The sequence below is a fragment of the Sciurus vulgaris genome, assembly GCF_902686455.1.
Source record: "Sciurus vulgaris genome assembly, chromosome: 4".
Lineage (NCBI taxonomy): Eukaryota > Metazoa > Chordata > Mammalia > Rodentia > Sciuridae > Sciurus > Sciurus vulgaris.
Genome location: NC_136464.1, coordinates 36,930,868 through 37,219,225, shown reverse-complemented (window position 1 = coordinate 37,219,225; position 288,358 = coordinate 36,930,868). Strand labels below are relative to the sequence as shown.

The following is a 288,358-nucleotide window of genomic DNA, read 5'->3' as shown; positions in this document are numbered from 1 at the left end:
TTAATTTTTTATTTTATCAGTAATTTTATTCACTTCCTATAGCTTTTTTTTTAAATTGTAAACAAATGGGATACATGTTGTTTCTGTTGGTACACGGAGTAACAGCATACCATTTGCGTAATCATACATTTACATAGGGTAATGATATTTGATTCATTCTGTTATTTTTTTCCTTCCCCCTCACCCCTCCCACCCTTCTTTTCCCCCTAAATTACTTTTGAGAACTTATCTCACAGTATTTTTTTTAAGAACATTTGAAATGCTGCATTCTCTTTGAGATCCTAACCTAGAAATCAGCCTAGAAGCAGAATATTATCAGACGTCAGCAATTAGTGGTATGTTCCCCCTGTGCTCAGAATAAAACAAAGCTCCCACTTGTTTCTGGACATGTAGGTTTTCCTTTAGATTTCTGAGTGCACAAAACTCTTCCCTAACTCAGAACCTTCCTATAGGCAGTGTTCTCTCCAGGAGCTCTCTTCCTTTGCTCTTGGTCTGTGAGAATGATTCAGGCCTAAACATCACTTGATTGGTCAAGTCTTTGCTAATCGGCTCATCCACACTGACAATGGAACTCTTAATATAATATTGTGATTATGCATATATTAGTGTGTTTAATATTTCCCTCCCTAATTAGGCTAGGGAGAGTCCTTGAGGTCAGGGGCAATTTCTTTTTTATTCACCATTGTATTTCCTAGCACACAGTAGGCACTCAAAAAGAAGTTGCTAAGTATGTGAGTTGAGTGAATGAAAGAGTTCACAGAAAATTCCTGGCACGATCTGTTCCGATTGGCTGTTTATATGTGAAACAACCTACACAAACACTTACTGAAACTGTCCCTTTGACCCTATTTGGCATTGTGGAAACAGCCATTGGTTCTCAGGTAAGTTGGCAACTATTCTAATGTGTGTTTATTCCGACCAAATGGGCCTCTTTAATGGCTCAATGGAAATACCACTGAGCCAGTTAATACAACCTCAATTCCTTCAATCTGAGTTCTTGTTAAATTTCAGGGAAGTTCTCCGGACCAAGAAGATACCTGAGATTGAGAGTTTGAACTATGGTATCCTTCAGAGAGTAAAATCAAGTGAATCTTGAGTGACTCTGCCTATAAATAAAATTCAACATCAAGTCATATGTGGGATTACCACATAGTCATCAGACCGTAATCAGTTTTGCTTAGATGTTGCCGGGACCACATGAAAAAGAGGTTATTTATTAAGAATGGAATAGTTCCTTTAAAATTCTGTGGCAATCATGTCTCTCTCTCTCTCTCTTTTTTCTTCCAGTCCATGGAAAGTGTTATCTCAGGCAGCTTTGTGCAGGAAGTTGGGTTTATCACTTCCTCACAGTTGCAGCTTGTCTAGGACTTAACTACATGCTATCAGATTACATCAAAATGTGGGCCTTTGTGTGTTGAACTCATCAAAGGAGTGGACCCTCAGGACTTGATATCACTTCACTGCATATGCAGCCATGTAGCAAAACAAAGTCTATCTAAACAGGACAGAACTATTTCTGTTGTGTGACAGCTCGGCCAGCTCGCGCTTGCAGAAATGGTCGGGTTTCAGGTGTCTGCAGTGTTTCACTTCTTGTTTTTATATTTATCTCCTTTTAGAATTGCAGTCATTTGCCTGGTTGTGTGCAAGGAAGGAAAACCCAAAATATTACCTACAAGGGAGGAGGCCAGATTGTCCCATCCAGTGTCAGTTGGAGGTAGAATAACCTTTATTTTATCCTCTTTTTTTTTTTCACTTGAGAACTCCAATCGCGGCTGTTTGAGCTTCAGAGTCTACTCCCCCAGGGGTTGGGGGTGGGGTGGGGGGCTGAGTGTTGAATCCTGGCTCTCCTGTGTCCTTGGTCAAGTTATTTCACCTCTCTGAAAAATGGAGGTAGGTAATAATAGCACCTGCCTCACAGTCTTATGATGTGATAAACGATGTAGATCAAAGAATATGAGAAAAGTGCTTATAAAAAGCACTCCTCCTGGGAAGGATGTTGGTATTTTAAAGCCTGAGGGGACACTGTGCGAAATGGCTGGCAGGGTGGCCAGACTAGCTGGCAGAGCAGTTCCAGGCCAGCCAAAGTTTCTCAGGCTGCACTTCCACCTTTGGGGCCTTGTTGCTATTTTCTCCTTCATGGAGTTCCCTCTTCTCTGCGGTGGGCTCTCTGCCAGATGCTGCCTCTATTGGCAGCCACAGGAAGCCAATGCAACTGTGAAGTAATACTTCTGCCCCAGGGCTGGCTCCACCCTGTTGACCAAGTTTTTTTAGATCTGCCCCGATAACTCCTTTTAATGCTTTGCCTAAAAAGGACTTTCTCACCCAGCCTTGCTGCACTGGGAAATGGCTGACTGCCCAGGAGGCTCTGGACATCTCGCTTTCGGGGGATAAAACAGGGGAGTGAGCTTCCTCAGCCCAGCTACACGCTTCGAGGTCTTGGGGGTATCATCTTGCAGCAAATGTTCAAAATGATGCTCCTTTACCAAAAGCAGCTGTCAAAGAAGAACGGATAGAACTTAATTCTATAAAATCTTGTTGAGCCAGTGGAATATAATGAGGCATTCTTTAAAAAATTATTTGCATGGAGGAAGTATGCAAATTTTCACAAGCTTAGGACGGAAAGAAATTTGTTACACCTAAAACTAAAAAGACTATACACTTTAAGAAGGTAAATGAGTTTTTTTTTTTTTTTTCTTTTTCTTGTTTAAAATCTGAAACCACTTGAAATAGAAAATTGAAACAAACCTCATGCTTTATGGCTTCCTTATCCTCTGGTTATTCACTGATGGCTTGCTCTCTTCATAGATCCTTCCACCGTCCTGGAGGTGCAATGCACTCCAGCTGTTTAGAGCTTCCCTTTGAGGTCACCAACCACCTGTGTGTAGTGCTTGCTGACTTGGGGTTAATGCCAGGGGTTCCATCTACAGGATTTTGCCTCTTGGCCTGGCTTGGGGATGAGCTCTTTAGCTCTTTTTTCATCTTTTGTCTCTGGGATTTCTGACTCCCCTTAATGGCTGGTCTCATCTCACCTTCAAACTCTTTGCAGGATACAGATTCCCAGGGTGGATCCAGTATCCCATCTTTGCCCTGTCTGGGAAGAGAGTTAGGGCATTGGTTTATAATCCTCTTCAATAGTTGTGAATGCTAAGCAAAAACCAGCACGTTCTGTAGATTGATGAGATTAAAAATCTTTTTCTGAAGATCAGAGGATTCTGTCTGACCATCAAATGAGAAAACCCCCCAATTTGGGTGGAACTAGAGCCATTCAATAGTTGCCACTTAGTCTAGAGATGTAAACTACTTATTTGAGATAAAGCCACTTCCAAGATAACTTTCAAAACACTCTTGAGTTTTTCCTAGAGAGGAGAAAAATTCAACTAACAAGATGGTCAGAAGAGATTCATCAAGAAAGAAAAAAACCAGTCATCTGAGGATAATTTCTCGCCAAAGGAGTAAAGACCTTTGAAGAGGAAAAGAGAGAAAATGGAGACAAAGGGAAGATGGCCATGAGAAGATGGAAGGAGAGATTGGAGTTATTTGGCCAGAAAACCCGGACATCGAGAACCACCAGGAACTGGAAGAATTATGGAAAGATTCTCTTCTAGTCTTCAGAGGGTACGTGGCCCTGCTAACACCTTGACTCGACTTCTGGTCTCCAAAACTATGAGAATAAATTCTGTTGTATTAAGTGAAAAATAAAAACTCTTTTTCTTTTCTTTTTTTCTTTTTGGTGCTGGGGATCAAACCCAGGGCCTTGTGCTTACAAGGCAAGCACTCTACCGACTGAGCTTTCTCCCCAGCCCCCCTTTGTCTTTTCTAATCGAAAAGCAGTTAAAACTATGAGAATAAATGCTGTTGTATTAAGAAAAAGAACAAAAAAAAAAAAAACAAAAAACTTTTCTTTTCTACTTGAAAAAGCAATGTTATTTATATACATACAAACATTTAAAAATTTAAGGTTTCCATATCAACTCCTAGTGATAATTGTTTGTTATATAGTGTCCCAGATTTATTTCAGCATACTTCAAAGTGGTTTTCTGTTAAAAAAAAAATGAGAATGGGTTACATGCATACTCTTTTGAAACTTGAGTATCTATACAGTATATCTTGGATAGATTAAAATGTTAGTATGCAGAGACTTACGCCATTATTTTGTATAGCCATGGCTATTCTATAGTCGAATGCACTACAATTTATTTACTCAACTTGAGATTTTGGGCTTTTTCAGGTTTTTTTTTTTTTTTTTTTTTTTTTTTTTGGTTTGTTTGGTTTTGCTTAACAAACAATGCAGGACCGAACATCCTTATGCAAACATTTGTGTGCTCATTTCTGTTGAATTGCTAGGTTAAAGGTATGTACATTTTAAATTTTAATAAATATTGCTAAGTTGAATGCCAGTGTACCAGTTTATAATCCAATCCACCTCCAAAATTTAAGGGGTCTTATTTCTCCACTTCCCAACTCTAGTATTATCAAATTTTATAAATCTTGTTTTCATTTGTCTGTTTCTTTTGCTATTTGTAAAGTTGACCATCTTTTTAAAAATGGTTTCTAGCTACTATTTTTTTTTTTTTTCTCGTCTGTGAGTCTTCTGTTTGTAACCTTTATCTAATTTACTTTCCAGGTAGCATTTATTTATTTATTTATCTATCTATTTATTTATTTATTTATTTATTTAAATTTGTGGTATTGGGGATTGAACCCAGAGGTTCTTTACCACTGAGGTATATCCCTAGTCGTTTTTATTTTTGTTTTTTAATTTTGAGACAGGGTCTTGCTAAGTTGCTGAGGCTGGCCTTGAACTCACAATCCTCCTGACTCAGCCTCCTGAGTTGCTGGGATTATAGATGTGCAGCATTGTACCAGGTGAGTTGCCTTCTTCTTAATGACTGCACATCAGTTAGGATGCTTTGGGCCATAAATACAACAGTGTAAGGTGGCTCACACTGTTTATTATATTCCATAACAGTGTCTGTAGGCAGGACATTCCAGGGTTGGGAAGTGGTTCATAGATCATGTGCGTTATTTTCTGCTCAGTCCTACTTAACTTGTCCTTTTATGGTTCAAGATGGCCACCACAGTTCCAGTCATCACATTCTAGACAACTATCCCCTGAAAAAAAAAAAAACTCCTCCGCCTCCAAATCCTCAAGCTTTTCTTTTGATCAAGAAGTAAAACTTGGGCTGGGGATATAGCTCAGTTGGTAGAGTGCTTGCCTTGCAAGCACAAGGCCCTGGGTTCAATCCCCAGCACTGCAAAAAAAAAAAAAAAAAGGCAAAACTCTTCATAGAACCTTCCTTACAGCCATCTTCCTATCTCCTCTGGTTCTATTGTCCAAGATTGGTTTACTTGTCCCTTTCCAGGCAGAGATACCCATGCGTCTGTCATTTTTAGTAGAACTTTTCCCCATCAGACAACATAGTTGTTGTTTTCTGAATTAGTTGAATGCAGCAATGAATTTGGGGCAAAGGCCATACCTGAAATATAAGGATTATATTTTGATTTAAAGGCCAATGTATCACCTAACCATAAACTCCCCAATCCCTTAATATCCAGCCACTCTTAGTAAGTTAGTGTTACAGTCTTAGCTCCTCAAAGCAAGATGGCTCCGTGTCATTCTCCTCTGGGAAGCCAGAGGTAGCAGTGGGTCTGTGTGTTGACTGTTAGGCCAGCTAGGATGTGCTAGCAGAATTTCTAGGCCTCCCCAAAAGAGGGTGATTGGTTTCACATGAGCCCACAGGAGGCTATAAGGATACTTAGCATTTTTGATGGCCGATGAGCCCTGGCTGGAGCAATGAGAAGCTAGCTCTCTTCATTCCTTTTGGGTCAGGGGTTTCCCCTCTTCTCTCCACTGGGTATAGGGAGAAAAGGAGGTAGCCCTCATAATATAGTTTTTGCTTTGTTTATTTTTTGAGTCTGCAGTCTCAGAAGAGAGAGAAATCTGATCTTAATTACAGTTTTATTCTTAGAAAAAAGTTTTATCTTTCAATAGGCCTAGGGCACCTCCTCAGGTTCCTGTTCCCTGCTCCCAGAGCCTATTGGCATCTTCTAGGTACCAGGGCTCTCGAGTGTTATAAACCTAAGGTGAACATGAAAGGCTGAATTCCAAAATCATTTAGTTAATCTTTTTTTTTTTTCTTCCTTTCTTTTTTTGGTACCAGGGATTGAACCCAGAGGTGCTTAACCACTGAACCCCATTCCCAGACCTTTTTTATTTTTTATTTTGAGACAGGGCCTTGGTAAATTGCTGAGACTGGCTTTGAACTGGGTTCTTCCTGCCTCAGCCTCCAGAGCTGCTGTGATTCCAGGCATGTGCCACTTGCACCTGGCTGTTTGGCTAATCTTTATCCTTCTTACTTGACCTATTCTTATTTTCTCAAACTCAACAACTCCAAAATGAAAACTGGAGCAAATGTCAGTCCTTCTTTTCTTCCCTCCTTCCTCTCTTCTCTGCCTCCTGACTAACGCAACAGCTACAGTGACATCTAAGCTGTAGACTGAAGAAAGTATCCACTTTCATTTTTAACCAGAGGAAATTCTAGATAGCTATTATTTAAATTTATCCCTAATTATTTTGCTTTTAGATGGTCTGGAAATTTTTCATTTCCAATTTTAGTTGCTAGTATTAAATATACTTGTTTTTTGTATATATACTTTGTTGTTATCTTTAGTAGCTTTTTGGGCTGATTTCTTAGACTTTCCTACATATGTGATCATACTGACTATGATTAACAATAGTTTTGCTTCTTTTTTTCCAAACTGAATGGAACGGTAGATGCTCCAGGAGGATGCTGCCCAGCAGGCAGCCAGCTGGATGAGTAACTGCAGGGTTAGGGTTCAGAATCTGCTCACCCCATGGACTGGTCTGCCTCAGCAGTGAAGAGCTCGTACAATCACATGCGGTGGCCTTTTCTTGTCCTTTGGTTTCGGGTCTGTCTGCTGGTTGCTCTGTGTTCTTCCCTTAGTTGAGAATTTCTTTCCTGACTTGATGAGTTTGATTTGGAAGATGGTTCACTTAGAAGAGTTTTCAGTGCCTCCTGATTTTTAAAGCATTTTTCTTCTGGCCAAAGGACAAATCTTCCATTTAAAAAAAAATATTTATTTATTTATTTATTTTTTAAATGCTTACGCTTTATTTATTCAAGCTGGATTATGTAAGGGCCCAATAAACCCCTGCTTTCAAATATGAAACAGAAGAGTAGGAACGGTTTTCCTGAAGCCTGTCGTCTTTGGGAACTCTGCCACCCCAGCAGTCAGCCGTCTTTGAGAGGCTTGGATACCCACTCCTCCTGCTATGTCCGCCATTCCCATCAGCACTGAGAGTCCCACACCACCTGTCACCTTCCCTCAAGTGGGGCCCCCACACTAGCCATCACGCTCCGGTCAAATTAGAGGCTCCTGCAAAATCTTCCATTCTTGATGCACTGACCACCTTCCCTTTTCCATTTCTTTGGACTGTGTGAAGAAATCACAATTATTCCTTCCAGACTTACCAGTCAGTTTGTCCACTGGCATTTCCTCGAGTTTGCCAATCGACAGTTCACCAACAAGTAATCTGGTATCTTTTCCCATGTTTTGCCCTCATTTCCCAAAATTTGTGCTGGGAAAACCACACTTGCTCCCTCACATTGCAATGTCTTTGAATTACTTTATAGAACCTTTGATTCTTTATCTTAATTACTTGTACTCTTAATTTATTTAAATATTTTATCCATATCTCATTTATCCTTTGTAATTATTTTTTATTTATTTTGAGAGTCACTTTTTTTTTTCTATTTCGAGACTTTTTGTTGTTGTTAAAGTGAACAGGAGAACTAATATCCAACCAAATTGCAGTAATTCTTAGACTTTTTTCATGGAAATATTAGTATGGGAGTATAAGAGTCTTCAAACTCAGAGGAATTTTTGTAAAAAAAGTGTTGTGTGTGTGTGTGTGTGTTTAATGTTGAAAGAACATAGTTTTCCATAGCTGGACAGAAGGCAGATCAGAGGATCAAGATGGAAATCTGGTCTGGTCAGGGAGGCCACACTCAAGCACAGGGATGAGCCTGGATTTTTGTTGTTTCCTTTTCACTTTTATTTCCAGTTTGCTCTTGCAGTTCCTTGCCTCTTACGTTAGTTCATTTCCCTTGAATCCTTTTTCTTTTGGGAAAACAACGTAGGTAAATGGAAGGAACATGGACTTTGGAGTATAAATAAACCTGAGTTTCAACACCTCCACTTCTGGTTACTAGTTGTGGGTCCTTGGGCAAGTTACTTACCCTTTCTGAGCTTCAATTTTCTCCTCTAATGATTATCTTTTAGAATATAAATAATGTTCATAAGGCAATAAGCATAGCATTTGGCCAGCAGAAGACACTGGATATGTATGATTATCATTTCCTCTATGCCTCTGACTTCTTTCTTCCTCCCCTTCATTCTCTCATCACTTTTCATTCATTATTGGGCTTGGATGAGTCCATACATTTACCCATTTAGAATCTTTTAAAGTAATGGTTTACCTCTTCTGCCCTCTTGATATAAGGTCATAAGTGTGGTGTATTTACAAAAGAAAAAAAAACAGAAAGAAAAAAAAAAAAAAAGGAAGAAAAGAAATTTTCTGCACTCTTAGCCTAAATGTCAATTCATTAAAAGGGAATGAATGTGTCCAGAACCTTAATTTTAAAGCCTGAAGAGAGACCAGTTGCAGAGGAACTGATGTAGTAAAGAGAAGCAATTAGTTCCAAACCCATGGTAGAGGATATGTGAATCTTAATGTTTCCACACTTAAGAAACATATTTTTTTAATTAAAGCAAAATTCGCAGAACATAAAATGAATCATATTTAAAGTGAACAATCCAGTGGTGTTTAGTAAACTCACAATGTTGTCCAATCATTGTCTTTATCTAGTCCCCAAACATTTTTTATCAACCCAAACTCATTAAGCATCTACTCCCCATATCTCCTCATTTTAGCCCCTGAAAACCACTAATCTGCTTTCTGGATCTGCCTATGCTGGATATTTCATATGAATGGAATTTTTCTATATGTACTCTTTTGTGTTCAGCTTCTTTCGCTTAGCATAATATTTTTGAGGTATTCTCTCATTGTTAAAAATTCAAACACTACAAAAAAGTATAATGAAGAAAACATTAAATATTATGTAATTCCACCCACCATTGATGAAGACTTTGGTGTGGTGAGAGCTGCTGTTCCCACTGTCTCCCACATAAACAGGCTTATACTATGCACACTTTTTCTTCAGTTTGGTTTTTACTTAACACTCTATGAAACATCTTCCCTTGTTGAGACATAACAATTTCTTCATTCTCTTTACTAGGTTGTATAGTGTTTCATTATATGGTTATTGTCTAGGTTGTTTAAGAAAACTGCAAATGGATATTCTTTTCCCTCCCTTCTCTGAAATTTTGCTAAGTAAAATAGTTTACATCCCCACCTGAGGAGTATGATTTACCCTGAAATCCCAATCTTGGAGAAATAAGCAGAAATGGCTTCCATTTCTCTAGGGTCAGCTTAGATACACAAGGAAACTTATGGACCAGTAAGAGCTAGATACACCCTGAGGTTCCTCCTCATTTCGTATTATTTGATTCTTTGGATTAAACCCCAAACTGTGGTAGTGCAAGGGACATAGAGAAAAGTGCTCAGAACTGCTGATTAGGAAGCCTGGATTTAGCCTTTCTTCTAGTAAACACTAGCTCTGGGCCTCTGGAAAGTTACTTTTGAATTTCAGTTTCCTTATCTTTGATGTGAGGAAAATGAGCTAGATGGTCCCTAGTGTGCTAGACTTCCACTGGGGTCATGCCCAGTTCACCATGATTCCGCCTTCTGTATAAGCAGCTCTGCTGCTCAGGCACGTCGTGTCGTAAGACCCTCCTCTCTCAGCCATAGCTGATTGACCTAGGGGAAGCCATTTGTCATAAGCCAAGTCTATCAAAATCCTTGTCTAGGATTTTTGAATTTGAACCACAGAATGTCTGAGCAGTTCCTCTCTTGTGGTGGGAGTATGTGAGAAGTGAAACTTGGTAACCATTGGTAACCATATTACAGGGTAATGAGGTTCTGATGCAGAGAGAGCAGGGATTGGACTCCCTGTGCTATGCGTTAGTGGGGAAGTATTCACATAAAAAGGAAGAACCTCTGAATGCATTATGGTATCCTGCATTGTATCCCCGAACAGAAAAAGAACATTTGTGGAAAACAAGTGTGATGGTTAATTTTGTGTCAACTTGACTGACCAAAGAGTACCTAAATATTTGGTTAAGCATTATTCTGTTGTGAAGGTGTTTCTGGATGAGATTGACATTTGAACTGCTAGACCAGTAAAGCACATCATCTTCCCCAGTGTGAATGGACCTCATTCAATATGTTGAAGTCTTGAATAGAACAAAATATCAAGTATGAGAATTTGCTTTCTCTCCCTGACTGACTTAAAGCTTGGACTTCTTCCTTTAGACTTGTTCTCAGACTGGAACTTACATCATACGCCCTCCTGGGTCTCCAGTTTACCAGTTACAAATCTTGAGAACTCTCAGGTTCCATTAACATGTGAGTCAATTCTTACAATAAATCTCTTCCTGTTTACCAATAGAATGTTCTGTTTTTCTGGAGAACACTGACTAATCTGTCAAGAAAGTATACAGTTTAGTTAATAGTGTCGTACCAATATTAACAAAGGTGTCATGGTTATGGATGATGGTAATATTAGGGAAGCCTTGTGGAAACTCTAAACCACCATTACAAAATCAACATCATATGCTTCTGATATATGATGCAATGAGAAGGGCATAACATTGCCTCTGTGGAATTCTTTTTAAAATAATGCATACCCAAGTTTAGTGATGTGGAAATATCTTTGAGAGATATTCTTAAATGATGGAACTCTTCAAAAATTTCATGGTCATGAAAGACAAAAAAAGACAAAGAAACTCTCCCAGACCAGGGTAAACTTATGAGATAGGAAAACTAAAGGCAAGATATGATCCTGGATTTCATCTGGACCCCTGAAAAATCATTAGGGAGGCACTTGGAAACATTTGAGTAAATCCATAGATTTGCTAATAGTATTTATCAATAATACTAACTTCCTGAAAAGATGTTCAAGTGTGTGAAGCTTCAGGAGCATACTTAGGAACTCTTTGTATTATTTCCCCAATTTCTTAAAAAAAATCTGAAATTATTTCAAAGTTCAATATTAAAAAGCTTATGGTTGACACTATCAAAATTGTGGTATAGGCAACTCCAAACACCATTCCTTCCAAGGAATGTTTAAAAAAAATTGGAAACAGTTTAAACCTACTTTGTCAGAACTCTGGAAAACAGTAAAAAAAATTCAGTGCGACCAAACAAATGTTGAATGAAAAGAAAGGCAACTTTAAAAACCATAGGAACTCATAGCATTTTTCCTTGTCCTGGTTCCTCAGCAGCCTGGAAGATGGCAACATGTGTTTTCCAGTGAGAAACTCTGGATCTGGAGGGAGCAGAGCAGCCCTTATTCACAAATCATTTTGCTTGTCTATTCTAATTTGTCTAGAGGCTCCTGAGGACTGATGCAAGGTGCTGGTCTCTGTTTCACCTAACTCAGAACCTTGCTCAGGCTAGAAAAGCAATGGGCATTGATCTAACATTATGAAGTAAAAACAAACACAAAGCAAAGCCAAAGCCAAAACCAAAAATAAAACCAAAACTGCAGCTACCTGGGACATCATGTTACAGTTGAGATATTGAATAGATTGCCTAAAGCCTGGGAGGCAAAAGCTGGGGAGAGGCTTCTTCAGCAAACTAAGAACATTGGTTCAAACCAGCCCATGTATATTGGAAAATTTAGAAAGCCACACACTTGCCCAAGAAGGTCATGTGCTCAGAAAAGCCCTGAGAAGACCCTCTACTTTCTCTTATTGATGATCTCTAAACCTAGTACGAGCAGCATGTGAGGGCTAAGGCAAAGCTGTAAGAATCCTGGCTAAGTGTTAAAGGAGTGCCTAGCATAGTCAATCCTCAAAGACTGGGAAAGGTATTTAATTTATGGGATTTTTAAAAAGTTCTTCTTATCAAAGGAACCTCTTTTTGAACACAGCTAAAGGAACAGAGACCACACACAGCAAAGAATACCATCTGTGCAAGAATAGTTTGGAAAACCGATTTATATAATTTGCCAAATTTATGTAACTTGTAAGTGATATAACTGAGCTTTGAAACCATGTCTAAATCCTAAGCTCTTAATATGGAAATATCCTTTTACCAGATTTATGTGATGATGGGAAATACCTGTGGAATTTTAGTCTGCCACAATTTACCTGTCATTAATTAAACACTTAGCAATTTGTTCTTTTGAAAAATAATTCTGATTTGCAGATAAAATGTAATTTAGCCTTGATTCAAATACTCTGGGGGCAGAAGAAAACTGGGGAGGGAATAGATAGAAGAAGATTGGCCATGAATTGATGTCTGAAGCTGGGTGAAGAATTAAAACATAGGGACTACTGTACAATTGAGTGACAACTGCTCAATTCATGCATGACCTTTCACCACAATGGTTCTTGAAAAGTTATACACATTTTGGGCAATGACTCTCTTTTGGTATTATGACTTTTCACCCCAATCACCTAAATATATACCAGGAGAAATGTATTTCAACATCATGCTTTCATGATGAGAAATACTCATCAATGTGCTCAATATGACATTCTAAGTTAGAGAATAAAACATGGAACAAATTTGAATTGTTTGCCATGTCTGGATGAACCAAAACCATTTGTCTTTGGATGTATCTATCAAGAAAAAGTTGAAGGGGTAATGTCAGTATGACAGATTTTTCTGCGTGTTGTCTTTTTTTTTTTTTCTTTGATTTTTTCCCTCCAAACATGGTTGGCTATGCCATAACTATATTTATAAGTGTGGTTTGAGTATAAGAGTTCCAAGGTTGGTGAATTAGTTTAGTTTTGTGGGTTTTTTTTTTTTTTTTTTTTTTTCATGTGAGAGATCGGGGATTCGAATCGCGGTCCTTGAGCATGCTAGGCGAGCGCTCTCCAAAAGGAGCTGTTTCTTCAGCTCTGATGAATTAGTTTAGACAATAATGTATAAAGAAGACCACATGTCCCAAAGAAGAGCTCCTCACCCCCTTTCCATCTGTCATCAATCCATTAGGGCTTTTCTTCCTTTTGGGTGAATACAATAAACTTATTTAAAAAAAAAATTATTTATTTATTTATTTATTTATTTAATTTATTTATTTTTACAGACTGCATTTTGATTCATTGCACACAAATAGGGTACATCATTTCATTTCTATGGTTGTGCATGACGTAGATTCATACCATTCGTGTAATCATACATGTACATAGGGTAATGATGTCTGTCTCATTCTACAAGTTTTCATAACCCCCTCCCTTTCATTTCCCCCTATGTAATCTAAAGTTCCTCCATTCTTCTCATCCCCCACCCCCCACCCCCATTATATATCGTCATCCACTTACTCCAATTAGAATGGCTATTATCAAGAACACAAACAATAATAGATGTAGGCATGGATGTGGGGAAAAAGACACATTTTTACATTGCTAGTGGAATTGCAAATTGGTGCAGTCACTCTGGAAAGCAGTCTGGAGAATCCTCAGAAAACTTAGAATGGATCCACCTTTTGACCCAGTTATCCCACTCCTCGGTTTATACCCAAAGGACCTAAAATCAGTATACTACAATAACACAGCCACATCAATGTTTATAGCAACTCAGTTCACAATAGCTCGATTGTGGAACCAACCTAGATGTCCTTCAATAGATGAGTGAATAAAGAAACTGTGATACACACACACACACACACACACACACACACACACACACACACACTGGAATATTATTCAGCCATAAAGAAGAATAATATTATGGTATTTGCAGATAAATGGATGGAATTGGAGAATATTATTCTAAGTGAAATAAGCCAATTCTAAAAAACCATAGGCTGAATGTTTTTAAAATGTTTTTATTTGTTTTTTTTTTAGTTATCCATGACAGTAGAATGTATTTTGACAAATCATATATAAATGAAGTATAACCACTTTTGTGGTTGTACATGATGTGGAGTTACACTGGTCGTGTATTCATATATGAACATAGGAAAGTTATGTCTGATTCATTCTATTGTCTTTCCCATTTCCTCCCATATCCCAAATTCCCCGACCCGTACTATCTGGAGAAACTCCACTCCTCCCACCTCCTCCCTGCCCTGCCTATTGTGTGTTAGCATCTGCACATCAGAGAGATATTTGGCCTTTGGTTTTTTGGGACTGGATTATTTCACTTAACACAATAGTCTCCAATTCTGTCCACTTACTAGCAAGTGCCATAATTTCATTCTTCTTTATTCATCTTATTCTAGTCAGAATGGCAATTATCAAGAATCCAAGTAACAATAAATGATGACAAGGGTGTGGGGAAAAGGTACACTCGTACATTGCTGATGGGGCTGCAAATTGGTATAACCACTCTGGAAAGCAGTATGGAGATTCCTCAGAAAACTTGGAATGGAACCACCATTTGACTGACCAGTTATCCTACTCCTCGGCATATACCCAAAGGACTTAAAATCAGCATATTATAGTGACACAGCCATATCAATGTTCATAGCAGCTCAATTCACAGTAGCTAAGCTATGGAACCAACGTAGCTGTCCTTCAACAGATAAATGGATAAAGAAAATGTGGTACATAATATACACAATGAGCTTTTATTACATTACATTTTGTGCAAGTATGGTGTTTATTTACTTTCAAATTGTTGTTAATTACTTACTGTTAAGGGCTAGATTAATTTCCTCTTCCAAAACTCCTAACTTAAGTTAGGACTTAAAGTCCTAATTTGTAGTATTTCAGAAAGTGACTGTATTTGGAGATAGGGTCTTTTAAAGAGATAAATTAAATTAAAATGAGTTTATTAGGTCCAATATGACTGATGTCCTTACAAGAGGAAACCTGGACAGAAATATGTGTAGAGGGAAAATCATGTGAAAACACAGGAAGAGGATGGCCACCTATAAACCAAGGATAGAGGCCTCAGGAGAATCAAACCTGACACCTTGATCTTGGACTTCCAGGCTCCAGAACTATGGGAAAGTAAATTTCTGTTGTTCAAGTCACCCAGTCTATGGCCCTCCTTTATGGCTGCTCTAGAAAACTAATACTTACCTGAATTTGTTTTCCTTGTTCCTTTGGAGGAAGCATTCAGGAGTGGATTACATTCATTAAGTGAAGGATAGGTGTACTTTTCTCTCTCCTTTTGAATATGTTTGAAGTTTTTTACAACAAAAACTTTTTAAAAACTCTGAAAATATTTCTAGCTAGTATGCTTTCAAATAGAATACAATTGATCTCCAAAAACCTACAATGATACTTTCATGGGAGTGAGTTTTAAAATAAGAAATAGCTGGTCCACAAAAAACACAAATAACCCATTCAATAAATGGGCTAAGGAACTGAACAGACACTTCACAGAAGAAGAAATAAAATCAGTCAACAAATGCACGAAAAAATATTCAGAATCTCTAGCAATTAGAGAAATGCAAACCAAAACTAAGAGTTCATCTCATTCCAGTCAGAACGTCTATTATCAAGAATACAAGAAACAAATGTTGGCGAGGATGTGGGGAAAAAGGTACACTCATGCATGGCTAGTGGAACTGCATATTGGTACAACCATTATGGAAAGGGTATGGAGATTTCTCAGAAAACTTGGAATGGAACCACCATTTGACCCAGCTATCCCACTCCAGTTTATACCCAAAGGACTTAAAATCAGCATACTACAGTGCCGCAGCCACATCAATGTTCATAGCAGCTCAACTCACAATGGCTAAACTGTGGAACCAACATAGGTATCCTTCAACAGATGAATGGATAAAGAAAATGTGGTATATATTCATAATGGGGTATTACTCAGCCTTAAATAAGAATGAAATGATGGCATTTGCAGGTAAATGAATGGAGCTGGAGAAGATCATGCTAAACAAAATAAGCTAGTCCCAAAGAACTAAAGGCTGAATGTTTTCTCTGATATGTGGATGCTAATTCACAATAATGGGGTGGGGGGCAGAGGGCTAAGGAAGAATAGAGTTACTTTGGATTATGCGGAGGGGATCGAAAGGAGGGGAAGGGGTATAGGGGTAGGAAAGATAGTAGAATGAATGGGACATTATGACCCTATGTGCATATACGACTACAAGATCAGTGTGATTCTACATCATGTACAACCAGAGGAAGGAGAAGTTATATTCCATGTATGTATGATGTGTCAAAGTACATTCTATTGCCATGTATAACTAATTAGAAATGAAAGGAAGGAAGGAGGGAAGGAAGGAAGGAAGGAAGGAAGGAAGGAGGGAGGGAGGGAGGGAGGGAGGGAGGGAGGGAAGGAAGGAAGGAAGGAAGGAAGGAAGGAAGGAAGGAAGGAGGGAAGGAAGGAGGGAAGGAGGGAAGGAAGGAAGGAAGGAAGGAAGGAAGGAGGGAAGGGGGTGGGGGAGGAAAGGAGGGCGTGGGGAGGGAGGGAGGAAGGAAGGAAGGGCGGGCTGGTCCACGGGGAAGGTCTCACTCCTTCCTGTGGGGGACTCATTCCAGTGGTGCTGGATGCCTGTGAATGATAATCTGAGTTTGGGCCTTGGCCATCCCTGATACATAGATTGAGATCATTCCACAATTAGAAGATTTGGTTTGTTCTGCACTTCATGGCCCATCTGTACAGGTCTATTTCCTATTTACTGACTTTGGCTCTCAGAGAAGGCAATGAGGCGAATGGTTCAGAGCCTTATTCAGGATTCAGACAGACTCAGGTTTTGAACCCTGGTGCCAGTACCCACTATCTGGGTGATTAAAATTGAATACATTGTCTTCTTTAAATATCAGTTTCCTCACTTGTAAAACAGGGGTAATAACCCCAATCTGGAGGTCATATACACAGTGCTTAGCACCGTGACTGGTCATTATTATTATGCTGTCTTAAAGAGTGTGGCAATTCAGAATGACTACATCTCACTTGTGTTCATTTGACTCAACCCAGACTTAACAGTCATATGTGTCACTTTCTGTGTGTTACCACTTCTCTTAGGGAGACTGAAGTCAGCAGGCATTCTTCCCTTTATTTAATAATAAATTTATTTTATAGTTTCCTCATGTGAACCTCAGGAAATGAATCGATTTCAACATGTTTAGGAAGGCTCAAATAGGAAGCAAGTCTGTCCACCACTAAAATTCAATAGAGGTAAAAGATTCATTGACTGAGTCAATAAATATTTGTTGCATGCCTAATGTATGTCCAAAGCTATTCTAAATGCTGGGGATTTAGTGATGGTCCACCCCAACCTAGGAATGAAGTAACATTCCTGTTGGGAAGTTGGTCCTACACCTCTGGCAGGTGTTATTTATTAAGTATATATAGTGGTTATAAATACAGTAGTCTCTCCATATTCATGGATTCACCAATGGTAGATCAAAAACACTTTTAAAAAATGCATCTTTACTGAACACATACAGACTGTTTTCTTTGTCACTACCTAAACAATACAGTATAACAACTATGCATAGCATTTACATTGTATTAAGTATTATAAATAATCTAGAAATAATTCAAAGTATAGTTGTCCCTTGGTATCTATGGAAGATTGGTCCCAGGACCCCACAGATGCCAAAATCTATGGATGCTCAAGTCTCCTATATAAAATGCTGTAGTATTTGAATATAATCTGTGCTTATCCTCCTGTATACTTAATTTATTTTTTAATAACTTTAAAAAAATCTTTTCTAAACTTTATTTAGTTTTGTATGTGGTGCTGAGGATCAAACCCAGTGCCTCAGGAATGCTAGGCAAGCACTCTACCACTGAGCCACAATCCCAGCCCCCTCCTGCAGGAAATCATGCAGGAAAACATGCAGGAAAACATGCAGACAATGATAAAAGTCATTTTCAGGTTGATTTTATTCTGCAGAAAGAGAGATATATTAAATGATGAGTGACTGATATTCAGAATATTTGAATAATTCTTATAAATGAATAAAATGTAATCCAGTAAAAAACAGGGAAAAGATCATGACGATTAAAAAAATACTTTACAGTGCACTGTGTTGTTAAGCTAGGGTATTTGGTAGGTTTGGTGTATTAAATGCATTTCTGACTTCCTATATTTTCAACTTAGGATGGGTTTCTCAGAACCTAACCCCATTGTAAGATGAGGAACATATCTATATTGTGGGTGGGTGAGGGCTTACCCCCATGCTTATTATTTAGTTGTCTATTTTTCATATACCTGTGAGGAGTCTGGGAAGGGAGCATGAGGTGCGTAATATATACTAATTCAGTTATTTGAGTCTGCGAGTTCTTTCTATGTCTTATCTGGGTTAAGGCAGAGATAAAGAGGTTCCCAGCTATCCCACTCCTTGGCCTATACCCAAAGGACCTAAAATCAGTACACTACAGTGACACAGCCACATCAATGTTTATAGCAGCTCAATTCACAATAGCTAGATTGTGGAAGCAACCTAGATGCCCTTCAATAAATGACTGGATAAAGCAATTGTGGTATGCATACACAATGGAATACTACTCAGCCATAAAGAAGAATAAAATTATGGCATTTGCAGGTAAATGGATGGAGTTGGAGAATATCATGCTAAGTGAGATAAACCAATCCCAAAACACCAAAGGCCAAATGTTTTCTCTAATAAGTGGATGCTGATACATTATTGGGGGGTGAGAGAAGAATGGAGGAACTTTGGATTGTGTAGAGGGAAATGAGGTGGGGGAAGGGGAAAGATGGTGGAATGAGACAAACATCATCACCCTATGTACATGTATGATTACATGAATGGTGTGACTCTACCTTGTTTACAACCAGAGAAATGAAAAGTTGTACTCCATTTCTGTACAATGAATCAAAATGCATTCTGTTGTCTTGTATAACTAAATAGAACAATGAAAAAAAATTAACTTAAGAAATTCACCCAGTCCACTTGTCTTAGAAATGCTGAGATTCCTTTAACTTGGTTGAAAGAATGCAAACTGACAACATGAAAACACATGGAAGTATAAGTTTCTCTGGAAAAGAAATGCAATAACAATATAGAGAAGCCCCAGAGAAGACCAAGTAAACACAGAAATAGAAGACAGAACTGTTCCAACCAGGGAGAGAGGCCCCAGAAGATACCATTCCACCCAACCACTTGATATATAGCTTCTAGAATTATGAGAAAATAAATTTCTGTGGTTAAAACAAACAAACAAAAAAAAGTTTTGTAGAACTCATTGTACTGTTTTCTCTGTGTTTTAAATCTTGTCCATAACTGCAAAATTTTCAGTTACTTAGACTCAGATTGCATAGTTTTCCCCTTTCTTATTCTTTTTCTTCTTTTTAAAGGAGTGTATCCCTCATAACTTGGATTTCAGCTATATTTATAAGTGATAAACAAAAGAAAATTCTGCTTAAAAAATCGAAATCAGGCTATTTAGGTAAGAAGGAACATGGTAAAGCACCACTAATTTTTAGGAATTAGCATCACTAACTTCAAATTAAAAGGCCAAGCCAAAGAGAAATGCATCTTTTAAGAAATAACAGAGTAAATAAGGATTTACTATCTAGCTGTAGCAAGTGAAAAGGTGAAGAAAAGAGAATGTTATCACCAACAGATAATTTTTATTTATCCATTTTTGGTATCAGGGATTGAACCCGGAGGTGCTCTACCACTGAGTCACGCTTCCAGCCCTTTTTATTTTTTGAGACAGGATCTCACTAAGTTGCTTAGGGCCTCACTAAATTGCTGAGGTTGGCCTTGAACTTGCGATCCTCCTGCCTCAATCTCCTGCATTGCTGAGATTATAGGTTTGCACCACCACGCCTGGCGACAATTTCTTTAAGATTGAGGTAAGGAAAGAGAGAGGCCCTTAAACCTTTTTGTTTATTTTTACAACCTCCATCTTTCTTTTTTTTTTTTTTTTTTAATGTTTTTTTAGTTGTTGATGGACCTTTATTTTTATTTATTTATACACGGTGTTGAGAATTGAACCCAGTGCCTCACACCTGCTAGGTGAATGCTCTACCACTGAGCCAGAATTCCAGTCCCTACAACTTCCATCTTTCTGAAAAAATACTCTGTGATCAGAAACCTAGAATAATCTGAAATGAAAAGCAAGCAAACATGGAAGACAAGGAAATGGTGGCTTTCAAAGCAGCAGTTCTCAACTTCTGCAATCATGGTCTACTCTGGGAATTAAATGAAAGGTAGGTAGCTTCTTCTCAGAAAAGTGCACTTATTTCCCCCAAATTCTGCTCATAATTTTAGGGGGGGTTACAGAATACCTTGAAAATCAATCCATGGGCACTCCCATCCTCAACAAAGGCATCCATGATCCTAGCTTAAAGTACCTCTTTTTAAAGAAATGAAAGATTCAGTAATATTATCAATTAAAATTCAATGAACTATTTCTTGTGGTCTTGTACATATCCTCAAATATTATTGCAGTGAAAATATGGCACCCAAAAAGTCGTGGCAAGGAGACAAAGAAGTGACCACAGAGAGGATGGTGAGTCCTGGTGTGAGACAGACATAGATCTGAATCTCCACCCAGCCATGTGAACTTTGTGATGTTATTTAACTCATTTGAGTCACCCTCAGTTTCCTCATCAGGACTATCTTGTCAACATCACAGGGTTGTTATAAGAATTCAGTGATATGTGACATGTATAAGACTTTTAAAATATTTTATTTATTTGTTCTTTTTAATGATATGTGACAGTAGAATCTATTTTGATAAAATTATATAAGCATGTATAAGACTTTTAAGCCCAGTGTCTTGTCATATTATAAACGTGTTAAAATGATAGCTATTATTATTGACCAGACTGTTAAAAATTGGTTAATTTTATTGCCCCAAAGAATTTTAGAATAAAAATCCACATACTTAAAAGAGAACTTGTTTTCCATACAGCCATGTGGAAAAAGAAATCATGCTTTTCTTAAAAAGAAGAAAAAGGAAGGAGGAGGGGGAGGGGGAGGGGGAGGGGGAGCAGGAGGAGGAGGAAATGCCCAGGACCATATTCCTGGAATATGGTAGCCATATTCCAGGTTTGCCATTCCTCCCGGCTCCACCTTTTCACATCCTGCTCTGGCTTCCGCCTTTTCCAGGGATTCTTGTGATGGCCTCTATTCTTGCTGCCCAGTGACCCCAGCGTACATAGAGGAAGACTCTCTTTAAATGATTCACGGAGTCTCACACATTTTGGCCCAGTTCTTCCAACACATCTCCATTGCGCTTCCTCATTCCAGGCCGTTTCCCCGGCATATTAGGCTTCCTACGCCCTCTGGGCCTCGCTCTTGCTGTCCCTCTGCCTGCAGTTCTCTTACCACAGAGACCTGTATGACTCTCGCAGTCAGGTTTCTGCTCAGACTTCACCTCCTCAGGGAACCCCACCCTGACCACCTCCTCTAAGTTGGTGCCTCTGCTCCGCACTCTGCTCCTTCCTGAGTGTGGTTTTCTTCATAGTAACTCTCATACCCTGACATTTTTTAAATTTAAATTTTTAAAAATTATTTATTTTTACAGACTGCATTTTGATTCATTGTACACAAATGGAGTACATCATTTCATTTCTATGGTTGTGCACGATGTAAAATCATACCATTCGTGTAATCATACATGTACATAGGGTAATGATGTCTGTCTCATCCCACCATCTTTCATACCCCTGCCCCCTCCTCCCTCTCATTTCCCTCTATGTAATCTGAAGGTCCTCCATTCTTCTCTCATTCCCCACCCCCCTCCCCCATTATATATCATTCACTTCTCTGGGAAAACATTTGACCTTTGGTTTTTTGGGATTGGCTTATTTCACTTAGCATGATATTCTCCAATTCCGTCCATTTATCTGCAAATGCCATAATATTATTCTTCTTTATGGCTGATATTTTATTCCATATCTGTTTTATCATGTGCCTGTCACTCCATGTAAGCAAGGACTTAATTTTATTCACTGCTGTATGCCCAGGACTTAGCTGCTGTATCCCTAGCACTTGGGAAGCATCCTATCAATATACGTCGATGAAAGGAAGAGTGAACAAAAGAATATTCAGGAAAGCAAGGGGATAAGTACAGATTTGGTCTTTGTTTCTGTGTCACATGGCTTATTTCAAGGTTGAAATATTCTAGATGAATATTTCTCCAGCTGGTGAAGGAAAGGAACTCTCAGAAGGATCTCTGAGGGAGATAGGATGAGACTGTCAATGTGGGGTGCCTGTTAGTGTGACCTATTCCCTTTAACCTTTACCCTCTGACCTCTCCACAGCCTTGGCAGTGCCTTCCTTTCTTCCTGATTCCTCCCCAATGGGCCCTTTAAGTGCCAGTGAACCTAGGGCTGACCTCTCAAAGCTCTCCTCAGTTCCTTGATTTAATGAGAATTTTTGCCTTTCCAGCCAAGAACAATGTCACTTAACTCCTGTTTCCTGACCTTTTAGAAAAGCCAAGGATGTGGAACAAAAAGTCTCACTATTAATTAGCCAGGTGGATTCTGTTCTGCGGCTGCTGCCCTGCATAATCTATCTTTTTAGCCTGACCAGAGTTTTTCTTAATAGGATCGGTATCATGTACTCTATTCTTTCATGGGATTTGAAAATTGATTGTATTGGTTTTTTCCTTGGTATTTTCTTGGGAAACAAGATTAAACTTACTGATCTTTATTTCTCTTTCATAACATAGTCACCATGTGGCTCTTCTTAAATATTTAGTTTGAATTTGAAAACAGTTTGGAAAGATCTAATAATTATGAAATTTGTTTATTATTTTATATTTTATAATAGTGTTGATAGTTACAATCTATTAAGCACTACTGGGTACAGGCACTATGTCAAGGGTTTTGCATTGATTATGTCACTTGATTCAATTAATAATGCTATGACATGGATGATATACCTATATAAATATATGTCTATATATCTGTATCTCTATATCTATCTATCTATCTATCTATCTATCTATCTATCTATCTATCTATCTATCTATCTATCTATCTTTCTATCGTACCAGAGATTGAACCCAGGGGTGCTTAATTACTGAGCCATATTCCCAAGTCCTTTTTATTTTTAATTTTTTAAATTTTGAGATAGGTACTCACTAACTTGCTTAGGACCTCACTAAATTGCTAAGGCTAGCTTCAAACTTGTGATCCTCCTGCCTCAGACTCTTGAGCCACTGGGATTACAGGCGTCCACCCCAGAGCACATCTGGAGTTTTCTTTGGATGGATAGGGATGCTTGCTTCTCTCACTTTCACACTTATTTAATAATTCTTTCCTCTTGTCCCATTTCACCTCATGAGAAAGCTTTTCCTTGCTCATCTGCTCTCATTAACTAAACACAGGGGCAAGTGGAGCTACCTTTGCTGCAGGAAGCCACACATACCCGTGGGCACGTCGACCTCTCTCTGACATCTGGCCCTTGCTTCTCCAACATGGCCAGAATCCCTGGAAGCTTGTTTGCATATTCATTCCAGGGTTTCATTTTGGGGTTTTTTGATTCATATGAGTAGGTGGACTTAGGAATCTGTATTTTAATAAGCATCCCCTCATTCTCCAGAGATCTTACTTTAAAGTTCATGGGTTCAGGTCTACCTTGTCTAGGTGCATAAGTGTGAAGCATATTGAAAGTACCGCTCACTCACATTTGCTCTCAACTCTAGAATTCTCGCTTCTCTCTGCTTCAGTTTTATGGGTCTTTGCACAACTGACTACTACTACCATGCCCATACCTCGACTTGGCTATAATCAAATACGTGCTCTCTTTATCCTGGTGTAATTGTGCTGCCTGTTGATTGTCTTTGAAGCCCTTGCTCTGCTGCTAAGAATTAGATCATGCCCAGTTCTGATCCCTCAGTTTACGAAGTCAAATAGAACCTGGCGGTGATGCTGTTGGTCCTGTAAGTTGGAGGGATGTGAGCTTAAATCTCAATTTCACTTGGTTACATGACTGTGGCACTAGATCTCTTTGGGTCTCTGCTTTCTGATCTGTGAAATGGGATAGGGATGTTTGCTCTACCTATGTCAAAGAGTTGGTGAATGGGAAGGATGACCTACTCCATGCAAAAATGCATTCTAAAGGAAAGACTGTAACATTACTATTGGGCTATAAAGGAAAATATTTAAATTAGTTGGAAAGATGTCTTAGAAATCACAAGATTCAAACACTCTTTTATGCTGAGAGAAATCCCCCAGAGGTCTGTAAGTAGTGCAGGAGGTGGGGGAAGGGCATAGAGAAGTTTGACTTAAAAAAAAAAAAGTGTTGAAACGACAGAGTTCCACTGAAAGCTGACCAGCTGCCATGAATTGAAGATCAAAGCTGTTCTCTTTCAAATGCAGAGGGAAAAGTTAACTCCATGTTTGTCTTTCTTCATGTGGGGTACCTTCTAAGGTTTGCCACTTTGGGGGTGTGACCCTAGACAGCATTTAGGGCAAACTCACATTCTTCCTTGTGAAATAGAAAGGACCATTGTGGGGTTTATCTTGAACTTTCTTTGTGAGTTCATATACACCCACTGTCAGGGAGAAACCTGCTCCTGGGGAGCTGGCCACCTTTACACCTGCCAGCTGGGGCGTTTGAGGCTGTACTGGCTGCTTCTGAGAAGGTCCCCATTCTCACGCTTGGGCAGCTGAGCATCTGGGTGGCTGGAAACCTGAACACAGGCCCAGCACCCTTCCTCCCAGACAGAACTGCTGAGGGTGCCCTCTGGAGATTTAGGCACTTGTGGTCTCCCAGTGTTGAAGTACACAGCCTCTGCTTTTAACAGATGACTAGCTATAAACAGTTAGAATCTACTGCATGTGGTCAGAGCAAACCTGGGCCTGTAATTCCATGCTTTAGTTGTGCAAGAGGACTGGGAAGCAGGCCTTTCCTGAGCTGGTGGTGTGCAAGGGAAATGCCTGGCAGATATGGCTCACAATAGGGACATCCTCTCTGGTGCACTCTGATGGGGGCAGAAACATTCAGTACAGAGCTTGGAGGTGTTTTAAAAGAGAGATTAACACTTATTGTAAAAGTGCTAATCACTGATTGAATTAATCAAGGTCCAAACTACAAGGTGTTAACAAGAAAGATTAGTGACTTTGGGTGTGAATACTCCAAATTGGGATTGGGAAATTTGGAACCCTTGGTTTTCCTGAGTACATAGAAGAAAAAAGACAAATAAAAGACAAGGTAATGAACTCTTAATTTTTTTTCCCAGCAATTTCCCTTTAATCAGGGCTCTGGAAATCATTGTTAAAAACATTAAATGTCAAGTGCCTGGCATAGTGCTTGACCTATAGTAAGCCCTTAAGAGATGTTAGCTATTGTTATCTCACTAGTCTATTAAGATCCCTTGTTTGGAATATTAACAAGGGCTAGAAAGAAGCATTTATTTTCTTTAGAGGAATAAAAAAAAGTCTGGCTCAATTACTTTTTTAAAGACTTGAAGAATAGTTTGCCTGCAGTGAATTGATAGATCTTACTGAACAATTTAAGCTCCACTATTTTTATAATAGAGGACTGGAAGAATCGTGCTGCAATATATATTAAAATTATTTTCATTTTCTTTATGGAAAAAAGTGACCTGTAATAGAGAACCAAATAACCAAGGATACAGAACTTGAAAATAAAATTAGGATCTAAAAGGAAAGGATTGCTTTAAACAAACATTGATGTCCAAATCATTAAGATCAAATGAAATGGTTTTCTAGGTAGTTGTATTTGCAGAGAACACAATGGGGGAGCAGAGGGGAAGAGGTGGGCACCTTGGCGGGGGTTTCTCAGAGAATGAAGAGCTTTGAGAATGAGGTGCTAATTTTAAAAGAATATGATGTAACAGCCTGGACAAATCCGGAGGAGGGGGAGGGGGAGGGGGAGGGGGAGGAGGAAATAGCATATTAGGTGGCATTAACTTGAAAACAAAATCATTTTAAAAAATCCATGTGGATCAACCAATAGTTGCATGAGAATCTTTTTTAGTACTGAATTGAGGAAGGAGGAGGGCACTAACATTTATTGGGCTTTACTAGGGCTATTGAAGGGCAGGGAGGGGTCAAAGGATAATTTACTTTGTGCTTCCAACCCAAGAGGACTTCGCATGTAGACAATTTCAGACTAATGACCTTGAATGGATAATCCCCTTTTATTCCCCCACTAACCCAACTGAGATGGGTGATGTTACAGATGGAGAAACTGAAATTACATTTGAAGTCCTGGAGATATCAGTGTATTTTTTAAATGTAAATAAGTCAAAATGGATCCAAGTTGCTGAAGCACACATCTGTCTTTTCCTAGAGGGAAAATTTTGTTTACCATATAAGTTCAGTGATTTATTTAGTTATTCAGGTAACCAGTTATATTTAAAAATTTGGCCACCTAGCTTAGTGCTGTCCAATAGAAATGTAATATAAGCAATTTTACCTGTGTAATTTATTTACTTAAAAATTTTTTTGACACTGGGTTTGAACCCAGGACTTTGGACATTCTGAGCATGCACTCTACTAGTGAGTTATATCCCCTGTGTAATTTAAACTGTGTGTGTGTGTGGGGGGGGGGGCACTGGGGATTTAACCCAGAGCCTCATGCATGCCAGGCAAGAGCTCTACCTCTGAATTTCCTCACCTGACACTTCTTAAATTTTATTCTGAGACAATGTCTTGCTAAGTTGTCCAGACTGGCCTTGAACTTGGAATCCTTCTGCTTCAGCCTCCCAAGTTGCTAGGATTAGGTGTGCACCACTATGCCCAGTAAGAATATTTTTGATGGTGAAAATAGCATCCTTTTCAGAAGGAGGATGGCAAGTCTATCAGGAAATGAACAATTAAATAAGTTGTCCAAATTGTACATCTGAGGGCCACTGTGGATGCTTCTTTGACTTCCCCTGAGCCCAATTTGAGCTAAACTATCCCCCTGAGATGCTCAAAATAAGTGAATACAAACATTTGTTTTCTAGAGAACACTTCAGCTTTTCAAGGGCTTGAAATTAGAGTGGGGGCTGAATAAAAAAAATAAGTTTTCTTAAAGTTCAGGTAAGAGAGAGCTTCCAGCAAGAACAATGATGTGATCCCAGTTCAGAAAATTACTTGGAATTCTTCACACCCACTCCCCATCTTTCGGGTGCTTGGCACCCTCTCAATGCTTCCTGTGTGCTCCTTGATGTCCTGACACAGCCCTGCCTTCTTGTCTCTTGTCTGATATTACCCCATGCTCTAGAATCTCTCATCATTTCAATCCTTCTTAGGGGAAGTTAATCTGATGAAATTAATTCATAACCATGTATAAGGCAGCTTTGATTTACTATAACAAAATACCTGAGAAAATTAACTTATAAAGAGAAAAAAAGCTTATTTTAGTTCATGGTGCTAGAGGTTCCAGTGCAACATTGGGAAAAAAACATTGCCTGGGCCTCTGGAAGGATAGCATATCATGACAGGGGTGAGTGGTAGAACAAACCACTTACATCATAAATCAGGAAGAAAAGAGGAAGGGGAACAGCCAGGGTCTCAAAATCCCCTTTGGAGACACCCCACACCCCAATGACTTAAGTAGGTCTCACCTTCTGAAGGTCTACAGTACCTCCCAATACCACTACGTCAGGTACCAAGTCTTTAACACATGAGCTTTTGGGGAACACTACCCATATTTAAAGCCTAGCACTCATAATGACAATAATCGACAGTCCTCTAATCCTTGTAAGGAAGGCTTGTACTTTTAAAACAGTGTTAATTCATGATTTTCTATTCTCTCCTTCCATCTACCTGTGCAATCAACAAAAATTTAATGAATACATACCATAGCCACCTACTAGACTAGGCCCTTGGACTCGCAAAGATGAATGGAAGTTCATGATGCCATGAGTGGTCTTCTAGACACCTCTTCTAGAGGTGTTATAAGGGGAAATAAGGACTTTCAGGTACTATGTAGGGGATGGCAATACTCTCTGGAACAGTATGAGAGGAGTGTGTTGTAATATGGGAGCTATTTCAGGGTCTACCCGGTATAGTATTTAAAGATAGCCTTGTGTAAAAAACTTAGTGAAAAGTAAAAGGTCCATTTACACATATTCTGAAATGGAACTTACACTCCTCCCTGCAACCTTGTCTCTAGGTTTTTTGTTTTTTGTTTTTCTTCTCTCCTTCTTGTCTTCCATGACCTGTCCTGGCCATGGAGGGTTCCTCTGCCTCTTCTCAGTACACAGCACAGCTTCCTCTCGTTTCAGACAAGGAATAAATCTGGCACATCACAGGCAGATGGTCCAGAGCCCAAGGTGCAAAGCATCATGGAATAAAATATCAAATCTCATTTGTGAGACAGGCTTTCATGCAAAGCGGAGCATGTTTAAATAATGATTGGCAATCCCTCTACCACAGCAAGTAATGTAGCCATGCACATAATATATTTAAGAATAAATTAGGCAAGGTATAATTATACTGATCTAAAATATTTTGAAAATAGATTTCTGCTTCCTCCCCTCCCTTATATTGATCAGACAAGCTTGCCATCTACCCAAATAGGCATTTTTAACTTAGTGAGTCATTAGGCTGTGTAAAAAGAGCTAAGCTGTGTAAAGGAGCCCTCTTCCACAAAACAAAAAGGCTTCGGTGACCACAACTCATTTAAAGTAAAGATCAAACATTTTAGCAGAACTGTGCTCTAATTCAGCAAATTTTATTTATGTCCAGATGTAGTGCTATTGGCAATGAAGAACAATTCAAGAAGTCATAACCCAAGACAGTTATTGTGTAGGGTCTTCAGAGTTCCCTATAAATTTCCTTCTGTGACCTTAGAGTCAATGCTTGACCACATAGTCAAATATTTGTAATAGGTGTTTCTGTGTTTAACACACTAATTAAAAAGATGAAATTGTTTGATTCTATCTCAAATCATTTTACTTCTAATCTCTTTCTGGAAAAGGCTGCTGGGTAAATGGAACTAAGAGTATGCTTTCTGAAAAGTGGCTTTACTGTGTCGCAATAAATCCAGGGACTGGGGACGTTAATGTACCTGAAGTGCTCTTAATGTGTCTATGGTGGGGATCATCCTTAGGGTCCTGTTTCAGGGACCTTTACCTTGAAGGTTATAAATCCTTTGATAAATTGCTATAATGGGGAACAGCTTTACCAAAGGAAACACTGAGTTCAAACATCTAAATGCACTGACCAGAAAGGCAGGTTTAAGGACAGGTGAGGAAGCCATGACTCTTTGGAGCATTAACTAAAGAAACTTGTTTTTGCTCAGGCCACATGACTGGCCCTGAAATCTACTCAAAGGAAACTATCTGAAATCTGTCCATTAACTCTAAAATAATGTATTACTCTTCCCTTTTTTCTATTTACAGTTTAGAGGTGGCAGGGACCTCAGAGAGCACCTGTCTGAAGTGTAGTCTGAGGACCACCTGCATGGTAATCACCTGGGAAAATGATCAAGAAATAAACACCAGGGCAAGCTAATTCCTGCTGAACCAGAACCCTTGGTAGTGATGGTGGTGGTACTGAGGAGTCGGAGGATTTGGAATCTGCATTTAATTAAAAATTAGCATTTACTAATCTATTTTAAAATAGCAACAATAAAATTGTCATATGTCAATACACATAGCAGATCTTATGAATAAATAATTGTATTTTCCAAAGTAACAAATAATTTGGTGGGAATGATTTTTTACAAATATCTTTAATGTCTGGTTTCATAGAGATCAGATGGACACTCCTGTCTCCTTCTGTGTTGAATCTGTTGTGATATGCTGTTTGGGATGAAATCTAGCTTCATACAGATGTATAGTTGGAAAAAAGTGGGTTTCTTTGGTAGCATTTTCAGATAATAGTAATTTTTTTTCTATTTAAACAAAACCAGGCACGTAGCTGAGCACTGTGGTGTGTGCCTATAATCCCAGCAACTCAAGAGGCTGAGGCAGGAGGATCACAAGTTCAAGGCCAGCTTCAGTAACCTACCATGGCCCTCAGCAATTTAGTGAGACCCTGCCTCAGAATAAAAAATAAAAAGAGCTCAGTGGTTAAGCACCCCTGAGTTCAATCCCTGGAACAACAACAACAACAACAAATCAGACAACTAGCAGTTTCTTTAAAGGGTAAATACAGTGCAGAATCTGAAATCATTGAAGTTTTCATAGGCTTACATTAAAATGCATTCATCTCTCTGAAATCTACATTTTTAAATAGCTATCAATTGTGATGTGTATATAGACCATGGTTTAGAACAACTAAATCCAATTCAATCACTTAATTACAAGAGGTATTCTGAGGCCCCAGAATTGTGTATTTTCTTCACAAAATGCAGAGGCCTTTAGTGGTACTTGTTAGTGCCTAACATAGTTGTAAAAACATAATGGGGGATCTGTACATTCCTCTAAATTACTCTGTGAGTTTTTGGGGTCCAGTAGGCCTATCCAAAGAGAAAAATGGGGAGAAAATCTGCTTATCCAGGTGGACAAATTATTCAGGCACCAGGATATTCAAGTAAGAGTCAGAAGTCAAGTCAGAAAGAAAATGGCTTCCTCTACTTAAAGAGGCAAACTTGGGTCTTCTCAGTTGGCTACTGACTTGATTTTTTTTGCTCCCAATTCATTAGAAAAGAGAGTGAGATGTTTGCATCTTTAATCAAGTCACGGTCCCTCTAACAATGTGTAGAAACATTTATATTCATACCAGTATTTCTTCATATTGCTGTACTTTCCTCCCCCAAGACCAAGACAATTCAAAATTGGCCCTTACCTGAAATCGATGTGCTTCCCTAAGGACGGGAAGGGAGAAGAGTGCGCTATTGCATCCTCCTGAACAACAAAGACTGGGAGATGAACCTCAGTATTCTCATTTTCACTCTCCACCAGCACAGTATTTGTAACTATGTATGTGGTCATGGAATTAAAACTACATTTCCCAGAATCCCTTGCAGCTAAATGTTACTTAGTCTGGCCAATGGGATGTGAAGGATGTGATGTGAGACAATTTGGAAACCTTCCTTCTGAGGTAACTGGTGTGTGCCTTTTGCCTGCTCTTATTTCCTTCCTCTGGTTAGAGAGCTGACTGGAGTTCCACCTTGGGCCAGGATGACAAGGCCTAAGAGTAAGGTCTTTGGAATGGTGAGTGGCAGCCTGAAAGGAACCTGAGACCCTGAAGACTTCATGAAGCAGAACTGAAGGATAAAACAGTGCATTTTCTTGAAGATTCCATTTTACTAAAAATGCTAAGAGAAAAACTCCTGGATTCTTGAAGATCTTTGAAGAAGAGGAAATTATTTATACTAACAATAATGTTAATAATATTATTGGTATTAATACTACTAGTAGCACTGATTAATTTCAAGTATATGTGAACTTGAAATGTGTCAACTTTAAAAATTAACCCCAACTTTCAAAAACTGATAGACTCACTCTAATAGCATCTCAACTACAAACCACTGAGAAAAAGAGAAGCTTCTAATGACTTTCTTGTCCAGTAAATAAACCCAAATATTTCTGCCTTCTCTTTTCCTCCTCTTTAATCCTCCTGTAAAATAAAAAACCCTTCCCTTTGTTCAGCTTGCCTTTCACATGCCCTTCAGTTTATCCCTGATTTGCTGATTCTCTATCCTTCCATGAGTTGTCCCACGGAGTTCCGATTTTTCCTGCTGAGCCCAACATGTACACCAAAGTGGTCTCAGTACATTGGACTTTTCCTTTGGCTTTACATCATGCTCAGCATAGCAAAGGATTGTGTTTTCCCTGTGTATTTCTCTGAGGCTTAGCGCAGTGTGCTGTAGACACACTGTAGAGATTTAAGACACTTGATTGGATGGAAGGATGCTCAGCATTTAAGGCCACCATGGACTTGCTGGTCACAATATTTAATAACCTATTTTAGTTCTAATTAGTGCAAAACTTTTTACAACCTAAACTTTCCAATTTTCTTCCCTATCTCTCTCTCTCTCTCTCTCTTTTTTTTTTTTTTTTTGTGGTGCTGGGGATTATTGAACCCAGGGCCTTGTGCTTGAGAGGAAAACACTCCGCCAACTGAGCTATATCCCCAGCCCTTCCCTATCTCTTATCCCTTTCTCAAATATCTATTCTCCACTGGCTTTCAAAATCAAATGCAATTCTGGTCTAACCACCGACCCTCTGAATATTCGTTTCTGTACCCTCTGCTGCTTTCATTCTTTCTCTTGGCCTTCACTGTGGATATCTCAAGACTTGGGCACTGGACTCATCTGTTTATTTTCTGCCTGGTTCTACCTGAAAAGCTGTCACAGCTTCAACCCTCACCTCCATGCTGATAACCCCCAAATCCATATCTCAAGCCCTGACCTCTCACCTGATTTCCTGCCTCTTATCTCTGTCTGTCCACCACTGGAGATTTCTGCCTGGATTTCCCACCATCACATATTAAAAACTGACCTCCTCAGACTTCAATCAAGGGGGAAGGTGTGTGTGTGTGTGTGTGTGTGTGTGTGTTACTGCTTTTGCTACCACTGCAGATGATAATGATAACTATCATATTTTAATTACCTACTATATGTCAGGCACTTCAGATTATCAGCTCATTTAATCATCAAGAGTCCTATAAGGTAGGAATCATCTGCCCTTTTATAGGAGAGGAAACTGAGGCTCAAAGAAGTTAAACAACCTGCCCAGCATCACACAGCCAGTATGCCAGATTCAAAATCAAGACTGTCTAGATCCAAAGCTCATGCTCTTTCCAGGATACCCACAACTATCAACTGTATTTATTTATGACTAGATTTCTTGCAGGATGGCAAGCACCAGTGAGCTCTGAGTCTTTGGAATTTGGTATGATCTACATCCCTCCACGGACAATATTTGCCCAATAACAGATGGCAACTAAACATAGTGGGACTGCCTGAGTCCCATTCCAGTGCCATTATTTATGTGAAGGGACAGGATAGTTAACCTTTCTGAGTCTCAGTTTACTCATCTGTAAACTGAGGACAGTAACACCTACCTCCTAGAAGTGTAGGAAAGAATAAATGAAAGAATGTCAAGAGTCAACGCCAAGACCGCTCTGGAAGCAGTGGCTTACAGTGCTGACATGGCCAAGTCCAAGAACCACACCATGCACAACCAATCCTGAAAACAGCAGAGAAATGGCATCCAGAGACCCCGATCACAAAGATATGAATTTCTCAAGGGGCTAGACCCCAAGTTCCTGAGAAATGTGTGTTTTGCCAAGAAGCACAACGAGAAGGGCCTGAAAAAGATGCAGGCAAACAATGCCCAGGCCATGAATGCAGGTGCCGAGGCCATCAAGGCCCTGGTGAAGACTAAGGGGGTTGAGCCCAAGGTGCCAAAGGGTGCCAGCTGCAAGTTTGGTTGACTTGCCTTGCTTTGTTTGCCCATCCCAAGCACAGGAAGCTTGCTCATGCCCACATGGCCAGGGAGTGCAGGCTCTGCTGACCAAAGGCCAAAGCCCAAGCCCAAACCCAAGCCAAGACCCAGGCTGCAACTCCAGCTCCTGTATTGGCTCTGGTTCCCTTGGGTGCCCAGGCCCTTGAGGGTGCCCAGGTCCCTGTGAAGGCTCCGTAGTGAAAACCTCTGTGAATGTGAGGACAGAAGGACTGGTGTGACCCCTGAGCCCCTGTCTACGGGAACTGGTGTCCTTCTGTGCTGTTTGTATAAATAAATCCAGAGGCAGGAAAAAGAAAAAAAGAGTCAACCGCAAGCAGCCATCCACTAATAAATTGATGAATAAAATGTGAAACATCTTCAATAAAAGGGAATGAATTCTGATACATCCCACAACATAGATGAACCTTGAAAACATGCTGAATGAAAGAAGCCAGACCCAGAAAGCCACGTCATATTCCATTTTGACATGAAATGTCCAGAATGGGAACATGTGTAAGAATAGAAGTAGATTAGCAGGGTCAGAGGTGAGAGTGGGAGGGAAATGGCAGAGAATGGAGTGCGACCACTAAAGGGCATGGGGTTTCTTTCTGGGGGATAATGAGAATATTCTAAAATTGCGCTATTGATTGCACAACTATGGATGCCCTGAATTCCACTGAATTGTATCCAAGTAATGGGGAAATTACATGGTATCTGAATTATCTCTCAAGAAAACTGTTAAAAAACAGAATGTGTGTCAAACGCTTAGCACATAATTGGTGCTCAATAAATTTCTCTGTTATGACTTTCTCCTCCTTGCCTGGTTTGTCTCCAGCAACCGATGGGTCAGCCAGTCTTTCTTATAGGGCCCTGGCTTCTCATTAACTTAAGCACAGCATGCCTCCCAGCCTTGTTAAACACTTGGTGGATTTGCTTTGTTTTCTTTTGAGGTGCTTGAGGATTCGGGGGAGTCTGTCTGCTACTTCTTATTGCTCGACCTCTTTCTTCCTGGGGGGTCCCAAATGTGTCCTTGTTCACAGAACCCATCAAATGACCTTGCTGGACTACCTTTCAGACCAACCCTCTCTCCTTCCTCATCAGCAAATGCTTGGGAGCTAACAGCCCCGAACAGAGCACACAAAGCATTGTGGGTGCTGCAATGAGTTCTTTGATTGTGGAGGGGAAATATCACATAGATAGAAAAACACCAGTAAGGTGAGGACCGAGTCTGCTGTGTTAAGCATGACTTCTCACTGGGGTCCTATGAGGGTTTAAAGAAGTGGGAGATCCTTGGTCAGAGAAGTCTTCAAAAAGCAGTTCTTTCTTGAGGATGGGTAATATCTCTAGTGAAGAGAGGAGGAGGTGTGCAAACCAAGGTTAGGTATAAGCCTTCCTTCTTTCTGCTGTATCTATTTGTTAAGCATATATTATATGCTAGATCTGGGGGGGGGGGAACCAACTCCCTTTAGTAGTTGGACACCCAAAGAAATTACTAGGGATCAGTGAATACAGTGGAGCAAGTAAGTTAGGCATATGAAGGAGTGTGTAAAGGAAAGACCACAGAGGAGCTGACATTTGGAGTGTCGGGGTGCATAAGAGTTTCCTGTCAGCGGGGAGGAAGCAGGGAACAGCAGAAGCAAAGGCCCTGGGGCAGGAAGGTGCCTGCCGTGGAGCAGGAACAGGTGCATCAAGGAATAATTAGAGCAGAGTTGGGAGCCGAGGTTGTTCAGGTGTGTTGCGACTTTGTGGTACCTGTTCTGTTTTGTGTCGATCAGTGTGTGTTTTATATGGAGGCAAACTGCCTAATTTTAGTTCTGTCTTTCTGTTTTTTCCTAAAACACCAGTCCTTTTCCAGCACCTCCTGCAATAAGGCTCCTTCTTGCTTTGACTAAACTCTAAATGCCATCAGAGCTCGGTTTTCTTAAAGCCTTGCCAAGCAGGTCTCCAGGGAAAACGCACTTCCTTTACCCTCTCCCACCTATCACTAATCTAACTGGGGACGGAGGAGGAGGCTTGGCTGGCACTGCCTAGAAGAGATCACTTATTTAGAAAAAATAATAATAATGATATTGATCCCATGAATTTTACCTCTGGTCAAATATATCTATTGTATATCTTTCCAGATTTTGTTTTGATTATAGCAGGATGAAAGCCCTCAACAGATAAGTCCTTACACTAAATGAGTATACTCTCTAAAGAATGTACCGAAAGATTGAAGACATCTTTCCAAGAAAACAAAAATCCCTCTGTAGATTACTGAAGCATCAGTAGAAATGCATATAACATTTTCAAATGTATTTAAGAAGTATTTTATTTTTTAGTTGTAGATGGTCACAATACCTTTATTTTTATGTGGTGCTGAGGATTGAGCCCAGTGCCTCACACGTGCCAGAGAAGTGCTCTACCACTGAGCCACAACCCCAGTCCCCTTAAGAAATGTTTTCAAGCTGAATAGTATACAGACAATGATTTCTACAATCTATAGGCAAAATGAAATTGTAGTTTCCAAACACAATAAAAGGGCAAGTGGGTTGGATGAATTCATCCTTATTTATCATACTCCTCTGTACTGTATTAATATCTTTAACTAACTAGTCTATCATAAAAAAATTAAATCCTCAGTAAATCTTATCAGCACCACAGAAATAATGGGATTTCTGTTTACTAGGTGCCGATTGTGTCCAGAGTCTTTGATAATGTCTGCAGACAGTCAATAAACACTGAGACATTTACATGGCCAATAGGAGCCTAACTAAACTATCTAATCTGTCCAAAGACAGTCAACACAATGAACTCTAAACCTAATCCCCTCAAATACTAGAGAGACAGTTTAGTGCTTTAAAGGCTACTCAACTCCAAACTCCACATTCAAACAAAACAAAAAAAAGTTTTTTTTGTTTTTTTTTTTCCCCCTTTAACTCACAGAAGCAAGAGGACATTCTGATTTCAGTTCAATTTCTCATGGCAAATCTTTACCTTGATAATTCAATGATTTACAGGACCTGGGGTTTGTGAAGAGGGACAAGTATTATAAGTACTGTACCACTTAACTGAAAAGTGAAAAAGGAGCAGTTTTTGACATTCATTTTAATTTTTAAAATAACCTTTCTTTCTTTAATTTCAACAAAGCAAAGCACATTACTTATTATCTTTTTTCATTATAATCAAGTCAGTAAACTCACATTTGTTCAGAAATTTTGTGTAGTCAGTGTAATATTTATAGCTGGGACATTTTTTTAAAAGAAGCCGAAAAACAAAGGACTATTAACTGACCATTTCCTTTCTTCCAGGCCCAGACTATCCAGTGAAGAGAAATGTTTAAAAATTCTAAGATCCTGACAACAGACTTTTGCATAAGGGAAATTGAAAATGCCTGGCTATGGAGTCATCCACTTAGATACTAAAAGAAAATGAATTTTCCATGGCAGAGGGAGAAAGAGAAAGAAGAATTTCAGCATGGCTTGTGCAAACGCCCTTTTGACTCTCTGATGTTTTTGTGATGTTACTCAAAAATGTAAAGATTCTTGGGTGTGCATTTGTGAGTCACTTGCTGGGGAAACTGGACCCTGGAAACCCACACAGAATGCTTCTCCTATGATGTCTGACTTGTGGCTACCTTATTCCTTTCTTGTACATGTCAGGGTATTTCTGTTCAAAGAACCTCACCGGAAAGGTTCTGATTTATTCCACAACCAGGGAAAGAGTGGGGAATCAGGAAAGAGCAGCCGTGTTGCTTGTGAAGAGCATTCACGAGCCCTGTTAGAAACCCTCTTGGCCTTGCTCTGCAATCTGATGTTTGGTTCTCTTCGGGCTCTAGAAATTAGAGATGCTTTGGTTGACCTCGCATTCTGCCATGTCGGAGAACCCACTGGAATCTCAACTTTGCCATTTGTAGGAAATGGCAGGAAGTGCATGAAAATCCGGAATCCAGGAACAGGATTTAATCATGCCACATTAGGAGGTCACTCTGTTTCAGGTCAGTGGTTGAGAGGGGCTGAGAGAAAGCTGATCTATTTTTAGGTGGGTGAGCTCACAGTGCTAAGCCCCTAAGTTTTAGACATCTTTGGATACCATTAAAGCTTAGATTTGAGTATCCCGGGCTTTTGTTGTTGTTGTTGTTCAGTGGACATATATATACTCTGTAACTCGAACAGTCCCTCAACTCCATTGACCCCAAATCCACTGATTCTGTTATATTTGCACAGTCAGTCACTCTTTCCATGTAGCCTCCCTCCTTACCTAGCTCAGGACTGTGGTCCAACACTTCACCCAGTCTCTTGAAAATACCCAGGACTCCCTTGTCCCTCTCTCCCTTTGTTGAACTGACTTGGTTTAACTGCAACCTCTGTTTAACTGGACTTCTCCTACCCCATTCACATCATTTAACAAAGCTGGAGAAAGGCACACTGTCACACAAGCCTTGTTTTATTTTATTTTTTTCTTTTAAAATTTAAAAAAATTTTTTGGTACCAGGGATTTAACCCCGGGGTGCTTTACCACTGAGTCACGTTCCTAGCCCTTTTTATATTTTATTTTGAGACAGGGTCTCACTAAGTTGCTGAGGCTGGCTTTGAACTTCTGATCTTCCTGCCATGTGTGCGCCACTGTCCCTGACTCTTTTTGCATTCTTGACCACTTATCGCTAGTGGACACTTCCGGCTGCCCAGTTACTGTACTGTATCTCCCCAGGTCCTTCATTTGGCACTCTGCTGGAAGAGGACTATTTTATACCTTTTCTTTTCTTCTCAAAACTTCACTTCTTTTTCATCTCATTGTCATGAGGACCTTGCTTTCTATATACTGAGAAAATGGAAGCCATCAAAGGAAACTTCCACAGGCTCCCACAACTTCATCAACCCACTGACCAGCACTGGGCTCAGAGTCGCTGCTTTCTCTCCTGTTCCTCTGCATGGACTCTCCACGCTCTTTACAAATGACAACACCTCAACTCACATACTATGTGCCCCCACCCCTGTTCAGTCAAGGACAATGTCCCAGGCCATCCTCCCCTCTCTCTTGTATCCTCAGACTCAGTACCACACAAGCATTCTTTCATCGCAGAAAACAAAACGAGACACACAATGCTCTTGACCTAACGTCCCTTTCTAGCTTATATCCCCATTTCTCTTCTTCCCTTTTCAGCAACATTGTCTCCCCAGTTCTCTTTGCCTTGTTCCTACTCCTCTGACCCTCGCCATCCTCTGAAACACTTCTGTAAGGAATCCAGAGGTCAGTTGGCCGTCCTCAAATTATTTGACCAGCATTTCAAACAGACACTCCCTTTTCATAAATCTTCCTGCATATGGTTTCCAGCACACTCCTGATTTTCCCTTCTCTCTCATTGCTTCTTGCTTTTCTTGTCAGTTTCTTTTCTTTTTCCCCCCTCTTTCATTTCCTTCCTTCCCTTCCAATTCTTCCTCCCTTCCCTTCCGTCCTTCCTCCTTCCTCCCTCCCTTCCTCACTTCCCTCCCTCTGTTCCCTTCCCTTTCTTTCCCTTCCCCTTTCTTCCTTCCTCCCTCCCTCCCTTCCTTCCTGGGGATTGAGCCCCGGGCCTTCTACATGGTAACACCCTCTATCACTGAGCAGTACCTCCAGCCCTGGGTTCTTTCCTTGTTCCTTGGTCTCTCTATGGCGGAGTGCCCCAGGACTCAGTTCTCGGAGCTCTCCTGTTTTCCATGTACACTGACCACTTTAATGATTTCAGTCAATCTCAGAACTTCAACTACTACCTCTCTATTGATGACTTCTAAATATATGTATCTCCAGTCTAAACCACCTCCTTGTGTTCCAGGCCACATATGTTCAACTTCCAAATCAAAATCTGCACTTGGATGTCTAATTCACATCGGGTCGCTGACCCTCCATTCCCATCGGGGAACTTGCTCTTCCCACAGGGCCTCTTTCTCAGCAAGTGGCAACTCCAATCTTCCAGTTTCTTAAACAGTCTTGGTGTCCGCCTTGATTTCTTTCTCTCATACCTCCCATTCTAATCCATTAGCTAATCCAGTTGGCTCTACCTTCAAGATAGAGTCAGAATCTGACCACATTTCACCTTCTCCATGACTACCACCCTGGTCCAAACCACCCTCCAGCTGGGCTCTCTCCTTCTATTACAGTTGCTAAGTAGCAGATCTGAGATTCAAATCCAACTAATTCTTGTATTTGGATGACTTTGCTCTTTCATATGGCCCTTCTAATCTTCTGCTTCTACACCTTTTGTGACTAGGACTGTAGATACCTCCCCTGAATCCAATTCCCTATCCTTTCCATTCCTCCTTAGATCAGATAAAGATTGTCTTACCCAGCCTCCTGTGCGGATAGGTAGATAGGTATGGCCATGTGACTAAGCCCTGGCCAATGAGATAAGTAGAATTTGTTGGGTGGAATTTCCAGGACAACTCTCCTAAGCAGGGCACACAGCTGGTCTACATCCTTTCTGTCCTTTCCCCACCCTCCTTTCTGCTGCCCAGATGGGGACCTTTGTGGCTGGAACTGCAACAGCATTTTTTCAACCTGAGATGAACTTGAGTATGGAAGCCGCTGCTCGAGATAAGAAAGTAAAAAGAAGCAGTCCGGCTGTCTGATGACTCTGTGGAGTGGCCACAGCAGCCCTAGTCCATATCTGAAATCTTTTCGACGAGACACTTAAATTAATGACATAATTTGTATTCAATATAAAGTATGGCTTATAAAGTAATGAGACTGAGTCTATAGGATTTCACTCCATTACTTGAAGACTCTAAGGATTAAAGTGCTGTTACCAACCTGAGTTAGTCGACTTTTAATTACTGTGACAAAATACCTGAGAAAATCAACTTAAAGGAGGAAAGACTTATTTTGGCAGAGGGTTTCAGAGGACTCAGTTCATGGTTGGTTGGCTCTGTTTCTGTGGGCCTGTGGGGAGACAGCATCATAGCACAGAGGGCCTGGTGGAGCACAGCTGCTCACCCCATGGAGGCCAGGGAGCAGGGTAGGGGGGAGCAGGGCACAGCCCTCCAAGGCATAGCCCCTGTGATCTACGTCTTCCAACTAGTCCCCACCTCCTAATGTTTCCACCACCTCCCAACACGCCATCATATGGGGACCAAGTCCTTAACACATAAGTCTTTAGGGGACAGTCCAGATCCAAATTATAGCCCACTCTCAGTTCCTTCCACTGAAACATCATCATGAGACAAATTTTTGTATAATGCAAATTCTGGATCTTTACAAAGAAACCCGACTATAAGAAAGAGAATAAAAGGATTGTTCATGGTATCTGAATTTGACCAGTGTAATATGGACACTTTATAAGTTACTTAAAAGAAATCGATGCATGATTTTGATTTTTCCTGTTCTTGGGATAAAGTCTTAAACCTCCAAGCCACAAGTTCTGCCTCGAAGGCTAGGAATTGATAACCTAGTTAAGCAGACAGAGAAATAGTTACAAGTATGTAAAGTGGATTGGGAGATGATTTGCCCTTCTGGATATTGACGCCATGGGATCTGGAAATCATTCATCTCTGAAATGAATTCTGACTGGTGGAAAGAATGTGTTCCTTCAAGTGCTGTCTCCCACACTGACTAGTCTCTAGGCAAGTCTTCTAGACTCTCGGAATCCAAATAGTTTTTTTTTTTTTTTTTTTTTTTTTATCTAAAGAACAAAAATAGCCAGGTGCGGTGATGCACGCCTGTAATCCCAGCATCTTGGGAGGCTGAGGCAGGAGGATCACGAGTTCAAAATCAGCCTCAGCAACAGCAAGGTGCTAAGCAACTTAGTGAGGCTCTGTCTCTAAATAAAATACAACACAGGGCTGGGGATGTATCTCAGTGTTCAAGTGCCCCTGAGTTCAATCCCTGGTACCTTCCCCAGAAGAATGGAAATAATTAAAAAAATAGATATTCCATAGGGTCATGGAGATGACAGAATGAGGGAATATACGCAAAAGGGCCTAGTTCATAGTAGTCACTCAATAGATATTCATTGGTCTTGAGAATGTATTACATTTTATAAATGCTTTAAAATTTTTGAATTGCTTTCACATACTGTACAAGTTATTATCAAAATACCAAGCACTGATCAACACTTCCTCTAAGAGCTTTTGGATGGTTGGGTTTTAATTGTTTTAGGATGTGACCAGCTTTTGTGGAGTTGAGTTAGTTGGCTTCATTATTCCCCTGCAACATTTCCTTTGCACTCGTTGATTTCCATGGCTACACGATGATTACTTCCTGAGAAACAAAGGAACACATGTGTTTAGAAGTAAAAAGGAAGCATACAGATCACCTATTGAACCACAACCCTGTAAAACCTGGTTACAAATGGAAACTTTTTCTTTTTATCCCAGTGTTTAAAATGAAGGAACCCACAATAGTCATCCTCTCTGTTTTTCCTCTTCAACAGTTGTGCTAGTAAGGGATCAGCCTGTGTCAGGATTTATGAACCAAGTTTATCCCAGAAGTTCTGTAAGACAGTGAATTTACTACATCAGAATTTCTGAGTGGTTAACAATCCAGAAAAGTGACAGTGGTAATGGGAAGTTTGACTGAGTGGAGGAAGAAGTCACTCACCACACTAAAACACCCTGGTACCATTTTGCTACACTGATGAGTTGATTAACTATTTCAGCAAACATTTATTGAAGACTTCTGGTTCTGAGGTCCTGTACCTTAACAGGGAGTTTGAAACTACAAAGATGTTACTTAGTTTAGCTTTGGAAATAGAGTGTGTATGTCTTGTCCAAATTGTGTCCCAGGTAAGGTGCAATTCAGATCTAGAGTGGCTTTGAGGAGGGTGCTGTGTTGAGTCTTGAAGAATGTATAGAAACATGTTCACAGGAGGCCACTCTAGACAAAAGGAAAAGCATCTACAAATGCCCAGAGGTGCTCAGGTCAGAGCTGATGATTCAGAGCTTGGCAGAGGTTAATTTGGAGAATGAGAGCCAATTGAGAATATCCATATCGGGGTATTACTATTATTTGCAGGTGGACATTGAGTACATGGAGGGTACTTTAAAGGGCAAGGGAGGAGAGGAAAGTTAATGAGTTCAATGTCAGACATGTTGAATGGGGTGGAGCTGCTGTATAGGTTGTGAAAAATAGAGTTTGGAGCTTAGGAGAGAAGAGCAGTTAAAGATCTGGATTTGGGACTTGTCAACACACGAGTGGAAGATGAATCCTTTAAGAGCCTAAAGTAAGAAGAGAGTTGAGGACAGAATCCGAATGCAGGGAGAAAAAAAAACAACACAAAATTAAAAAGCAAAAAACAAAACAAAACAAAACTACATTTGAAGGACAAACTTATAAAGTAGAACTTGTGAAGGAAGCTGAGAAAGAGAAGCTAAGGAAATAGGAAGAAAAGTCACAAGAAAACAGCAGCTCTCCTCTTTCTTCATGTACAGTCCTTTAATGGTGGACTGAAGTGGATTTCAAACCAGAACAGGCAACTCTATAGGAGCTCTTAGTCCAGATCTTTTTTATTTTGAGGGTCTTTATTTTGAGGTTGAAGCTCTTTTTCTAGTGTTGATTCTTCCCTTTGTTCCCACTATTCACTCCAGGAGTCTGGGCAGAACAAATGGGTGGCTACCTCTGGGGTTGCATGCAGAATGGATGCTTCTAGGAGTTAGGTGGTCCTGCGTTGTGAAGTTCCAATGGGCCCGGGGCGGGGGGAGGGCAATGTGTGATATGAGCTCTAGATGTGTCCAAATCCTGACTCTGAAGCCCAGAGGTGGATCCTTCCAGCGTATGCATGCCATCCTGGAAGTAGACTGCAGATTTCTCACTCCCAGACTCCATCCCCCTCAGTCAAGTTGAAAGACAGAAGAAATTTCTCTGCTGAACCCTGAGCTTCTCAAGGGTTTGATGCAGAGCAGATTCTTTAGTACATGGTTTTCTTTATAAAGATGAATGAGTAAATTAACAAAACAATACAGGAAGTAGTTTTATAATAAATATGTGGACATTGTGGTCTCCTGACATTTTCTTGTGTTGTTGACCTTTCCGAAATTCAGATCATCAGAGCATCAGAGAAACATCCACATGGAGCCTCTGAAAAGAAATAGAGGGAAAATGCTACTCATCAGACCAAAAATAGAAATCTGTGAATTAAGAAGAATTGATCCTCAATGATACATAATGGTCCATCATTAAGCAATGGCATAATATTAACATTTCCATGGAGTATTACCTTCAGGTAATTCAGAGGACATTATTTTCATTAATTAACTAGATCACAGGCTGGGGTTATAGCTCAGTGGTAGAGCGCTTGCCTAGCATGTGTGAGGCCCTGGGTTCGATCCTCAGCACCACATAAAAATAAATAAATAAAGGTATTGTGTCCATATACAACTAAAGAATATTTTTAAAAAAATTAACTGGATCATTCAACAAACTTATGGGACCAGGACTTGTCTATTGTATAGAAAAAGAAGTTTCCAAGTACAGAAAAGTACCCAAGGTCACATAGCTAATAAGTACCAGAGGTAGGATTTGAAACCAGGCACTTCAACACCAGGACTGCACAGTGCTTGGTGCAGAGTAGATTCTTTAATTCTGATACCTGACAGCTGGCTGGAGACACTTTCTTCACTGCTGAGTACGGAAGGAAAGCTACATGGGGCATGTGACATGAGGCTTCTGTGGGGACAGGTCGTGGGAGATGTTTTTGTGTTAAATCAGATAACAAGCACGATAGTTATTTATGCTAACAAATCACAATCACACAATGTTCTGGTTTCACAAGTTACCTCCCCCAGGCACACAGGCAGGGTCCTTCACCCTTGGTCCCAAACACTCATCATAAGCTAAGAGCCTCAGTGCCTGTGAGCAGGGACCACTGACCCTGTCTGTCCTCTGTGGTCCTGCTGGAGAGTTTGCTGAGGGACAGCTGTGTGAATGGCTTGTATCTTTCAGTTGGTCTCCAGGGGGCTGCAGTGGTTGTCCTGTTTTGGAGAGGTAAGTGAGAGAAATCTCAAAGAGAGTTAAGCAGAAGAGACTTCAAACCATGAGGTGGAAATACTGCTGCTCCTTGGAGAGAATTTAATTCAAAATGATTATTTACAAGCTGAGCATGGTGGCACATGCCTGTAATCCCAGCCACTAGGGAGGCTGAAGGAGGAGGATTGCAACTTTGAGGCCAGCCTCAGCAACTCAGTGAGACCCTAAGCAACTTAGTAAAAACCTATCTCAAAATTTTAAAAAATAAATAAATAAAAAGGGTTAGGGATGAAGCTCAGTGGTAAAGCTCCCCTAGATTAAATCTCCAATTTAGAAAAAAAGATTATTTACAATCATTCTAATGAATGTGTCCAATATCTGTTATAGCACATGTGTTTTTTTCCAAACTTCAGGGAAGTGTGTGGGGGGTAGCTCAGTGGTAGAGCACTTGCCTAGCATGTGCGAGGCCACCCCCTGACCCCCATCTCCATGAGTTCAGAAAAAATATTTCCTGATATTATGCTCAGTGAATGAGGACGTACTACAATTAGCTAACTTATTTTAAAATACTGAATATCACTTACAGAAGAAAAGAATCCCAAACACATAAAAATAAATCAGATTAGCCTTTGTCTTTTGATTAATGTTTTATTCGCTGAACAGGAAAATACTTATTAACAAAAGTTTTGAGAACAATAAAGCAACTGGAGGTTATTAATATGAAAATATTGTCAATTGTTCCTCCTGTAGAAATCTCCCTGGACAGCTCACTTCCTGAAAAGTGACTCAGCAAAAGCTCCCAAGAAGAGTTGTTCATGCTTAATACAATTGTTTAGGTCAACGGCTTATTTCTTATCTATAAAGTCCCCTTGTGATTGATGATTCATATTTCTTTTCAATACTGGGCTTTGAACGCAAACTATTTCTTAATGTAAATAAATGGCCTCAGTATTTAAAACAAAACATTTCCGTTTGTTTAGTACTATTTCCTATTTTATGCCTGAAACAGTATTTTTGAGGGAATTGTTTGGTTTCAAAAGAGAATGATTGTTTAGAATAACGTGTGCAAAAGAGACGTGTGTTGCTCCCGCAGCCTTGGAGGCCTACCTGCAGCCAGAGGGGCAATTGGTAGCGCATTCTCCCACAGCATGGCCCAAGGAAGCTGGTGTCCTGAATTCTGCCTACCCTAAAAGTCCCCTACTGTGGGAGGAAAGGGTGTCTTTGAAGTCCTATAATAGGTCTTGTAGCATGTCTTTAAATTTTCAGTTCCACTGAAGAGATTTAACTAGATCAATGGCGGGTAAACGACACATAAAGCAGTTGCTAAAAATATTAGAAAGAAGAGAGCAAGATCTTCAGTGATTTCTAATGACATTTGACAATTGACAATGTAAACATAAGCGGAAAACCTAGAAGAGCTTAAGCATTTCAAGTGTGTGCCCAAAGTTGACCACTAGGTAGCGCCATAGGCTAGCTCTAGAATAACAGTGCTGCTAACCCGTTGATTCTGTATCAGCCAGGAAGTGAAAGTTTAAGAGTTACACTTGGGGAAAAAAAAAAAACCCAGCAAGTTCAGCTTAAAAATTTTCAACGAAAAGATCATAACAAAACAAACTGAAGAGGCGTAAGTTTCAAGTATTTATTTGATGAAGCTATTCCTACTCTAGCAATTATTTTTATTGAGAATTCAGAAAAACAGCACTGTACCTGGTATATCTCTTAGAAACTCCAGATTTGCATGGAGATAAAGAAAAATAATAACCATAACTAATTAAAACAACTAGTACAAACTTTTTTTATCCAATTAGGAAAAAACCCCATAAGTTTAATTAAGCGATAAACACTACTAGTGTTTGTTTTGAGTCATTTCTGTTTTCATCATTCCTGAACAAGTCTTCCCTTCAGCGATGCTGCAGGAATTGCCCACCATATGTCTATATCATGTTGGGTGCTTTGGGTCTAAAGAATAAAGCGCATTCTTTGCCTTTGTGTACTTCATAATTCAGCAGATGGATAACATTATAACATTAAAAAAAATCAGAACAAGGAATAAAGATTTTGATAAAGGCATGTTCAAAAGAAGTATGATAGCAGAAAATCACTCTATAAAAGGAGTTCTTGAATAAGGACTTGAAAGGTAAATAATAATAACAGCTGTAACTTATTATTGCTCATCACGTGTCCAACCTTCTCCCAATATTTTACTGAACAAATGCTTGAAAGCCACATAATCTTCACAACAACCACATCATCCCTGTGTTACAAACAAGAAAACTCACTTGGGGAAGGCTCAGAGAGGTATCACGTCCTAGTGTACGGCCCCAGGAGCAGGCGGATTGGACCAGTATGAAATTAAAATATTCACAGGAATGCCATCTCCTCTATGATTTTATAAACAGAAATACGTGGTGAGTTATAACAGAGATTTAGAATAAATTCTTAAAGAATATTTTATTATTCCTCATTTTATTTATTTTAATTAACACCAGAAAATTACACAAAAATATTGCATAAATACCACCTCATATTTCAAAGAAATTTTACCTTTAAAGAACAGTAGGGATAGAGCTTATTAAGAAAGCACAGCTCCAATGAAAGAGCAAAACATTTTTTGGAATCAAATATTATAACCTGAATTATTTGAAAATGATTAAAAAAAATGTAAAATGGCTCTGGGGAATCACAGTTTTAGGTGCCACGAATGTTTCTTGAAATAAACTAACTTTCAGGTAACTGTATTGCTGTGTGTCTCCTGAAACGAATAACGCTATGGTTTTAACTGAATATCTTGAAAGATTTCCTAATGTGGAAATCCTACTACTACTATAACAACTTTTAACTATTTTATTTTAGATAGCCTTTGTAAGACAAACTGTGATATCATGATTAAATATTTATTGGTTGTTCGTTCCTTACCCCGGGCTTCTGTGTCAAGATAATTTATTGAACAAATATTTATTGAGCACCTACCTTGTGCTGTTAGCTACCCTAGCAGCAAAACAAGGGCCCAGTCTCTGCTGTGTCTCCATCTTCACCCTTGTCTCAGGCAAGTGTCCCTTTGTTCACCACCCCAGCCACACTTCCCCGTCCCTGGCCAGGTCCTCTCTCTACGTTAGGGGTCCCGGTTCCTGCCAAGTGCTTTGCATATGACTTGGCTGCTAGTCCCTTCGCCACTCTCTTATAAACAAATGGAGCCTATTGTTCAGTTCTTAGGCCAGTGACTTAGTCTCTGTGGATATTTTAGTTTTCTTTTGAGTTCTCCTGGCACTAAAAAATAACAAAAAAATTGCCTTAATCATTTTTACGTAGATGGTTCAGAGTGCTAAGTACATCGACATTGTTGTGCAACAGATCTCCAGAGCTTCTTCATCCTGCAAAACTGACACTGCATCCATTCAGCAGCTCCCATATTTCCCCCTCACCTGTCCTCTGGCAACCACCATTCTGCTCTCTGTTTCTATGCATCTGACTACTTTGGATGCCTGATAAAAGTGAGATGACACAGAATTTGTCCTCAGTGTTCTTCCACATTGTAGTATATGGGAGAATTACTTTCCTTTTCAAGGCTAAATAATATTCCATTGCATGTTTATGACACATTTTGTTTTTGCATGTGTCCATTGGTGGGTACTTGGACTGCTCTGGTATTTTTATCCTTTCGTTTTTTTAGCACCCATTTCTTACCTTCATGAATAAAAACATTCTCAGCTGCAATTTTCTTCTTTAAATTTTAAAAATTTATATATTCCTTCACTTATTCATCCACCAATCCATCCAACAAATATTTATTGATTTTCCCCTATTTGCCTGGCACAGGTCTAGGCACTGGAAACATATCAGTGAACAAAATTTCCAATCCTATTTGTCTGCCTTCTAAGAGGGGAGACAGATAATAAACAAAATAACTAAGAAATATCTATGGTATATCCACCGGTGGTGAGTACTAAGGGATAAAAATAAGACAGAGGGGGAAAATTAGAGCAGAGGGGATGGGGTGGGGACAGGGATGTCAGATCAAGGTTAGAATGTTGGGCTTTGTTTCCAGTGAAAGCCTGGCGGAGAAGGCAGGTTTTGAAGGAGCGAGCCAAGTGAACATCAGAGGCAACAGCATCTGAGAAAGACGGGGAGCCAGAGCATAAGCCCCGTGGGCCGCATGCGCAGGAGCGTGAGGAATACTTAGAAGGCCAGGGCAGCAGGAGATGAGGTCAGCAGCCCTGGGCAGCAGGAGGGACGAAGCACCGAAGTCTTGTAGGTAATTCTTAAGAGCAGGAGGTGCGCCTGAGTCAGACTTATTATTTCAGAGAATACTTTTTGAACCAATGGGTGATAGCCTCCTTTGCACGCACTCCTTGTTAGCCGGGTTTCTGTTTCAGGATGGCTCCAAAAAAACACCTCCACGTTTGGCATAACGTGCGATGGAGTTGCCTGCTTTCTCTGCCCTCTGCATTGTTAATGCAGCCCAGGATTGCACTTGACCTTTAGCAGGGATCTCACCGTGCACTACATTAAGCTTACAGTCTGAAAGCTTTCCTCTAGAAGTCTGCATGCATGCTGTGTCTGTCTACAATACTCTTGCCTCTTTCCCTTCTTCACTTGGCAAATTTCTACTTGTCTGTTACGGTTGCTCTAATGTCATCTTCTGAAGGAAGACTCCCGCCTTCCCGAGGCCTGTGGGTGCCCCTCCTTCATGCTCCTGCAGTAGCAGCCTCTCAAAGTCTCTTTTTATTTCTCTCTTTTTTTTTTTTTGTACTAGGGATTGAACCCAGGGTCACTTAACCACTGAGCCGCATCCTCAGCCCTTTTACATCTTATTTGGGACAGGTTCTTGCTACGTTCTTGGAGCCTTGCTAAGTTGCTGAGGTTGGTCTCAAACTTGCAATCCTCCTGCCTCAGCCTCCTGAATCACTGGTATTACAGGGGTGCACCACCATGCCCAACCGAAGTCTCTTCCATGGCACTTAAATATGCTGTATTGAAATGATCTGATTCCCATAATAGACTGCAGATTCCCTGAGAGAAGGAAATGCAGTCTTATATAACTGTCCCAGAGTAGTATTTAATATCAAATAAATTAAGCCCCTCAAGATTTAGTTCAAATATGGCATTTCTCTTCTAAATATTATTGAGTTAGAGTTTTCTTTCTTCAACACACTCCAGCAGCAGCATCACTCATGTTTCTTAGAGGTGACTTAAGGTAGTGATTAAATTCAGAGTTCAGAAACTTCTGCCCTTATCAATTGAGTTGCCAAGGGCAGGTTATTCAGTTTCTCTTTGCTTCGGGTCCTTTTTTATTCTATGAAATGAGGCTGATAATAATAACATCTACCTCCTAACATGTTGTGTGGATAAATGAATTAATATCTGGGAAGTTCTTGGTCAGGATAATGTCTGGCATACATGAACGGGTGTGTACGGGTACTTTCCACTTCCTCCCCATAAAACTCAATGTGTGAACTTCTAATACCCATACACAGTGAGTTTGGTCTCACCTGGCCCTGTCCTGGCTACCCAGCATCTTCTTTGGTCAGCATACAAGCTCTCCTGGCCCAGCATCTCCTCTGGAAGGGGGCACAGAGAACTACCTTCTCAGCATCTCTCCACCCGCTCCGCTCTTACTCTGTGTCTGTTTTAATCTTCAGAGACATCAGGTGTTTGTCATTCTCACCTGATTAGTTGATTTGTTACAGGCACACACCCCTCTGAAATCTTTTGGCTGATTATCTCTTTGGAGATAAGTGTTTTCTTGTTGCTTTGCTTTGTTTTGTTTTTATTGCCTAACCTACCTGCCTGCCTACCTACCTACCTACTTACCTTTCTTTTTCTTATTTTGATTCTCTTGGGCTTTTTCTCATCTGATGGGCCACAGACTCAATGCTGACTTCTGGCCCCACGGGATTTGGAAACCCTTCCTCTGCCTTTCTGAAGTTTTTGACCTTGTCATTTCTTAATATGTACCAGACTCCTCTGGTACTTTGAGCTATGGCCCTATGAACCCCCAAATTCTTGGCAGGTAGCACAGCACATTCCTAGATATTTGATGTTTTAATGCTATTTTATGTAGTATTGATTTTGTATTTCATTTCCTAATTGATAGTAATATGTACATACAATTATATTTCACCCAGAGATTTTGTGGAATTTACTCATTATCAACCATGTATTCTACAAATGTCAAATTGTCTTCTTTCCTCCCAATGTTTACATATTTTATTTATCTTGCCTTATGACACTGGTCTGGACTTCTGGCACAATTTTGAATAGAGCTAGTGATGGTTGTTTTCCTGAGCTGAGGGGCCAATACTTGGTATTTAGTCACCAAGCAAGCTATTAACTTGGAGCTTTTGGACGGACTCCTCTGTTCCTAGATTACTGAGCTGTTTTTATGGACCCATCAAGACATATAAAGGTGAGAGAATTACCCACAGGGAGGTGTGGCAGGGGAGGAAGGGTGGAACTCAGGCTCCACCAAGACTGAGCAGCATTGAACACCAGGTGACATTTGCAGGGTTGGGCTACCTCCTTTGGTACCCTTCTCTTCTTTCCAAGAGACCTTGCCTTGTCCCCAGCTCCTAGATGTTCCCTAGAGTCAACAAATTGTGGAGGGGGCAACTGGGCCCATGAAACCCGTGGCATAATGCTTCCCATTGGTAATTCTGGTACAGAGCGAGAAGGCTGGGATTCTAGTCTTAGTGAAAAAAGAAAAAAGGAAGGCTGATGGAGTTTTATTTGGAGAATAAACTTATTTTTTCAAAAAAGTCAAATTTGGGGCTGGGGGTGTGGCTCAGCGGTAGAGTGCTTGCTAATGAGTGTACATGAGACCCTGGTTTCTATCCCCAGCCCTTGAAAAAATAAAATAAGGGTCAATTCTTAGTTCTAGAGGAACTGGGACTAATAACATGGAGGCCCAGTTATGGCGTTGGAAGGCCTGGAAAGGGGCCCCAGGAAAGGACCATATGAGTACTACTAATGGCTTGATGGCATATTCCAGAGATCACAGGGCATTCAACTTCTGCCAACTGCCAGGCGTGATCCTAGGAAGTAGGCTGAGCTGCAGTTGGGAGGTTAAGGATTGAGACTGGGAACATTCCAGTCCCACATGCCATTCTTTTTTATGGGCACCTTGGAATACAACTGTTAAAAAATTTTCCGTTTCCTCCTTTTCTCTTCCTTATTTGGTGAATTTGCAGTCAGAACTCCGCGACAGGGGAGGTTGTTTTTCGGACTCTGACTTTTGGGAGGAGAGCCTCTCCTATTCGTTCAATCTGTGCGGACTTCCGGCAGGAAACAGCACTCAAGGAAAGTTCTGAATAAAAGGAAGATGCTGTTTGAGTCACAGGAAACGGGAAGTTGTTGCCGGAGTCTTATACAGAGTGGAGGAAAGTAAGAGGCAGGGAGAAAATTCACTTTGCAGAAGTGGGAGGAGCAGAAGAGACAGGAGTGGGAGAGGGGGAGGGCCGGCAGAACTTGGGAGCACAGACAGGCACTCAAACCACCAGATTAGAAGACCTTGAATCTCCCCGTGGGGCTGGCTGTCCTGGCAGAGGATGATGGCACTGTGTAGTGGGCCTGGGGTCATGCAGCAGCAGTAAGTCAAAGATATAGTGGTTTGTTGGCCAAAGTATAATACAGTGTTATCCTATTCTAAAACAGCAGCATCTAAAGCGCTGCAATGCTTCTTTCCACATGTTAAGAACATATACCTATATTCCAAAACCCCCTTAAGTAAACAGAGAAAGAACAAGCAAATGTGGCAAAATGTTGCCATCAGAAAAAGGGTGCATGACTCGTCATTATATTCTTATAAATCCTATAAATTTGAAAATTTTTGGGATAAAAATTTGAGCTGTGAGGGGGGAATAATCAATTTTTAAACTGTGATATTTAGTTATATCGAGGATGTTTACAATTAAAGTGTTATAGGGAATACAAATATGAATCTCCTTGACAGTCTGCTCGTAAATAGCCTCATAGTTTGATATAAATTAAAAACCTCACATATAAATGGCTACCATTTTTGTTAAGTCTCAAAGGAGGACATTATTAGTTCATGTGAAGGGCCAGCTGGTATTAATCGGATTCCATTTGTTCCATCTTGCATGGGGAATGTCAGGGCTCATTTTGGGGCTACTGACGGGGTCGAAGTGAAGAATGCTGGCTGAGTTTACTATTGCTGTGTAACTCGTCATTCAGTGACTGAAAAGCAGTCCTTTATTTTTGCTTCTGGATCAGTTGGGGCTTGGCTGATCTAGCCTGGGCCTGTGTGGGCAGCTTCATTTCACACTGCTGTGGCTGGATGAAAATACATGCTTCTCCCCGTAAGTCTGTGGATTAGTGGGAATGACTCTGTTTTATGTCTCTCTTAAAAAATATTTTTCTCAAGGAATGGCAAAATGCAAGAGGACATGCAGAAATATGTGACTCCTTACAAAGCCTAGGCTAGGAACTCACACACTGTTACTTCAGCTCATACATCATTGGCCTACAGAAATCACCTGGCCAAGGCCAAAATCAGTACAGGAACAAATACCGTGCCCACAGTGAGGTGCTGGCTAGAGAATGGATGCAGGTAAGAGTAACAAACGGATGCTATGTATGTCAAATGCCTTGTGGTCATATCACACTTTGACTATTATATTTTTTTATGAGAACATCAGTTTTTTTCAGAGCTATTAAAAATCTGATAACAACTTAAAAATAATAGCTTTATGTGAAAGAACGTCACTACCCATCTCCTTAAATAACCACTTTCTTGTATTCAGAGCAAGAAAGTCTGAGGTTGAACTCAGTAAGGAAGATCTAGGCCTACTTGGGCTGACTGTAGGCAATTTTCCATTGACATTTTGGGCCTCTGGTTCCTGTACTCATTCTTTTGGTGACAACCAGTTCTCTGGAATTCTGACATATTCACGCTCTGTCTTCTTTCCCAGCAAACCCTATTCTGAAGAAAGTATCCTGCAAGCTCATTCACAGTGAGGCATAAGTGACTGATTAAGGATTAAAATCTAAATGCCTCCGGGAGCATTATGCATTTGAACAGGAGGGAAAAGAACTAATGACCCTAGAATGGAGGGAATTCACACAACAGAGAGTAGGGTGGAGAAGCAAAGGATCCTGGGAGCAAGGAACTAGGCCAGAGACCTCGAAATCACATTCCATAGGACATTACAGTTTTCCTAGGCAAGTTGTCTTTCTAGGTTTATGGGCAAGGGTAGAGATGCTGGAATAATCAGGAACATATGTCAATATCATTAATACAGTGAATTATGTATTTAGCATAAATAATATTAAAATAGATGCCTACTAAATCAAATGAATTTAACAAAGTTTTATAGCTAGAATGGTTCCAATTCTTTCTTATAGTTATTCTGAGAAACAAGTGAATAAATATAGCAGGCATTAGGCAGGAACTTTGTGAACTGTGTCAAGGTTAATAATAAGTAAAATGTTCTAAGTAGGCACAGGATAGCAACAGCTGTGCAACATTCTTGGAAGCAAGGACTCCGATAGCATGAGATCAGACGGCGAGCTTGTTTTTGTTGCTTCTTTGGGTGAACAGAGAATCCTCTTAACAATTGTAAGGGAACTTGCATTTATTTTATAAATTGCAGTCGTTTTTCCTATAAAATCTGATGTCTGCAGCTGGAAAATCGGGGGCATATGGAGCAATGTTGGAAGAAGACACAGATCAAACTTATGAGAATGTCCTGGCTGAGATTCAGTCTTTTGAGTTGCCCATTGAAGCTACTCTAAGGTAGGGCACCTTTATATTTCATTGTTTCTTCTTCAGTGGCCATATGATGGTCTTTTCCTTTTCCTTTTATACTTTATAAAAATAACAGAATTTTAAAAATAAAAATGGTATTAAAAATAGTTATAGCTATATAGTCTCACAGTCTGCTTATCTTTAAAGAAATTACAATAAATAACTCACTTTTTTGCACTGTTGGTTTCTTGATCCATTACCACATAGTTTAAAAATATAAATGATCTTCAAGTGACCAAAAAGGACCTATACCATCTCAAAATAGATATTCTGTCTTCATTTATGAGGTTTTAATTGCTATCTTTATGATATCTTTCTTTGAAATTTTAAGAATATTTTCTTTCTTTAAAATATCACTAAGTGAAAAACATCTATAATGATTAGATGTACCAATGAAACCAATTTATATTTGGGTAGGTGTGAGTTGTAGAAAAAAATGTAGGATGTTTTTGTATTATATTGTTGCTGCTCTCTTGGATTTCTGATGACCTCTCAAATCTGTATTTTTTAAAAATTCCATACAAGATTTAAAAATAGCTTCTTTGGTAATATGGGTATTAATTTGCACAGTTCAAGAACAGGATTAAAATGAAAGACAGTATGTCTTTGTGTTAAAGGGCAGCTTTAAATTTTTAATTCTCTCTGAGTGTCTGCCTAGATATGACACTTATCAGTATGGGAACAAGATACCAATCACTGCACGTGATAGTGACAATCAATAATTATTTGACTAAAGTTTGTAGATTAAATGGATTTTTTTTTAATGTTACCTCTTTCTCAGAAAGGTCTAGGGCCAGGTACTTTGAAACCCACTACAGTTTAAACCTGAATAAATTTCTCCCATATATTTGAATCTTATTTTGTATTAAACATAGCTTGAATGTTTTCGAAAGGCTTAGGGTAGTGTTGGGGCCACAGAAAACTGTTGATTTATTGGTTAGTTACTGGACTATCAATATGTAGTTGCAGTTGTGAAATAATTACAACTCCATTATAACTGTTCCGTGCCCCTTCATTCTGTCTGAGCATCACAAACATTCTGTGAAGGACAAATAATTTTTACCCTGTTCAATAGACAGAAGAAACTACTGCCTTTTAGAAATAAGAAGCACAGTGATTTTCTCCATATGGGACATACTTTGTACCGTACTGTACTTTGTACCAACCAGCACCTTCGACAACTTGTGCTTTTGCCTGGCCGCTGGGTCAGAAGTCTAAAGGAAAATGAGAGGGAGTGTAGGTGGTCTGCATGTTACTGTGGCCTTTGCTGCAGAGCCGTCAGCCTTCAACCTGACCCTTTCCTTCTCTTTCCTGGTCTTACACCCCTGACCAACATCCACAGACTTTATCCATCCAGAACTACCTCCTCTGCTGTCTTTCTCTGGTGGGAGACCTGACGTCCTGCCTTGGTTGTTGCATGCTTTCTTTCCTCTCTGCCTAGAACAAACATTCCCAGAATCGGTCTTCTACCTGAGCTTCTTAAAGAAAACATCTTTGTCATCTGGAAGCCACGGTATTCTTTCAGCAGCACTCTTGAGGGTGGAGACAGTGCAGATACCTTCCCCAGGTGCTGTCCTGTCGCCATCAACCAGTGGGCTTGGAATGCCCCCCTTAGCTTTGTGTCTGGGCTTTTAGGCAAGGGTGAGAGCCCTCTTTTGCAAAGGCTACTGCTAAAATGTGTTGATGTTATTTTGGGGAATAGAATGGAGTCACAGAACAGATCACAAGACTCTATCTGGGACAATGTTAGCCACAACTGTTGCTCTGGTCATTTGATTAGATGAAGACATCTTACACTGGCATTTGATGCCTTTTTAAACATACCTATCCATGCCATTTGTTTTTCTAGTGGAACTACTTTTATGGACTACATCAGCTCATGTGGGCAGATATGATATGGAATTTGAAAAATAAATATAGGACTTTCATTTTGGTCAAACTGGACTGTTTACTACTTGACAATATACATAGAAATTTCTTTCCTTCTGGAGTTGGTGGTTCCTTTTTCTTTCTTTTTTTTAGATATATTTTTTAGTTGTGGGTGGGTATGATGCTTTTATTTTTATGTGGTGCTGAGAACTGAACCCAGGGCCTCGAGCACTTTACCACTGACTGAGCCAAGACCCCAGCCTGTCCCTTTTCTTATTATTTGCTCTTATTTCTGCCTTCCAAAAACCTAACCCATCTTGTAAGTCCAGCTCAAATGATTTCTTCTTTGAAGCCTCCCCTATTTGCTCCTACTAGATATGAACACTCTATTTGTTGAAGTCCCAAATAACCCAAGGCATTTATTCTCACGTGTGTGTGTGTGTGTGTGTGTGTGTGTGTGTGTGTCTTAGGTTATAATCACATCCAGGCTGAAGATTCCAAGGGCATGACCTGTGTCTTCCTTGTAGCTTAGTATCCTCTGTAGCAGTTTCCATAGTGCCTGGCACAGAGTAGCTAGAGGAATATTGGTTGAACTGATTCAAGAGCCTATGAGTTAATGGTGACCTTATGAGGTAAAAGCAAGGAGGCAGTTCAGAAAGAAAGTTGTCATTTCAGCAAAGAAGAAGATGAGAGTATTTTAAAACTCAAGCTCAAAGGGTAGAGAGGTCGGATAAGGGGTTTGGCAGGAAGCTGATGGTCTTCCAGAGCCATAAAGGCCCTACCTCGAGGCCTTAGAATGAATAGTGAGAGAAAAGTTGGGACATTGAAATAATGGGGCTGAGAATGCGAGAGAGAAAAACGTGCACCTGGGAACTGAGGCTGAGAGAATGTCGGAGAGTTCGTCTGCTTTTTCCCCTGTCACACGAGCTAGGCATTGAGTCAACACACCTGCTCTGCTGTAAAATCCTAAACTCTGTTAATGTCCTCTCCCTGTCACCTTCTTTTTCAGGTAGGAATCTGAGGTGCTCTGTTCAAGGTCAGTGTTCAGATCAGGACCAGGTGGGGGTCTGCTGCTCCATAGGATGAACTCAGAGAGCTCAGTGACTCAGAACTCAGAGGGGTTCTGCTAATGTCACCGGGGGAAGACTCAATGTCTGTCCTTTCACAGAGCATGCCAACCTTCCTATTCATTATCTGAGAAAATTGATCTCTATCTGAGGAATTGTCAGTTGGCAGGGATTGTCAAGGCCTACCCTCCTCCCGGGTCCAGGCTGTGTTCCTTCCTCTCCTGACTTCATGTGGTTTGCTCCCAGAGCAAGCTCCCGCCAGGGGGTACAGCCGGTTTCCCACCTGACTCCCCCATTAGGTCCTTGGGTCAGCACTTTTGGTCCCCTTTATGGAAGAGTGAGGAAAAATCAGAGGACTCTGAGTCTTACGTTTGTTTTTATTCTCTGTGTAAAGCATGGTACCTAACATTGCTTATAGTATTAAGTTGGAAGGAGAATTTCAAGGTAGAGCTAAGATACTATGTTTATTCCCACCCCCCTTCTCTTTCCATTGCCAATGAAACATCCATTAAAGCCAACTCAGACCGTTGTACAAATTGAATTGGGGAATAAATTCCAGGGTGGAAAGTGGAATTTGATGTTAATCATGTGGATGGTGATTACGTAGGACAAAAAGGGAGAAAGGTAAAGGCCCAGTGCCACTGGCAGTGTTACTGCACCTTGGGCATTCAAAACCCCCTTGCTGGCAGAATGTGGGGAAGCTGAATCTCACCCCCAGGTGGGGTTTGGACTGGTTTTACTGCACGAATCCTTTTGCCCTGGGCATCACTCTTTTCCTCATGTTTCCACTGGATGTTCTCATTTTGTTCTTGATTACTTCAGTCCCTCTGCTTGGTTGATATACCTGGTTTCTTGCCAGCTTGTCCCTCTAGGGGATGTGTCTGTCCCTGGGATGCTTAATGGCTGTTTGGAGTGTGCTAAAGGAAACTAAGTTTGACTCAGTGTAATGCTTTCTTGTTCAATTTCCTTGAACAAGAAAGACAGTGGATCTCAACCAACCTATAAATGCTGGTGCATTGATAATAGCTGTCTAAAGCCTTCTTTCAAGGATGATTCTGGTAAATTAGTGACAGCAGTGATGGTCTTCTGATAGGGCAATACCAGTGGTCTAAATCTTGTTTGTTTGTTTTTTTTTAAATTTTTTTTTTTTTAGTTGTCAATGAACATTTATTTATTTATTTATTTATATGCAGTACTGAGAATCGAACCCAGTGCCTCACACATGCTAGGCAAGCACTCTACCACTGAGCCACAACCCCAGCTCAGCCTTGGAAATCTTTATTTGCCATATTCACACTAGAACTTTGGGCTGCCAGGTTTCACCCTTTAGACACCACTCCCCATTGATGTGGACTCTGGCAGAAAATAGCCAGGGGCTCATTATGCCTCTTAGGGTCCTGCAGGTGTGTTGTTAGCCCTTCAGAACAGGCCCTGAAAATAGGTCTGAATTGATTTGGCTCAGAAGTCACAGTGTGTTTTGTTGCTGTAACTGAGCCTAACTGATAAGAAACTTGCAGATACACTGGAGGGCACTGCAAAGTTAGTGGGAGGTAGAGGCGGGTAGAGCCAAAAAAGGGCCTGCAGAAGGCTGGGGAAAAAAATAGGAGGAAAAGGGAATTGTACAAGATGACGTACCAGAAGAAATTTTTGTGATTGTTTAATGATAACATGATTGTTTCACACTTGTATTCACAGCCTTTCATGGGCTCTTTTCCAAAAGCTGACCATGAAGTTTTACCAGTTTAAGAGCAAACAGGATATTATATTTCTTTGATTTTAAAGATTTTAGGAATGAAGATAACATGCTTTTAGAAAAGGACAGAAAATATATTTAAAAAAAAAAACAAACCCAAACTGTAAACACTATAAAAATCTTAGGATGATATGAAAACAAAAACATTTAACTAGTTACATTCAGCTATAGATACTCTGGAATGCTTTTGCTGTTTAAATCTTATAGAAATATAAGATTTCTTTTCTATCTTATTCTAGTAAGTATATGAAGATCAAAGGTCTAGGTTTTGATTTGGACTAGATACCTATTAATTGTGTGGTTTAGCTTTAGTTTCTGACACTGTAACAGAGTATAATAAAATCTGTCTCAAATGATTAGTGGACATGAAGTGTTCAGCACAAAGCCTGGTTGGCATAAAGTAAATACTGAGGAAATATTAGCTACTACTACTATTTTCTAATCTGGGATATATATATATATATATATATATATATATATATTCCAGTGTCATTTTAGACGTCTATATTTTTAATATGTACTTTAGAGTCTTGACAAAGTAGACAGGTACAGCATCTTGAAATTCTAAGCAGGTGGGAAATATTGTTATGTGAATTTTTCAAAAAGGATTTTGTAGTTTTTATCTTAGTATTTTAGCCACAAGTTAGGTACAAAAGGCTCAGTAATTTATAAAGATAGTTGGTGGATCCAACAAAGAAAGTAGAGACCTCAGAAGTATACCTACAACCCAAATACTAGTATTTAATTAAATCAAATTGCCCATAAAACCTTACAAAATCCTTTTAAACATATCATCATCAAGTTCAGACAGATAACAAATATATTTGGTTTTTCTTTCCTCCTTTCTTCCTTCTCTCTCTCTCTCTTTCCTTCTCTCTCCCTCCCTCCCTCCCTCCCTTCCTTCCTTCCTTCCTTCCCCAAGAATCATTCCCCATGAAGTCCGCATTTTAAAAGGAACAGTTTCTCAGATAAGATGTAGAGTTAATTCACATCTTAAGGGCACAGGGAAATACTTTAAGTGGTCACCAAGGAAGAGCTTATTCAGGAACATGTATTTGTCTATTAAATGTCTAGGGTGATCACTATTTAGATTTTTTCCTAATTTTGAAATATATTTTATTTCTAATTGACACATGGTAATTGTACATATTGATGGAGCAGTGTGACATTTCAATACATGTATACAATGTTTAGAAATGATCTAATCAAGGTAACTGGTATGCCCATAACCTTAGGCACATCATTTCTTTATATTGGAGACATTCAAAATCCTCTCTTAAAGTTTTAAAATACTTATTTATTTTACTTTTTTTTTTTGGTAACTGGGGATTGAACTCAGGGAGGCTTTACTACTGAAATAATTTCCCCGTCCTTTTTAAAATTTTGAGACAAACTCTCACTAAGTTGCCCAGGCTAAACTTGAAATGATCATCCTGCCTCAACCTCCCAAGTCACTGGGATTATAGGAGTGAGCCACTGTACCTGGCTAAAATTTTATTTTAAATTGACAAATAATAATTGTATTTATTGCATATAATTTTTTTGTTCTTATTGTTTGTTTGCTTTTATGGTGATGGGGATGAAACCTAGGGCCTCATGCATACTACAAGGGCTGTACCACTGAGTTACATCCCAAACCTTTTATTGGGTGTAATGTGATGTTTTCTATTTTTTGTGAAGAGAATATTTAAAATCTACTCTTTTAGCATTTTGAAATATATAATACATTATTATTAATTATTAAAATAATGTTCCTGAATGCTTATATTTTATACTAATGCAATATCATGACCTAATTTATTCTCTAATAAGAATGGTACAGTATGATACATGTTGTGGGTATAAAACAGAGTCTGGGAAAATAGTTAAAAAATAAATGCAGGTCCAACCATGACTGAGGCCTGTTGCCTCTGCAATACCTCAGGAAAGTCTGGGGTCCCTAATTAGAGTGGATGGTACAGTTGCCCAATTATTGAAGAACATTTAACTAATACATTTAGCTTTTTTGGTCTTCATTACAACACTAGACAAACTTAAAAAAGTATATATATATATATAAATATATATATATATATATTTGTGAACCAAGTATTTTAACCAGAAAGACAGCTTTGTTTATTTTGCGATTAAGCAAATGGTTTGAAACCAGGATATGGTTTCAAATTTGCCTTTATAATTGCTAAAAGGATTGTTTAAATTAGGCATGAAATGTATTCAGTGTAATGTTTCCTGCATAGCAAATGCTTATTCACTCATTTTATTCAGCAAATAAATAAATAATAATGGCCTAGTAGAATATGTCAGGTAATAGTCAAGGTACAATTGATATAGCTAGGTCAAGACCTGAAAATTCCTTGCTCACAGAGAGCTTGTATTTTAGGGAGAGGAATCAGAAACCTACACCTAAAAAATGGATAACAAAGACTATGAAGAATAACAAAACAGGGAGGTTATTTTAGAGAGTGGTCAGGGAGTAAATGTCAGCTATTCTTTTTATTTTGTTTCATTACATTGTCTACCTTTCTAAACATTTTTGTTTAGAAAGAGAAAAGAAAGAAAAATAGGACTAGTGAGAGGAGACAAGAGGAAGAAAAGGGCAAAAACATTAAAGGAAGCTAAGTGAAGAAACAGCAAGAAATAGAGAGTGTACTGGACAGGACGGTCAAATTAAAAAAAAAGGACAATAGTTTGTGTAGTAAGCCAGGAAGAAAACTATGATGGAAAGAGAATGAAACTCAGAGAAAATCATATTATTCTTTCATTGCTCTGTACATTTTAAAATGTTTAGTTTGGGATAAGTACACTAATGGTAATTTCAGTACATCGTTAAGGGTAGGACTGGCCATATAATTTGTGGGGCACAGTACAAAATAAAAATTCAGACTCCTTTGTTAAAAAATTAGTAAGAATTATGAAATGGTGAATGCAGATATTAAACCAAGGGCAACTGAATAGGTCAAACACCCCCGAGTCTGCCATGTCTGAGAGTTTAGCATAGAGCCTAGTACACAGCAAACATTTAATAGAGTTTTTGCATGAATAAAACTGGGGCTAATTACTTTTAAACTCCTCTGAGAACTGGTTCATATTTCATGAAAAGATGATTTTATTTGGCTGCAATTTCAAATTTCCTTCTATTGTTCTCCATGTGGGGTCCAGATCTTTATGGAACAGCAAATTCCTGAACATGGTTTTGCAGCAGGAATCCTCTCAGGAAGGGCTGGGCTTTGTTTATTCTCTTGCACTTGCACAACATGGCCACTTGGGGTCACTGCACCAACAAGGGAAGGTGGAAGCTAGGTAGGAGAATCCCTGTGGCTGGTTATCTGATAAGCAGCTAGAAGCAACCTGAAAGGGTTAGTTTATTAGAACCAATGTACAACGGCTACTTGTGCTTTACATTTTGTTACAGTTCTGCTATTATATATGAAGGGCTCTAAAACTCCTTAGGAAACATCTGAATGATATTAGCAAAGTCTGGAGAGGATAAAGATCAGATATCTGCTGTAGGATAGCCAGGAGCAGGGAGGAGAATCTCTTTGTAGAGATGTATCCCACCTCGTAAAATATGCTTTTACAATATTAAGCTTAACATGAGAAATATTTGCATGTGGATCATTCATTTAACAAGTATTAATTGAGTGCCCATTATATACAAGATAGTGGGCTGAGCAGTGAACAGTACATACAACGTCCCTGTGTCTGGCTTAGGAGCAATACCAGGAGGTGGAGATAGACTAAACAATTTATTTGCCATCACAATACATGCTTCAAAGGATGGGCACTGCCTCCAATGACCATGAAAAGGCACTTGCCTTGTACAAGATTCAGAGGACTAACTAAAGTGGATCTGGAACCAAGATGTGTTCCTCTTTCCTCCTCTATAACAGCAGGAGACAGATTTCAGGCATTCCATCCTTTGAGGGTTCAGAAATAATGAGGTTCAGGTGCATAAACCCTCACACACAATCACACTACTTTGTCAATGATTAGAAAAAGGACCATTTGTGTGTCTGTTTTTGTGCTACTGGGGACTGAACCCAGGAATGCTCTACCACTGAGCTACATCCATAGCCCATTTCATTTTTTATTTTGAGGCAGGGGCTTGCTAAATTGCTGGGACTGGCCTTGAACTTGGCAATCTTCCTGCCTTATCTTCCTGAGTACCTGGGATTATAGGTGTGTGCCATAATCCCATGTCTGGCTTGTGGGTTTGGTTACTATCCTTATTTTATTAAAGAAGATGCTAAATGCTGGGTTATGTGGTTTACTGAAAAATGCCTACTAATCCTAGTCTCTGATACTTAATGTAAATTGAGCTCTGGGTTAAACATTACAAATAGAATATCTTGTTTAATTCTCAAAGAATTTGGTGAGCTAGAGACTCTTTCGGTCCCTATTTCACACTTGAAGAAACTGAGGCTTAGACAAGTAACTCCCTCTCTTAACTTCTAATAAGAGATGAATTGGAGTTTGACCCTAAGCAGTTAAATGCCAGACCAGGCAACTGCATTCTACAACCTCCTTCTTGAAGGAGTTTTCTAAAGATAGGTTATTAGTCTGAGGACAAGTGGTTCAAAGTATAAGTTGTTAATGACTAAGAGTTTATTTATATGTCAAATTCTTACTTTGCTGGTTAATTTCATGCTGGATACAGAATGCAAACTCTACCCTGCCAGTCTTTCTGGTTTATCTTTTTCCCTCCCAGGAGTCCTAGGACAGATTTTGAATGCATCTCTGGAACACAGTATCCTCTGCTGCCAATATGCAAGTGAAATGCCTGTGTGCCCTACCCTGCCCCCCAACCTCCTCAGACCAGACTAATTAAATCATTTATCCTTTGGGTAGGCTTTTTTTTTTCCCCTTTCACATTTACGTATTTGTTATATGTATGCATGATTAAAAACCTGTGGTTAGGACTGGGATTGTGGCTCAGTGGTAGAACACTTGCCTGGCATGTGTGAGGCTCTGGTTCAATCCTCAGCACCACATATAAATAAATAAATAAATAAATAAATAGAAATAAAGGTTCATTGACAACTAATAAATTATTAAAAAAAAAAAACCTATAGTTAGCAGGCTGGGAATGTTGCTTAATGCTAGAGTGCTTGTTTAGTATTTTTTTTTTTTTTTTTTTTTGGTGCTGGGGATTGAACCCAGGGTCTTGTGCATTGCTTAGCATGTTTGAAGCCCTGGGTTCGATCCCCAGCACTGAAAATTTAAAAAATCTAGTCAGTTATTTTGGGTATTTAAATTCTTAGCACAAGTTTTCAGGTACTAACGGAACTGTCAGAAGTCACAGAGAGGAAATAGCAAACGTTGTTACAGAAGAAGTGGTAAATGATCTTCCTTCCATGTTGAATTGTGAGAAGATACCACTGCTTATGTTGAGTTAACTTCTATGGGCAGGTTTTGAAATAGGCCTGGTAAGAGGCGTGCTTAAGCAGGCCTGGCTTCCCTAAGCAGGCCTGGCTTCCCAGAGCAGGGTATTGGGAGCTGGGTTTAGATAGATGGTGTCAGGATTGAACAGAAGGGGAAAAGGTCTTGATAACAAGTGCTCATGAAACAAACCCCAGGAGATGGCTGCCAAATAAGGAGCTGGCCTGTGCTACATGCCCTGTTCTCCTTTCCTTCCTGTTCTACTTTTTCAGAGCCATGAATTCTGGTTGCTTTTACCCTCTGAGCTAAATAGTTTGCTGCCTCCTGCAGAGAGAACTAGCTTTTTATTCTCCCTGTAGGAGGAGATAAAAATGGTCCTCATATTTCTATGATTCAGTTTCAGATTCAGTTTTCAAAAGGTTTATTCTCGCCCCTGAACCTGCAGTCAGGGTATGCTAATGCTGGGTACTCGAGCCTCAGTAATCAGAGGGGCAGTTAGTCAAGGAAAAAGTTGTTCTTTAGGATTTGATTAAAAAAACCAATTTATATGAACAGTTTATATATGCACATATTTGGTTTGATCTAAGGATATATTTTTTAACAACAAGAAGTGGATAAAGTTTATACTGTTTCTTATGTTGGAGTGCTTGATAAAAGAGGGCATCGGGGAATTTCAGGTAACATTCTTTGCCAGTTTTGTGGTTTCTATCAAGGGGATAAAAACAATCAACTTCTAAAGTTATTATTATTATTTTCAATGTTCAGTTTCCTTTAATGACCTCCATCTCCCTAAAGGACAGTGCAGGCAGCTAGGTGATGGCAAGTGATGAAAAACATGGAATGCTTCATGAATTTGCATGTCATTCTTGGGCAGGGGTCATGCTAACCTTCTCTGTATCATTCCAACGTATAGTGTATATGCTGCTGAAGTGAGCACTAAGATGTTATATTTATTGTCAATATATGAAGAGCAAGTTTGAATAAAAGTTTTACAATTTTATATTGTTTCAATTCCTAATTGTCACCAAATACAGATTAATCTGAACTCCTACCTCTGTTCAGACCTGTTTGGAATACTCCTTTCTAATTCATTCTGAAATCATTTTGATGGCTTTGGAGCTTCCTTACTGTTTGGTTTTAAAATGCCTCCAGTTTTCTCTCACCTATATGCAGAATTCTATGAGGAACTATAGGAAGTTGCAAAAAAATAAAAATAAAAAAGTCATCTGAACTCAAGGACCTTACCATGGTGTCACATGTTGGTGGATTTGGGAAGAGACTTTCTATTTCTTTGTATTCTTGAAGCACAAGGAAGTGAGATTTCCCAGAGGAGGTCTGGATTCTCCTGTACCATCAAGGCAGTGAAAATGGGACAAATTTGATGAATTCACACTGGCTTGCAATGAGTTTCCTGATGAAATGGGCAGCTGCACGTAGAAGAGACTACTTTGGTTTTCCATGCCAGTGTGCAGTGAGGTTCCATGGAGGATCAAGTATACAAAACAAATAAAACCCACAAATGTATAAAAAAGGAACTAATCAAAATAAGTTATTAAAATAATAGCAGGAGTGGAGAGATGTGGTAAGTTGAATCTGTAGTCACTGGAGAAAACCAATTAGTTTGGGGAAATCTTTATGAAGCAAATAAATTTTGAGTTGATTTTTCCAAGGAGGACAGAAAGAAAAGGCAATTAGTAATGTTTATAAGACCCTTTCAAAGTATGGCAGGCAGGATAATGGCCCTTCAAAGATGCTCACATCCTAATCCCTGGAACCTGTGAATGGAACATGACAAAAGGGATGTTATAGACATGACTGAAATTAATGACCTTAAGATGGAAGATTGTCCTGGTAGGGTCCAATCTGATTACATGGATCCCTAAAAGCAGAGAAACTTTTTCTGGTCTAACAGTCAAAAAGAGATGTGTCTACAGAAGAATGATCAGAGAGATGTAATGTTACTGGCTTAAAGGAAGAACATAGAGGGAACATAAAAGAAGGGGGTCATAAGCCAAGGAATATGGGTGGCATCTAGAGGGTGGAAAAGGCAAAGAAACAAATTTTCCACTGCAATCTTTGGAAAGGAAGGTAGTGGCACTGATACCTGTATTGTAGCCCATTGAGAACTATGTCAGACTTCTAACCTACAGAACTGTAAGATAATATGCCCAAGTTGTTTTAAGCTACTGAGCTTATAGTTATTTGTTATAGCAACAATAGAAAATTAATGAGAGATAGCAATATGAGGTAGATGCTATTATTATTTTCACTTACAGATAGGGAAACAAGATACAAAGGAATTAGATTCTTGCCCAGTGTTACACAGGTGTGCAGTGACATTTATCCAAAGAAGTCAGCTGAAGATACTTCAGAACTCATGCTCTTAACTATGATGCAATTTCACCTCTCAGGACTTTCTGTCAGGAGAGGAAGGAGACAGGATTCTAGCAGAGGCTCACTGAAGGGAGTGAATCACACAGGTGAATAGTGACAGGGCTGGCCAACTCAAAGGGAAGCTCAAAGCCTTGGATTAATGGAGACCAGAAAATAGTTGTCCCTCAGGCTAGGTTTACACTCTGTCCCAGTGTAATCTTCCCCGGTGGCTGCTTTGATCAAGACCAACTGGTTTACTCCCACAAACGTGTTGTTAAGCAGGACTTTTCTACACAGGTACCTTTGCTCAAGCCCCCCACTTCTCTTTCCACCTCTTACCATCCCAGCTACCCCTACCTGGGGGTACTTGGGTTCAAGGATTTTGGCATGAAATCGCACATCGCTCTGGGCCCTCTTTTGCATATTTGCCATTAAGTGTCCTAAATTCCTGTTGTTTAAGTTTTCTTAAGTTTTTAATTTATTTCCTCTGTGATATACAATTTAATGACTTTTGTGAACTTGCTTTGGGCAGGGGAAACGAATCCACTCAGAGCGGGTCATCAGGATATTTTTGCTCGTTCCTAAACTAAATCTTGACTACCATACAGAGTTTTGCTTTTCGTGGGCGCACGTTTTCCTGTCCTTGACTCCCCACCACTAAGAGAACATCAGGCCCTCTTGTTCAGCGTTCCCGTATCCTTTATTACAGATTGAGGATGACGGAAGGGCCACCTCCTTCACTACCTTGAAGCAGAGGGTCTGGCACACAGAATACAAGAGTATGTGTTACGGCCAAAAGGCCAGGCGTCAGGCAACCAGGCGCGGTCGCGGAAGACAGCGCCAGGCGATTTGGCTCAACCTCCGGCGGCGCGCGTGCCCGGGCGGGCCACGCGCCCGCGCGCCCCCGCCCCTCGCGCCGTCCTTCGCTCCGCTCCGCCCTTTGCGCTCGCACCACCTGCCGCTCGCCCCCGCCGTTCGCGCGGCGCCGCGCCTCGCCGGCTCCTCAGCTTCCAGCCAAGATGGCGGAGAGCGGCGAGGCTCTGGGCACCGTTCCGGAGCACGAGCGGATCTTGCAGGAGATCGAGAGCACTGACACCGCCTGTGTGGGGCCCACTCTCCGGTAAAACTCTCTTCTTCTGGGGACTTCTGGCCGTCCTTGCCAGTACCTCCGGTGGAGCTGGGCGGGGTGTCCGCCGCCGGCCGCGCGCGCACTGGCCCGACAGGTGGTGCGCGCGGGGGCGGACGGGGGCGCTCGTGGGCGGCGGGACGTGGGCCGCGGTCGGGCGGAGCAGGGAGGGCGGCCGCACCTGTCAGTGAAGCATTCAGCCTCGCGAGCTGTCACCGCGCCGCCGGTGGGTGTGGCTGCCGCGGCGCCTCTGGCCGCGGTAACTGCGGCGTCGCCCGCTGCGCAGGTCCCCGCCTTAGGCCTGCCGGGGTCGTGCGCGCGGTGGTGCCGGGGGCAAAGGTTAGCTACTGGCGGCCGGCGTCACTGAGGTGTCAGGTCACGCGCAGGTGGAAATCTTGGCGCGCTCGGCTCCCGCGAGCGTGGGAGAGTTGAAGTTGAGCGGGAGACGCCAGCATCATTTTACTTTGGAAAAATTAAAATGTTTAAAAAAATAAAATAATGTAACGAACCATTATGAACCACCATCAAACCTCATCTGTGTTTGGTCTTTCCCCCTTTCCATTCATCCTCACTCTGGAATTTTTTGAAGCAAATCCAAGATATGTTAGTTCATCAATATATATTTTAGTATTCAAATTAACATTTTTGTTATTTCCTAGTTATCTTTTAGCTGGCCTGTCAGTTTATATTATTATTTTATTTAAATTATTATCCTCGGTGTCAGAATTTTTCAGCCTTTTCCCTGCAAAGCATGTGATACTTTGCACAATATTGTGCTCTGATCAGAAGATAATTAAATTAAAAATCAATAATAGAAAACCTTCTGGAAAATTCTCAGATATTTAGCCACCGAATAACATACTTTTGAATATTCATATATCAGACATGAAATCAGAAATTAGAAAATATTTTGAAGTGAATACAATGAAAATGCAATATATAATTTTTGGGATGCAGCTACAGATATATTTAAAGAGAAATTTATACAACACCTCTACTAGAAAAGAATTTCAGTTTCTAAGTAAACAAAGTAAAAAAAGAAGAACAAATGAAACCCTAAAGAACGGAAGAAAGATGATAAAGGTATTGGTATTGTCTTTCAAAAAAAGTTGAGAGAAGAGTTTGTTATGTTAATCTTTTTATTTGCCATTTGTGATTCTCTTCATTTGTTGCTGGGTGTTTAACTGTCATCTTGTGTCATTTTTCTGACTCTAGTACAGTTTTGTTCACAGTATTTTTTTTTTTTTTAATTTCCCTTGAGATTTTTTCTTTAACCCATTGGTTATTTAGAAGTATGTTGTTTAACTTCCACATATTTGTGCATTTCCCAAATGTTCTTCTCTTATTTCTGGTTTATTCTGTTGCAGTCAGAGATAATGGTTTGTATGATTTCAGTTCTTTAAAATTTATTGAGGATTGTTTTATGGCCTAACATTGGTCTATTCTGGAGAATATTCCATGTGCACTTGAGAAAAATGGGTACCCCACTATTGTTGGGTAGAGAATCCTATATATATCTGTAAAGTCTAGTTAACTGATAGTGATTTTCAAATCTTTTATTTCCTTTTTGGTCTTCTGCCTAGTTGTTCTATCCATTGTTGAGTAATGAATAATTTTGCTTTCATGTCTTTTTGGGCTCTGTTGTTGGGTGTATATATTTTTATATTAATTTTATAGTCTCGATTGAGTGACACTTTTACTATCATAAAATATCCTCCTTTATCTCTAGACTTGTTTTAAAGTCTGTTTTATCTGATATTAGTATAGTTATTCCAACTTCTGCTTGCTCTTTTCATGATATATATATATTTTTTTTTCTAACCTTTTACTTTCAGCTTCTTTTTGTCTTTAAATATAAAATGTCTCCTGTAGATACCACATCATCAGATCTTGTTTTTTTATCCAGTTTGATAGTCTATGCATTTTGATTGGATCATTTAATTCATTTATATTTAATGTTATTTATTTAATTGGATTTACATTTGCTGTTTTTGTTTCCTATGCTTTATTTATTTTTGCTTTTACCTCTTTTGCATTATTTTCCAGTGCAATATTTAGTTACTTTAATAATCTTTTTCCGCATTTTGAAAAAGTTTTCTTAGTAGTTGCTCTCAGAACTGCTTCAGATTTAAAAAAAAATTTTTTTAGATGTTGATAGACCTTTATCTTATTCATTTATTTATATGTGGTGCTGAAAATTGAACCCAGTGCCTTACACATGCCAGGCAAGTGCTCTACCACTGACTCAACCCCAGCCCACTGCTTCAGATTTGTTTTAACTAAATTCCAGTGAGATACAGAAATGGTACTCCTATACAGGTGTATTCTCTCTTTGCTATTTTGTTATACATCTTATATCTACATGTTATAAATATAACAATACATTGTTATAACTTTTTGTCTTTCAAAAAAGCTGAGAGAAGAGTTTGTTATGTTAATCTTTTTATTTGCCATTTGTGATTCTCTTCATTTGTTGCTGGGTGTTTAACTGTCATCTTGTGTCATTTTTCTGACTCTAGTACAGCTTTGCTCATAAAACTTCCTTGTGCTTTTGTGGTCAATTAATTATATTTCTACATACTATGTGTTCCCCATTACAAATTGTATATACAGTTTTATGCAGTTGAGAAGTCAGCTGTTAAATCAGTTAAGAGAAGCATGAAGAAGAAGTATATATTCATACTGTATAATTATATAGTTACTTTAACTGGGGCTCTTTGTGTGTCTGTGTATTCACATTGCTACTTAGGCTCACTCTTAAGGTTGAAGAAATTCCATTAGTGTTTCTTTTAAGACCGGTCTGCTAGTAACTAATTCTCTATTTTTGTTTATCTGGGAACGTCTTTGTTTCATCTTCATTTTTGAAAGAAACTTTTTCTGGCTATAAAATTCTTGGTTGACAGCTTTTTTCCCCCTTTTTATATTTTGAATATGTCATTCTTTTAGCCTCCATTGTTTCTGGGATATTCCCTTTGTCTCACATTATTTTTCTGTTTTGTGTATGGGTATTATGTTCATCATACTTGGCTTTCTTGGATCTTAGATATGTAGATTAACATTTTTCATCAAATTTAGGAAAAAGTAAGCATTGTTTTTTCAATTTTTCTGCTCCTTTTATCAGTTTTGGTGCTTTCATAATATGAGTGTTGGTGTGATTAATGGTGTCCATATTTCTCTGAGGCCATGTTCATTTTTATTCTTTTCTTTTGGGTTGCACATATCAGCTTATGTTGAATTTCATTGATTCTTTCCTTCTGCCATTTCACATCTACTATTGGATTTTTCATTTTGGTTACTGACCTACCTACCTACCTTCCTTCCTTTTTTTCTCTATCTCCTTCCTTTCTTCCTTTCTTCTTAACAAATAATCCCCGGATTTTTAATAGTTAACACAGTAAAAGTCTCCTTCTTTCTCATGTCATAGCATCACTGTACAAGTCACATAGTTCTCCTGGTCTGATCTATTCCAAGCAGTAACCCAAAGATCCAGAGCTCTTCCATCTCTGTCTTTCCCATCCTCTGGACTCTCCTTGGAGATCTCTGCTGTGTGTTTCACACTGAATTGACCAATGACCAAAGAGATGACAAGGAATCTTGTGGGTTGCTCCATATACAGTATACAGACCCCTAGTAGCATCCATTATTCTCATCCATTGGTCAGAACTCATTTATATGGTCTTTCACTTATTTTAAGGTAGGATAAGAGAAGTAGTCTCTGCATGTATCCATGAAGAAGAATTGAGTGTGGTGAGATTTTAGTCAGTCTCTACCACATCCTTTAATGTGATGAAACTGAAATTCCTTCTGTGTATCTAGGTTTCCATTCTTTTCCTATATATTTATTTTCTTTGTTTTTCTGATTTTCATCTCTTTCATCTCCAGAATTATTCTTCAGTTAACACCCTAGACCTGGCCTCTGGTGTCACTGTCAAGTTTTGCAAGGGGCCTGTTTTCCCTTTTCCCCATGGGAGAACATAGAGGTTTAGACTAGAGCCTTTTCCTGGTAAATTACTCTGCTAACCCTTAGTTTTCTCAACTGTAGCCAACTTACCTGAAAACTATGGAGATTACCAGAGACCTAATATATCTTTATTACAGTTTTAACTGTATTTTTTAGTTCTATAGCTTCTTTATTTAGTTTTTGTTTGGAGGATCTATCCAGTGGTAAGAGAGGTATGTTAGTCACCCAGTATTATTGTGTTGTGGTCTGTTCGATTCTTGAAGTTGAGAAGGGTTTGATGTACATAGATGCTCCATTGTTTGGGGCATAAATATTTATGATTGTTATGTCTTGTTGATGTATAATTCCCTTAAGTAGTATGAAAAGTCCTTCTTTGTCCCTTCTTATTAACTTTGGCTCAAAGACTGCTTTATCTAATATGAGGATAGAAACTCCTGCTTCTTAATGAGATCCATGTGAATGGTATTTTTTTTTCCCCATCCTTTTACCTTCAGTCTGTGGATGTCTTTGCTTATGAGGTGAGTCTCCTGGAGACAGCATACTATTGGATCTTGTTTTTTAATCCAGTCTGCCACTCTGTGTCTTTTGATTGATGAGTTTAGGCCATTTACATTCAATGTTATTATTGAGATATGATTTTTATTCCCTGTCATTTTGATATTTTTTTTAGGGAAGAGTTACCAGGGATTGAACTCAGGGCACTCAACCACTGAGGCACATCCCCAGCCCTATTTTTGTGTTTTTCATTTGGATACAAGGTCTCACTGAGTTACTTAGCATCTTGCTTTTGCTGAGGCTGGCTTTGAACTCACAATCCTCCTGCCTTGGCCTCCTGAGCCGCTGGAATAACAAGCATGTGCCACCATGCCCAGCGTCACTTTGATTTATTTCTGGCTTTTAATTTGAATTGGTTTCTCCTTTGATTGATTATTCTTCTAGTGTATTTCCTCCCTTTGCTGGTTTTCAGTTTCATTTTTGCATTTCTTCTTTATGTAATATTTTATTGAATATATTTTGTAGAGCAGACTTTCTTGTGAATTCTTTTAATTGTTGTTTATTGTGGAAGGTTTTTATTTCATTGTTGATTCTGAAGCTTAATTTTTCTGGGTATAGTATTCTTGGCTGTCATCCATTTTCTTTCAGAGCTTGATGTATATTATTCCAAGACCACCTAGTTTTGAGGGTCTAGGTTGAGAAATCAACTGAGATCAGATTAATTTCCCTAATGTGACTTGTCGTTTTTCTCTGGCAGCCTTTAAAATTCTATCCTTATTCTGTATGTTAGGCACTTTCATAATAATGTGCTTTGGTGTGGGTCTGTTAAAATTTTGTATATTTGGGGTCCTGTAAGTCTCTTGTATCTGATTTTCCATTTCATTCTTTAGGTTTGGGAAAATTTCTGATACTATTTCATTGACAAGATTGGTTTGTATCTCCAAGTCTTCATCTATTCCAGTAAATCTTAAATTTGTTCTTTTCAGGTTATCCCATATTTCTTGGCAATTCTATTCATGGTCTCTTAACATCTTTTCTCCATGATCTACTTTATTTTCAAGATTATATAATTTGTCTTCATTGCCTGAAAAACTTTCTTCCAAGTGATCTAGTCTGTTGGTGATGCTTTTCATTGAATTTTTAATTTGGCTTATTGATTCCTTCATTTTGCTTGATTTTTTTTTCAGAATCTCTCTTTTTTGAAGTGATCTTTCATTTCCTGTAGTTTGTCTCTCATGTTACTCTTTACATCATCCTTTACCTCACAGATTGGCTTAATTATATGTACAATCTAAACTTTTCATCTAACATTTCTAACATTGTGGTGGCAATGGATTCTGTTGTTTGGGGTGATTTGTTCCCTTGATTTTTCATATTCTTTGTGTGTCTACCCATCTAACAGTATGGATCTAAGACAGTAGAGCTTCTACCCTGTGACTTAGAGTGTTCTTGAAAGTTTCCAGTATCTCACCATTTAGGGGGTGACAAATAATAACAAAAACCAAGGCAAACAGTATACAGCATTAAACCAAATCATTCCTGCTATGATGTCTACAATGTCACAATAAACAGAAATGATGTGATTGGTTGTTGTCTACAATAAAAACAGTAAGTTTGCTAAAAGATTTATAATTTAGAATGGTAGACAGGGAGAGAACAGAAATGATGTAGGATATGATGATATTTAGGGAAAAGGAGAATAGATAGAAGTAAAAGATTGAAGAGTGAGAGAGCAATAGAAATTGGCTGTTAGCTGAAGAAGAGAGAAAGAGATTCAAGGGAAACAGTTCAGTAGGAGAAAAAATATATAAAGTAAAAATTTAAAAAATAAAAAAACCTGAAATATACTAATCAAACTTTATGGTCATCAAAGAACTGATCCATGAAAAATAACTGGTTTCAAAAATGCTGGAAATGAGGAAAGAAAAAAAAAACATAAATATGTAAAAATGTCCATGAACCATTAAGGTCACACTTAAGCAGAGAAAAGAAAAAAGAAAAAAAAAAGTTGATGAAAAGTTTAAGAATTGTTTCTATTGCAGTTCAAAAGATTCTCAGCTTCCCTTCTCAGCAGTTAGGTGGGGTTGTTTGGAGTATGATGCTTGCTCCACCCTTAGGGTGGAGTTGCTAGGGTAAAAGAGGAACTCCGGGAGTGAGGTGGTTAGGCTTAGGTAGGCTCCAGGCACTTCACTGGATGCCAGTTGTTCTGGAGATTTTAAATCAGTACACCTCCAGGGCCCAGCAGTTGCCTATTCATGCTGGAAGACTGCAATCCAGGGATCTACCCTGGGCCAATTCTTAGTCTACTCTATCACTCGAAGACCCAAATTTCCTGGTCTTGGTTCAGTCTCCAAATGCAGTCTCTCCTGCCCCAAACCTTTTGAATTCCCAGCCAGGCAAGTCTCTTCCAGCCAGTCCTGCAAGCAGCCAGATTGGCAGCGGGAGAGCTGAGTGGGTTTCCTGTCCAGTTGTCCCCTGTGTAAACCTCTCTCCATGTTTGATTTTCTCCTGGTCACTTAGGCACACGTTATGTCATGCAATGTGGGTTTTCCAGGCCTGTATTTTGGGCCAAACTCACTTTTGCCAGGAATCACGTCTCAGCTGCCAACCGGCGCTGCACCTGCAAAATGGTCCCTTCCTCTTTCCTCTGCCCACCGCCAGGGGAGATGCAGTTTCTTTCCTGTACAGGCTATTGTGCAAGCTTGCCTTTCAGTTTAGTTGGGCCATGTCTTTGATCTCTAAACTCTCGGTATGGAGACAAGCCTCAGTCCTCCTAAAAATGTGGGTTCCTGTGCTTGCTGAGCAACTGCTCTTGGAGTGGCAGCAGCTGTGGTGCTGGAGATTTCTTCCTTATTTTATTATATCCAATCTCCTGAGTCCTCTATCTGCTTTGAGTGTCCAGTTTTAAAGTCCAATAAAGCTTCCCCTCTGTTTTTGTTCACCCACCTTGCTGAGAAGCTGCCTGTCTGCTTTCTTGGTTTTATGCTATCAAGCAGCGAGGAAAGCAACCTGCTCTATTCAGCCATCTTGAAACCTTCCTCTTCAAGATGAGAAGGTTACTGACATTTCAACTCCAAAACTTCCATTTGGTTCTTTTTATAATTTCTACCTTGTCATCTATTTTGTTTTATGATAATTTGTTATTGTACATTTATTTGTTTCTTTATGCATGGTTTGGTTATGTGAACATGGTTATGATAGCTGCTTTGAAGTCTTTGTTAAGTCCAACATCTGGGCCCCTTCACAGACAGTTTCTTTTGTCTGTTTCTTTTCCTGTACATGGATCACAGTATCCTATTTCTTCATATGTTTCATAATTTTTGTTGTTGTTTTTGAAAACTGGAAGGTTTGGATAATATATTGTAGCAAGTCTCAATACTGATTTCCACCACCCTCTTCTGCATGTTGTGCTTGTTAGTAGGTTGGTTAGATTATTCAAGTGTATTTTCCTGACATTGTGAAACCTCTGATGCTACTCCTCTGAGGAAGCAATCTAGGCATATCCACTATCTCCCTGAAATAATAGTGCTTTTAGCACAGCCCTCTTTGTCTCTTTTCCTTATTTCTCTGTTGAGCTGTCTCTGGTGGTGTCATAATTACCTGTTAGACTCCAATAATTGCAGGCTGATTGATTTACTGTTTTTAACAATATCCTGGGGCACAAGTTATTTAACATACTGATCTAGTTAAAGTTGGTTTTCTTTGCAATGGTAATTTTTTCCCCCTTATGCAGTTGATTTATTGAAGGAATGCTTTGAGATGAAATGTATAGGCGTTAGGAAAACAGGGAAGGGCAGAGGAGACTAAAAACTATGGATTCAGCTGAAATCTAGTCTTAAACCCAGAGGAAATTCTAGAGCGTGAATGACATCACAGAATTGTCTTGAGGCAAACTGTATACATATTCAGAAAACATGTTTAGAAGACATTTCCTTCCTATCTATCATATCTATCAGATCGGTGTCAGTATGTTACCTGGGCTGGTCTTCAGGTTGCTTTACATCCTGAGTGCTGGGACTACAGGAATGTGCCACCATGCCCAGTTGATCTCTTTCTCTTTATATATTTTTTTTTTTTGTCTGCTGAGAAACATTGACTAATAAAGAAGTTATTTATGTTAACATGCATTGCTATTTTCAAGTTACTGAATAATTTAAAAATTTCTGTTTTAATTTTTAATGCAATAAATATTGATAGTTATAGTATACATAAAGTTTTTTGGAGTTTTAAGAGAACAAAGAATTTTGAGAACTTCTTTAGGATAAAATGACTTTTCTTGAAAAACAAAAGCACATACACAGTTGTATTTCTCTGTTGCTATTTCCCCTACTATGATCTTAGCCACTGGTAATGATTTTAACTTTTTAACCAAACTAATTTATATTTCACATGGAAACCCCTGGGGAAGAACATTGAGAACTGTTGTATGCAAGCATTTTATCATAATAGTAAAGTTCATGAGTACACACAATACACTTTCCTACAACCACAAAATATCCTTCTTATACCTTAAAGTGGCAAAAATGAACGCTTTCATTAATGGGTCCTAAAACTAAAGGTTCTGTAAGCATATAAAAATAAGAAACAAAAGTATATAAAGTATATATTTATGCTTAATAATCAGTCTTTTATGATTCTCTTATGCTTAAAAATTAACTAGGTAATGATTATCTATTAATAAAATATCAAGGTTTTAAGTTATCTAAATCTTGGAAATTATTTTCAAAACATGTTGAATTAATAAGTTTATCAGAATAATTATTCATTTTTTGAGTACAGGTATATCCTTTTCATTCTTAAATATTATGTGAGTAATGTTATTTGGTCGGATCAAACTAGGTTTTTAAATCAAAGTTGTACCTTACTTATTAAACATGAGTTTTTAAATATTTCTGAGTTAATTTCTGTAAGAAGAAAAAAAAAATTTTCATGTATTTTTGGTTCAGGTGTGCTTAACTGAGCCACATCCCCAGACCTTTTTAATTTTTATTTTGAGACAGGATCTTGCTAAGTTGCTGAGATTGACTTTGAACTTGAGATCCTCCTGTCTCAGCCTTCCAAGCCACTGGGATTACAGATTTGTGTCACTGCACCTGGCTGAAGAAGAAATTTTTAAAGTCTAGCACAGTTAAAGTAATGAAAATTCAATTTCTTTGTTTCCTGAGAATTTTACAAATATTCTACTTCAGTGCTTTTTTATATCAATAAGTCATTTAGAACAGAATTCCTTTAATTTAAGAGACTTTATAACCTAAATCATTAACCCTCTGGGGATAAGTCATTTTATACACACAATGAGAGTTAAAAGCCTTTCTGAATTATAGACACAGAACTTTGTAGCTTTGTTCTGTAACTTCACCCACAGGTTTCATGAGTCACAGAGATATAGGAACTTAACTGGTCCATTTATTGAAGACCTGTTTTTGGTGGACATGAATTTCTTAACTGTTTTAACTCAGAATAGGCAAATCCATATAAAAGATTAACACCAAAACAGAATCTCTTTCACCTTTTACCTAAGATATCTCTATGATCTATCTATCTACCAAAAATTAGATTTCTGGTTTGACTAGGAAGTCTCAGATATTGCCACTGTTCTGGGGTAATATACTTATCAACCATATGATAACAAGAAACCAAACCAAAACATGTAATCTGTAGAGAGGGTAGGGGAAGGGAAAATTCAGAGAAACAGCAAAGTCAAACGTATTTTGTCACTTGGATTTTACCTCTGTCTCGATAAAATGTGCATAAGTTTAAGGAGTCCATCAGGTACAATTCTTTGGCAATTTATTTTTTCTGGCTACATTAGGTGAATCCACTGGTCATGTTGATGAAATTTTCAAAACTACTAAAAGATAATTTTAAAAAATGTACAGTCATGACTATCATATAAATGTAAAATGAGTACATTGCAAAGATTTAATTTATTTTATCTGGTTTTTCTATTCCATTCATTGTTTATGTGACTGTTCATTTTTAATTATGGAGGCCTTGATGTTCGTTATAACTGGTTGGGCTACCCCTACCTCATTGTTCATCTTTTACAGTGGTTTCCTGGCAACTCTTTTCTTGTTTATTCTTCTAAATGAACTTAATAATCAGCTTGTCTAGCTCTCAAAAAATCTTCAAAGTGTTTTATTGGGATTTAACTTAATTTATAAATCAATTAGGGAGAACCTACATCTTGGTGATATTAAATCTTCCTATCCAAGAACATACTCTGGGTTAAAAGTTTTTCACATACAACGTTTAGAATTCCTTAAGATTTTGTGTAGGTATAGTCATTTGCCTCATAATGCTATTTTGGTCAACCACACACATATTATGGTGGTCCCATAAGATTATAATGGAACTATAAAATTCTTATCACCTAGTAATGTCATAGCTTTGGTAATGAATGCATAGTGTAGTGCATTACTCTCATGTTTGTGGTGAGGCTGATGTAAAGAAACTTGTGCTGCCAGTCATATAAAAGCATAGCACATACAATTTTGTAATACGTGATAATGAATGATTATGCTACTTTATGTGTTTTACTTTTTATCATTATTTTAAAATACTGTCCTTCTACTTGAAAAAAAAAGTTAGCTGTAAAACAGACTCGGGCAGGTCCTTCAAGAGGTGAAGGAACTATCATCATAGAAAATGATAGCTCCATGTGTGTTATTACTTCTGAACCCCTTCTAGTGAGACAAGATATGCAAGTGGAAGACAGTAATAATGATAATTCTGATCCTGTGTAGCCAAGGTTAAGGGGTGTGTTTTTGTTTTCGGTTTTGTTTCTTTTTCTTTTCTTTCTTTCTTTCTTTCTTTTCTTTTTTTTTTTTTTTTTTTGTTTTAATGTCCTTAGGATTGATCTTGTGCCTGCTAGGCAAGCTCTCTACCCCTGAGCTTTACTCTCAACCCTGTGTCTTAGTTTTTAATTGGGCCCTCAACCCTGTGCCTTAGTTTTTTAACAAAAAAAGTTAAAAAAAAAAATCTAAAAGTAGGTTTTATTATCTAGGTTTGCTTAAGTATACTCAACAATGTTCACACAATGACAAAATCATCTAACAGTGCATTTCTTAGAACATATTCTGGGGGCTGAGGGGTAGTTTGTATAGCATGCAGCATGGAGTATGTGTTCAGGTCCTGGGTTTGATTCCAGCATCACAAAAAAGAAAAAAAAGAATGAATGAACATATTCCTGGTAAGCAACACATGGTTGTATTTTATTTTTCTTGTTATTTTTATTAGGTGTTTTCTTACATTATGTTTTATAATGCATATATATATTTATTTGTAACTAGTATGTGCACACATACACACAGTTAGTTTGGGTAAGTGTCCCCCAAAGGTCCATTTGTTAAGTAAAGATTTTATCTTTAGGGTGGATCTGTTTGGAGGCAGTGGAACCTGTAGGACATAAGGCCTAGTTGGAGGACCTTAGGTCACTGAAGCATGCCCTCGAAGGGGATTGCGGGATCCTAGCCCCTTCTTCCTATTCTGCTTCCTTACTCTTTTATGATATGCTGTGTTGCTGTAGGTCCAAAGCAATGGGACCAATCATTCAAAGACTGGAACCTCCCAAACTGTGAGAAAATATACCTTTTCTCTTTTTAAGTTAATTTTCTCAGATATTTTGTTATAGTTTCCATTGACTTAAAACACACTAACATGTGCACACACATACAAATACTAGTGATCTTTGTATATATCAGGAGATTGAACCCAGGGCCTTGTGCATGCTTGGCAAGTGCTCTACCACTGAGCTACACCCCCAGATCTGTATGCTAAATTTTATTTATTTATTTATTTATTTTTTGCAGTACTGGGGAATTGAACCCAGGGCCTTATGCTTGTGAAGCAAGCGCTCTACCAACTGAGCTATATCCCCAGCCCTGAGCTAAATTTTAACTGTTAAACGCTATTTAAGTTTTTCTTATTGTTTGTAGCAATTTTCTCTAGGGGTTCTGTTGGGTTTTCTAAGTATATAATCATATAACCTGCATTTAGAAATAATTTTATTTCTTCTTCTCCGCTTCTTAAACATTAGATTGCTTTTTCTTATCTAACTTTAATAGTCTAATAAATAAATTGCAACATAATACAGATTGAGCATCCCTGATCCAAAATTTGAAACTTTTTGATCACCAATATGATGCCACAAGGGAAATATTCCACACAATGAAACTTTGTTTCAAGAACAGTTATTAAGAATATTAAATTATCTTCTGGCTATGTGCATGATATCTTAGTATGTATATATACATTTCCCAAAATTAAAAAAAAATAATTTGAAACACTTACGCATTTTATATTAGAGATACTTAGCCTGTAACTGAGTCAGTCAGCATCTTCAACTTTTTCTCGACTTTAGCAGGAAAGCTTTTGGTGTTTTCTCATTAGGGTAGTTCTGGCTTTTGGGCTGAGGTATTTATATTTTATCGTGTTTAAATGGTATTTATCCATAACCATTTTACTTAGTATTTTTAACAAGAAATGCTGTTTAATTTTGTTAAATGTCTTTTTTGCATCTTTGGAGATGGTCATATGATTTTTCTCCTAGACTTCATCAATATATAATTGAATTTATTAATGGATTTTCTATTATTGAAATATTTGTCATTATAGAATAAATCTCACTTGGTGATGATGATTTGCTCTCTCAATGTGTTGTTGGAGTCTGCTGTTAGTATGCTTTTAATGATTTTTTAAATTGATATTCATAAGTGAGATTGGTCTGTAATTTTCTTCTTTGGTCCAATCATTTTCAGAACTTTGAATCAATAGTATGCCCATTTCATTAAACAAAATTGGAACTTTTGCTCTTTCTGTGCTTTGCATAATATATTATCTAATCTTTAAAGGTTTCTTAGAATTACCCCAGTGAAAATCAAGTGGGTCTGGAACTTTGTGGATGAGTTTTCTAACTCCTTTCTCTGTTTCTTCTATGATAATTGGTCTGTTTTAGACTTTCTATCTCTAGATGGTCAATAAATTGTATTCTTTTGAAAATTTATCCATTTCTTCAAATTTATGAAATACGTTTGAATAGTTATACAATATGATCATATGATTTTACATTTTTATAATTTCTTTTGTTTTTCATAATTACTTGCCTATTATCAATTCTACTTTTGGGTATTTGCAATTTTACTCATTTTCTCGCATAGGTTAGCTAGTGGTTTGTCTAGTTTGTCGATTTATTAAAAATAAACCTGTTTTTTGATTTATTAGTTCCATTAATTTTCTAACGATTTCTGCTCTTCTCTTTAATGGTTGCTTCTGCTTATTTTATTCTTTTTCTAACTTTTTGTATTTTATATCTTTTAAAATTTGTTGATATAACTAATGCTTATCTGATGATTTTGCTTTACATCTGGTTTTACTCTAACCATATTCTATGTTTTGTTATATTTTCCTTATTGTTGTTTTAGAGAAATTGTTTTATTTTTGCATTTTCCTTTTCATCCAAAAGTTTTTAAGTAGTTTTCTTTAAATTCTAGTTTTATTACATTATATTTAGATCAGTCTGTTTATATTATTTTTCAGAATCATTACTTTTAAAAATTAATATATAATAGGTTTATTATTTTTAAATGAAATAATGAATCTTTAAAAGTTTTCTCAGAAAATGTGGTTTAATATATGGTTAGCTTTCTGAGTATTTCATATGCTCTTGAAAAGAAGGTCTGTTCTTTTTTATTAGGATTAACAGTTTAAAATACATACATGCTTAGTTAAGTTTGTTGTATCTTCTAAAGCCTCATATTATTTTTCACCTGATCTTTCTTGGATTGAGAGAGATGTATTGAAGTCCCTTTTTATTGATTCATTTGTCTCTTATATCTTCTATAATGTCTGTTTTTTGAAAATTTGTTTATGTTTTGGGTATATAGATATTAATGTTCATCTTTGCTTTTGAAAAATGAAGATATTTGTAGACTACTTCATGTATAATTTTTAGCATTACAAATTGCATAAACCATAAGTATGTCTCAGTTAGTTTTGTTTTCCATGCAGAATAATGTACTTTTTGTTGCTTTGCTGAGAAGTAAACCTTTCAGCAAAATTTTCCTTAATTGTAGATTACTGTTCCTGTAAAGGACTTTGGCAGAGCATATAGTTCATCTCTTAAGCCATTTGGCACATGTACATTAGTTCTGCCATACATAGTCTTATATTTTTGTTTAATTTTCTAAAGTCTTCTAGGAAAATAATCTATGCCCGTGTTCATTAATCTGATTAATTATTTAAACTTTGTGAACTAAAATTTATTTTGGCAATTATTTATCCAAGAGGACAAACCAAATAAATATATATTGGTGTTTCCACTTTTTATCTTTTACATTTTACCAAGTATCCCAAAAGTCAACAGGAAGAGACATCTCTTTGGTCAGGAATGTGAAAACAGGAAGGAGGAAGTCTATTGCAAATCTGTGTTGGCTGATTACAAATTTAGGTTTCACCATAAAGGATGTTCATTAGCAATTGTGCTATGCTGATATCCAGAATTATAGTGAGCCTTAATGTTAGTACTACAGAATGTCAACTTTAGTTATAGGAAGTAATGTTAATTAACTAACTACACTAGGTTCTTTCCTGTGCCTGGAACAGGATATTGTTAGTGAGAACAAGTCATAGAAATTGCACAGAGAGGAAATCAAGGCAAAAAATTAAACACAGAAATATATTAAAAATAATTCTTTATTTATTTGCTTGTTCTTTATACTTTTACAGGTCATATGGTCCTTTTGTTTGGACACTGGGGATGTGCAAGGCCTTGGGTTCTATTCCCAGAAACCTCTACCCCTTTTTAAAAAATTAGGTATGTTAGGTCTGTCATTTAAAAATAGTTTGGCAGAAGGTCTTCAACTGTATTTGAGGAAGCACCTGGTCATTATTTTATAAAGCATTTTAAAACACATGTAGCAAACTAGATGAAATATTTCATGGGAAAATTCACAGGAGGTGAATATTTTGTAAGCATGAATTTTTTTTTTTTTTTTTTTTTTTTGTGGTGCTGGGGATTGAACCCAGGGCTCTACCAACTGAGCTGTCTCCCCAGCCCCATAAGCATGAATTTTTTTTTTTCACTATTCTATGTTGAAAAAACTTGGATTCTTTGTGTTTATACCACTACCCTCCCCAGCCCTAGGAATTGTTAGAAACTCACAATTATTCTCCAACTACAGGATACCTAATTAGATTTGGATATCCAACAGCAGTATTTTAGGATACATGCCTGAATTCTTTACTTAACAGTACAATATATAGATATTTAGAAAAAAAGTTAGATGATGTATTATCATTGGTATCATCATATAGCCTCATTTTTCTGCAAAACTGTTTGACATGCTCATTCTGCAGAACTGTTTGACTTGCTCTTTTCCTTAGGAGTTTGTTAATTTAAAATATGCCTTGAGACCCTTATTTCTGGATTATAATGTGGTAGTGCTTCTCAGCATTTTTTGTTACTGCACAAGCTGAAAATTAGATTGAGGGCTGAGATGATCATTAAAATTCTTGTTCAAAATTCCTGAAAAAGTGTTTAGATTGAACCACCTTGGTTAGTTGTATACTCCTGATGCAATGTGAAGGGATTGGAAGAGGCTAGGCTGCTCTACCCAGCCTTGTGATGGGCAGCAGTTCTCATGGAGAAGGTATCTATTCCAGTTGTATTTATGTACTTTTCTGGGGAGAAGACCCGTAACTTTTATCATAGTCACTGAGGAGGATCTTGCCACCCTCATGCCACAGCCTAAATAAAGATTTACTGTATTAAGAATTATAACAATTAATACTAACAATAGATATCCTTTATATAATAAAAGTTAAACTCTTTAACTGCCTTTTTCATTTTGCTATGTTCTTTCTTACCAGTCTTTACTCTTCTTATTTCTCCACTTATGCAGGTGTTACCTATTATTGAATTCCCATTATAGGTCCTCTTTCCTCTATGAAATTTTTGCATCTTAGACACCCACATTCTACATGGATACACATGTATGTGTGTGTGTGTGTGTGTGTGTGTATTCTTTCTTACAGCATGGACTTTTAAAGTTCTATACAGTGTTATTTAGTTGTGTGTAAATATGTGTCTCAGTGTATGTGTGAATATGTAGTCTTGAATATAGGCCTAATGAAATTGTCCTTGAGACCCATGGTTGATATGTTGACACATAGTGTGTATATGTGCATATATTTTATATATATATAAAATATTTCCTATTGTTAATTTGCTGTGGTACTAAGGATTGAACCCAGGGTGTTTTAATACTGAGCTAACATCCCTAGCACTTTTTATTTTTTATTTTGAGACAGGGTCTCACACAGTTGCTTAGGGCGTCACTAAGTTGCTGAGGCTGTTTTTGAACTTGTGATCCTCCTACCTTGAACTCCCAAATTGCTGGGATTATTGAAATGTGCCATTGTAAATGGACTTGTTGAAGATATTTTTGAATAACAGTAAACTCCATTGTATATAATTTTCAGTATGTTTTCACCACCAAAATTAGAGTACCTTTTTTCTGATCATAAAAATTTTAGCATGCCAGGCATGGTGGTGCATGTCTGTAATCCCAGCAACTTGGGAGACTGAGGCAGGAGGATTGCAAGTTCAAAGCCAGCCTCAGCAATTTAGTGAGGTCGTAATCAATTTAGTGAGACTCTGTCTCTAAATAAAATATAGTTTTAAAAAGGGGGCTGTGGATATTGCTCAGTGATTAAGCACTCCTGAGTTCAATCCCAGTACAAAAAAACAAAAACAAAAACAAGATTCAAATGTTAACTGGGGATGTAGCTCAGTGGTAGAGCACTGGCCTAGCCTGTGTAAATTTCTGGGTTCTTCTAGTACCACAAAATGGTAAACAAAAAACAAAACTAACAAACAACAACAACAACAAAAACTAATCCCAGCTACTTGGGAGGCTAAGGCAGGAAAATTGCAGGTTCAAGGGGAACATGGGTAAGTTAGGGAGACCGTGGGTAAGTTAGGGAGAACCTGTCTCAAATATAAAGGGGTTGTGCATAGCCCTGAATTCATTCTCCGACCACCAAATCAAACAAACAAAATTGTTCATTTAAATTTTTTTCCTGAACAAATGTATTTGTATAAAATACACTTAAAATTCTTCTACTCAGAATACTGAATTAATATTGGTGTGCAATTTTCATATTTTTCCTTTGAGTGTATCTGTGTATGGGTGTATGTGTCTTTATCCTGTTTGAATTGAATATTATTCAATACCTATTAAAATGCTGTTTCAAGCACTCTACAAGCCAAATTCTTAATGGTTTGTTACATTTCAGGGCACATATACCTGATTATTTCCTTGTATTACTCATTCAGGTGTTTCTTATTTTTTGTCAAATTCTGTGTACAGTAATATTAACTCTAATTTCTTGCTTAAGATTCTTGTTCCCAGAGGTAAAAGTGATCATCTGGATAGTAACTGTAATAGTTAGCATCTGTTTTCTATGTGCTATAGTTTTAAACACTTCAATGCATCTATTTAATTTACTTCACAAGAAGTAAATGAGGTACCATTAAACCCCCATTTGCAAATGAGGAAATCAAGGTAGGGACTGATAAGGTGATTTACTCCAGGCTTTCAGTAAGTACTGGAACTAACTGAATGAAGGTCATTTGACTCCAGAGACTTTGTGCTCTTAATTACTATGTTTTGCCTTCTAATCTTAGAGTATTAGATAATAAAAGCTGCAAAGTCAAAATCATTAAAACTAAACTTGAAAAAAAGAGGGTTTATTTAAGTTATGGAGCAGTAAGGAATGTGACCAGAACTCAACTCAGGGAGGAAGGGTTGTATATGGGACCTGTGCTACATCTGAGGAGGCTCAGATCCTGAAATAAACTCCAAAAAAGTGATGGAGGTACCTTCTTCCTCTGTATTTCCTAGATAGAGCTCTGGAAACTTTAATAAAGACATTCTCCAGCTTGTTCCTCTAGGAGATGGGGGCTGCTTGGTGCAAGAAAAATCTCTACCTGTGCCCTGTTTCATTTCTAAATGATATAAAAACAAAAGTGTGATAACTCCTTACCTTCCCTTTTCATTTTTATCCTTATTCATTCATTCCAATGGTGAAAAAGAATGTATAGCAAGTTTGTTTTTAGTGCTCACTTATTGAAAGGACTGATTCTTTTTAGTTTGGTAGGGTAGGTGTAGTATCTGTACAGTGGTTTATTTACGTATTTTTATTTTCATACCCAACCCCTTTGTGTGGTTTGTGAGGGTGTGTGTACATATTGTTGATGTTTTAGTATTGTCCACTTCACTACACAGGAGCTTAATTTTAAAAGAATTCATTAATTGAGGCATTGCCCTAGTACTAAGAAAGAAATTGTGGAAATGGACAGTGATCATACTACTAACATATTTAAAGTAATTAATTTCAGCAACAATTTTTAATTTCAGTGGCAATTTTTGCAGTGAAGACCAGTTGCCCTGTAGAGTTCCTCAGAATTCTTGTGATCAAGTACAGTGATGCATGCAAAATTGCTTTGTAGGTCACAAATAATGAGTACAGATGTAAATATTAGTTTTTGTTTTGTAACTTATTTTCTACTTTTGAGTGGACCCAGAGTTGCTCTTCTTAACTTTTTTCTCCTCTGTTACAACACTGTGAAATGACAAAGGGAAGGAAACTGTGTGGTTAGGATCAATAATGTGAGTTGGGATCAGCCTTCTATTAGAGTAACCATGTTTCTGGTTTCCTCTGTACTACTTCTGAATATACTTACTTGGTAAATCCTTTGTCTTTTGACAATCACATTATAAAAATTAAATATGTATAAGTTGTTATATACTTGTTTTAAAACTATTTATATTTGCCATTACCAAAAGGAAACATCTTTAGGTAAAAATAATAAAATCTCCGTGCTGTAGAGATAATGCCGATAGTTCTAGTTACTTGATCAATGGGTAGAAAGTAAACACTGAAGGTCTTCAAGCTCCAGTCTTTTATTCATTTCTTATTGTTGGAATTTCATATTAATTTGTTCTTTTTGGCTGACTAAACCAGGTGATGGTAGAGATGGTAAGCCAGTGTTAGACGGCCCTGCCATGCTTTACCCTTTGGAGTGGAGGAATTCTCAGCTGGTAGATACACTGCTTTTGTCTCTGCTATTTTATGGTTTAGGGTTTTCTAAGTGATTGCATTTGGTATTGAAGTTGCCATCATACTGATGTTGAGGTGACTGCTGATGTTAAGTCTCATCTGGATTTTCTTAATCCTTTTCATTGTAGTCTTTGAAGTCTACGCCGTTTTTGGCAAGGAGGGCCCTGGACATATTTTTGGTAAAGACAAACACATTTTTGAAAGAAGCCTTGTTTTTGTTAATACACCTTTAAAGATTTTCGAATTGTTTTATGCCTAGACAGGTTGAGATTTATAAGAACTTCATTTTTAATTTGAAATAAAAGTTTACAACTTGATTTCTTTTAAAAATGTCAATAATCTGCAAATTCCTGTAAATAGATGATTTATATGTAATGTGTATTATACGTTAATATGTAATCTATATTTTTTGGAGGGGGATTCTTTCTTCTTCCACAGTTAAAATTAAATATATGTGCATTTGACTTTTCCTTTTTTTTCTTTTTCTTTCTTCTCTCTCTCTCTCTTTTTTTAATGTAGTGCTGAGGATCAAACCGAGGATCTTACATATAACTAGGCAAACACTCTTCTAACTGAGCTGAATCCCTAGCCCTGGCTTTCATTCTTAGTATTTTCTGCAATTTAGTAAAGTTTTTGTTTTCACTTCAGGATATACTTTGTACAATGATACCTTTTCTAGGACTTCAAAAAATACTTTTTAAAATATTAGCTTTAGTTAAGATACTTTTCCTGTAAGAAGGCTGATGTTATTTAGTTTAGGTTGAAAAATCTCAGATCTGTTAGAAATTTTAGGTTATTTTTCATTCAGTAATTTTAGGATGAACACATAAAAATCATCTGTAGGTTTCCAAATGCTGATGAAGAATATAAGTAAAATACATTTTTTGTTCATATTCGATTGCTAATTCTTTTCAGATTTTTGGATTTATGAATCAGTGCTAATTTTCCATCAGTTTTCAGTATACTGCATGTACTTTTTTTTTGCAACAGGGATTGAACCTAGGGGTGCTTAACTACTGAGCCACATCCCTAGTCTTTAAAAAAAGTATTTTATTTAGAGATACAGTCTTGCTAAGTTGCTGAGGCTGGTTTTGAACTTGTAATCCTTCTGTCTCAGTCTCCCAAACTGCTGGGATTACAGGTGTGCACTATTGCACCTGACTACTACATGTATTTTTAGTATACTTATTTTAAATTCAAACTGACTTTAAGATATTCTTTAGTAAAATTATTTTTATGTGTATTCTTTAAGTACCCAAGTGTTTACTATGTCAGGCACAATACAATATATAAAAGCTTATCCTATGCCATATTGTCCACATTTAACATAAGAGCCTAGGATTAGAGAATTCTTATGGTGTTTTGTAGTTCTGCTGTTTTAAATAATTATATCAAAGTAATAGATAACAAAATAGCTTCAAAAATGAGAAAATCTTACTTTTATTTTGCTTTCATAGTGTTAATTAGGTTAAGTATGAGATTCACAAAATATTTTGATGCAGTAGTAAAAGATTAGATTTTTGGGGGATACTTTTTGGTGAAGGGTGCCCTCTAGTGAACCTTTTTCTTTTATTAGGATTTCCAGTTTGTATCTTCACAGCACTTACAAATTGAATAAAAAATAAAAGTATAGTATAGGTTTTATGTAGAAAAGCTGGGAAAATTCCAGGTAATGAGAAAGTTATACATTGTCTATTCATGAAATTATCCTGGAGAAACTCTCTTGAGTTGAAATTTGAAGAAAGTTTAAAATTAGTATTGGGGCATATGGTAGGATAAGGATATCCTGGGAACACAAAAAGTTTATAGTAGTACCCAAAAGTGTTAATGCCAAAAGGGGGAAAAAAAAAAAAGGGGGGGGAATTATCTTTGAAAAGGATTTAATTTAATACTATTTTAAGTATTTTATGCAAATGTTCAAAAATTTTCTCTTGTAGTTGGAAACCTTTATTTGGGAATTCAGGAAGGACTCAGACGGGAAGTTGTAGCGTGGCATCTCTTACGTGGTTTGTGTTAGCCAGCTTTCTGTTACTGTTACAGAAACCTATGATATCACACTAAGAGAAAAGGTGTGTTTGACTCATAATTCAGAGGTTCCAGGCCATGATTGGTTGGCTCATTGTTTTTAGGTCTGTGGCAAGGCAGTATATCGTGGCTAGAGCACATGGTAGAGCAGACCCACTCACTTGAAGCCAGGTTGCAAAAGAGAGAAAGAGGAAGAGGTTGGGAGGTAGTCCTACTCTTCTTCAAGGTCATGCCCCCAATGATCTTAAGACCTCTCACTAATCCCTGTGTCCTAAAGGTTTCACCACCTCCCGACAACATTTCCCTGAGGCCAAGCCTCCAACATGTGAACTTTTGGGTAGCACTTAAGATCCAAACTATTGCATGGTGGTACTCAGATGCTGGTTGCTCTTAGCTACTTACTGGAGTTGAAGTCATCTGAAGGCTCAACTGAACTAAACAGGCATGATGGCTCACTTATATTGCTGTCAGTTGCTGTGACTGTCACTGGGAGTGCCTACCTGTGACTTCTTCAGCATGCCATTTTTAGGATATTCAGATTTCTTACATGATAGATGGCTTTCTAAAGAAGTCCAGGTGGATATTGCATGACCTTTTCTATTTTCTGAAATCACATTGTATTTATTATTTCTGTCATATTCCATTGGTCAAAATAATCACAACTCTGCCCAGATTCAAAGGGTAAGCTATAGATCCTACCTCTGAATATAAGCTTTATCAAAGAATTTGGACCTGTGTTGTAAAACTACTTCAGTTACTTTCCTGCTTCTTTGAAGAATTAGGCTCAGTGCAGGTAAATTTTAATGATTTAAGGAACAAGTTATCCTTTGTATTAAAGTTTCCTGTGTCTGTGCCTGTTTTCTGTATTTGATTTCCAGTTTCTGTTGTACATGTACTCATGTAATACTTAGTAAATATTTTGGAAAGAATCCTCTTTTGTCCAACTGTTATTGTTTTGGAGTTATTTAATTTCTTATTTGTTCCTGCTTACAAAATATTAGTGAAAGTTATGGGAAAGTTGTTGTTCCTGCTTGCCATATTTGATAAAATGGTTGGGAAAATGTTAGAACTACTGGCCATAATACTTTTATATTGATTATATTCTTTATTGCTAGTTCATGATGCTAAGTAGCTATGGTAGAAATATTTTTTCCCCCAAGATTGAGTGGCTATTTAGAGCAAGTTACAAAAGGTGAATTTCAGGTCATATGATTTTATGAAAAATGACTCTTCTCTCCTGTGATAATTTATTTGCTGTCTTTTAAAAATATTTTAGCCCATTGTTTATTACATGTTTTTTACTGAAAACCTGAGTGCCTTAACTGTATCTGAAGTCTTCTGAAAAAAGTTGCAGTATTTCAAGTCTTATCTCTGACTCTAATGGCAGGATCAAGTGGATCATAAACTCGTACTAGAGATTGCTCCACTAAAACATTGGATTAGATTCCCTATACATATAGCCAAGAACACAAAAACAAATAGTAAGGAACAAATAGAATATCTCAATGTAACTTCCTCCTCTAGTTTCCAGGCTCCATATAGGAGGCACAGAGAACTGCTAGTGAGTTTATCTAGGCATAGTAAGGTCTCACTGAATTTCAGAAACTTACTTTTTGCTGTTTAACTACCCTGTTATACTTGAGGTGTTCATATGTTCTGTTCTCAAAGAGCTTTAACAATTTATGTGCGCCAATGTGATGTTGCATGCTTGTAATCCCAGCAATTTGGGAGGCTGAGGCAGGAGGATCACAAGTTCTAGGCTAGCTTCAGAAACTTAGCAGAACTTTCTCAAAATAAAAAACAGAAAGGGGTATAGCTTAGTGGTAGAGCAACCCTGAATTCAGTACCTAGTACCAACAAAACTAGAAACAAAAACAAAACACACACGAGAGAGAGAGAGAGAGAGAGAGAGAGAGAGAGAGAAATCTGTGTGACAATTTTTACCAGTATACCAAAATTATATTTTTAAAAGTATTTTGAGATTGATAGTAAGCAGAATATATTAGATGGGATGGTTTAAATAACTTCTGGAAATTTCTGAACAGTTTTTTTTTTTTTTTTTGTAATGACTTAAAACATTGTCTTCATAGTAGTATTTTAATGTTTGGTTTGTCAAAAACTGGTAATCATAGGGTAGTTAATTGTCTTATAAATATATTTAATATTCAAAACATTTTTGAAGTTGGTAACATTTTAGTACTTACCACTAAGATTCATACCCAGAACCTAAAAATAATTAATTATAAATATGCAGTTGCGAAAGAAGTATCATAAGCAATGTCATTATCATGAAATATTAAATTTGTATTAGAAGTATGCTAATGCTGATGTTAGAAATTAAGCTTGATATGCTATTTGAAGTATTAATGAAAAATAGCAAAAATGCCTGTAGACTGAGAGAATATAGAATGCTTAAAAGAACACAAAAGCAGTTTTATTACCAAAAATACTAAATTAAGACTGTTACGGCATTGAGGAACTGGTGAAAAAATGTGGTTAATCTTTTGAAAAGGTATAAGATGACATTAAAAAGCATCCACAGGAAGTCAGAAGTAATTGATACAATATTATTACAGATAAAAGAGTGAAATTTTGTTTTCTAGTAAAGGTTTGTAGAAATATATTTGACACCAAAAAGTAAAAGGTATCTTTAATGCCCAGTCATAAAAAAATCTTTTTTTCTAGCTTCCCAGTATTTGAAAGTCCATTTTCTTGCTAGTCTTTGTTTTTCTTAAAAGCAGCTGATTGTCATTAAATAAAATTCCTAGGAAAGTCTGCCAGTGGCTATCATTTTAATGGACAGTACTCTAGGTGACTGTTTTACATTAGGCAGTATGCAGACATAGGCCTTGACCATTCTCTTGTGGTTACACAACCAGTGTGTCTATCCTATTAGAAAATGAAGTATTTGGGGATGGAGAAAAGCCATTTTTGTTTTGTCTAGAAAAGAAACTATAGTATTCTGGTAAACATACGTAATTTGGGGGAAATTAGGACTAGGTGCTTTGAGAGTATGCCAGCTTTACTAAAAAGTACAAATAATATTTTAGTAAAACAAAAACTATTTCCCAGGAAGCTAACACATTTTATTTTCTTTCCAGATATTATGGTGGAATTATTCTTTATAATTTAGATGCAGTGAAAGAAAAAAATACTGGAAACAGTATAAGGATATTGTGTGCTTTTAAAAAAATGTTATTATGTGCTTTTTAATGAAAAATATCCTCAAATGTTACCAGAACTGAGTCCTTTTCTTATATTACCTTGTGAATGTTTTTTTCCTTCATTAGAAATAGACTTTTTCCTCACAAAGATAAAATATGAAATATGATTGTGAAATATGATTGGTAGGTCATTTATTTTATTTACGGAATATAGCATCTATAATAATAATAGAGTTAGTTTCTCCGTTAAGATATTTGGTTCAGTGATGACAGCATTAATTTTTGGTGAACCAATTTAACATTTTAATCTTCATTTTATTTTTAATTTTCTTACCACTAGGTGGAGTCCTATGTACATGATTCAAAAAGGCATCTGTGGAAGATAATTTACTTATTTTAATTCCATAAGTTTGTTGTATTAGACGATCAAATACTATGTAGTAACTCATATTTCAACAATTCACTCTGTGATTTGACAGAATAAAAATAGAAAACAGGTTTGTACTTAAATTTTTAGCTATGTTTTTGACAGTGATTTTATGCATTCCTAGTTGGTACAATTAAAACATGTAGATAAAATCTTTAGCATAAACCATCAGTTTTTCATTTAAAATAAATTTTAAAGTTATCTCCTTGTAAAATTGATTTTGTATCTGTATTGTTGTCTGCATAGCATTAAATTTTAACAGAAGTAAGATTTTATTGTGCTAAGCTTTTGGAAGGGATGACTGAACTCTCTTACTGATGTCATTGTCTATTATATGTAATATTAAGATACAACCTTAGTGGATATGGGATAATGGAAATTTTACCAACTTTCTAATGTTCAGTTTTGCTAGTTATGTCATATTGATGTGCCTATTTATAGAAATTTGATTAGATTTGACAATAGACATAAAATTTGGGGGAATGTTTTGAAAGAAGAAAATATTATTTCATTAAGTTGTATATTGCTAAAAAATTAGAATAGTTGTGTATTTGGCACATTAATGTATTAAGTAGATATAACTTAACCAACTCAGGGTTCAAAGAGTGAATAGTCTTGAACAGTATTTTTTCTTTCCTGTCCTGCAAATCAGAATTTCAAAGAATAATGATGATCATTCAAAGACAAAAAGGGAGAAAGAAAGAAAAAAGATTTTTAAGAGTTAAATAAGTATGGGACCCTCAGTTTTCTCTATTTCATATTTTGTTCTTCCTTATTTTGTTGCATTTGTAACTTAATACTGCCTAACAATTAGCTTTGCCTCAGTTCTCATCCCTTTTTTCTGTCCATCGGTTGATTTCACCTGATGGGTGCAACAGTGCACATCAGGGATTCCCTATTGAGTCATTCTCAATTGTTGATCTTCAAAGGTGATCTGTGTGGTTGCTATGCTGGTACTTCCTCTCCACATTCCATGCTGCTTATCACCATTGCTAACTGGTGAGTTTATATAACATAATGGTAGCATTGGCTTTGGAGTCAGGTAGACCCAGGGTTTAATCTTGGTTCTGTTTGCATGTGACTTTTGGAATTCACGTCTTAATCTTCCCAAACTACATTTGTAAATTGGGATAATAGAATCTATGTCATATAGCAGTAGTGAATATTTAATGATATAATACATGTAAAGCACTGAATACATAGTGAGTACTTGGTGGTTTGTTATTGTTACTTTTATCATCACCATCATTAAGCCAGTTAGGTCACTGGGGAATCTTTCCTGGGAAAGCACGTCTTCTCAACTCTGTATTATTTTCCCTCTACCAGCTCTCAAAATATGATAAATTCCCTCAGAAAAAAAGATTGAAAATACCTGCTTTGGTATCAAGATGCATACCATATCAAGATTCTGGGCCTAACATTTCCTTTTACTTTTTCCCCCTTTCCAGTATTCTGATGTATATCCACCCTGTCTGTCTGTCTCTGTCTTTTGCTTCTATTCTGTCAGCTATTTATTATTGACTTTATTAGTAAATTTCTAGACTAGTTATTTTTTTGTTACCTGTCATTAGTATGAATATGGATTAAATCAACTACATGTAGTGATTAATTCCATTTTAAGTTCTTGCTTGCTGGCTTTTAGGTTTGTGCTGCATTTATTAAAATGAGAGATCTAGGAACTTTCTCATTCTTACTAGGGCCAGCATTTTATCATTTATTGAATTTTGGATTCTGGCACTGGCCTGATACTTGAGTACTTTCTTTAAATGCAGCTTATTCTTGTGGTTTAGAACTTTTCTTCATTTTGATGACCTTGTATCTGAGTACCCTGCTCATTAATATGGATTGTAGGTGTAAGCTTGGAGTGTAGTTTATACTCTTGTCTGAAATAGCAAATAGCTATCAAGCGTCAGGAGAAGTTTGGGGGAGTTTGAGACTTAGTTGTAGGTAGATCAAGAGTATGCTTTTCTGAGGGTGGGAGAAAGAAAAAATAACAGAATGAGACAAACATCATTACCCTATTTACAAATGGTATAACTCTACTTTATGTACAACCAGAGAAACAAGTTGTACCCCATTTGTTTACAATGAATCAAAATAAATACATTTTAAAAAAGAGTATACTTTATCTGAAATCTCAATCTGTGCTAATTCCTTAATGTTATTTTTTTCTTTGGAATTTATTTTAACAGTAGAAGACATGGAATATAAATAGGTTGTGCTTTGCAGGTTTTGGTTTTCTATTAATGGAAGGTGGGTTTATGTATGTTCTTTTTTTTAATAGAAAAAAATTGTATTTACTTAGAAGCATTCAGAATGTCAACATTTTTTTGCAATTACAGAGTGGTGTTCAGTTAACAGAAAACAATTATTTTGTATAAGCTGCATCAGAGACAACTGAAAATGAAAAACTACTGTCCCCATATATAACTCATTTGTGCTGTGCACCAACAAGAACCTGCTTTAAATTTCCATGCCAATTTACAACCCCCATACTGTACCAAGCAAAGTTAGTGGCTATTGAAAATTCCACAGGGCTATCTGAAGACACATTTGGTAGTGTGTTAACTATACAAAAAAAGACACTGTATAGTTTAAAAACAAATCTTACACAGCCTTACATTTCAGTTTTTTTCTTTAAAAGGAGTGAGTTGTGTACAGGGGGGTTAAATGCTTTATAGACAAGAAAAAGAAAACTGCGCTAGAACCAACTTATTCATCATCATCATCTTCTTCATCCTCATCTTCTTCATATTCCTTTTCCTCCTCATCCTCTTCATCTTCCTCCTCCTCCTTCTTTTTCTTGCTTTTCTCAGTCTTGACAACTCCCTTTTTTGCTGCATCAGATTTTCCTTTAGCTCGATAGGCAGCAATATCCTTTTCGTATTTTCCTTCAGCTTAGCAGTTTTCCTTTCATAAGGCTGCTTATCATCTGCAGCAGTGTTGTTCCACATCTTTCCCAGTTTATTTGAAACATCACCAATGGATAGGCCAGGATGTTCTCCTTTGATTTTTGGGCGATACTCAGAACAGAGTAAGAAGAAGGCCGATGGAGACCGCTTGGGTGTGTTGGGATCTTTGAACTACTTTTTTGTCTCCCCTTTAGGAGGGATATAGGTTTTCATTTCTCTTTCATAACGGGCTTTGTCTGCCTTTGCCATGTCTTCAATTTTTCCTTTCTCTTTAGCAGACATGGTCTTCCACCTCTCTGAGCACTTCTTAGAAAACTGGAAAGTTGATTGAAGTATCTGGGTGCTTCTTCTTGTGCTCCTCCCAGCAAGTTTTCACAAAGAATGCATTTGATGATATTTTGCCTCTCGGCTTCTTAGGATCTCCTTTGCCCATGTTTAGTTGTTTTTCCTCAGCAAGGCACAGAGTTGCCCAGTGCCCATCCCCTCACTTGCCCCGGCGCTGTCTCTGTGTTGCTCAATGTACTGCAGTGGCTGTCTTGTGTATGTTCTGATATTGTTCTTGTCAATAATATAATATTAGTAGGAAAAGAGGAGTTCACTTGTGATGCTACAATGGATGTACTGGCAGTACCGTGAATTATTATTATTATTATTATTTTTTGCTTTTGGTTCACTCTTTATTTTGCAAGTAAAACTCAAAATCAACAATTGGGTCAAGGGTAAACATTAAGGAAATTGTGTCCACACTGCAAAGTCTGAATGAACTGCCTTTAGGGAATCATTAATTTGCTATTTTTCCATAGTTCTTTAGAAAAGCAGATAAAGATTTCTTCTTAGTAATTGTTTCCATTTCAAAACAACACACATTTATGATATAAATTTCAGAAAATCATAAAAATTAGAAGTTATTCTCTTTAACTGTGTATTTAACACCTTGAAGGACATATACCTCTATTATATATTTTTTTCTTTCTGGCATCTTTTCAGTATATATGTATTTGGTTGAGTCAGTAAAATCTTGATTATTCAGTATTCACAATTTTGAATCTTATGTCTACTTCCACTTGGATTTATTAATTTGTTCATTCAACAATATCAATTGAGCAATAAGTGTATGTTTTCCTTTCATTTTAATTGCATATACATTTTTAGTGACTGTGTAAAAGCTTATATAGTATAGTTACCATAATTTATTTACTCAGTATTCTGTTGTTGAACATGTAGCTGCCTGTCATGGTTTTTGATCTGTGAAGCTATTTTTTTTTCTCTTTTAATCCTTAGTTTCTTTTTAAAAATTTTTGATTCATTGTACAAATGGAGTACACCTATTATTTCTCTGGTTGTACATGAAGTACAATGATACCATTTGCCTATTCATACATGTACATAGGGTAATGATGTTTGTCTCATTCTATTCTCTTCTTCCACCCCCTCCCCACCCCTAGTATCATGAATTATCAAACAACTTTGTTTTTAAGATTTTGGGGACTATATTGGAAAGACACGCTAAAGGATGGACTCTAAGAACTTTCTAACATGAAAGACTTCTGGGAAAGAACTATTATTTCTCTTTTATTGTTTGTTTATATAATTTTTAAGTGATAGCAGTCTTGCTTTTTTACTTAAAAAGAGAGTCAGACTCTCCTTTGGAGGAATTTTATAGTAGAGCAGTCATGAAATATCTGTTGCTAGAGTTTTCCTACAATGTAACAATGTAGGCTAATGAGGAGAGAGAGAGAGAGAGAAGCAGCAGTAGTGGCGGCCACTCCATCTTGTAATATGTTCTGTTTACTAATTATACACACACACACATACACACACACACACACACACACACACACACACACACACATACACACCTTTTTAGGTTCTAGGCATAGAATTCAGGGCTCCATGCATGCTGGACAAGCACTCTATCACTGAATCAAACCCCCAGCTCCTACTAATTGGGATTTTAAGAGCCAGATAAATATCAAACTGTTTTATTAAAATATATAGAAAAATTATAAAAATGTTCAGAGTGAATTGTTCAGTGTGAGTTTTGAACATATACAAAGGAATATTATGATACCTATGGCAGTTTGAAATGATGGGGGTATTGATAATCTTTGAGATTGGTTCCAGGAATAAAAAGTTGATAATTAAAAAACATGAGAGAGGGGCTGGGGTTGTGGCTTAGTGGTAGAGTGCTTGCCTAGTATGTGTGAGGCACTGGGTTCAAATCTTAGCACCACATATAAGTAAATGAATAAAATAAAGGTCTATCAACATCTAAAAAAATATTTTTAAAAAAGCATGAGAGGGACTGGAGATATAGCTCATTTGGTAGAGTGCTTGCCTCACTTGCACAAGGCCCTGGGTTCAGTCACCAGCAACAGACACACACACACACATATATACACACACATAAGCATGAGAGAAATCTGAGCTATGCTGATTCAGTATTTCATTTTTCATATTGTGAATATGAAGATGGCCTTTTTTTAAAGGCTTCTCTCTTGAAAATATGATGTCTGAAGTTGAAGATATGTCTAATTGTGTTTGCATAGTTCACAGATCTATACTAATCTTGAATTTGATAGTTTTGGAATAACTATCATTTGAATTCATTCAAGAGAAAGTGTCAGCAATTGAGAACCAGGAAGATCCATCCACCCTAAAAGTGATGCCAAAGTAAATTTCCTGAAGAAATTAGATTCCAAAGATTGTAGGTGGGGAATTTTGAAGTTGTCATTAGTATGTCTGTAACTTGGAGATAAAAGGAAGCCTGAATAAAAGAATTGTGGGTTGATAGGACAACTGGATTAAGTGCCAGTTCTTTTTTTTTTTTTTTTTAATTTGTTTTTAGTTGTAAATGGACACGATGCCTTTATTTCAATTCATTTATTTTTATGCAGTGCTGAGAATTGAACCCAGTACCTCACACATGCCAGGCAAGTGCTCTACCACTGAGCTACACCCCAGCCCTAAGTGCCAGTTCTTTTAAAAGATAGTTTTGAACTTCAACTTTAGAGAAACTAAGGTGACCTTGATGGATAGTGAAGGAATCACAGCAGGTAAAATGTTTTAAATTAAAACTTATTATCTTTATATAATTTTGCCTAATATTACACATGAAGGAAACACCTTTACACTGTTGGTAAAAAGTCATGTATTTTTGGTTCAAAGTTACTTTAGTGTTTTCTGTGGAGGGAATAAAAGTAAAATTTAGCCATAAAAACAAACAAAATATATTTTGTTTTTCCTCATAATTATGAAACAAACACCAGGATCAATTAGATAAACTTCATGCTCATGGATTTTCTTTAGAAATTATATTACTTATTTAATTAAGAATCCTTGTTAATTATGTATTACTTGTGGGAAAACACCAAGTAGGAGTTCTAATCCCAGACTAGGCTATGTTGAGCATGTCATTTCTATTCCAGGTTCCTCATTTGTGAAAAGGAGGCAGTAATATTTTCTCTGGTATGGTATAAGAAATAAATTGAACATTAGATATAAAGAAAAGGCCAGATCCAAATGTCAAGTATTAGTAGTGGGCAGATCCCTTGGCATGGATAATTAGCTATATTTACTTGATAATTGTAGCTAGGACTCAATTATTCAGCTTCTGGTTCATTCATTTAACAAGGATTTTGCAGTCTCTTATGTGTACACAGAATTAGTAGCCAATTTTATATTGCGCATGTGCCGTGTATCAGTTATTGTGCTAAGACATTTACATGTTTACTAATTTGTCACAGCTCTCTGATATAGATAGTATTTTAAAAAAGACTTTAAGTTTGAGGTTTACAGCAAAATTAGGAGGAAGTTATACTCGTGCAGAACTTCCCCAATATCAGTATCCCTCACCAAAGTGGTACATTTGTTTCAATTGATGGACCTACATTGGCACATCATTATCATCCAAAGTCCATAATTTACATTATGGTTCACTCTTGGTGGTATACATTTTGTGTATTGGGACAATTATATGACATGTATCCATCATTATAATATCATACAAAATGTTTTCACTACCTTAAAAATCTTTACCATTCATTCTTCTCTTCCCATTGATCTTTTTACAGCTTCTATTGTTTTGCCTTTTCCAGACTGTCCCATAGTTGGAATTGTACTGTATATAGCCTTTTCAGATTGCTTTTTTTCACTTAGCAATATGCATTTAAGTTTCCTCCATCTGTTTTTGTGACTTGATAGCTCATTTGTTTTTAGTGCTAACAGTTAATTGTCTGGATGAACCAGTTTATTTATCCATTTACCTACTCAGGGACATCTTGGTTACTTCCAAGTTTTGGCACTTATGAATAAACTGTTTGAAATTTATATAGAGATTTTGTGTGAATATAATTTTCACCTTCTTTGGACAGGTACCAAGAAGTATGATTGTTGGATCCTATTGTAAGAATATTGAAGAAACATTTTTTATGTTTGGTTTTGTATGAAAATGCCAACCTGTCGTCAAAGTGGTTGTACCATTTTGCATTCCTGTTATAAATGAGTGAGATTTCCTAGTATTCCACATTCTCACTAGCATTCAGCGTTCTCAATTTTCTAGATTCTGGCCACTCTAATAGGTGTGTACTGGTGTGCCATTGTTGTTCGCATTTCCCAGATAGCATATGCTATTGGACATCTTTTTTATGTTTGTCATCTGTATTTTTTTTAAAGAGGTATCTGTTAAGGTCTTTGACCCATTTTAAAATCAAGTTATATTCTTACTGTTTTAAGAATTCTTTGAAAATAAAAATTAAAAAAGAATTCTGGTCTGTCTATTCTGTTCCACTGATCCATTTGTATATTTTGCATATTAGTCTTTTTTCAGATATGTTTGAAAATTTTTTTCTCAGTCTGTTGCTTCTCTTTTTGTTCTCTTGACAGTTTCTTTCACAGAGTAGAAATTTTTTATTTTAGTGGCATCCAGTTTATTAATTATTTGTTTCATGAATTGTACCTTTGGTGTTACATCTAAAAAATCATTGCCAAACTCACGGTCATCTAGATTTTCTCTTATGTTATCTTCTAAGAATTTTTTATTTTTAAATTTATTTTATTTTTATTTTTTAATTTTAATTAAAAATCATAAATTTACTAGGGCAATGTTGTTTGATTCATTCTGTTATTTTTTCCCTTCCCCCCCACCCCTCCCACCCCTCTTTTCCCTCTATACAGTCCTTCCTTCCTCCATTCTTACCATCCTCCTTATCCCTAATCCTAAACCTAACCCTAACCCTAACGCTAACTCCTCCTACCCACCATTATATGTCCTCATCCGCTTATCAGCGAGATCATTCGTCCTTTAGTTTTTTGAGATTGGCTTATCTCACTTAGCATGATATCCTCCAATTTCATCCATTTGCCTGCAAATGCCATAATTTTATCATTCGTCATGGCGGAGTAATATTCCATTGTATATATATGCCACAGTTTCTTTATCCATTCATCAACTGAAGGGCATCTAGGTTGGTTCCACAATCTGACTATTGTGAATTGAGCAGCTATGAACATTGATGTGGCTGTATCTCTGTAGTATGCTGATTTTAAGTCCTTTGGGTATAGGCCAAGGAGTGGGATAGCTGGGTCAAATGGAGGGTCCATTCCAAGCTTTCTGAGGAATCTCCACACTGCTTTCCAGAGTGGCTGCACTAATTTGCAGTCCCACCAGCAATGTATGAGTGTACCTTTTTCCCCACATCCTCGCCAACACCTATTGTTGCTTGTATTCTTAATAATTGCCATTCTAATTGGGGTGAGATGAAATCTTAGGGTAGTTTTGATTTGCATTTCTCTTCTTACTAGAGATGTTGAACATTTTTTCATATATCTGTTGATTGTTTGTAGATATTCTTCTGTGAAGTATCTGTTCATTTCCTTAGCCCATTTGTTGATTGAATTTTTTAATTTTTAATTTTACATTTAGGTTGGTGATCCATTTTGAGTTAATTTTTGTACAAAGTATAAGGTCTGTATCTAGATCCACTGTTTGGCATGTGAGTTAGTAGCACCATTTGTTGAAAAGACTATCTTTTCTCCATTGTATTACCTTGGTCTTTTGTTGAAATTCAGTTGACTTGGGCTGGGTGTGTAAATCGGTGGTAGAGTACTTATGTAGCAAGTCTGAGGCCCCAATTCCCAGCATTGCAAACAAACAAAAAATGCATTGACTATATTAATGTGTGCCTATTTCTGGGCTGTCTATTCTGTTCCACTGATCCATTTGTCTGTCACTTCACCAATACCACACTGTCTTGATTACTGTAGCTTTATTGTAAATTTGAATTGGGTCATCAGCTCTTCGTTTTTCTTCATTATCATGTTGGCTATTCTGGGTTTTTTTGCTGTTCTCTATAAACTTAGGGATTAGTTTGTTGATACCTACAAAATAGTTTGCCGGGATTTTCATTGAGATTGCATTGAGCATACAGATCAATTTGGGAAGAAATGACATTGTAACAATATTATTGTCCCATTCTTAAACATGAAATATCTTTTAATTTATTTAGTTCTTTGGGTTTTTTTGTCAATCATTTTCTTCACACAGATTTTAAGTATTTTAAAATATATCTATTTCATTTTGGGGGATGTTTATATATATGTGTGTGTGTGTGTATGTATATATGTGTGTGTGTGTATGTGTGTGTATGTGTATATATATATGTGTGTGCGTGTGTGTATATATGTGTGTGTGTGTGTTTATATACATATACATATTTGTGTGTATGTGTGTGTGGTGGTGGTGCTCGGGATTAAATTCCAGGCCTTGTGCATGCTAGGCAAACTCTCTATCACTGAGCTATATCCCTAACCCAATGGTATTATGTTTTTAACTTTAAATTCTACTTGTGCTGTAGGTACTATTTTTATTCCTATCTTATGATTGAGAATATTTATATTTAAAGAAGTCAGATGCCTTACCTGAAGTTGAACATAGTAAATATACTTCTGATTCCATCCATCCAATTCATTTATCAGTTATTTATTGAGCATCTTCTACTAGATAAATACTGTTCTAGAGCTAGGGATACAACAAGGAATAAAATAAACAAAAACTCTTTGCCTTTAGTGGCTGGGGATTCAACAGAAGAAATTATATAAAAACTCTGTGTCTTCATGTAATTTGCTTTCTATGGGGAAGACAGATGAGTAGATAAGAAGGTGAAACAATATATTCTGTAGTGGTAAGAGCAATACTGTATGAATTTATGTTAGAAAAAAAGAAGGGGATAGTGTATGTGTTTGTGTGTAATGTAGATGTTGTAGCCAGAAGAGGCCTCTCCAAAAAGAGGATAAAAGACTTTAAAGGAGGTGAGGGAGATAACCACTTATGAGAAATGTGATCCAGACAGAGGAAACATCATTTGCAGATATTAGAGAAGAATATGCCTGATGTGTTTAAGACATCATGAGGAGTCCAATGTTGCTGGCATGGAATAAGTGAAATGAAAATAATTAGAAGTATGTGAGGCCAGTGAAGTAACATGTAGCAAAATTATGTAGGACCTTATGGATTGTAAGAGAAAAAGGATTTTGAGCAGAAGAGAGACATGGGATTTTACTTACGTTTTAACGGTTTCATTTCTGTTAGACATCATCTGATTACTCTATTGGAAACATACTGAAGTGGGGAGCAAGGGTAGAATCACAGACTAATTAGAAAGTAATTATCAATAACCTAGGTGAGAAAAGTTGTTGGCTTAGTCCAGGATGATACCCAGTGGAGATAGAGAGGTGTGGTTAGGTTTGCTAGATTAGTAGGGGGAAGAGGGAGAGACAAAGAGATTAGTCAGAGATGCTTTCAAAGTGTCTTTTTTTCCCCTGAGCAATTGAAGAATGGAGTTTGCTGAGATGAGCTCGACTATGGGAAGAAAAGATTTGGGGAAAGAAGTTTGGGAATTCATTTTTTAAAAAAACATTTTTTAGTTGTTCATGGATATATGGATATATATATATATAGTGAGAATCAAACTCAGAGCCTCCACATGCTAGGCAAGTGCTGTACCATTGAGCTACAACTCCAGGTCTTGGGAATTCATTTTTAATATAGCTGAGATGCTCATCAGATATCTGTTTGGAGAGACTTGAGTTGGAAGTTTGAGGAGAGGTCAGGGTTGGTCATACAAATTTGGGAGATGTTAATATGTTTATGGAATTTAAAGCTACAAATCAAGATGAGATGAAGAGAGTAATATAGGTAGAAAAGAGCAAGTGTTCAAGATCAAAGCTTCATTCTAGCTCATCTTAAAGAACCTAAATTCTTAATGATTACTCTACTATATTGGTGTTTGTAGTATTATAGTTAATACTCATTAAAACCTGAGATGTGGAGGCTGCCCTCAAGAAGCTTATGATTTATTTGGGGAAACCAAATATGGGACATACCCATAAAACATTTAAGTTAGATATACAGTTATACATGATTACCTGTCAGAGAATTGTAAAGGACTATAAATTTACCTGTCCTGCAGATGAAAGGATTACTTTGAGTAGAAATGATAGGCAAAGGTCTGTTGGAGAACATGGCACTTGCACTGAACCTCAAACAATGGGCAACAGATGGGAAAGTACACTTCAGAATATCCCCAGGTCTACACTCAGGTTCAAAATGTGCAGGAATGATTCATAGAATATAGCAAGAATGATTCACCAAATATAGCAAAGATATTTTATATATATATATATATATATGTAACTTTTTTTTTTTTAACGGAGAAGGAATATAGATTAAAATTAACAGTGGAAAAGGTACATAAGGCAAAGCATAGGAAAGTGTCAGGTATGAACTTTCAGTTGTTTTTTCCCAGTGGAATTGTGCAGACGGCACCTTTCCCAGCAGTGATATGTGGCAGTACTCAGAATGGCTGATCAGGGAAGTTCACTCAAGCCTTGATGTCCAGGTTTATTAGGGTATGGTCATGTAAACATGACTGACATCCATGTTGCTGACTGTCTACATTGCTGACCTAAGTCTTCAGCCCCTCAGGAAATTCAAAGGACAAATCCCCCTCAATAAATCACACTGTTAAGGCCTTCAAGTAAACAAAGACACTTAGGCAAGGAGTTCCAAAGTCTTCCATTTCAGGAGCCAGGGACAAGGTTAGTTCTTTACTGCATGGTGAATGATGGGTAGGATGTCCTGTCGTTGGTGACAGGTGCTAACTGAGATACATTAGGCATGTGATGCCATGTTTAGAGAATATTGTGGTATCTACAGTATGACCTTGTTCTTGAGAATATGAACTGTGGAGCTAGATTGCCAGGATTTATATTCTAGCTGTCATTTGCAAATTGTTGAATTTACATAATCTGTAACATCTAGTAAAACAAGAATAATAACTATACCTAGTTTATGGGCTTAGTGTGAGGATGAAAGAGTTAATATATAAAGTATTTAGAATGTACTTTAATATAGTTAATATATAAAGTACTTAGAACATAGTAAATGCCATAAATGACTTGTTCATTCATTCCTTATTCACTTACAGATTCCTTTTTTTTTTTTTTTTTTGAGCCCTAGTACAATAAGACTTATATTTGACCCTTATCTTCTGAGCCTCAGATCTTTACTTCTGGATAACTAGTGATATATTTAGAGGATTTCTGGCTTTTAAATATTACTATGTTCAAAAGAAATGAAATATTTTCACCAAATTTATTTTTATTGGAGACAATACCATCTAACACATTTATTTATTTGGACTTAATCTTCAGTTTTTGCAAAGATTGGACTTAATACAGAATAAATTTTGGTGAACTGGGAAGTTAATTTTAGTTTTCTTATATATATACAGGTCGGTGTATGATGACCAACCAAATTCACACAAGAAGTTCATGGAAAAGTTAGATGCTTGTATCCGTAATCATGACAAGGAAATTGAAAAGATGTGTAATTTTCATCATCAGGGTTTTGTAGATGCTATTACAGAACTCCTTAAAGTAAGGACTGATGCAGAAAAACTGAAGGTAGGAAATAATGTTAAAATTTTGTTTTTCTTTTTTTTTTTAATTACTCAACTATTATAGTACATATCTGTAAGTTATTATTAAATGTGTTTTCGGGAAGTGAATTAGTATATGTATTTGGGAATGCTCTTTATATACTGTTAAGGTGGTTTTCATGCTAATGACAGGAGTAATCTCTTTTTTTCTAAAGCAAATAATACATTGACTTAATAGGATTTTTTTTCCACCTAGGAAAATGTATTCAAAACATTCATACAGTGAAAGGTCTTATTTGCAGTTTTGGAATTTTTAAAATGATAATTAGTACAATATTTATTTTAAAATATCCTCATTTATCTTATGTAGTAAATTTAAAACTTACTATAAATAATTTTGTTCTCAAAGTTATTTAATTATATTGAAACTTTGGAAATAGCAGCAATATATAATTTTTAAAAGAAAAACGGTCTACAGTTTCTGTCATATTGCAAAAAACATTATTTATTAAATGAGATTGGATTTATTCAGTAAGAATATCAAATACTTAGTTATAAGAATTGTCCTATTTATCTTTCTTTACATTTAGAGTGCTTAGCAGACAATTCAAAGATTATGATTAGAAAACTATTATGTATTATATATAAAGGATATTCAGATAACAAGAGACCAAATACAGCATCAATGAGGTCACTGAGCATCTTTGTTCAGAAATTAATGAGATTTTTAATAAACCAGAATGTGCTTCCTTACTATGATGACCTAATGAGTCACTTAATATGTGGGAAAATTTGAGGTTGAGCTTTGCCTGCACCTGCAGCATTAAAATGTTGCTGTGGATTGAGATTTCTGTGTTTGATGTTAATCAACCACCCAGTGTTTGCATTCAGCAAAGTATGAATGTTTAATTACCATAAAATGCAATCACCATTTCCTACAGACAGTGAATGGCACATAGACCTCATTGAAGTTATCAAAAAGGGACCAGTGGTCAATTGGGTCAGTGATTTGAATTGTTTGACAGACTTAGAGAAGCAAGTAAAGTTCAAAAATCCTGAGTAAATTTGAGAAGTTTGCCACAGAATCTGTTAAAAAGAACTGTCATAAGTAATTGAAGTTAACAAAAGCCCTTTTCAATCAAAAGTTCAAGTTCAAGCTGTAGAGTTAATTTGAATTTGCATTTCTTTGTTCTAAGTTTCTCATGAAGCATGATCTGATTACAAGGGTGAGCAGTTACATCAGGGCAGTTTTATGCATATTTGTCTAACTAAGGTGAAATTATTTTTAAGGTGCAAGTTACTGATACCAACCGAAGGTTTCAAGATGCTGGAAAAGAGGTAAGAAAATGATACTTTTTTTTAAAAAATATACTCAGTATGTGGATGTTATTTAACTGTTTGTTTAAAAATATGTACATTTCTTCTTTTCTAAGGTGATAGTCCAAACAGAAGATATTATTCGATGTAGAATTCAGCAGAGGAATATTACAACTGTAGTAGAAAAATTGCAGTTATGTCTTCCAGGTGAGTTTGATTTTACCAAGTCAAACGTTATATTATAAACAAATTTAATAATAGCATATAGTCATTATTTATTATGGGAATTTGATTATTTGGTGATTGCTTCCCAAGAAAGCCTTCGATTACCTATCCTATTCACTCTATTTCCTGAATTTCCATGATTTTCTTCTTTTATAAGGCCCTTGTTTGATTATCTGTTACACCAGTGTCCTAGAACAACTGTTAGCTCTGCATTTCCTCTCTGCCTACTTTGCCATCTGTCCCCTCCAGCCCCTGCCCTGTCCATGATTTTCTCCCCTCAGAATACTTTCCCGTGCCGAGAGCCCTTTGATTACATTTTCTTTGCCTGATTTGCCTAATTTTCTTACCTCTAGTTTTCCATCATTTTCCGTTTGTCACATAACAGGTTGGTTTTGCTTTGCTCACAATTTCATTTTGCTGATAAGGTAAGAAAATATCAAAAGTGTTAGGATTTCTCCCTTCTTGCTTTTTCTCCTATATTTTAGAAAGACTTAGTTTCTGGTCTCTCTGTTAGGGCTCAGATATTACTGGGACATCACATAAATTCTGAAGAAACTAACCAGTATTTTCTTTACCTGGACTTAATATACTTTAAGTTGGAACCATCCTGTTCAAACAAAAGGAAGCAGGTATATGCCATTTTTTTCTTAATATTATAAACTAAATTTGTCTCATTGTCCCATTCAACTTATTTATTCATTTTTAGGAAGGAACCTAAACCTATATATCCAGGGGAATAGAATGTTTTGTATAATATTTATATGGTGTAAATTTAACTTAGAATACAAATTATATTGTTAAAACTGTCGACAGATTTTATTGGCTAAAGGAATTATGTTAGCTTTATCACTTAAGGCAATAGCTTTTCTTTTTTTGGAATCAGTGAACACCTACTAAATTTAATCTTTGATGGACCAGAGACATTTGCACGTTAACTTTGAGTAAATAAAATGCCTACTTATACTATTAGGTTTCAGGGTTGAGAAACATACTTCTTTATAATGATATTTAATAATATGTTTGCCACTGTGTGATACATTGTCACAGCCATGAAAACAACCCTCTAAGATTTATGCGTTGTCCCTTTTTAATTTAGATAATAAGCCTAAAAATTGGGTGTTGATGGAATGAGAAAGAGCTGAACTCAGCTTATTCTGCTAGTGAGCTATTCACACTAGAGAAATAAGGGGAAGTAGAGGTTAAGTTTTTGTTATTGCTACTGTCTGCTTTTAAGGCCAGACAGCATGTATAAGTTCATGTAAATATTGTGTTCTGAATTGCAACATCCAAAATGACCACATTTCATTGCATAATTGCTACAGATTTTATGCCAATTTTTTTTTCCAAAACAGTGGGATGTGACCATTATGTGAAGTTTTTTAAAATAATAAATTGTTGCTTGTATTACTTCCAAATCATTTATTACTAAACTGTCTCTGGTCCAAGATTTTTAGGTTGCACAGAACACTTGAGAATATGTGTTAAAATTGAATAGTCCAAATTGACTCTTCATGAATTTCTTCATGACACTTTAGCCAGTTTAGTAAACATTTTTCTGGTCTGAAAAAAGAAGTTAACTTATTAGTTGTTATTGATTTGTGCATTAATAATCAAAATAATTACACTTGAGAAAATTTACTACAGTGTTGTGAAGTGTAAACTTACAAAATTTAATCATTTGCATCCGAAAATTTTATGCCTGCTATCATTGATTTCGTTATCTGACACACTATCCTCAGTGCTACTCATATAAGATGTATTTATAATACATGAGTACTGTAGCATTCTAAACCAGCTTGAGTCAGCCTTCCAAAATATACTGACAATTTACAAGTGCTGAGAATTCTAGGCTCATGGCTTTCCATGTGGGAGAAGACAAATGGCACATCCATATACCACTGGCGAATACATTCCTGTTACGTTTACCTTTTAAGCAGCATAACAAACAGAATTAGTCCATGGAAAGATTATACTGTGAAAGATTATTAACCAATTTTTGGACTGAAAAAATAGGGTCCACCTATTATGCAGTGAAATACAATATCTCCTTTCCTCTGTCCCTTCCTTCTAAATATCAAATCATAAATATTTTTTTTGTGTGTGTGTCAGGTGCTATGGTAGGTAATGGAACTATAAAGTTGAAAATGACATTTTCGTACCTTTTGAAGGATCCTACAATCTAAAGTGAATTAAGACAACTAAGTCATCAATTACAGTACAATTGCCTAGCTAGTCCTTGGTTTTGGAGGAGTATGAAAGGGTATAAGACATAGCATAAATAATGTATTTTCCTGTGGATTAGTTTTATTTGATTAGTTTTGAAGAAAGCATGATTTTTATATGGAAACAAAGTGAAAATAATGAGGTAGGTGTGAAATTTGTATGAATTATTGAGGTGAAACAAGAGACTTAAAAAACAGTTTATACTGTTGCAGCAGGATCTGACACATGTTATGTGTTCACTCTGATACTTTGGTTGGAAAATTTGAGAAATATTACATTGCCTATAGAGGCAGAGGGTCCTTTGAGGCCAGAGTTAGGGAGGCTCGCTGTAAGCCACCATTGCAGGTCTGATTTTTTTTTGATAAGTAAATAATATCTTTTGTAAACTTGTAGAACCCTGGGTGTAGCCATATGACTGTAGCATATCTGAAAAGAAAAATGTTACCTAGGGTCTAGGAAAATATTAGTTGGTGTGATGAGCCAATAGTAATTTACAGACTTACTTTATACTTTGAAATTCTCCTAAAGTTAAATGGTTATTTACATGGTTTCAGTAAAGCCTTCATGGTTATAGTATGTCATTTTTTTGAAGCTTATGACAATTTTATTGAATAATTGCATTTCTGTGCCTTAATAGAAAGAATAAAATGAATAAAGATGCTTATGTTTATTTCTTTTCTTTCTTTTTTTTCAGAATTATACAATCCCATTTATTGGTGCATTATAGTTTATATAATGATGGAATTTATTACTTCTATGTATAATGCACACAATATGCTATATTTAGTTCTACCTTTATTGTAACTCACTCTTTGCTGTAAGCATGTGATGTTTTTCTCTCTTCATAGATTTGGTATAAGTGTTTGTGTATGGTTAATTATAACACAGTTGTGTTATTTTGTTTGGTATGTTGTGTCTGAATCAATGAATCTTAGTTGAGAAAGAAAACTTAGTTCTCAAATAACTAAAGTCCAAACTTCTAATTCCAGATCATGGAAGAAATATTAGATATTTCTGAATAGGATAATTTTTACTAGCTTAATATCTCAATTATAGGTGTCAACATATGCAAGTGTTCCAGTTCAATGTATATATGTTTTTATACACACGTGTGTGCACACATATATAAAATGTTCAATGTATCTCTTATAGATAAAATGTTCAATATATGTGAAAATTAAAATACTTTTATTTACTTTGAAGCATATAACATTTATTAGAAAATATTAAGCTAATTCAATGTAGAGAAGACTGAGTTTATAATGTATTCTTGTCTGCTTTAATTATTTTAATCTCTCAAAATACTCTTTTTTCCATTTTAAAAGCTAAAATGTTATTTTTTAATGCAGTTCTGGAAATGTACAGTAAACTAAAAGAACAGATGAGTGCAAAAAGGTGAGTTGGTTTTTTTCCTGTTTTTAAATATATGCTTTTTTCTATTACTGAAAGAACAGATAAACTTACTGTAAATTATAGTGAATTATGTGACTTTTACTTTGTACCTCATGTTAACCTTTGTTTATGTAATTTGCTTATCAGGAGCACACAAGAAAGCAATTTTTTTTACTTACTTATGAATATTTGTTCTTTGTAAGTTATTCAAAGATTGATAATATTGTTAAAGGATAAATAGAGAACTAAACAGGAATGAGAACATTTTTATTAATGCCCCAGCATACTAATACTACATACAATCAAGGGCTTAAGGGCATAATGTGGAGTGAAAGCAAAGTGCAGCAGTTTTGACAATCAGGGCTATTGTTCACATTGTTTTATAAAGAAATGAATACATAACAATTGAAAAATAAGGTAAGTCATTTATTGATTGCCATTAGAGCATTAGATATAATGATGTTTAAAATGTTTTAAAATGAGCAATTTTTAAAGTAACATGGAAAAGCCAGAATAAATAAGACACATTTGGACTAGGAAAATATTTCTTCTTGCTTTATTAATAACCATTTCATTATCACAGCACATTATATACAAATCTATGACCAAAAATTTATGTATGCTCTGCTTTATGGTGCTACACATTGAAATTTATTAGGCTTTACCAGTTCGTATTAGTTATGATTTTTACTTATTAGTAAATAAGACAATATAAATTTTAGTTTGTGTGTATACTATTAATATAGCCTCTTTTTTTCTGTTGCACGTCCTCATATTTTAAAGATTCAAATAGTAGTCTTATGTGTTTGCTGCAAAAAACAAAAAACAAAACAAAACAAAACAAAAAACAGGCATCACCTTCCCTGTTTTCTATTTACCATTCCTCCTTCATAGGGGCAAAAATTTTATCTTTCTTTAAAAAAATTTTTTTTTTGTAGATGGACAGAATACTTTTATTTGTTTATTTATTTATTTACTTACTTTTATGTTAGTGCTGAGGATTGAAACCAGTGCCTCACATGTGCTCAGCAAGCACTCAGCCACTGAGCCCCAGCCCCAGCCCCCAATTTTATCTTTCTTAACTGATTATTTTGACATTTAGATTTATGTTTTCAAATAACTAAATTTTATTATTGCCTTACTATTTTCCAGTTTAGGGCATTATTTTTTCAATAATATACTCTGATATTTATATTAAAATGTTTTCAATTATCCGCCACATGTCTCATATCTTCTTCCCTGAAAACATTATTTGGCATGTGTTTTGTATTTCTTTTAGTCTAGAACAGTCCTCCTACTTTTCTTTGTTTTTCATGAAAAAGTCCAGGTCAGTTTTTAAGGATCGAAGCATTTTGGATTGTCTCTTTATTTTCTCATGATTAGATTCAGGATAAATGTTTTAGGCAAGAGTGTGATTTCAGTTTTAATTGTGTACCTCTTCATCGTATGACATTAAAAGTCATTTACTATCAGGTTGTTTCTAGGTTATGCTGAATTTGATCGTTTGGTTAAGGGGACTAAATCTCTTTTGGAAAGGTTTATTTTTCTCTTTGCAATTAATAAGTAATCTGTGAAGTGACACTTTGAGACCTGTTTCCTAATAACCTTTTATCTAATGGTTTTAGGATTCTTGCTTTAAACAGTTATTATACTGAAGTTATAGTTTCTTTTTAAAATGCTATCAGTCCTTTAACATTTATTAGCTGACTTTTTCATATAAAGGACTTTCCTTTTTATCTCTCTTTTCGTTGCTTCTGATAATTGCTGTGGATTTTTGGGTGTTTAAAAATAAGTGTCATAATTTATTAATGCCATTATTCTATTTGATGCACAGATTGTTATAAATTTTGCTAGAGAAACCCCTCAAACCAGTTTTTGTGTCCTTCTATGTCTTTGTGTACTTTCATTTGTTGTACAATAAGATTTTCTAGCCTCTCATTGTATTTTTCTTGCTCCAAATCTGGAAACAATTCTCCAAGGCAACTTGGCTTCTTTTAGTCAGCAGTAGTCTTTAGAAATCAAGATCTACACGTAAGATGGGCTCATTCCCCCCGCCCCCGTCGCAACACACATATATATACAGACAGTGCTCCACGCCCCCATTCCCTCTGTCTTCTAGGATTTTGAGTGAGAAGTTTGAAAATTACCATTGCCATTGAGAAGTTTAAAGTCTGAAGTCATTGTGATTTCTCCTTCATCTGTAACCCTTTTTCTTATAATGTACTTTGGTATAGGTCTATTTACTTCCATTGTGATGGATACTTGCGGAGCCTCCTTTTAACTTTAGAAACTATCCTTCAATCCGATAATGCCTTTAAATGCTAGGAAATTTACTTGAATTATGTTTTTCCTTCTACTTTCTGGATTTTTTTTCTCTAGGACAGGTATTAATATTCAATCTTCTAGATTAGGTCTCTACTTGACCTTTTAAAAATCTCATTGTGTCTTTATTTTTTCTATGCAGTTTCTTCATCTTTATCTTTCAGAGATGATGCTGGTTTTTTTTTTTTTTTTCCCATTCTGCTGTCTGATTTTTAATTTTTAGGAGGCCTTTTCTCCCCCCACTCGCACATATCCCATACTAGAAATCAAACCCAAGGGAACTAATTTTTGATCTCTAATTTTTTTATTTATTATTATAGTGTTTTCTCTGAATTCTGAGATTTTAGATATGCATTTTCCTTACATAATATGTTTCCTCTAAATTTTTAATATTTGTTTTTACTCTCCCTTTCCTGTTACAGGTATTTCTCAGATGTTTGGTAATTCTATGATTGATTACTTATATTAAAATGTGGTATATATAACAAACTGATTAGAAGCTCTGGGGGTGTTGGTGGAACTTGATTGTGAATTTTACTGTAAGGTTATTTGGTTGGACTCTAAAGCTGGGAAACTTCTATCATTAATATCTCAAGGTCTTTCTTCTGAGTCTTATTAGATTCCCCAGAGGAAACTTCCCCTGTCTTGTGTCTAGAGGGTGAAAAAATCTCACTGCCAGCATTCTGGGATTTCAGTTGAGGGAGAGGACGTCTAGTGTACATGTGTCTCTGGACCAGTACTATGGTACTAAGTCTTAACTGGTCCCCCCTAATCAGAGATTGTTTTAGTCTCCTTAGCCTTTTCCAGAATGGGTGAAGGACAGTTACTTATAGGCTTGGAGCGGGAAGAGAATTTGGAGTCTGCATCACATTTTCAACCGCCTTCCTTATTTTTTTAAATTTAATTTTTAAAGCAGATACATAAAGATTGTACATGTTTATATACTACCATGTAATGTTTTGATACATATATATATATTATATATTGTATAGTGTTAAGCCAGGATAAATATATCAATTTCCTTAAACATTTATCATTTCTTTATGTTAAAAACATTCAACATATTCCTTATTTTAGTCCTCCTTTCTCTCCTACTTCCAGAAGTAGTGGGATTCTTATCTATTCCTGAGTCTTTTGCAGATTCTACAGAATAAATTAGATTATTCTTGGCTTCTCAACTGTTGGCTTAAGATTTAGTTTTCTCGGGTCTGCTCAGTTCTTACCATTTGCCTATCAGTTTTCTAGCTTCTAAAATTTCATTTTTGTTTTCCTTTTCTCTCCATTGGTATGGGCTTGTGCTTAAAAAAATCCTTTGTTCATTGATATTTCATAAAGGAGTGAAAGTGAAAACATGTATTCAATTTGCAAACTTATTGTATTTTAGGACTCCATTTTCCTTGCTTTGATTTATGGTGCCTTGCCATTTTGTTGTAAAGGTTAAGTATTTATATTGGATAATAAGGTAGATAACAGACATGGACAGATTTTATTCCTGCTAATCAACCAGAGATTGTAAACTCATGACCTGTAGAGTCAAACACTCACAGATGTATTTGCTTTAATTTATAGAGCATTTAAAAATTTTTTAGTAGTTACTATCACTTCAAATTTGTTTTTTAAAAAAGTCTAAATTTCTATTCAGATGATTTCCTAATATGAATGTTATATCTTAAGCTCAAGCTTACTTTTCTGATTCCTTTTGAATCTTTTCACTTGGTCGTTTCACTCTTCATGTTCACCATGTCTGAAGTACGCTTAAAATCTTGTGTATTTTGGAGCTTGGCTTGTTTTCTGTCAAATGTGTTATAAATATTTTCTGTATGTAGAGTGCATTTTTTTACTTTTTAGTTTTTTTGCCGAGTAGTTTTTCAGTTGACTTTTTTAGTATAACGTAAACAAAAATGGATGGATCATAAATCTGCAATTCCCTGAATTTTTAATATGCAAACACACCTGTGTAACCACCAAGATCAAGACGTTGAATGTTATTACTACTTGAAAAGTTTTTGCCACCCAAAACAAGACATAGAATGCTTTCATTACCCCTACAAAGTTTCCTCACCCTCTTTCCAAACAATTCCTCCTCCATGGTCTAATTTCTATCACCATAGATTAGTTTTATGTATTTTTAGAATTAATATAAATGGAATCATTGCCACTCCAGATAATGTTTTTTTGAGCTCTGTTCTTGCATATTTGTTTCTTTTCATTGCTGAATAGTATTCAGTTCTAAGACTTTGTTTCTTAGAAGAATTCACCAGTTGATTGGTTCTTGGGTTTCCTGAAGTTTTGGGGTATTGTGAATAAAACTGCTGTGAAATTAGTGTCCAAACCTTTTTGTAGGCATATATTTATATTTCCCTTTAATAAGTATATATAAGTAGAATTACTGGAGTATAGCACAGATGTATACTGTGCTTTATAAGAAACCATTAAATAGTTTTCTAAAATAGTTGTACAAGTCACAATCCCACCAGCAATGTGTGAGAATTCATTTTCTCCACATCCTTGCCAACATCTGGTCAGTCTGTTCTAGTTGAGTCATTTTGGTAAATGTAAAATAACATCTCATTGTAGCTTCAGTTTGCATTACAGATGTCCTTATGACTGATGTTGTGTTTCATTTCATTGCTATTTGGTCATTTTTGTATTTCCTTTTGTGAAATGTCTGTTCAGACTCATGTGTGTATATGTCTTGGTAGCACTGGGTTTGAACACATGGGTTCTTTACTATAGCTACATCTCTAGCTCTTTATTTTGGGACAGGGTCTTTCTATATTGCCCTTGCTGGCCTTTGAACTTGTATAACTCTTGCCTTAGCCTCCCCAGTAGCTGAGATTTTGAGTGTGCACTACTAGACTCTGCTCTTTTTCTTTTTCTTTTTTTCCTTTTTTTAATAAGAGTTTATTTTTAGAGCAATTTAGATTAATAGGAATGTTGAACAAAAAGTACAGAGTTCCCATATATTCTCTGCTTTCTCCCATGCACAATTTCCTTATTATTAACATTTGTTTTAGTAGGTACATTTCTTATAATCAGTGAACCGATATTGGCACATTATTATTAACTAAAGTCCATAGTTTATATTGGAGGGGGTTTCACTCTGTTGTACATTTCTGTGACAAATACATAATAACATGTATCCACCATTGCAGTACTATTCAGAAGCATTTCACTGCCTGAAACATCCCTTATTCTCCATCTTTTCTCTATCTATTCCCTCACAAACCCTTGCTAGCCATTGACTCTTTTCATTTCTATAGTTATGATATTTTCCAGGATTGAGAGTTGGAAGCACACAGTATGTTACATGTTTTGCCTGGTAGTATGCATTTAAGATTCTTTTATGTCTTCTTATGACTTGATAACACATTTTATCACTGAGTAACATTGAATTTTATGGATTTACCACAGTGTTTATTTTGTCATCTATTGAAGAGCATTTTGGTTGCTTCCAGAAAATTAATGTTTATAACAGCTTTATTCATAATTTGGGAGTGATTGTCAATAAAGCTGCTATAAACATTAATTTTCAAGGCTAGGCGTGGTGGCACATGCCTGTAATCCCTCCCAGCAGCCCTGAAGGCTGAGGCAGGAGGATTGAGAGTTCAAAGCCAGCCTTAGCAAAAGTGAGGCGCTAAGCAACTCAGTGAGACCCTGTCTCTAAATAAAATACAAAATAGAGCTGGGGATGTGGCTCAGTGGTCACGTGCCCCTGAGTGCAATCCCCAGTACTCCCCCCAAAAAAATTCATTTTCAGGTTTTTATGCACATAGGTTTTCAATTCATTTGAGTAAATACCTAGGAATGCAATTGTTAGATCATAATGCTTTATCTTCTTTGATGAGTTGTCAGTTTAAATTTTTGCCTACTTTTTAATTTGGTTGGTTGTATTTTTATTATTAAAGTATTTTTGTATAGGTTGAATACAAGTCCTTTATCAAATATGGGTTTTGAAAAATTTTCTCCCATTCTGTCGCTTGTACTTCCACTTTCTTAATAGAGTCTTTACGGAGCAGAAGTTTCTAATTGAAATGAAAACCACCTTTTTTTTCCCCCATAGATTGTGCTTTGGTATTATTTCTAACATCTCATTGCCAGAACCATGGTTACTAGATTTTCTCCTATGTTGTATTTTAGTGTTAGAGTTTTATATTTTACATTTAGATCTGTGATTCATTTTGAGTTAATTTTTGTGAAAAGTGAAGGGCCGTGGACTTATTTATTTACTTATTTGTTGCACATGGTTCTGAAATGACTACACTTTTCTTTCCTTTTTTGACAAAGGTCATTTGACTGTATTTGTGTGGGTGTATTTCTGTCCTTTGTATTCTGTTCCTTTGAAATATTTGTTAATCCTTTCACAACACTGTCTATTCTATTAATGTAGCTTTATATTATATCTTGAAGTTGAGTAGTGTTAGTCTTTTGACTTTGTTCTTCAAGATTTTGTGGCTATTTACCCTTTTATATAATTAGAATTTGGTTGACAATATCCACAAAGTAAACTGCCAAAGTTTTTTGTTTTTGTGATGCTGGGGAGCCAACCCAGTGCCTCGCACATGCTAGGCAAGTGCCCTATCACTGAGTTACACCCCCAGCCTTCTGCTGGAGTTTGAATGTGATTGCCAAGATGAAGTTTGGAAGAATTGTTATCTTGATAATATTGAGTCTTCCTTCATATGAACGTGGAATATCTCTCCATTTATTTAGATTTTCTTTAATTACTTTCATCAGTTTTGTAGTTTACCTCACATAGATCTTATATTTTTTTAGATTTACTCCTAAACTTCTCATTTTGGGGGCACTAGTGTAAATAGTCTTGTTTTTAATTTCAAATTCCAGTTGTTCCTTTCTAGAAAGCATTTGTTTATAAGCAAAGCATTTAACTTTGTGTATTAACTTTGTATCCTGCAACCTTGTTATAGTCAAGTATTAATTTTAGAATTTTTTTCAGTTGTTTGGAATTTTCTACATAGACAATCATGTCATCTACAAGGACTTTTCTTTCTTTCTTCCCAATATGAATACCTTTTATTTCCTTTTCTTATATTGCCATAATTACTGCTTCCAATGTGATGTCGAATAGAAATGGTGAGAGTTGACATTTTTTCCTTGTTTTCAATCTCATGGGGTAAAGCATCTTGTTTCCTGCCATTAAATATGATGTTAGCCTTATATGATTTCTCTTTTTTATAGTTTGTTAAGGCATATTTTGTAGCTCAGAATGTGGTCTGTCTTGGTGAATATCTTATGTAAGCTTGAAAATGTGTATTTGGTAGTTGTTAGATGAAGTATTCTATGCATGTCACTTAGATCCAATTAATTGTTGGTACTCTTTGATTCAGTGTATCTTTATTAACTATCTTTCTGCTGGATCTGTTAATTATTATTAGAGGGGTGCTGAGGTCTGTAACTATAATCATAAATATGTCTATTCGTTTTTGCAATTCTGTTGACTTTTGCCTCCCACCTCTCTTTAGTAATGTTGAGGATTGAACATAGGGCCTTGAGTGGGCTAAGCGGGCCCTCTAACACTAAGCTATATTACAGTCCTATCTCACGTGTTTTTGATGTTAGTCATGTACATAAAAAGATTGTTATGTTTCCTTGGAGAATTGACCATTTTACCATGATGTAATTCTTCTCTTTATCTCTGGAAATTTTCCTTGTTCTGAAGTTTTCATTATCTGAAGTTAATATAGCTGTACTATCTTTCTTTTGATCAGCATTAGCATAGTATATCTTTTCCATCCCTTTATTTTTAATCTTTTTGCATCTTTATTTTTTTAGAGAAATATAGTTGGCTTATCATAAGGCTTACAGAAGAAAGCATAGGATATCTTCATAATCCATGGGTAAGGAAAGATTTTTTAGACAAGTCACAAAAAAGTTACAAAAAATTGCTAAATTGGATTTCAAAATTTAGAATTTCTGCTCATCAAAACACATCTTTACTTTGTATAATGTATAAAATGATCACAAAATTATGTATCAATTAAAATAATAATTAAAAAGAGGCTTTTTATGAACCAGGGATTGAACACTGGGGTCCTTTAACACTAAGCCACATCCCCAGCCCTTTTTAAAATTTTATATAGAGATAGAATCTCACTGAGTTGCTTAGGTAAGTTGCTGAAGCTAGCTTTGAACTTGGGGTTCTCCTGCCTCAGCCTCCTGAGCTTCTAAGATTACAGGCATGTACCACCACACCTGGCTAAAAAGAGATATCTTTAAGAAAATTAACAAATAAGTCACAGATAAGGAGAAAACTTTTTTTATCCTACTAGGGATTGAACACGGGCATTCACCAACTGAGTCACATCCCCAGTTCTTTTTTTTTTTTTTTTTTTTCTTTTTTTAATTTAGAAACAGGGTCTTGCTAAGTTGCTTAGCGCCTTGATAAATTGCTGAGGCTGTCTTTAAACTCACTATCCTCCTGCCTCAGCCTCCCAAGCCACTGGGATTACAGGTGTGTGCCACTGTACCTGGTACAAGGAGAAAACTTTTATAGTATGTTTTCTGACAGATCTCTTAACCACAATATATAAAGAACTTCTATGAATTTATAATAAAAAGACAAAAAAAGATTAAAAACAAGAAACTTCTAGTTTCTTGTCTGTGAATAGTTTGGATGTCATTGCTCCTGTCCTCATTAAAAGAAAAATTAAAAAGTGAAGTTAATGAAAAGTGAGCAACTTTCCTTAAATTGACCAGAGAATTGAGGTCACCAGGTAAACTAATCCCCGTAAAACTGGAGAGACAGGCAAAGATATATTGCATTGTACTGGGAGCAGAATTCACTGTTGGTGTCTGGTAGCAACACTTAAAAGGTGATTCAGCATGTATTAGTTTGATAGGTGGGGGGGTTCGCACATATTAATTTTACTTTCTGGAGCCATACTAGATTCTCAAGGTGAAGCCTGGAGAAAATTTCAGAAAGAGGAGAAAAAAAGTAACCAGTTTGATATAGAGTACCCTGTTCTCTTTAACAAAATACTTTAGCAGAATTTTGATATTAATTCCATTACCTTAATATGTGTTGAGCCAACAAGACCTTTGATTTTTTCTTTTTTTTCTTTGTTTGAAGCATATATTATTGTTTGTATTCTTTTTTAAATTTATTTTTATTGTAAACAAATGGGATACATGTTGTTTCTCTGGTTGTACATGAAGGAAAGCTATACCATTTGTGTAATCATACATTTACATAGGGTAATGGTGTTTGATTCATTCTGCTATTTTTTCCTCCCCCCACTCCTCTTTTCCCTCTATACAGTCCCTCCTTCCTCCATTCTTGCCCCCCTCCTATCCCCCCTTATGTGTCATCATCCGCTTAAGAGCAAGATCATTCGTCCTTTGGTTTTTTGAGATTGGCTTATCTCACTTAGCATGATATTCTCCAGTTTCATCCATTTGCCTGCAAATGCCATAATTTTATTATTCTTTATGGCTGAGTAATATTCCCTTGTATATACATACCACAGTTTCTTTATCCATTCATCAATTGAAGGACATCTAGGTTGGTTCCACAATCTGGCTATAGTGAATTGAGCAGCTATGAACATTGATGTGGCTGCATCTCTGTAGTATGCTGATTTTAAGTCCTTTGGGTATAGGCCAAGGAGTGGGATAGCTGGGTCAAAGATTTCTTCTTAAGTTAGTTTATATATTTTGTGTTTTTTAAAAAATTTTGTTTTTAAATTTACTGACATAAAGATATTAATAATTAATAATGTTCTCTAACCATTCTTTTAATGTCTGTAGGATCTACTATTCCTTTAATTAGAATTAAATCTGTTACTTTAAAAAAATTTTTTTAGTTGTTGATAGACTTTTATTTTCTTATTTGTTTATTTATATGTGGTGCTGAGAATTGAACCCAGTGCCTCACACATGCTAGGCAAGAGCTCTGCCACTGAGCCAAAACCCCAGCCCTTAAATCTGTTTTTGATATTAATGGTATGGAATGATATTATGATGTGAGAGACAGTATAAAATTATATATCAAGTAACTACTATAATTCAAAAATATAATAGTTTCCTATTGTTCGTTTCAATAACAAAAAGACAAACAGTGGAAAAATAATGTATGCATTTAAAACACAGGTTACTATGATGATGCTCTTGATGATATATATTTAGATAAAGTTAAATAGTGAAGTTCATATTAGTGTGATGATTTCATCCTGTAAATTGTATATGGTATATAGTGTGTGCTTCCTGAATAGAAATAAATGGGAATTTTACTTATTTTAACTAGTAACTCCCTCTGTCCCACTTGTTTTTGCAGTGCTGGGGATCAAACCTAAGGCCTCTTGTATGGTAGGCAAGCACTCCTTATGCACTGAGCTACATCCCTAGCTCCTATTACTCCTTTTTCATGGGAGTGTTAAACTGATTAGTTATTTGGACTTGTGAAATTAATGTGATAAGAACTTTATTTATAGAGTTTTATTTTTGACTTCTCACAGGTATTATTCTGCCCTAAAAACTATGGAACAGTTAGAGAATGTATACTTTCCCCGGGTTAGTCAATACCGGTTTTGTCAGCTAATGATAGAAAATCTTCCTAAACTTCGTGAGGATATTAAGGAAATTTCCATGTCTGATCTCAAAGACTTTTTGGAAAGCATTCGAAAACATTCTGACAAAATAGGTGAAACAGCAATGAAACAGGTGAGATTAAAAATAATTTTAATTTAATATTTAATAATCTAAGATAAAAAATATATTTCAAGATTTACTACTTTAACTTACATGAAATGAGTGTTTTTGGGTTTGTTTGGTTAGTTTTACCATTTTCTTATCCTTCCGGGTTCTTGTTTAGAATGGATTTTGTCAGTGTTTTCTTTGGATTTTTAACTAGTCCATATTTAAATACAGTCAGTCTAACTTGAATTCTTCAATCACTCTGCTGTAGAAATGTACTTCAGAGAAGTCTAAAGACTTCAGAACTTCACCTGAATTCTCAGTAGTCTTCTTCACTTGCATGGTGTTACATTAACTTTTGCCAGTGCCAAATGTGCTATAAAATCAGCTAAAAACTGGCAGCAACAGAGACAGGTAGAAGCCCTTTTATGCTAAGGTTCTAAATTGTTCTCTTTTTAAAACAAATTAAAAATTTTGCATTAAAAAGTCTTACAGTTCAATAATAAAAAGACAAACTGTCAGTATTCAGCAATTATGAAGTTTTAGTTCTGCCTTTTCAGTCTGTGGTTCTACTCCTGTTTAATCATCGAGAAATAAAACATGGCCTTATATGTTCACAGCAACTTCGTTCACAATTAGTCAAAAATTGGAAACAACTCAAGTGGCTATCAAAAGGAAAGGAGAATGGATACACTCTGGTGTAGTCATATCATAGAATAGTACTTAGGAATAAAAAGAAGGGATTACTGACAATATAACATAGGGATCTCTCAGATAAATATCTTGTCGAACTATAGAAATTGAGCACAAAAGGCACAAGCAGTATTATTCTGTTTATATGCAGTTTTAAAGCAGGCAAAACAAGATTAAAAAAAATCAGTACAGTTGTAGGCAACTGGAGGCTCGCGTGGAAAGATTGGGAAAGGAAACAAGTGAAGGTAGAAATATTCTATAACATGACAAAATGTACTGTCAAATTGTACAGCTTTGAGGTATGGATTTTAATGTATATAAATCTTACTCCAAAGAAAATTGTAAAAAAAAAAAGGGGGGGTAATATGTGGAATGAGTGGGTAAATGTATAGATGAAACAAGAATGTAAAAATTTATGCCAGGTGAGTGTTGCACACCTTAATTCCAGCAACTGGGGAGGCTGAGGCAGGAGGATTGCAAATTTGAAGCCACCCTAGGCAATATGGCAAGACCCTGTCTTTAAATAAATGAATAAATGAATAAGAAGGTAAAAATATTACTTGGTAGAGATGAATGATGGGTACCTGGGAGTATGTTATATTAATCTATTTACTTATACTTTAAATTTTCATTGTTGAAAAGTTTTAAAATGATTACTATTTAATTCAAATTTTAAAGAGCTGTTAAAACTCCATAATAGTTATTGCATCATAAGAATAAAACAGTGCTCAACATGATTTCTAATGCCTGATTTTTTTCCCCCCCACCTATCACAAATTACTTTTGGGAAGCTTTTATTTTATTTTTATAATTAAAAAAGTTCATCTGTAACAGACCAGTGTTAAATTGGAGGAAATTAAAATTCTGTATATGAACTGAATTCTCTATTTTAATCTTTTAAAGGATTATCTATAAATCAGATAATTTCTGTTTTACTCTGTCTCAGCATTGTATAGTAGTATACTATATGCTAATTTTTTTCTTTTTTTATTAAGGTGAAATTCCCATAACAATTAACTACTTTAAATGATTTAGCTGCAGTTGGTACAGATTTTGTACAACCATCATTTCTATCTAGTTTCAAAACACTTTTCATCACCTCAAAAGGAAACCCTGTGTCCATTAACAGTTACATCGTATTCTTCCCTCCTCCCAGCCTCTGGCAACCACCAATATGTGTTATGTCTCTGTGGATTTACCTATTATGAATATTTCATATAAATGGAACATATAATGTATGACCTTTTGTGTATGACTCCTCCATGTTAATTTTCTTTATTAATACTTGTAGGATGTATTGATTTTGAAAATTCTTTACCATGACCAATTTACTTTATAAAGTTAAAACTATATACAATAATATAGGACTTGTACAATAATGTTTTTTGAACTAGCTTGTTTTTTTCTCAGTTGTTGTTAATTCTTGTGTATCTGTAGGTGAGCATATAAGACTCAATTTTCAAATGGTTTAATGTTTAATACCTGGTTGACCAAAAAATATCCAACAACTTTATTTGCCGTAAATGAACAGAGCTACAAAATAGAATTTAAGCCAAACTTACTACCTGTCTTTTCTATGGAAGCCAGATCTGTGGTCATTTTCCTCATCAGTGTGGTGATGGGAATATGGTTTGTTAGTGATAGTGTAGGAATAGAAATGGTAGAATTGTAGGCCAGTGGGTTAAAGTTCCAAGATCAGGTTAGTTACATGGAAAAGGTAGAATCTAAGAAGCTATGAGAAAATAAAATTCAAAGTCATAGTTCAGGAAAAGAATCCAGAGCTTCTGAATCTAGAAAGTATAATTACCCAGATTACTCTTGTAAGTTAGAAAAACCCCATGTTTAAAGGGAAATTTATAGCCTTAAGTTTACAAATTAGGAAAGAAAGGCTGGACCCAATGATCTAATAGTAGCCATTTCAGGAACTTAGAGGAATAGAAAATTAGACTCAAAGAAAAAAGAAAGAATAAACTTTCCTTTGTCCATATATATAAATGTGTTATAGTGAATCTCTACGTAGTGTACAACCACAAGACTGGGATCCTAATTAGATTAAAATGTACTCTGTGTTTGTATAAATATATCAAATTATACTCTACTGTCATGTATAACTTAAAAATAACAATTAAAAAAAGCCCAAAACAAGTGGCCTCTTGGTAAGGTCATGAATAAATTTTCATGGTCAGATTACATAGAACCGTATAGGAAATGAGATATTAGTTATTTTATGTTCAAATCTCAATTTGAAAATATGGACAGATTTTGATCAGTTTGGGGGGTAATAATCTGATCTGAATTTTCCTCATGGTTTAAGACATACATTTAAGAACATGGAAGTGAAAAAAAAAAAAGAATAAAAATAAGAGCAGAAAACAATGACAGGAAGTAAAATATAGTAAGTTGAATGACAAAGCCAAAAATTGGTTCTTAGTCTTTTCAAATAAGGTTGATAAACTCCTGCAAGACTGTTTGTAAAGGAAGAGAGAGGACACATATAAATAAACAAGCACACACTGCTACAGATACTATACCTACATTAAAAATATAAGGAAGTATGGACAATATTTTGAACCAGCCAGTTTCTGCCATAATAAATTTTGAAATAATCTGAATTCTGCTCTCTTCAAAATAGGCACAACAGCAGAAAGCTTTTAGTGTTGCTCTGCAGAAGCAAAATAATGTGAAATTTGGGAAGAATATGTATATAAATCATGATAGAATTCCAGAAGAAAGGAGTGAAATTGTATTGAGACATGTACTGGAGGAAGAGGATGAGAATGAAGAGGAGGTAATAGGTTTTTAAAAATCTATTATTAGATAACTTTTTTGGATCATAATGAATATCTTTGTGACCCTTAGTTTTTCCATGAATTCATGTTGACTCTTCATCTTTCCATTGAATTTATGTTGATCAGATTGCAGGAGGCATTGTAATCATCTGAAGTTCTAGAGTACATAATTGATAAACAAACAGGACATATTATAGATTATACTTATAAATCCATTGATAGTTGAATCTGGGTGTTCTGCCATAATTAGTGGTAAAAATGTAAATCTGATAACTTTTTTGTAGTAGTCTTACATTTGAGTTATCTTTGGCAAATGTTTTATTTCATAAGGTTTTGACCCTGCCATTTGGTCCAGTTCTAGCTAGCCTAATCTTTTTTTTCAGTTGGTTCTGAAATGCTGCAAAGTAGTTCTATTTTGATTACAGTTAAGCTTAAAAGTTTTTTGAAGTCCTAAAAGGTCTAGAAACCTTGAAATTATCTTTAAATATTTATTTTGTCATCACTTGTATCCAAATTTATTTTTATCCTATTGTATTTTTTATTTCCTCCACAAAGTCTTCTGTTGTGTCTGACTTTTATCTTCTTTGAATTCGTTTGAATTTAGTTGAATTTCATGACTCTCATAGGGAACCTAGTTACTCTTTATCAATGAGACCTTAAATTCTTTTTCTAAGAATCTAACTGGGACACCATAAGGACTCTTAATTGAATTGTCTGAATATGTGCTCAAAGCTTCCTCTGTAGATGGGGAAATAACTAAGTGTTTACTCTATGCATTTCTGCTGTATGTCTGAGGGTGAGACTATACACACACTTGTATGTGTGCATATATATATATATATGTATCTGTGTATACATGATATATATTGATGCACATGTGTATGCAGTGAACATCTGTTATCAACCTGAATACAGACAAATGAATAGCCTTAGGTAGATAAATATTTTCCTGTTGTGGAATTAGTGTGTCTTGGTTTGTCCCTTGAAATTAAATAAGTGATTTTGAAATATACACTTATGCTCTTTTTTAATATTCAGAAAATTTCTATTTTTTCTCTAGAAGTTCAGAATAGTAAAAACAGACCATCTAGTTTTCTTACCTCTATTTTCCCTGGTCTGTTTTGTATTAGCTGCTGAGAGTATTGCAATGATGCCTTAAACCCAGATCTGTACTCTTAGAGTAACTTGGTGGTTTGCCTGTTCTCTTGGATCTCTTCTACTATTACTACATTTTGTTTCTATCATTTTCCCTAGCAAGTAACATTATAATAAAAATTTAAGAATTTAAGAACTTAATTAAAAACTGTATTCTTTAAAAAAGTATTGCATACTATTATATTTTATTAATTCCAAGCTGCATTTTTTCATATTATAACATTCCAGAAGTTGGTATACGTTTCAGTATTGCTGGTGTCATTGTTTCAAGTGACTGCATTTTCTTCTATAGTGTCCCATAAAATAATAGTGATGGTGTCTTTAATTTGAATAATGGTAAACCATATGATATAGCTGCTTAGCAGAAGGAACTTTTGTCTTATAGGTAAACCACGAGTTCGTGCATCATTTTAAAAAAAGCAACAATGAAGTATCTAGTTATTCATAGCAATTTTCTGGTATTCTATTAAGCACAATAAAAATATGCTTTATAATCTAAAGTAGTCAATAGTGTAATAAACAGATAAAGAATAAACTACTGAAAAAAATGCCATAGTAAAATAAACCAGGTGTTGTGTTTATATTATATGCTTTCTATGGGAGAATTAAATGAATATTATAAAACAAAGTCCATGAATTTCCTTGACTAACTTATGTTATTAATATTTTGAACTATGATTTTTTAAAAAGTGGTTTTATTTTTCAGGTCTTAACTGTTCAGGATCTTGTTGATTTTTCCCCTGTTTACCGATGTTTACACATTTATTCTGTTTTGGTAAGAATATTTCGTATTTATGTTTGTACATATATTTAAATTATTTAAAAGGCATGCACACAGTTTAAGCTTTAACGAATGATCATAAGCTCAGATACTATAAATCTTCATACAGTAAATATTTGTGAAATATCTTTATAGTGTATAAGGCACTTTCTTTTTTTATCTTACAATGATCAAATTTCAAGTAACATGTGTATTATAGGAACCTTATAGTAGTGTACAGTTGTGTGCATATGACAGTGTTTCGATTAGTGATGGACTGCAAGTATGGCAATGGTCCTGTAAGATTATAGGGAGCTGAAAAATTTCTCTTGCCTATGGACAGCTATAGTCATGGTAATATCAGCACAGAGCAAATGTGCTTGTGGTGATCCTGTTGTAAACAAACTGTGCTGCCAGTCATTTGAAAGTAAAGCACACATACTTCTGTATAGTATAAAATACTTGATAATAATAGTAAACAACTATATAACTGATTTATGTATTAACTTTTATTGTTATTTTAGAGTATAGTCCTACTTAAAAAAGGTTAATGGTAAAACATCCTCAGGCAGGTCCTTCAGTAGGTATTTCAGAAGAAGGTGTTATCAAAGTAGATGACAGTTCCATGTGTTATTGCCTTTTAGTAAAAAAGATGTAGCTAAGGAAGGCAGTGATCTTGATGATTCTGACCTAGGCTAATGTGCAGTGCTTGTTTCTTGGTCTTTAACAAAAAAGTTTTAGAAGTAATATTAAAAATTAAAAAAAATTAAATAGACTATACCATATATCCTAGGTGTATTGTACACTCTATCATCTAGGTTTTTATCAAGAACACTTACGATGTTTGCACAATGAACACAAAGCATTTCTCAGAATAGATCTCTTGTTTTATGGTAATGTTGCAGCACATTTACTTATAAATATGTTATTTCTACATATGTTTTACTTCATACTGTGTTGTTCTTATTTTTGATTAACCAGTCACTTATCCTTTTAAAAAACTGCTTTATTAAAATATAATTCACATACTCCAAATTGATCCTTTTGAAATATATAGTTCAGTGATTTTAGCATATTCACAAGTACATGCAACTGTTTCTACTGTTTTCATTCCAAAAAAACATTTTTTTTTATTTAGTAATCATTTATTTGAGACCACACTCTATGCTGGGTACAGTGCTTAGCATTGGATGTACAGAGATAGAACACTCAGTATCTTTCTCCCTTCTGGGAGTTCACTTTGGAATTGGGAAGGATGACAGTTAAGACATGAGGACTAGCAGTAGCTTCAGTGGGATGGGCAAAAGGAATTGGTGCAAAGAAGACTGATTTCAGAAACGTGAGGAATGAATGGCAGGTGAGGAAAGATGGAAAGTGAGTTTAAGAGATTATAGTGGAAAAAGAGATAGTATACCTCCACACAAATAAAATGGGCCCATTCACGGTTTTCTGTTTGTTACTAATGTATAAAGCTTGGAAAATTTCAACGTAAATACATTTCTGGGTTTTCTTAAGTTAGAAATGGATACCTGGAGATCTCTTTTCACATATGACTCTAATTAGCTGGGAAAGGGTAGTGGTTTCAAGCTTTTTTTTTTTAAACAAATGGGATACATGTTTTTTCTCTATTTGTACATGGAGTCAAGGCATACAATTTGTGTAATCATAAATTTACATAGGGCAATGTTGTTTGATTCATTCTGTTATTTTTTTCCCCTTCCCCACTACCCCTCCCACCCCTCTTTTCCCTCTTTACAGTCCTTCCTTCCTCCATTCTTACCACCCTCCTTATCCGTAACCCTAAACCTAACCCTAACCCTAACGCTAACCCTTCCTAATGCCCATTATATGTCCTCATCCGCTTATCAGCGAGATCGTTCGTCCTTTAGTTTTTTGAGATTGGCTTATCTCACTTAGCATGATATCCTCCAATTTCATCCATTTGCCTGCAAATGCCATAATTTTATCATTCTTCATGGCGGAGTAATATTCCATTGTATATATATGCCACGGTTTCTTTATCCATTCATCAACTGAAGGGCATCTAGGTTGGTTCCACAATCTGGCTATAGTGAATTGAGCAGCTATGAACATTGATGTGGCTGTATCTCTGTAGTATGCTGATTTTAAGTCCTTTGGGTATAGGCCAAGGAGTGGGATAGCTGGGTCAAATGGTGGTTAAATTCCAAGCTTTCTGAGGAATCTCCACACTGCTTTCCAGAGTGGCTGCACTAATTTGCAACCCCACCGGCAATGTATGAGTGTACCTTTTTCCCCACATCCTCGCCAATACCTATTGTTGCTTGTATTCTTGATAATCGACATTCTAATTGGGGTGAGATGAAATCTTAGGGTAGTTTTGATTTGCATTTCTCTTATTACTAGAGATGTTGAACATTTTTCATATATCTGTTGATTGCTTGTACATCTTCTTCTGTGAAGTATCTGTTCATTTTCTTAGCCCATTTGTTGATTGGATTCTTTGTATTCTTGGTGTAGAGTTTTTTGAGTTCTTTATAGATTCTGGAAATTAGCGCTCTATCTGAAGTATGAGTGGCAAAGATTTTCTCCCACTCTGTAGGCTCTCTCTTCACATTACTGATAGTTTCCTTTGCTGAGAGAAAGCTTTTTAATTTGAATCTATCCCAGTTGTTGATTCTTGCTTTTATTTCTTGTGCTATGGGAGTCCTGTTAAGGAAGTCTGCTCCTAAGCCAACAAGTTGAAGGTTTGGACCTACTTTTTCTTCTATAAGGTGCAGGGTCTCTGGTCTGATTCCGAGGTCCTTGATCCATTGTGAGTTGAGTTTTGTGCAGGGTGAGAGACCTTAGGGGTTTAATTTCATTCTGTTGCATATGGTTTTCCAGTTTTCCCAGCACCATTTGTTGAAGAGGCTATCTTTTCTCCATTGCATATTTTTGGCCCCTTTGTCTAGTAGGAGAAAATTGTATTCTTTTGGGTTTGTGTCCATGTCCTCTATTCTGTACCATTGATCTACCTGTCTGTTTTGGTACCAATACCATGCCGTTTTTGTTGCTATTGCTTTGTAATAGAGTTGAAGATCCGGTATTGCAATACCCCCTGCTTCACTCTTTCTACTGAGGATTGCTTTAGCTATTCTGGGTTTTTTAATTCTTCCAGATGAATTTCATAATTGCTTGCTCTATTTCTGTAAGGTACATCATTGGGATTTTAATTGGAATTGCATTGAATCTGTATAGCACTTTAGGTAGTATGGCCATTTTGATAATATTAATTCTTCCTATCCAAGAACATGGGAGATCTTTCCATCTTCTAAGGTTTTCTTTAATTTCTTTCTTTAATGTTCTGTAGTTCTCATTGTAGAGGTCTTTCACCTCTTTTGTGAGATTGATTCCCAAGTATTTTATTTTTTTGATGCTATTGTGAATGGCGTAGTTTTCCTAATTTCTCTTTCTGAAGATTCATCTCTTATGTATAAAAATGCATTGGATTTATGAGCATTGATCTTGTAACCTGCTACTTTACTGAATTCACTTATGAGTTCTAAGAGTTTTCTGGTGGAATTTCCAGGTTCCTCTAAATATATAATCATGTCATCAGCGAACAGGGATAGTTTGAGTTCCTCTTTTCCAATTCGTATCCCTTTAATTTCTTTGGTTTGTCTACTTGCTCTGGCCAGAGTCTCAAGAACGATGTTGAATAGAAGTGGTGAAAGAGGGCATCCCTGCCTTGTTCCAGTTTTTAGGGGGAATGCTTTCAGTTTTTCACCATTTAGAATGATATTGGCCATGGGCTTAGCGTAGATGGCCTTCACAATGTTAAGGAATGATCCCACTACCCCAATTTTTTCTAGTGTTTTGAGCATGAAGGGATGTTGTATTTTATCGAATGCTTTTTCTGCATCTATTGAAATAATCATGTGATTCTTAACTTTAAGTCTGTTGATATGGTGAATGACATTTATTGATTTCCGGATGTTGAACCAACCTTGCATCCCTGGGATAAAACCCACTTGATCGTGGTGCACTATCTTTTTAATATATTTTTGTATGCGATTTGCTAAACTTTTGTTGAGAATTTTTGCGTCGATGTTCATTAAGGATATTGGTCTGAAATTTTCTTTCCTCGATGTATCTCTGTCTGGTTTAGGTATCAGGGTGATATTGGCTTCATGGAATGAGTTTGGGAGGGTTCCCTCCTCTTCTATTTTACGGAATACTTTGAGAAGTATTGGAATGAGCTCTTCTTTAAAGGTTTTGTAGAACTCGGCTGAGAACCCATCTGGCCCCGGACTTTTCTTTGTTGGTAGGCTTTTGATGACCTCTTCTATTTCATTGCTTGAAATTGATTTATTTAAGTTGTGTATGTCTTCCTCGTTCAGTTTAGGTAATTCATATGTCTCTAGAAATTTGTTGATGTCTTCGAGGTTTTCTGTTTTGTTGGAGTATAGATTTTCAAAATAGCTTGTATTTCACTCGTGTCTGTTGTGATATTTCCTTGTTCATTCCGAATTTTAGTAATTTGAGTTTTCTCCCTTTTTCTCTTTGTTAGCGTGGCTAAGGGTTTATCAATTTTGTTTATTTTTTCAAAGAACCAACTATTTATTTTGTTAATTTTTCCGATTGTTTCTTTTGTTTCAATTTCGTTGATTTCAGCTCTGATTTTAACTATTTCCTGTCTTCTACTACTTTTGGTGTTGGTCTGCTCTTCTTTTTCTAGGGCTTTGAGCTGTAGTGTTAAGTCGTTTATTTGTTGATTTCTACTTCTTTTGTTGAATGCGCCCCATGAAATAAATTTCCCTCTAAGTACTGCTTTCATAGTGTCCCAGAGATTTTGATATGATGTGTCTTTGTTCTCATTTACTTCTAAGAATTTTTTAATTTCCTCCTGATGTCTTCTGTTATCCATTCATCATATAATAGTGTATTATTTAATCTCCAAGTATTGGAGAAGTTTCTGTTTTTTATTCTGTCATTTATTTCTAATTTCAGTCCATTATGATCTGATAGAGTACAAGGTAGTATCTCTATCTTCTTGTATCTGCTAACAGTAGCTTTGTGGCATAAAACATGGTCTATTTTAGAGAAGGATCCATGTGCTGCTGAGAAGAAAGTGTATTCATTCTTTGTTGGATGGTATATTCTATATAAGTCGGTTAAGTGTAAATTGTTGATTGTGTTGTTGAGATCTATGGTTTCTTTATTCAATTTTTGTTTGGACGATCTATCCAGCAGTGAGAGAGGTGTGTTAAAATCACCTAGTATTATTGTGTTGTGGTCTATTTGATTTCTGGAATTGAGAAGGATTTGTTTGACGTACATGGATGAGCCAATGTTTGGGGCATAGATATTTATGATTGTTATGTCTTGCTGATTTATGCTTCCCTTAAGCAGTATGAAATGTCCTTCTTTATCCCTTCTGACTAGTTTTGGCTTGAAGTCCACATTATCTGAAATGAGGATGGGTACTCCAGCTTTTTTGCTGTGTCCATGTGCATGGTATGTTTTTTCCCATCCTTTCACCTTTAGTCTATGGGTATCTCTTTCTATGAGATGGGTCTCTTGCAGGAAGCATATTGTTGGATTTTTCTTTCTAATCCAATATGCCAGTCTATGTCTTTTGATTGATGAGTTCAGGCCATTAACATTCGGGGTTATTATTGTGATAATGATTTGTATTCCTAGTCATTTGACTCATTTTTGTTTTTTGACATGATGTGGTTTCTCCTTTATTTGGATATTCCTTTAGGCTAGTTCCTCCCGTTGCTGATGGGCATCGTTGTTTTTCATCTTCTCCTCATGGAATATTTTGCTGAGACTGTTCTGTAATGCCGGCTTTCTTTTTGTAAATTCCTTTAGCTTTTGTTTATCATGGAAGGATAGATGTCAGTGGGACATTGGTCATTGGTCAGATGTCAGTGGGACTCTGAGATATTGCAGATTTCCTCTATTGGCTTATAGTGTCCCTGTAGATTTCCAGTGTATCACCTCCCAGCCTTTAGTAGCCTGAAGTCTTGGAGTAACTTGATAATGCAGTGCCTCCGAAGACAGCTGCCCCTATCCTCCTACTGGTTCCAGGGCTTGGAGCTGGCTCTGTGTGGAAAGGCTCTCACTGGGGGGCCTGCTCTGAGAAGCTGACTGTGTGGGAGGAGCCCACTGCCAGAGTGTGCAGGGCTGCCTGGGGAAGACTCTAGCTGCCCTGCCCTACTCTGATAAGCTGCCCCTATCCAGGCCTGCCGCCCAGGCGGAGCTTCACCCGGTGGGGGAGACTCACCACGTGGCTCTATTTTAGTCCGAGTCTCTCAATGCCTCCCCTTCTTGAATCCTGGGTTCTGGAGCGACTGGAGATGCAGTCACCCTCTAGTCTGCCATCTTGAATTGCCCCATGGAACGAGCCTGCGGCTGGAGGGGGTAGGGCCGCCTGGAGAAGTCTCTGGCTGCCCTGCCCTGGTCCCAGAGGCTGCTTGCGGGTCGGAGCTCTCTGCAGGCTCGGGGACTTGTGGCTGGCTCTGTGTAGAAAGGCTCTCACTGGGCGGTCTGCTCCGAGAAGCTAGCCTTGAAAGGCGCCTCCCGCCGGAGGGAGCCGGGCTGCTTGGCAAAGTCCCTGGCTGCCCTGTCCTGGTCCCTGAAGCTACCTGCGGGCTGGAGCTCGCTGCGCTGGCTCCGGGACTTGGAGCTGGTTCTGTCCCAAAAAAACATTTAATTACCTCAAAAAGAAACCCTGTGCAGTAGGAATCACTCCTCATTCTCCCCTATCTTCCCCCAGTCCCTGGTAACCATATATTTACTCTGTTTATACGGATTTGCCTGTTCTAGTTATTTCATCTAAGTAGAATCTTTTTATATGTGGCATTTAGCTTCTGGCTTCTTTTATGTAGGTGAAAGTTCAGGTTCGTGAGATCTTTATTCTTTTTTAATATTGGTGTTTATAGCTATCATTTCTCTGTACATACTGGTTTAGCTCATCTCATAAGTTTTGGTATGTTGTGTTTTGTTTCCATTTATCTCAGAAATATTTCTGAGTTATACTTTGTTTTCTTGGTTATTTGAGGGTATTTGGTATTTATTTAATTTCTGTATGTGTGTTTCTGAATGTTTCGAATTTAATCTAATTGTGGTCAAAGATTATACTTTATATGTTTTCTGTTCTTTTTAAATTTATTGAGTCTTGTTTTATGGCCTAACATGATTCTGTCTTAATAAGAATGTATATCTGCTGTGACTGGGTAATATAGATATCTGTTAGGTATAGTTATTTTCTAGTGTCATTCATATCTAATATCTAATATATCCATGTTGATCATCTTCTTGTTCTGTTATTGAAAGTGGGAGTATTGAAGTCTCCCTCTGTAACCTTGGAATTGTCTATTTCTTTCCTTCAGTTCTGCCAGTTTTTGCTTTATGTGGTTTTGGAATTTTGTTGGTAGGTGAATATATGTTTATAATTGTTATGTCTTCCTGATAGGTTCTTCCCTCCCTCCCTCCCTCCCTCCCTCCCTCCCTTCCTTCCTTCCTTCCTTCCGTGGAAATTGAACTCAGGGGTGCCCTACCACTGAGCTATATTCTTAGTCCTTTTTATTTTTTATTTTGACCCAGTATCTCCCTAAGTTGCCAAGGTTGGCCTTGAACTTGTAGCTGGTTTACATGTTTTTAGAGGCCCCTCCTGAAAGACTAGAGTAGTTCATACCATCACTACTACCAATACAAAAGAATAACTCCACACAAAATTGGTATTTTATTTAAGTAAAACAGAAACAAAACTGGTAATTTACAGGGGAAATTATATATTACTGCTAGTTCATTTACATCTTAAAAATCAAACTTTTGAAAAAAATCAAATATTCATTGTTTACAAATAGTTTCCTCAATTTATCAATCATTGCTTTTTAATTTTGTTTGTAGTTCTGTAAATTGTTACAAGGTTAAATCTGTTAATCTTCCTTCATACTTCTTTTCCCTGCTTTTATTTGGTTAGAGTAGCTAATAGTAATTTATATGTTCTTCAAGTCTCCATTTAAAGCTACCTAAATTCTTTTTGGAATACAGTGAGTTAAAAATAAAATTCTCATTAGCTTCCTGAGTTTTTGGGATTGCAGACCCCAGTCTCTGATCCACTTTTTCATCTTAAAATGCCCTTTTTTTGGTAATATTTTTTGGTTTAAAATCTATTTTAGCTAATGAAATCTATCTATTGGGTGCTGTTGACATAGTAGAGTTTTGAGGTTTGCTTTATTCTGTAAGGGTAGTGTGGTGCCCCTCCCCAACTGGAAATGTGAATTCAAAAAGAAAAATCATAAATACAATCTTTCAAAATGATAAGGGAGATGGTGTTCATATGTTTTTTTAAGTAAATAATGGTTTGGATATATTTAAATAAGATTTTAACATTTTTTTATTTCATTGTTCATGATATGCTTGATATTATATTATTTGCATTTATTTAAACTAATGGTGAAAAATTTACTCTATTACAATTTTATGAGGAGGACCATAACTATTTTGAAATTCTTTTAATTATTTGAGTACAAAAAAGAAAAAAAAGGAAGGAACTTCCTTAGGAGATACCTATGTAAAAAATTTTTTTGCATTATGAATTTGATTTAGATAGTGTTTTAAAAACTCATGCTTTTTATAGCTACTTAAATGTAAAGAAAATAATATCAGAGTTTTTTTTTTTTAGTGAAAACTGGATTTTGATTGGTTTTTTTCCCCCTATTAATTTTTTTCTTCTGGTTTCTGAAGCCTTAAACAAGTAGGGGAATATGATCCCAACTTTTTCTTTTGGCTCTGACTGGATTCTTCTTAAACAGAGAGGAAAATAGAGAAGATATAGTCATTCATTTATTTGCTTAATTATTAATTCAACGAATATTTTTGAGTGCCTTTTACATGCCAAGCATTCTTCTAAATGATGATCTTATACTGGTGATCTAGATGGATACGGACAATGTGTTAACAGATTAAGAATGGAAAAGTTAGCTGGGCATGATGGTATACGCCTGTAATCCCAGTGGTTTGGGAGGCTGAGGTAGGAGGATTGCCAAGTTCAAAGGCAGCCTGAGCAATTTAGTACGGGCGTAAGCAACTTCAGCAATACCCTGTCTCTAAATAAAATATAAAATATAAAAAAGGGCTGGAGATGTGGCTTAGTGGTTAAATGCCCTGGATTCAATCCCTGGGGGAAAAGAATGGAAAAGTTACATCTCTGTTGTTCATCGTGGTAGCCACTAGCTAAATGTGGCCATTTTAAATTTAAATTAATTAAAATTAAGCAAAATTGAAGTGTCTCAGTCCTGTTAGCCGCTTCAAATATTTTTTTGCCACATGTGACTAGTGGCTACCATAGTAGATAGAATAAACATAGAATACTTCCACCATCATAAAAAGTTCCATTGGATAGCACTGAGATAGACTAATATTTGGGGAATTATAGCACAGTATAAGTTAATAGGGAAGTACAGGTTGTGGGATAACAGAAAATAACAGGCCTGTTGAAATTAGGGAAAGCTTTGTAAATGAAATTATATCTATGACAAATCCTAAAAAGATGAGTAAAAAATCATACAAAGAAAGGAAACTGGCAGGTATATTTCAGAAACAGCCAGCACCAAAGGCCTGGCAGTGAAAAGAAATTTTATATTAGACATTCTAAGAGTTAAGGTATGGCAAGAGATGAGATAGGAGATAAAGGTAAAAACCAGATCATGTAACCTTATATAACATATTCAGAAGTTTAGACTTGATGGCTAATATCTATTTCCTTCCTTCCCTTTTTTTTCTTGTGGTGCTAGGGATTCCATTCTCAGCCTTGAACATGGTAGGCAAATTCTCTGTCACTCAGTTACACCCTCAGGTCTTTTTAGATTTTATTTTGAGACAGGAGCTCACTAAGTTGCCTAAACTGGCTTTAAATTTGTGATCTTCTGGCATCAGCCTCACAAGTAGCTGAGATTACAAATGTTTGCCACCACACCAGCTTGACAGCTAATCTCTGTTTCTCTTATTAACAACCAGATTGGTTTGGTCATTCAAAAATCTATAAAATGATAAGTTGGGAAAATGTCAGATTATTTGCACTTTATTCATTGTGATGTTTATGATATCAAATAAAGTTACTGTCTTTGAAGTAAAACAACTAAAACCCTTTCTTGACATTCAGTATGAAATTCTTTCAGCATTTATGTTCCAGTTAGAAAATTTAAAATTACTCTTAGAGGGTAAATGATTCTTAGCAGTAGGTGTGTGTATGTACATGCATGCAAGTTTGAATTTTTCTTATTCTGCTGACTTTATTATTTAGGGTGATGAAGAAACATTTGAAAATTACTACCGAAAACAGAGAAAGAAACAAGCAAGACTGGTATTACAACCCCAATCAAGTATGGTAAGCTTGTGAAAATTTTGCATTAGTGTTATTGGTACTTTTTATCTCCTTATCCTACTTCAATTTCTTTAGAGCATGTATCACTCTTCATTCAACTACGGATTACCTTTTGTAATAATTGGTTTAGGTGCCAAGGATACAGCACTAAACAGAACTATGTCCCTTTTCTTCTGAGCTTTCCTGCTACTAGGGAAGAAAATAAATAAAAGTAAAAGATAAAATGAATATGTAAAATGTCAGGGAATAATAATTAGTTCCTAAACATATGGGAAACTGTGTGTGTTGAGTAATTGTCCCATTGAAAAAAATAAAGTTGCTGAATAAACATTTTAAAATGTATAAAAATTCTTTTTAAATGCACTGAGAATCTGACAGAATAATATAATCAGAGCAAAAACTAAGTGAATGAAGAACTCTTCTGTATGTTGGTTTTGGTAATAGTTAATATGACTAGTTTGTGGAAGTGCATGAGAAATAGCACATGGAAAAGAATGAATTTTATTTTACATAATTTGTACCTCAATATATCTGATTGTAAACATGAGTGAAATAAGAAAACCTAAAGGAAAGCAGAAACTCAGATAGGTTTGGTGAGGGACTGTTTTAGTCAGCTTTTTTGTTGCTGTGATTAACAACCTGACAAGAACAATTTTAGAGTTTATGTGGGGATTCATGGTTTCAGAGGTTCAGTCCATAGATAGTCAGCTCCATTCCTCAGGGCACAAGGTGAGGCAGAACATTATAGTGAAAGAGTGTGGTGGAGGGGAGCAGCTCACATGATGATCAGGAAGTAGAGTCCACTTATCAAATATAAAATATATATCCCAAAGGTATGTCCCCAATTCCCACCTCCTTCAGCTATACCCTATCTGCTTTTAGTTAACCACTCAGTTAATCCCCATCAAGGAATTAATTCACTAATTGGGTTAAGGCTCTCATAATCCAATCATTTCACCTCTAAGCCTTCTTGCATTGTCTCACACTGAGCTTTTGGAGGACACCTCACGTCTAGACCATAACAGGAACTAAATGTAGTATTTATTGTAAGAGCATCTACTGAATAGGAAGGCATGTGATTTAGGATATGGAGTTCAGAGGACTAACCCCAGAGCCAACCCAAAGTAGATGTTTAGTTAGAGATTATGTCCTTTTTAAAGCTCCATTGTTAGGATGTCCTAGAGATAAAACCATCTAAAATCTTCTCTATTCCTTATTGCAAATACTATAAAGAAAATTACCTATCTCAAATCTTGTTGCTAAGTGAACAGAGGGAAAAAAATTCTCTTGAGGATTCATAATAAGTAGTTTGTCACATGTGTTTGCAACCCAAATGCTTTCTCTTTGGATAGTCAAAAAAATAAGCTGAGAGTTTAGCTTAAAGTTGCTCTATGCTGATACTGCCTTCAAGTGCCTGGCAGAAGTGAATGTAGATCTTTGCACCTTCATTCCAGAATTAAAGAATATCTGTAGTTAAAGTTTTATGGAGAATTTAGCAATTCACAGTCAAAAGTAATTACCAGACAAGTTAGAATCATTAAGAATATTGATAACATATATTTGTTAATTGCCTATATATCTTCTTCTATAAAGTATCAGTCCAGTTCCTTAACCCATTTATTAATTGGGTTCTTTGTATTTTTGGTGTAAAGTTTTTTAAGTTCTTTATAGAGTTTGGAGATTTGTGCTCTGTCTGAAGTGTGTGTGGAAAAGATTTTTCTCCCATTCTGTAGGCTCTCTTTTTACATTATTGATTGTTTCCTTTGCTGACAAAAAGCTTTTTAGTTTGAATCTGTCCTATTTATTAATTCTTGCTTTTATTTCTTATGCTATGAGAGTCTGGTTAAGGAAGTCTGGTCCTAAGCCAACATGATGGAGATTTGGGCCTACTTTTTCTTCTGTTTGGTTAAGGGTCTCTGGTCTAATTCCTAGATCCTTGATCCATTTTGAGTTGAGTTTTGTACAGGGTGAGAAATAGGGGTTTAATTTCCTTGTACTGCATATAGATTTCCAATTTTGCCAGCACCATTTGTTGAAGAGGCTATCTTTCCTCCATTGTATGTTTTTGGCACCTTTGTCTAGTATAAGATAACTATATTTATGTGGGTTTGTCCCTGTGTCTTCTATCCTGTACCCTTGGTCTACCTGTCTATTTTAGTGCCAATACCATGCTATTTTTGTTACTATGCTCTATAGTAAAGTTTAAGGTCTGGCATTGTGATACCTCCTGTGATACCTTCCTGCCCAGGATTGCTTTGGCTCTTCTGGGTCTTTCTTTCTTCCAGATGAATTTTGTGATTGCTTTCTCTATAGTAGTTTTATTAATAAATGACAAAAAAAGTGAACCATTCTGAATTTCTGTGAACTAGTTGATAGATAAATTGTGGTTAATTTACATGAATAGATAAACAAATTGTTGCACATTCATACAATGAAATACTTCTTAGCAATAAAAATAAATTGATAAGCATAGGTAAATGGATACACTTCAAAAGCACTATTCTGAGTGAAAAATTAGATAATGGATATGTACAGTATGATTTATGTTATTTGACATTTTTGAAAAAGCAAAACTGTAAAACAATGGGATCAGTTGTGGTCAGAGGTTGGGAGTTAGGCACAGTGGTGCACTGCAAAGGGACATGAAGAAACTTTATCAGCTAGATATGTTCTACATCTTGGTTTTGGTAGTGATTACACAACTATCTGCATCTGTAAAAACTCAGTGAACTCTGTAGAAAAAGGGTTAATTTTATGCTATATAAATTATACATTAATAAACTTTGCTTTAAAAACAAAGATAAATAAATCTTAAAAGTACCCAGAGAGAAGAGATTATTATCAAGTAAATAAGACAATGAAATATCATCAGTACTGAACAAAAATAACTGTCAACCTAGGAAACAAAGTCAAAAATACATATTTCAGACCAAAAAAAAAAAAGCAGAGTTTAAGGAAATTGTAAAAGGAAAAAGGAAAGTGAGACCAGTTGGAAGATAGGAGATGCAAGATGGAATGAATAGCAAAGAAAGTATAAACATGTAGAAAAATCTATGTTGATGGTATAAAATTTTCAATAAGATATTATGGACTTTAAGATAGAATTAAAATACAAAATAATAACAAACATTAGAATGATATTGGAATTAATGAAAGTGTCTGAATTGTCCAGAAGAGCAGTAAAAATATTTGACTAATTTTAGAATTTGATCACTTAAGGATGTATAATGTGGTTTTTAGGGTAATTACTAAACGAATAAGAACCAAGTACATGCTTTCATATAATACAAGGGAAAACCTAGAATGATAAAAATAAAATTTGTGTGTCTTAGAGTTGATAAAAATGTAATTCTAAACCTGTATGCACTTAATAATATCAATTGGAAATATTTAAAGCCATATTGCCACAATTACAAGGAGAAATGGAAAATTCCACAAGCATAGTAGATCTTCAAATGTCTCAGTATCTTGTAAGCCAAGTGGACAGAATGCTGGTAAGAATATACAGTATACTTAAGAGGCTTGATCAAATGAAACATAGAGAACTGTATTTCAACAATTGTAGATACATTCTCTTTTAGAGTATAAATGGGATAATAAAAATTTCATTACATACTATGTTATAAAGCAAGTATGAAGAAATATCAAACATTTGGTGTCATTGTAGACTACATTTTCTGAGCACAGTATTTTTTAGGCTAGAAGGTATTAACAACATTCTCCCCCCAAAAATTGAAAAAAAAAAAAAAAACAGAAGTTTGAACATTTGATCACATTTATGAACTATGCAAATATATCACTTGAACAATTGAAATATGAAATATTTTCTACCAGCAACATTTTATGAATGAAAGTCAGGTGATCAAATATTTTTTATACCTTTTGTTAAAATTATAGACAATGGACAAATATAGACTATTTTTAAGAAGGTTGACTTGTTATGAGCCATATGAAAAGGCACCAAGGGTGTTTTTTATTTTTTGGGGGGTTACCAGGGATTGAATTCAGGGGCCCTTGACTACTAAGCCACATCCCCAACCCTATTTTGTATTTTTATCTAGAGACAGGGTTTCACTGAGTTGCTTTGCGCTTTGCTTTTGCTGAGGCTGGCTTTGAACTCTCGATCCTCCTGCCTCAGCCTTCTGAGCTGTGGGATTACAGGTGTGTGCCACCTCACCCAGCACTGAAAGGTTTTTTGGTAGAAGATGTAATGTTCTGATTATTGTTTGAAGAGCATCATCCTGCATCTATATGAGAATATACTGTAGGAGGCATGCCTGGAAGCTAGGGAGACTAGGTAGGAAAGTGATGCTTGAACCCAAGTGAGAGGTGATGGTGGCTTCAACTAGGGTGCTGAGAAGGGGTTCTGAAATCCTGTTTACTTTTAACTTGTTTAACATCTTACCTTCTTTCAAATGTAAGGACTTTTTGTTATTTACAGGTGTATCTCTGGTACCTAAAAATATATACTAAAGCATATAGTAGGCTCTAAATAAATATTTGTTAATGAATTTGTAGTGACTTGGAACCTTTATGTCACTGGTATTTATTGGTTTAAATTGATTTTTATTTTTCATTTAAAGCATGAAACAGTTGATGGCTATAGAAGATATTTCACTCAAATTGTAGGGTATGTATCTAATGTGGAAATAACTTATTAATTTTAATTATGTTAAACATAAGAAATAATCATTTTCTATTTGGGCTTTTTTTCATTTTTTTTAACACATGCTGTGTTGGTAATTACTGTTCTAGGTTCTTTGTTGTGGAAGATCACATTTTACATGTGACTCAAGGATTAGTAACCAGGGCATACACTGATGAACTTTGGAACATGGCCCTCTCAAAGATAATTGCTGTCCTTAGAGCTCATTCAGTAAGTCAGACAATTTTTGTTACTAAAATTTTAATTTGGTTACTTCAAGAACTTGGGAGTTACACAATTCAAAGGAAAACTACCTCCATTTTTCTGCCTTTTTTTTTTTTTTTTTGTAATTGCTTAGATTTGAAAGTAGTAATGTTAGGCCATTGTTTTTCTTCTAATATCAGGCTGGATTTTGCAACTGACAGGGGCTTCCCAAGACATTTTTATTCCAGCATTATAGGAAATGAAGAATTAAGCTGGTCTCATTAGTCTCAACTGACCTCTTTATTGGATCACTGAAAAGCACCATGAAGAAAGGATTTTTAATTATCATTCCAAATTCTTTGTTTCCAAAATAAGCTCCACCATTAAAACTCAATAGAACTTGTTCTTCAGTGTTTATAATTTGCAGTAATACACTATAATTATGAATTTATGAAAAATTTTCAGTTTTAAAAATTTGAACTCATTTGAAATAATGAACATTTTTAATGTAATTGGAGGTTTTTATGAATTAAAATTAAATTATCAAATATTTTTCTAAGGCTTTTTTACAAATAATAAAGATGTTAGTGTCATAAGGAGGATTGAAATTAAAAGTTGGTCAGTATAGACTTTTCTTTAAAATAGTTTTAGTAGTTTACCTTCAGTAAAATATCACCATATTTAAATTTTATAATCTGTTATTTATAATAATTTTATAATTGATAATAGAGATTTAAAATATGTTGATAGGATTAATTAGCATATGTAATATTTAGATTATAATCATACTACATTTTTATTTTATCAGGAATCTAGATAATACTATCATATGAACTGGAACTTTTTCTAACATATTAATAAAGAGTACTACTATTTTTTTAGGGTACTAGGGATCAAATTCTCAGATGCTAGGGAAGTGTTCTATCACTGAATAATACATTTAATCCGATGAGCTCTAAATATGTAAAATTATGGTATGTTTCCTATTAATTCCATGACATTAAATATGAAATCATAACATGCAACATATCACATTCAGAGTCTCATTAAATGCTGTTAGATATTTTAATTGTTATTCTTATGTTGGAAAAAATAATACATTATATATTTTTATAAGGGGAATAAATGAATGAAAAGTAAAAATACATGATCCATATTAAATCCATTGTGTCAATTAAAATAATTAATTCTTAAAATCTAAAGATTTTTAGAAATATAAGTATCATTATTTTAACCAAAGTTTATCATGTGCAAATTTTAGGAAAAATATAGTTACTTTAGATAGCTCCCTAAAAATTTATACTGAGTAGAAGAAGCCAGCTATGGATCTAACTAATCAAGATTTTAATTTTTTTTGTGAATTTAAACTGAAAGAAAAAGTTTTAGGTTCTTATTTCATAGTTTTTAATTAAAATGACTGTTTTTTCTCCCCCTTCTTGTGTTGTGTATTTACCCCCACACCAACCCATTCCCATTCCCACAGTCTTATTGCACTGATCCTGATCTTGTTCTGGAACTGAAGAATCTCATTGTAATTTTTGCAGACACTTTGCAGGTGAGTAATGAGCTAACATTCACTTAATGGCTATTTTGAACACTTAAAGACAAAATATAGAGCATGTTGTTTATTTTATTGTGGATTAATGGTAGTAAATTGGTAGTAATAAATGTTTACTTATGTATTAGTATTCTTCTGTTACCTCAGACTGTTCATACCACCTCTTTCTCTAACAGAGAATTGATTGCATTTTTGTTTTTATGCTTAAATTTATGGGATTTTATGGTTAGAAGTAATTTTTTTATGAACATAGGCTAGTATTTTCCAAAGTGTGAAATAGCAATATTTGCATATTGCTAGGTCTGCAACAATAAGGAGCTTTTGTCAGAAGTAAATTAACTATATTAGTAAATACAGCATTTAGGTCAGTTGTCAGTTTGCTTTGAGCAATAATTTGTCAAAGTAGGAAAACAGCATTGATTTATCTTTTGGTACAAGCTCCATATCTCTTTGTAGACCATTATGAACAGTTTTTGGCACTTTTAGAACAGCTCAATCTAGAGTATTTGATAGGGTTCTAAGGACCTGTGCAAGGAATCAAAGAAAATTGGAAAATTGCTCCAGTGATGCTTATGTAAACCCTTGCCAAGGATATCTTGCTAGTCTTACTACTTTGAAATAAGATTAAGGAGGATATCAATCCTTTTCACTTATTCAAAAATGCTACAGTTTTCATTTTGCTAAAAATTGACAGACTTATTATTTGGTGGATTTTATTATGGCTTTTAATTTTAAACCTATTGAAGAATGGAGGTGTCTTTTTCATTAAAAGTAGTTAAGGAATGTTGCATAATCTTTTTCTTGTACTGGGGATTGAATCTAGGGTGCTTTACCATGAGCTATATCCCCACTTCTTTTAATTTTTTTTATTAAAAATATTTTTTCTAGTTGTTGATGGACCTTTATTTAGCTTATTTATAAGCGGTGCCAAGAATTGAACACAGTGCCTCACACATGCTAGGCAAGTGCTCTACCATTGAACCACACCCCTAACCCCTTTTAATGTTTTTTATTTTGAGACCAGGTCTCATAAAATTGCTGAGGTTGATCTTGAACTTGCAATCCTCTTGTCTCAGCTGCCTAAGTAGGAGGAATTACAGGCATGTGCCACTGCACCCAGCTAATTTTTAGATTTTTTAAACCGGCCACCCTAAGGAAATTTTGCTTTTTAAAATATCAGTGTTTTATCATTTAAAACAAGGTTGTAACAAGGTGGTAGAGCACTTGCCTAGCATGTGTGAGGCACTGCGTTCAATTCTCAGCACCACATATAAATAACAAAATAAAGGTCCATTGACAACTAAAAAAAAAAAACCCAAAAAACAAAAAACAAAACAAGGTGACTAAACAATAAAGTAAAAAGTAACACCAACACAGTTTAGTTCTGCTTACTGCCTGTTAGGCAAATTGAAAGTAAACATTTATTGATTTATTCATTAATACTTTTTAAGCATCCTATTAGCAGTTATTTGATATATAAAATGGTAGAGACAAAAAAGTAAGTAAGAAGGTAGGGACATAAAAATCCTTGGTTTTAAGAAATTCAATTTAGTTGTAAATCAATAATGTATTTAATAAGCAGTATAATAAAACAATATGTTAAAGAGCTTGAGCTCACAGAAGATAGAATGACTAATTTCATTTCCTGGAATTGGGGAAGCCAAATACAGAGAGTTGAAATTTGAGCTGGAATTTGAAGAGTGGGTTTCATCAAGTTGACAGGAAGGAAAGGATAGTAAGGGAAGAGCATGTGCAAACTATAGATCCAGTTTTGGGATAGTGAATGTGAGACTGGTTTAGGAGCTTGATAATATTAGAAACTAGTGTATGGGTATAAGAAAGGAAGTGCAAATCATGGTGATGAAACTGATAACGTAGTTTGAACTAGATTATGGTAGGTCTTGTAGGACTTCAGTAAACCTTTTGTAGTTTTTAACCAGGGGAATGGCATGATGGGGCTTGTACTTTTGGATGGTTGGTAATTTTGAGGGTTTGGGAAATCTATTCTGTTGAAATAGGCAGGTGTGATTTTAGTTTAGGAAATACTTATAATAATCTAGGCAAGAGATGTGAAGGACCTGAAATAAGTCAGTTATACTGGGAATATTTCTAGAAGAATGAAAGATTTGAAGGAGATTTGTAAAGGGGGTAAAATGAAAAGTATTTAGTGACTGATTAAATATGTAGAGGAGAGTTTAGATGATTTTAAAGTTTTTCTCTTGATAAACTGGTTGATGATAGAACTGTTATCATAGAAAGTAAAAAGACACATGGTTTAGTTAGAAAGGGAGAAAATAAGTTAATTTTAATGTGATTGCTGGCCAACTGAGTGGAGATGCCTAACAAGGTGTTGGAATTTATTGGAATTGTTTGGAATTTAGAGGTCTAGCTAGTGATACAGATTCAGAATAACCAGAAAAGTATCAATTGAAGTCATTAGAGTTAGTATTGCTCTGGAGAGTTAAAAGAAAAGATGGAAAGATAGTGATAGATATTAAACAAGGAAACTGGAAGAATTGTTTATAGATGTAAAGCACAAGGATAGTGGGGTGGTGTTACAGAATTCAAAGCTGAGGAGTTTTAAGAAAGCTGTCTCACTTGAGATCTTGGAATTTTATATTTAGGAGATAATCTTTGACATTGCTGAGCAGTTTAAATAGAGGTATAGGAATGGGAGTTAGATTGCATTAGGTGTGGCCATAAAAGAAATGACGGGGAAACACCTAGCAGCCGCAGAAATTTGAGAGGACTTTTTTAGTCTCTTTTGTTGTTCTTAGTTTAAAGATGGGAGACAGTTTAGCATGTTTATTTAGCCAAGGAAAAGGAGCTAGGGAAAACTGAAGGCATAATAGAATAAGTAGATAATCCACAGAACAGTTCCTACAGAAGGAGATTGAATCAAGAACAAAGATGGATAAACCCTGGAGAGGAAAAGGGACAACTGTGCAAAGTAGGAAAAGATGTCTGACCCTGAAAGGGGTAGGATTTCAGTGAGCTTGGAGTGGAAAGGAATAAAGTTTAGGGAGTACATATATATTTGATGGAAAGATACTAATTTGCCTTTTAGGACAAAGTCTGTCTGAAATTGAAGGTACAAAAGAAGTCAACATGTTTCAGACAAATTTGTTCCTTTACCTCTTGTTTACTCTAGGCACACAGTTATACAAAATCACTAATCTTCAACTCTTTCCCATCCTGACTCTTTAACACTTTTCCAGTACTCTCTCTTCCTGACTGAAAAGAGAGAAGTGGAAAAAAATTTCCAGCCTTTTGAAACTCTTTCTAGACCTCTATCTTAATGAAGTTTAGTAGAAAGTTAAAAAATCATTATATGCTTTGGGAATGATGTACAATGTACCTTAGTGAACTCTTCCAAATGATTCTTTAGTATTCCCACGTTTTTTAATAAATATTTTTATACACTTATTTGCTTTTTTGTTTCTTTTTTCGGTATTTTAGGGTTATGGTTTTCCAGTGAACCGACTTTTTGACCTTTTATTTGAAATAAGAGATCAATACAATGAAACACTGCTTAAGAAATGGGCTGGAGTATTCAGGTTAGTCTAAGCCATGTGCCTTAATGTAATGAATAAGTTTGTTAAATGCTCAATCAACTGATTTTGCATAGAACCCCCAAAAATGCTTATAATCAATTTTTAATATGGTAAAATACACATAAAATTGACCATTTTAATCCAAGTCAGTGTGTTAAGTACATTTACTACATTTACCTTGTTGCAACTATTGCCACCATCTATGTCTAGAAACTTTTTATCTTCTCAAACAGAAGTTCTGTACCCACTGGACAATAACTCATTTCTTCCTTTCTCCACCTCCTGGCAGCCTCTAAAATTTCATTTGTCTCTAAAATTTAACTGCTTTAGGTAACTCATGTAAGTGAAACCATACAATATTTGTTCTTTTGTGTTTTTGTGTGCAGATCATTTCACTTAGCATAATGTCATCAAGGTTCATTCACATTGTATATATTAGAATTTCATTCCCTTTTAAGGCTGAATAATATTCTATTTTATCTTTTTACTATATATTGTTTCTTCATTTGTTTTTTTTAATTTTAATTAAAAATCATAAATTTACATAGGGCAATGTTGTTTGATTCATTTTGTTATTTTTTTCCCTTCCCCCCTCCCACCCCTCTTTTCCCTCTATACATTCCTTTCTTCCTCATTCTTTTTTTTTTTTTTTATCTATTTTTTTTTTATTGTAAACAAATGGGATACATGTTGTTTCTCTGTTTGTACATGACGTAAAGGCATACCATTTGTGTAATCATAAATTTACATAGAGTAATGTTGTTTGATTCATTCTGTTATTTTTTCCCTTCCCCCCACCCCTCCCACCCCTCTTTACCCTCTATACAGTACTTCCTTCCTCCATACTTGCCCCCCTCCCTAACCCTAACTCTAACCCTCACCCTCCTTATCCCTAACCTTAAACCTAACCCTAACCCTAACCCTAACCCCTCCTACCCCCCCCATATGTCCTCATCCGCTTATCAGCGAGATCATTCGTCCTTTAGTTTTTTGAGATTGGCTTATCTCACTTAGCATGATATCCTCCAATTTCATCCATTTGCCAGCGAATGCCATAATTTTGTCATTCCTCATGGCAGAGTAATATTCCATTGTATATATATGCCACAGTTTCTTTATCCATTCATCAATTGAAGGGCATCTGGGTTGGTTTCACAATCTGGCTATAGTGAATTGAGCAGCAATGAACATTGATGTGGCTGTATCTCTGTAGTATGCTGATTTTAAGTCCTTTGGGTATAGGCCAAGGAGTGGGATAGCTGGGTCAAATGGTGGTTCCATTCTAAGCTTTCTGAGGAATCTCCATACTGCTTTCCAGAGTGACTGCACTAGTTTGCAACCCCACCAGCAATGTATGAGTGTTCCTTTTTCCCCACATCCTCGCCAACACCTATTGTTGCTTATGTTCTTGATAATCGCCATTCTAATTGGGGTGAGATGAAATCTTAGGGTAGTTTTGATTTGCATTTCTCTTATTACTAGAGATGTTGAACATTTTTTCATATATCTGTTGATTGCTTGTACATCTTCTTCTGTGAAGTGTCTGTTCATTTCCTTAGCCCATTTGTTGATTGGATTCTTTGTATTCTTGGTGTAGAGTTTTTGAGTTCTTTATAGATTCTGGAAATTAGCGCTCTATCTGAAGTATGAGTGGCAAAGATATTCTCCCACTCTGTAGGCTCTCTCTTCACATTACTGATAGTTTCTTTTGCTGAGAGAAAGCTTTTTAATTTGAATCTATCCCAGTTGTTGATTCTTGCTTTTATTTTTTGGGCTATGGGAGTCCTGTTAAGGAAGTCTGCTCCTAAGCCAACAAGTTGAAGGTTTGGACCTACTTTTTCTTCTATAAGGTGCAGGGTCTCTGGTCTGATTCCGAGGTCCTTGCTCCATTGTGAGTTGAGTTTTGTGCAAGGTGAGAGATAGGGGTTTAATTTCATTCTGTTGCATATGGTTTTCCAGTTTTCCCAGCACCATTTGTTGAAGAGGCTATCTTTTCTCCATTGCATATTTTTGGCCCCTTTGTCTAGTATGAGAAAATTGTATTTATTTGGGTTTGTGTCCATGTCCTCTATTCTGTACCATTGATCTACCTGTCTGTTTTGGTACCAATACCATGCCGTTTTTGTTACTATTGCTTTGTAATAGAGTTGAAGATCTGGTATTGCAATACCCCCTGCTTCGCTCTTTCTACTGAGGATTGCTTTAGCTATTCTGGGTTTCTTATTCTTCCAGATGAATTTCATAATTGCTTGCTCTATTTCTGTAAGGTACATCATTGGGATTTTAATTGGAATTGCATTGAATCTATATAGCACTTTTGGTAGTATGGCCATTTTGACAATATTAATTCTTCCTATCCATGAACATGGGAGATCTTTCCATCTTCTAAGGTTTTCTTTAATTTCTTTCTTTAATGTTCTGTAGTTCTCATTGTAGAGGTCTTTCACCTCTTTTGTGAGATTGATTCCCAAGTATTTTATTTTTTTGATGCTATTGTGAATGGGGTAGTTTTCCTAATTTCTCTTTCTGAAGATTCATCACTTATGTATAAAAATGCATTGGATTTATGAGCATTGATCTTGTAACCTGCTACTTTACTGAATTCACTTATGAGTTCTAAGAGTTTTCTGGTGGAATTTCCAGGTTCCTCTAAATATATAATCATGTCATCAGCGAACAGGGATAGTTTGAGTTCCTCTTTTCCAATTCGTATCCCTTTAATTTCTTTGGTTTGTCTACTTGCTCTGGCCAGAGTCTCAAGAACGATGTTGAATAGAAGTGGTGAAAGAGGGCATCCCTGCCTTGTTCCAGTTTTTAGGGGGAATGCTTTCAGTTTTTCACCATTTAGAATGATATTGGCCATGGGCTTAGCGTAGATGGCCTTCACAATGTTAAGGAATGATCCCACTACCCCAATTTTTTCTAGTGTTTTGAGCATGAAGGGATGTTGTATTTTATCGAATGCTTTTTCTGCATCTATTGAAATAATCATGTGATTCTTAACTTTAAGTCTGTTGATATGGTGAATGACATTTATTGATTTCCGGATGTTGAACCAACCTTGCATCCCTGGGATAAAACCCACTTGATCGTGGTGCACTATCTTTTTAATATATTTTTGTATGCGATTTGCTAAACTTTTGTTGAGAATTTTTGCGTCGATGTTCATTAAGGATATTGGTCTGAAATTTTCTTTCCTCGATGTATCTCTGTCTGGTTTAGGTATCAGGGTGATATTGGCTTCATGGAATGAGTTTGGGAGGGTTCCCTCCTCTTCTATTTTACGGAATACTTTGAGAAGTATTGGAATGAGCTCTTCTTTAAAGGTTTTGTAGAACTCGGCTGAGAACCCATCTGGCCCCGGACTTTTCTTTGTTGGTAGGCTTTTGATGACCTCTTCTATTTCATTGCTTGAAATTGATTTATTTAAGTTGTGTATGTCTTCCTCGTTCAGTTTAGGTAATTCATATGTCTCTAGAAATTTGTTGATGTCTTCGAGGTTTTCTGTTTTGTTGGAGTATAGATTTTCAAAATAGCTTGTATTTCACTCGTGTCTGTTGTGATATTTCCTTGTTCATTCCGAATTTTAGTAATTTGAGTTTTCTCCCTTTTTCTCTTTGTTAGCGTGGCTAAGGGTTTATCAATTTTGTTTATTTTTTCAAAGAACCAACTATTTATTTTGTTAATTTTTCCGATTGTTTCTTTTGTTTCAATTTCGTTGATTTCAGCTCTGATTTTAACTATTTCCTGTCTTCTACTACTTTTGGTGTTGGTCTGCACTTCTTTTTCTAGGGCTTTGAGCTGTAGTGTTAAGTCGTTTATTTGTTGATTTCTACTTCTTTTGTTGAATGCGCCCCATGAAATAAATTTCCCTCTAAGTACTGCTTTCATAGTGTCCCAGAGATTTTGATATGATGTGTCTTTGTTCTCATTTACTTCTAAGAATTTTTTAATTTCCTCCTGATGTCTTCTGTTATCCATTCATCATATAATAGTGTATTATTTAATCTCCAAGTATTGGAGAAGTTTCTGTTTTTTATTCTGTCATTTATTTCTAATTTCAGTCCATTATGATCTGATAGAGTACAAGGTAGTATCTCTATCTTCTTGTATCTGCTAACAGTAGCTTTGTGGCATAAAACATGGTCTATTTTAGAGAAGGATCCATGTGCTGCTGAGAAGAAAGTGTATTCATTCTTTGTTGGATGGTATATTCTATATAAGTCGGTTAAGTGTAAATTGTTGATTGTGTTGTTGAGATCTATGGTTTCTTTATTCAATTTTTGTTTGGACGATCTATCCAGCAGTGAGAGAGGTGTGTTAAAATCACCTAGTATTATTGTGTTGTGGTCTATTTGATTTCTGGAATTGAGAAGGATTTGTTTGACGTACATGGATGAGCCAATGTTCGGGGCATAGATATTTATGATTGTTATGTCTTGCTGATTTATGCTTCCCTTAAGCAGTATGAAATGTCCTTCTTTATCCCTTCTGACTAGTTTTGGCTTGAAATCCACATTATCTGAAATGAGGATAGATACTCCAGCTTTTTTGCTGTGTCCATGTGTATGGTATGTTTTTTCCCATCCTTTCACCTTTAGTCTATGGGTATCTCTTTCTATGAGATGGGTCTCTTGCAGGTAGCATATTGTTGGATTTTTCTTTCTAATCCAATCTGCCAGTCTATGTCTTTTGATTGATGAGTTCAGGCCATTAACATTCACAGTTATTATTGTGATATGATTTGTATTCCTAGTCATTGGACTCATTTTTGTTTTTTGACATGATTTGGTTTCTCCTTTATTTGGCTATTCCTTTAGGCTAGTTCCTCCCGTTGCTGATTTACATCGTTGTTTTTCATCTTCTCCTCATGGAATATTTTGCTGAGAATGTTCTGTAATGCCGGCTTTCTTTTAGTAAATTCCTTTAGCTTTTGTTTATCGTGGAAGGATTTTATCTCATCGTCAAATCTGAAAGTAAGTTTTGCTGGGTATAAAATTCTTGGTTGGCATCCATTTTCTTTCAGGGCTTGGTAAATGTTGTTCCAAGCCCTTCTAGCTTTTAGGGTCTGGATTGAAAAATCTGCTGATATTCTTATTGGTTTCCCCCTGAATGTAATCTGATTCTTTTCTCTCACGGCCTTTAAAATTCTGTCTTTATTTTGAATGTTAGGTATTTTCATAATAATGTGCCTTGGTGTAGATCTCTTGTAATTTTGCATATTTGGAGTCCTATCAGCCTCTTGTTCTTGGTTTTCCATTTCATTCTTGAGATTTGGGAAATTTTCTGATATTATTTCATTGAATAGATTGTTCATTCCTTTGGTTTGTTTCTCTAAGCCTTCCTCAATCCCAATTATTCTTAAATTTGGCCTCTTCATGATATCCCATAATTCTTGTAGATTCTGTTCATGATTTCTTACCATCTTCTCTGTTTGGTCAACCTTGTTTTCAAGATTAAATATTTTGTCTTCAATATCTGAGGTTCTGTCTTCCAGGTGATCTATCCTATTGTTTATGCTTACTATGGGGTTTTTAACTTGGTTTATTGTTTCCTTCATTTCAAGGATTTCCGTTTGTTTTTTTTTCAGTATCTGTAACTCTTTATTGAAATGCTCTTTTGCTTCCGTTATTTGCTCTTTTAACTGTTGATTAGTGCGTTCATTTAATGCCTGCATTTGTTCTTTCATCTCCTCGTTTGCTTCCCTGATTGTTTTAATTATGTACATTCTGAACTCCCTTTCGGACATTTCTTCTGCTGTGCTGTCATTGGGTTTTATTGATATAGTATCTAGGTTTGTTTCGGACATTTTCTTCCCTTGTTTTCTCATATTGATCAGATGTCAATGGGACTCTGTGATATTGTAGATTTCCTCTATTGGCTTATAGTGACCCTGTAGATTTCCAGTGTATCACCTACCAACCTTCAGTAGCCAGAAGTCTTGGATTAATTTGATAATGCAGTGCTTCTGAAGAACGCTGCACCTAGCCCGCTACTGGTTCCAGGGAGAGAGACCTGGAGAGGTCTCTTGTTGCACAGCCCTGGTCCCAGAGGCTGGTTGTAGGTCGGAGGTCTCCACTGGCTTGGGGACTTGTGGCTGGCTCTGTGTAGACAGGCTCTCACTGGGCGGTCTGCCCCGAGAAGCTAGCCTAGAGAGGCGCTTCCCACCGGAGGGGAGCTGGGCTGCTTGGGGAAGTCCCTGGCGCCCTGCGCTGGTCACTGAAGCAACCAGCGGGCAGGCCGGAGGTGGCCGGGGCTGGCCGGGCTGCATTTGTGCAGAAGGGCTCTCACTGGGGGGCCTGTTCCGAGAGGCTGGAGGATCTGTCCCTGTGGGCGGAGCCCACCGCCAGACTGCACAGAGCTGCCTGGGGGAGACGCTATCTGCCCTGTCCTACTCTCATAAGCCAGTCGAATCCTGGCCTGCCACCCAGCTGAGCTTCCCTGGGTGGGGGAGACTCACCCCATGGTTCTATCTTAGTCCGAGTCTCTCAATGCCTCCCCTTCTTGAATCCTGGGTTCTAGGGCGACTGGAGATGCAGTCACCCTCTAGTCCGCCATCTTGGATTGCCCCGTGGAAAAAGCCTGCAGCTGGAGGGGGACAATGCTGCCTGGAGAGGTCTCTGGCTGCCCAGCCCTGGTCCCAGAAGCTGCTTGCGTGTCAAATATCTCCGCTGGCTTGGGGACTTGTGGCTGGCTCTGCGTCGAGAGGCTCTCACTGGGCAGTCTGCCCTGGGAAGCTAGCCTAGAGAGGTGCTTCCCACCGGAGGGGGCTGGGCTGCTTGGGGGAGTCCCTGGCGCCCTGTGCTGGTCTCTGAAGCAACCTGCGGGCGGGCCGGAATAGTTGGTTCTTTGAAAAAACTTTCCATCCCCACTACAGGGCAGAATTCGCAGATTAGGTACCTTCCTATACTGCTCAAGCCTGGGCCACCGGCACAGTGCTGGAGCCAGGAGAGCTACCGGAGACTAAGAACACGTGCTCTGGGCAGCCGCCTCAGGTGTGGGAGGAGGCGCTCCACAAGGCCAGGCCAGGTGGCCTCTGGGCGGCATGCAGCAGGGAAGAGCGGGCACTGGACGCTTCCAGGAAGCCAGCGCCCCACGGGTCCAGCGCACCTGTTTCTTCATTTGTTGATGGACATTTAGATTGTTTCTACTTCTTAGGTATTGTGAGTAATGCTGTTGTGAACGTGCCTATACATATATCTGTTTGAGTTCCTATTTTTAAATCTTTTTGAGTTTATACCCAGGAATGGAATGCTGGGTCATATAGTAAATATAGTTTTCATTTTTTGAGAAACTGCCATTCTGTCCTCCATAGTGACTGTACCATTTATAATTAGTTTTTAATTATACTTACTTTTAGTACTAATATCTATGATTTTTCAGTAAATGATTATATATCTATAAGGCTATGAGTATTCAAAGGAATTTCACAGAAGAAACTGAAATTTATAGCTTTTAAATTTGGTTTAGGTAAAGCGTTTTTTACAAACAACCTAAGTATATTAAGAATTTTAAAGACTCTAAATAGGAAAATTGCTATTACTATAACCACTTGCCTGAAGGCATGGATTAAAGTATTTTAATATCTGTGAGACTTTGCATTGCCAAGAAAAATCTGCCTCTACTTGTAATTACTAAAAACTTTCTTCCCCTCCCCTTCCTTCCTTTCTCTCTTCTCTCTTTTCCTTTTTACTTCCTCCTTTTCTCCCTCTCTCCCTCCCTCTCTTTCTCTTTCTCTTTCAGAAAAGAGTCAATCTTGAGATCTTATATCTAGGTTACCCAAAGTATGATAAAAGTAATATGTTAATAATATCTGATGATAAAAGTAATATGTCAATAATATCTGATGATCTTAAGTTAAAAATACCAGCTTAGCACTTACCCCAACAATTTTGAACACCATGAAAGCTAACCTTCTAAATTCTATAACAATTCTTATTAAGTGGTGATATACTTATATTAAAATTATATTTACATTGTATTATACTTACAAGGTGATATACTGAAATTAAAATCAACTAAATAAATCCTTATTTGAGTTTGTTGTATTAACATTCTTTAGGAGTGATATTGTCAGGATGATGTCCCGGTTGAGATAATTGACAATATTGATGAGTCCATATTGCTATCATCAATTTTTAATATTATTTTAAAAGTAACAGTAGTACTTATTGATGGAGGCAGTGATATATAGCATATGTTGTGATGTATTGTGATATAATATCTTTATACTTACAAAATCTTTGGGTTGTCATTTATTTGGCCTCTTCAGAAGGAAGTTTAAGATTTTATAATTGTTGTTAAATTGTATTGAGCCAGCCATTCTCTTTTATCTATTTTAAGACTTCTAGGAGTGACATTACTCTCCCAAATTAGGGAAACAATGAAGTACTTTTTCCTTTGGGAAGCTAAAGAGTTCATTCAAGTAAAGATAAGATTAACTTTATTCTCCATAATAGTAGTGGAGGAGAACAAATAATAGTTTTCCAATTGTAACAATAAATACATAATTCTCAACATCATTCTAGATCACACTTTTTGCCTAAATTTTTGAGAAATAGTAAAATTGTAGTTTGGCTTACCCTGACCTATATCTTCAAATATTTTACAAGTAGTGAATTGACAATAGTAAAATGGGGAAAAAGTAAAAGTTTTTATCAGTACTGAATAATTAAAACTTGACTGTATCCATGATAGAATTTATGATTTCACTACTACTATACTTTATCTATGTGTAGTTCTCTGACCACATTGTGAATGCCAACATTTTATTTATTTTTATACATTTTATATACCCAAGCTTTTATTTTATTATTACTATTACTGCTACTGCTACTACCAGGGATTGAACCCAGGGCACTTAACCATTGAGCCCCAGCCCTTTTTAATTTTGAGACAGGGTCTTGCTTAGTTGCCGAGACTGACTTTGAACTTGGAATCTTCCTGCCTCAGCCTCCTTAGCTGCTGGAATTAAAGGAATTGCACCACCACACCTGGCTGTTTATCATTCTTAGTTGGCAAATAATAATTGTTTATATTTATGGAATATAATATGATGTTTTGATAATATGGATGATTAAATCAAACTAACATACCCATCTTTTTTTTTTTTTTTTTGTACCAGGTATTGAACCCAGGAATGCTTAATCACTGAGTACATCCCCAGCCCTTTGTTTTATTTTTTCTTTTGAGGAAGGGTTTTGCTAAGTTGCTGAGGGCCTTGCTGTGTTGCTGAGGATGGCTTTGATTCTCCTGCCTCAGCCTCCTGGGCCACCATGCCCAGCCATACCCATTATCTTATATGCATACTTTCTTGTAGTGCAAGTGTTTAAAATTTCCTGTCTAGCTATTTTGAAATACATGCCACATTACTAATTATAGTCACCTTGCTGTGCAATAGATCTCAAACATTTAATCCTCCTGTCTAACTGAAACTTCATACCCTTTGACCAACATCTTGTCTCATCCCTTGTTCCTGGTAAGGGGTATCCACCTTCTAGAAACCACTGTTCTACTCTCTACTTCTATAAGTTTGACTTTTTTAAGATTCCACAAGCAAGTAAGATTATTTAGTATTTATCTTTCTTTGCCTGACATATGTCCCTTATATCCTAAAGGTTCATTCATGTTATTGCAAATGATAGAATTTCCTTCATTTTTAAGGTTGAATGGTATTCCATTGTGTATATGTACCACATATTCTTTCTTGCTGTTGAGTTCCTTATATTTTTTATATTTATCTCTTAGCAGATTTATCAGATGTATATTAGCAAGTATTTTCTCCTAATCTGAGTTGTTTCTTCACTTTTGTTTACTATGCTGTGCAGCAACTTTTTAAGTTGATGTAGTCTCATTTGTCTACTTTTGCTTTTGTTACTTGTGCTTTTGAGATTGTGTCCAAAATATCATTGCCCAGACCAATGTTGTGGAGCTATTTCTATATTCTTGATTACTTAACCCTAATACAGTGTTTTGCACAGAATAGGACCTCATTATATGTTTGCAGAATTTGGTTCTATAACTTCAGTCCTATAACTTGCTTTTTAACCTTTTACTTTATTTTAAAGCAATGTTTAGAATGAACTAGAATAAATGGAATCTTCTCACCATATTTTAAGTGAATTGAGCCTTACTTTGTGTGCAGTCATGATTTACAAACCCATGTCTTCATTTCTAACATGTTATCAAGACCTAAGAATAAATTTTTACCAACTGGGCATCATCTACCACCCAAACCACACATTTCTCTGTATGCCTTACCTCAACAAATGTCTCTGATGAATTAAATATCATTTATTCATTTGCCCTATCTAGAAACCAGATTTGTCATAAGTATACTTTCCCTCACAATCCCATTTAATTTTAGGTACTATATATTCTACTTCTTAAAAGCATGTTACTTCCTTTCTGCCTTCTCTACTATAGTTTTTTTTTTTTTTTTTTTTTTTTTTGTGGTGTTGGGAATTGGAACCCAGGGCCTTGTGCTTGTGAGGCAAGCACTCTACCAACTGAGCTATATCCCCAGCCCTCTACTATAGTTTTAATTCAAACCCTCATCACCTTTTATTTAGATTGTTCCTTAGTGTTTCTAACTGATCTTTCTATATTCATTATTGGCCTTTTTCCAATTTGTTCTCCATATAGTAAAAAATCTTCCTATGACATTCTCCTTCCTAAAACCTTTTATTGCCTTAAGTATAAAGTCTGTGTGCTTCCATTTTGTCAAACTGCCCAACCTCATCTTTCAACATGTGTCTGATAAACTTTACACTCCAGCAATATCTGAATACTATTGTTTTACACCCCCTGATATTTATACTTTTTCCCTCTTTATGCCTTCGCACATATGTTCCTTTATCCCAAATGCTTTTTCCCCATAATCTCATTAGTAGTGTTTCTTTTCATCTTTCATCATCAGAGTCCATAGCTCCTCTGTAGAACTTTCCATGAGATATTCCTCCACCTGTTTTTGATAGTTAATTCCTGCCATGTCCTGTTTTGACTCTTGTATCTTACTGTATTGTAGAATACCTCATTATAAACATAATTTGTGTATCTGTCTCTCATATTTGATTCAAGGACATGGATCTGGCTTTTTGGGGGGCAGGGGGTTCCACAGATTGAACTCAGAGGCACTCAACCACTGAGCCACATCCTCAGCCCTATTTTGTATTTTTTTAGAGATAGGGTCTCACCGAATTGCTTAGTGCTTCACTATTGCTGAGGCTGGCTTTGAACTCAACATTTCTCCTGCCTTGGCCTCCTGAGCTGCTGGGATTATAGTTGTGTACCACTGTGCTCCCAGGAATCTGGCTTTTGTCTTTATGAAGTAAGGAATTTTCATCATAGTTCAAAGCCTAGAATGTAATAGGTGTCAGTAAATATTTAACTGAATTGTTGAATAAAAATAAGTTAATGATTGAACAGCAGCTATCTTAGGACAGGCTGTATTATGCTACAGCAACAAGAACAACAAGACCCCCAAAATCTCCACACAGACAGTTTCTCACTCATACTAATGTTTACAGTATGTTTAGTAGTCAGAGATCCAGGCTATTTATGTTTGTGATTCTGTCTTCTAAACATATTGCTTCCTTTGTCACTATGGGGAGGAGGATTACACAGTTGGCTTATAAATACTTCATTCTTAAAGTAGCACATATCCCTTCTGTTATGCCAGTGGCCACAACTAGTTATGTGGTCCTGCCTAACTCAGGGACTGTGTAGGAGAGCACATGGATATGTGATGAGTAGTAAATGTGTCTGCCTTACTAACTGTAAAAGGTTCATTTCTAATCACAACATTATGAGAGACTAAATAAATATAATATTTAGTTCATCAAGTGCTTGTGGTCTAGCTGGGAAGAGAGAAGACACAAGACAATTTGAAAATTGTCCCTATCAAAAAATCTGACTGGACTGCTCTTCATCTGTTTTTAATGCCAATAATGAACTTGTTCGGACTATATCATTTTAAGAATTGTTCTAGAGTAGAAAACTAAAAGTATTGAGAAGACATAACCTGAATTTTGAGGGACAGGACTTATGCTTGCATTTTAGAATTGTGGATGATTAGACAGTATTGTCCTCTTTGGACTTTTAACTGACAAATAAAAAATGCTTTTGTCATAGTTGGGTTCTTAAGATACTGTCTTGTAATACTCTAATGATATATTTTATAATAATATGTTTTTAATTTTCTTTTAACAGGGACATTTTTGAAGAAGATAATTATAGCCCCATCCCTATTGTCAGTGAAGAAGAATATAGAATAGTCACCAGCAAGTTTCCTTTTCAAGATCCGGACCTTGAAAAGGTATGAATTAGTTTTTAATTTAAGAATTTAAAAAATAAATTCGTGATCTACAGTACTACATACAATTAACCTGATATTATAAGTAAGAATGACTTTTGGGGACAGTTTTTTGGTTGCATTATTTGAAAAAATTATATTTTGTTAACTTGTAAAGATTATACTATTATTCTACTATTTTGATGTGGTGAAGAAGGGCTTTCCTGGGGATGCTAGAAGGAAATGTTGTCCCAAATGGTACATGGATTCCTGTGGCAAACGTTACTTGTGTTGAGTGAATTCCAAGTAATATGTACTAAATGTTGCATGAATTATTTTAATAAAAATATATTCTAGGGAAAGAAGAGAATTTATTTGAAATACTCAGCATTGTGGAAGATCTTATTGTAGCTTTTTAAAAGAAGTGTAGTTCTATAAAAATTTTATCTTGGTTAAGTGAAAGATACACGAAGGCAATATCTCCCTGCATATTTCCTTTGGAAGAAGGAATATATTTCTGGAGACAAGATAACTAAATAAAAGACAGGGTAGAGAAAGGAAGTAGTTGAATATGTAGGATATTCTGGGATACACATGAGTGCTCATACATACATACGAACATGGAAAATTGCACTTACCCAGTATTGCTGGGGAGAATCAAATCTTATGAGAAATGAACAGCATATTTTCTGCAGCTATTACCTCTTTTATTATCTTTATTTTTGTTTTCTTCTTTTTATTTTTTTTTCCAGTTCTTTATAAATTCAGTCTTTTCCTACTTTTTTTTAGTACCAGGGATTGAACCCAGGTGCACTTAACCACTGAGCCACATTCCCAGCCCTTTTATATTTTGAGACAGGGTCTTGCTAACTTGCCTAGGACTTTGCAAAGTTGCTGATAATGGCTTTGAGCTTGTTGGTAGTATTTCTGACTCCTTTAGCCTCCTGGGCTGTTGGGATTACAGGCATGCACCACCACTGTGCCTGGTTCTTTTCTACATTTTTATTGTCAGAATAGGCAAGACTGAATTCAGAGTGAATTGTGAATATAAATTTTTGTCATTTTTTTATGTACAACCTAGTCATGTGATGTGAAATAATTACTAAATGTAGAACCAAGTAATTAAATGCACAGCTTTTAGATTATAACTAACATTGCTAAAAGACCAGAATAATCCTTCTAATGCTCTAGTTTTTGAACCCTAAAGTTGTCTGTGTTAAGAAACATTACTAGAATATTCTTCCTTTCATGGCTTGGTGTTATTTTCTTTTGTTTGTAGGAGTTTGTTTAGGCTATAGCATCTGTATCAAGAGCACTGAACCAGCCAGTTGTGGTGGTGCACACTTATAATCCAGTGACGTGAGAGGCTGAGACAGGAGGATGACAAGTTTGAGGCCAGCCTTAGCAACTTAGTGAGGCCCTGTCTCAAAATAAAAAAATAAGGAGTGGGAATGTAAATCAGTGGTAAAGTACCCTTGGGTTAAATCCTCAATAACACCCCCCCACACACACCCCTGCCACTGAAATAAAGCACTGAACCAGACTGGATTCACACATTAGCTCTGCTTGTAGCTTACTATGGCCAAGTGACTTACCTTATTTGGGTATTAGGGCCTCTTCTGTCAAATGAAGTTGAACTGAGTGATGTTTATTTTCCCTTCCAGTTATGATAAACAATTCTAAATAGGTTTGTAATTTAAAGGAAGCTTTGTAAGGAGCTTTTAATATATACCTTTATTCCTTAGATTAAGCTCCTAATTTAGGAAATCATATTCACTGTTCAGTATTTTTGCATGCATAAAGGCTGTAATCCTGTAGTGTAACATACAAGATTGAAGAAGTGTAGGAGATAATAATCCAGAAATGTAATTGGAAGATGTCTGTTATCCCAGTGACTCCTGATACTGAGACAGGAGGATTGCAACTTCCAGGCCACCCTCAGCAACTTAGTGAGACCCTGTCTCAAAATAAAACATAAAAAATGGCTGGGGATGAGCTCAGTGATAAAGTGCCCCTGGGTTAGTTGTAGCGCATGCACACACACACACACACACACACACACACACACGCGCATACACACACACACCAAAAAAAAAAAAAGAAGGAAGAAAATGTAATTGGAGAAACAGAAAGGGTCAAATCATAATAGCCCTTTCCAATATAATATTGGGAAGTATAGCCTTTATCCCAGGAGTTGTCACAAGCCAATAAATGGTTTTCAGCAGTAAGAACATAATCAGATTTGTGCTTTAGGAATATCATTCTGGCTAACCTGTAAATGATTAGAGAAGAGTAAGACTGATGGAAGGGAGAGTAGCTAAAAGATTTTTACAGTTATCCAAGTAAGAGAGGTTGGTGACCTGAATAAGAGCTCTGGTTGTAGAACCTGGCTTAGGAGGTAATCAGGAAGTTGAACAGCAGAAGGTGGTGGTTATTTTCTTATGAGGGATAAGGAAGATAAAAGGAGTCAAGTATAATAACTAAATTTCTATATTGAATAGTAGTGGCATGCACTATGATGGGACACACAAGAGGAACAGTTTTTGAAGGAAAATATGATAATTTTCACTTTTGGATCTATTGGTCTGAAATAATACAACCAAATGGAGGTGTCCAGTAGGTAGTTAGATATGGGGATTTGGACCTCAAGAGAAGGATTTGATCTGGAATTATAATTTGAGAAATATTAGCATTTGCATGGTGATTGAAATCATGGGAGTATGAGATCATCCAAGGTAAGAGGAGAAGGTTTAGGATAAAACCCTAAGGCAATAATTAAAGGATGGCCAGGAGAAGAGAAATAGAGTAGGTAGAGAAGTAGAAGGAAAGCAGGATACCAAGAAAAGAGAGATCATTTAAGGAAAGAGCCAACTGAGTCAGATACTTCAGAGAGGTCAGATACATGAAAAGCTCCACTGCAGTTAACAGCTCGAAGGCATCGGTGACCTTGGTGACCTTGGTGAGTGTACTTTCACTAATGTAACAAGGTTGAAATGAATGTGAAGCTAGAAATGTAGATTAGACCTATTAAAGTATAAATGAGCTTTTGGGTTAAAGTTTTAGAGGAATTTGGAGGCTGAGAATTTTCAAGTGGATATTGACTGATAAAGCAGTTTAGCCAAGAAGCACACTGTAAGCCATACTGTTTGATGATCTGAAAGCTGCTGTAAGACATTCTGAGAATTATGAATTAAACTGGGTATATTTTTGAATTAACATCAAGCTTTCACAGGAGCTAAGTTGAGGGTATCTTAGAATTATTCAGTAATTCTGAGCCAGGAAGCTGGCCTATAACTTTTATGGCCACCATTAAATACTTTATATCTATAATACAATTATTATGAATAAAACATAGCAAGCAATTAGACTTCTGCGCAGTGCTGACCATCAGAACACAAAGAGGTATTGATATGTGCTACCTCTGCTTGTTAGAAGTCTCATAAAATGATTTTAAGCATAAAGTTAAATTGCTGCACTTTTTTTTTCAGAATTATTTTGGATCTTTTTAAAATATAAAAAAATAGAAAAGCAACAATAGAGTTTATACAGTTATTTATTGTTAATTCAAATATGAAATCAATTTAATTTTTATATTTTGTAATGATTAGAATATCTTTTTCTAAAATTTCAAAAACAATATTTACTTTCTTTTTCTACAGCAATCTTTCCCCAAAAAATTCCCCATGTCTCAATCAGTGCCTCATATATACATTCAAGTTAAAGAATTTATTTATGCCAGCCTTAAATTTTCAGAGTCACTACACCGGAGGTAAGCTTACTAATAAGAAATGTGTCTTTATTGTACTGTTTTTATGAAGCATTAGCATTTGGTTTTCATACCATGACTTTGTGGATTATTCTCTTATCAAAAAAGTTTACATATTTAGGTTTTAGTTGCTACAAATCTTATTTTTAGCTTGTTAACTATGTAAATCTTCAAAATATATAAAAGTAGAACTAATTTGATAGGAAATCTTATGTTCTCTGCATCTAAATTTAACAGTAATAAAATTTTTGCCATATGTTCTATTTTTTTGCAGTGCTGGGGATTGAACACAGGGCCTTACTCATGCTGGGTCATTACTCTACTACTAAGCAACATCAGCCTTTGCCATATCTTCTTTAAGCTTTTTTTTTTTTTTTTTCTTGAAATATTTGAAAGCAAATTCCTGATATAATAATCTTTTATCCCTGAATACTTCAGGATATGTTTCTCAAAACAATGAGGACGTTTTATTAGTTAACAAAATGTAACAAAATAACATGATTCCTTAATATCAGTTTCCTAGTATATGTCAATATTCTCTTGATTGTCCTTAAAATATCTTTTTGAATCAGGGTCCAAACAAGGTTCACACCCTGTGCTCATTATTAAATCTGTTTCATCAGTGTTGGCTTTTTATCTGTGGTGTTGACTGCCTTATTGAAAATCCAATATTGTTAAGCTTGTTTTTTGTCAGGTTCAAAGTGAGGATTTGGATAAAATCAATAGAATAAGTAAAGACTGTTGTAGCAAGTTGATAATACTCAGTAATGGAGAGCAGCAGAACTACTCTAGGTAGTGATAGCCAATTTAATTTTATAGGCAAGAAATGCCGTTTATCTGATATGATCAAAGTAATATCCTATGTTCATGGAAATTATCCATGTTTGCTGATAAGGAAACTGATGCTCAGAAAGGCTAAATCATTCATCCAGAATGGTCTTCCTAATAAGGTTGAGAACTGAGATGAAGAGCAGTTCTGACTTACGTCACTAAAAGTATCTGGAACAATGCCTGTCATATAAAAAAGGTTCAGTTAATCGAAGCAGAGCATTAATCTTTATGCTACATGTTGTTCCAGTTACTTAGGTAGATCCTGCATTGTAGTCATGTGATACATTTCTGATTATGAACACTCTGGAACACAGGGGGTTAATGCCGACTTTCATGCTTTCTCTGAAATTTTGTTAGTTGACTTGTTAGCATCAAGACTCAGACTTGTTCTTGGCTTAGGTTCTGTAACCTCTGTTTTAGATCAGAACAGAATGTTAAATGAAAAACAGGATAGGAATAAATTATTGATGGCTCTGAACCACTTGTGGCTCAAGATATATCCACTAGAAAAACCTAACATTTTAATCAGACTTATTTTATGTTACTCCTTTTCTGGTAACACTCATTTGTATTTGTTGCCTTTTTCAAAGGCTAGATTATATTGTGTGTAGCATGTCATGCACTACATTACCTCTAGTATCTAAAGCTAAAGCTAATATATTTAGAAATTTTGGTGTAAGTGGTTGGCAAAGTATGATGAACCTTAAGCAGTGATTTTATTTTTTTAACTTTGTTATGTATCAAAATCACTCAGAGAAGTTGATAAAACCTTGGGTCTAACCCTCAGTTTCTAATTTAGGAGGTCTGAGGTAGCATTTCTAATTATTTCCTCTATGATACTAATGTTTCTGAGAACTAATGTTTTTTAGAACCTCTGACTTATGGGAATCACATAGCACAACAAATGCTATTTGATAGATATTTGCTTTTTTTCTTCTCCCATTCATATTACTCATGAACAGGAATTAAAAATTCTTTTAAAGAATCATTACTCACAAAGAAAGAACAATGCAAGACCTTAAATTAAATACTCTTTCACACTGGCAGAACACACATTTCTTTTTCCAATTTACTTTTTATAAAAATAATAATACCTTAAGAAAAGAAACAGATACAGTAAAATAATATACAATTGTTTCTGCTTGAAAAACAAACGATTAAACATATGAACTGCCTTCATGCCTTTTTCTGACTTAAAATTATATAGTTTCCCACTGAAATTAACTTTTATTTTATTTACAGAGGAGAGACAATGACTTTCTAACAATTATGATTTGATTTTTAACTGGCATTTATAACACCAAAGATAAAAGTCACTAGTCATATTACTATGTATAATTTTCCCTAGAACTAATGTCTGAGTATAACTAGAATTGAACTAGAACATCAGTTCCAAATCTTTTTATATATGAATTTTAAAAGGCAAATATTGTACACTAATGCTGCAACAGAAAAGGCTACCAGTATTTTCCTTTTCTCTTTGATAAAAATATCTGTAATTTTGTTAGTTTGATTTCTGCTCCTTTTAATAAGCTAGGATCATTATCCAAGAAAGCATTTATTCTGACATTTTTAAAAAGTTATGCTTTATCAAATGTACTCACTATTCTAATTTTGTTACTGAGAGGAAAAAGAAATTCAGTATATGGGGCTAGGGGTGTAGCTTAGGGGTAGAGTGCTTGCCTAGCATGTGTAAGACTCTGGGTTCAATCCTTACTAATACAAAAAAGAAAATAATTTGGGATATGGATAAAAAAATCACTTTCTCTATTTAAAATTCTTGTTTTATTGTGTTTAAACATATTTCAGAGTTAAGATTTTTAAAATCAGAAGATATTTCAGAGCTTGTATAGTATAAATGTTTTCATTTGTTTTTACTTATGAATTAAAGTAGTACCAGAGAATGAAATGACTTCACAAAGAGGCTCCAAAGTTTAATAATTTGGTTGTAGAGGAAGAATCTTAAGATTCAAATATTGTCTTTAAGAGCTTTTTCACTCTGGGGCTGGGGAGATAGCTCAGCTGGTAGAGTGCTTGCCTTGCAAGCACAAGGCCCTGAGTTCGATCCCCAGTACCGCAAAAAAAAAAAAAAAATTTCACTCTGGGCTGGGGAGATAGCTCAGTTGGTAGAGTGCTTGCCTTGCAAGCACAAGGCCCTGGGTTCAATCCCCAGCACCACAAAAAAAAAGAACAGTTTTTCACTCTTCATAAGAGATTATCTGTAAAATATTTTGGAGAGTTATTACATATTTTAAATTTAATTATTGTGAAATGTTCTTTAAAGTTTAGGAAGAGTGAAAGTTATAGGTTCAAAGGGCAAAGACTTAAGAAAAAAATTGCTCAGTTGGTTTTAAAAACTGCATGAAGGGAATATTAGTAATTGTAAGGTAAATCTTGTTGGCACAAATAGGACACAAATGCTGATAGCTTTTCTTTCTCTGCTTTGATTTATGAAGAAAAAGTATGCATTGACTCAGCATTCAAGGATGTACAGGGAAATTAAACAAAAGATATTATCTGTAAATGGTAACTGTTCATCTGAAAAAGATGCTATACAGTGTGTCTTTAAGCACAGTTTCAGTGTATCTGAAAAACCAGAGGAGTTGTCAACCACCTTCCTTTTATCAGGATGAATAATTAGCTTGTTCTAAGGATACCATTGATGGATTAAAACACTTTCTGTCTTGAGTGTTTGATAACAAGTATCTCTGAAGCCCTGTTCATTTCTGAGAAAGTCCTGATTCTAGATGTAATTAAAAAAAAAAAAAAAAAAAAAAAAAAAAAAAAACCCAGAAAGAAATAGCCTTCTTGGGCCTCCTAGAATAGGGTTAGCAGAACTAGTAGAGTACCTGCACTGCAGCTAGGGGTGTAGGCAGTGTTAGAGCAGGAGCTTAGCAAGCCCAAAGCCCTGGGTTGGATCCCAGCACCAACAACTAAATAAAGTAAACAAATAAAGTAATACCTGCATTAAAATGGAGAACATTAGAACAGCAGCAAGAAGTGTTCATGTTTTGTCAAATTTTGTTCTATTTGCATCTTTAAAAATAAATGTAATAATTATTTGTCCTTCATACAGTTTCAGGAGTGTTATTTTAATAAAGCAAAAAATAAAAGGGTGTGACTCAGGAGGCTAAGGCAAGAGGATTGCACATTCAAGTCCAGCCTCAGCAACTTAGTGAAACCATAAGCAACTTTGTGAAATCTTGTCTCTAAAAACAAAAAGGGGCTGGGGATGTAGCTCAGTGGTAAAGTGCCTCTACGTTAAATCCCAATACCAAAAAAAAAAAAAAGTGAAAGATCTAAGGCAGTTGTTCTAAACTGGGAATAATTTTGGTCTCTTCCCTGCTGTCACCCACCTCACTACCTTTGGCAATGTCTGGAAATATTTTTGGTTGTTACAACTTGGGATAGGGTTGCTACTTGGAACCAGTAGATGGAAACCAGAGATACTGCTGAACATCTTACAGTATACAGAATGGCCCCACAGTACAGAATTATTCAGTCTAAAATGTTAATGGTGCTGAGATTGAGAATCCAAGAAATCATTATTCGGTTGAAGGCCTAGTGCTGAGGAGGAAAGAATAAGCTTTTTAGTGCTAGCTTAATCTTTAGGATGTTCAGAAGCATCATAGGTTTTTTTGCACCAACTTGAAATTAGTTTAAGGTAAATATGTCTATAATTGTCTTCAAAATCTCAGTGGAAGTGGATAGCTTAATTATATTAAAATTAAGTCTGATACTTTATATCTAAGGAGGAGCTCACATCAATTTGTGTTAAAAAAGTAATTGTTAGCTATAGCTATATATGAAGTATCTTGCAAAGTGACTGTAGAGTGGAGTTATAATTTAAGAATAGTTTTAGATTCTTGTACTAAGTACCTCATGATTTTTCTGTAGTGATTGATTTGATGAATTTGAATTAGGCAATAAGTATTCTGCTTTATGGAAAATATCCCTCTTATGAAATTGAATTGAAGTTTGTGATTTAGTGAGTATGAGTTATTATAATTTATTTAAGGTAAGAAGGAATGGCTAAGAACAAATTATTTTAACAAATAATATTAAATTATTTAGAATGTTAACTAACTGTATCCTTGGAAAGTTTAATAATATCAACCTTTGTTTTTAGCTCAACAGAAATAGATGATATGCTTAGGAAATCAACAAATCTGCTGCTGACCAGAACTTTGAGTAGCTGTTTACTGAACCTTATTAGAAAGCCTCATATAGGTTTGACAGAGGTAGGTTAAGAAGACACATAACCATATAGATTTTAATATGAAAAAAATTACAGATTATTGCTGAACATCATACTATAAAACTAGCTTTGTGTTCTATTTATTTGTTCTTTTTTAGATATACGTGACAGTAGAGTGTATTTTGACATATTATACATACATGAAGTATAACTTATTTTACTTAGCATCCCATTCTTCTGGTTGTACATGATGTGGGAGTTTCACTGGTTGTATATTTATATATGAATATAGGAATTATGTCCAGCTCATTCTACTGTCTTTCCTAATCCCATTCCCTCTCCCTTCCCTTCATTCCCCTTTGTCTAATCCAATGTGCATCTTCTCATATTTTCACTTATTTACACAGGAAGTGAAATATGAGAAGAAAATATGAGAAGATGCATTTAAATATCTGATTGCTAGCCTTTACATGGAGGATCAAAATCCTCTTTTTTTTTTTTTTTTTTTTACTTATTAAATGTTTAAGATTGGAAAAATACTGTGGAAAACTGTTTTAAAATTATTGGCAGTTAGACTCTTGGTGTACACATATATATTTTTTAATGATGTTAGCAGTGTTTGCATCAGGCTTTTGACATCAGATAATCAGTTGTATCCTGTATTGCTATAATTATGCAGAAATGTTACAGTTTCTGGAAGTAGTAACCCTGTTTTTAAAAATCAAATAATTTTGTATATGTGAAAATTGCATTTTACTGTATATATTTTGTGTTTTCTAGCTTGTGCAAATCATCATAAACACAACACATCTGGAACAAGCTTGTAAATACCTTGAGGACTTTATAACTAACATTACAAATATTTCTCAAGAAACTGTTCATACCACAAGACTTTATGGACTTTCTACTTTTAAGGTATATAAAATCTGACCAGAAGTTTTCTTTTCAGTTGCTGTAGCAAACTTTTAAAAATTAAAGATAATTTTTTTATGTGTGTGATTTCATTGTATTCCTAAATATTAAGATTTAGAGATAATCATTGCCAACAAGCAGATGAATGTCAGTTCCTTTTTGGCATTTTATACACTTATTAAAGTACACTGATTTTCTACAATGTATAATATTTTGTTTGTTTTGAAAACAAATGGTAGTGTTAAATTATGCTAACTGAATTTTATAGTTCAATAATTAATTTTACATGAGTGTGTGTGTGTGTGTGTTTGCAAATGAAAAATGTGAGATAAATAAGTGCACGGTTTGCTTTTCATCCCTTATTGACTCTGATCTGAAGGGAAAAAAAATTCCATTCATAGGAGTTCTTTTCTCTGAATGAACAGATTTATGTTTGTATAGTAGTAGGGAATATACTGAAAGATGAATTAATGGTTGTTTTCGGCAGAATGCAAGATTCAATGATTTTATGTTTGTTTTATTGATTTGGAGTCACAAATGATACACTGGAATAATCTAGTATTATAAATTTCCTTGTAACTAATCTTTCATTAAATTAAAAATAATAATTTATTATTAATTTACTGATCCCTTCTAACTTTTTTATTCAAAAGAATTTTCATCTTCCCACTTTTGCTATATTATAAATTATTCAGCTTATCTCCTGAAATTATATTGTAATAATTTATTTTTAAAATTAAGTGTACTTGTATTTAGACAAAATTAACTTAATGTTAACATTGACCCTGACTTTGAAAGTGTGAAGCCCAGAAACAATTGTAGGTCCCTAAGATTATCTGTCTGGTCCTCAAATCTTATGCTCCCCTGGTGACTCTTAAGCTCATGTGGTCAGCCTGATTCAGAAGACACATACAGAATGATATCTGAGTCAGTGGAATTATAAAATTAGAATGGAGAAGTGTGAAAAAGCATATATTCATTTACTCAATAATATAGTATAGTGATTAAGGGTATATACTCCGGAGTAGACTGCTATGTGACCTTTGCAAATTTTTTAACATTAATGATTGCACATTTCTTCATCTATAAAATTAGAGTAACAATGTACTGCCTACCTCGTATGAGGTTATAAAGATTAGAGATAGCACAGAGCAATTCATTGTATATCAGTTATGCTCTGAGCACTCTGTTTGGCCCCAAGTATACATATATCTATCACTTCCCTCAAGAATCTCAGGAGAAAAAAACTGTTAAAAGATACTTAACAGTATCATAGCATAAGGGGAGAGTACAATTTTTTGGACCTTTATCCAAGGACACATTGATCTTTACCTTTTTTCTTTCTTTTGCTTTCTATGTGGTACTGGGGATTCAACCCAGGGGTGCTCTACCACTGGGCTACAGTTTTGTTTTGTTTTGTTTTGTTTTGAGACAGTGTCTTATTAAATTGTCCAGGCAGGTCTTAAACTTGTGGTCCCCTTGCCTCAGCTTTACCTGTGGCTAGGATTCTAGGTGTGGGCCCCTGCCTCCAGAAATTCTTAGCTTGTATATTAGATTTTTCATAATCTTTCTCTTTATTGCTCTCTGTGTTCTTATATCTATGTATGCTTCAGACCCCAACAAGAGGGGATTTACTTAGGCTTAGAATTATAAACCTGATTAACTGCTCACATTAAATTTCATCTGCTTTCTCAGTACTCTGATTACAATACGAAATACCTTGGTGTTTCGAGGGATCTTCAAGCAATTTTTTGTTTTCAGTTAGAATCAAAGGTGTTGGAACATGGTGTTCTTAAATTAGGGGATCTCGAAACTCTGTTTCTCAAAATCTGTCTGTTGGGAAAGAACTTTAGAAATGTTAGCTCTGGTTCATCACTCCAGAGTTGTAGATATTTAGTTGAAACAACTGTCATCATATACCCTTTGCTGGGTTGCCTTAGAAGTCAGAAATCAAGTAACTTCCTTGTTTTTTGTTATTCTTTCTTTTGTTTTCACATAGAACTTAGTAAATATTTCTTTGTTTCATTCTTCTATGTTATATAATATAAAAAAAAGAGCTGTTTTGTGCTCAGCATTTGAAAATCAAGTATTTGGTTCTACCTTTTACTCTGTTTCAAGAGCAGTTTGTCTTGAACTGTGATATGAGGAAGTGTTTCATCAGGGAGAATTGTTAACTCAGTGTTAGAGTGAATTGCTGAGGGACATTGGGAAATTTCCATTCATAGTGAATGGTCAGTGTGTTTCACAGAGATAATTGAAGTACAGTCTTAGTTATGGACATTAGATTGAATTGCATAGTTAACCTCTTAGCCTAATTCTTTGCAGTTCATATTCCTGTTTGGTTTCTTAATGGGGCTACAAGCCCCTTAAGTGGAAGCAAGCACTTTCATAATTCCTTTACCATATTGTTTCTCTTCCAAAATGCCTATAAGCATACATATATATGTGCTCATATATGTCATCTGTTTATTTTGTGAATTTTACATAGACTTTCTTATTAGCTTGCCTTTCACTTTGCTGAATCTGTGAGTGATATGAAAGGTACAATAGTAGTTCTTACCCTAAAACAGTATCTGAAACTAACTTGGACCAACACAGTGCTACTTAAAGATGATGGAAAACTTATGTTAACTTAAAAAAATTGCATCAGGATAGAGGGGTAAAATGGGAATATCATTCCCTTTTTGATCTGTATTGTAGAGGAATGATCCCAGTTCTCTCTCTTTGGCACCAGGGATCTTTTGCTTGGTTCCATGGAACTTTTCCAATCTGCCACTCTGAAGAGTTTCTTTCTAAGTCCTGGTAGTGATTACAACTGTAAGCCAATCACAATAATATGGCATAATGAAAAAATCTGGTGAAAAGTACCCAAGTGAATTAGTGTTCCTTTACTAATTTAATTAGAAGCATAAAGAGGCAGATGTTTCTTTCATTTTAAAGTTGATGTTAGGTACCAAATATAAGAATAAAACAACTGTTCTTGATTGTCAAACTGGTATCTAAAGCATCTAATGAAATTAGCTATTTATTTTTTAAAACTATGATTCCTTAAATTGGCTTTTTCTCCTATCCATCTCACTCACTATTACACTCCTTCCCCCATCATGACTAATAATTAGGTTTTGTTATATTGTCTTATCTGTTTCCTGTCTTGTCAATACTGATAGTAAGATAATGAGTTGGATGCTATATGCAGTGTAATTAACATTTAAAAAGTTGTGGATCAAAATCATGGCTTATTGTAATACTGTTTTTTGAAGTAGAGCAGAAAAACATTAACTAGGGAAAATACTCTTGTCACAGTTCCAACCCCATCTCCTTACTGCTTAGATTTTTAAGGCCCCCAAAGGTTACTGAGCTGTTTGCCTTGTTCTAAATGAGTAAAATTAAACATAACCTTTTTTTCCTTAGATGTTCAATAAAATGTTCTACTAGAATATTTGTAATAAGGGCCACTAACAGAAAATTTGACAGAAACTAACAGGAAAATCAGCTCCAACTTTCTTAAACAACTACGGGACCTGGTGCGGTAACATGCTCCTACAGTCTCTGAGAAACATAATAATAGCACTCCATCGTGAAACAAAAACAAAAACAAACAACCAAACAAAAAACTGCAGTAAATTTTGGCCAGAGTAACTGAAAAGTCCAAGGATAGGGCAGATTTCAGATGAGGCTGAAACGTGCTGCTCAGGATATATCACCAAGGACTCAGAGTCTCTCCTTTATTTAGTTCTGCCTTATGCACTTTTGACCTCATCTTCAGACACCACATAATAACCCAGTAACTCTAGGCTCTCTCCTGGTAGAAAAATGACTGCCTGGTCCCAGTTCCAAATCTCACATTTTTCATTTTCCACCAGCTGCTGTGGAATTCCCTGTGTAAGAGGATGCAAATTGCTGATAGACTTATACTCATCAAGATCAATCCGTGGAGCTAGATATAGGTTCAGTCCTACCTGAAGCAGATATCTATGAATATGATTTTCCAAAATATATTTAGGAACTGCTCCAAAAGGGAGAATAAAGGCAAACAGAAAATCATAGATGTGTATTACTACTATGTGTATTACTACTTAGCTTCATTCCAAACATATGCTTATGGTTCAGGAGGTACAGATGGAGTTTATACCTGTTTTAAAAATTCCTTAGGTAGTTATATTGTGCACCTATGTAAAAACCACAGATGGTATGATCTCATTTAATTTTTATACATTGCAATAAAAAATAGTTCTCAAATTCTGCTCAATACATTTCTGACTCCAGAGGGCACTGTTTCTTTAACAAGCAAAAGAGGAATTAATTTGTTTATAAGCTGAATCTTTTTAAATTTTATTTAAGATTTAATTCTTATGCTCCTGACCTTCATAAAGATCAGTCCATGCAGGATCAAGGGCATGTATTTGGATTATAAAATAAGCAAAACTTTTAGTCCTTAGAAAATTTCTTTTAAGTGTTGTCTTTAAAACATGTTCCTGTTCAGAACTTCTGTCTGAATTTCTCTCTCACACATCATAGCCTCTAACTTCCTGATTTAGATTTCTTGCCTTGCTTTTATAGTCTATGGACTATAATAACTACAAATAAACTTCTTAAAATACTAAATACCTCTGCCCCCAATTTTAAAAAATCTTGAAAATATGTTGGTCCTAACCTAAACAGTTTATGGGGAAAGTAGAACCTGCTCTTGGTGTTACCTCAGAAAAGTAGACTAAAAACCAAAGTTCTTGATAGTAACAGCAGTGAAAACAATAAATAAATGTTTATATTTCCCCTTTATTGTTGCTTAATTTTTTTAAAAAAGTGTTTTCTGAATCACTCTTATTATTAAACATGAAGTCCAGAAAGCATACAATTATAATTACTTAATTTGACTATAATGTAATGATTTTATCATTATCATTTTAATTTAATAATTTTTCTTCCTTCACATAAAAACTCTTGTTTTCCCTTGTGACTTCAAAATTTGTAGATATTTTCTCCTTCAGTTTTTGGTTAGCATTTTAATTGTCCAACATCACTTTTAAAAAATTCAGGAAAATATGAGTTAATAGTTCTTTATTTTAATAGAACTGTATACAGTAAAAGAGGGATTAAGAAGTATACCATTGTTTTTAAAAGTGGATTTAAATTAGAGTCTTTAAAAACTAGCCGTTTTTATAAAAATCAAAAGCTTTAGGTTTAGAGGAAAGGAATCTCTTGAAACTGACTTAATATTTTGTTAGGGGCAGGGGATATAGTTAGTGGTACAGCACTTGCCTAGGATGTGTGAGGTCCTAGGTTCAATTCCTAGCACTGAAATAAATAAATAAATAAATAAATAAATAAATAAATAAATAAATAAATAAAATTTTTGTTAAGCATCTCTTTTTCTTGCCTACATTAGAGGCTTCCCAGAAATCATAAATATAGTCTGAGTGCATATAGGATATATAATGGAAGATAGAAGCAGTCAGACTCTCAATTTTCTTTGCCTTATAATAGAAATGTTGAATATTTATGGGATGATTGTATAGTACTGAGCTTTAGGATTTTTTTTATCTGACTAATGTCTGAAATTATTGTCTAGCTTCACTTCTGTTGTGACCTATATTAATCCGCTTAGATTCAATAAGATAGTGAAACATGAAAGAGGACTGATTAAGAATGTTGAGGCAAAATGGAAGGTGATAAATAAGCATTTTTAATATATTCCTTCAAGAAATTGGCTTACAAGTGGTATTAAGGTGTGTTATGATACAGTTCTGTAGGTTATAAGCACTTGTCATCTTACATTTCCCTCATGTTTTTAGGAAAGTTAAAGAGAGATGTGTATTACTGCCATTGATAATACATATTAACTATGACCCCCTTGTCTAGTTGCTAGTGTTTCACATTTAAAAAATCATTCTGTGAATGTTCAATATGCATTTTTTTCTCTCTTACATGCAAATAACTTTTGTAAGTTATGCTAACTTGGGCAATTTGGAAGGCTTAAAATGCTGATATGTTAATCATCTTTATGCAGTTCATTTAATATACATTTATTGAGCATTACTAGCTACCTAACACTAGTAGGTGTAAGGAAACTCATAATTTTTTAAAATTCCTGTTGGGTGCCTAGTATGGTTAAGTACTTTGAATTAATTATAGAAACTTGCATAATATCCTGTGAAACGGATGATTCTTGTTTCCTTTAAAATAGTAATAACTCAAGGATCTACAAGTTATTTTGCTTAAGGTTTAAAGATGTAGTGGGAAGCAAACCCCTTCCCATTTTCTCAAATCCCTTTCCACTTTTTCTGTTAAGTAAATTAAAATACTGGCCCATATTCTGTAAGTGAATTAAAGAAAAATTTATGACCTATTTCTTCATTATTTGTTATTAGCAAGGATGACAGTTTTTTAAATGGCTACATATTCTTAACACGTTTCTCATTGAGTAGTCAGGGGGAGGACTATGTGAACATACCCCACCTCCTAATCTGGATAGACTTATGATTGCTTTGACCAAGAGTCAGCTAGTATAGTGAAAGCAATATAAGACATCTGAGGCTAGGACATAAAAAGCAGTGTAGCTTCTGCTTTATTCCAAGCATGCAGGCTTACACCCTGGGCTGCCATTTCATGAGGAAGCCAAGCTATGTAGAGACATTACCTAACCAGTTGTCAGACACACAAGTGAGAAGCCTCCAGAAGGATTCTAACCCTTCATTGTTCAAGTCATCCCAGCTAAATCCCAGATTTATAGAGTAAAGTCATCTGCCACCCCTAGAACCTGTGAACATAATAAAATGCTTTTTTCCAACCACTAAGTTTTGGAGTAGTTTATTGTTCGGCAGTAATAACTGGAATAGCAACTGACATGAACACTTCTCCCTAGGTTCCTATTTTTCCATATCATATGGTAACTTTTCTTCCATGATACCTTTTTTCCAACCCATATGATCTCTCCTTTCTTGCTATACTTTCACTATACATGTAGTCAGTACTAATTTGTTTATTTATTCATTCTGTGAATATTTTACATGTGATACTTTTCTATCCCAACTAAATTATAAACTTCCTCAATATTTTCATTTAATAAGTACTCAACTGCTATATACTATATGCCAAGTACTGTTCTAGGTGCTGGGGATACATTGGTGAACAAAAACAGACACAAACTTCTGCTTTAGTGGAGCTTACATATTGTCGTGTATCTTATTCCTGCATTGCTCAGAGTGCTGCACATATAGTGGCTAATAAATTATTATTGATAAATACCAGTGTTTACCTTCTCAACTTAAGATTTCTATGAGATTTGCATGACATTAGAAATTTTAATGGAGAGAGACGAAAAGCCTACGTTACTTTAACTACTTTGATCAACTCATTTTGCTACTACCATGTTTAGTAGTACTTCATAACAATTTCAGCTAATGCTGTTAACATTAACTTAAATTCCTGCTTTATTTAAAGTAGTGTTTATCTTTACTTTCTTCTGTAGCTGAGGAGAGGCACTGTTGAAGGTTTTTATTGTTTATGTGAAATTGGTATTAGACCTTTGAGTGGAAAGAAGAAAAATCCTTCTTGGAATTCCTGTTCCAGCCCTACTGTGAAGGCAGACATGCAGATGGAAAGATGTCTACTGGTAGTTGATTTTCCTCAGCCAGGTGTGGCAGTGAGTAGTAAGTGGTAGACAGTATGAAAATTGGATTAGGAACAAAAAAGTGTTAAAATGTGGAGATGGTACACTTTGATCATATTTACTTTCTTGTATACACTTTTGAAAAAAGATTTAAGGCCCTCAAACCAAAATACCTTTGAGGGTTCCAACTCAAATGACATTGCTTCCACAAAGCTTTATCTGACAAATACTACTAATTATTTTCTCCTTTGTTGACTCAGGATGGTTTACAAAACTTTTAATGTAGCATTAATTGCATTTTGTTATGTTGTGTCTTTTTTTGAATTATTAAATCCTTGAGGTTAGAAACTGTCTTACCCATCCTGTTGTCTTTATAGTGTTCTTATTCATAGACGTGACATAAATTATATATTAGGTTAAATTGCATTTAAATATAAAATGTGACTAATAATGGTGAGGATACTAGGTCTCTTCTTAGTCAGGGCAGTAGTTTAAATAGGTGTTCGTTTTTCCAGAAATAATGCTTAGCTACTCAAAGAAAATTAAATCCAACTCCAAAGCTCTACTGACCAGTGTGGCAAATTGTCCCCTCTCCTTAAAGTGGTACAAAGAATCATGGGAGCTTGTGCTGCCCAAAAATACCTGAGGAAAAGGCAGAGATCTTTCTAGTTTTAACTTTCAAAGTACTCCCTGTCCAATTCTGAGTGATCCTTTCAAAGAAAAGCATAGGCCTGAGGATCTTTTGCCTTGGTTCCAAGGACCACAGTGCCTAGTAGTTAGTCTTTCAGTGTCCCTGATACCATTCTGTCAGAGTGTTGCTGCTTGAGTGAGAACCCACCACTACCACTTTTTGAGATCTTTAATGTGGAATTTTAGGCTAATAATTTGAGGGGTTTCTTCTTTTATAACATAGATACATATAGCTATAATTTTTTTCCCAAGCATTGTATTTCACAATATTTCTTAATTTTCTCATAATTTCTTCTTTATTCCACTGCTTATTTAGTAGTCTATTGTTTGCCACATATTTGTGAATTTTCTAAATTTGTCTTATTAATTTCTTATTTCTTATTTCATTGTGGCCAGATGGCATATATAATGGATGTGCCTTCAGTACTCTTAAGGCTTGTTTTATATTCTGTTCTGGAATGTGACCCACTTGACACACATTTGAGCACACAGAACTTCTGAAAAAAAATTCAAGGTACTCAAACCAAAATTTTGAAGGTTTAGAGATCCATTCTCTGCTACTTTTGCTGAGGTTACTCCCATAATTTCTTTTCTCCTCGAAGAAATTATCTACTTCTTCCACTACCTTTTAAACTCAAAGCACTGTAGTTTCTTCTCTGTATCCATGGATTCCATATTTGTGGGTTCAGCCAACCTTGGGTCAAAAATACTTAGGGAAAAATTGTACTGTACATGTACAGACATTTCCTTTCTTGTCATTGTTCCCTAAACTGTACATTGTAACAACTATTTACATAACATTTACATTGTCTTAGGTATTATAAGTAATCTAGAGATGATTTAAAATATAGGAGAAGGTGCTCTGGGTTATATACAAATACTACACGTTTTATATAAGAGACTTATGTGTCCTTGGAATTTGGTATGGGGGACCAAATTCCATCATCTAGCAATCTAGGAATAAACTCCACCTTCACTCCCGAAATACTGAGGGACAACTATATTCCATTTTTTTTGTGTGTGTGGGTGTAATAATCTAGCTTCCCTTTTCTCAGTTTGTAGTCATGATCTTCTGCATTCTTGACTTCTACTTCCCCATTTCTGTTTTTCCTAAGGGTCTTCTTAGAGTTATAAGAATAAGTTGGGAATTAATATCTCATAAAGTATATGATCACACAAAGAGAAAACAGGTGATAGTTTGAAAAATAAAGAAGAAAAATGTGATATTCAGTCAAATAAAGAGAGTAGTATAAAAAAAATCAACAGTTTTGCTGGACTTTCAATAATGACTAAAATATTAGGCCAAAGTCCAAAGAAAAGTATAAGGTAAAATTTATAATTTTAAGCAAACTTGCTTTATCATCTGCTTCTGTAATTGTTTCTTTTGTTATTGTTTTGTCAGGATGCTCGACATGCTGCAGAAGGAGAAATATATACCAAACTTAATCAAAAAATAGATGAATTTGTTCAACTTGCTGATTATGACTGGACAATGTCTGAACCAGATGGAAGAGCTAGTGGTTATTTAATGGATCTTATTAATTTTTTGAGAAGTATCTTTCAAGTGTTTACTCATTTGCCTGTAAGTATAAACAATTTCAAAAAATTGTAGTATAAGTTTGCTTATAAAATATATTTTAGAATTTAACTGGATTGGGTTTACTTGTTTAAATAAAATTTCTAGGTTGTATATTTCCTTTTCCATTATTATAAATTAATTTATAAGGACTGGGCATGTAGCTCAGCATAGAGCACTTGCCTAGCATGTGTGAGACCCTGGGTTCAATTCCTAATAATGCAAAAAAAAAAAAAAAAAAAAGGGGGGGGGGGGGGGGGAAGAGAGAAAGAAAACCAAAAGCAGTCTAGTCTAGTCCTTGTAATAAATCAATTTATAGGGCATAATAACTTAGCCAGTTTTTGAGCTTTTAATTTATTTTACTTTCTAACCAAAATAACTACAACTTTCTTTCCAATAAAACCAAACCAAAACCCTGAAATTGACAGGGTAGACTTAAATAGAAATAAACACTTAGTAGGAGTTTTGTGAAAGTCAGCATAATCAATGACTTTTCTAGTTATAAAGGACCAGGAAATCATTGGATAGTTTTTAGACAAGAGATGAAAAGTAAAACAAGCATGTTCTGTCCTAGTACATGTTCCTAGTGGATGTACATCTTGAATTTCTGATAATGAAACACTTACAAAGAAATTAGAGCAAGGACATTTAGGTATAAATAGACTGAACATTGGATTCTCCAGATGAGGACTGCAAAGGCCAAAGGGTGGGATAAACATGCTCTTATTAAGTATATCTAGGAAATAATATAACTACTGTGAAAACTGAAATAGTCTTTATACAAATAAAATAGAAATAAATTTTATCAACATTTTATCATATGATAGAAGATGTAGTGGAGCATAAAAATAAACTATTTTATTCAAAACCTAGAAAACTACCACCAACCTTCTTCCTTGTTTGAAATGGGGGTGGGATAGTATTTTCCTTACTCTTATCCTTTTCTTTTTCCCCATGAGGAGTTGCTCCAAAGAGCTAATTAGAAAAATTGAGGAAAGGTGTTTCTATAAAAATAGAAGAACATCTTAAAGAGATTTTAAGCATGGCTCTTATTCAAAGAAATTTTAGATGTTTACCCAGGGATGATATTTTATTTCTAATTGCTGGTCTTGTATTTATAAAAAACCTATAAATATTTTTAATTTTTATATCAACTAAATTCTAAAGAAGTGCTTTTCATGTAGTATGCGCTAAATAATTGTTGAGTTAATTTGAATTTTCCTTGTCAGTATAAATCTCCATGCTAGTCAAAAGCAGTCTTCAAGGATAAATATATATATATATATATATATTAGTGTGTGTGTGTGTTTATATTGTAGTATCTGCATCTCGAGTTGGTGAGAAGTGATAGGTAGGAATTTTGTGTATAAATGGGATAGAATTAAGAGAGATTATATGTTAGAAATCCATCACTTTAGAAAACTCAGTCTGGAGGAAATCCCAGTTTCTCAATGAACAGTCTGATGACTTTGTGAGAAACAGACTCCTGGTCTAACTAGATTGGATCATTCACCTGATACATTGTGATATTTTGTATAATTTTAAGTGAGTCTTCATATGTCATTTAAAATTTTTATCTCATCTAATATGGGTTTAGAAAAAACAATGGGTTGAGTTAGTCAGTGGCAGCTGTGAAACTAAAGACTCTTTCAAATAGTGCCAGTATTGGCCAAAAGTGCAAAAATTGGGACATGGAAATAAATTTTTATACAGTGTAGACCAATAAATTCAACAATAAATATAGGACCTGACCAAATAAAAAGAAAGTAATGGTTCAGAGCTAAGAGACAGTGTTCTTACAACAGTATATTCTTATTCAAGGATGAACTAAATGCAGAATTTTCAAGCAAAAATATTAAGGTATTGATATGATAAATTTTAATTACAGTTGATAGAGTAACTTTATCATAGCTTAGTGTATTCCCTGAAACTCTGAAGTTATATAAAATATTAAAGTAGATTACTTTCTTTCAAGCAAAGAATAGACAGTTACTAAATGCATAATTTTTCTAAACCAAATAGAACATTATATAAGCTATCATTTTTATTTAAATATTTTAAGCTGAAAATAATTTTTTAGTTTCAGTTTGTGGCCTGAGATAGAGGGACCAAATCCAAACTTCTTCAACTCTCAAAGAAGCTTCAGATTATATTTATTTATTACATCCAGTCCCATGTCATTCAGCAAGTGGAACTAGCTATCCTACTTATAGACACATGAGGTTAAACAGCGTATCTAATTTTAGACTCTTGTCCTAGCTTTGGTTTTGGCAATGTTCCAGAAAAATGGGGTAAGTTAGTGGAAGCTGTAAAACTAATGACTCTTTCAAATCATGTAAGTATTGGCCAAAAGTGCAAAAATTAGGACACGGAAGTAGATTTTCTGGGATAAAAGAAAGTCCCTGTAACTCTGAAAAGACACAAAATTGAACATGTTCTGTTTAAAACCTCCACCTGTAACTTTATTGACTATTTAGTTTTTTATCATTCCTATCACTGTTGCAAAAGAATGTTTTCCATATCAAAGACTGTCATCATGTTCCGTTAGTGGGTGACTACATTGCCCAGTGAAAAATTCCATTGTAACTTCCAAAAAAGTTACAATTTATCTAACAGAATTTTGTTCTCTGCTTACAGGATCTGAGAACAGTAGAAAGTTAGCAGATAATCGTGGTTTTGATGGAGCCTAGGGAAAGAACTCTGTCATTTTCACAAATTATGGTAGCAATAGAAAGCTGTAGGATTTGGAGAACTACCAATAATGTTCACTTTACATCTTATCTCCAGGGTTAGATGAGTGAGAGAATGGGTATCCCTTACTTGTTTCCCTTAAGAGCCAGTACAAAACTTTTTAGGAAATGGAAAAGTAAAGAACTTTCTTGCCTCCATATTTAATAATTACCTATTACTTTGCATTTCATGTGCTCCAGCAAATAAGCCAAGCTCTCTCTGGCCAGAGGAATGAACAGAAATCTAAATAGTCAGTATTTGTAGCAATCACAGTTATTTTTCCATTACCCAAAGTATTAAACTTCTTGCTAACTGTATTTTCTCAAGGACACTTGGATTTTTTTATGCTCATTTAGAGTTAAACTTATTAATCTTTTATGGTTCCTAAGGGCTTAGGTGCTAAAGTGACAATATTCATAGGATAGGCTCTGGAGTTAGAATGACTGAGTTTGAACCTTAATTTATAATTTACTAGCTATAGGATGCTGACAGCTTATGTAACACCTCTGGGCCTCTTCCCTTCTGCAAAATAGGTATAATCCATTGGTTCTCCATGGGACTATCATAGGATGAATTAAAATGGTGTGTAAAAATGTTGCCTGACAGGGTGCTTAGCATAAAGTTAGCTCTATTAATAAATGATAATTTTGTCTTTTTCCTCTGTTATAGTTTTAAGGCCATTCATAGTAATAATTTTATTATAATGTCTTTTCACCTTTTTTTTGTTTATGTCTATATTTTTAGCTTGATATTATTTCATTCAGTTTTATGCCTTTGTATTATACAGCCCTTTTTAAAGTTCTTTATTAATTATGAAAGACATTCATTTTAAAGCTTAATTGCTTGAATAATTTTTTCTCTGTCCACATTTTTCATTGATGCATTATAGTTGTACATAATGATGGGGTTTGTTGTTACATGTTTGTACATGCACATGATATAACTGTATAATTTGGCCAGTCAGCACTTTTCTGCTTGAATAATCATTTTAGTTTAAGTTGCTGTGTTTACAGTGGCTAATAGTCAGATACTAACTACTGTCATTAGGGTTTGGTTAATATGTGAAATAAAAGTTACTTTATTCCTGTATCAGTGCCCTTGGAAATAAACAAGTTTTACTATTTCAATATGTGTAAATGACCTTTCTTTTTAATAAACTTTTCCTGACAATTAGAAAATACAGAAGAAAGACAACAAAAAAATTACTTTTGTCTTGTCAAAGGATGATGAGTGTTTTTATTTTGGCCTGTATTCTGCAAGTTGTCTTTTCCTATGCATTTATGTCATGTATTTTAGAGCTAATTTATAAGCAAAATTTGTTGCCTTGTAAAATTTTATGTAAGCCAGAAAATTTTATCCTAGGGAAATTTTAAAAAGCAGAAGATATTCATTTACCATTTATACCAATATAAATCAAAGAAATTTTTGAGCCACTGGTACATCTATCTAGTCATTCTCCATGACTGCCAATGGAATTCAGTAACATTTTACTCCAACTACTGCCTCAAGACTCCAGCACTGGTCTGTTTCTGTAAAGAAAAGTTAACATTTCCTTTCCTCATAAATGCTATTCATGTGTTTGCTTTAATAAAGATAATTTGTTGATTTACAACCTCTAAGGGATATGTATAAATGGTAAAGTTTTTAATTGCATCACACATATTTATTCACAGAAGGGACCCAATTATCCAAATGTTTATACCACCAGTTAGTTATCTTTTATAGTAGAAATCAATGGAAGATCTCAAATGATCAGTTTACTCATATTTCTTCCTTTTTAAGAACTTTCCATTGTTTTACTTTTAACCATGGTGTAACCTTCTCTGCTACTTTACTTACTCTAGAGGTAGATTTGTAGATAAATCTGGTTTCTATTTGAATTTTCAGTGTTTTCTTCTCAGAAAGATTTTTTCCTTTTGCTTTCAAATATGCTTGACTTTTGTTTTTTTCTGTGTTAATCAAAGTGGCATGATGGACAGTTTTTTAAAAGGGGGACATTTTTAGAAATGAGTTTACCTTTGGCATGTGGTTCTCAAATTAAATGTAAATATAATTGGATGTTTTTCAAGAAAATTACTATATGATTATAGGTATTTCTCACTTTAGAGAATAAATGTCTGAAAAGCTGTTCACAGCAATATCTGTTAATCGGATTATTCCTCCCAGTATCTTTCACTCTAAGATTAGACATGCCTTCCTACTGAGAGAAAGTGACCTCAAGATCATACTGGGAAATTGATATGGAGCATACCTCTTCCCAACTGTGCATTCAGTGACATTGCGCTGGTAGTCATGGTAGGAGTATTTAGACCATTGTAACCAGCAAATGGTACAAACCAAGTTTTTCCCCCCAGAGAACCATTGTTAAAAATTAACTAGAACATCACTAACTATAGCATAACTTAAAAATCACTGTAAAACAAACAAACCTATTTTCTTAACTCAAAAAGTAAAACATAGTGTTACTCAATAATAAATTAAAAATACTCTAGTAGAAATAACTTTCAAGATAGGGAAATATGCCCCAAGTGTTATTCAGTTTTTAAATGCAGTACTGTATTTACTTCCCTACCTAGTTCCCTTTCAAGGTGTTTTCTTTTAGTTGTTTCCTTTGAAGAGTCTTCCCTTTTCTTGATTTGTTTGCTTTAGGTTGTAAGGGTTCTATTGATATGCTAATTTGATATCCTTTTTAAATTCTTTGTGCTTAAGAATGTAATCCCTTTTCCTACTAAATGTACATATCTGATGGGACTGAATTTTTAATTTACATTTTTATTTCCATTAATGATCTTTAAACATATTATGCTCTCTTTAATTGAGAAGCATATATATTTTATATATATAAAATAAATGGAGATACTAACTTAGACAGAAATGGATAGTATCTAACTTTTAAAATCATTCTCTCCTGGAAAATCTTTTTCAAGATGTAGTACTATACTAAAATTTTGAGATTTGGGTCCTAGACTTGATTCTTCCAATTAATTGCATTGTGAAACCAGACAGATCATTTACCTTCTGAATTAATTTATTAATATCTTTATTTTATTTATAGAACTGAAAATAAAGTTTTTCTTGTTTTATTTTACTTTTATTCTAATTAATATGCTAAATGGTAATAAGTAGTCCAGAAAAGTTTGGAATGGAAAACAGCCTCTCCTTGCCCTTTTCCATTCCCACTGCCACTTTCCCACACTACCATTTTTCACCATTTGGTTTTGTTTCTTCTGGTGGTTATCTTATGATTTCTTGCTATGAAGGATAAAGCACAGGTAGCATCTCCCCTCTTCCCTTTTTCCTCTCATTGATTTTTATACTTTATTGTTTTTTATATAAAGTAGTTGTATTTCTATTTTTAGTTCTTTTTACTTCACTCACTATCTTAATTCTCTTCTATGTAATGTAATAGTATAGCCTCCCTATCTTTTGTGCCATCATTTCTTCCACTTGGTACTGTTTTCTGATAACTATACTTTTATTTTTGCCTTATTAATATTTACATTATTTTGGCATTATTTTGCTTTGCCCTGGGTTGGCTTTCCAAGGTGAATACCAGTAAACATTACTTTTTTATGTTATATTTTTCCCTTTAGGGAAAGTGTAGTATGTTAGGACTTTTTTTTTTTTCCCTTTCATATTTTGGGTCTAATATCTTAAATTCTGGTCACTTACAGGAGACTATTTTGCATCATGGCCAAAAAGATTCTTTTTTATTATATTCCTTATTTACTGAAATTTTACTGCATTTTAGGTAGCTTCATATTTGAAATATTTTTATCTTTGTTGATAAGTGAGTTTTGTGTTTTCATCATATCAAGTGTTTCTAACCTCCTTTCCTTCATTTGGGTGAAAATCTGCGGAGGCCTTTCTTCCAGAGGCCTTTGTCTCTTAATCTGTACCAGTTGTTCTCTGCAGTAGCTGCATAGTTATTTTCCTGGGATTTTCCTTTCTTGCTCTCCTGGGTTGGGAACTGTTTCCTAGATTTGTTGTGGTGTGGGGTGGGGTGTGTGTGTGTTTTATTGCTTTTCTGATTTGTCTTGTTGTACTGCCTCAGAACTTCCTCAGTAACCTTAATAACTTCCCCTGAAAGGGAAGTACACAATTTAAGTCCTTGCATATCAGAAAATATCCTCTGTGTTCATGTTTTATTGATAATATGACTAATTATATAATTCTAAGTTAAATAACTTTTTTTCTTAAAATTTTCATTGCATGCCTCCATTGTCTTCTGGCATCTGGGTTTTGAGATCTGTTTTTAAATTCTTACTATTAAGAAATATCATGGAAACATGTGGAGATGGCCCTTTGCTGAAAATGAGTGTCCTTATTCAGGGTAGGGAAATTTTCCTGTATATTTTTTTGATAATTTTGTTTCTTCCATTTTTCTGTTCTCTCTTTGCTAGACTGTCATGACAGTTCCCAGATTGGTCCTCTTTGTTTCTTATCCTTTTTTCTTTCCATATCCTCATCTTTTTTGTAATATGTTTTGGAAGATTTGCTTATTTTTATTTTTCCATCTTTCTATAGGATATTTTAATTTCTAAGGAATCACTTCTGTTTTTGTGTTCCTTGTTCATAGAATTTTCTATTTTAATGAATATATTATCTTTTAAATTTGAGCATAGAATATTTTTAAAGTCATTTTCTGTGTCTTATCTATATTACTCTGGAATAGGTCTTTGTTTCTTTATTTTGTATATTCCTTTTTATTCCAGTCTTTTCTATAGTGTGATAATCCTTGGTTTTCTGTTTTTTTTTTTTTTTTTTTTAACAAAGAAGGCCTGGAGAACTGACATGGATTTACTCTGCTGCCGTGTAAATACATACCTATATTTTAATAAATCTTTTCCCTTGAGTAGGGAATATTTATATACATTGGCAGGGCATTTTGCCCAGGATTCTTTATCTCTGTAGTCAGCATGTATGAAACTAGTCATGAGATTATGTTCTCTTTTCAGGGCTAACTTCCTGGGGATACAACATGCCAGTGGTAGAATACTATGTTCAGAAGGGCCCTTCATGTGAATTGGTACTTCTCTTTTGCTGTCTTGCAATTCTTAATTTTTTTTTCCCCCTGTACTGGAAATTGAACTGAAAGGTGCTCTATCACTGAGCTACAACTCCCTTTTTTTTTTTATTTTGAAACAGGGTCTCACTAAGTTAACCAAGGCTGTCCTCAAACTTCTAATCCTTCTTCCTCAACCTCTTGAGTAGCTGGAATTAAAGGTGTGCATCTAGCACAATCCTGATTTTTGAACAGGGGACCCCACACTTCCATTTTGCACTGATTCCACGAATTACATATTATTTCCTGCCTCTGTTTCCATTATCACCTTGTCAAAATGAAAAGGACTTTTCTTTTTCCTTTCCTTTCTTTGCTTTTATTTTCATTTCCTTATTTCCTTCCCTTCCTTCCCTTTGCCCCCTTTCCCTTTTTCTCCTCCCTGCTCCTTTTCCCTTCCTCTTCCCCTTAAGTCAGGAAACAGCTTTCCCCAAAAAGTTCTTTCATTAGCCTGTGCTCTGTGGGTGGGAGATCATTGGCACAATTGTTTGATTGTTTTTTTCTGTTCTCCATCTCATTTCTCTTCCCTTTCATATTTTCCAACTCTGGACTGCTGGCTCCCAGCTCCAGTGTAGTTAGTTCTTTGGCAGTGACTGTCTTCTCTTTTTCATCTGCCTTCTGTCTTCCAGAAAGCATCTCTTGATGAATTAAATCTGGTACCTTATTTACTCTTACACCTGTACTTTATTTTTTTGGCTTACACTTTTTTGTGAGTTAAGTGTATGGGATCAGTGTCCTTTCATTTGACTGAAAACTTCAGAAAACTTTAATAGTTTAGTAAAATCATTGACTTTAATCATCATTTAAAAAAATTATAACCAGAAAGATTGTATTTAAAATACAAGTATTGCATTTTTTATATTGAGGCACAAGCAAATAGGAATGCTTTTAGTGTTTTATCTATCAAATGAAAATATAACTATATATTGGGCATATATTCTTATGTTAGTTTTTCTTATTTGAGTATTAATTTTGAAATGTAGAGGGTAGTGATGTATATCTTATTTATTAAATATAATTCATATAAAATGGTATTATGTGAAATATGAAAATATCACACATCCTATGATGTACATGGCCGTCATATGTTGAATATTGTTGACCAACTTTTATCAGCGTTTACTAGATTTTAACTGAATTACATCTTCACTTTGTGGCATTTATATATTTCCCAAAACATTTTTACATACACTTTGAAAGATTTTACCAAAAAAAATGGTTGAGCAAATTACTATGTTGATGGGATAATTATAATAATCAAAACAAAATTTATTGGAAGTTAAATCTAGAAAGGCCTTAGTAATTATTTGAGATCAAGTCCAGTCTTCCAGAAGAATTAATTGTTTGGCTAATACAACTGTCAGCCCACTGCTTACTAGGGTTAAATTAGATTGATCAACCTGACTAGCTGAGTTTCTGTTTGTGGTCTTTCTTTTACTCATTGTGTCTTTGGTGAAATGGACAGCTTCCCTTACGGAGGAGAACCTTCAGTCTAGTCTATACCAGAAGTTCAGCTTCCACTAATAAATAGTTTTGAGTTTCTTTGACCTAATATAATTAGGTTAGATTCATGTTTCTGAGTAAATACCTTTTTCATAAAAGAATTTTACTAGTGCTTAAATATTATGTTATTGAAATTTGAAAAGTAAATTAGGTAATTTAAATTCAACAGTTATTTTAAGGATATTTAATTTATTTAATTGTTACTGTTTTAAGGAGTTAATATTTAATTAATCCTTAATATTTTTAAAGAATAAACCTGTATCATATAATTAATACAGAACTCTGGCAGGGACTTATCTGCATTTAAATTGAGACGAGTGATTTGGTTTTTACTTTGGCTCACTATTCACTTGCTAGGAGAGGAAATACATGTAAATAATTAGCTGTAAGATAACTTAGTGAGTCATCATTTCCTTAGGAATTTAAGTTTTATTAACAGATTATGGGAGAACATAATGATTTATCCTTATTATCTTCAGAATTATGTATACTCTATAATTTTCTGTCATTTGTGAAGAAATAAACATTTTATTTCTGTTTGAGTTAGAATTACCTGTGGGAGGAGATGCTTTTTAAATATTCAGATACCAGTGCTTGACTGTAGACCTAACTGCACTAACATTTCTGTTGCTTACAAATATGCTTTTTTCCCTTGAAGTTCAAGAACCACTGCTCTATAGCAAAGAACCCTGTCAAAGAACTGTTGTTTTCTAAATTTTTTCTCAGCAAACATTTAGTAATTTACTAACATTCTTGTTATTTAATACTGATCAGGCAACTTGATTTGATAGACAAAGTTTGGGGGAAAATTTATCTGATTAATGGGGACATAAAAACTCACATGTAAATCTTCAAAATAAATTGACAATATGTGTGATAAATTTGTGCCTTTAAATTAGAGTAACACACATAGAATTAACTTGCTTATTGTATAGTATATTTTCTTTAGGTGCTTTAAACACTTTTTCTGCTGTTATTAGAATACATCTTCCTTTTTTATTTGATTTCCTTGCTGACTCCCTCCTCAGACCAACAATGATTATGCAGCCATGTCGGTAAGTAGATAAAACTAAAGCTAGCATATAAATTAAGAAAATAATGAACTTCCTACAGGCTTATTTTTCTCTGCTTAAGTGTTTAAATTAATTTCTAATTATATTGGCAGTGTTCTTGATATATTTGTAGTTTTGTGGAAACATAATTTTGAAGGTAGTATTAGTTATTTTGATGAAATAGGATTCTCTTGGATTTGAGTATGAAAGTTAAAAATGAAGGTGCATCTGTAGGGAGTGCTGTGCTTTTGGAAATCTCTCTGTAGTCCTTCCTGATCTGTCAAATCATGTCAATGGGAATATATACCCCAAAGATTTTTGTGAGAGTAAGTGAAATAGTATACATAAAATGTTTAGAACAGTGCCTTGTATATTACACATTCTTAAAAAATATTGTTATTACTCATTTCTAAGATAATTTATTCATTTCCTGAATGCTCTTTCTCTACCACCCTACTAGCCAAACTTGCAGAAATTCAACCTAGTACATAACTCATTGTGAGCCAATGTGATTCATGACCCACTACAAATGTTTTTTTCCTCATTTCAACCCAGTATCACTTTCCTGAATTGCCTTAGCAATTCTTTTTTAAATAGCTTTATTGTATTTTGCTTTTTATTTTATTTGCCTTTTCAACATCCAGGTGTGAACTCTTGACAACCAGATTAAGAAGTAATTAAATATTTTCAGAATGTTTAAATATTAAAAATTCTTGGGGGGAAAAAAATCTCATCTAGCCTTCAAAATTTAAATGTTCCTATCTGTATCCTTTCTTTTCTGTTCTTATTCCTATTATTAAAGTTCAAGTTTGATTATTGTAATTGTCTTCAGGTTGATCTCTACCAACTTTCTCTTCTTATTTCAGTCCATCCTACATACCAGTGCCAGACAATTCTTTCTAAAGTAGAGTTTAATTTTATTTCCCTATTCAAAAACTTCTGGGGTTCTTAATTCTCTATTGTATCAAATAAAAATTCCACAGGCTAGTGAAAAGTATAAGTCTGTTTCTTGATACTTTTCTGAATATTATTCAACTTGTGATTCCAAAATGGTGTATTCATTGTGCCTTGTATCTATTTTGAATTTTCTGCTGGGCTTCACTTGTAATTGTGAAGATTCTAAATCTCTTCCCAAATTGATCTTTAATGATACCTCTTTTACAAAGTCTTTCTGTTTCCACATAACCATCACAAAGTACTTTGTCCTTCTTTTATCTTCCTATTTCTGTTTTCTTTTATACTACTGCTGTTTGTAGATTTGTCTTCTTTCCCTTATTAGAATTTAATCCCCGTATGTTAAGAACTGTATGTACCCATCTTTGTATCTTCTGTAGCACTGAATACAATGTCTTATACTGAGTAAGTCCTTGGTAAGTATTTTTTAAGTAACTGGACTACATAAAGATCATTTTCTTGTTTGGATAAAGAGTATAGAAAATATACTGCCAGAAAAATCAATTTTTAAATCAAGAAATATATTTGTCAAATACAGAATCTTTGTAGTTTCGAATGAAAGTTTTCAGTCCTTTCCCAGGCAGAAATTTGGAAGATGTTTTCATATAGAAAATTATTTAGTAAAAATGTATCAGTATTGATTGGAAATATTTGCATGTTTACCTTACTCTCTCATCTCCATGAAAAAATAATATGCAAGACAGGTATGGTGGCACACACCTGAAATCCCAGCTGTCAGAAGGCTGAGGCAGGAGGATTAGCAAGTTCAAAGCCAGCTTCAGCAATTTAGCAAGACCCTGTCTCAAAATAAAGAATAAAAAGAACTGGGGATGTGGCTCAGTATTGAGCACTCTGGGTTCAATCCCTGGTATAAACAAACAAACAAACTCTAGGCATGGTGGTGCATATATGTAAACCCAGGAACTTGGGAGGCTGAGGCACAAAGATCTCAAGTTTGAGGCCAGCCTCAGCCACTTAGTGAGGCCCCAAGCAACTTGGTGAGATCCTGTCTTAAAATTTAAAGGCTTGGGAATGTAGCTAAGTGGTAAAGTGCCCCTGGGTTCAATCCCTGATACCCCCACAAAAAGAACAATATGATAATTAAAACCTCAATTCTCTAGATTCAACTATTAATTCAGTGGCAACGAAGACAAAAAACCATTTTATGCCAAATTAACTGTTGCACATTCCCAGCACTAGGGACATATACTTTGTCCTATTAAAGAGATAAACCATTAGGCTTTCACTTGGCCACTCCTTTAACATAATAAATACTTATTAAGTTTGCTGATATATTTCCTACTGATAAACCACATTCATATTCAGAAACAGAAATGGTGTTCAGAAGTGAGACTGACCCTTTTATCCCAAAATTCAAATTGTTTATTGTCCTTTATTTTAGAAGGTAGGGGTAGATTTTGGGGATTGTTCTACATAAATTTTAATTAGAAAATTTAAAAGTTTGGTACTTGAATGTCCAGTGTTTTGAAAAAGTTATTTATGTAGAATAGTTCTTTCTATGGAAATAAATTAGGCATTTTTATGACCTGTTTTGCTATCCATTTCATACTGCTATACTGAGGTGAATTCTAAGTATACAAAAATCAACAAAAACAAACCATTGACAGTATAATCATTGCATTATATAAAGTAAAGCCCTTTGAGAGACGAAGTAAAAAAGTCGAAAACAATCAAAGCCCACTATTTGAAATAGAATTTGTGTTCTTATTCATCTTTTTCTTAATGCTGTAAAACAGGTGATTTTCAGTATAAGAAGTTAATTGTAAAACAAAATTGCCATTGCCTCTTTGTAGAAAGTGAGCATACTTGTATTTTATATCTTTAATCCTTTTAGGCGTTTATTAAGTTGGTTTCTCAGTTAAATGCTGACTAATCTTGGTAAGAGATTTATTTAATAACTTGTAAGTATTGTGTGTATATATAGCATAGCATAGTTAAATACTTCCCTGCTGTTAAACACTGTAAAAAATAATATTGTGAACTGTTTTTGGTGAATGCTCAGTTGGAAGTAGTAATAGAATTAGAAGGAATTTTCGAAGGGAATACTATGAGAGTTTATAGTAGGAAATCTGTGAATTAGAGTAGAACTCACGACTTGACCTGTAAGTGACAGATAAGAGGGATATAAATAGAAATAATTATAATGGACTCTTTCAGTCTATAGTTGAATGTATGTAAATGTACTATGTTAGCGTGCATACATACTTATGCACACTTAGATATCTTTACTCTTTAACAGAGCTAAAGATTAAAACCGACTAGATTATTGGTTCAGGCTTTATGAGCAAAGTGTCATTTTGAATAGGAAGATTCAATATTTAAAACAAATTGAAATGTAGCATCTGGCCATTTTACTTCCTAATAACAACAGAGAATTCATGTTTAGAGAATTAAATTTTTTTGCAAAAAGGAGTGGCAGATTTCTAGGGATTCAAATGATATTTTTCCCTTTAACTTGTATTCCACAATAGAAAGAAAAGAAAGAGGATTTTTTTTCCTCTTTAAGTTAAGGGGCAAAAGTTAAAATGGGGGAAGAAGAAAAGGGACTAAAATATGTGGGTAAGAGACTGTTTAAACTGAAATTATCTTTTATTGTGAGCAAAAAAAGAAAGCAAAAGGGAAATCAGATCCCTGAGGGGGAAAGAAAAGAGTTGGCAGAGAAAGATATTAGAGTCAGAGGTTTCCTGTGCAAGCCAAGATCTGGTGAGGCCAGAGACTCTGTCTTTCTTTCTCCCTCCCTCCCTCCCTCCCTCCCTCCCTCCCTCCCTCCCTCCCTCCCTTCCTTCCTTCCTTCCTTCCTTCCTTCCTTCCTTCCTTCCTTCCTTCCTTCCTTCCTTCCTTCCTTCCTTCCTTCCTTTTTGCAGGTCAGGTAGAGATAATAGAAAATGCAACATGCAGATATATACTTATAAAAAAAATTATGCCAGTGGTAAATGTTCAGTTACTTTAAATTGTCACCACTGTGTTTATCAGTCATATGATTTAATCTTGCATTGCTTTTCATTTTAGTCATTGGGATACTTTGTATTTCCACCAAAGGAGTGTGTTCAGACTAATATTACATATAGGGGAGAAAGTTCAGACTGTGGGAAAGCACCTTTTAAACACTTACTTTTCTTTTCTCCAGGAGACTTAAGGTGTTGTAAGAAAACCATCATGTTTTAAGTCTTTCTATCTTTTAAGGAAATCATTGTGATAGATGGTAGTATTGAGGTTAAATTTTTTTTTAAAAGATTATATTCCTTTCTTGTTCTTCTTTTATATACCTTTATTTATTAATTCTTTTATGTGGTGCTGAGGATCAAACCCAGTGCCTTACATGTGCTAGGCAAGTGCTCTACCAGTGAGCCACAACCCCAGTCCAAACATTAAAATCTTTAAAAGCAAAAGGGGAATAATTGGCAAAGATCTGCTATAGTTGTCTCTAAGGACATACTTTTCTCTCAGAACATAGTTGAATGTCATATTTCAAGGTTATTCCTAGGGGGGAATAAAGGTAAGTAGTTTACTCTGATAACCCCCTTCCCACTCGTTGTGGGTTTTATTTTGTTTTAATATATACCCTCCCTTCTCTTGATATTTCCCTTACTCTTTTAAAATCCCATCTTCTCAACTGGAAGGGACTCTAATGATGTCTATACCTCTGCCATTCAAACAATGTAATGCTTAGACCAGTGAAATTACCTACTCAGAAAGTCTTTGTTGTTCAGGATAAGTAAATGAGTGAGCTTTGAGAGTCCCCAAATTTGAGAATACTACTATGCTATATAATTTGTATCAGAAAATGCTATAAAATATAATTGAAAACCAAAGACCTTAGTGGGAGTTATTTCATCTGTGCCCAGACAGCAAAGTCACATAGAGTTGGGGAAGTTGGGACTTTGACTGCAATCAGTCTTTGAATGATCTTTACACCATCTTATTTATTTCACAGAACATGCTATCCTAATGTGTGCCTTAGTAAATGATGCTCTAGTTGTCTTAGACCCTCAGAATCATCCTTAAAAGGTTGGCACTGAAATATAAATCCTTGAATGACTAAGGTCTCCTCTGTACTGTGTCTTTAATTATGGCTGTATTTATAATAACCACAAACATGCATTAATAAGAGATAACCAGTTGGCTTTTGGTGACACCTATCCAGTTTACTAATGATCATTGGAAACCACCTGCATTATCTAATCTTCTAGTATTCTGGCAATTTCTTTAGAAATTTTAAGTTATACTAGGATTGTGAAATATTGAATTTTCATTGTTAATGGTCCTGGCTCTTGGAGCTGGATGCTTATAAAGAAATAAGGTTGTGGGTCTGCTATTACAAAGTGGCTGCTTTAATAATGATTCCTGGAATGCCTCAGATTTTCAACCTGAATTCTGTAAATTGGCTGTACTATTCAGAGTCAGCCACAGTGAAAAGTAAGCTCATCTTTATCTTTCTTTTTTTTCTTGTTTGCCAAGCAAAAACAGTTATAGGGCATTAATGTTTGGTCACTTTCCTATTTAAACATAAGCACAACAGCCCAATAATGAGTAGTGTGGAAGCAGAGACATTTCTTCAAAACCTTGTAACTTTAGACCTTTACTGCTCTGCTTGTTCTTGTATTCTCTTTCTTCCTACTAAAGTTAGGGTGTGTGTGAAGATATCCCGAGACTGCCACAACAGCAACAATGGTACTTGACAGAAATCTAAAAATGTGTATATACTACATGCCATCTAAGTCCATGTTCAAAAGATTGTTTAAAAACAAAGACTGCCAAAATTTGATGAGCCCTGTGATTGGAATAAGGAAGTTTTGAGGGAAGTAGAAATTTGCAATGTATTACTGGTAGTACTGAAGTTATCTTAATTTGGGAAAAATTTTTGTTTCAACTTTAAAATAATCACAATCTATTTATTCTGTCTTCCTGCCCTGCTCAGTGTGTGTGTCTCTGTGCATATGGATGTGTCCCAAGAATAAGCATTTATGTTATTGTCTCAAATCCTTATGATGGGGAATTGTTAGGAGGGTGGAAAAACCTAAGAGGGGAGAATGGGAATTCCTAGTTAACTATAGGATTGTGGTTAACTGAGGTGGTAGATAGTTTTTTCAAGGATGGAAGTAGTTACTTGATGACAAAAAGCAAGTATAAAAGAAATATAGAAGTGTAAAAGAGGTATTTTAAAGAATGTTGAGTGTGTTAGAGTCAGTATATTTTTATAGACCTATTAATTTTTTGGCATAACTTGAAAAATCTGTCTTCACAGTAGTAATAAAGCAATTATTAAAACTCACTGAAGAAACTCATAACTCATCCATTCTGTATTATTTGGAACTTGACACATTTCAGTGTTGCATACAGTGTAGTAAGTCAGAAAATGGATCAAAATCTAAAAGAATTCTTGTGCATTTGTGAAATCATCTTGGGAAAATTTCATATTCTATGCTAATGTTTTAGTTTTTTTCTAATTTAACAGCATTTTTATATTTGAATAAGAAGTAGTATGTAGTTTCTTTCTTTTGTTTTTGTTTTTGTGTTTTTTTGTTTTTGTGGTACTGAGAATTGAACCAAGGGTACTCTACTACTGAGTTACATCCTCAGCCTTTTATTTTTTATTTTGAGACAGGGTCTCACCAAGTTGTCATGCTGCCTTGACCTTGTGATCCCCCTGCTTCAGCTCCCCAAATAACTGGGATTACAGGCTTGCACTACTGTGCTAAGATGTAGTTTCATGTAGTGAGACTTTTGATTAATAGTTCTTGTATAAAACAGAAGGAAGGATAATAGATTTCTTGAATTAAAATACCTACTTTCACCTAGGCATTGTTTTATATTCTCATTAAGAATTTTTTATTTCTAATTTTAGTATTTACTCCACATTTGATGAAAGACCTCATTCAGTTTGTGTATTTTAAAAGGCTAACATGATGACTCTTTTAGGAGACTGATCAGTCCATCAAAATACTTCTCTTCCCCTTTTGCCTCTGGAAAGACTGTTTCACAGTCTTATAACTAAAATGTATATAGCAAACCAAGAGGCAGTAAATGTGTGCAAAACAGCAACTTACCGCTTTAATTTAAATAATTTAAAAAGCAGGGTCAGTATTAATAAATTCATTTTCCAGTGTTAGGTGTAATATTTAAATCCACCATGATTTTTTTTTCTGTTGAGGGTTATATAACCTTTGAAACAAAACCTGTTCTCAATTTAAAGAATTATATAATGCATAATACATTTGTGTTTATATTTTTCTTTTTTCTTAAGTAAAAAGAGTAGTTTATTGTGCAGAGTTGTTTTTTGTGGTGACATAAATAAAGGGAAGTAGACTCTCCTGGGATCATTAAGGAAGAGTAGGCCAATACAGGAAGGTGGTTGTGATTTCAAGAATACATTTTTATATTAGATGTTCTTGAAAGCATGAAATAGCCTTGAAAAATGCTCAAACAATTACTATTGGAATCAACCCTTTTTAAAAAAAATAGATCTTTGAAATAAGAGAATGGTGAGACAAAACTACAAATGAAAAGTTAAGGTGCCAATTAGATTATAAGTATTCAACATTTCTCCCACTTAGAGTAGATCTATGAAAACATTTCTTTGAAACCTAAATAATTTGAGCCATAATCTAATAAAATATGTCATTTTTATTACCATATTATTTTATAATATTTCAAAGGAAACAGAATCTTTAGCCTAATCTGTAATAGTAAATTATTTGGGAAATTTGGCTTGACATACAAACAGATGTGTTTTCTTGATTCTAGGCTGAAGTTGGTGGTTAGTGGTTTATTGTTCCTGTGATTGGCATTAAAAGCCTTATTTCACAGCTTGCAGTGAGGAACTATTGGGTAAAGAGTGGCTGTGTTCCACAAACTAAATTCAAAAAGTGTCAATCAAGGTCTCACATAGGTTACTTAGAGAATGAATTTTCTTACTGATTTCACCAAATGTCGCCTCATGCTGTCTTTGATTGGCACAGCCTGGCAGGGAGGATGGATGAATCTGTCACCGGCTGGTTAATTGTGTTGCTGGTCTCAGTCTGACATCAGGTCTTTGACTCTTAAATGGCTCAATACAAAACAAATTAGCAGATTGTAGTCATATTTCTCATTCTATATGCTTTGACTTTGTTGAATGCAGTCCATAAATCATATTGACTGACACACAAGTAAATGATGAAAGCTGCTTTTGAGACATGAATCTAGAAAGCAGCACTGTGAAGGTGCATGGAAGGATGCATATGGTTAACCCTTTGGGAATTTCCTAGGAGCCAAATGTCTCTTTACCACAATTGTTCTTAGAAGAAAAGCTTTTGGGTAATGCAAAAAGGATCTAATATGTCAGCAGATTCTCTTTTACAAGTGCCTTTGAAATATAAGAAGTTTGTCTAAGGGTTTTCTCTCTTTGCAAGTTGTTTTTCAGCAAAATGTTAGAGCAGTGTAAAAACATAGTTACCCTTAAAACTTAAGCAGGTGTTTTTACTTATTTATTGAATTTTGTGTTGTTTAAGAGAAAAAAAATGTTAATAATAGTTGCAATTAATTTTTCAGATGAGGGCAGGACAAATTTCTACGTGCTTAAAATTTATTAAATGTGCAATTTTTTTCAGTCAGTTATTTGGGCTTTGTTGTCAGGTTAAAAAACAGATCATCTCTAATAAAAAGTACTAGTTTTTAAAGATAATTGTAAAAATTCCTAGATTGTTTTTATTTTAGGAAATGACATTATTAAAAGCATCAACAATAATAACAATAAGAGTATTCAAAGAGGGGTATTTAATTATATCAGAGTATTGCAAGACCATAAACATCAGAAAAAATAGTCAAATATATTTTTTGGGTGTTCAAATTTTGGAGAGACTGGAATTTTTCTATCTAAGAACAAGTAGTGGATGAAATGTAAGAATATTTGTACACATTCTATTGTTAGAAAGTAGGTACTCCATGTACAAACAGAAAAACAACATGTATCCCATTTGTTTACAATAAAAAAAATGTTGAAAAAAAAAGAAAGTAGGTACTTTAAAAAGTATGTAATCTTATAGAACATAATTTTTAAATGGAAAGAATCTGAGTCTTTGATATTATTAACTTAAATTCTCTAGTAGGGAAGAATTTATTTCATTTGAAAAAATTATAAAATATTTTATGAATCTTTTTAAACTTCTTTGAGAATAATAAGCCTGTATTTAATATGCCTAATCAAAAGAAATTCAATATTAGGATTTTATTATTGTATGTAACTTAAACATGTATTTACATGACCTATTTCTACCATTTTATGGAATAACTTTATCTCTACTCTAACCATCATTTTCAGCTCCAGTTACACATATGGGTGTGTGTGTGTGTGTGTGTGTGTGTGTGTGTGTGTGTGTGTATACGTGAATATATATATATATATATATATCCATGAATATATATATATATATGTAGCCTCTGAATCTATTTTAAATTTTAAAGGTTCACTGAAAACAATACTACATATATTGTGTGGTGTGTTTGCTTATGAAATGAATTTAATAATAAATTTTGCAATTTATTAATCTGCTTTTGTAGTGAGTATATTATAGTAGCAACATAAATAGGATGTGGAGCTGATTTGATGGAGAAGTAAATTAAACTAAAATGTAGTAGTTGTTCCATTAGGTCAAAATGACATTTCCATTTTCTCAAACCTATTGCATTGTAATTAAATGACTGGTCATTGATTTCTTCTTTTTCTGCTTTTATCCCCCCCTCCCATTCATATTGATATTATTCTGCTTGGGGAATGGAGCTGCATGTCTCCCAGACTAATTCCTTTTAGGTTTGGGGATCTTGAAGCATGCTGGGTTTTTCATTGTTTGTTACATTCCTTTTTGGCAGTTCATCAGTATCTGTCAAGTATATTGTTTGCATCAGCTTTTATCTCTGAAGTTTTTGATTGAGAAATTGACATTCCATTTCAGTTTTCTACTGTGCATAATGTCTAAATGCTAAAGAATCATTCATAAAAGTTCTTTGTTTCTAGTGTGATTTTTAATGTGTTAAAGAACAAATGTTCTAACAAATGTGAAAATATATTTATGTTCTTTATTACCTTCAAACAAATCCACATAAACATTTTTGTACATGTTTATTGTAGCCCTTATATTTGGAAGATATTTTTCATGATTGTAGCTTTATTGACCTTTGTGTTAGGTAGGAAGAACTCTAATTATTAAATAGCAATGGTTAAATAGTTATTAGTGGAAATGAAGCAAAACATGGCTTGTCTTCCAAAAGTCATTATTTCAAACCATATACATAGATCTCGAATTCTATCATCAAATTGCCAAATCACATAATGGCTAGAGGTAGCCATCCTAGGAGCAGTATTGTACTAGAATATTTTATCTAAAAGAGTCTTTAAAATATTTTACTTTAAACTTCTACTTCAAATGCAAAAAGACTTTTAAAAGAAACAGTTTACTAAAAGTAATGTAGTGTTGTAATTTATCCATATAATCTAGAGGCTGAATGTTAAAAATTATCATTTTTAAGAAAACCTACAGCTCTCTATAAACATTCATGAAGTTTCAGGACCTTATTAAAGTAGAAAATATTTTTAAATGATATATACCACAGTAAAATAAAACCACAAGCATATATATAGTTTACTTAACTACTTATTTTTAAATTACTAGATGATTTTAAAACTCAGTTTCTAAAACTAAATACATACCTGTACTTCAGTTTGAAGTCATATTGGTAAGCAAGCCTTTTTTCCCCCATCAGTAATTGAAGCTGTGCCACATACAAATGTTCTGAGTAGAAGTAAAGACTTACATCTTAAAGTACATTTTAAATTTTAGATAGTTTAAATAGTAATACTAATAAATTACACCATTAACTTTCTTTATTCTGGTTTAGTTAAATATATAGAGGAGAGCTTAGAGAGCATTATATGGAAAAGTATTTTTTAGTGTGATGGTGATTTTGTCATAAATGTCATATTTTAATGTGTCGTATTTTAATATTAAATATCTAATATTTAAAAAAATTTTAACATCTAATATTTAATATTAGATATTTTAACTTCTATTTCAGTTTTCTTTTGTGCAATTAGATCTTTAATATCCTGAGAAAAATGAGGGAAATAAGAATATTAATTTTAATTCTTATAATAACAAAGACATAGCCATTTAGAATGCAGAAACAGAAAAGCCAATAATCACTATTGTACCAACAAAAAAGATTGCCAGCTATATAATTTTTGTGGTATTTTATAGTATATTTCTGTATTTGCTTATTTGCTTTTTTGGTTTGGTTGTTTGTTTTAAACAGGGGAAAGTTGCCCAGACAGCTTGCATGTCAGCCTGCCAGCATCTGTCAACATCCTTGATGCAAATGCTACTGGATAGTGAGTTAAAACAGATAAGCATGGGAGCTGTTCAGCAATTTAACTTGGATGTCATACAATGTGAATGTAAGTACCATATTGGTTAGTTCATGCATTTCAAGGAATGTATGTTCAAATTATATGGAAAAAATAACATACACTGGTAGTAGGATATTTTGAAGAGGGACAGAGTCTAATTAAACTAAACTTCTGGCAGCCTTATAAGTAGGACTAACTTCTTTACAGGCAGAGCAAAATATGTCAGTTTCATATTCAAGGTTTCTAGAGAGAGGCACTGAAATGGTACTTGAGATTGGGATAATTAAAAAGATGACTGATTATCCCCATTATTTCTTTCTCTGGTCATTCTTGCCAGGACTTTCTTAATGTTTGTCATAAACGAATGAGATGATTGTAAGCTTGTCACTTTTACTTTTTTCTATAACTTTTTAGATATTTGGTGTAAGGATAATCTTAAGACCCTGCATACCAAATGAAGCGTCTGAATTTTTGTTTTTCCTTCCCAAAGATTTCTCAAGTCTTTATAGTTGCCATTATTTTTTACTTTATTTTGTTTAGGGACTAAGGTTCTTATATTCCATAATCTAGTATTGACATTAGCTAATCAGTTTCAAAACTGATTTGGTTATATGTGTGTTATTGACCTTGTTATATGTGCTTCTGGATATGGGTTTTATCAACCCTTAAATTATAACTTTTTAAGTACAGAACATGAGTATACATTAGCAGTTTTCAAGCAGTGCTTTCAAATGAGTAATTCCTTGTTGACAGTTCAGTTAGTCATCTTCATTGACAGATTGAAAGTCAGTGGGGCACAAGGAGGATTACTTGTCTGAGTAATTACTTGTCTGAGGAAATATTTGCAATAATATATTCTTTGTGAAATATATTTAAAAATTAAATGTCAGCAGTCTATAACTGAAGCAGGAGTGACATTTCTTTTTTCCAAAAAGGATCAAATATTTGTGTGCCCAATATAAAGCGCTCTGCTAAAAAAATAAATAAATAAAAAAAAAATTTAAAAAAATCATTTTTTTAGGAAGTGTTCCAATTTTCTCTTACTGGAAAAACTTTATTTTCTTTATCAAAATAAAACTAGCATTTACAAAATATTTATTTTGTACTTGCAAAAATATTTGCCAAAAAAAACCCGCTTTAAAAATTTTTACAAGCTACTAAGCTCAAATTGTTATTCTATAAATAGATTGAAACTGATTTCCTTCCTTCCTTCCTTCCTTCCTTCCTTCCTTCCTTCCTTCCTTCCTTCCTTCCTTCCTTCCTTCCTTCCTTTCTCTCTTCCTTCCTTCCTTTCTCTCTTCCTTCCTCCCTCCCTCCCTCCCTCTCTCTTTCTTATTGAACCCAGGGCCTAAGACATACTAAGTGTTTGTTGTACTTTTGAGCTATACTGCAGCTGAAAACTGATTTTTAAAGTTTTTAAAAAGTTGCCTTATTCCAGGTATGGTTGCACACACCTATGATCCCAGTGACTCAGAAGGCTGAGGCAAGAGGATTACAAGGTCAAGTCCAGCCTAAGCAGTTTAGCAAGGCCCTAAGCAACTTAGTGAGACCCTATCCCCAAAAAATAAAAAATAAAAAATAAAAAGGACCGGGACATAGCTCAGTGGTAAAATGCCTCTATGTTAAATACCCAGTACAAAAAAAAAAAAAAAAAAAAAAGTTGTCTTATGAAATCGTTCTGGTATGACATTGCTTATATACATATTTTACATTAATATTGCTTGAAACATTTTGTATTACTATATCTCTAGTGTGACTTCAAAATAATTAGGTGGTTGAACTCATTGTTGGTGTTTGGTTATTTCTTCTTAATTAGATTAATTGCCAAATGATAAAAATTACTGTTTGATTAGGTAACTTCATGTCTAAATCTCTCTGTCCTTACTTCTGCATGAAGGCTAGCCCAACTATACTTTGAAAAAGGCGCACCCCTTCCTCCCCCAAATCTTTGCCTCACTATTCTGTCATGGTGATCCTTTCTGATTTTACTTATTACTTTGGGCAGAATTACCAAAGGCTCCTTTTTAAATGTCAATGTTTTCTTAAAGGACTAATCTCTTGAAGAATACCAAGGAGGACCCTGAGTATGAGTTATAACTCTTTTAAGAGAGTCTGGGGCGAAGTGCAAGAGGGATCAATCCCAACCTGTTGGGGGGTTAAGGTTCTGGCACTGGAGACATGGAAAGGAAGGAACCAAGACACAAAGAGAAACCATAGAAGACAACAACTTGATTTCCTTTTAAGATTTTCCCTCTGATTGACTCTACCTCTTAATGCTTATTATTACCATAATCATTACTTTTCTTTGGGTGGGGGTACCGGGGATTGAACTCAGGGGCACTCGACCACTGAGCCACATCCAACCATATTTTGTATTTTATTTAGAGAGAGGGTCTCACTGACTTACTTATTAGTGCCTTGCTTTTGTTGAGGCTGGCTTTGAACTCACAATCCTCCTGCCTCAGCCTCCTGAGTTGCTGGAACTATAGGTGTGCGTCACTGCACCCAGTGCAACTTTTTAATAGTGTCATACTTTCAGTAATCACTGAACAAATATAAATTGATTATATTTTCATGTTTATTTCACTACCTGTGATGTTAAATGTTTTTTTGTTTTTCCCAAAAGGCATCTTTTTACTTTAAGTAGTGTGGTATAAATAATGGAGTCCCATACTCTTTTCTACTGCAAAAGAAACTTACATCCCCAACTCATGGCTTTCAAGTGATTGACACATAAATCATTTAAAAATGAACAGTAGCTGGGCATGATGACACACACCTGTAATCTCAGTCACTCAGGAGGCTAAAGCAGGAGGATCACAAGTTTAAAGCCTGACTCAGCAACTTAGTAAGGCCTGAAACAACAAAGCAACTTAGTGAGACCTTGTCTCAAAAAACAAAAAACAAAAAAAAAGGGAGGGGGATGCTGGAGATGTGGTTCAGTGGTTAAGCACTCCTGTGTTCAATCTCTGGTACCAAAAAAAAAAAAAAAAAAGTAACTTTGTCTAATGAATATGTTAAGAGATTTTTAAACTAAATTTTCATTCTAAGTAATTTTTTACTTGTTTTTCAAATCTAGAAAAAAGCAGTTTGTATACAAAGTTTATTTTCAGTACTAATTAGTATGTATGTTGTCTATGTAGTGGGTCAGGGAAATATAGGAAGAGGAATTTGGCTAGGTAGAAGGAAGGCTAGAATACATGGTAAATTTGTGAAGAGAAGAAGTCTGATTACAATGAAAACAACTGGGATTTGGAGGGGGAGAAAGGTAGTTCAGATGAAGAATACTAGAAGCTAAAAAGAGTGTTGAGTTTCACTGCCAGCCTGATGATAACACACAAACTCACATATTCTTCCACCTTGAAATCCTCTGTAAAATAGCCCTACAGTGTAGCTGTCTGGATATTCTTTGAACATCCAGTTTGGGAGATCAGCTACTCATTAGAAACTTTTTCCATGTGGATGTGTTGCTCTATTAATAGATTGCATTGAGCTGAAAGCACTTTTTCTCTAAACTTCTTGATAGACCTTCTTCTGTCTTCAGGCTAGAGTTACCAATAGTTCATATTGTGCCTATTTGCAAATTAGAGAAAATATTCTCACCAAAAGGAAAAAAACTCTCTCCTTTATATGAGTTAGAGAAAATATAGCCATTTTTCCAGCTGGTCTCAGTCCTTACCAAGTCATGTGACTTGTTGAGTGAACTATAAACTGAATTTCAGCTCTCTTCTTCCTCCCTTTCTCCTCCTCTAGGCTTCTGTGTATAGGAAATAGCCTAACAACTATATGTGGCAGTCTGTTTAGAGTCATACAGAAAGAAAAAAAAATCCTCATATATAAGCTAGTTATATAATATATTAAAATGACTCATATCCCTCTGAACTTCTGAAGACCATATACTAACAGTTCTTTCTGTTCTTATATATGATTTTAGATCCTGTGCTCTTTTTTTTTTTTTTTTTTTTTTTTTAACAAACTGGCTTGACTGTCTTTCTGTTTGATGTCAGCATCTAATCCCTCAGGTGTAAGGGAACCAGTGTAATATGTAGGTGGTCTATCCAATCATTATTTTATAATCTTTATTAATGAAGCCCAAACTGTTATGAATTGTTTTGGTGGCCAGAGTATAATCAAGTCAGTGAAACTGTTGTGTACTAAAATCTGTGCATCTTTTTCTTTTGTTGTGCTTACTAAGCTCTGGGGGTTTCATTGTTGTTATTTATAGGAATGGGGATTGAACTCAGGGCCTCCTGCCTGTACTAGGCAAATGCTACATTCTTAGCCCTCTAAGCTCTGTTTTTCTAATTGTACCCTTGCATGTTTTGTTTTTATTTTAGTATTTTAAGATTATACCATAATTTTTATTTTTAAGATATAGCCCATAGCTAGCCTGTTAAGATCTTTTTACATCATGGGTTAATATCATCTATAGATTTTAATCATTCTGTCTACATAATTAACAAGGTCATTTCCAGAATGTTGGGCAAAACCTGTTATTAATATTCTGAGATACTATATATCATTGGTTCTCAAAACATGGTCCCCAGATATAGCAGTAGTATCATCTGGGAATTTATTAGAAATACAAATTCTTTAGCCCCACCTGCTGAATTGGGAATTCTGGGAATAAAGCTCAGCAATTTGTTGGAATAGGCCCTCCAGGAGATTTCTAAAGCCCAATAAAGTTTGAGAACCACTGTATTACCTAAACCTTCCCTTCATATCAACTTAGATCCATTATTCAGAATCTTATGAGTACCTTGTGGTTTCTTAACCAGTTTCTAATCCCATTAGTGAACCTAATTTATAGTTTAGTGTTTTACCCAAAATTGAGTCACCTTGTCAGATAACTTGCTAGCACATAGAGCTAATACCCTACCATTGAATTTTCCTCATCTGCCTAATTCAAAGAAGAAAATGATACTATTCTGATTCTTCATAAACCCAAACTGACTCATAGTAATCACTTTTTTTTTTAAGACTCCACGAAACCATTGTATAATAGTCTGTGCTTGGTTCCCAAGATTCATGTAAAATCCCACTAGTCTGTGGTCTATTAGCAAGTGATCCAGAGTCCATGCAAATTAGATAACAGGAATTGAACTTAGAGTGGAGACCATGAATCACCAAAGATCCTGGACAACTCAGGAAAGACACTAAAAGAATTTGAACAATAGGAAGTGAGTTTAGTACCAAGTATGAAATATAAGCATCAAGAGTGTCCTTTATTCTGAGTTAGATTTTTCTTTTATTTGGTTTAGTCAGGAAGCAAAATATTTACTTTACCATCCTTATTACTTTGTTAAAACATTTTACATATATTCCTTAGGCTTCAGAATGTCAATTCTCAGGTAAAAACAAATAGCACATCTGGATGAAATGCAAGAGATGGAAAATTCGAAATAATTCAGTTGCTGACAAATTATTATGTACCATCGTCAGCCATGTGCTTTTGATTTTTTTTTTTTTTTATGAAGAAGAATTAACATTAATCATCTACACACCCACTTACTTCTTCAAACAGTGTGTTGGTATAGTACTCTTTTTCCCAGTGTTTCTTGCAATGCGTAACACATACTTGTGAAGTAAACTAGCTTAAGCCAAAATTTCAGTTATTATGAAATAGTTTTTTTCCATGTTAATTGACATAAGAATATTCATTTATTCAAATGTTTAATGAGAAACTTTTACATGTTAAACATTGGAAAACCAGAGATGAATAGGACTTCAGATATTTCATAGTCTCTTTGGCTGGGGAGGAGACAAATGCATTAAATGATTATAATAGAATATAACAACTTTTTTATAGAAATATATATTATAAGTAAAGAGGGAGTGATTCATTCTACCTATCATGGGATTGGTGAAATTGATAACAATGAGAAGTGAAATTTGAGGTGGGTCTTTTAATGAGTAAAATTTCACTGAAAGCAGGGAAGGGCATTATGAGAAGAGGGAATGGCATAGGGACTGTGATGGGAGTGTGCTTAGGGAATCTTCAGGAAATTTCATGTGACTAGAAAACAAGATGCCTGCTAAAATTATTAAAAGGCACAACTGAGAAAAGTTAGACTCTTGAATGCTTTAACTTTATTTTATAAGCAGTAGGAATCTGCTGAAACTTTTTAATCATTATCATAATTGTATGAAATCTATATCAGAGAAAGTTAACTTTTGTGTTACATGGAAACTGAACTGAAACAAGGGAGAGACCAAAAGCAGGAAGACCTATAAAAAGACCCTTGAACTTCTTTGTGTGAAAGATAAAGAGAACTTGACCTTGGAAAATGGAAATGAAGAGGAGAGGATAGATTCTGACATTTTAGTGGAGGGAATATATACCATAATTGGTGAATTCAGTAAAGATATAATTTGTTATGTTAAGATGGTTAGAATCAGAGAAGCACATAATGAAAGAAACCTAAACAATGCATTCTAGACAGTTGGGAATAAAAATGGAGAAAAAGGAAGGACGAAGAGATGAGATTTAACTATCAAGGATAGATAGTTCAATTAATGAAATTCCAGGCAACCTGCAGAGTGCTGTAGTAAAAAGGTCTGTAAATATTTATTTGCTGAATAAATGATCAAATTAATGTCAGGATGTCAATCTATATTTGTCACTTCTAGAATTCTGCCTTTGTTGTCAAAAAGTTAAGGCCCACTGATACTGCTGTTCTTCAAGTTAAGACCATTTAACTCCTGATGTAAACATAATGATTATTATTTATTACTCTCTTTAGAAAAGTCCTTCAAACCTTTGATAACTTACAAATGACCTTTTAATTTTATCTTTTCTGAGCTAAACAGACATGATTTCCTTAATATTTCCTAGTGAAGTTATTTTTGTTCCCTTTGGATAGTTTCCTTTTTTCTTTTTTTTTTTTAACTGCTTTTTTTTCTTTTTTAACCCAAATTGGGTCCACTTTGATAAAATGTCTGAGTTCAGAAATGTAAGCTCATATGAACTCACATAGAACTTTTCATTAAAATGTTTTCAATTAAGTTTTTTTTCTTCTTCTTTTTTTAGTATGGGGATTGAACCCAGGGGCACTTAACCACTGAGCCACACCCCCAGCCCTATTTTTGTATTTTATTTAGAGACAAGTTTTCACTGAGTTGCTTAGGGCCAGTGGGATTACAGGTGTGCACCACTGTGCCTGGCTCAAATAAGTCTTAACATAGTCTGAGCACATGGAAGGAAGTTAAGACCTTTCATCTGGTCCTGACTCTGCCTCTAACTTGATCAGGTTGCTTTGGACAAACCATCAAGAGGCCTCATTTTTTTCCCACAAAATAAGGAATTTGGAATTTACAACTTCTAGGATACATCTTAGTTCTAAGATTCTGAGGCAGTATAATGTTAAGGCAATGAAGACTATGGGGCTTTGAGATCATATATTAATTAATTATTTTATATCTATTTTATAGTTGATGTTTGGGGCATATAGTGGTAACCCAAACAACAAAAGACTTTATCCTCTTGAGGTTTAAGCACAGTGAGGAAACAGTCATTAAATACTCTCACTAATAAATATTAAAAAGTGTTAAGTTCTACAAAAGTAGCTGGTACTTTGAGAGAGTGTAAGAAGACCTAATTTAGATACAGAAATTTATAGGTTGAAAATATTAGGTAGGGTCAGTGCATGAATGTAGTTAATACTTTTAGTTAGCTTAACCATAACCATAATACTAGTATAACTCTATTTTTGAGAAAGTCAGAAAGATAATAAGGAATGTGTGTTGGAAATGACAATAGCCCTCTCTGAAATTCATATTGAACACGTGATCCTATTATAGATTTTTTTTATAAGTTCAAGATAAATTTCTGCTGGATATGGTGGTCCTCGCCTGTAATCCTGGTGGCTCAGGAGGCTGAGGCAGGAGGATCCTGAGTTCAAAGCCAACCTCAGCAACTTAGTGAAACCCTAAGCAACTCAATGAGACCCTTTCTCTAAATAAAATACAAAAAAGGGCTGGGGATGTGGCTGAGTGGGTAAGTGTCCCTGAATTCAATCCTTGGTACCAATAAATAGGTAGATAGATAATAGATAGATAGATAGATAGATAGATAGATAGATAGATAGATAGATAGATAGATTGATTTCTTCTTGGTTGGGGATGTATTGGCCAAACTTGGCATAAGGCTGTGTATATCCTTTTTTAAATATTAATGAATATCTGTTCTGTATTGAGCCCCAATATAGGTGCCTTACAGATGTAACCTTAAAGAAGAAAAGATAATATGTCCTCAAAACCAGTTATTACAAAGGTGTCCCAGACATCCTTTGCATTACTAGCAAAATACAGAATATATCCAAAGCATCAGGCAACTAGACAAAATCTGTCTCATTTGAAGTATTCAGGATAGATTTAGAATGTACTTTTTCATGCATTCTACACAAATATCCAGTGAGGTTATCATTTCCTAAGAGTTAACATCTTTATAGGTATTAGAAAAGTTCCAGATTGAAAACTGCCAGCACCTACTCTAAAGGCAAGTTATTGAGAAGTAGGTAAATCTCTATGTGTGAAGGCATTGGTCTTTCTTCATTTCAAATAAAGACTTAGTCCACTATAAATAAATTAATTAATTAAAAAATTTTAAAAGAGGCTAAGTCTCTTTTTTGTGGCCTTGACCTCAGGATCCCCATTTTCAGCCTTGAAAAAGTCTAACACACCCAAATAAAAGTATTAAGGTAGAATCATGTGGATGGTATGAGAATATTGCAGTGTCTTATTTAAACTTTTATACAATTACATTGTTTGGATAACTGCATTTCATATTTTTTTCTTAAATAAGAGACATGATCTTGTTGTGTTTCCCAAGCTGGCCTCAAACTCATGATCTCCTGACTTGGCCTCCCAAATCACTGGGGCTATAAAGCAAGCACCACAGGACCCAGCAATTCTGGATTTTAACAGCACCTGAACTATTTGAGGGTATTTTGCCAGTATTTAATTCCAAGAAAGGGATAGAGCTGAAAACTACTTTATATAAAAATGGGATGATGTATGTTCTAAAAGCTTTCATTTCCCCTGCTGCCAACCACATGTAACGAAATAATAAAGTCTGAGAGCCCAGAATTCTTGACTCCTCACTTGGAGAGTGAGTTTTTCTGTATGACCAGAAAAACCACTAGGTGGCACTCTTAGTCATCCCTTCTAATGATCTATCTAGTCTACGTAAGATACTTTGACTAACCAAAATTTGAGTTCCAACTAGCTACTTTAAATCTTCAGATATAGCAATAAATAAATGTATAAGACATTTTATCAATAACTGAACTGTTGGTATTCATATTCAGTAACTTATTTAGTTACAAAATTACTCTGTTTTATATGCACTTGCCTTTTTTTTGTTTGTTTTGGGTACCAGGGATTGAACACATCCCCAGTCCTATTTTGTACTTCATTTAGAGACAGACAGGTTCTCACTGAGTTGCTTAGTGCCTCATTTGCTGAGGCTGGCTTTGAACTCTTGATCCTCCTGTCTCAGCCTCCCAAGCCGCTGGGATTATAGGTGTGGGCCACTGTACCCAGCTATGCATTTGCCTTTGTCATCAGTAAGCAAGGTCTTGAGATTAGCCTAGCCTCCTTACCCTCCCTTTCAATCTTTTGTCAAGCTCTTGGTCTGTTCATTCTTATGACTCCATGAAGACTCATTCTTCCCCTTTCCCTATCCCCTGACAATTCTACCTACCCAATATAGATGTTTTCTGTATCTACATTATAAACAATCCACATTCTCTACAATAAAAATAACTCTGCCTAGGACAAATTTTGCAAGAACTTTTCCCTGTGTATTTAATTTCAAGATCAGAATAAATACTTGGGGTCTGACTTCTTAGCAGTCTTCCTCCTCCAACCCTCCCAAACCAAACCTAGTACATCTTGTATAGATACTAAGGGCAGAAGGGGTCTGGGCCTGTTATCCTAATTTAAAATTTATAACTTAAATTTATAATTTAAAATTTTAAACATAAAAATATATAAAAACTTATAAAAAATATATATGTACATATATAAATTACTTGTATTTTTATCTAGAGATATTCCTTTTTTATTCTTCTAACATTTTATAGATTGCCAATTTGAAAGATACCTTTTTGTTAAAATTGTAGCCCACACCACATGAATTACTTTTTTTTGTACGTTCATTATTTTTTTTAATTTGTCCTTTTTAGATATACATGATAGTAGAGTGTGTTTTGACATATTATACATACATGGCATATAATTTATTTTAATTAGGATCCCATTCTTGTGGTTGCACATGATGTGGAGATTCACTGATGTGGTATATTCATATATAAACATAGGAAAGTTTTGTCTGATTCATTCTCCTGTCTTTCCTATTCCTACCCCCTTCCCTTCTCTTCATTTCCTTTTGTCTAATCCACCGAACTTGTTCTCCCCTGCCCCTTATTGCCCCTTATTGTTAGTATCTGCATATCAAAGAGAATATTTGACCTTTGATTTTTTGGGTTGGCTTATTTCACTTAGCACAGTAGTCTCCAGATCTATCCATTTACTGGCAAAAGTCATAAAGCCATTCTTTTTCATGACTGAGAAACATTTCATTGTGTATGTATACCACATTTTCCTTACCATTTATCTGTTGAAGGGCACCTAGGTTAGTTCCATAACTTAGCTATTGTGAATTGAGCTGCTATAAATACATTGATGTGGCCGCATCACTGTAGTATGCTGATTTTAAGTCCTTTGGGTATAGGCCAAGGAGTAGGATAACTGAGTTAACTGGTGATTCCATTCCATGTTTTCTGAGGAATTTCCATACCTGCCTTCCAGAGTGGTTGTACCAGTTTGTAGTCCCACCAGCAGTGTATGAGTGTACCTTTTCCCCCACATCCTCACCAACATTTATTGTTCCTTGTATTCTTGATAATTGTCATTCTGACTGCAGTGAGATGAAATCTCAGTGTAGTTTTAATTTGCATTCCTCTAATTGTTAGAGCTGTTGAATATTTTTTCATATATTTGTTGGCCATTCCTGTTTCTTCTTACATGAAGTACCCATTCCATTCCTTTGCCCATTTATCAATTGTGTTGTTTGGGGGGTTTTTTGGTATTAAGTTTTTTGAGTTCTTTATATATTCTGGAGATTAATGCTCTATCTAAGGTGCAGGTGGCAAAGATTTTCTCCCATTCTGTAGGTTCTCTCTTCACCTCAACATTGTAAAAGCTGTATATGTTAAAACCAAGGCCAACATCATTCTAAGTGGAGAAAAATTGAAAGCATTCCCTCTAAAAACTGGAACAAGACAAGGATACCCTCTTTCACCACTTCTATTCAACATAGCCCTTGAAACTCTAACCAGAGTAATTAGGCAGAAAAAGGAAATCAAAGGGGTAGGAATAGGAAAAGAACTCAAACTATAACATGATTCTATGTTTAGAAGACCCAAAAAACTCCACCTAAAATGGAGTTTTCTTAGTTTCACCTGCATTGATCCAGACTGGTGGTCTTCATACTTAGGCTGACATAGCAGAGTTTTATTCCATTATCATCATAGGTGTTTCCAAGAAGATCAGACTCCTCTCTCTGGAATCTTTCTTTGGAGTATTTTTAAACATAGAATCATTTGTTATTTCTAAGTTCCATATTATGGCAGAAAATAATAGGAGATGAATTTATCATGAAGTTATTTTGTCTTTTTTTTTTTAAATGGCCATATTGGAGGCAATACAAATTTAGAAAACAAAAATTCAGAATAACCTTCTTAAAAATTTTTAAAACCTAGAAGCTATTTTTAAAATATCTAATTGGGAGATCAGGATCAATTTATGTTTTTTTTTTTTTTAAATCCTTAAAGGCATGGCTAAATTTCAAAGGCAAAGTTATCATTTTAGGGAAGTAGGTCTTATTTTTTTAATTATATGATGACTCAAAGGAGGAGAACAAGGAAACCCTACAATATATGACAAATCACATACACAAAATGAGAATCTGAATGAACTAAGAAGGAATTCAAAGAATACTTCAAGGGAATTAAAAAGTTAGTCATCAGTCCTTTAAAAATTTGACTTGTACCCCAAGAATTACTAGGACTATTAGCCAGGTATGGTGGCATATGCCTTTAATCCCACCTACTTGGGAGGAGAGACAGGAGACCCACAAGTTCAGGCCAACCTGGACAATTTGGTGAGACCCATTTCAAAATAAAAAGAACTGATGATGTAGCTCAGTAGTTGAGTACCCCTAGGTTTAAACCCCAGTATTTCTCTCTGCCTCTCTCTCTCTCTCTCTCTCTCTCTCTCTCTCTCTCTCTCTCTCTCTCTCTCACACACACACACACACACACACACACACACACACACACACACCATTAAACAATGGTCTAGGACCATTAAACAATATTAGAAAGATTCTTTGTATCCCTGTTTATTCATTCAGCACATACTTTGTTCAAGATTTCCTGTACCAGGCACAGAATATGTAAAGATAAAACAAAACAAAAACAGCTCTACTTCCCAGGAAGTGAGAACTCAGTTTAATTTTTGTTGAAGAATGCATTGAGAATGTTCTCACCCACCCTCAATTATTCTTATATAAATACACTGACTGTGCACGAAATGGTCTAGGTTTGTACTATTCAGTAGCCACATATGTCTGTTAAATTTAAATTAGTGGGCTGGGAATATATTTCAGTGATGGAGTGCTTGCCTAGCATGTGCAAAGTCCTGGGTTTGATCCCCAGCACTGAAGAAAAAAAAAAAAGTGTAGGGGTGTGTGTGTGTGTGTGTGTGTGTGTGTGTGTGTGTGTGTGTGTATTTAAGTGACATAAAACTAAAAATTCTGTTCTGCACAGTTATGGAATATTTCCATATGGCAGAAAGTTCTAGTGTTATTTTAGATCTAATCAGCAAGCTAGATAATATATTAATTACCAAGACTGGATGGTATCCCCTTAGAATTTATTTATTGCTTGTTCAGTTTTCTTTCATTCACTTAAGAAACTTTCATTGAATATTTCTTATTTGGGTGATAGAAATGGGAAATGGAAGTATAGCCCTACCCTCAGGAAGTATGGTCTTGTGGGGAGACCCAGACAGGTGAGCACTGAAAATCAACAGAACGAGTGCTGTGGTAAGGCTGTGCACAGGAGCTGTAGCGGGAGCCCAGAGGAAGGATTTAACCTGATCTGCAGGGATAATGAAATTCTTCCCATGAAAAGTGATGATTGAATTGGTGGATAAGTAAGAGTTATTATTTTGGTGAAAAAGAAGAGAATGATGCTCCAGGCAGAAGGATCAAAGGCAAAGACAGATAGACTGGTATGTGCAAGGAAGTACAGGTTAGTTTGATGTGAAAACAGTTTAAGGTGCCCCTAGAAAAGGGGTGAGACATGAGACTAGAGAGATAGGCAAAGGCCAGGTTGTAAAGGACCTTAATCTTGTTTTATTGTGAAGGTGTTGGTGAACCATTTAAGTTAAACTTTGAAGTGCCCAAATCATATTTACATCTTACATAAATCACATTGGGAGAAGTGAATGAAGAGGTGGCACAGAGAAAATAGGGAGACCAGATGGGAGTGTGTTTTAATAATCCAAGCAAGAAATGATGGTAACTTGAGCTGAGGTAGAGACAGTATAGATTCAAGAGATTTTGAAAGGTAAGATTGACTACATTTAAGTTTTAAAGTAGTAAAGGAAAAGAATATGAAGCTGCTAATCAAATCAAGTAGCATATTATCACAAATGTCCTCTGTGCCCAGTGATTATCGGTTGCTGAATTCCTATTTCTTGAAAATATTTGAGAAAAAGCCCTGAGAGTTATAAACCAGTGAGTTTCTTCTGTTAATTAAATTCTCATGAGAAATGAGATAAAAGATGAGAAAGTAAATTCTTAATCAGATTCTGGATCAATGGATTGAATGCCAGGAGACCTGAATTAGCTGTGTGATTCTGGAAGAATCACTTTACTTTTAATTTACCCCATAAAATGAAGGACTGGGTAATTTTTAAACTGAGCCCTCAGGGAACTGTTGGAGGTATTTCCAAAGGGGGGATGTCTCTTTTAGTTGTAAGGTTTTATGACCCATCTGTATGCCCTGTTTACTGAAATAAAGTATTATGGCAAAAATACTATATAAATTTTTGATGTATTATAATTAAGCTCCTGGCTTTACTGCCAAGCCAATGGAGGTTAAACTGTAATTTTTTTGTGTGATGGTACTGGCGATTGAACCCAGAGCTTCATGTATGCTAGCCAAGTTCTCTACCACTGAGCTACTCCCCTAGCCTTTTTTTTTTTTTTTTTTTTGAGACAGGTCTTTACTAAGTTGCCCAGGCTGATCTCAAATTTATAGTCCTGCTTTAGCTTCTCAAGTAGCTAGGTGTAGCTCAGTATGCCCAAGACCCTGGGGGTTGAGGAGAGGGGAGTATTCTTAATGGTGATCCAGAGAGTTATGAAAAATCTAGTATTTTTTTAATGAGCCCAGGGTCCTTTGTCTTCAAAATAACTAATTTTGTTGGGATTGTCTTTAGTTAAACTAAAGCTATGTGCATAGTATTAAACTTTTTAAAGGACAAAAAATTAAAGATATTTTGAATTTTTAAAAATATTGTCTTAAGATATCTTTTGGTTTTAAAGAAGCAAGATTCCTTTATGAAAAATATTTATTAAAAAATGTGAACAGACATTCTTGAATCACTTGATTTTGCCGCTTTGAATACATTACCTGTTGTCTGCATGTAACGCTGACTTCTTATCTTGGTGTCTGTCTTTTTTTGCCATTAGCTAGAGGTAAGATTTTTTTTGTAGAGCATATTGTATAATAAACAAATGTTTTGGAATATGTTAAAAGCCATGGGATTGGTATAGTTTCAAAATGTTTCTATAATCATTCACCTAAGGCTAAAAAGACTCAAAAAACTTTGCCTTGATTGAAGTGTGTTACTGCTCTTGAACTGCATGTAGGATAGCCCTGCTAAATTTATTGTGATTAAGGATCATGATGATTAAATGGCAGATTAGAAGTTTAAAATTATTGTGGTAATGGGTATGGAGAACATTCTCACTATTAGAAATGTAAGTTATAGTGTCATTTGAAATGGTTATGTGTAAATATTATAACATGTGTAATGAGTAAGATTTAGCAGTTCAACTTGTGTATTTTGCAATCTTGTTTTAATTCCTTTTAATTTATTTTTTATATTTTTAATAGTGTTTGCCAGCTCTGAGCCTGTGCCAGGATTTCAGGGGGATACCCTACAACTAGCATTTATTGACCTCAGACAAGTAAGATATGTACTTCTCATTTATTGCCTTTTATCTCATATCTTTTTTTATTTTTAATGCTATAGGAATGCTTATTTGCCTTGAAACAACCTTTTGAAAAACACTTTCTTGATAGCCATATATTTGGCATTTCTTTCTGGACCTATATTCATTCAGTGTCTCAATGTTACAGAGCATCCTCACAGTGAATATTTAATTTAGTCATTACACCTGCAAAGCACATGACTAAATAACTAAATAATTACTTTGTACTTTGGTTTAGAGACACTTGAGGTTTATTTCTTAATAATTTCATGGCCATATAAGAAAACTGGTGTTAGCAACATTAATGTCAGAACTTAAGTTGAATGTACATTATTACATCCTAAAAGTAACCCCTTGCTTAAAATTTTGTCAGTGGTTTAAAGAATGCTTGTTTGTTTGTTCATTTTTACAAACTTTATATATATCTTCAGAAAGAAATATGAAACCAATTTCGAGAAATTAATTATAGGGCTGGGGATGTGTCTCAGTGGTGGAGCACTCACCTAGCATGCACAGGCCCTGGGGTCAGTCCTCAGTAACACACACACACACACACACACACACACACAATAAGCCAATTTTGATGAGCTAATTTATTACGTGTTAATTTTTCTAGTTTTATTTTTTGTACTTTTATTGCCACATTATAATTATACATAATGATGGGATTTGTTGTTATATATTAATAAATGAACATATATAACAATATAATTTGTTCATTTTCATTCCCCAGTATCTTTCCTTTCTCTTACCTCCTCCCTTCCCCTGGTCCCTTTTTTCTCCTCTACTGGTGTCTCTTTGATTTTCATAAGAATTTTTCTAGGGCTGGGGAGATAGCTCAGTCGGTAGAGTGCTTGCCTTGCAAGCACAAAGCCCTGGGTTCAATCCCCAGCACCGCAAAAAAAAAAAAAAAAAAAAAAAAAAGAATTTTTCTAGTTTTAAAAAGGGCATACAATTATTTTCCCTGATTATTAATGTTAAAATCTAATCATGTCTATTCTTTTGTTTTTTAAAAAAAATTTTTTAGTTGTTGATGGACCTTTATTTTATTCATTTGTTTATATGTGGTGCTGAGAATTGAACCCAGTGCCTCACACATGCTAGGCAAGTGCTCTACCACTGAACCACAACCCCAGCCCTACTTTTATATTTTAAAATGAATAGTAATTCTTGTTTTTAACTATTTGATCACTGTGACATAACTTATATTTTATGATTTCAGTAGTTGATCTATTTAAAAGGGTATTTTCATCTATATTTGCTTTTTAAATTAATTTACAAACAAGTGGCAAAATGCCAAGTATGAGAATTAGCTAAAAAATAAAACTAAACTTGAAAACAAAAGCCTCACATGAGGTGATACAAATTTTTGGCATCATATGTTAGTGATTATTTAACTAAAAATGCCTTAAAGTTTCAATAGTGCTTTTATTTTTTCTGATTTCATAAAGATGTTTTATGGCATAGTGTTTTCACACTTATATGAAGTAGTATATCACCAAACATAAAGGAGTGCTAACACCTTTATTTACATTTCAGTTGAGTTTCTGCACTTTCTCTTCTTTTTTTTCTCGTCTGTGATCCATTTCTGTCTTAATAGGGCAGCTGACAGTTCTTTTCAAGTATACTTAGAAAGGCAATAGAGCCCTTTTCATAGTACTTATAAGAGGTCATGCTTCTGTTTTTTAGTTTGAATTTGATACTGCTTCATGAATTGCTGGGTATGAAAGATTAGGAAGTAGGTCCAGTGGTCAAATTTTACCTGCCCACCCGGACTTTGCCCTGAGGTCAAACTCCTGATATTTGCTATACTGAATAGAGGAGTTGATGACAAGTATGAGCTGATACAAGCGGAAAGCTCGAACCATATCAAAGCTGAAGGCAAGAGAATTGGGACTCAATGAGAGACTGTAGCTAAAAGATGGATCATCGGGATTGCCCTGGTCTAAAGAAAAGGAAATAGCTGACCTGTGAGTGAAAAGACTTTATCATCCTGCCAATCACGTACTTGCTAATGGAAGCCAGTTATCTCAACAACATCTTAAAGACCTACTGTCCCAATAGACAATGTGGAGGATTAGTGCTACTGGTACGATATTAAGTGAATATGCTGCCTCAATTTAAATGTGCTGTTAGATCGTATGCATGTAAAATCTGTTTTCCTCCTACCCACCCCTTTGAAGTTTAGTCTACTAAATAATGAGCTTTGATATACTTATATTATATTTCCAGGGTTTTTTTTCTTTTACAAAGCCCTTCTCATTTGTTATATATCTTTTAAGTGGACTTCAATGAATATGTGAAATTCTTTTTTAACAATATATGAAAATCTTAAATTTTTAACTAAGATTTTATGTGTAATATGCAGTATTTAGTGATAATTTTTATAACTCATTCTTATACAATAGAAATATTTCACTGAAAAATGAAGTATTCCATGTAATAGAATTTTTCAGGTAACTAAAGATTATTTTCTAATCACCAAAACTTTTTAAGTATAATCATTTTGATGAAAAACATATATATATATACACATATACACATATACATATACTTCATAGCTTCTTAGTAGCATAGTTGCACAGTAGATTGAGCATTTATGGTTTCACTAATTCTAGTACTAAATCCTATTTAACTGATCCTATTTTGCTTTATGATAGGTTACCTAGACTGGTGAGATATTGTTTCACTTGACAATGTCTTGATCAGTGTCATAAATTTATGACAATATGCATAAATTTAGGTAGTCTGAATGATAAAGCAGTAAGGTAAGTTGTAGATAATAAAACAATCTCTTGTCCCAAAGAATGTCGGCTAATGGATCATTATCACCCTAGAGCAATGTTTCCCAAAATATCTTTCTGGAAATGCTGATTTCTAAAGGCAAGAAAAGTTTTCTTTAAAAAAAAATTTTTTTTTTCCAGATTGGGAAACGCAGGTAGAACACTTGGCTAGCATCTTCAGCATCTCAACAAAAGGAAAAGAAAAGTTCCTTAACTCAAATGTTTGAGAAGCACTTTCTATTCTAATCCCTTCCCTTTTAGAGACTCACCATGTTAATTGGAATTTTTAAAACACATTCTGCAATAACTTAGCATTTCCCAAACTCTTCACTGAACTTTTTCCTCACTCATTTTAGGATGTGGTACAAGAAACATTCTTTGGGGAATGCTGCTTTGGCATGACTCTGGCACTACTCTATATGCGATTATCCCTGTCAGTTTGGGATCAACAGATTTTAAAATTAATGGCTTCAATAAAGACAAAAATATGAATTATATGTGTAGATTACATAGACAGAAGGCAGAATCAAAGTGCTCTCAATAGGCTTGAGAAATGAGCTGAAACCAATCTATTTAAATTTAGTAAGGAATATATTACATGTTATATTTAACTTTTTTCATTGAAAAATTTAAATGACAATATGCAGGAGATTCGACCTGTAGAAAAAGATCTGGTAGTTTTAGCTAACCTCCAAATGAACAGTGTGATGAGAATTCTTAGACTGCATTTATGAAAAGTATTTGGGTCAGACTACTGTGATTGAGGCTATTAAGACTGTGCCTCAAATATTGCCTGATGACATAGGCACTCACAAATGAGAGAGCTCCTAGAAGACATTTACAAGGTTTATAAGGGATCAGATACTTGTCATAAAGAGACTTTTAAAAACTCTTAGAATATGTAGTCCAAAACCTTAGAGGTATACCTTTGTAATGGAAAATCGAACATGTGAATCTTATGAGCCTAGGATAAGTCAAGTATACCATTTTCTTCCAAATACAATCCTAGGCCATAATTATTATCATTTTCCTTATCCTTTGTGAGATTAAGTCCTGTTTTAAAATATTTGATTTGGGGCAAACTAGGGAAAAGAAGACTGATCATCTCTCTCAATTACATATATAGAATTTAAGAGAGAATTTGAATTGTATAAAATTTATTTGGGGGCTGGGGTTGTGGCTCAGTGGTAGAGTGCTTGTCTAGCATGTATGAGGCACTGGGTTCAATCCTCAGCACCACATAAAAATAAATAAATAAAATAAAAAGTATTGTGCCCATCTGCAACTGAAAATATTAAAAAATATATACGTGTGTGTGTGTGTGTGTATTTGGATTTTAGCACCATTCAAACAAACATTTTATTAAAGTATAATATACATTCAGACAAATCATAAGAGTAGTACTGCTGATTTTGTACAGAATGACTCTTGTCTCTAATATCTAGATCAAGAAAAAATTTGACCAGTAGCTCAAAAGAACTGCCACACCACACTGCGTCTTTCCAGTCTTGATGTCCTTCCTCAAAGGATAACCACTGTCATGACTTTTAACGCCATAAATTTAGCTTTAAACTTTGTATAAATGCAGTATTTTTTATTCTGCCTTTTTTTTTTTTTTTGGTCTTGCTATTATGCTTGTGAAATGTGTCCATATTGTTGTCTATATCTGTGGTTCATTCATTCTTTTTTGCTAAGTAGTTAGCCCTTGTACAAATATGCTGTAATTTATACACTCTACTGTTGGTAAACATGAATGGATTCCAGATTTGCTGTTATAAATAGTGCTAACATGGACATTCTTTTGTATGTTTTCTGGTAAATATATGCGCACATTTTTGTTGTGGCATTACTTTGAGGAATGACTGAATCAGGGGTTGTATACTTGTGACATTTTAATAAATACTATGAAGCACTTTTCCAAAACAGTTGTACTAGTTTACATTTCAGACAGTAGTGTGGTTGCTGTACCTCCTTTTCATTATTTGGTGTTGTCTGTCTCTTCACTTTTAGCCACTCCAGTAGCTGTATGGTAATTTTATACTGTTGTTTCAATATATATATCTTGATGGCTAATAAAATTGAACTCCTTATTATATGTTTATTAGCCATGAATATCCTCTTTTATGGATAACCTATCCAGAGTTTTGGCCTTTTTTTTTTTTTTTTTTTTCTATTTTGTTGTCTACTTCTTATTGAATAGAAGTTCTTTATATATTCTGAGTGTGAATCCTTTGTCTGATATATGTGTTAGAGATATCTTCTCCTGCTCTGTTGCTTGTCTGTTCACTATTCAGTGTCTTTTGAGGAAGTCTTTTTTGTTTTTCGTTTTGGTATCAGTGATTGAACCCAGGGGTACTCAACCACTGAACAACATCCCCAACCTTTTTTAGTTTGAGACAGGGTCTAAGTTGTTTAGGACCTCACTAAATTGCTGAGTCTGGCTTTGAACTTGTGATCCTCCTGCCTCAGGCTCCTGAGCTGCTGGGATTACAGGAGTGTGCCATTATGCCTGGCTTTTTTTTCCCCCCGGTGCATGGGATTGAACCCAGACTTCACGCATGCTAGGCAAGCATTCTGCCACTGAGCTATATCCCCTGACTTTGATGAAATAATTTTAATGAAATCAGATCTATCATTTCCCTGTTTATGTTAGTCCTTCTAATGTCCTTTCCTACCACTGATACTATATTTTCTTCTAAAAGTTTTATTGTTTTTACCTTGAACACTCAAGTTCATAATCCATCTGGAATTGATTTTTATACATGATGTGGAGTATAGGTTCATGATTCATTTTGTTCTACATGTTTATTCAATTGACCCAGCACCATTTATTGAAAAGAATTGGACCTCAAAGCATTTTAATGTAAACTGATTATAAAAATAACATTGTGACATATAAATAACATGTGCATATAATATCAAATAAAATGTTTTTTGTTTTCTTTTACTAACTGTATATTTATATTTCATGTTTTGTGCCATCCTCAGAAGCAATTAGTTTATTGCAGTTTTAGTAGAGTTTTGTTGTTGTTGTTGTTGTTGTTATTGTTGTTGTTTAATGAGACAGCATCTTGCTAGGTGCCCAGCAACCTTCCTACTTCAGATCCTGAGTGATTGGGGTTTCAGGTGTATGCCACTATGCCCAGTAGTTTTGGGTTTTTTAAACACCAACCTAACTATCCTCTTACCACATCAAAGTTATTTAATTAAAGTAAAGGAATTCTAGAGTAAGTTTTATAATATATAGGCAATATGTTTTCTAAAAAGAGAAAAAACTAACTACAAACTTATGAGGACAAGATTTATGCATTTTGTTTACTGCTGTATATATATGACCTAACACAACTCCTATCATATAGTAAACAGTCAATAAATGTTGAATAAGTGAATGCAAACCTTTTAGCTCTACTTAAAACCATTTTTGGAGGAAGTTGGAATATAACTTACTGATAGAACATGTGCTTACCATTTAAAGACCCTATGTTCAGTCTCTAGCTAAGAATTGAGGTATTACACAAAGTTCTGTATAAACAAATGTTCCTTAAAAGAACTATTTTCATGTCTTGTTTTTGGTGAGAGTATTTCTAAAATAAGACATATTCTCAAATGAAAATAAAAAATATAATTTTTTTTAATTTATCTTGATTGGCATTAGTGATACTAAAACAATCATGTTATTTCTAAGAAATGTCATCATATTCCCATATCCAACTGCTTATTCTTTTATGGATAAAAAGTATTTTGTCTGGGTATGATGGTGCACACTCAAGTACAATCCCAGGTATGTGAGAGGCTGAGGCAGAAAAATGGCAAGTTTGAGTCTAACCTGGGCAACTTAATAAAGACCCTGTCTCAAAATAAAAATAAAAAGGGCTAGGAGTATAGCTCAGTGATAGAGTGCCCCTTCGTTCAATCTTCAGGGTTGCAAAAAGAAACAAAACAAAAAAATTATGGGCAGATGAATTATAAGAATTTAGATAAAGACAATGTATACTTTTAATTAAGTGATCAGCAGTGATTGAATATAAAACTGCATTTCTCAAACTGTTACTGGAGCAGTAAGTCATGAAGAAAGTAAACTATGATTAAGTAAATAAGGAAAATTCTTATAAATTCAGAATTTTATTTGCAAATTAAAGGCTTTGAAAGTAAAAGTGGCTGGGTGTGGTGGTGCATGCCTGTAATCCCAGCAGCTCAGCAGGCTGAGGCAAGAGAATGGAGCCTTCAAAACCAGCTTCAGCAGACCCTGTCTCTAAATATAATACAAAACAGGGCTGGGGATGTGACTCTGTGGTTGAGTGCCCCTGAGTTCAATCCCAGTACCCCCCAAAAAAAGAGAAAGTAAAAGTGTATCCCCCCAACCACAACCCCTGCTCCACCAAACTTGTTTGAATGCTGAATATTTTGTACAAACAAAAATTTCTTAGTTCTCCAAAGCAATGCTCTGTGGCACATTCGAAAAACAGATTTATTTGGACCGCTATTAAATTGTGGGTCCCTAGAACTATCAGTTTAAAACAGAGTGTTAGAAAGGCAAATAGATTAAACTTTAAAGTAAACAGATAAATTTAAATATTAAAATGTAAATAATACAAAAGTAAGAAATTGAAATTATTTTTAAAATAATTTGAACTTCTTTTTAAGCATTCAGTTGATTTTATGAAAGATGATAATTACGAGAGGATTAGTGGCACTTAAGTACAGTAAACCCAGTCAGTCATACAGAATAACTTGTTTTTAAGAAGCATGAAATGGTAACATAGGATTGCTTGTGAAGAATGAAAAGATTTAAGTGTGAAATTAAAATACCAGCTCCTGTAAAGTTCAAATATGAACAGTTGTCAGATTCCTTAGTGAATCATCAAGCAGTTATTATTGAGTCACATTATTCATACGCAAAGAGAAAGAATATACTATTATTGAGATTTTTTCCTTACTAATATACTTCCTTACTAATATACTTTATATACTAATATAGTTATATACTTTATATACTAATATAGTTTTATATATAATTTTATATATAATTTTTTCCTTACTAATATACTTTATATAGTATATAGTATATAAAGTATATAATTTATATACTATATTAGTATTAGTATATAAATTATAGTAATTATAGTATATACTATATTATATACTATAATATACTATACTATACTATACTATAATATACTATATTTATATACTAATATACTACTAATTTATATACTATAATTTATATACTAATATAGTATATAAATTATATACTTTATATACTATAAATGAAATGGAAAAATTTTGAAGGATAGGTGTTTTGATAAAATGATCAAAATAAGTTCTATATTATTCAGCTTGTTGTGAAATATGTCTTATTGTAGTAAAGAAGAAATACAGTTACATTTTTGGGGATAATTGTACCTTTCCTTAAGACAGAATATCTAATACTTGTCAAAATAAAATCCTTAAAACCAAAACTTCCAGAAAGAAAATAGTATTACTATTCAGTAATACTAAAAAATATCATGGAGAAAAGATTTAAGTCCTTTAGGACTTCTAGAAGTTTCTTTGCCCAGTTGACTTACTTTGCATGTTAACTTAGCTGTAAGCAACTACAGATGCAAAAAGAGAAGAGGAACAAAAGTGACTTTGTTCAGTTGATCTCTTTTACCTGATATCAAGTCCTCCCTGCCAGCTAAGAGAGAGTTCTGTACTTAAGTGTTCTTTTTCCTGCTATCACTTCTTTGATCTGACAGAGTTTTTAAAATAATACTTTTTTGAAAGTCATTTTATGACCTGCACATGCATCTTTTAATTAATAGTACTCAGGGAAGAGCCTCTGCCTCCGGGAGAGTTCATAGACTATTCTGAATGTAAGCCAATTCTTTGTAGTTTTTGTTTTTTGTTCCTGGGGATTGAACCCAGGGCCTCTCTACCACTGAGCTAGCTACATGCCCACTGTCCATTTCTGTTGTTTAACTTTATCAACCCCTACAACTTGACTTGTTCTTATCCATATCCTGACCCAGTATGATCTCATTTAATTGGAGTAAGAGTATAGTCTATGTCATTTTTAAAAGAGGCAATCCATAAAATTCACTTTACAGATTTTATTACCTGTGTCATAACACATGCCATTTTTTTCATGTTAAATTGCAAGTCTGGGCTTCTCAATGCACTACATAAGGTCTAAGTAATCATCAGCCATGGACTTTATCTATGTGACCACCGTTATGTTCTACCACTTTACAGAGAAATCTGTAGGACCAATATGCAAATTTTTATTGACATTTTCCCCCCTTACCCTTCATCTCCATGGATAGGAATTGGTTATAGTGTAAATTGCATTGCCCAAAGGACCTTACTAAGGCCTTTAGATCACAGGTTTAACGTAGAACCATGGGTTGTTATTAGGAGGTACATGCAGCTTTTGTTGTGTGTATTTTTCATCGAGACAAAAGCTCGATGTTTTCATCTCAAAGGTAGCACATGTAATCAACTATCGATCACTAACTGCTCTAGGGGAAATTGAAAGCTGTTTAGATTAAGCCAGATCACTAGAAGCTGTTTCTTTTTTTAGGTGTTTCTTCATGTGCTTACCAAATGTTTGAGCACTTGTTCTGAGCACTATTTTAAGTGCCCAGAGTACAGTGGTGAATAAGATAGGCAAGATCCTTGTTTTCATAATCTCATTTTGTTGGAAGGAGATCCACAATAGATAGTGACAATTTCAAGTAATTTTAGATGGGAACTTCAAGTAGCTTTTAGATGGTATGAGAAAAATAAAAGTGTAGTTTGATAATAACTGTAGATAAAATTTTCAGATTTTTGACCAGGAATGTCTCTTTAAGGAGGTGATGCTAGAGAAGATATCTGAATAAAATTGGGAGATGCAGGAATATAGCATTCCTGACAGAGGAAAGAGAAAATATGAAGTCCTTAAGGTGTGTCAAAGAACAGAAAGGGCAATGGTATGACTGTAATTTAGTGAACCAGGGGAAAAGAGGTATGCATAAAATGAGTAAGTTTATCGGGGTCAAATCATGTAGAACCTTGAGTTCTTGTTAAGGGGTTTAGATGGAAAGTATGTTGGGAAAACATTCAAGGATTTGATACAGGCATTGTTCTCTGATTTACATTTTGAAGTATAAATGCAATGTTACGGTCCTGTAATCTCAGCAACTCTGGGGATGACTTAGTAGTAGAGGGCCCTGGATTCAATCCCTAGTTACTTCCCTGCCCCCCAAAAATAAAAAATTGTTTGCTTTAAAGAGAATCGATTTTTTGAGAAGGACAAAATGAGAATCAGGAGAAACAGTCAAAAGACTGTTTTGGTTATCTAAGCTACAGATGATTGAATTGATATTACTTAATTACTCATTAGTAATTACTCACCAGTAATATGGTTCACTATTTCATAGTGGTGTCAATCATGTGGACTTGGAAAGTTGTTTTCAGTATTAGAGATAGTTGAAATTATCCTCAGCAACTTGGTTCAAAAATACTGTGAATAATATAATTAATTATATTTTCATCTTTATTTTGGAGCTAGAAAATGCAAGTGTACAGGATAGCATCACCTATATTCCATATACTAAATTCATCTTCTCTCCTACTTTCTCTTGGTCCTGGCTGTTCTCAGTTATTGAGTTGTATTTTTTTTTTTAATGTAGTTTTGTAAGTTGCCATAAAACCCTTTTGGAACAATGCAGTGTGTTAATAAATTTGCTAATGGAGTTCTAAAACTGGCACTAGTAAAAAGTATTATATGTGAATGGATTTTCCTTACTTTGCTTATTCATTTACTCTTTTGTTTATTAAACAAATGTTTATGAGTATCTCTCATAGCCCAGCCTGGAAAATCACATGTGAATGGTAGCAATAAAATAAGAGACTGACTATTTGAGAAATTAGTTAGCTGACATCGATGAAGATAAAGTTCTCTTATTGAAAGGATAGAAATGAAAGAGTACAAAAAGAAAAACCACTGAAATATCTGAATGGTGCATTAATAAGAGTACTATTAAGTAGGAAATTGGAGATAGGATGGAATCCTGCTTCTGTTAATAACCACTGAATGACCTTGGGAAACTTTCCTGGACTATTTCAACTTTATATTTTAATGATTTAATGTAATCTATAAGAAAAACGTATTGTACAATTATTTTCTAGGAAAGATCTTTTTCCTGGCGTGCTTAGTCTTCATTGCTAAAATTAGTGAATTGTGTGACATTTGCATTACAGAGGCCATCAGTGGATTGAGTCAGAAATTACCATCTATCTGTACTTAGCATATTTCATCAGGTCAATGGCAAGGCTGGTGTGCCAGGTCTACAGTGTGGTGAATATTAGGAGCTGATATTTTCTTACACTGATATTGCTTGAAAAAAGAAGGAACCAGTGCACCCACCTCCTTGTCCTTATTATCCCCCTAAACTGCATTCTTCCACCCTTTTATTCATAGTCTGAAAATGCCTTTCTCCTATGCCCCCAAATAATTATAAATTTTAAGAAATAAGTTCTGATGTATATCACATGGAAAAATAGGAGAACCCTAAAACTTTGCAGGGCTCAAATAGCATTTGACTCAAAATGAACAACTTCAGCTTCTATCTCTAAGGACAGGAGCAAGCCTTGGAAGTAATGAAGGAAATGTTTGGCCAGAATTCTTGCCATGGAGACTGGGTGTCTGCCAGGACTTTACTTTGAAATTTTTGTCTTCTGTTTCTAGTCTTAAGGCATCATAACATACAATTCTTCTACCACTAGTCCAGTTTATTCTTTTATGATGAAGAAGTCACTTTTAAATAACAATTATTTCCACTATAATTAAGCAAATCTTCTTTTGTTTGTATTATATTTGTTACCATATTGTGTACACACCCTGCTTGCTTAAACTTGCCCATGTGACTACTCCACAGGAACTTTCTTTAGAAGTTTTAAAGCCTTTGACTTCTTAAAGTATTAATGGGATTTGCTAAAGTTGTAGTATCCGAATACTTGACTAGATACGGTAGCAGGACAACAAGCTTGTTCACATAGCTCCTCCAGCAGGCATTTTTTTCGTTAGACTATTCTATTTACTTGAAGTACCAAAGAATTAAAGGAAAATGTATTTGAGTTTATTCTGAATGTAACAAGACCAGACATCTCACATGGTTTACCTTAAGGTCCAAATATTAGAAAAGTATGTTCGCCCTTTGGGAGAGTTTAGGTCCTAAAAGATTAATCTGAACCTAAATGGCTTTGCCTCTTTTTCTTTGTGTTCCAGTGTCATAATTCTGGAAGTTTACAGTTTGTGTCTTTTAATATGTAGGTGATTTGTGCTCTTATCTTCAGTTATTAATACAAATTTTGATTTGATGTTTTTACTATTATTTTAAGAATAAAGTTGAGCTGTTTAATACTTTTGAAAATTACTCTCTCAAATGATTTTTTAAAACAAAAACTCAGAAGTAAACATACACCTTCATAACTATAAAAAAAAAAAATGAAATAAAACATGCTTACTGTTTGGTTGGGATTTTTTGTTGTGTGTGTGTATGTGGTACTGGGGATTGAACCCAGGGCCTCACACATAGTAGGCAAACTTCTATCACTAAGCTCCATCCCCAGCTCTTTTAATTTTTTTAATGAGATAAAATCTTAACAAGTTGGTCAGCATAAGGTCTTACTAAATTGCTCAGACTGGCCTCGAACTAACTATCTTCCTGCCTTAGCCTCCCAAGTAGCTGGGATTACACATGTCCATCATTGTGCTGAGTTTTGTTGATTTTTAGTTTCTCTCTCTCTCTTGTGTATACACACTTTTTTTTTTTTTTAATTGTTTGCAGTGCTGAGGATTGAACCCAGGACTTAGAGCATATAAGACAAGCCCTTTACCACTGAGCTGCATCCCCAGCCCTCAAATTTAAATGTTTTTAAATTGTCAATATTCTTGCTATTTTTTTTTCACTCAGAGAAATAGGTTAAAAATTTTAAAGTAGTCTGTCACAGTAAAGAATAGTGAATTCTGGTCTTTGCCCAATATATTATGTACATTAACTTAGTTATTAAATAGTAACTCAATATTGACACTATTCAACAACAAAGTATATCTTTCAAAATTAATTCACATTTGGTCCAGCACAGTGCTGCATACTTGTAATCTCAGCAACTCAGGAGATTGAGACAGGAGTCATAAAATGAGAAATAAAGGACTGGGAAGCTCATTGGTAGAGCACCCAAGTTCAATCCCCAGTAAAACTCCTTCCTCCACATACATAAAATCACATTTTTGCCAAACATTATTATTCAAAGATAAGAAATATTTGTCTCTAACAATTGTCTTCTTTTATATGAAAGTCTTTCTCTTTTTTCATTATGTTTCTTTGAGTTTGGAATATAGTTATGAGATGTTTAAATATTTAAATACTTTGTCAAAAAAACAGTAATAATGCACTGTTTCATATATCAATGACTATTACAAACAGAATCACCATTTTCACTGTTAGGATCTTTTGATCTTTTTGCTTCATGAAATAGTATTCCCTAGATGGTCCCTATTCCCATTTGCCATATGCAGTGTGAATCTTAAAACAGGGCTTTAAAAGACCCTATTAAGCAATCTTTTTTAGAGCAGATTGATACATACAAACAAAAGGAAATCTTGTGTCAATTAAGCCATCCTAGTCTAGTTGTTTAAGTACTTACCTTATAAATAGAAAATTAGATAGGGCTATGGCTTAGTGGTTAAGCACCCATGGGTTCAATCCCCAATACCCACCCGCGCAAAAACAAAACAAAACAAATAATAGGAAACTGAATTCCAGTCTTATTTTGCATATAAATTTGAAACAAGTCACAATCTCTCTGAAACTTAGTTTCTCCTTTTACAAAGCACAGAAAGGCCTGCATTCCACTTGAATCAGATATTCAAGTAAAAATGTATGCACAAATATAGCTAATGGTCTCGAATGGAGATAAAGAAAAACTAACCATAGGAGATTAAGTGAACTTTGCATAGAGTTAATCAGTACCCACTATAGGTAACCAGTCTTTATGTGAACTGATCCCAGACTGAAATTGTATACAAACCTTTTCGAGTGGTTTTAAATAAGCTTTTCCTTATGTATTAATCTCTCTGTTTTTCCTTTGTGGCTGTTTTGTGTCACAGAAGACACAGTCCTTAATCTTTTGCTTCTCAAAGTGTTGTATTTAGTTAAATTTACTTCAGTTCAGTAAGTTTTTATTGATTACCTTAAAGGGAGAACTATTACCTCTGCCCCAAATCCCCAGAAGTAGGCATATGTACATACTCCATACTTCAGGAAATTATCAGTAGTCCACAGAGTCACCAATGTTCAAAATTAGAAGACTCAGAGAGCTCAACACTGCTAAAACTTCTAGCACTTCAAAGGAATGCATTCCTCCACTTACATGCGTAAAAGCATATTGTAAAAGAAATTTAAATCAGTGTTTTTTAGGTAAATAGTGATCTCTTAAGAGCCAAGTGGATATAGTCATGATGAATTTTTTACTAATATCAGAAGACAAGTTACTAAAGGACTTTTTAATTTGAAAATCAATAATTATTTTTGCCTAAAGTAATTTTTAGGTATATATTCCAATGTTTAGAACTAATGTTAAGTGATGTTTTAGATCCTAGAGTGGCTTACAATTTATAGTTCTCTCCTTTTCTTTGTTTTTTTTTTTTTTTTTTTGTTTTCTTAATTGTCAGAGCATTGCTAATTACCTTCCGTCTGTGAATCTATGATTTTCGTGATCATGAAATCCTGAGCCTTGAGAATGGAAAGGGTCTTCAGGAAGTCTAATCACTGGTTCCAAAGCTCTTAGAAACTTTCCCCTTAATAGGGCCTTTGCAGCTGCTCCAGGTGTTCTGAGATTTCACACATTCAGAAATCTCAGATGGCAGCCTTCACCATTTTTTCTGAGACCTGGTCAGATACTGCCATTTCTCAGTGAAATTAAGTACCTTTTTTCACTTTCATATTCCACTCCTCCTAATCTCCTGACCTTTTACCTTTTTCATGTTTCATTCCCTTATTTTGTGTGGTCTGTCTTTTCATTTCATCTAGTACTCTTTCACTATTCCACCTGAAAACCCTCACTCCAGTATAAGTGGCCCTACCGCTTCAACTGTTGGCAGAATGCTTTCCTCATCTTATCCTCATAAAATTCAGAGGTGTACTATCACTGAAGCCCTCTTTAGTGGCCATGCACATTCTTTCACTGTCTGAGCTGTGAAAGAAATTGGTGTCCCCTTAGTCTCCCATTTCTATTCATAGACCTTTGTTCTTCCATACTTGAGAGAAAGCTGCTGCTCTGTGGAGCTTTTTGTCATTCATTTCTGTAACCAGTGATCTCTCACTGTTGATTTTGCAGATAGGCAACCCATCTGCACTTCTTTACCGTCATTCTCAGGTGATAGGTAGCCATTTTAATGAGGCTTTCTCCTCCTTTTCCCTTACCCCATCTTTTCTATAAGACTTTGTTTCAGTATTCATCTGCCTTTCCTTTGCTTTAGCTTTTTCCTAATTACTACAGCCTAAAAACATGCTCAAATCCCTCCTATCCAAAAGAGAATCTTCTAGTTTCATTCTAGCTATTTCCAACCTCTCTTCTCTCTTTTCACTGAAATTTCTTTTTCTTTTAATGGTTCTATTTAGTTATACATGACAGCAGAATGCATTTTGACTCCCTGTACACAAATGGAGTACAACTTTTCATTTCTCTGGTTGTACACGATGTAGAGTCACATCATTCATGCAATCATACATGTACATAGGGTAATGATGTCAGTCTCATTTCACCATCTTTCCCACCTCCTGCCCTCTCCCCACCACTCATTTCCCTCTGCACAATCTAAAGTTCCTCCATTCTTCCTTTACCCCACCTCTCCCCCTCCCCTGCATTGAAATTTCTTAAAAGAGTAATTTAGAACTTATCATTTTTCTTCATCTCTCAGTCCATTAGTATCTGCTTTGTCACATGCTAAAACAATATTCTCTTAGGTCACCAGAGAAGGCTAGTGAATGTGTTTAGCCTTTATCTGACTGGTTCTTTCTGCGAGGACTCATAATGTTCATCATGTCCTCTTTAAAACTCCCTGTTCTTCAAAGACTGTACTCTACTAACATTCTTCCTCTTATTCATTTGTGATCTCCTTTTCCTGTTCCCTAAATATCCCTCAGATTTCTTCTGAAGAATACTGCTCTTTCTGCTCTTTACCTGGGTAACTGATCTACACTTCATCATGTCTCTGACACAAACTGATGTAATAAGCTTCAGGTACACATTAGATTGCTCGGTAGATACTTTTATTTAGATGTATGTCCCACATCCTTTCAGTATGTCATTTTCCCTCATTGTTGGATCACATCTTCTTTCTGTGTTCTCTGTTTTGGTTGGTGGAAACACTCTGTCATGTTTTCCATTCGATCACCATGTCCTAGGAATTTTTTCACCTAAATATTTCTCAAACCCATCTTCTTCTCTCCATCTTAACTACCTGCCATCACCTATGCATCCTCTTCTATGCCAGCTACCTATCTGTCTCAGTTTATTGTAAGGTTCTCACAACAGTCTTCTAATTATTTTTTCTGTCTTAAGTTTTTTCTCCTCAAATCCATTCTTTGCAAAACTGTTAGAGTTACCTAAATGGTGAATCTGAACAGGTCAGCTCCCTTGTTTAGAACCTATTAATGGCTACCCAAAGTTCCTAAATAAGGCATACATATCCTTTTGTGATCCAGCCAGCCCCTGTCCTTTCTTTAGCCTGTCCTGAACTCATAGTTCAGTTTAGCAGTACTAAAGTGCATCTCACTCCTAATAAGCACACTCTTTCTCATCTTTGTGCCTTTCCTCATGTTATTCTATCTGCTTGAAATGACTCATTTGTGTCCTGAATTAATTCCTTCTTAAGACTCAATTTAGGTATCATCTAAGAGGGTTTCTCAGGTCTTGTCACCCCCCCCAAGCAATATTTAGCAATATGTAATGCTCTACTAATAATAATTTGTATTTAGCTCTGTCAGTGATGCATGTTAGTTGGTAGCTATGTTTGTATGAATATCTTTCCCATTACACTTGTGATCTTGAATCCAAAGATTGGGTCATTGTTACAGTGTCGAGTACAGTGTTGGTCACATGCAATCCCAAACCCTTCATTTTACAGAAAGGAAGTTGAGACCCAGGTTATAAATCTCCTAACGGGTTAATTCAAAATAAAAGCAGCTTGATTTCTCTAAAATTGGCTTGGAAAAGAATCTAAGAAGGCATATATACATAAATACACTGTTGATGTCTACTGTGGTTTGCCTCCAAAACTGTGAGAAATAAATTTATCTTCTTTATAAGATACTCAGTGTGGTATTCTGTTACAGTAGGTGAGTTGACTAAGACAATGTCATGAAGAAGCATTAGCTCTTTTTGTTTTTCTTGCTGTGCTGGAGATTAAACCCAGGACCTTGATCATACTAGGCAAGTGTTCTACCACAGAGCTGTAGCCCCAGCTTAAAACATTAGTTCCTAAGTGTTTTCTTATTCAAGTGAAATATAATTAGAAAAGCAAATAATGATCGTAGAGGATTTTATGAGGGGAGTGATCCTGGGGATGGAACCCAGTGGGACTTTACCATTGAAAACTACATCCCCACACAGTTTCTTGTTCAATTGCCAAGGCTACCCTTGAACTTGTGATCTTCCTGCTTTAGCCTCCCAAGTTGCTGGTATTACAGGAATGCACCACTACACCCAGCTCCATAAAGTATTGATGAGGTGAAATAATGGAGGACTTGATTGTCTCCAATCAATGGAGCTGATTTCTAACATTCTGAAGCACCATAATTAAATGTCAGCTATTTTACCATTATTCTTTTAAAATAATGCTTCTTCATTTTAAGTTGTAGTGTTCATTAAACCTTTCTTTAAAATTATTGACTACTCTTAATTCCCCAGATTCTTACCAGGAATTAAGTTCTATTAAGTTCTACTTCCAACTTTTTTACCTGTTTATATTTTTCTCCTCTTCTTTGTTTTCCTCCTAATTATCATCAGCGAAACTTTACCTTCTCACATGCATTGAAGGAACTGGGCCAGGCACTGTTTATGTATTACAAAGAAGACTCTGTGGCTTAGGTTTTTTTCTGATGGTAGAGTAAGATGTTTATGCAAAGTGTCAATAGAAACAATTATCTTAACAGGATGGCACAGCCAATTTTCCTTAGAAATGTCCTGATTTCCTGTTTAGGTTATCCAGGGGTCAGGTAGGGATTTCTCTTTGCACTCCCATAGTGCTGATTCACATTATATAAGGATTGTAGGACTTTGGTCACAATCATTTAATTCCAGTGGTGCATTTATCTTCACAGGGAAAATTTTTCCTGTTTTTATTTAGTTTTCCTTTTTGTATTCTATTGTTATAACCTGTAGTAAGGATGTGTTACTAGTAGCTATTTGCCAATAGCTGCTTCTTAATTAGACTGCATCTTAAAAGTTCATCTGTTGCCCACTTGGAAGTTCACATGGATACCTGCAGTAGTAAGAATGTTGCAGTGTTGTCACTGGCACCTTGTCTAGGAAATCTCTTTACCAATTGAGCACTCAGGGGAGCATCAGCCTCAAAGTAGACCTTGCCTGCATGCTGTGAACTCCTGCTATAGTCAGTCAGTTTTAGTGTGGTTTGATAACTGCCCCCCCCATATTTAATTATGCCTTGAGGTTGTGGAAAGACATTTGTCTATTGAAACAGACTAAGTAGCAAGTGTTCTGACATGTTTATTGAGCAAATTATTATATCTGACAAAAGGTAATTACATATACAATCAGGTTTAGAAGTAAATGGATAATTAGGAGTTAACAAATAAGTGCCTTTTAAATTCAAGAAAAACTAAATACATATTTTTATTTGTTCGAGTAAATATAGTAAAACCTATCATATGATTTGAAAGAAAGAACTGACTGAGGATGCAAGCCCCCTTAAATACAAGTACTCAATACAGTGTTATGATTTTCTTTCTCTTTGACCTGAGTTTCTTTTTAAAGAGGAAATGACAAGATATCTTTTGTTTCTAAAGTATTTAGTTTTAATTTTAGTAGAGCTTTTTTTTTTCTTCAAATCCACAGCCAGCATTAATGGCAAATTTTGAATATTATTCAACTTACTAAAATTTTAGAATCAAACATGTGACTAATTTTATTGAAGATTACGTTAACTGAGCTATTAAATTCTCCCAACTTTCATTTTCTTTATTTTAAATCACACTCATTTAGCTGGGAGGTGTAGGGAGGAATTGGTGAATACCCACTTAGATTTCAACAATTTGAAAAAAACTAGTATTCCCTCCCCCTTGTTTTTCTTAATAGTTGCTCTAATAAAAGAGTACATAAAGTAAATCCCAGCTTAGTTTAGCTTGTTTCGTTAAAACATCTGCCATATCCTGGAATATAAACATATCAGCATACAAATTTTTTTCATTGACTAATCCATATTGTCTTCATTTGTTGCTTAAAGTTCTTCCAAAGTCTATTAATACAGGCAGACCTTATTTCTTCATAACTCCAATGAAACAAAATGAGTCATCAGGGAAACTGAAAGTCTAGTGAACACCTCTCCTCATGAGTTTCAGGGTTTGATTTTCTTAGGATTGGAAGTCTTTGAGCCTCATTGGTGAAGTCATTTCGTAACTACTTATTATGTAAGTATAGCAGATGATGTAACAAATCTGGACAGAAAATTAAATGTATGACCCAAGAATGTTTATTTAACATGTTTGATGGCAGCATCACTAAATTACAGAAGGTAATCTTAGGAGCAGAACTTTGAACACAAAGATGTACTAATAATTTACATGTAAAGTAAATAATAACATAGCCATATTGTTAGTATGTAAGAAATGAGTTCTGTGCAGACTTATGAAATTATGTTCTAAGGTAACATATATAGTTCATCTCAACATTTAGTTGGTGCTTAGTATATACCAGGTGCTGGGTCAAACGTGAAGATTACATATTAAGCAAAACAAAGTCATCATCCTTGAAGCATTTACAAAGTATGTTACAGGAGGAAAAGACACTTCAGCCATTGGGATATTGGAAAGAGCATGGATTTGGATAGCCATGACTCATTAAAACTGAAAAATGAACTACCAATACTTGATTATTAGTGGGTAGAGAAACTAACCCCTGAAAAATGAAGTGGTAGAGTATACCATGAAAAATACTGTGATAGCAATATGTGGAAGGTTCTGTGAGGACACAGAGAAGGAGCAGCTTACCCAAACAAGGTGGTGCTTGGAGAGTTGTTTGCAGACAGAAGATTTATGGAATAAGTAAAAGTTACCTAGTTGAAGGAGGAGAGGAAGAGGACTCCACATACAGGAGAAGAAAATGAGCAACATCATGGGGGGCAATCATGGTTTGTAAGAGAACAGAGAGTAGTATGAGACAGGAAAGGGAGCCAAAAAGTTGACTTGAGTAAAATGCAAGATAGCATTGCATATCATATTTAGGAACTTGATCTTGTAAGAATTGAGAAGTCATCAAAACCATCAAATTATTTGACTGATTTTTGCTGTGCTGGGGATCAAAGACTTTAAGCAAGTGAGTGTTGTGATCAAATTTGTGTTTGGCTGGATCTCTCTGGCTTAGTTTGGAAGTGGTAGATCCTGGGGTATTAGAAGAGAGAGGCAGAGGGATGTAGGCAATACCAAACACTCCAGAGGAAATATGATATCTAAACTAGGACAGTAGTAGCAGTAGTAATGGATGGAAAGCAGGAAGAAAGTGAATTTAAGAAATATTTAGGGGGTTAAGTTGGCACAATGGGGCAATAATTTCTATCTACAAGAATTGTGAAAGAGGAGGCAAAACAGACTCAATCTAGGTTTCTATGGGTAATTAGGCAAGTGCTACTAACTCATGTGTGGCCTGCTTTACGATATCAGGAAGCTGACTAGATACACTTATGACTAGAGAAAAACAGGTGTGTGTGTGTATGAGAGAGAGAGAGAGAGAGAGAGAGAGAGAGAGAGAGAGAGAGAGAGAGAGAGAGAGAGAGAGAACTTAATTACATTCAAGTATTTGAAGTAAATTTACCTGAGGAAACTATGTGAAATGTTCTTGTATTGGATAGATGTTTTTTGTTGTTTTTCAGAAATGGAGGGAAAAAACTTAAGAATTTATTAACATCTTTCTGCCTTCTTAAAACACTTTTAAAAAACTTCAGTCAAATATCTGTTTTTTGGGTTTAAATGTATAATACAAATATTTTAAACCTCAATTGTTAGAAGATGTTTTAAAACTCAACTACCTTGGGTAGAAGGTGGCATAAAGTAAACTCACATGTGATAGCTATAAAATAATAAATCCAAAATCAGAAAAATAAGCGTAGTAGAGAGATTGAGAAAATCTTCATAACTAAAAAGGAGTTAAACATGGTTACTTCTGAGAATGTGAAGAGGAGGGCAGTGAACTGCTGGTTTCATGATATGCCCCATTTGTTAACTGTATATTCTTTTGATAGAATTAATTTTAACAAAGTTCATACATATGTATCCATACACCATTTTAGTGATAAGTTATCAAATTTGTTTAAATACAGCAAATATGAATATGAATTAAGCTGATTAAGTAAATTCCACTATTTGCCTCCCCCTCTCCCAAATTCCAAACCCACCTAGTGGTTATCTAGGACTGCCATGTAGCTGAGGATCAGAAATGCTTAAAGAATATTCTACCTCTGCCATATGCAGTTCATCTGAGCAAAGTGACTTGAGGGCACTAGCGCCTTTCAGCAGCCTCTTTAGCATGAAGTGCTCCGAGCTCACTCCTAGTCCTCACAGAGGAAAAGTGGCAAGACTGGCTGAGTGTAGACATGGCAAATGAGACAATTGAAGAAGGCAGACTTGAGTGAAAATGTATCAGAGATCCAGAAGGTAGCATGAGGAAAATTAAAACCTGAAGGCAAGAAAGGGAGGTGGCCAAAGGCGCAATATTGTTTTGCTTCTTTATATAGTTTTGACCAGACTTTTTCTGGCTGATACTTAAAATTCTCTTCTGTGCTCTAAGTGGAGTTTTCTGATTGTGGTTTCACATAGTGGTAAAGGAAGGAAAAGACAAGTGCTTTAAAAATCATGGAGCCAAGCATGGTGGTACATGCCTATAGTCTCCGTGATTCTGGAGGGTGAGGCAAGAGGATCTCAAGTTTGAGACCAGCCTCAGCAACTTAGCAAGACCCTCTCTCAAAAATTAAAAAAAAAAAAAAAAAAAAAAAATTTATGGAGCTCATCATTTGATTCCATCATCTGTTTAGAAAAAGGACTTCTGCTTTTTCTCCAATGTTGCTAATTTAGTAAGACCTATTTTTCCTGAATTCCCAGTGGTAGCTAATTAGGAATTGTTGGAAGGACAAGTATTATTCCTGAAAGCTGTACTGGGTTTAGAATCTTTGTTGTTGTTTAAACCTCTGGAGCACTCTAGGAAGCTTTGCTTCAGCTTTGTTTTTTGGTGGCAAGGAAAACTGATCTCCTCGTTTACTTTTGGAATCTGCAAAGCAGCCCTGAGGTCCCAGGTGGATTTAGTGTTTGGAAAAGGGAACTTGGGGGACTAAGGTTGACCCTGAGCTCCCAGGTCACTGTTCACGTTTACAAAAGCAAACCTAGTATCCCCAATTGCTTTTCTCTTGAGGTTGGCTTAACTTTATTTATCTTCTGTCTTGGGTCACTGCCCCTGAGGTGCTTCAAAAGCAAAATCCAAAAGACCCAAAACAAAGAAAGCTAAACCAGATTCAAGGAAAAAATGACCTGGTGCTGTGGATTCATTTTTACAAAGGCAAAAAGCCACTTCAAGAGTTCCATAGAATGGTTTTAAATCTGCCTAGATTCATTGTGTCATTTGCACAAAGTGATTTCATCAGGTCTGAGACCCCAAGTTTCTTGGGTGTGGTTTGGGACTGAGTCCCTAGGATGGGAAGCTGTCAGCAAGCTAAATAGGTTGACACAGATGGATTCCTCAATAATTCAACTATTTTGAGCCTATAAATGGGACCACCCATGCAACCACTTCTCCCCTTAAGCTGCTTTTTTTGTTTTCTGAACACACAGGGAGCACTGAGGAAATTAAACTTATAACTCATTTATAAATATTGGTATAAGTCTACTTAATGTTATCAGATTAGTTATGAAGGGTATTTCTGAATTCTTGGTGGGAAAAAAAGGATAATAATTTCAGATAATCTTACAAATCGTGATGAGATAGAACTGAGGCACATTATTTTCTATTCATTTTTATATGATCCATACTTTGCTTACTTCCCAAAAGGATTTAAGATGGAATTATTTTACTCAACTGTTGGAACAAACCTGTTTATAGAACTTAATACCAATTTTCATTATAATATACCTGACTTTATTCTTTAATAAGTAATTATAAAATTGCTTTTGGATAATCTGGGGAGATTTTCATTTTTGTTCATGTTTGATCTACATCTTTGAATTTCAGGTATATGTGTTAACTAATAAATTCATCTGTTAAAACATCATGTCTTACTGTTTATTTACAAGACTGAAGGAGATTTTGTGTGATTAATAACAAATGTATTATTTGTACGTTGCCATCTGAAGGAAGCAAAACTCAAATAGAGGTGAGATTTTCCATAATTGAGGTCTTAAAATTAAAAAAACAGCATATCCTGTGGAACCTGACCAATTGTGAGATGCAGTCCTCAAATGACAGTAATATGGAGTGAAGCTGAATGTCAGTGGTTGTACCTGACAGCTCCCGAGTTTCCTCTTCCCTTCCCATCATTGTTCTGATGCTGGAGCAATTAGGTTCTTTTCTTATGATTTTTTTATTGGTGCATTATAATTGGGCATAATAGTGGTCTTTGTTGTTACATATTGGTCTATGTACATACCATAATTTGGTCAGTTTCATTCCCCATTTCTCCTCTTTCCCTTCTTTCCTCCCTTCTCCTGGCCTCCTTCCTCTTCTCCAGTGGTCTCCCTTTTACTTTCAGTCATATTCTTTTTAGGCTGTCATAATCAAAAACCAGGGTTTGTGCTTCTCAGTCAGAACAGGAATGGGTAGAAACCTAAGGAAATAGGCTTAACCCCTAAAATTGGCCCGATGTAATGTCAAGTGGGACCCAGGAATAAAGTCCTGGTTTTGTGTTGTGCCCTTCTTTCAACAGAACTGTATTTTAAAAAGTAGAAAATGACCTTATAATTGTTATGGATCAAAGATATACTGTTCAGAAATATTAGTGGTGCTTTCTCTTGAAAGATTGTTTTACTCAATTTTTAGATCTAGTGCAAAATTAATATGAAGGAAGCTACCCTCTTTATTAATACTCTACCCCCATTGAAAACCTGGGAGAGGGGAGGGAAGTCAGTTTGCTTGTAGGCCCAGTATAAACCAAGGCAATTTGTAGTGTGCACTCTCTTTTTCTTCTAACTCATGAAGCTTAAGTAAAAAACTCCTTAGTAAACTTGGAATAGTAGTCTGTTATCATCTATCAGTTCTTTCTTGAATATCTATTGAGTGGTTTCATTGTGCTGAACATACTTTGAGTTTGCCTGCCAGCTTGGTGAAGTTTTTTTTCTCTATACTCCTTCCAGCAGTTTTGTGCATTTGAAAAATCCTTATGCACATGGAAATGAGAAATCAGAATAAAAGGTTAGCATGTTTGCTGGCCCCATTCCTTTCTTTTTTTTTTTTTTTTTATTGTAAACAAATGGGATACATGTTGTTTCTCTCTTTGTACATGGCGTAAAGGCATACCATTTGTGTAATCATAAATTTACATAGAGTAATGTTGTTTGATTCATTCTGTTATTTTTTCCCTTCCCCCCACCCCTCCCACCCCTCTTTACCCTCTATACAGTACTTCCTTCCTCCATACTTGCCCCCCTCCCTAACCCTAACTCTAACCCTAACACTAACCCTTCCCTCCCCCCCATTATGTGTCATCCTCCACTTATTAGCGATATCATTCGTCCTTTGGCTTTTTGAGATTGGCTTATCTCACTTAGCCTGATATTCTCCAATTTCATCCATTTGCCTGCAAATGCCATAATTTTATCATTCTTTATGGCTGAGTAATATTCCATTGTATATATATATACTACAGTTTCTTTATCCACTCATCAATTGAAGGGCATCTAGGTTGGTTCCACAGTCTGGCTATTGTGAATTGAGCAGCTATGAACATTGATGTGGCTGTGTCTCTGTAGTATGCTGATTTTAAGTCCTTTGGGTATAGGCCAAGGAGTGGGATAGCTGGGTCAAATGGCGGGTCCATTCCAAGTTTTCTAAGGAATCTCCACACTGCTTTCCAGAGTGGCTGCACTAATTTGCAGCCCCACCAGCAATGTATGAGTGTACCTTTCTCCCCACATCCTCGCCAACACCTGTTGTTGCTCGTATTCTTGATAATCGCCATTCTAATTGGGGTGAGATGGAATCTTAGGGTGGTTTTGATTTGCATTTCTCTTATTACTAGAGATGTTGAACATTTTTCCATATGTTTGTTGATTGCTTGTAGATCTTCTTCTGTGAAGTGTCTATTCATTTCCTTAGCCCATTTGTTGATTGGATTATTTGAATTCTTGGAGTAAAGTTTTTTGAGTTCTTTATAGATTCTGGAGATTAGTGCTCTATCTGAAGTATGATTGGCAAAGATATTCTCCCATTCTGTAGGCTCTTTCTTCACATTGCTGATAGTTTCCTTTGCTGAGAGAAAGCTTTTTAGTTTGAATCTATCCCAGTGGTTGATTCTAGCTTTTATTTCTTGTGCTATGGGAGTCCTGTTAAGGAAGTCAAAATGGCCATACTACCTAAAGTGCTATACAAATTCAATGCAATTCCAATTAAAATCCCAATGATGTACCTTACAGAAATAGAGCAAGCAATTATGAAATTCATCTGGAAGAATAAGAAACCCAGAATAGCTAAAGCAATACTTAGCAGGAAGAGTGAAACAGGGGGTATTGCAATACCAGATCTTCAACTCTACTACAAAGCAATAGTAACAAAAACGGCATGGTATTGGTACCAAAATAGAAAGGTAGATCAATGGTATAGAATAGAGGACACGGACACAAACCCAAATCAATACAATTTTCTCATACTAGACAAAGGTGCCAAAAATATGCAATGGAGAAAAGATAGCCTCTTCAACAAATGGTGCTGGGAGAATTGGAAATCCATATGCAACAGAATGAAACTAAACCCATATCTCTCACCATGCACGAAACTAAACTCAAAATGGATTAAGGACCTCGGAATCAGACCAGAGACCCTGCAGATTATAGAAGAAAAAGTAGGTCCAAATCTTCACCTTGTTGGTCTAGGATCAGACTTCCTTAACAGGACTCCCATTCCTTTCTATCTACATCCATTTATCCTTTGGGACCTAGACATGAAGTGGTGCTCAAGTGTTCAGCCTTTAGATTTAGCAAAAGCCAGGCTCAGTGGCACACACCTGTAATCCCAGTAGTTTGGGAGCCTGAAGAAGGAGAATCCCGGGCTGGGGATATAGCTCAGTTGGTAGAGTGCTTGCCTCACGAGCACAAGGTCCTGGGTTTAATCCCCAGCACGGCAAAAAAAAAAAAAAAAAAAAAAAAAAAAAAAAGGAGAATCCCAAGTTCGAAGCCAGCCTGGACAATTTATCAAGACCCTGTCTTAAAACAAAAGATAAAAAGGACTGGAGATGTAGCTCAGTGGGAAAGCAACCTCAACTTAATCCCCAGTACAAGAAAAGAGAAGAACCCAACAAAGACTGAGAATGATGAGCAAACAATCAATGGTTTCTTTCTTGCTCTATATTAAAGTAAGAGTAGCTTCCTCATGTCTTATTATAACTTTATACTAGGATTTTCTGTGAATAGTGTCTTTTTAAAAATAACTTCATGTTAACACCAAAACATTACCTTATTTTTTGTTTTGGTTTGGTTTTGGTTTCATCTTTTTGTGGACTGAATTCAGGGATATTTTACCACTGAGCTACATTCAGCCCTTCTTATTTTTTATTTTGAGATGGGGTCTTGCTAAGTTGCTTAGGTACTGGCTGAATTGCTGAGGCTAACCTCAAACATGCAATCCTCCTGCCTCAGGCTCCCAAGTAGCTGAGATTACAGGTGTGTGCCACTATGCCCAGCTTGAATCTTGTTTACTGCTTAATAATATAAGCTGCTTGGGGAAAGGGATATTGTCGATTTTAATACTGTATGTCTGGTACCTAGCATAATGTCTGGTATGTCACAGGTAAGCAGCCAATATTTGTTGAATGATTAAATGAACTGTATCTTGATGTTTAGATATTTAATCCACATTGTCAATGCTCTGCTTCAACTTTAATGTGCAGATTTCTATAGATACATCTATAGATCAATTATGTACAGTATAGTACTTTTTGTAAAGTACATTGTGAAAGCACATAGATTTGTCTAAATGTGGGCAGGTAGGTTAAGTTTTGTGATTCTTGTAGTTTCTAGAGATTTGCATGTGATATCTGGCCATATGTTAAAATGATAGGTGTAGTGTTTATCTGGGAAATTCTGTTTTTGTGTTATAGAAGAAACAGTACTGTATTCATAGGTGGAATTGGTGTAGGTTTTTAATTCATTAAGTAGACTCCTCCTTTCCACCTGGATATAGAAAAACCTGGGAAGAAAAAGAACTTTATTTAAGAGTCCTTCCTCTTCTACATCTCAAAGGTCACATTGCTAATGCCTTTGGAAAGAAAGGGAAATACAGCCAGTATATTAAGTGATTACTTTCTGCTGACTGTGTACATGATCACATACACTTGTGCAAACACATACATAAACCTGAGAGGAATCCTTCAGAATGAGACTTTTACTGATGACTTGAGGAGTGTTCATTATTTAAATGTATTTTAATATGTGAATATATAAATTTTTAAACTATAGTATTAAGAAATGTTTATTGTAGAGTATTATGAAAATAAGTTACCCATAATGCCACCATATGAATAACTACCATTCTTAACATTTTTTAAGTCTTTTTTTTTTTTAAATATGGGTTCTCACTAAATTGATGAGGCTGACCTTGAACTCAAGATCCTCCCTGCCTCAGGTGTGCGCTAAGCCCAGCATTTCTTTTAGTTGTTTTTTATGTTTTTTTTTTAATTAAGTAGCAACATTTATCATAAACATCTTCCCAAGTAATTTAAAATTCTATGTAAGTAATAATCACATGCTATTAAATTCATCATGCAGATGTACCTCACTACTTGACCACTCTTAATACTGGGATTTAGGATGTTTTCAGTTTTTTGATAACCAAATAACATTTTTGAGTTTATCATCTTTGTGCATAAATTTTTGTTTACCTTTATTATTGTTTCCTGAAGTTACATTCCTTTAGAAGTACAATTACTGAGTCAGAGAATGGCCATTTTTATAAGGTGCTTAGACACTTGGAGAACTTCCAGAGAAGTTATATCAATTATATTCTCACCATCTGAGTGTATGAAAGTAACTTTTTCTCTCCTTGTGAAAAAAAGGAAAAGTATTTACCAATAAACAACAGTCAAAATTTACATACAAGTTTCCCTTTTTCAGACAGTTCATAAATGTTGTTTCAGTATAGTTTCTGTACCAGTTTCAACTTCTAGTATGGCCTAGAATTTTATCTTGTCTGAAAGTAGAGTGGCTTTTAGTAGTTAATATTTTTTGTACCACTTTTTATCTTTTGCAAGAGCCTCTATTGAAAGTTGTAAATTGGATGGAAAAATAGCCAAACAAGTCCCTTACCTTCCTAAGGAAAAAGTAGTTTCTTCTAACCTTTATTTAATCGCCCTAGAAGTTTCATCCTTCTCAGAGTCAGTAGGTCAGTTTATGTATTCTGCAAGTAAATCCAAATGCTTCTTTCATTTGAAAGTTAAACCAGTATACTCCTAACTTATACAATGAGTTTAAAAAAAAGAATATAACAACTAAAGGAAGTAGTAAGTAAAGCATTTAGCTTTCTGAAACAATTCAGATGGGGATAGGAAGTTGGTTTTAAATGGCTTAAAGGGGATTAGGGTTTTAAAGTTGGATAAGGAGTTTGGTGCTTTGGGTTAGGCATGGCATTGCTTTTAAAAGATTACTTCCATATTTGACAATGATTCTAACTGGAGTTTGTAAAGCAAACAGTCAATTTTAAGACACTACGGAAAACAAGAGGGTTTCTTTTTTGTTTTTGTTTGTTTATACAAAATGATTGCCTAAAGTTAACAGACCAAATCCCAAGCCCTCATTTCATCGTAATACTGAAGATCTATCACCAGGGTGAATCCAGCAGAGGTTCTTTAATGCACTTAATTGAGATTATCTGAGCTTTTGGTTTAAATTACTTTAGAAAAGTCTAGGTGCAAACAACTTCTTTGAAAGGTAAACATATCTTTAAGGAAAAGGGTTCTTTAAATTTCTTTGTACAGTTAGTCACATCAACCCCTATTAATTAAACTTGAATACTTACTGAACAATGAACAAATTCTCGAAACATTAGCACATGCGTTAATATAATTCACAGAACAATGAAAATTTTCATTTATAGTTATTTGAAAATGAAGCATTTATTAGAAAAGCAACTATTGGCAGTTCTAGTAATTTCAAAGTAAAAAGATAATGTATTATTTTAATTATAAAATACAGTTAATGAAGTTTTAAAAATGAATTTCCTTATTCCATTCCTTCTAAGAAGCAAGTCATGTTAAAATGGACCAAGAATAGCATAGACTTAATTTGTGTATGAGTAAATAATTAAAAGTCAACATAACATTTCCCATATTTTCCTCAGCTTCTTGACCTGTTTATGGTTTGGGATTGGTCTACCTACCTAGCTGATTATGGACAGCCAGCTTCAAAGTACCTTCGGGTGAATCCAAACACGGCCCTTACTCTTTTGGAGAAGTGAGTATATTCTTAAAACATTTTTGTATAGCCTTTTAACAGATTTTGATTCAATGACAAAATGAAGAACTAGAAATTTTTATGAAAAGAGAAATGTCTAGCTGGAGCTTTTAAAAGCTCACACGTTTTTAATGATTAAAAAATAAGCCTCTTTCTTATCCTTCAGAATTTTAATTACATACGCAATTGCTGTTTGTATGAATGTGAACAAAACATTTTTAAGCCTGAATTCCAGGCTTAATAGGCCTGACAAATGTTTATTGGGGACTGGGTGTGTGGTTAATGGTAGAACCTTTACTAGCATGCTCCAGGCCCATGTTTAGCCCCAGCACACCAAAAAAAAAATTACTGCAGAAATAAATGACAAGTGAATCTATCAAAAATAAAAACTAATCAGGTACAGTGATGTGCACCTGCAGTCCTAGCTACTTGGCTGAGGCAGGAGAATTGCATAAGCTGGAGAGTTCAAGACCATCCTAAGGCAACATAGCAAGACTCCGTTTCTTAAAAAAAAAAAAAAAAAAGACAACAAAAAACTTCTTAATCTCAGGAAAAAATGTACTTGTAAAACATGTCCAGGAATTGGAATGTTTGCCATTTGGCCATCTAAATCATGGTTTCTTTGCATATAGAGAAATGTGTGATTTGAAAAAATAATATTGCCAGGTGTGGTAGCATATGCTTGTAATCCCAGCCACTAGGGAAGCTGAGGCAGGAGATCGTAAGTTCCATGTCAGCCTGGAAAACTTAGTAAAACCCTTACTCAAAAAATAAAAAGAGGTAGGGATGTAACTTAGAGTGCCCCTGGGGTCAATCCCCAGTACTTCCAAAAAAAAAAAAAAAGATAGAAAATAACATTGTCAAAACTGAGGTCATAATTTAATGGTACATGTACATCTTTGTCCAGCTAAACACAAATTAAGGTGTTTTTTCTTCTCATTATGTGGCAGTCTGTCTTCACTTAATTATATTTCATTTTATATATCATTATTAAAATCTTAAATTTTTTAATTAAAATTATAAATTATTTCCCCACAGATATATTTCACAATATCTGTGGTGTATTTGATTTAAGGAATTGTTTAAAATAAACAGATTTATAATGTCATGAAACACCACTAAGGCAAAAACATTGCTGTTTTAAATTTTCTAATGTACTTTTTCCTTTTACCTTGTCTTGCTATGAATGTGGTTTAGAGTTCACACAGGACATTTTAGCATACTTTATAGAATGATATTAGAAAACAGTATGATATTTAAACTTAACATGTTTTAGATTTACATCCTAATGCAAAAATACCACTTCATATAAAATGTAGAAAAAGGCATTTGTGTGTGTGTGTGTGTGTGTGTGGTTTCTATATCTGTAAGTACATTTCTTCAAAGTATATTTTTTAAGCATAGGATTAGTGTGAGGTAATTCAGAGCTTGCCAAGATATTTTACTTGTGATAGTATAGCTTTAAATTTCCTTCTGCTAACCTTATTCATTCATATTGGTTTCTAGGATGAAGGATACTAGCAAAAAGAACAATATATTTGCTCAATTCAGGAAGAATGATCGAGACAAACAGAAGTTGATAGAGACAGTTGTGAAACAGCTAAGAAGTTTGGTGAATGGTATGTCCCAGCACACATAGATTTCACATTGTTTATACTCAGTGACACTAATCTGTGACTGAGCATTGATCTCTAACAAGCACAGGTCATGATATAATAATTTGTTTACAGAATTCAAAAAATACAGTAGAGAAAATATACTAATGAGGGCTTAAATAAGAAATAGTTATAAATATCATTTGTATGGATTTTTAAAAATTGAATACTATTTTATATATGAAAAATGTGATTAATTTTTTCAGTGTTGGGGAAAAGGTAAAACTGTAATATATAAATTATCAAAAATTGTATATAAAACTGATTGCAAATGCATTAGAAAAATGTATGCCTCTACTTAACAAGTATTTTTTTTTTTTCTTATTTAAACTTGTGACCTTTGTGTTTTTTCTTCAGTATATGGTTTTGGAATGCAATCATATCTAATGTGGGAATATTTCACTGTCATTTTCTGACTATTTTCATCTTGATGTGATTTAAGTAGACGAAGCTTTTCATTCTGCTGATTCTGAGGGGAAAATACACAAATCTTTAAAGCGTCCTGAAATCAAACTTAGTAAAGAATGTGAATTATGTTCTACTTGGGTGCTTTAATTGAATCCTTCTGAATATGAAGGCAAGTTTGGATTTTCTAAAGATGTAGTGCTGTTTCTGTTCATCAGAGTTAATATTTCTATTTATTTGTAGTTGATTCCATTCTAGAATTGGTTTGGTTTGGTTTAAATTAAAAGATAGGACAGTTAACTGGGGCTAACCACTTTAGGTGCAGCTTGAAACTAGGGTAGATATGTTTTTTTCTACACACAGAAATGAGCACAGGGGTCAGGTTACTTTCTTTAAATAGCAAATCTCAGTACTGTATCTTCACTGTGCAAACAGACCAAATCAACTGAACTCTGGAAAACAAAACAACTGTACATTTTCCTTTGTGTATGTCATTGATATCCAAATAGTAATGTAAGTCTGCTCCTTATTTTTCTCTTGGTTGTATTTATGCTGAATACTTGCTTTGCATTTTTGGTATTTATACCTGTAAGAAACTATACCTGACTGTAAAATAAGTGTCAAGAACTATATTTACATCTCTTGATTTTGTGGTGAAATATTAAAAAGATTGAACAAGTTGTTGAAAATGCATTGTGATTTTGTCTATTCCATGTTTACAGATTTAAAACTGCCTCCTTCAGGTAAAACTATAAATCAAGTCAAAAATTGTAAGAAACTGTACCTGACTCTGTAAGATAAGTGTCAAGAACTGTTTACAATTCTTGAATTTGTGATGAAATATTAAAAGTTTGAGCATATCTTTTAAAAAGACTTGCAGAAAGGAATATTATTCATTAATTATTGGAATGGAAGTGGAACCAAAACAAAACAAAAACATTTGTTCCCCTAACCATCTTTTATCATAAAGTATTTCACATTTAAAATATATTATACGAAAAACATGGTAAATTCTTAAGGCACAATAAAATCTGGACATTTGGATAACAGCGAGCATACTCTGAAGACTATGAAATGCGGCTACCCCTGGCTGCCTTACCAACCCTCCAGGGTACTTCGGAAGCCTCCCCCATTTTGTCTGTGGAGTCCAGGGATTCGGACAGAGGAGAGATGCTGTCTCCGCCAACTGTAGCAGAGGGTGTGGCTACTCTTTACTCTTCCCAATAATCGAAACACCAACCCTGCGCTCCTCCCCACCCACAAACCCGTCATGCCACGCCATGCCCCAGGTTGCAAAGTAGGGACAAGGACGCGCGAGTCCGTTTGGAGCCCTCGGATGGGACACAAAACCCCAGATACAACCACGTAGATTGACAGGATCGTTGGTCAGACTTAGGAGAGGGAGGGAAGGAAAAGGAGAGAATTCGGTCCTTCAAACACAAAGCGCAAGATGTTTTTCGCAGGCTTTGAATGTCTCTGTGAATCTTGGCCGCGGTGAAACTACAGTCTCTTCAAGAATCCTGAAGTGGCGGATCAGAGAACTGGGAGCGGTTCGAGGTCGGAGAATCGGGGCCCTAGCTAGTCCTTCTGGGCTCTGGGGAATGCCAACTCCAGCATCGACGCCACAGTTTCCCTGAAAAGATGGAGCAAAGGGGAGCAAGCCCAGTCCTTTAACCGTGGAGTGCTAGTAAAGGGGATATCTGGTGCTCGAGGGTGGGGATCCTAGAGACAGCCGGGGGCCAGGGGGTGGACCAAGAGTGCTGCGGGGGCGCAAGCCTGTGTCTGAGCAGCGCGCGGGCTTTGCCTTCTCCCCAAGTTCCTGCAAAGAGTCGGGAAGTTCTGGCGCGAAACCGCAAGCCCCGCCCGAGGGTGCGCTTGGGGCGCGGCCCCCTGCCTAGCTGCCACTCCCTTCTAGGATCCCTTCGGTGATTGCGCCCCTGCCCACCGCCTCCAATCGTTACTCTCTGCATGGGGCGCTTTAAATATGCATAGGCACGTCACGTTGTATGAAGCGGGATCAGTCAGTAGGGAGGGAGCCATTATGTATATAACTGTGTTCAGGATAGGCAGAGAAGGGTTAAACTAGTGGAGGAAGGAGTTGGGGCCGGGGTCTGCAGCCCTGGTTGGCATCACCGGTGAGTTTCTTTGCCCTCCCTGATTGCTTCCATTTCTAGGAGTATTGATTGGGGAGGAGGTGGGAGTGTCCCGCGCGTGCCTGGAGAGAGCATTCCCAAGTCAGCTTGCACCCCCAAAGAGGGATTGGGGTTTTGGACTGGAAGCTGGGAAAATGTCTTAAGCGCCAGCCTTGAGGAAGGCTTGTTCCCTAAGGGCGCACGGTCACTGCGGCTTTTCACTGCCAATCTGTTTTTAGAGCGGATCCTTGTCTGAGGTTTATTCATCTCGGTCTTGGCCCCTAAACCCCGGGCCCTTTCGGAACGAAAAGGTGAGCTCTGCGCTCTGCTCGCGTCCCCAATTCTTGTGCCCTTGCTCTCAGAGCGGCCTAGTCCCGGCAGGCTTGTCATGTTTCCCTGGGGGTTGAGCTGCCTGTCGGTGCTTGGGACGGCCAGCACCGCTCTCTTGTGCGCCGGCCTGCTGATATGCCTGACCCAGCACCTCTGGACTCTCCGCTGGAAGTTGAGCCGGGACCGGACCTCTGCCCTGCCCCTGCCCAAGGGCTCTATGGGCTGGCCCTTCTTCGGCGAAACACTGCATTGGTTGGTTCAGGTGAGCAATTTATCGTTCCCTGCAACCTCATGTGGCCCCCTTTCCGTGGCTTCCACTAGACCCTCCTCGTTGTCAACGCTCCCAGGGTTTTTAGCACCTTTCCTTCGTTCAGGACCCCGGGGAGAGCTCAAAACCCTCTCCTTTGCCTAGCTATTCTGCTTCCTCGAAGGACCTCAACTTACTGGAGTTCTCCCCAGAGCAACTTAAACAATGTTGGGGTAAACTTAAGGGGACTTAAGAAGGGGCTTCAGGAGCGAGTGACCCTTTGTCCTGCAAGTATGGAATCAGGAGTCAGGGGCGCATTTCAGCCAGGAGGCTTAGTGCTCACGTCCCCATTCTGAGCCTCTATTTCCTTACCTACTAGTGGAAACAGGAGCATCCATATTCCCATCAGGTACTTGCGGGGCCTATTTGGAACCCTGTTTTGTTAAATACAATGCTCCAGCCTGGGGCAGGGAGTTATCAATTGGGAGACCTAGGCCAGGTCCCCTGCCTGGCCAGAGGCCTCAACCGGGCCCGGAGACCCTAGCCCTCCAAGCTCCCCTCGCTCACAGGGCTCAAGTTTCCACAGTTCCCGCCGGGAGCGCTACGGGACAGTGTTCAAGACCCACCTGCTGGGCAGGCCAGTGATCCGCGTGAGCGGTGCGGAGAACGTGCGCGCCATCCTGCTGGGCGAGCACCGCCTGGTGCGCAGCCAATGGCCGCAGAGCGCGCACATCCTGCTAGGCACGCACACACTTCTTGGCGCGGTTGGTGAGCCGCACCGGCTTCGGCGCAAGGTGAGCGGAAACCACCAACATCAGAACTGAGGTCCTTGGGCACCTGCTGTGGGCCTGGTAGGGGCCAGGTATAAGGGGACACGGAGAATCCGACTGAGATCCCTGGTTAAGAGCAGGTGGCCTTGGGCTAGTCCTTTACATTCTCCAGTTTTGAATTATAAAGCCACGTCTAGCCTAAAAGATCCTTTCATTTCTGATCTTCTGTGACTGTGAAACCAGAAACGCTGGAGACTCAAACCTAGAGAGGGTTCAGGGAAGACTTCGTGGAAGAATGGCTTCTGGAACAGGGATGTATGGGAGGGATTCTATATAGCAGCAGAACTAGAGCGAGTGACAAGAGCAAAATCCAGCAAGGTTAGGCTTGGGGTGCTTAGAAGAGAAGGAGGAAGGGATCGGCCTTGGCCTTCTGGCTACTAGGGAATTGCGGAGCAGAATAGGTCCCCTCTCCCGCCACGGCTGACCCCGCGCGCTCACCACAGGTGCTGGCACGTGTGTTCAGCCGCACAGCGCTGGAGCACTATGTGCCGCGCCTGCAGGAGGCGCTGCGGCGTGAGGTGCGCTCCTGGTGCTCCGCCCGCGGACCCGTAGCTGTGTACGAGGCTGCCAAGGCGCTCACCTTCCGCATGGCCGCGCGCATCCTGCTGGGTCTGCGGCTGGACGAGGTGCGGTGCGCTGAGCTGGCCCGGACCTTTGAGCAGCTGGTGGAAAACCTCTTCTCACTGCCCTTGGACGTGCCTTTCAGCGGTCTGCGCAAGGTACCGGAGTCCCGGCCCGAGACCTTCCTCTTGGGGTTCCACGACGCGGGTGGTATCCCAGACTGAGACCGGGTGTCCTTAGAGCACCCGGGCGTTACATCTGCTGGATGCTAAGGTGCCGCCCAGCGTGGGGAGGCGGCTTACTGTGGTGGTGGGCTCCAGGGCTGCTTCTGTTCTGACTGGATGTGGGCTCTGGGGCAGACCACACACCCTCTCAGGGTCGTGCCTGACGCGTTGGGCTCCAGCCAATGCAACCGCTGGCTTCCTCAGTTTGGGTCTTAGTGGCGGGTGTCCAGCCAATCAGTCCGTCCGGTCCGCAAAGCCGCGGCTTCTGCCTGGGGCTCCATTGCCTCTTCGGAAGCCTGGATGGCTGCGGAATGGATGGGAACCGGAGGGCAGCAGGCACACCCCAGGCCCAATCCAGCCCTGGTAGAAGGTGGGTGGGTGCTAGCCCCCAGACCTCTGCCCTGGACCCGCTAATTTCCAGATCAGAGTGACAGGCGGGGCTCAGAGAGCACTGAGGAAGCCCCGGTTGGCCTTCCCTCTCCCCGCCCCCCCCCCCCCCCCCCCCCCCCCCGCCCTGCGAGGTACTTTTCAGCCTGCAGATTCCCTGGTTTTCCGTCACCTTAATAAAAATGACAAGATAGATAGATAGATAGATAGATAGATGATAGTCACGTGCGCTGATCACCTTGGATACATTTTCTTATTTAATCCTTGCAGACTGCTAAGCATATTATTTTATTGAAGAAACAGGCTCAATGGTTAAATGACTTAACCAAGATCACACAGCTAATACAGCTATACAGAGAGGATTTGAACCGATACTTCTGGCCAAAAAGTGCTCAATTTCAACGCTTACCCAGGAGGATTTTTATTTTTTGTTTGTTTGTTTGTTTTGGTGGTCCTGGGGATTGGATCCAGGGCTAGGCAAGGTCTGTACCAACCCCAGGGGGTTATGTTTTAGTTGTGCTTGCTCCCTGAATCTCCAAAGGGACATCCCAGACCTCTTACCCAGCCACTTACAAAGGCTAATGCTTAGAACATATGATAGTGTCCCCTAAGAGCTTTCCTGGATGCCCCTTCTTTTCAGCACTGGTGCCCACTGCTCCAGCCTGAGCCTAGTGAAGGAAAGGGCAATGGGATGATTGCACCCTGGCTGTGCTGTGTTATCCTTGATCCCTCTGAGCCTTGTTATACTGCCTTCAGGATGACAGTAATGGTCTGCCTTGCTGAGAGACTTGTGATAATCAAGACAGAATGATGTTTGCAGACACTGGACAGATTTCTGGTCATTTATTGAACTCTACTATATGCCAGGCATGGAGCTAAACTGAGAGACCCAACACCAGGATTTAGGCAAAGCTGAAATCCGGAGAAGTTTTAGGGACAGGCAGCTAAGTCTGGCTCCCGAGGCTTCCTGCCCGACCTGCCTTCTCTCCCTGTGGATCAGGGCATCCGTGCCAGGGACCAGTTGCATCAGCACTTGGAGGAGGCCATTGCTGAGAAGCTTCATGAGGATACAGTGGCAGAGCCAGGAGATGCCCTCAACCTGATCATTCACAGTGCTAGGGAGCTGGGTCACGAGCTGTCAGTGCAGGAGCTAAAGGTAGGTGACAGGAGGCTTTTCCTTCATCTTTTTGTTCCCAAATCTGTACACACACCAGCACCATTTTGGGGCACAGGCACCTATCAGGGTGAAAGGAAAGAGGAGACTAGGCTCCTGCCATGACTCAGCCATGCCCACTAGCTGCAGGAGCAATGGAAGGATGAATCTTAAGCCCATCCTTGTAAGTTCTGCTTCCAAACAGTTCTGGACCTGACCCTTTCACTTGCCCTTCTCTCACTCCTTGTCATCACCTCTGCTGTCCCTTGCCTATGAAGTCCCCTTCATTCTTTTTCTACAAACTCTAAGGGGCTCAGGATCAAACTACACATCCTCAAAACTCCTATCTTCTTCCCCAAATCAACATTCTCATTTTATGAACTGTTTTGGCACCTGGCACCTTTAACTGCCTGTTTTGCTTCTGCAGGATCTCCTGGAGAATTAGGACCTCTACACTGCACATGGAGGTGCAGTGGAGGAAAGGAGGGAGCTTGGAATGACCCAGGACCTACTTGAGAATTCTGAAAGGAGTGCAGTATGGGGGTTAGGAGAGAGTTAGAAATGGAAGGACCTAAATCTTACATAAGCAATTCCCATCCTTTCTCTGACTCATTTCTTGCTTTCTACCAGCCAGTCATCGAATGTGGGGCTCAGCTTTAGTTTCTTCTTTGCCAATGGAACTAATAATCTCCATCCTGACTCCTGGATGGTTGAGGTCCAGAGGCATCAAAAAGGTTTATAAAAGAATGATCTATCAGCTTCATGGGTCCTGGGGGTGACCAGTGGATAAGAACAATTCTGGACAGTGAAGGGAAGTGGCATGGAACGAAGTAGATGATCCCTGTGCCTTGACAGGACTGGAAAGGGGTGACAACACCCTCAGGAAAGTACCCACTGGCCAGGAATCTTCAGTTCTGGCCTGGGCAACAAAGGGAGACCAGAGTGGCCAGGGAGGATGTTGGGGCCCTGGGGTCTCCATCCCAGTTTTCCATCTTGCCCAAGTCAGGACCAGCAGTTAGCCTTAACCAGGTCAGTATTCATGCCACAAATATTATGTACCTAATCACTGCCAGGCTCTGTGCTGAAATGGAAGATGCAGGGGTGAGCAAAACAGCCTCTCATTCCCCAGGTGCAGGAAGGGAGGGTGCACATTCACCCTATAAACACAACATTGGTGCTGCCTGGAAGGAAGACACTGGACAGGGCTGGAGGAAGGCAATGAGGCTTGAAACCTGAAGGATATCCCTTCTTGGGCAGAGCAGACCAGGAAGAGATCTAGTGACACACTGGGACCAATCTGATAAGAAGATGCAGGGTCCATGCTGGCTTTGGTGGGAGGCTGCTGCAGGTGACTTGTTTCACTGCAGTCATTGTCGGAAGGCCCAGCCAGAGTGGGGACAGCACCACCAAGAAGACAAGAACTCTTAGACTCCCAAGCCTCACTGCTGGAACTCCTAGTTGTAGGGACCTTGAACACCTCTCGGCCCCCAGTTTCCAATCCTGTAAAAGGAGAGCAGTAATTGTGCTCACAGGGTTAAGGTGAGAATCCAACAGGTTAATAAAGCACTAAGGATAATGCACTGAATAAGTTTCCAACATTGCCTCTGGGAATTCTTTGAACAAGACAAGTAGATAGATCCTGGTTTGCCTAGTGCTCTATACGACTTTCCCAAGTGGCAGACTTGGATTTAATCGATTTCAGGATCCTCGACAACACACAGCCCTCATGGTAGCACATCCCAGGTTGCCGGCCTTAGCGCAATAGTTTGGGCTTTCAGCTCCTTCACTGTGGGGCCATGACGGTGAACCAGAGACGCCGGCTGTCTTGCAGGAGTCCGCTGTGGAGCTCCTCTTCGCTGCCTTCTTCACTACGGCCAGTGCCAGCACGTCCCTCGTTCTGTTGCTACTGCAGAATCCGGTGGCCATCGCCAAGATCCAGCAGGAGCTGGCGGCCCAAGGGCTGGAGCGCGCGTGCAGCTGCACGTCCGGGGCCTCTGGGCTGCGGCCAGACTGTGGCTGCGAGCCTGACCTTAGTCTCGCAGTGCTGGGCCGGCTGCACTTCGTAGACTGCGTAGTCAAGGAGGTGCTGCGCCTCCTGCCGCCGGTGTCTGGGGGCTACCGCACAGCACTGCGCACCTTCGAGCTCGACGTAAGTGCGCCATGCCCACCATGCCGCCAGCCTCCTGCCACAGGCTGCAGTGAGCGGGTGGAGGGAAGGCTGGGGATCAGGGCCGCAGGCCTCCTATTCCCCTCGGCTTTACTGTCTGTAAAATGGGATGAGCCTTGTTCCACTTAACTGGGTCCCCGGGAGAGGGATGCAAACCTGGTAAATCCGAAAAGGTTAGGAATTTCGTATACTTAAGCTTTTGTCCAGCGGTCGGGGTAGGTTAACTCAATTATAACCGAGCTTTAGAATTAATATATACTTTCCTCTGCACACCATTTCCCTCCCATTCATCGAGTGTGTGTGGGAAGCAGACTCTGGCTCCCTCACAAGTTCAAAGAATCCATCATTGTTACCTGACCAGGGGTCCAGCTAAGGTTGGAAGTCAGTGAAGTGCAGCAATTCTACAGGGTAGAATCTCTTAATGACCCGCAAAGTGCCCTGGGCTGTGGGCAAGGTTAAGGTCTTGACCTGATGACTCTTTGAGTAACAGTGGGCATTTCTCTCTTTACTTTGGGCCTTAATTTACTTGCTGGAAGGAAACTGTCTTGGTCCTTTCCAACTCTGATTCTCCAGATGGGGCCAGGGTTGTGTAGCCAAGTGGCAGCATTGGGGATTGGGTCATTCCAGCTGCCAAACTGAGGACTGTTGACTTAAAAGGCAACCTCCAAAGTACCACGCTCAATGGCTGGGCAACTCCAAACAGAGTGGGCACTGCCCTCCACAGTGAACATCCACAACACATTGCTACTAGAGTGCAGGGGGAGGGCATTGAGAAGACGAGGATTCTGCCCCAGACAAGTATGATGGGGACAGTGAGGGGACCAGCACTGATAGCTTCATCACAGTGGTGGAAAAAGAGAAGTGATATCTAGTGCTGGGTGAACCAAAACACTTTGGGATCTGGCATTTGAACTGGAGCCGTGAAGGGGTAGGATGATAGTGCACCACAGAGAAGAAACAGCCCAGATGAAGGTGGGTGTTTAGAAGTGTCTTGGATGCTGAATCTTGGAAATCACATTTTACTCTGCAGATGCTGGCATGCCCTAGAAGACCTTAGGGGAACAGGGAGAGGAGCAGAAGATCAGGGAGGGTCCCCACAGAGGGTGAGCAGAGGTCAAGGAAGGGTCTTAACCATCCTTCAGTGTACAGATGGGGAAACTAAGAACTAGAGAGAAGAGCCAGCAATTCCAAGATGAATCTTGGTGACTCCAAGATGACTTATCACCCTGGTGAGAATCTCTGAGTAGTAATGACTCTGAAAGCGGGGTGGGCACAAAACAGGCTTCAGAAAGCTGCAAGCTCTTGAATTGAGGGCAGCAGGATGATCAAGGGATTGGAAAATACACCAAAAAACAAAATAACTGACAGAGCTAGAGGTGGGCAAAAATAACAGGAAGGCTGTCTTCAGTAGCTCATGTGTGGCTACCAGATTTGAATGTATTGTCCAGCCAATGAGTGGGTAGGGCAGGAAGTTCTCAGTTAAATGAAGAGGTTTATAAATAAACAGACCTACAAGAATGGGGATCCCTGCTCTTTGAATTGGGGGTTCAGGCAGCTGGTAGGTTCAGAACTGAAATATAAGTCTCCTGATCTAATGTCAGAAGAAAAAAGAAACACAAAAACAAGGGAATGTAAATGATAGATTTACGTATACTAACATATATTTATTGAACACTAGTATGTGCCAGAACGAAAGGGGCATTTCTGATCTCATTTTATCAAGTAAGGAACTGAGGATCAGATTGAATATCTAGCCCAAGGTTGGAAGGCAGATCATTCTGGTTTCCAGGTTAATCATCCCTCCTGCCGGTTTTCACAAGCCTGTATGGTGCATCGGGGGTGGAGGGTCTTTTCGGCCCTGTTTCCAGGTGTTTTATGGTCAGGCCGTTCGCCTCGCCTCCTCACAGGGCTACCAGATCCCCAAAGGCTGGAGCGTGATGTATAGCATCCGGGACACGCACGAGACCGCAGCTGTATATCGCAGCCCGCCGGAAGGCTTCGACCCCGAGCGCTTTAGCTCAGCGCTTGAAGATGCTCCCGGCACCTCGGGCCGGTTTCATTACATCCCTTTCGGCGGCGGTGCGCGCAGCTGCCTCGGCCAGGAGCTGGCACAGGCGGTGCTCCAGCTACTCGCTGTGGAGCTGGTGCGCACCGCTCGCTGGGAACTGGCCACGCCCGCCTTTCCGGCCATGCAGACCGTGCCCATCGTGCACCCGGTGGACGGGCTTCGGCTCTTCTTTCACCCGCTCACGTCTCCGGCCTCAGCGAATAAACTACACCTCTGAGCAGCGGTGCTGCGAGACGTGGCTTGCCGTACATCCCGCGCGCATTCACCGGGTCACTAGTTCAACAAACGTTCACCGAACGTGGCTCCGTGCTGGGCTCTAGGGAGTAAGAGCTCAAGTCACAGTCATCGCGTCAAAGTGCCCTTGGAGGGTACGTGGATCGTGGACGTGTAGCGGGGTTTGCACAGTGGACAGTGCCGGAGACCAGGCTCACGTGGTGGAAAGGAAGTCGAATCGCTGGGGGCTGTTCCTGACTTGATTTGGGGCCTTAAGAAAACACACCAAAAGGGAGCCCAATGGAAAGTCATTAGGTAGCTGGCCTCCGGTTTCATGCGCCTTGGTCTTTCTGCCCATCTAGTCTCGGCTGAAACTCAGAACTGGGGACGCTTACAGGTCTCTAAACAGTTCAGCATCACCGATTCTGCTGTAGACTTATTAAAAGAAAAATTCCTACTTCAAGAACGCATTTAATCTTTCCAGAGGAGAAGAGGAACACCGAAATGTCTCTGAGGATGGTTCACGGGAGATTGAGACATAATGCCTTCATGTGAGGCTGAGATATAATCAGAGAGGTTTGGGATATTTGTACTCAAAACAGGAAGGCCAAGAAATAAAATTTCCTGCCAGCGGTTGAGCAAGGAGGCTAGGGCTTAACTGGGCAGCTGCTCCCTGGAGGGAAGGCACCAGGTGGAGGGTGGGGGAGGCACATGAAGGACCTACCTGAAGGACCCACCCCAGAGCATATTCAGAAGGTAGGCTGCCCCAGTCCTACCCTGAACAGACTTCCTTTCTGAGCATAGTTCTGGAAACAGGGCTTTGAATTATCTCCCCATAGCCAGCTGCAGAAATCTCCCAGTTTACTACTTCAGTATCCTCTCTGTTACAGAGGATGGACTGAGGACGAAAGAACCAAAGACTCCCCAAGGAGCCAGCAATGGGTTCCTGGACTCCCCCACCAGTACATCCTCCACCCCATCACTTAACCCCACTGCTTCACCCTTTCACCCTCCGGACTCAGCCCTTTTGGCTTTTCATAGTTTCCTACCCCACTTCAACCTGCTACCCATCTTCCCACAGGCCTGGGCAGCTGAACATGACTGGTGAGCTGGAGAAGTTGCTGCTCCAGCCAGAGCTGACCCCTTAGTGAACCAGAAGGAAGCCAGTGCCCTCCTGACCTTATGCTTAAGGTGGATCCTAGGGCCTGAAGGGAAGGGGGAACTCAGCAGGGGCGTGCAGGGTTGGCAGCTCCAAAGCACAGCCGGCTCTTCCAAGTGGGGCTGACACTGCCATAACCCCCATACAGCGCAATTCATCACCCATGGCTGGTCACAGGTCGGGCGCCAGACCCTGAGCTCAGCAGGCGCCAGAGGTAGCAAAGGTGGCAGGGGTCTGCCCTTAGGGTGCTCTTGGAAATGCTGAGGACATCTGGGTCTGAGAAGCATGTGTCTGGGTGAGGAGGCCAAAGGACCCTGGCTTCAGGATTTTTTTGAAGTTGTCTATGAACCTTTTTAAAAAAAATTACTTGGCGGTATTGAGAATCGAACCCAGTGCCTCACATATACTAGGTAAGCACTCTACCAGTGAGCCATGACCCCAGCCCAGGACTGATTCTGATTTAGGGAGAGAAGAGAAATACGAGGAGTAGCCCCTGAGAAACCAGGATAGTCTAACAGTTCCCAGAAACTCAGTTTACCTGCCTTTGGATTTGGACTAAATAAGCCATAGGAGTGGCTCCATATTTCCCATTGCTACATCATGTTAGTAATTTTAAGTAATACATGGTCCCTATTTTAGTAGCTCTACATTCTCTGGGAATAAGCAGATGTGAATTTTACCCTCCTGTACTTGATATTGTGGAAGGAGGCCGACAATAAACTAGCAAAACAAAACAAAACAAAACAAAAAACCCCATAAGAACAAAAATCTGTCCAGTGGCAATAAGCCCTGTAAAGAAAATAAAGCAACTCTCTAATAGAATGGTGGCCTGGGAAAGCTTCTCTGAGAAGGTGATGTTCAGTTTTGGAAGGAACTGGAGAGTGGCAGAGGGAACCACAGGTATGGAACCCTGAGAATAAAAATGTTCAGGATAGATAAAGAAGGGACTGAAGGGAGAAAAGTGGAGGGGTGCTTCAGCTGTCCTAGTTCATCTGACGGGTCTGTCTACCTCTGAGTCCTGATCCTTTCCCTTGAGTAAAGAAACAAATCAAAACAAAAAAGATTCCTCATCTCCACCTCTCAGCAATGGCTGTTTTGTAAATATTTTGTTTTCCAGTCAGCCAACCACCCCCTCCCCGCCCACCACCACTCAAAGAAGCTTGGCGAGGTTCCTAGATCAAAGTTCTTTTGGGGCTGGTAATTTATTGATCCCCTCTCCTCCTTCAAGATGTTCTTTAATGGTCTTTCACTCTCACGTTTAATTTTTTTCTTGGCAGACGCTCCCGCGGGTCTCGATGAGCATATAGTTTACTTTCCACCCCCCACCCCCCGCCCCCTTGGTCTCTCTGTGGCAACTTCCAGCGCGCAGGCCTCGCTCATCCTGTGACCCGGCGCGAGCTGAACTTGGCGAGGTGGCCCCGCAGAGTTCACTCGGATGTCACGGTCCGGCCTGCAGGGGTCACAGGCGGGTCAGGCCCGAGGATTGGGAATGGGCCCCAGGTCACGCTCCCGCTCCCGATCGTCAGTTTTGCACACCAGCCGGAGGCGCTCTACAGAAAGGGGAGGGTTGGGGATTTCTGAGAACTACCTCTAGCGCCATTCTCCCCGGTTCCTGCCAGTGCCCAGAAGTTGACTAGGAGAAATGACAGTGAGAGAGACCGCCTCCCCAGAGACTCCGAAACGCTGACTCCTCGAAACACGCCCTGGGGCGACCCTGGCTTGGAGCGTTACTGGGCTGTGGGGGTCGCTACGACTTCCGCATATATTTCTGACTCCTTCGAGTTTGGGGACCACCGCGGGTCCCCACTAGCGCCACGTATTTAAGCTCTCAGGATTAAGGTTTTCCATCTCCAAGGGACGCTTTCCAAGGCGTACGAGCGTGCTTCTGTGAGAGCCAGTGTTTCTAAACAAACGCACGTCACTCTGTTTCATTTTCTGGGCCGCTGGCACGTTCAGCGCGGAAACCAAGGCAGAGTATGGTTCTGACTGGTCCAAAGCGGTGTGACCCTGCCAGGTGGGAAACAGTGAACGACCTAGCGCATCCGGTAGTGCCGGAGCCCAGGTACTGGCTGCAGAAGCAGCTTATTGGAGTTGGGCAGAGTCCACAGGACCCGCTTCCCGGTAAGCATTCCCTCAACCTTCCCATTAGCGACCGGCAGACACCTGGGTTTAGGGCCGAAAGGCTCTCTCGCTGGAGTGAGGACAGTGGCTTTACCCTGGGTGGGAGGTGAGGGAACGGAGCTCCTAGCGCCGGACATCCAGGCCAGCCTGGTAATGAAGTCCAGCGTGCCTGAAGCTAGGAAGAATTTTTGCATGCAGAAGCCCGGTTTGGGAACTCGCAGCTGCCCTGAGTTGTAGACAGATTGGGAATGATCACCTCCATCCTAAGGAGGAGGAAACAGGCACAGGGATGTGTAATGACTTGCCCAAGGTCAAGCAAGTAGAGATGGAGCCATAACTTGGAGCCAGGATTCCTGGGCTTTCCCTTGCTTGGTCTGGGTCTCCTTACCCTGTCAGGACCAAGGACCTTCTTTCCCGCCGCCCAGCTGGTACTGGGACTGCAAGCCCCAGGGTGACCGGGAACCGCGGCGTGGCCAGATCACACAGCCTGGCGTTGATTGTGGAGCGGTGGATGAATTGCTCCTGCGATCAGCCTCTGGGGAGTCAAAGTAGGGGATCAGACTTGTGCAGATTTGCACCCAGAGTCCTGAGGGACCTGGAGGCTTACTTGTGCCCTTCAGTAGGAACTTCCAAGACTTCATGAGTACTTTCCAAGACTTTGTGAGACTGGGGAGCTAAGATCCATGACCCGCAGGTCGTACTTGACTTCCCGTGGTTCTCTCTTGGGTACTGGTCCTGGGCTCTTCTTGGACTTCTCGGAAGAGTCGGGAAGTCTGCTTTCTGGACCTCAGTTATCCCACCTGTGGAACGAGTTCACTGAATGATGATTCCTGAACACGCTTCCCTTTGCTTCTCGAGCAGGTGGAAAGGAACCCTCGCAGCGCCGGTAAATGGAAAGCCAGTGAAGGCGGCTTTGGGCTGGGGAGACGTGTTGGACCGGGCGGGAGGGATTTCAGGGGCCTCCGGAAAGCGCAGGAATAGGAATCTCGCTCCGGGGAACCCGGGTCCGCCCCCACTCCCTGCTGCCTGAGAGCTCCGCACACCTTGGATGGGGGAGGCGGTGCTCCGAGCCCCGCACCCCGGGAGGCGCGCTTGGAGGGTAGCAGCCACCGCTCCGCCTCTGCTTCGGCGCAGAACAAACGGTTAAAGATTTTGGGCTGCGCCTCGCGGGGGGAGGAGCCAGGGGCCCAATCCGCAATTAAAGATGAACTTTGAGTGAACTAATTTGTGTCTAACCAAGGTAACGTGAGCAGTAACCTGGACCGCCTATAAAGCGGGCGCGCGGCGGGGTTTGGAGCGCTGGTGGCGGCGGCAGGTGGCGCGGGAGACCGTAGCGTGCCATGGGGCTCCCCGCGCTGCTGGCCAGTGCGCTCTGCACCTTTGTGCTACCACTGCTGCTCTTTCTGGCCGCGATCAAGCTCTGGGACTTGTACTGCGTGAGCAGCCGCGACCGCAGCTGCGCCCTCCCCTTACCCCCCGGGACTATGGGCTTCCCGTTCTTTGGGGAAACATTGCAGATGGTGCTGCAGGTAAGGGAGCTCGGGGTGGGACGCTTCCCTGGAGCCTGGCTCATCTCTGGGTATCAGCTGAAGTCAGGGTAGGCGTTCGGGTGGAGACAAGACTGCGGCTAGGAGCGGAGCTAGCCGGAGGCGCGAAGCTCCCCGGCGCCCTCTCATGCCCACGTCTCTACCGTCTTCTCACAGCGGAGGAAGTTTCTGCAGATGAAGCGCAAGAAATACGGCTTCATTTACAAGACACATCTATTTGGGCGGCCCACGGTGCGAGTGATGGGCGCGGACAACGTGCGGCGCATCTTGCTGGGAGAGCACCGGCTGGTGTCGGTCCACTGGCCCGCGTCTGTTCGCACCATCTTGGGCTCCGGCTGCCTCTCCAACCTGCATGATTCCTCGCACAAGCAGCGCAAGAAGGTAAGGGTGGGGTGATGACGCCTAGGCAAGGAGGGGTACTGTGTTCGTTGGAGAGGTTCAGGCAGATAGATGCAAGGCAAGCGCTAGCAGAGGTGGGACTTGGACCCTCTCCGAGCTCTCGTTCAGCTTTCCCAGCCGGGATGTACGTAGGGCCTGGAGGAACTGAAGTTATATGGTACGGGATCCAGTGAGGTGAGATGGAGCGGATACAGGATATTAACGATCTTGGCTTCTTGGGGCCCAGGTGATTATGCAGGCTTTCAGCCGAGAGGCACTCCAGTGCTACGTGCCAGTGATCATTGAGGAAGTGAGCAGTTGTCTGGAACGATGGCTGAGCTGCGGGGAGCGCGGCCTTCTGGTCTACCCTGAGGTGAAACGCCTCATGTTCCGCATCGCCATGCGCATCCTGCTGGGCTGCGAGTCCCCGCGGGCGGGCAGCGCGGAGGCAGAGCAGCAGTTAGTGGAAGCCTTCGAGGAGATGACCCGCAATCTCTTCTCGCTACCCATCGACGTGCCTTTCAGCGGGTTGTACCGGGTAAGGGCGGCACGAGGGGTACGGAGTTCGGGGCGCAGGAGCTGGGCGTCGGTCTGCTCACCGCCTCACTCTCTATGCTCAGGGCATGAAGGCGCGGAACCTCATTCACGCGCGCATTGAGGAGAACATTCGAGCCAAGATCTGCCGGCTGCGGGCGGCGGAAGCAGACAGGGGCTGTAAAGACGCACTGCAGCTGTTGATTGAGCACTCGTGGGAAAGGGGAGAGCGACTGGACATGCAGGTGAGTGGTAGCTTCAAAAGGGGGACTGTGGAATTAGGTCCGCAGTTCTTGGGGCCCCCAAAGCGCCACCTGGGGCCCAGCTTCTCAGAGTGGGCATCCTGCCCAGACTCCATCAATAGCATCCCGAAGGGTTGATACTAGGTCAGTAAAGCCGTAAAAGAGGCTGCCACAGAACTGAGAGCATCCCCTAGTCTTTTCAAATTTCAAAGGAAAAGTCAGAATTTGCAAATGTTAATAAAGAAACTTGGGCGCTTTTAATAAAATCAAGGCCTTAACTGGGGAGGTCCAGGGAAAGTGAGATCTTCCTCTCTTCCTGCTCTAGCTAAACTTAACAGGACTTTGCATTTTGTTTAAAGATGTTTGGTCCCCTGACTTTCTAACTGCAAAACTTTTAGCTAATAGTCTTCCCTATAGAACCCTCAGCTGGATTCTGAGTAATCACTGTGAGGCTGCAGGAGACTTGTAAAAACATCGGTCTTACTCGATTCTTAGGCACTAAAGCAATCTTCAACCGAACTACTCTTTGGAGGACACGAAACCACTGCCAGTGCAGCTACATCTCTGATCACTTACCTGGGACTCTATCCACATGTTCTCCAGAAAGTTCGAGAGGAGCTGAAGAGTAAGGTAGGAGGATTCTGGGAGTTCTCTATTAGCTTAGGACATTCAGTTGCTCCCTTACCAAATTCCCATCTGTTTAGGTCTGCTGAGTATTTCACTGAGCATTTTGAAAGTGCCTGGCCAAGGGCTGGGTGTGCCTGTAGGGGGAGACCCTTTTGGGGGACACCATGGAGCTATGATCCTACTTGGGCAGGACTAGACCTTGTATTCCTGCCCCTCTTCTGCCTTTTGCAGAAACGTGGCGATTTCCAGATAATTTCCATTTTCTTAGATTTGGGTGTTCAAGGGCATGAGTGGAATAGTGTGATAAGTGCATGTAGCTGATCAGGGTGGTGACTGGGGGAGGGGAAGTTTGACCCTTGTTCATGGTGATCACCATTTTCTTAGAATTGTAAATAGATGATGGATTTGGGCTGAGCTTGAAGGCAAATGGCCCCTAGCTGCTGTTTCCCCCTACACTCTCCCATCCTGAGGCCCTTTGGGTTCAACCACCACCTTAATCCTATTTATGTCTTCTGGGCTGATTTTATTGGAGTGCAGGAAAACTGTTCACCTCTGTGTGACTGTTTTGATAGGGTTTACTTTGCAAGAGCAATCAAGACAACAAGTTGGACATGGAAATTCTGGAACAACTTAAGTATATAGGGTGTGTTATTAAGGAGACCCTTCGACTGAACCCCCCAGTTCCAGGAGGGTTCCGGGTTGCTCTGAAGACTTTTGAATTAAATGTAAGTTCAGAGTTCTATGCATCTCACTCCTGCTCTGCTCCTTTTGTTGTTTTAAACCTATCCTTGCTTCCTTGAACACTGGCTTAAATTCTTTATGCTTTTGATAATATTGTCGTGTGCCATGTGGACAAATGGTTCAGTAACTGGAACCAATCTCTCTCCCAACCCCCTTTCTTTTAACTCATAACACCCCCAAGGAGATCCCTGGTAGCTTTTTGTTGGTGAAAGTTAAATTCCAGTTTGTCAGTCCTTGGGACTTCATAATCTTTTGCAGGGATACCAGATTCCCAAGGGCTGGAATGTTATCTACAGTATCTGTGATACTCATGATGTGGCAGATATCTTCACTAACAAGGAGGAATTTAATCCTGACCGCTTTCTGCTGCCTCACCCAGAGGATGCATCTAGGTTCAGCTTCATTCCATTTGGAGGAGGCCTTAGGAGCTGTGTAGGCAAAGAGTTTGCAAAAATTCTTCTCAAAATATTTACAGTGGAGCTGGCCAGGCATTGTGACTGGCAGCTTCTAAATGGACCTCCTACAATGAAAACCAGTCCCACCGTGTATCCTGTGGACAATCTCCCTGCAAGATTCATTCATTTCCAGGGAGAAATCTGATGGGCATGAACCCTCAAACCTTGGACTTATTTGAAGTGTACATATGAGTTTTTATATACTGTTGTGACTTATTATATTTAATTTCTAAATGATATTATAATATTTATGTGTCTCTACTATAGTACCATGGTCTTTAAGTATTAAAATAATGAATTTGTATAATTTCCAAATGAAATAAAATTTGAAACTACTTTCCTTGCACTGAAGAGAATGGAAAGCCTCCTGGTTTAATGTTTGTACTTAGTGTACATGATCAGATTTCTAAATGTTTACCTGGGTTTATTTGTCATCTGTGCATATTTATTTTCTGTAAGGAAGAAACCTTAGCTGTTTTTTTTTTTTTTTTTTTTTTTTCCCAACAGTTACTAGAAAATAAGTATTAGGTGTGTGTTAGTTCAAAGGTATCTTTGCAAATTCTTTTAAGGTAATTTAGATTCCCTCTTTGGAAAATCTATTAAGGTTAATTTAATTAATTAATTTTTTTAAATTTGTGGTTTTGACTGGGGATTGAACCAGGGCTTCATGCACACTAGGTAAGTGCTATATTGCTATATCTCCAGCCCAAAGTTAATTTTACTTTTTTGTTTTCTTTTTGTATTTTGTGGTGCTTGGGATTGAATCCAGGGCAATTTTAGTTTATTTTTTTTTAAACCTCACTTCAAAGAAAAATGATTTTGAAAAGTTTACATGCTGAGAGCTATCATTCTACAATAACACCTTCAGTGTATCTAGCATTTAATAAACATAATAAATCCATACACTTGAATAAAGCCAGAACATTTCTCTGACGTTAAGGTTTGTAGATAAGACAAAACTAGTCACTCCACTTATGGACAGTTCTTGACTAAAATGAGACCAAAATTCACTGGCATGACACCTTTACTTAGAAGTTGCATTTGAAAACAGTGCTGGGAAAGGCAAGTCTCTAGTTTAGATAAGCTGAACCCAGGTTTTCTTTATTCAAAATGAGGCAGGAGGAGCAGATTTAGCAAACTGACAGATAAAGTTTTTATCTATCCCAGGCAATAGGGTGTGAGCCTGACATGACTGATAAAATGGCCCAGTCATGACCCTGTGAACCTTGGCTAACCTCCGTGAAAGCGCAGTTTTGTCACATTTCTGACCCTGGCATGGCCATGTTCTGAACTGAAGGCCAGACTCTCAATCCAGAAAGGTTAGGCCTGGTGACTTGCTTATGCAAGCACATTTTCCGTTTTGAAATGGCACAATCTGCTTACTGAACCTCTGATGGCTTGTAGGTTTTGGACTTTAAAATTTTCATTACAATTTTAGAATTTGGCAATGCTGAAGAAACCAGGTGGTCTACACAGGTGTTTGAACAAAGTTCTTTTCACAATTAGAATTTCATGTTCTACCTGACTTTAGTATTTAGGTAGAACTTGGATTACACTCATTGTTGGAATCTTCTGGTTTTTAGAGTGTTTATATAATAACTTACAATGCTTTATAATAACCTTACAAGGCCATTTTAAAAATGTGACAGACTTACATAGTTTCAGCCAAAATTTAATGTTTTGTAATGTGCAAAAATGACTCCTTTTCTTCATAACATTTGCCTTAGATCTTTCCAGCTAGAAGCACTCTAGCCTGAGGGGCATCATTATTTCAGATAATTTATGCAAGGTCACTTAAAAAAAGACTTCAACTCTTCATTTTGCTGGAGAACAGTTAGCCTTTAACAACAATGTCTTTGGTGGCTTTGTGGCCCATGTCTCTAAGCATAGTATAATAAGAACTTTGAGCCATTTTAGCATATAATTCAATGTTTAAGATTCACCTTATTTGTCTGGAACTCTTTAAGGAAAGTTTTTGCCTTTCCCATGGCTATCTTTAGCTCAATTATGCTTATCTGTTATAGAGTAGTGTAGACTTACCTGAAAACAATTCATTAAAAAAAATCAATTTTTGATAATGCTGAGTGCTGAGTGAAGGCAGGTTAGTTTGGGGGTGGTGTCAGGTAGACATTTGTGGGCTGCTGTATTGGACATAAAATAAGCCTAGGTTATGTTTATCTGGGGCAAATGCCTCTATGGCCCAGGTGCCTGTAGGCCACTGGCCATGCAGTGGAGAAATGATGCAGACTCGGCCAAAACTGTGGGAGGAGGAGAGATGGCTATGGGGCTTCCAGGGACATGGTGCAGAGATAGAGGGGTACTGAGTTTTCTAGGGCTGTGGGTGACTCTGCTGAGCTGGTCAAGTTGGAGCCCTGTCTCCTTCCGTCGATGTCCTTTGCCCTCTTCGCCTCCCATGCCTTCTAGTCTTTAGTCAGAGGCGTGGCACACCAAAGATAGGCCACTGTAGGGCAAGGATGTGAAGGCCTAGAACTTTGGCATTCAGAAACATTGTGGCCCTTGCTTAGCACAACCCTTGGGGGCCCAGAGAGGGACTGTGATTTGCCTAGAAGTGGTAGAATCAGAAAAGACCTCCTGGTACCCTTTTTCTCTCTTTTTTTAAACAGCTAATTATACCTGCCTGATATCTTTCCAACTTTCTGTAGCCGGACAACTAGACCCAAGAGTCTCCGTCTCCTAACTTTCTTCATTTCTCCTGTCACCTTTTCCGTCCCCTGCCACAGTGCTGACCAATTCTTTTGCAGGCCACCGGAGGTGACTGGTAAAATGGGCGCGGTGAGAGGAAGTGGCGGATCCCTTCAGATCCCTTATCTCCTCGAGCCAGTTCCTTGCTTTTCGAACCTTGCCACCCCCAAGAGGTCCACAAGGGGGCGGGCTTCTCCCTTCTATGCCAAACTCAGGGACTGGTGGTTTTCCCACCAGTGTCCCTGAAATCCCAGTCCACACACCCTGACCTAAGGACAATTTAAGCCCAGATAGTTAGAGGCCGCAGGGTGCCTGCAGCTGAGCAAGTACTCCACAACAGGCCTGGCCCCTCTGGCGGGAGCCACCCCGACTATGTTGACCTGAACCATTATCTTTCAGTTTCTGAAGCAGCCTCCACCGTCCAGGCGTGATCTCTGGAGTTAGTCAGCATCGCCTACCCATTGCCCACAGTCTGACCTGTCCACTCTCACTCCACCTGGACGATCCTTCTCAGTTGTGAGGGAGTGGAGACCCCAGTTTTTCAAGAACATGGGCAACCTAGTCAGGGCTCAGATGCCCTTACCCAGGTCCCTGAGCCATCCCACTGAGCACTGTGGGAGGAGAAAGAGGTGGGAGAGAAGCTGTGGTGGCGCCTTCAAACAGTTGGCGCTCTGTTGCTGTGAATACGGGTTTAGACTGCTCTGAGAAAGAGTGTGTGCAGAGGAGGGTGATGTAGAAGATGTTGGGCCATCAAAGGAGGCAATAGAGAGCCCTTTAGTGATCAAACAGGCTACCTGTGAGGAAACAACCTCTCTGTCAATGGACACATCCAAGCAGAAGCTGGGTAACCAAGCCACCATAGGGATCATAGCAGGGAGGGTGAAGCTGGGGTAAATGATCCTCCCAGATTTCTTCAAAAATTTAAAAGTTCTGAAGCTCTGAAATTTGATTCTGCATTAATCCAGTTCCTCAGATACCTACTTTACTTTAAAATATGGATCAACTTCAATTTAGGGAGACAGGACATCCTCACTTCCTCTTCCAGCACATTCCGCAGTCCTTAATGACCATTCTCTCCAACCTCATGGCCACATCTGGAGGTGGAAGTGCAGGGGGGACTGACCTGTGACCCCAGAGACACTAAGTGCCATGTGACCTGTTGCTTCTAGCCACAGTTCCTGTGCATGCTGTAGTATGTCCAAGGCCTCTCCCAGCTGTCCCATGCCGACCATTCACAGGACCTGGCCTGGGAAATAGTACCCTCCTTTCCCCAGTCCTCCTTCAGAGCTGGGATTCTGCCCATTCAAATGATCCCTTTCTTACCTCCTTTAAAACTACTCAAGACCAGGAAGTGTGTCTCACCATGCTAATCTTAGAAAGCTAGTCCACTCTCACACTCCTCCCTGCCTTTCCCAGAATATACTCACACATAGTAGGTGTTTTGGGGGAGAGAAAGCTTCTTGGGGCCAATTGACACCATTTGCCCTGTGTTTCTCCAACTTACATGGTGCCATGTTTTTCTTTGAAAAGTGAAACTTAGGAAAATCTCAGCAGCCGAGAGCTTACACGGCTGTGGTTTAACAGCATGTCACATTCCTGAAACCGACGCTCCATGAGTATTTGGCCAAACAAGCTTTCCTCCCTTTGAAGTAAAGTCAACTCAAGTTAGAACCCTGGGACAGGGGTGGAGACCTAGCTCTGGCCAGCGTGGTGGGTTTTCTGGGTGAGAGTTATCATGTTGCAATATTTGTAACCACATCTCTTCAGTACAAAAGCTGCCCCACACTGCAAGCTTTCTCACTGCTGCCAAACTCTCCCTAGTCCACCAGGGGTTAGAAACCTATGTACAAATTTCTTTTCCTTTTTGGTGGGGAGGGAGTGTTACTGGGGATTGAACTCAAGGGGCACCCAACCACTGAGCCACATCTCCAGCCCTTTTTAGTATTTTACTTAGAGATGGTCTCACCGAGTTGCTTAGTGCCTCGCTCTTGCTGAGACTGACTTTGAACTCACAATCCTCCTGCCTCAGCTTCCCAAGCCACTGGGATTACGGGCATGAGCCCTATATATGCATTTCTGATAGTAGATGCAGTCATTTTTATGTTCATGCAATTGCAAAAAGAGGACAAGCTGCTTTGCTTGTAATTTGACAAAACAAACCCATTAAGTACAGCCTGATCGATTCATTGATTCCGTAAGTACAGCCAAACTATCCAACATAGCAGTGACTTATGATAGATGAGAGTTTTCGGTATTCTGAAATGGAAAGTTCATTTAAGATCATCATTAGTCACAGATTATTTTAGAGCTGGAGGGAAGATAGTAGACATCCAAGCCCTTTAGGTTACAGCTGAGAAATGTGAAGTTCAAAGAACTTTAGGTTATATGGGAGAATGTGCCCAGCATGTTGTAGAACTTGGCCATCAATTTAAAAAAAAATAGTCATATTGCTTATTTATATATGTGTAGTGAAAAAAAAAAAGGCAGGTGGGCAGATCATTTGAGACCAAATTGCTTCCAGATTCTTGCTCTTCACTGTACCTTTGAGAGAAGCTCTTGAAGGTTCTGTGTGAACTTGGAGTTTTGTGGACAGAAAGGATTTGACACAAAGCCTGGTAGAAAGTGTAGGTTGCTAGCATTTCTGGTAAGGCTAGTGGCTAAGTCTGCACATTTGTAGAGGTGGACCCTTGGACATTTTGCACCCCTGATACTGAGCAGTAGAAAATAGTTCCTAAGGCAAGACTCCTTACATGTGAGAAAAAGGTGTTCTCAGACTTTACAGTGCATCAGAATCAGCTGGAGGGCTTGTTGCAACATGGATTGTTGGATGCCATCCAAAATTTTCTGGGTTGACCCTAGAAATTTCATTTCTAGCAAGTTACCGGCTGATGTTGATGCTGCTGGTCCAGACACCAGACTGAGTATCACTGGTAAAAATTTATTTGGATCTGTAAGTCAAGGTTCACAGACTTAAGGGGACTGGTAGGTAATGTTAAGATAATGTAATGTAATTTGAACCAGGTGATGGGTGTTCTGACATGGGCATAACAAGTACCCTCTAGAGTGGGCAGTTGTGGCTTAGCCCTGACCTACCTTTGACCTGTAGGAATGAAGACCTTGGTTTGAAGCTCTTTCAATTATTTTAGAAGGTGTTGGACCTCAAGATTTACATAGGAATATCTTTTTCAGATATTGGTGGCCAATTCATATTTTTTAAAACAGGTACAGGGAAAAGAAAACTTGTTGGTAGCTTTGCTGGCTGCCAGTTTGGAATTTCCATCATAGGGGAACTTTGATCACAGGGCAGTTTTTAGAGTGAGGGCTCAATCAAGAGTGGGTTAGCTGGGTGGTTGCAGTTACAACGTTGGCTGAAAGTAGGGTCATCTAAAGGCTTGGCTGGGGCTGGGAGATCTGTTTCCAAGAGTGGCCTCAGTACCTTGTTATGTGATTCCCTCCACAGGGTTGCTTGGGGATCCCCGTGGTATGGCAGTTGGCTTCACCCAGATCAAATGATCCAAAGAAAGGAAGACAGAGGTCTCAGTGTCTTTTATGCCTAGCTTGGAAGTCACACTTTGTCATATCCACAATGTTATTGATTGCACAGGTCAGCTGTATCTAATGTAGGAGAAAACCACCCAAGGGCATGGATACTAGGAGCTGAGAATCACTGAGGGGCATTTGGAGGTTGGCTACTACAGTGAGTTGGAGTGGTTGTGTAGACTTTCACCTACATTGTCTTTAAAGCATTTTCATCTTGTTTTTTTGGGCAATCCTTGATTCTCATACTTTCAGTGTGACCCATCACCCACAGACATTTACAGCTGACATCAAGGAAAACCATAGTGCAGCATTTCTCAGCAGGTTGGAGTCTAAGGATCATCTAGGCCAAGGTTGCAACTGGAAACCCTTGGGAAGAGCTTGAGTGTGTGGATCTTTAAACTTTTCTGCTTGCCAACGTTTCCAAGCAGCCAACTTCATTCATTTATATCACTTTTCAGACCTTCGAGTTATTTGACTTTAGATAATACAATTGCTAGAGTGACAAACTACCCTGGTTTGTCTGGGAGGCAAGGATTTCCTGAGACTCAGGACTTACAGTGCTAAAACTTAGATAGTCCTAGGATTTAGTCCAGACAGCAAGCAGATGTGAGTCAATCCAGTTACTTCCACAAATGTACTTCATGGAGCAGCAACATCTGTATTAGTTAGTTGCTTGTCAGATATGCAACATCTCAGGGCTCACCCCAGATCTAATGAGTCAATGTGCAGTTTAACAAGAGTCCCAGGTGACTCTGATGAATGTTAAGGTTTGAGGCTCTCTGGATGGAAGCAAAACCTGGACTTGGGAATCTCTGAGGCTTCAAATTTGCTGACTTTGTGGGTAAAATAGATGTAACAACGAACCACTTGTGCTACGGTAATTTGACCTTGACATATACATCTTTTTTTTTTTTTTTTCTTCCTGCCTCCCTCCATCCCCCAAAGTAGAGACATCTAAAATTTCATTGTTGGAAGGAACCTAAAAGTCCCTCTCTCACCTGGGTTTGAGTAGTGGTTTTCATAAAACACTTTTAACAGTTGAAATTTTTCCCCTCCTCAAACAAAATGCCATAAACAACACAGATAAGGGGAGACTGCTGGGCATTTAGGTTATTTCCAGTCTCTGACACTCTAAGCAGTGTGCAGTGAGTATCCTTATATGTACAACCTTATGTACAAACCGGTGTGTTTTTTCTGTAGGTTTGATTCCTGAAAGTGAGGTTGTTGCATTGCTGAAAATGTGCATTTAAAATTATGTGACCTGTTCAAAGAGGAGTGTTTGGAAAAATAGTGGTGCATTTATTTTTTGGAAAGTTATGGAGCCATAATGGAGTGAGTACAATAGATTCTGTTGACCTTGAGGGATGCTATGACATACTGTTTCATAGGAAGAAGTTGCAGAAGGACTTAGTCAATTTGGTAGGTGGTGTAGGGGGTAGAATTGATAAGGATACTTCCCAAGGAGATTATTCACACTTCCTGAATACATTTATGGATTTATGGATGCTGCTTCTAGTTGTAAGGAATTTTTTGTTTGTTTGTTTTGGTACCAGGGATTGAACCTGAGGGCCTTAACCACTGAGCAGCATCTCCAGCCCTTTTTAAATATTTTATTTAGAGACAGAGTCTCATTGAGTTGCTTAGGGTCTCTCTAAATTGCTGAGACTGGTTTTGAACTCACAATCCTCCTGCTTCAGCCAATGAGCTGCTGGGATTATAGGTGTGCACTACTGTGCACAGTTTAGGAATTTGGTTTTGGCTTGGTGTTGGGCATGGAACCCAGGGCATTACTCATGCTAGACAAGAGCTCTTCCACTGAGCTAAACCCCAGATCATTGATTTTGGAGTTAAGAATTTCAGGAGAGAGGAAAAAAATGGAGGTACTATGGTAAATGTGAATGAAACTCTAGCAATCAGCTGCCGGGCTCCCCTTTCAGTCCTTTCTTCCTGTCTCTGCCCTCTCTCTCCATGGTTTCTTCTCTCCGTTTTCAGAGGTAATGTCCCAGTTGTCAGTTATAAATATCTAATTGCCGGAGTCAAGGTCATGTGCCCTTCCTCTGGCTGCCAGTTTTGGGAGAGGGCATGTCTGACTCCTATCCAAAGGGGGGAAGGATGATTGCCCCCCAACTATGTGGGGACAGTTGCTTCCCAACTACTCTATACCATAGGAGGTTTTTGGTAATGCTGTTTCACCCCTAATCAGCAACTTAAGTGGAAAAATCTTACAGCTCTACCTTTCTGGAACCTCCATGAGTTTGGAAAAGCAGTTCTAAGTTTATTAATCTTGGTTTTTTTTTTTTTTTTTTTTTTTAAGTGCGCTAGGAAAATTAGCCAAAATTTACTGAGCACTTACTGTTATTTCACATTGTTGGATTTCATATGCGTGATAATATTCATGATGTGGATACAAGCCTTTTTTTTTTTTTCTGTTAATTTGAGGTCTTGCTATGTTGACCAGGCTAGTTGTGAACTCATGGACTCAAGTGATTCCCCCATCTTAGCCTCCTGGGTAGCTGGGACTATAGGCATGCCCCACCATGTGTAGCTGAGATACAATTCTGAATGCTGGTGTTACAAATGGAGCCATGGAAACACACACTGGTTGGGTAACTTGCCTAGAGTCATACAGTTAGTAAGTGTTGGAGCCAAAATTGGAAACCAGGCTGTCTGAGTAGCAGGTTCTATCCTGTCTCCAGATTTGTAGCATTTGGAATGGATACTGATTTTATCTGGAATAATAATGACTCCTATTTTCACTGAGCACTTAGTTTGTGCCAGGTTCTGTCCTTACTGCTTTCCATGAATTAATTCATTTCATCCTCACAACAACCCCCAATAAGAAAACTGAACCTCTAAGTTAACAGCCACTCAGCTTAGGGTTGAAACCCAGGCAATCTGCCTGAAGAGCCCACATAGGCTACATGGCATCCCAGAGCCACTGTCCCCTTTAGTTATCAACTGTTATGTACTGTTTTTCCTGTATGCATCTGAAAGCAGTTGTCTTGGGAGCCATAAATTTGGTCAATTATCAAGATAATTCAACTGAAGTTAAGAGTTTTATTTCAATTTTCTGTTTCATTTTGACACTGAGGCTTTGGACATAAGCTAATGTCATTTAAGATAATTTAAATTAAATCCAACCTCTGTCATTGGTGGAGTTTGATTGGGAGGTAATCTAAAATGACAAAGGAGAGGTGTGTGTGTGTGTGTGTGTGTGTGTGTGTGTGAGAGAGAGAGAGAGAGAGAGGATTTTACAGTTCTAAATTTCTATTATTACAGAGATGATGGGAAAGAATAAGAAAAGGAGGAGAAATCAACGTGTTTTCTTATTAAATTGCTGCATATCTAAAGTACAGAAATATGGTTCTTTTGCAGGGGATGTGTTTAAAAAATGTCATTTCTAGAGGAAATGTGTTTTTCTAAGTGAAAATAGAGTTAATTCTCAATTTGAATTGCAAATCCTTCCAAAAGTAGAGTGGGAAGGAAGGAGAATTCTTTGCAGAAATGAGATCTTTCTGCTTTGTTTTATAGACACTTCTAGAGACAAGCTCTAAAAAAGAAATCATGATTATTTTTTAAAATTCAGGTATCCTTCTGATTTGAATATTTTAGATAAATCAAATAATTTTATACAATATCAACTTGAAAAAAAAAAAAAAAAGATAGTTGGCTGGGTGCAGTAGTGCACACCTGTAATCCCAGCAGCTAGGGAGGCTGAGGCAGGAGGATTGTGAGTTCAAAGCCAGCCTCAGCAAAAGCAAGATGCTAAGCAACTCAGTGAGACCCTGTCTGTAAATGAAAAATACAAAAAATAGGGCTGGGCATGTGGCTCAGTGGTTGAGTGTCCCTGAGTTCAATCTCCAGTACAACAACAACAACAACAACAACAACAACAAAAAGACAGTCATTACCTCTGGCTGGATTTTTGGAAGCACAAAATTTCAGGATGTGTTTTGCAAATGTGACTTTAGGAATCAGAGTTGTCTGTAGAACATAAACCACAGGATAGAGATAGGACTGAGAAGTGGGGAAGGACTGATGAGGTCACATTTTCTTGGCACAGGCTGAATAAGGTGCCAGGTGACATATTTCTTTGTCCTTCCACACTCTGCAGTGAGCATCATTATTTCTGATTTTCACATGAAAGTAACTGGAATTTGAGGAGATAAAGTGACTTAGTCCAAGTGGCCCAGCTGGTAATTAGTTATAAGATTAAATGTGGAAAAAATCAGGTAAGAGAATTGAGGCACGTATCGATGTGTCAGGGAGGGGACAGCCACTGGGGACATCTGGGAGGTGGATGTCTAGGACTCCATTAATGTAGATCCTCTAGCTGGAGGAGAGGTGGGTGGGAGGGGCCTTAGCTTGAGAGCCAGGTGGCTAGGCAGAGGGCAGGGTCCCTGGGAGATAGGGGGACCCAGGGCAGATGCTGGTTTGGGGAAGGGATGCTGAGGGTCCCTCTGGGCCTGTGGGACTCAGGACAACAGATGGAAGTGTTCACAGGCAGGTCTGCTCTGCTTCTGCTCCTAGAGACAGCCTGGGTGGAATGAGTGAGGTCAGCCAGGCACAGTGTGTAGAAAAAGAGAGGGGTACCTGTGTCCCTGGGAGGAGGGGACTGAGCCAGAGAGGGACAGGCCAGAGTGAAGGGCAGGAAGCTGGGGAGCCAGGATCAGAGGAACCGAGGGGAGGAGAGAGACTTTGTTGCTTTGTTTTTCTTAAGGCTTTTCACAGGTAACTCCAAAGGGCACAAAGCTTGATGTGCCAGAAAAAGAAAGAAAGCGTGAGAGAGAGAGATAGAGAAAGAGAGAGAGAGGGAGGGAGGGAGGGAGGGAGGGAGTGAGGAAAGGGGAGGGAGGGAGGGAGGAAAGAGGAGGGAGGGAGAGAGGGAGTGTATGAGCACAAGAGCTCCTGAGCTTGTGCGTGAGAGCACTATAAAAGGAAGCTGGGTCATTGAAAACAGGACATAATAATTGTATTTTGAGGAACCAGACTTTCATTATTAAAACAGACAAAGCTAAGATCTGCTTTGTGATCTCTTGTCCTCAGTCTTTTTCTTTTCTTTTCTTTCCTTTTCTTTTGTGACGGGGATTGAACCCAGGGGTGTTTAACCACTAAGCCACATCCCCAACCCTTTTTTTTTTTTATATATTTTACTTAGAGAAAGGGTCTTGCTGAGTTGCCTAGGGCCTTGCTGAGCTGCTGAGGCTGGCTTTGAACTCTCGATCCTCCTGACTCAGCCTTAGGTTGCCAGGATTACAGGCGTGCATCACCACACCTGGCTTGTGTCCGTGGTCTTGATGAACATGGTGGTCTTCTTGCCTGAATGAAGATATTGGAGCTGTAGAGAAGTAGGGCCAGTTTAGGTGAAGAAGCAGGGGGAGGGACTTGGATGGGTTTGACTGCAGCCTGGTTTGGGGAGGGGCCTGGGGTCATCCAGTCCCTAACACTCCATAGAGTCCTGTCTGGCACTTACCTGTCATCACAGCAGGGGAGTCTGGGAGGAAGGGCTGGTGGGGGCAATTCCCCTTGGCTGTCAGTCAATCCAGACTGTGCCTCCTGCATCCAGGGCCACACATTTGCTCCATGTGGCTTCCTCTGCCCCCCGGAAAGCAGTAGGAATGTGGAGTTCCACCCAAGTTCTGCTCGAGCATCTGGCAAGAGTTTTATGGGTTCCCTGATCTTGATCTTGGTAGTGGGGGGGCAGGGCTGGGGACAGGGCAGGTTTTGCAACTTCTTGAAGCACCTTCCTGCTCACATCTCTTGGATTGTGGTGGCTGTTCTTGGCTGTTGTGCAAACATGCAGGACACAGAACTGCTTCGGGGCATTGCATTTGTAACCCCACAAATATTCAGTCACCCCTCTTCATCACCTTTAAGCTTAACTCAGATGTCACTTGTTTAGGGAGTCCTCTCTGGCCACCCTATTTAAAATCACTTGCTTCTTCCCTTTACCGTCCCTCTGCCTGGTCCCTGCTCTGCTGTTCTCTGGAGCACTTTAGCACATGCTGTGTAGTTTCCTTTTTTATTTCATTTCCTATCTATCTTCCTCACTAAATATAAAGTCCTGGCGGACGAGGATTTATTTTTATTTTTGACACCATTCTGCCCCAGCACCTAGAACAGAGTGCATGGACCATTGTAAGTCTGCACAACATAACTGTTGAATGAAGCGTACACCTGGCAGGACACAGGCATCTCAGACAGACAGAGCGTGAGTCCCGAGCCTGCAGAAGGGAGCAGACTATGAGGAGCTGCTTTCACCAGCTGCATGCAGCTGGGTGGCTCTCCACCTCCCAGATGAGGACTGACTTGCCTGAAGTGGCCTGAGTGACACACAGGGAAACCTGAGAGGGTCACCACTGGGTCATGGATGGCAGAGGATTCACCAGGTTGAAAGTCTACTGGCCATGGAGATGGCCTTAGCCCTCTCCTTCCCAAGGACACTCTTTGTGGTGATTCAGCTCCTGTTCCAACCTTTTGGTTCATGTGACAATTAGGAATGGCTGGGAGGTCCTGAATTAGGGCAGCTTTACAGGCCAGGAAGAGGGGATGCCGGGTGAGTGGAGCTGAGCTCCGTGCCTTTCCTCATGGATGCAAGTCACTGTGGCACGAGGTGTGACAGCTCCCTGGATCACCATCCAGGCTGGTGACTTTAATGGCTGGAGTGAATGTATGAGTCTAATCAGTTAGACTCTCCGAAGGCAGATGGGCCTCTGTGAGAGGATGCTTCCCACCCTCAAGGTGAGAGAAAGGACAAGGAGGGGGAGGAGACAGGATTCAGAATGAGAGTGCTGTCCCGTGGAGACGGCGAGGCCTTGGCATGTCAACGCTTTCTGGATTATTATTACTTATTCCTGCCCCAGGCTCCAGAGAAGAGCGCGTACCTGAGGTTCTGCAGGAGCCTGCCCAGGGTCCAGCGCGGGGAGGAAGGAGCTGTTGTGGCTGAAGTGACCCTGGGGTCTGCCAAACCCAGATTTCCAGAATATATCCCAGGGTTAATGCACGCGGAAGCCACTCCACTCCCCCGTCTGCACAAATGTGCACTTCCTTCCTTTCTTCTCGCATCTGCACGGTTGCTGTTGTGGACTGGACTCCAAGACAGCCCCTAAGATTCCCGTCCCTGACATCCATGGCTTGTACTTGAATGGCAGAGGGGTTTGTGACTACAGTAGGCCGTCCCTCTTGTGACAAGCTTGCATTATATGATGAGAGGGATTTCATGGGTACCGTTAAGGTCCCTAAGTGGTTAAATTCGAGTTACTCAAAAGGGAAAGCATCCTGGTGGGCCTAAGTCAGTCAGGTGAGCTCTTAAAGGGGACTAGGCCCTTCCTGAAGGAAGAGATCAAGGGTGGGAGTGTGAGAGGTTTAAGGAAGGGGCAGACTTTAGGAGCTGAGAGAGCCCTGGTTAGCAGGTAGGAAGAACATGGAGGCCGCAATCATCCTACAGGACACCACTGAATTCTGCCAGGAATCTGAGTGATCCTGAAAGAGGATCCTGAGCTCCAAGTGGGAAGACAGCCCAGCAGATACCTTGATTCAGCCTGTGAGACACTGAGCAGAGGCCCCGGTGATGCTGTGCCTAGGCTTCTGACCTACAGCTGTGAGTTAGTGAAGGGGTGCTGTTTCAAGTCACTGAGGCACGTCTCCAGTCTATACTGCTTGTTGTGGTGTTGGGCTAGGTGCAGGGAACAGAGTGAGAAAGAGAGCAGACAGGGTCATACATGACCTCAAGGATCAGAGGACAGGGCCCATAGCCCAGTGATAGAAATGGGTGCCCTGGCTCTGTCTTTGGCCCCCAGTCCAGGCTGGACAAATAACTTAAGCTTCTGGTGTCTATTTTTTCCCATCTGCCAACCAAAGACCCAAGTAGTGCTACAAAGATTTGGGGATTAAATGGGATATGGAAGTGACAAGCCTGTTAATAGAGCAAGAGTGCAGTATACATTAGTTGGCATCAGTTAAGGTCCTAGTCTGAGACACAGGGGACTGGGGCAGATGGGCATTCCAGGCCAGATTCTACCCCCACCCCAGTGCTCTCAGGTGAGAGGAGGAGGCTGGGCATGTCTTGCTCCTGCTCATGAGCAAAGCCAGGGCTGAGGTGAGGGTGCTGAGTCCTGAGCCCCAGGTCTCTGTCCTGTCCCTGCTCCAAGCTGCCACTGCCTGGGTTCAGCAGACAAGGGACTCGGACGTTCCACACACGGTTTTCCTCCTTCATCTCTGACAGTGACTGTTCAGTGACAGTGCTGGACACAAAGGCATTGCTGAGAGCTTGGGGAAATGGAAGTTGGTTGCACTCTGTGCTCAAGACTCCATTCTGCTCAGCGTCTGGCTCAGCTCTGCTGCGAATGGGGGTGTGCAATTACTGGAAAAGGTTGGGCTGCTCCAAACCCCTAATTAATCTAAGTTTCCTTATTCATGTGGCAGAACTTGAGCTGCCTCTGATCACTTGGATGAAGAATACTTTGTTTTCTAATGTGGATGATGATGTAGGAAGTATAATTTGGTCCATTATTTTTGGAGGACAATCTTGACCTTAGGTATCAAAAGCCTTAAAATTATATATATGCTTTGACTCAGAGATTCAATCTTAGTTTTTGACCAAATGTTTAACAAGAAGGATGCTTACTGGAGAATACATTATAGAAAACATTGTAAATAACCTGCAGTTCACTGATGGGGAATTGGGGAAATTGTGGTACATCTGAACAACAGAGTACTATATAGTCATTAAAAATGATACCAAAGGCTAAAAACTCAGAAAGGTATTTATAGGATATTTATAGGATTTTAGTCAGTTTCAAAGCAATAAGAGTGAGGTCCTTCTGGAATCTGATGTCCTGGAGTAGAAACCCAGCACCACCATTTAATTGCTGAATGACATTGAACAAAGTACTCAACTTTTTTAAGGCTCGGTTTCTCCATCTATAAAATGGGAATAATAATGGCCTCATCACTCAGAGTCATTATGAACTTCAAAGGAGATATTTGTGTGAAGTGTGACGCATAACCTAGTGTACTTGCTTGATAAACATTGCTTTATGATGATCTCACATTTGCTTTTGAAAACATATAGAAAAGGTAGGGAAGAAATAAAAGCAAATGAAATGGTTCTTTCTGGGTGGTGGGATTGCAAGTGGATTTTTTTTGGTTGTTTGCTTTTTTTTTTTCAAAGTGCTCTATAATACATGTAAACATGACTTTTGTGAAACGAAAAAAGACTCACTAAGAATAAAGGAGGGAGAAGAAGGTGACTATAAATTGTCAAGGCCCTTAGGGGGGTTCAGATCTGCTTTTGGCTCTATTCCTTGGTGGGGTTGCTCTTGCTGAGGTTGGGCCCTGTGGGGAGACCCGCAGGAGGAGGGTCCTGCCACATTTGCTGCTCCCTGGGCTTCCTGCCCTGCTCCAGCCCCCAAAGCCCACAGATCAAGAGCCAGCAGATCAGGAAGGTGACCCATCTGAGGCCAGGAGAAATGTGGGCCCACTCACTAGTTTGCCTGCATCTTATCAGCATGGCGGCAGGAGGAGCTCATTAATGCCCCTCTACTTCTGTCCCAGTGTCTGTTCTGTCAGCCGGTTGTTCATTAGCATGTGCAGCAAACTCCTCAGTGCAAACAGAAGGGTCAAATGAGAACCAAACTGTTTCAATCTCCTTGAAGGGACAACAGGGGCCTTTCTTCAAGGTGACCGACAGGCGGGGGTGAGGGGTGGGGGCGTGCCAAGGTGGGGCTTTGAGGACTGGGGGAGGACCCTGGAGGGGCTGTCCTCAGCCGGAAGGTGAGGGAGGAGGGTGGGGCAGAAGGCGCTTTCCACTGCAGACTGCCCGGCTGTTGCTTAGGGACAACTGATAAGCCTTGGTGGGGAGGCAGCTGGAGTCACGCTGAGAAGACCGAGGGTGGGGAGCAGAGGGAGGGCTGCTGGAGTCTGTGCTGGGAGGCTGTGGGGAGGGAACTGGGAAGCCTGCTCTGGTGCAGTGAAGCCTGGTGGCTGCTGCGGCCTACACCCTTGCTCTGTCACAGGGGAGGAACTGACTAGGAAGACAGCTACCATAAGAAATTCTGAAGGAAAATAACTGATGCTAGGCAGCTTTTAAAAATTTATTAGGGGTGTGAGGGGTGGGGGGAGGGAAAAAAAATAACAGAATGAATCAAACAACATTGCCCTATGTAAATTTATGATTACACAAATGGTCTGCCTTGACTCCATGTACAAATAGAGAAACAACATGTATCCCATTTGTTTAAATAATAAAAAAAAAAAAAAAAAAAAAGAAATCCCTTCTTAAAAAAATTATTAGGTCTGTTTTTATTATTTTGAATGTTTACGTGAAAACAATTCATATACACTAAATGGCACATATGAGAGTCTGTAATTTTATGAATTTTGGGGGGTGGGGGTACTGGGGATTGAAGCCAAGGGAACTTTACTGCTGAGCCACATCCCCAGTCCTTTTTATTTTTTTTATTTTGAGTCAGGGTCTCACTAAGCTGTCAAGGGTCTCACTAACTTGACCAGGTTGGCTTCAAACTTGCAATCCTCCTGCCTTAGCCTCTTGAATCACTGGGGCTACAGGGGTGCCCCACCGCACCCAGTTTATGTCCTGAATTTTGACATTTGTGTTCACCTCTGAAACCATCACCACATCAAGATTGTGAAGACGTGTATTGCCCACAAATGTTTCCCTGTATTCTTTTGTAATTGTTCACTTCTGTTCCTTCCTGCTCCTTTGATGCACAGGAAACCACTGATCCGTAGAGTCACTTTAGATTGATTTGTATTTCTAGAATTTTATGTAAAAGGAATCATACAGTATACTCATTTATGTTGGTGACTTCCATTATAATTGTTTGGAGATTCGGGCCCTGTTATTGTGTGCATAACAACTTGTTCCTATTTATTGCCGAGCAGTCTTCCATAGTATGAATAGAATACAATTTGTTTACCTGTTCACCTGTGGAGGTTCCAGTTTTTGTAATGTAAGGTGCTATGGACATTCAGGTACAAGTCTTTGAATGGAGATGGAGATGCACTTTCACTTCTCTTAGATAAATGCTAAGTGGAATGGCTAGGTCATACAATAGGCATATTTTTAACTTCTGAAAAAAAAAAAAAAAAAAAACCCTATTCACCAAAGTAGTGCACTATTGACATTCCTACCAGCAGCATTTGAGGATTCTGCTTGCCCCACACCCTACCAGTACTTGGTATGGCCACTCATTTTGATTTTAGACATTTTAATATATGTGAAGTGGTATCTTGTTGTGGTTTTAATTTGTCTTCCCCTGATGACAAATGATGTCAAATATCTTGTATTTGGAGGTAGCAGAAGTTATTTGTTTCCTTCCTTCCTTCCTTCTTTTCTTTCTTCCTTCCTTCCTCCCTCTCTTTTTCTCTCCTTTTCTTTCTTCACAGTTCTGGGGATTGAACCCAGGGGAGTTTAATCACTGAGTCACATCCCCAACTCTTTTTATTTTTTATTTTGAGACAGGATCCACTGAGTCGCTTAGGGCCTCACTAAGTTGCTGAGGCGGATCCTCCTGTATCAACCTCATGAGCATAAATTGTCCAGCGCCAGTTTTGAAAAGACTATCCTTTCTGCACTGAATTGTCTTTGCTCTCTTGTCAAAAGTTGTCCATGCATGAATGGGTCTCATTTTTAGACTCTGTTCTTTTGATCTACTTGTCTATTTTTACACCAATACCACGCTGTCTAAAGAAGGGTAGTTTTATAAGAAGCCTTGGAATCAGGTAGTGAAGTTCTCCAACATTGCTTTTATTTTTTCAAAGTTGCTTCAGTTATTTTAGGTCCTTTGTATTTCTGTACTACCTTTAGAATCATCTTTTCAATTTCTATGAAATCCTACTGGGCTAGGAGTGGTGGTGCATAACTTGTAATCCCAACAGCTCAGGAGGCTGAGGCAGGAGGCTTGCAAGTTCAAAGTCAGCCTTAGCAATTTAGTGAAGCCATAGCAACTTAGCAAGGCCCTGTCTTAAAAAAAAAAAAAAAATTCCTACTGGGATTTTGATTGAGATTATATTGGATCTATACAATGGATCCTATAAGTAGATCTCCTCAGATTATACCAATTTGAGGAGCAGGGATATCTTAACGCTTCTGAGTCTTCTAAGAATATGGGATATCCCTCCATTTTTTGTTTCTCTCGGAATGTTTTAGTATTTTGGGCTCATAGTCCTTGTGTGTCTTTCATCAGATTAATCCCTAAGTAGTCATTTCTTATGTTAATGATGTTGTTTTAACTTCAGCCTCTGATTGTTCATTGCTAGCACATAAAAATAGAATCAAAAAAATTTTTTTGTACACTGATTTTGTATTCTGCAATATAGATGGTTATGTCGTCTGCGAGTAAAGATTTTTTTTACTTTCTTTCAATCAGTATGTTTTTCTTCTTTTCTTTCTTCTTTTTTTTGGTCTCAGTACAATGTTGAATGGAAACAGGAAGAAAAGAACATCTTGCCTTGTTCTATGTCTTGGATTGACAGCATTAGTCTTTAATTAAGAATTAAGTTTTCTGAGGGTTGTGATAAATGCCCTTTATCCTTTATCACATTGAGGAGGTTTTTGTTTTTTTTTTCTTTCTACAACTGGGAATAGATGCAACCCAGGGCTTCACACATTCCAGGCAAGGGCTCTACCACTGAGCTATGTCCCCAGCTCTCTAAAAATTCATTTTTGCTTTTATTATTTGTTTTCTGTGTTTTGTTTTGTTGTTGTTAAAGATTGGCTTCTGATCTGATCTTTATTCTACTTTTTCCCTTCGAATTTCATTCACTTTGCTTTTTCTAGCTTCCTACTGAGAAGCTGAGGCAATTAATTCCAGAACTTCCCATTTATCTAAGTAGGTGTTTTAGTGCTATAAATTTTCCTCTAATACTGTTTTAGCTGCAAACCACAAAATTTGATATCCTATGTTTTCATTTCCCTTCAAAATGTGTTTCTATTTTCCTTTGTACTTTTTTTTTTTTTTTTAACATGGGTTACTTAGAAGTATATTAATTTCAAATACTTGGAGGATTTTTCAGATATCTTTCTTTTACTGATTTATATTTTAATTCTATTGCAGTAAGAGAATGTATTTTATTTAACTTGAATTCTTTCAAATTTATTGAGTTTTGTTATATATGAATCCAGCCTATCTTTATCTGAGAAAATAGATACACAGTTTGATATCATTTTCTTTCTGCCTGATGGACTTCCTTTACTATTTCAAGTAGTGTACAGCTGCTATGATTTTGTTCTTTCAGTTTTTGTATATCTGGTAAAGTATTTTGTGCTTGTTTTCAAAAGATAGTTTTACCAAGTAAAAAATTTACATCATATTTTTTTTCTTTTGGTACTCTAAAGGTAGTACTTTACTGCCTTATTATTTATTATTATTATTTTTTGCATTTTGCATTGCTTCTGGATAGAAATCTATTGTTATCCTTCTGTTTTTCTGTACTTACTATTGTTGTTGGTTTTCTGATGCTTTTAAGTTTTTTCGCTTTATCACCGATTGTCAACAATTTGGTTATGATGTACATTTGTGAATTTGTCTATTTCTCTATTTTTTTTCAGTTTTGCTTTATGATTTTTGGAAGCTGTTATTAGGTATATATACATTTAGGAATCATATTTTCCTGAATGATTGCTTCCTTTGTCATTAGAAATGTCTCTCTTGTAAACTCTGTCTTAAGGCCTATTTTGTGTTTTATTAATATATTTTCTCCAGATTTCTTATGCTCTTTCCATAAGTCTTTTATTTTCAAACTTTGTCTTCATAATTAACAGTTATTGATTATAAATAGTATATATTTGATTTTTACTTTTTATCCAGTTGAACAACCTCTATATTTTAATTGGGATTTAAGAAATTAGTCATTGATACAACTATGCTCAACTCTTCTATCTTTAAATTTTTATTTATTTATTTGCAGTGCTGGGGATCAAACCTAGGGCTTCACATATGCTAGACAAGTACTCTGTCACTGAGCTACATTCCCAGTCCATATCTACTGTCTATTTGTTTTCCTTTTTTATTATTGTATTTTTTTTTGTTTCTTTTGCTCTTTGCTGCTTTCTTTTGTGTTAGCCAAATATTATTCTGTCATTGTTTTGTTTCCTCTTTTTTCTTAGCTACACATTAAAAAATATTTTTAAGTGGGTTCTCTAGAACTAACAGATTTATCCATAATTTATCCAAGTCCACTCAGTCATTTTACCTCTTTGCATTTCATACATCACATTTCATAGCTGACATGTCATATTTCTATCCCCCTTCTCTCTCTCTCTCTCTCTCTCTCTCTCTCTCTCTCTCTCTCTCTCTTTCGTTCTCAGTTCTAGGGTTTGAACCCAGGGCTGTTTAACCACTAAGCCACATCCCCATTCCTTTTTTTATTTTGAAACAGGGTCTTACTAAGTTGCTAAGACTGGCTTGAACTTGCTATCCTCCTGCCTCAGTCTTCTGAGCCACTATATCCAGCTTATACTTCTAACTTCTGATTTCACAAATGTAATAAGCTCAGAATTTTAACTCTGTTTATCCTCTCTCATTTACCGGAACCCTCCTATTTCATAAAATAAACCATGATTAGGACATGTTTTCTTCTGTCAATGAGCACAGTATGGAAGGGAAGAGAGATGTGCAAAGAAAGACTTGCAACCTAGATGTGGTAGTACACACCTGTAATCTTAGCTACTCTGGGAACAGAAGCAGTAGGATCACAGTTTGAGTCCAGCCTGTGCAATTTAGCAAGATTCATCTAAAAAAAGGAAAAGAAAGAAAAAGAGAAAAGTGTTGGGCATATAGCTTAGAGGTAGAATTCTTGCCTAGCTTGTGAGAAGCCTTGGGTTCAATTCCCAGTTGCTGGGGTTGGGGAGGGGAAAGGAAGAACTGCAAAGTGGAGAGGGAAGGAGAGAGGAAAGCCCCCAAAGGGACAGAGGTACCTTCAGGGAACGCTCATTAAATCTGATCAAAGAAACTGAAAAAAATAGGAGGACTTCTCCAGAGAAGGTACTAGAAATGGAGTTGTAAAAAGTCAGTATGTCTTACCAAGTACAATAACAGGAAACCAGTGTAATGAGTTAGGGTTCTCCAGAATTACAGAACAATAGAATATGTATAAGAGGGATTTATTAGATTGGATTATGTGATCATAGGCTAAACAGCCCTCAGTGGCCATCTGCAGGGTGGAGGGCCAGGGTAGTTGCTCAGTCCAAAAACCTGGAGGCCTCAAAACAAGACCGGTCTGACATAGCCAGTCAGAGCCTGAGGACCTGACAGTCCCCTAGAGAGCCATTGGTGCAAGTCTGCATTCACAAGATGACAAATCTGGAGCCTGAAGTCCATGGGCAATAGACGCAGTGGAAAAAAAGTGCTCGCTGTCCAGAAGGGCCGGTGTGTGCTCAGAGCTTCCCCTTCTTCCGCTGTTTCATTCCATTTGTCCCAGCCTGGTGCATGGTGCTGCCCACACTCAGGGCAAGGCCTTCCCCATTCAGGTCACCGACCCATCCACCAGTTTTCTGTGGAAACCCTTTCGTAGACACTCAATTCTCTTTATCAGTTCCCTAGGCATCCCTCCATTCAGCCAAGTTGATAACGGATATTAACCATCACACAGCGCCATAGGCAAGAGCATCTAGAAAGCCCGAGCAGCTCAGGGTGACTGCAGCAGCAATAGGCGGCATAGGGAGAGTGGATAGATGAGCTCAGAGTTCAGGGCAAGCGTGTCCCGCCAAGTTCAAACTTAAGTGGGAGGGTGAGGGAGCCACTGAGTGGGGACCTTTAAAACATCTAGATTTGTTTTAGGCAGGACTAGGTGGGAGGACGATGTAAGGGAGCAGAGAAAGAATTTTGTAGGAAAATTTGGTTGTCCCTGTGAGAAACAAGAGCT

At 37.1% G+C, this 288,358-nt stretch overlaps 3 protein-coding genes, 2 long non-coding RNA genes and 1 pseudogene across 19 annotated transcripts in view; 5 read left to right on the top strand and 1 right to left on the bottom strand.

The window, feature by feature from the left end:
* The window catches only part of LOC306659800, a 3,330-nt gene extending 450 nt beyond the window's left edge, over positions 1-2,880 (top strand). The window contains exons 2-3 of the long non-coding RNA XR_013763444.1: positions 1,617-1,714; positions 2,806-2,880. This is a non-coding gene — a long non-coding RNA (uncharacterized lncRNA). The remainder of the gene's footprint in view (positions 1-1,616; positions 1,715-2,805) is intronic.
* Positions 2,881-53,890: 51,010 nt separating this feature from the next.
* On the top strand, positions 53,891-248,791 carry EXOC6 (exocyst complex component 6). 9 transcript variants are annotated; one of them, XM_079137555.1, is made up of 23 exons: positions 53,892-54,026; positions 105,504-105,675; positions 106,941-106,988; positions 107,084-107,174; positions 110,765-110,810; positions 121,604-121,808; positions 125,107-125,262; positions 127,125-127,193; positions 137,458-137,541; positions 142,122-142,168; positions 142,294-142,414; positions 143,871-143,942; positions 147,405-147,502; positions 159,710-159,815; positions 163,451-163,560; positions 168,518-168,629; positions 169,367-169,501; positions 176,967-177,140; positions 179,200-179,379; positions 200,983-201,124; positions 216,268-216,341; positions 245,939-246,051; positions 247,558-248,791. In XM_079137555.1, exons 1-23 carry the CDS (start codon positions 53,905-53,907, stop codon positions 247,688-247,690), a joined length of 2,610 nt encoding a protein of 869 aa, XP_078993681.1. In that variant the 5' UTR covers positions 53,892-53,904; the 3' UTR covers positions 247,691-248,791. The 9 variants fall into 9 exon arrangements, with proteins under 9 accessions (XP_078993687.1, XP_078993681.1, XP_078993689.1 ...); XM_079137556.1 differs by lacking the exon at positions 53,892-54,026 and adding an exon at positions 67,441-67,599; XM_079137557.1 differs by lacking the exon at positions 53,892-54,026 and adding an exon at positions 81,683-82,874.
* LOC306659794 (high mobility group protein B1-like) lies at positions 91,140-97,405 on the bottom strand (annotated as a pseudogene). Its single transcript has one exon. The product of its transcript is annotated as a high mobility group protein B1-like (transcript).
* LOC306659799 lies at positions 193,575-199,077 on the top strand. The gene is made up of 3 exons (XR_013763443.1): positions 193,575-194,703; positions 195,526-198,611; positions 198,692-199,077. It is a non-coding gene; the product is annotated as an uncharacterized lncRNA (long non-coding RNA).
* Positions 248,792-248,938: 147 nt separating the features above from the next.
* Positions 248,939-260,019, top strand: CYP26C1 (cytochrome P450 family 26 subfamily C member 1). Its single transcript, XM_079137573.1, has 6 exons — positions 248,939-250,835; positions 251,390-251,614; positions 252,094-252,369; positions 253,823-253,978; positions 255,807-256,124; positions 258,050-260,019. Exons 1-6 carry the CDS (start codon positions 250,632-250,634, stop codon positions 258,425-258,427), a joined length of 1,557 nt encoding a protein of 518 aa, XP_078993699.1. The 5' UTR covers positions 248,939-250,631; the 3' UTR covers positions 258,428-260,019.
* A 975-nt stretch (positions 260,020-260,994) lies between these two features.
* Positions 260,995-273,316, top strand: CYP26A1 (cytochrome P450 family 26 subfamily A member 1). Of its 6 annotated transcripts, XM_079137578.1 has the most exons (8): positions 260,995-261,703; positions 262,565-262,589; positions 263,407-263,631; positions 263,876-264,166; positions 264,249-264,407; positions 264,900-265,034; positions 265,604-265,756; positions 266,031-266,693. In XM_079137578.1, the coding sequence occupies exons 3-8, from the start codon at positions 263,425-263,427 to the stop codon at positions 266,370-266,372; spliced, it is 1,287 nt and encodes a 428-aa protein (XP_078993704.1). In that variant the 5' UTR covers positions 260,995-261,703; positions 262,565-262,589; positions 263,407-263,424; the 3' UTR covers positions 266,373-266,693. The 6 variants fall into 6 exon arrangements, with proteins under 6 accessions (XP_078993704.1, XP_078993703.1, XP_078993701.1 ...); XM_079137577.1 differs by lacking the exon at positions 262,565-262,589; XM_079137575.1 differs by having other exon boundaries at positions 260,995-262,589.
* The last annotated feature ends 15,042 nt before the right edge of the window (positions 273,317-288,358 follow it).

Coding starts and splice junctions, on each gene's coding strand:
- EXOC6 (XM_079137555.1), top strand. CDS start 53,905: ATGTCTGCAGCTGGAAAATCGGGGGCATATGGAGCAATGTTGGAAGAA. Junction 127,194..137,457: donor TACACATTTATTCTGTTTTG/GTAAGAATATTT, acceptor TTTATTATTTAG/GGTGATGAAGAAACATTTGA. Junction 179,380..200,982: donor AAGTGTTTACTCATTTGCCT/GTAAGTATAAAC, acceptor TGTTTTAAACAG/GGGAAAGTTGCCCAGACAGC.
- CYP26C1 (XM_079137573.1), top strand. CDS start 250,632: ATGTTTCCCTGGGGGTTGAGCTGCCTGTCGGTGCTTGGGACGGCCAGC. Junction 250,836..251,389: donor CACTGCATTGGTTGGTTCAG/GTGAGCAATTTA, acceptor CCTCGCTCACAG/GGCTCAAGTTTCCACAGTTC. Junction 251,615..252,093: donor CGCACCGGCTTCGGCGCAAG/GTGAGCGGAAAC, acceptor CGCTCACCACAG/GTGCTGGCACGTGTGTTCAG.
- CYP26A1 (XM_079137574.1), top strand. CDS start 263,044: ATGGGGCTCCCCGCGCTGCTGGCCAGTGCGCTCTGCACCTTTGTGCTA. Junction 264,167..264,248: donor CTTTCAGCGGGTTGTACCGG/GTAAGGGCGGCA, acceptor CTCTATGCTCAG/GGCATGAAGGCGCGGAACCT. Junction 265,757..266,030: donor TGAAGACTTTTGAATTAAAT/GTAAGTTCAGAG, acceptor AATCTTTTGCAG/GGATACCAGATTCCCAAGGG.